The sequence below is a fragment of the Urocitellus parryii genome, chromosome 1 (genome assembly GCF_045843805.1).
Source record: "Urocitellus parryii isolate mUroPar1 chromosome 1, mUroPar1.hap1, whole genome shotgun sequence".
In the NCBI taxonomy this organism is placed as follows: domain Eukaryota; kingdom Metazoa; phylum Chordata; class Mammalia; order Rodentia; family Sciuridae; genus Urocitellus; species Urocitellus parryii.
In genome coordinates this window covers 241193101-241481458 of record NC_135531.1, presented here as the reverse complement: position 1 = coordinate 241481458, position 288358 = coordinate 241193101, and the positions used below count along the sequence as shown (strand labels likewise).

The 288358-nt window shown below is 36.8% G+C and overlaps 3 protein-coding genes across 5 annotated transcripts; 2 read left to right on the top strand and 1 right to left on the bottom strand.

The window, feature by feature from the left end:
- Positions 1–46349: 46349 nt before the first annotated feature.
- Stat4 (signal transducer and activator of transcription 4) lies at positions 46350–136851 on the top strand. Its single transcript, XM_026389047.2, has 23 exons — positions 46350–46477; positions 48108–48252; positions 95646–95744; positions 97802–97894; positions 100551–100629; positions 103156–103241; positions 105921–106072; positions 107919–108077; positions 108829–108921; positions 111535–111594; positions 111881–111898; positions 111990–112083; positions 113029–113073; positions 125668–125751; positions 127514–127612; positions 129760–129895; positions 131409–131458; positions 131704–131798; positions 132235–132371; positions 132699–132890; positions 135094–135160; positions 135553–135661; positions 136770–136851. Exons 1-23 carry the CDS (start codon positions 46350–46352, stop codon positions 136794–136796), a joined length of 2247 nt encoding a protein of 748 aa, XP_026244832.1. The 3' UTR covers positions 136797–136851.
- An 11695-nt stretch (positions 136852–148546) lies between these two features.
- On the top strand, positions 148547–186499 carry Stat1 (signal transducer and activator of transcription 1). Its single transcript, XM_026389024.2, has 25 exons — positions 148547–148706; positions 149037–149188; positions 151491–151619; positions 153232–153376; positions 155032–155130; positions 158076–158165; positions 159525–159603; positions 160601–160692; positions 160908–161059; positions 163295–163453; positions 165101–165193; positions 166685–166744; positions 169335–169364; positions 169459–169552; positions 170573–170614; positions 171944–172027; positions 172453–172551; positions 173772–173907; positions 175277–175326; positions 176054–176148; positions 176889–177034; positions 179204–179389; positions 180315–180390; positions 181284–181386; positions 185014–186499. The coding sequence occupies exons 3-25, from the start codon at positions 151492–151494 to the stop codon at positions 185026–185028; spliced, it is 2253 nt and encodes a 750-aa protein (XP_026244809.1). The 5' UTR covers positions 148547–148706; positions 149037–149188; position 151491; the 3' UTR covers positions 185029–186499.
- Positions 186500–188744: 2245 nt separating this feature from the next.
- Gls (glutaminase) lies at positions 188745–263760 on the bottom strand. Of its 3 annotated transcripts, XM_026389025.2 has the most exons (18): positions 263127–263760; positions 250175–250271; positions 249695–249816; positions 245035–245164; positions 243707–243786; positions 241786–241949; positions 238468–238526; positions 230456–230488; positions 230310–230368; positions 228509–228575; positions 227508–227558; positions 224048–224224; positions 222093–222224; positions 220651–220743; positions 195269–195330; positions 194321–194397; positions 194166–194229; positions 188745–191393 (listed from the first exon to the last, which is right to left on the bottom strand). In XM_026389025.2, exons 1-18 carry the CDS (start codon positions 263510–263512, stop codon positions 191237–191239), a joined length of 2010 nt encoding a protein of 669 aa, XP_026244810.1. In that variant the 5' UTR covers positions 263513–263760; the 3' UTR covers positions 188745–191236. The 3 variants fall into 3 exon arrangements, with proteins under 3 accessions (XP_026244810.1, XP_077659182.1, XP_026244811.1); XM_077803056.1 differs by lacking the exon at positions 194166–194229; XM_026389026.2 differs by lacking the exons at positions 188745–191393; positions 194166–194229; positions 194321–194397; positions 195269–195330 and adding an exon at positions 217086–219644.
- Between the last annotated feature and the right edge of the window lie 24598 nt (positions 263761–288358).

Here is a 288358-nt window from a genome sequence, read left to right as displayed (position 1 = left end):
ATAGTTCTTTCATCTCATGAGTTTGTCACTATTGTTGTTCCTTAATAACAATCAGTTTGTGCATCTGTCTCCATCACTAACCCATCCCCTGGCTCCCACACATACCTGTCTGTGCTCTATTAACTGGAATAAAAGTTAGGAGGGATTTAATTCAGCCTCCAGACATGATTTATTTGCTTATAGAATGTTCAGATATATTTGAGATGATAGACAACATTAAAAAAAAAAAACAGATTTTTCAAGCCCAGATTTTAAAATTTTCTAGAAAAATCCTTAGACCTAGGGGCAGTGCACCTCAGAGCTCCAGGATATGGCAGATCACCGGAGCCAAGTAGAGATGACTTCCTTGGCTAGGCTGTGCCTTCTCTCCTTGGACAGGATCCTCTCCCATCCCGTTTACATTCCTGCATGGCCCTATGGACAGCAGTTTTCCACATCTTCTAGGACAATGCCTGGGCGGTGCTCTGTGATGACTGTTCTCGTCTTTCTTGGCTGACAAGCCCAAGTGGAAACAGAGGGGGCTTTCCTATTCCTGTCAGCACCATCAGGTCCTCATTCATGGACCAGATCCAGTCTGAAAGCCACAGCTGAAAAGAGAAGCAGGGAACTTGGCCAGGGCACACAAAAGGGACAATGATGAAAGGGTTGGAAAACAGAGACTGTGAGGCAAGTTTAAAGGTACTGGATTTTTTCCCAGAAAAAAAAAAAAAAAAAAAAAAAGAGAGCAGAACTCAATTGCCATCTAAGTGAATGAAGGGTAATTATTAAGGGAGTGATACTCAGCTACGTGGCATCCCAAACCCACCAAGGAAACGTTTATCTGGTGTGGGGAGTAGCTTAAGATCTCAGGCTGAGAGGAATCTACATCTGCCTAAGGGGATCTTGAGGGTTGGGTTAGACTTTCTCGTCTGAAACTTAAAAAATAAACTGGGTGGTTCCTGGAATTCTTTCACTACTTTTAATTCTTAATCTCTCCCTCTATCATATCCTTTTTTTTTTTTTTAAATTTCTGTAGGCTTATCAAAAAAATGTTAGAAAAAGCTATCCTGAAAAAGAAAATATAGCATGAATCACTTAAAATTCCCTTTAGCTGCATCTATCTTAGGTATTACAGCAGTAACAAATGTATGTATACTGTTTCTAAACACACAGAACACCGGAAAGCATTTAAGATTCTTTACTCAAGTTAACTTTTTATAGTCAAATAGTTTGCTCAACGGGCTCCAGGAGAATAGTTTGGTGAAATTAATCAAGTGCAGAGTTTATGTAGATAAAAAAAATATTCTGTAGATTATACATTATTAGTGTTTTTTTTTTCTTTTTTTTTTTTTTACTTTGTTCTAAAGATAATGGCAAATTTTCATGTCTCTGCCTGTTGTGAATTCTGTGAGTCAATGCAAAGGATTTCTTAGGATATCACCACCACAGTGCAACATCTAGTCCAAATATTAGAATATATTTGATTCGGGTTGGTTAATGGTTAATTAATGGTTATAGAACTTTTAACACTTTAGATAACAACAGTTACTTTTTGTTGTGAGCCAAAGTAGTGCCAACTACTATTAATGATGATGTTTTCCTCCCCCAACCCCTCTCGGTAATGGAGATTGAACTCAAGTGGGCTTTACCACTCAGCTACATTACAAGCCCCTAACTCCTTTCTTGGAGACAGTGATTCACTATGTTTCTAAGGGTCTCACTAAGTTGCTGAAGCTGATCTCAAACTTGTGATCCTCCTTCCTCAGCCTCCAAAGTCACTGAGATTACAGGTATATACCACTATGCCCAGCTATTCATGGTAATCTTCAAAAAGACATGTAAGGTAGGTATTAATATCTTCATTTGATAGATCAGAACACAGGGATCAATAATTCCCAAGGTCACATAGCTTGTAAATGGTGATATCCAGGTTCAAACCCAGGTCTGCTTGATTCCAAAGTGAGTGTTGTTTTTACACTACTGCCCCATTCCTGGTTCATGGATTCACTTCATAAGATTTCATCTCAATCCAGTCAGAATGGCAGCTATTATGCATCCAAACAACAATAAGTGTTGGTGAGGATGTGGGGGAAAGGATATACTACACTCACACTGCTGGTGGGACTGCAAATTGGTACAGCCAATATGGAAAGCAGTATGGAGATTTCTTGGAGAATTGGGAATGGAACCACCATTTGACCCAGCTATCCTTCTTTTTGGTCAATACCCAAAGGACTTAAAAACAGCATACTACAGGGACACAGCCACATCAATGTTTATAGCAGCACAATTCATAATAGTTAAACTGTGGAACCAACATATATGCCCTTCTGTAGATGAATGGATAAAGAAAATGTGATATATATATATACACATACACACACACAATGGAATATTATGCAGCATTAAAAGAAAATAAAAATAAATCATGGCATTTGCAGGTAAATGGATGGAGTTAGAGAAGATAATGCTAAGTGAAGTTAGCCAATCCCCAAAAAACAAATGCTGAATGTTTTCTTTGATATAAGGAGGCTGATTCATAGTGGGATAGGGAGCAGGAGCATAGGAGGAATAGACAAACTCAAGATAGGGCAGAGGGGTTGGGAGAGAAGGGAGACGACATGGGGTTATTAATAATGGTAGAATGTGATGATCATTATTATCCAAAGTACAGGTACGAAGACACGAATTGGTGTGAATATACTATGTATACAACCAGAGATATGAAAAATTGTGCTCTATATGTGTAATAAGAATTGTAATGCATTCTGCTGTCATAAATAAATAAATAAATAAATAAAAATATATTCGTTCCCAACATACTCCCAGACAATTTAAGGGGTTATTTGGATCAGTCTCTCTATGTCGTTATTTTGTTTGCTAAGAGAATACATCAATTCCCAGAGTAAATAAAGATGATATTATGGTTTGATGGGATCATCATAATGAAGTAGCTTCACAGCATTCCTCTGTCTATGGCTCCCTCCTTATCTTCTCCATGCAGTTTATCTGTTGAACTCTTTTGCCCTGCAACATTAAGTCTTCAGAACTATTCTTTTTTTCCCACCAGTAAGCACAGACCTTCTTCAGGGTTCTTTAAGCAATTCTGATTCTAAGTAGTATTTCTGTGGAGTGGTCCATGGAGCCTCTGCAATATCATCACCTGCACTATTGGCTAAATATAAATTCCTGTACTGCCTGTTGACCTACTGAATCAACATCTCTGGAGGTGAATCTATGTACTTAACAAGTATGCCAAGTCATGTTCCAGCTCATGAAAGCTTGGTTGTACATTTAATCACTTGGAGAATGTGTGCCTGGGTTCCACAAATCAGAGATGGTGATTAGAATAGGGAGTGGCTGTGCACTGCACAACTCCAGTGTTCTGGAGTATAGAAACTCTAGCAGTCTCTCCCCAGGCACCAGGACAAGAGAGCATTATGATACATGTCTAGATGCCAAAGTTCAGCTCACTGCTCTGTCCTAACCACACCTCATTCTGCTCCCAGGCTCTGACTCTGGACATCCCCCTAGGGGAGGGATGGGGAGGAAAAGAAATTCCCACCATCTCTATTCACTGTGCAAAAGACAAGAAAAATCTAATTGGGTGAATCCCGTTAGCTGCCTTGGGGAAGCACAAAAAGGAGGAGATTTTGGGGTGGGGCAAAGATCAGGAGCACACAAGTCCTCCATATCTACTTAGAAACCCCAGGTGCTTCTTAAAGATATGGATGAAAGATTGATCTTGCTCGCTGGCTGGGTTCCTTTATTCCTTACTTCTTTACCTTTACACAGCCCTCATTTCTTCTGATGTCCCACTATACCCACCTAGAGCAACGACATACTGTGTATGTTCTGGTGAAGTTACAATTTTAAATATTCTTTTTGAGTTCGGAAGTCTGTCCTGGTTTTAGTTCTGAAAATGGATGGGGGGACATTCTTAATTTCAGCCTGGGGAACAGCCTGGATGTCTCCATCCTTCTCTTCTCGCAGCAGTCACTTGGCCTAGAACTGGCGTGAGCATTATCCATCCCCTCAGATGGAATTAGTTTCTGAGGCTGAGGATCTGAGCTAGGAGTGGGGGCATCCTTAGCAGTGGGAATAATTTAATGAATACGTCATTGGTTTTTCCACAAATCTTCTAGACAGGAGTGAAGTTTAGGAGACCCATTGCTTCTTTCAGATGTTTCATCTCAAACTCATTGATATGTGTTGTGGGGCAGGTCGCTCAGAAAACACACCAAGTTCCAGTTTTGTCCAAACTCAAGAGTCTTTATTGAGCTGGCCAGCTGGCGACTGTTCCGCACAGGACCCATAACTTGTCTCTACAAGGAACAGCCCCAAGCCTGAGCATTTTAGGATATTTAAAAGCAAAAACTGCAGCTGGGTTGATGTAGCTGTAAGCAAGCAGGTACAGAAGCTGGATTGGGCAGTTAGCAAGACAATGCAATGAGTACATTGGTATTTCCCACAGGACTTTCCAGGTTGGTATAGCAGCAAGCAAGCAGAAGGGACGTGGGTCAAAATGACCCTAGTTGAGTACAAGTGACTAACATCTGGACAATACATCTCTGAAAAGGTACATTGCCCAAGAAAAATGGAAAGCCAAGAGAACAGTTTTACATTGTATAAGAATTACTATTTTGTGTTGCCAAGTATGTTATGCTAGGCAACTATTAGTGGGTATAGAGGTGAGGCTTTCCCATGGAAGAAGCATTTCTTACATGATATGGAGTCTCAGGGTAAAATGGAGTCTGTTTGGTCATGGCCCATATAGCCTGGCCCATAACAATATGGACTAAACTAAAATGTTTGCGTCCTCCAAAATTCATCATGTTGAAACTCTATATTTGGAGATGAAGAAGTAATTGGGGTTAGATGTAATCATAAGAATGGAGCCCTGACCCAAGACTTAGTGTCCCTGTGTTCAGTATACCCTTAGGCTTGCTGTATCTTCATCATGCGAAGCTTGTGAGTTTGCAGTGAGATGGTGGCTGTTTGCAAGCCAAGAAGAGAGACTTACCCAGAAACCGAATCAATCAGAGGTTTGATCTGGGACTTCTAGTCTCCAGAACTATGAGAAAATGATGTGTTGCTATGTAAAGCACCCAGTCGGCAGGCATTTTGTTGTGGTTATTGTTACTTCAAGACAAGCTCCTCCACAGCAGGGAATGGACCAAGTCAAGGTTCCTCCTTGACCTTGCTGTGCCTTCTCCCCTCTCAAACCATAGGATTCTAAGCACCAAAGGGTAGAAACTTGGTCTCTACCACTCTCTAACACCCGCAGGGCAGATACTTTCCCTGCAGTAGTCCAGAAGGAATGCACACTGATGGCAGATGCCTGCAGAGGGCGCTTTTTTCTTCTTTTTTTATTGTTGGTCGTTCAAAACATTACATATTTCTTGATATATCATATTTCACAGTTTGATTCAAGAGGGTTATGAACTCCCATTTTTACCCCGTATACAGATTGCTGAATCACATCAGTTACACTTCCATTGATTTACATATTGCCATTCTAGTGTTTGATGTATTCTGCTCTCTATCCTATCCTCTACTATCCCCCCTCCCCTCCCCTCCCCTCCCCTCTTCTCTCTCTACCCCCACTACTGTAATTCATTCCTCCCCCTTGTATTATTCTTCCCTCACCCCTCACTTCCTCTTGTATGTAATTTTGTATAACCCTGAGGATCACCTTCCATTTCCATGCAATTTCCCTTCTCTCTCCCTTTCCCTCCCACCTCTCATCCCTATTTAATGTTAATCTTCTTCTCATGCTCTTCGTCCCTACTCTGTCCTTAGTTACTCCCCTTATATCAAAGAAGTCATTTGGCATTTGTTTTTTAAGGATTGGCTAGCTTCACTTAGCATAATCTGCTCTAATGCCATCCATTTCCCTCCAAATTCTATGATTTTGTCATTTTTTAATGCAGAGTAATACTCCATTCTCTGAGGCATTCAACCTCTGAGCCCCATCCCCAGACCTATTTTGTATTTTATTTAGAGACAGTGTCTCACTGAGTTACTTTTGCTGAGGCTTTGCTTTTGCTGAGGCTGGCTTTGAACTCGTGATTCTCCTACCTCCGCCTCTTGAGCCGCTGGGATTACGGGTGTGCACCACCGCACTGGACCCAGCCTTTTTAAAACTTTGAGGCAGGGTCTCTCTAAATTGCTCAGGGCCTCGCCAAGTTGCCGAGGCTGGCTTTGAACTTGTGATCCTCTTGTCTCAGCCTCCTAAGCTGCTGACATTACAGACATACACCACCATGCCTAGCACCTGTGCCATTCTTGTTTCATGATTTACTTTTAATGGTGTATCAAGAAATCATCTATTTCCCCCAGCTAAAACCTCATGTATTGAGGCAAGGAATGGCTGAGATGCTAGAGCAAAACAAAGTGAACAAAGGTTATTATGTCAAATGTGAAAGACAAAGAATTTTACAGTGTCTGTCCCAGCTCAGGCACCTGTCTCCTCATGCTCGGCTGGGATTGCCAGCCTCCTCTTCCAGTGGACAGCTCGAGATGCAGGAGGTGGTTGTGTGGTGAGGACTTTCTCCTCAGGACGCTGGAAACCTACGTCAGTGAGTTCTGGACAAATAACTGAAATGATCTATCCAATCCTTAACCCGTAGATATTCAAAATATCTAACACCTGGTAGAGCCGTTGAACACAACCAGGGCAGCTGTATTCATGTGTAACAGCCGCTCCTCAGCTCTGGAGTAAGCTAAGTATTTCTACTTCCCATTTGCTTCACAGACAGAAGCACATTTGTGGGATACAGCTAGATCAGGACAGTTAAAATCCAGTCTATAAAATTTACCAGAAGACTATATGTGCCACCATGAGAGTTACACAAGAATGAAGTCACACGGGGCAGAGTGCAAGATCCAACTCTATCAGACATGTGTTCAGCTCATGTAAATGTTGCTTTTCATTTTAAACTAAGTGTCCGGGAACCAAAGAAATAATGCCCATAGTGATCCTTGCCAAACAGAAATATATTAAGCACCAATTTGTTGTCTTATTTTTATGTACACTTTTTTCATTCCAAGCTTTCAAACATTTGCAAGAAATAGTTTTAGAAAATTGTAGGAAAGTGCTCCAAACAAGATTTTGCTTATACTCAAGGAATTATGTAATGTAATGTGAAAGAATTATTTCTAGAAGGCCCATCATAAATTCTGTGAGCTGAGAAACCGTGATAAAGAGAGTGAGTGTATACTGAATTAAGGATTCCATCCAAATAGTTCAGGCCACATAGAATTCCTGCACATACTTGAGGCACATACTTTGAGAGGAAACTCTTATGTTTGGAATGCATCCATGGGGCTATGTCAAACTAGAATTTCTTAGATTCTACTGAAGGATTATATAAGTATTCCCTTCAGTGACAATAGCACCTCAGTTGCTTAGATGTCATTTATGTGGCAAATTCATTCAGAATCCAGCTGAGAATCTGGAGAAAAATTTCAAAGGCCTTGTAATAACTGAAATATGGAAGTCTATGCATTCAATGCCATTCATCTTACATCTTAGGAGAAATCCACATTACTCAAAATCTCTATGCAGTGTTCTAATAGGTTTAGATATTTGCTGTTGGTATATGGCATAAGCCACTACTTTTTGACACTAGAAGCTATTCTTCCATTTCTACTTGGTATGAGAAACTTAATTTTATAGATACTCATGTACCATGCTGGGCATGGAGGCCCATACCTGTAATCCCAGTGGCTTGGGAGGCTGATGCAGGAGGATCCCAAGTTCGATGCCAACCTCAGCAACTTAGTGAGCCTCTAAGCAATTTAGCAAGACCCTGTCTAAAAAAAAAAAAAAAATTAAAAAGGAATATGGCTCAGTGTCCCTGGTTCAATTCCTGGTACAAAACAAACAAACAAAACCACCTCATGTACCCAAATAAAAACTACATTTCCCAGTCTTCTTACAACAGTGTGACAAACTTTATGTATTTTTAAGACATTGATGGACCTTTATTTTATTCATGTATTTATATGTGGTACTGAGAATTGAACCCAGTGCCTCACATATGGTAGGCAAACGTTCTACCACTGTGCCACAACCCCAGCCCTTCAGTGTGACAAACTTTCGATCAACAAGATATAAGCAGAAATGTGAGGGAAATCTAAGAAGTGTCTCACAAATGTGGGACTCAGCTCTTCTGCCCTCCTGTCTTCCAATCTGCTGCATGGAACTTGGTTTTGTTGGCTCTATAAGTCATCTTGATCTGTGATGATAAGAGCTATACCCTAAGGATGTTGGAACCAAACTAGAAGTAGCCCGAATCCCTATAAAATTCAAGATGTGCCATTACTAAGGTCACACTACCTGTGTATGGGATTCTCATGCATGAGAGAGATAAGTTCTTTTGTTTTAGTCACTGTTAATTTTGTTCTGATGTCTATCTATGCATCCAAGTTTATACTAATGAATATGCTTGACTTAAATCAAAAGGAATAAATTGTTAGTTTTGTGGTTACTAGAAACAGGTAGATGATACCTGGAAGGAAGGATACCTGACAAACTTAACAATGAAGGAGACATCCAAAAAGAAAAAAAAAAAAAAAACACAGAGAACAACCAAACATACAAATAGGTTTCCATGGAAACCCTTTTAAACATCACATTCTAGTTATTCCTATGTGGGTACATTGCCCTACATCTCCTCTTAAGTAGGTGCTGAGGGCATCAGTATTCAACAGAAAATTAGAATCACCTGAATTAATAACGATGAAGTCATAAAAATAGAGCAAATTATGTTTGCTTGAAGAGGTATCAAGGGAATATTTCAACTCAAACACCTTAGTCATTTAAAAAGTTCTTCCCAAAAGAGAAAGCAAAAGGAGCAATTTTCTGGAAATTCTATAATATGAAATAGCACTTCTTTTCCCGGTTGCAGAATAAATGAATTCTCACTGAATATGATTTTTTTGGTTTGACAATTGTGCTGATTCTTATGTACAGAATTATTTTTAAAAAATACTTGTAATCTGAAGTATTGTAATGATTTCATTTTGGTCTGAATTCCAATTAGATATGCATTTTTCCAATAAAAGAAAAATAATCAAAATGAAATAAAACCACAAAATAATAGAGAACATAAAAATCTCAAACATTTGAACCTTGGAGATGACAAAATAAAGACAGAAGTTATCCTTTTCCTATTCCCTTTATTTCCTGGAAAGCTTTTATTTATTTATTTATTTATTCAAATCGTGTGAACCTCTCACCTGAGCAATGCTTTCTTTACACAGATGGGTGGAGAAAGAGCCAGCTTTTTCTGGCAAGGATCAGATTCAGACCTAAAGGCAACTTGATCTTTAAGCCAAACCCAGATAAGTGGGAAACTTATTACAAATGGGAAATCTGCTGAAAACTCACTGGCCACTTGCCATTTGCCAAGCAGAGCTAAAGAAGACAGCAAAAATAAACAGTGGAAGCAAAAGATTAAAGAAGAAAAACATTTGAATAAAATCCTTTAGTACTATCTTTATTCATAAAGATAAAAGTAACACAATGACACAACCACTTTGGAACATATTTTGGAAGTTTCTTATGAAATAAACACATCATATGACCTAGCAGCAGTTGTACTCCTTGGGGGATTATCCAAGAAAAATGTATGGTCGCACAAAAACCTATACGTAAATATACCTCTCTCCTAATGCTTTGCCTTTCAGGAGGTAGATGACCTGGTTGCACACTCTTTTGCAATCCTTTGATTCCCAGTATTCTTCAGGCCTCCTATCAATTACCATAATTCTTTTCCATAAAGGTGATTAGTTCCATGAGGATGAGGACTGTGTCTCTCTTATTCAGTTATATATCACCATTACTACATTAACACAGGTCCTGAGGAAGAGTAGATACTCATGTACATGTTGGATGGATGCGTAAACGAATGGATGGATGGATGGGTGGATGAATGATACAACAAAATTTGGAAGAAGTATGATTCCGGAGAAGGCATGATTATTGGCACATAATAAAAATGCCACCACTCATCTTCCCTTCAGTCTAATTCTACTTTCAAAAACCATCAGGTTTCATTGGGAAGAAAGGGAGAGAAAATGTGAAGAGGAAATAGAGGAAAACAGTAATGAGATGTAAATGAGGTTACTGAGAAGGTTGACAACACTGGCTTTCTAATATGCATTCCTGTACACACACACACACACACACACACACACACACACACACACTTCTAATATATATCCAACTAGGGTTGGACATGGCTTCCTAGGAAGGGTTACTCTAAATAGATTGTGTAAATGAGACAATGATAATATTAATATGCAAATTTCTCAAACTCAAACCTGACAGTGGGCCCTCAGAAGCGGCTTTCCAGTGGGGTGGTCAAGGTCCAAGGACACAATGGAAGTGCATTTTATGCTGCACTTTCCCTCTGCCCCTTTAGTGCTCTGACTGGTAAGTAATAAAGCCCAGATTCTGGACAAGAAAAATAGGAAAACAGGCCCCCGTTATCCAGAAATCAATTAATATAGAGTGAACCTCAGCTTTGTCACTCATTTCTTTGACTACAATCATAAAGCTCCCCCAAAAGTATAGCTACAAAACGAGGTGACCAAAAGAATGGGTAACTTGTGACAGGCATCGCTGCTGCTTGGCAGGGTTTCCTGTTTTCTTCTGCTGGGCCATGGGACAACTGCTTCCCCACCTCCATCCATTGAAGTTAGATGCAGCCATGTGATCTTCTATGTCAAGATAATGTGAGTGAAGTTGACCTGGGCAAAACTAAAACCACAGTGAGTTATCACTACACACCTATCAGTTGACAAAAAGGCAAAGAGGGACAATACCCAGTCTTGGGGATCATGTGGAGTAGTTGGACCCCACATACATTGCCGTTGGAACTGTAAAATGAGACCATCACTTTGGAACATATTTTGTAAGTTTCTTATGAAATAAACATATCATATGACCTAGCAGCAATTGTACTCCTTGGGTGATTACTCAAGAAAAATGAAAATGTATGGTCGCACAAAAACCTATATGTAAATATTCACAGCAGCTTTACTTCTAATAGTGAAAACCAGGAATCAGATGTCTTTCAATAGGTGAATGGTTAAACTGGCCTAGGCATGGCCTGGAATACTGCCCAGCAATGAAGAGAGTCAGATCAACATAATACCTACAACTCCAGGGATTTATGCTGAGTGAAAAAAAGCCAGTCCTCAAAGGTTATATAGTGCACAATTCCATTTATATAACATTTTAGAAATGACAGAACTTCAGAAATGGAGAACAGATTAGTGGTTGCCAGGGATTTGAGATGGGGGGTGGAGTGGGGTGGAACAAGAGAAGTGGGTGTGATTATAAAAGGACAACATAAGGAATATTTTGATGTTCTACTGTTCAGTGTCTTCACTGTGGTGATTACCAACCTACATGGTTGATAAAAGTGTATACAACTTAATGTGCACATGCACACTCAAATGCACACAAATAAAACTGGGGAAATCTGAATAAGATCAGTAGATGGTACCAATGTCAGCATTCTTTTTTTTTATACCTGGGATTGAACTCAAGGGCACTCGACCATTGAGCCACATCCCCAGCCCCATTTTGTATTTTATTTAGAAACAGGGTCTCACTGAGTTGCTTAGCACTTTGCCATTGCTGAGCCTGGCATTGAACTCCCAATCCTCCTGTCTCAGCCTCCCCAGCTGCTGAGATTATAGGTGTGTGCCAATGCATCCAGCTTCAATGTCAATATTTTACTTGTGGGCTGGGGATGTGGCTCAAGCGGTAGCGCGCTCGCCTGGCATGCGTGCGGCCCAGGTTCGATCCTCAGCACCACATACCAACAAAGATGTTGTGTCCGCCGAGAACTAAAAAATAAATATTAAAAATTCTCTCTCTCTCTCTCTCTCTCTCTCTCTCTCTCTCTCTCTCTCTCCTCTCTCACTCTCTCTCTTAAAAAAAAAATATTTTACTTGTAATATTATACCATAGTTTACCATTGGATAGTTTCTTACAACTGGGTGGAACTCTATAATTAGCTCAACTTAATACACACACATATACATATATACATATATACATATGTACATATATGTGCATATGCATGTATATAGATATACACACATATGGCTTGATGGAGTTCTAGACTGAAGGAATAATAATCAAATCAATAATATCTGTCAGCGAACTAAACCAACTCCTTTTAAAGGCAATTCTGGCCATTCTAGATATTTGTATTTTATTTCTATTAATTTATTCCTTGACTCTGTGTCCATACCATACACCAAAGAACTTTTAATTTTCTTTTTAAAACTATTTTAAATTGTGTTATGCAGGCACTATTTAATTGGAGAGGAACTGGAAAGAACACAGAAATGAAAATAAGAAAAAAATAAATAAAAATCACCTTGAATCCCACCACCCAACATCAATTTGTACAGCAAGCCATAAGATATGTACCATAATCTAATTTATTTACTTTGGCTATTTTTGTTTTAAAATTAATGCTTTCATAAATAGCTAAGTTTTTGTTTCTTAAAATCTGTTCTTTTACAAAGAATTTATATTTTATTAATAACACCATCAGGTACATTAAAATATAGTCGAAGTGTAGCATTGATGTCAACATCCATGGTAGTATGCCAAGTTCTACATTTGTAAAGATGTTTCATAACATGTTTAATCTCTGATGGTGAACAGTGCCTCATAACACTTCTGTGCCCCATTTCATTGCTAACTTTGCATCCGCATTTATGTAGGAGATCTGGGCCCTCAATGAGTGCTTAGAGACATTATCTATTATAATTTCAGATACACCAGCAGCTGATGCTGCTACTTGAATTGCTCTGTTAAGGATGTACATTCAAGGAGCAGCAGAAATTCCTCCAGTTCAGGTTTAGAGATTGTTCCTCCTAGATTTCCTGGCACCTCCGGGTTTGAGAAGCATAGCCAAAGCTTCCTCAATGTATAAAGAAGAGAAAAAGCTGGGTGGGAATGTGGCTTAAGAGGTACCGCGCTCCCCTGGCATGAGCAGGGTGCTGGGTTCAATCCTCAGTACCACATAAAAATAAAATAAAGATGTTGTGTCCACTGAAAACTAAAAAATAAATATTAAAAAACTCTCTCTCTTAAAAAAAAAAAAGAAGAGAAAAAAGCCAACAAAATACACCTATAGCCCCTACAGCCCCTGCCTAGTCTCCATTAGTGGTAAAGTCTTATTTTTTGGCTCTACCTGTGCAAGCCTATAATGGATCTTTCTGGGCAGCAGGTAATAAATAGATCTTGACATTTCAGAACGTCTCCACAGTAGAATTCACTGGAAAAAACACTCTGCATAATTCAGGAAACAACAAAAGCAGTGTGTGATTGTGTATTTCTCAGTTTTCAGTAGCGTGGTTTTGCAGAAGGGCAACAGTCAGCTCTATCTTAAAGGGATAAAATAGGTAATTGTACAAGCACCCAAAGAGGGGGGCTATGACCTCCATTCTGGCATAGGCTGTTTTTAGCATCCAGAGTAGCACCTGGCAGGTCCTGGAAGTGAACATCCTTTTCACGATGGAAACACTAATTCAAATGCTTTATTTGCACTGCTGATGTGTCAGTCTTCCCTGGAAACAACCTGGGAGTTTTCCTCACACTTCAGTGAATTGCATTTAGAGGGTATTTTTCCTGTTGCATATCAATGGATCCTTCTGTGGTGAAGAGGAATATGAGAAGAGCTGACAGATTGAAGAGACAGTGTTTTCCCTCCTGTCTGTAAGTTCTCCTCTCATTCTGGGTTTGCTTCACCATGAAATCAGAAGTGAAACTCTGCCTTTGGCAGAAGGCACCCTGCACCAGCGCCAGGGCACACAGTGGCTGGCACCTATTGGTGGAAATTCAAAGCCAGCTCATCAGTTTCCTCCCACAGAGCTGGGGCAGATATTTAAACAATTAGGTTGCCAGGCTAATTTAAGACATGATAGGAAACAGATTTTAGCATGCCAGAATTTTTTTTAAAATTTTTTTTCTCAGACAGGAAATAGAGTAAAAATTATCCTTGGGGCTGATGTTGTGACTCCGTGATAGAGCACCTGCTTAGCATGTGTGAGACACTGGTTTCGATGCTCAGCACCACATAAAAATAAACAAATAAAAAAAAAGGTATTTGGTCCATCTACAACTAAAAAAAAAATTAAAGGAAAAGAACTCTCCTTAGGATATTATTTGGAACACAAAATGAAAGAGCAGCACATCCTATGGCAGCTTTGGTGGTTTCAGCAATCAACAATGTCAGAAGGTGGAGTTTGTATCTACATCATTTAGCACCTGTGTCAGGAGGGCAAGAATCTCCAGATGCTGCTGCAGTTCATGTGTCCACCACGAGCAAAGAGGCTGGATTTGCCAGTCACGAGGTTATTTTCCAGGAACAAGGGCTTCTTCCCACATTGATCCTTATGACAGCTAAAGATGTCACTTCCATAGCTGTGCTAAGCTTCAACTTGGGTGCAATTATTTGGTTTGCACATCAATTTTAACATAATAGATTTAGATTTAAAGGGGGGCAGAAATCTCTACACTCAGCTTTGTCTTGTGCACTTCCTTCCCCGTATTATACTCTATTTCATTCCCCGCCCCCCCCTCTATTTCATTTCTTAAGATATGGTTCCACCTCTGGAAATAAAGATTCTTATAACACATTGATTCGTCCACAAGAAAGGCTGGTATTGTTTAAAGAAGTTTTATTCCAAAACCAACAACAGCATTTCAAAATTGCATAACATCTTTCCTTCCGTGTTCTTAAGATGGCTTTTAGACATTACCTCACTAAACTAACACCTCCAAAAGACTGACAAAGGCAAAGTGGAATGCCAATGACCCCCAGCCCCCACCAGCTTTATCAGCGTGATATCGCGGAATGAAGATTGAAATGCAGTCATGCATTCTTACCTCCCATTCCCTGTTTGACTTGAGAGTGTCACTGAAACTTTCCAAAGCTCAGGTTTCTCACCTGAAAAATATGGAGGCTGAACAAGGTGATGTGTGTAGAACTTTCCTGTCCTGTGAGCCTATAACATTCTGAAATGAGGAAAGATTCTTACCAAGAAAGGTAGAGCACCAACTTATTACACTTTTCATGGTGAGCTCAAATTTAACATCAAACTTTATTCTCTTAAAGACAAAGTCAATATACTAGGCCCAGTTTCTGAGCCACTCAGATCCACTCTTCCTCACCCATTGTCCCTGGAACCTGGCTTTGGTGCCTGACCTTTTTCACTAACCAGAAAGACTCCAGCAGCAGGTTACTCCATTGTTGCACACTCAGAGTCCTTGATGCATCCTGCTGGGTTCATCACCAACCAAGGAAAGGAGACCACTGCAGCCATACATTGCCTGGGCTGGTTCTGGCTCCAGAGGCCGGCTGAGATGGTGCTGATGCAACTCAGGGGTGGAGGGGGGAAGGTGGGTACAACGGGTGAATTTTGACCAATGGGAAATAAGAAATGAGAGAACACCTGCACACAGATTGCTTGCCTTTTAGACAGGTGTTTGCCCAACAGATTGTTCCAAGAGGCTATTATTTTGTTATGGTGTCTCTGGAGATGTCTTCACAAGACTAAGCAACTGATGTGTTTGTTGTGAAGCTCCAGCTATCTTGATCATGTAACTCCTTATATTTGTTCTTCCCTCATTCCCTGGTTCATTTCTCTTTTCTCCTGGGATTCCACCCTAAAACACACACAATAAAGTGTTAGTACCAAAAATTTTTGCCTCTGGTTTTGTTTTCTAAAGAACTCAGGCTAAGACATGGTATGAGGAGCACCCTTAGAAAAAGCAGATCTCCAGGATAGAACTTTTGTTCTTCACTGATCATGGCTGGACAGCCCTAATCCCTGGCATACAGTGATGTTACAACTGCTAAAATGTTCACCTGGGCTTAATTGGTATGTGGTAGAGGTAGAAGGCAAGATGTTGGCAGATGAAGTAATTGATACACCTGATCAGTACAGAGGAAATGATAATTATAAGGATGGTATTATGTGGCAGTTGACTTTGATGACATTGGAATATCTGCAAAAATAAATAACAGGCTCAGGAAAGCTAATTGCCTACTTATAACATGCTGTGAAAGTGAAGCGGTCCCCTGTGACAGCCTTTAAAATCCTCTTATCACCTGCAGCTGCAGGGCAGATGAGATAGAAAATCACATCCAGGATTCCACGTTAAAAGATAGCAAATCTACCGGGAGGAGAGATGCACAGTCTCAAAGTGAAGGTCCTGATAAGGAAAGAGTAGGAAACTGAGACCTGAAATGGAGACAACTGAGCAGACAAATCTGATAACCTTGAGTCCACGTGTCCATGGCTATGAAGTCACTTCCCTTGGAGACTATGCAAGGACATCACCTGAAGTCCTGTATTGTGATCCTCGTTCTCTTCCAGATCTGCCTGCCATCATACCTTATTGGCTCCAGGCCAGGAATCATGGTCACATTTCAGAGCAATCTAGTCAGAAGGTAGCTTTGACCCACAGGAATTGTGGTTATGGGTAAGGGATCACAACATTGCTAGGAATGAGATGAATAGGTAGACAACTAGACTGTTGGGTTCTCTCTTTTTACTTAATACACACACACACACACACACACACACACACACCAGGCAGCCAGTTTCAAATGTAGCCCAGAGCAAGGGAGGTTTCAAAAGCATCTGTGGGTAAGAATGTTATGTGGAATCTCTGAAAAGTCTCATTAGAAGAATAATAGCCCAGATCCTTAGGATTAAGGCACAAAGCCATATCTTTTGTGGCCAAGAACCAAGCCCCATTTGAAAAACAGCATCACATTGGCCACAGATAACAATTTTGTCCCCACTGTGGAACATCAAGTGACTTCAAAACCAGAGCTGTTTGTCATATGCTGAATGTTATCATATCTATCAAATCATAAGGCCGTGCAGGTATGGCAACAATCGGTGACATAGTAGAGGGGGTACACTCAGGATGGAACTGACATCAGTCTTGACCAGCTGAGTAAATTGCATATACAGGTAGCTTAGGCTCATTTTGCCTATTTTTGTGTTCCAGTGTGGTTTCCTCGGTCCATACCTATGGCATCATCAGGGATTCCCTGTGGCCAACTGGCAGAGGGAGAAAGGACTTTGGCTTGATTTGCACAATGATTAGTGTGATATGTTGGTGCTAGCCAGAAATGAACTGAGGCTGCATTAAAGCCCCACTCAAGAGTGACAAGTTCAGTGGATTAGACAAAGTGGAACGAAAGGAAGAGGGTGGGGATAGGAATAGGAAAGACAGTAGAATAAATCTAACATATTTTTTCTATGTATACATAGGAAAATTCCTAAGTCAATCCCATACTGTGCCCACCCACAAGAATGGGGTCCTAATTAGAATAAGATACATTCATACTTGTATAATTTTATCAAAATAGATGCTACTGTCATGTATAACTAAGAACCACTGATGGGGAAAACAAAATAGAGTGGAGGGGAGTGACAAGAAACTAGTTAAGAGAGATTCTCCCACAGGAAAGAGTTGAGGGAATATTTTGCTGACCATTTCATATTGAAAGAGAAGTGACCTGAGGAAATGATATACATGGGTTACAGTGACAAAATCACCTAATAATGCACTTCGTCACTGAAAACACTATAGAACTTACTTACACAGACAAAGATGGTACCACTAGGCAATATAATCTTATGGAATCACCATGGCATATTTGGTCTATTGTCAACCACAATGTTATGCAGCACATGACTGCATACTGACTCCTGAACAGTGGAAAATAACTTGATCCATTGGTTGACAGAAGGAACAAGTCTCAAACACATGGGACAAGGATTTCTAGCAGAAATGTATGTACAAAGACTTATGGGAGTGGACATGAGGCATGCATACATTTTTTTTTTAGTTGTACATGGACACAGTACCTTTATTTTATTTTTTTTGTTTTTATGTGGTGATGAGGATCGAACCCAGTGCCTTATACATGCTAGACAAGTTCTCTACCACTGAGTCACATACCTAGCCCCAAGACATGCGTACATTTTGTCTCATATTAATACTACCCACCAGAAAACAACAAATTCATCCAAAGCTGTCAACAAGTAGATAGCATGACCTGTATAATGAGTGTCTGTCAGCTTCTTACTGAGTTGTTTGTACAATGAGGCTATGAAATTATGATGGGAAGGACATATATAGCATCAAACAACATAGGCTTCCTCTAAGGCTGATTTAGCCACTGCTGCTGCTGAATTCCCATCCTGCAGAATCAGGATGCTGATTGGGCTCAATGCTGAACCTCTGTTATTGTCCCAATTTTGGAAAGACTTATCAGCCAACTGGTAGCAAATCAGTTACATCAGATCCCTTCCACCTTAGTGAGGGCAGTGAATCATCCATACCTGAGATCATACTCTGGATAAAGGCTTGTCTTCTCTGTCCATAGTACCTCCATCCACAGCACCAGTTAAGCATCAACAGAATTCCTGATATACTAACATCATATATATGACATTTCCTCAGAATAAGGGGCCCATTTAGTCACAAAGGAATCGTAACATTAGGCTCCTGAATGTAGAGTTCACTGTAACCATGAATCAGCTGAACTCGACTAAGACTCCAGCAAAACCATGGCACCTTGGAGGATTGGAGTGCTGTCCTTTATGGTGTGATTGACAAGGTTGATGAGAGATAGATGGATGGATGGATGGATAGATAGATAAATAGATAGCCAGTTGATGGATAGAAGATGTAGGACTGATCCTGTTCCACTGTGACTCAAGTAACACTTTCAGAATTTGAGCTTTTCACCCCCATAAACGTAATCTCTGCCAGATTAGAGTGCCCAGTTCCCAAGATGGAAACTCTTCTGCTATGGGTTCCACTGAACTGGGGACTACAACTATCATCTAGTCACTTTGGGCTCTGTATATCAGTGAACCATCAGAAGAAGAAAAAGGATTACTATACACTGGCTGGTGTAATTGGTGATGAGTCCCTTGAGGAATGAGGGTTGTCACCACCGGGAGGAGCATGTCTAGCTCTCAGGGGATTCCCTGGGGTTTCTCTTGGTTCTTTGGTGTCCACTAGTAGCTATTAAAAAACAATTACATGAAATCCCTCAGGGATGAAGGTCTGTGTCCACACACCAGGAGTGTGACAAAACCAGACAGAAATGTTGGGTTAGGGTGAGAAGATCCAGAACAGGTGGTAAAGGAATGAGAACCAGTGCTGCCCTGAGACAATAGAGAAGCAGGGACTGTAGCCTGGTTTACTAATCTTCTTTAAGCCTTTTAGAGATCACAAATGACAATTGCCTCAAAGGACGTGTGCCTTCCCTTTTGGGAAGAGTAAGAAGTTATTATTTCATGATCTGGACATCAGGTCTGAGTGGTGGAGGGAGGGACTAGGAAAGGCCTCTCTTCTCCTTCCTCCAGACTGCTTGTGAAATGGTAGCTGTCATGGTGCCAGAATCACACCCATCCTCAGGCAATGCCATGTTGCTTACATCATTAAGGAGAGAACCAAGATGTTTCTGGGAAACTCGTCCCCAAACAGTGTGTCATGATAAAGAGTACAGCGGGAGAGCTCTGATTCGAGGGCTTGGGGGTGATTCAAGAGTCACAGCTTGATTCCAACATTAGTTCTAGGAAAACGAGAGCCTGCTCATGCTGGCTTAGAGTGCAAATTGTCTGGAAATCTAGAATCCTCTTGCCCAGCAAGGCATATTCCGCTGAGCTGCTCATCAAGTTTCCTCCAAGAAATGCAGAGTCACTGAGGAAAGAACAAATCACCATTTGCTTATGTGAACTAGGAAACTGCCTCAGAATCAGGATGTGGATGGAATGAAGAAAAAAAGGAATAAAACTATTGCACATTTTGTATTAAAAACTCAAACAGTGTGTGTGCGTGTGTGTACTTGCACGGGTACTGTGCATATACATACAACAGTGATAAAAGGTAAAGGGAAGAAATCTTTAACTTTCCTTCTCAGAAGAACCCAGAAAAGCAAACTGGGGAGATTCCAGAAAGAAATATAAACTGGAAAAAGGAAGGAAACAAAGGCTAGAATTCTGTCAATTATTGGAATCTCTGAATTGGCGAAGTCACTAGATTGAGATTGGAACCCAGAAATTAAAAACCAATTAAACAAACAAAAACCCAAAACAAAACAAAAAAAAATTAGTGAATCCAAGGAGCCAAGAATGATCCAAACTATGTGACAAATTAAGATTGAATTAACTAATCTGAGTATCTATCAAGGATGCTCCTTCATAGTAGGTACACCTACGGTTGCTGTTTATGTGGTAAATCAATTTTGTATTCTAAATATGCCAGTGTGTGATCAGGTATAGAAAGGCTCAATATTTTCTTAATGAGAAGTAATTTTTGCAAAATTATGGGCAATGCTCGGGAAATTCCTCTAAACTTCCAAAGGTCCAAACAATTGTAGCCGGTTATTAGTTTTTAGTGAAATCTTTTTTATTAGTTCCATACATGAATATAGAGGTAAATGATGAATAGGTATATGGGTGGATGGATAGATTAGAAAGATAGATAGGAAGAAAGACAGAGAGTTGATTTATTTTAAAGAATTTGCTTATGTGATTGTAGAGGTACAGGGAAGAGTTGCAGTTTCGGTCTGAAAGCAGTCTGCCGGCAGAATCCACTCTTCATGAGAGCAGGTCAGTCTTTTTTTTCTATTTAGACCTTTAACTGATTGGATGAAGCTCACCTACATTGTGCAGGGGAATCTGCTTTATTCAAAGTCTACCATTTAAATGTCAACTTTATTTAAATTATCTTTTCAGAACATCTAGAATGATCTTTGATTCAATATCTGGTTCCGTGCCTAGCCAGGTTGATACATAAAATTAACCATAAGCAAACAATTTTTCATCTATATTTAAGTATATATATATATATATAATATATATAATACAACACACACACACACACACACACACACACACACACATATGATTTTCTCTCTCCAACCCCCCAAAACAGCATCTGGCTCTCAGTGTTATAGATCAGTTACCACACTGAAGTTGATGATGTGTTAGGTTGTTAAAAATTTGGTGTCCTCAGAACCCCTCAGTCCTGTGAAAACCAGAACAGAGTTCACCAAAACATACTGTGCTAAAACTTTTCCGCTTTTTAAAAGGAACGGGGATTAAGAGTGGCCATTGCTGTCAATACATAGATCATATTTGAGTAGGTGTAAATCACTTTATGATGCCCTCTGTCTTAAAGCAAGCAGAGAAGCAGTGACAAAGCATTGCCCTTGGTTGGCTTTGTCATCTGCTAGTGTCAATCAGAGTATTCATCAAAAACAGTCTTGGCAGTCTCCCATCTAAAATAATTTTGCTTTTGTTTTGTTTTTGATACCAGGTGTTGGGAGCTGCTCTGGACAGGAGCTATGAACACACCTTTAAATCCTGAGTAAAGAGGTATTGAACATTGCAATGGACCTTACCTCTGCTTGGATAAGAGAGGTGCAGGTCCAGGAGTGGGTGTCACCCGATGGGGTTGGATTTCACCCACTTGTTTGTTGTAACACTACCCCCTCCTTCATTTGAATGGCTTCTCCCCAATAAAACCTGGGTTCAAGGCGTGCTCTTTCTCTTTCTTGCCTACCTTGCCCCTCTCGTGGGAACTGTGGATGAGGAGAGGTACTGAACCCAAAAAGGTACTCTCTGTATCTGTGTCTTTATTTAAAGTCAGCCAAAATTCACTTGGAGTGACCTTGACTGGTTCATTGTTTGTTGCGACAACCAGGGACAGAATCCAGGGCACTTAACCACTGAGTAACATCCCCAGTCTGTTTTTTATTTTTCATTTTGAGACAGGTTCTCCCTAAGTTGCCCAGGGCCTCTGTAAGTTGCTGAGGCTGGCTTTGAACTTGCGATTCTACTGCCTCAGCCTCCTGAGCTGCGGGGATTACAAACAGGCATGCACCACTGTGCCTGGCCCCAAAGTAACTTTTGACATCACTATTTGCTTCTATGGCCTCTGAGGGAGGCCATAAAGCAAAAGTCAGGCCCTCTCTAGGGAGGTGATGGTCTTGAAGCAGGCATTAAACCAGGTCCATGATTGGTTCTGTCCTCCTCTAGGTCATAGGAGCACCCATGACAACACAGGAGTGGTCTTCCAGGTGGCCAGAGCCCTCCTATCCAGCCACAATATTCCATCTGGGCAAAGATACACCTCTGTCACCCCATAAGGCATTTGTTTGCTTCCTGGACCCATTCTCTTGAATGGTATGTAGAAAAAATGTGAGAATTCTAAAACTTATTTGGGATCATACATTAGAGATATGGAGTCCATGAGTTTTGGGGAAAATGTTTGAGAAGAGAGAGGACAATGCTGATGTCCAATGAATTTCCTACCTCCTAATGGCCCGAGTAGCTCTGGTTTCATTTATCTTTTTTTTTTCTTTTTAAAAATTTACTCTAATTGGTTATATATGACAGCAGAAAGCAATTAAATTCATATTACATAAATAGAGCACAATTTTTCATGTCTGTGGTTGAACACAAAGTAGAGTCACACCATTCATGTTTTCATACATATAGTTAGGGTAATGATGTCCATCTCCTTCCACCATCTTTCCTACCCCTGTTCCTCTCCCTCCCCTTCACCCTATCTAAAGTCTGTCTATTCCTCCCATGCTCCCCCACTCCATCCCCATTATGAATCAGCATCCTTATATCAGAGAAGATATTCAGCATATTGGTTTACTTCACTTAGCATAATTTTCTCCAACTCCATCCATTTACCTGCAAATGCCATGATTTTATTCTCTTAATGCTGACTAATATTCCATTGTGTGTTTAATCACATTTTCTTTGTTTCATTTTTGTTTCATTTATCTTACATATTGGACATCCACAACAAATTTTGCCTAAAGAAAGTATTCTTTCTACTGCTAAAATGTTTGAAACAAATTTAAATATAGGATACAGAATCTTAAGAAGACTTACCTATATAGATATGATTATCAATACTTCAAGCTACTTGAGTGTTAAAATGACCCCATTATATATTATCTTGAACTACATTCATATTTTTACCTTGTTTTTCATGCTCAAATATAGAATTCCTCCTTCCTGTTTTTTAAATTTAAGGAATGAGAACCTTAATTGTTAAGTTTAAGTTCTGGGTTTGCCATTTCCTAGCTTTGTAACTGTGTAATCTGAAGCTATTGGAACTTTGGTTTCCTTATATATTACTTGAGTATGATAGAATTGACCTTCTGGCTTCTATGAGGAGTAAATGAAATAATGCACATAAAATGCCTGGCATGTAGATGATTAATAAATGATAGCTGCTAGTAAATTGAACAACAAACTGTATAATTGGGCTTCTTCATCTCTCACCATCCTCTTTCAGTTCACCTTATTCTGGTTTGAATAGCTCTTTGTTTCTGGCAGGTAGTTACATCACTTCCAGGGTAAAGAAACTGAAGGGTTTTCTGAAGAACTTCTGGAGGTTTGGGGAGGTCTGGCAGGGGATGCATGAAGTATGAACCTCTAATGCCATTCTGCCCCAAAGTCTTCTTTGCTCTATTCTGCTGTCTTCATCTGCATGTCGTCCTGTTTCTCTTCTCCATCTCACTAATCATTAAAATTGCCCCCAAGGTTCAGCTCAGATGCCATCTCTGCAGAATGATTTCTCCTTACACAGAGACCCCAGCCAGGGAGCAGAGGCCTCTCCTCTGTGCTGTACCATAGAACTTATTGTAAGGCACTGTAAACATATACAAAACCATTTTACTCCTCACACAATGAGTGTAGCAAATATATTTCATGGTGTTTGAGTGACCACAGCCTGTTTTAAGAGGGTCTCCCCATTCAGCCCCCAGATGGTCAGGTCTTGCACAGGGCAACCCTGCTCTTCATCCCTTCTCCTCAGCTGAAATTAAGTGGAATAGTCTGAACAACTGGCCCCAGCTCTTCTCTACGACCTACAATCTAAGACTCATTATCTCTAGCTGTGGCTTCAGTCCTGCTGGTGGTTTAGTGTTACCACTGGGACTTAGGAACAGATGCCAGGCTTTCCGTCAACACATTCAGCAGGTATAGGATGAGTCCTTGCCCTGGCAAGTTTTAAAGAGTCCTTCAGGTGATGTGATCAGCAGCCAGGATGAATGATCCTCTGAACTAGCATAGGAAGAAGAGGTGGCTTCATTAGATTCTCTTTATGGGGGGGAATTTTAACTAGGAAACAGAAAATGAATTTTATAATGAACAGTGAGATGGGAAGTGGGAAACTTTCATGGAATTGGATGAGGGTGATGGGATGTCAAAGGCACATATGGATGAAGTTACCAGGCAGAAGAAAGAGAGTGGTTGGGAAGGAGTTGGTCGTTAGAGGAGAAAGGAACGCGGTGTAGAGAGGAGCTAACCACAAGGGCAGTGAGAGATGAAGACACAGATGGAGAGCATCACAGAGAGAAGCAGAAGTAGACAGACAGCCAGACTGAAAGATAGACAGGGAGATAGAGCTACCTGGAGATAGAGAAAGAGAGGGCAATAGCAACAGAGTTAGAGGAGACCTACTACAGAACTGCCACCTTCAGCTTCGTCCCCCAATTTGGACACTTCTGTGCACTCATCACCCACACCCAGCCTTGTCAACTCCACCTCCAAAATCATCATTGATGATGGCTTCTGTGGTCATTGCCATAGTCCAGCCTTCACCAGCACTTGCTGGGACTATGGCAACAGCCTCACAACTGGTCTCTCTCCTTCAACACTGCCCTCCCTCAGACTATCCCTGATGCTGTTGCTAGCCACACCTCCCTGTCCTTGGGTTCACAGAAGGTCAGTCCATTCCTATCTGGTTGACCTGCCTTACCTCCCCTCCTGCAAAAAATCTGGCCTCCTCCACACCTCTCTCTGCCACAGCAGGGCAGGCTCTGGCCTTTCTAAATGATTCCCTCCACCTTTTCTTCTGTGTTTGACAGCCTCCAACCCCTCCTTCAAAACCTAGCTCCGGGATCACCTCCGAGAATCACCTCTTCACCTCTTCCAGGCAGCGTTAGCTGATTACAAAGTCCTTACCTTCTCCATTCAACTGTGAGCTCCTCAAAGCTGAGGCCTTTTCCTATTTACCTCTGAATTCCAAGGGCACAGAGAATGTCTGTTGTCATTGACTGAATCTGTAGACTTTCAGCCAACAAGGGAGCATCAAATTTGAGAAGCAGGACCCTACTAGGTGGGTAGGATACCGCTGTTTATGATTCTGTCTCCTGGCTCCCAGGTTCAGCTCCTGGACTTACTGTTTATTGTCTTCAACAACATTCACCCACAGATCATCTGGAGACTCCAAACATTTTTTTTTCTCCCACAGTTTCTTGGAAGCCTCAGCAGAGGCTTCTGCAGGTAACAGTTCTGAGCCACAAAGGAGAGTCCATGGAGAGAGGTAGCCATTTGTCTGAGTATTTGGCCTGCCCTGGAGCAGAGAACAATTTCCTTCATTTTTTAGTTTGTATCTTAAGAAAATACCTCAATTGAAACAACAACAACAAAAGCAAACCCTGAAACTGCTGGGTGTGGTGGCACTTGCCTGTAGTCCCAGCTACTCAGGAGGCTAAGGAAAGAGGATTACTTGAGGCCAGGAGTTTAAGATCAGCCTGAGCAACACACAGAGATCCTGTCTCAAAAGCACAAGGAAAAACTTAGCCTTGAATAGGGAGAAGGTGGAAATGTGAATTAACTCCTTTTCTGTGACCTCAACCATTTACATCCCCAGCAAAGTTTTTGGGGAAAAATTTTGTGTTTTATCAATGTTGAAACAATCACTCTGATACAGAAATGCACACAAAAAGCAACTTTTGACCAGCTTTTATTTTGCATATTTCATTTCCTTTGACAGTGATGACAAATAGAATAACATTTTTTGTCGCTTGAGGAAGGTCAGTAGCACAGATCAGGGCAATTAATTTGGAAATCACTGGTGGCTAAGCATGACTCTGGAAATTACTGAATTCCAATTTTAGGATTCTCATGAATCTTGGTGGCCTTATTGGCTAAAACAATACTGTAAAATCTTGAATGATGTGGTAAACGACTTCATTTTGGTTGTGGCTCCCATTTGGTGGTATCATATAGAAAATGAGCTGGAAAGGATAGATTGCTGCCAACAGCAAGGAGAGGGGCCAGTCTGGGGGCATAGCACTTTGTAAGATGCAGAGTGAATTTGTAAACCCACTATTTTAACATCCTCACTCTTGTGAGCTAGCACATGACCCCTCTCCTAAGAGTGAGAAGATGCCAGAGGTGTATACCGTATTTGCCATCTGGACTGGACTGTGCCGTTCATTTAGAGACCACATTGCTGCATTCTTGAAAATTAATCATAGTGATGAACAAGGAGAACATGCTGGGGCAGGAAGATCAGTTTCCTTTGATTAGAATAGAATTCCTAGCTGGGAATGCGCTGACATTTATTACATCAGGAGAATTCTACACAAAGCTTCTCCGCCTGGAGAGGAGTTCTGGGAAATGTGTGGTTATAAAAATGAGGTCCCCCCAAAGACTTGGCTTGTGATGGTGTCCAGAAACCCAGAAGGCATTGGATGCTGCTGCTCTTTTTCTTCCTGGAAGGAAGGCATTTCTCTTTCCACGCCTGCGGGGTTTCCTGTATTTGTCCAAATCATGTTAGAAGCAGAATGCCTAGTTAGCAATCAAGTAACACTTGGAGCCGTTTCCTATAACACGTATGGTTTTAATTTCAAAGCTCTCCACTCCATTGTTCTTTCACACGCTGAAGGACTTGTAACCAGCTAGCTGCTTCACCCACTTTGGCTAGGAAACCAAGCACTGATCTGGCTTCAACATCAAGAAGGCCAAGGCCAAATGTTGTTCATTTTTGTTGCTGCTGTTATTTATTTTTGAAAGAGGTGTGGACAAAAGAAAAAAAAAAAGAGCAACAGTGGGGAATGGTATTTGAAGTTGGCTTTTGATGTTTTAGGGAAATAGGGACCTATTAGCCATAAAATACATTTCCTGGGTTGGGCATGTATCTCAGTGGTAGGGAGTTTGTTCAAGGCCCTGGGTTCAATACCCAGCACCACCATAAACAAACGAATAAATAAATAAACAAATGTCTTTCTTTACAGGAAAGAATTCTTCATTGTTTCAATTTAACTTTTGAAATCTGAAATGTTTACAGAGCAGTAGAAATCTAATAAGGGCTCACAGAATCAAGGAGATGAGAGAGACTTGAAAAAAAATCATCCAACCAAACATAGCTCTTTGATTTAATAAGATCATAGTTTGTAGTTTTCGTCTGAAGTGATGTAGTCCAGAAACAGGGGTTGTAGGTCCTTGTACTTTTCTGTTTCAGTGACTTAGAACTGTCCTTCACAAATATCATGTTCATATCTTTGAAGGTGACTTCTAAATCTGCATGTTCAGAGGAAATGGCCTCAATTGCAACTGGGTTAAAATTCTAAATTTGTCATTTAATTGCTGGTTGACCTCTCATAAGTTACTTAAACCCTCTGACCTTCCATCTCCTCATTGCAAGGATTATTTTAAGATGAACTAAGACAATGCTATCTATCTGTTTTTCTGTCATCTATCTATCTAGAGAAAGAGAGGGAGACAGAAAGATAGAACATGTACCTCCCTACTTTTCAACATATACAACACAGATTTTTTTCTTTTTTCTTTTTCTTCTTTTTTTGGTACCAGGGATTGAATCCAGGGGTGCTCCACCACTGAGCCATATCCCCGGCCCTATTTTGTATTTCATGTAGAGACAGGGTCTCATTGAGTTGCTTAGCACTTTGTTTTTGCTGAGGCTGGCTTTGAACTCAAGATCCTCCTGCCTCCTAAAATATCTATAATATCTGTAAAATTCAAGTTGTAAATATAAATTTAACACAGTTGTGTTTGTTTTGCTAAAATTAAATACATCTACAACGTGAACTGGTGAGTTACATGAAGACCAGATTGACTTCAGTGAGCCCATTACATGGAATTCCACTGTGTAAGTGTCCTAGGAATTCAATTAGTGCCATGCATGTTGGGTCGTCAGGTGCTACTTTTCCTTTTCTATCTGAGACTGTTGCTTGAACCAAAGAGGGGTCTTGTTTATCCAGCTCCCTACAAGGCCAGGCAGGGCCACTAGTGACCCTCCTAGCCTAACTCAGCCAGAGGGAACTTGTATCCTGATGCTCAAAGGCAAATCCTCTAATAGACATACATAACTCGAGTGGCCTTAGGGAGTCACAGTCCCCTAAAATCCACTCAGATCCATTGTGAAATCTGCAGCACTGGAGTTATGTATTAACTTTTAGGAGGGTTACTTTGGCAGCAGTTTGAAAAAGAGTAAGAGAGGCTGAGAATGAAGATAGGGTGAAGGGGTGAGAACTGGGCTATAAAAATAATGCAAATTCATGAACCTGGCATTTAAAATACCATAGCACTTCCATTACCCAAAACCTTTATCCACTTTTGTTCACCAATATGAAGTTTCTGCTTGTGCCAATGTGTCCTGCTTGACTTCGTTTCCCTATCCATACAGCTCTTACTCACGTCCCCCTCTTTACTTCTACTGTCTTCTCCAGACTTTATCAAAACTCCTAACCACATTGTTAGGTTCATCTTCTCCACCCAGGCTTCCTTCCTTTCTTCAAATCACTTGCTATGAATAACAAACTACTTTGTCTTGATATTATGATTTATCTCTTTCAGCAATTAGGATCAAATTTGAAGCCAGGATGTATCTTCTTGCATGAGTTGGTTTCTTACCTGGTTTTAACCTACTGTGGTCATTGTTCAGTGTTGGTTTTGCATAATTAGCTGAGTGAAGAGATGCATAAATAAACCACCCACTGACTCACCTTGTAGGTACCTGTGCATAGCTGTAAGGAAATTGTTTTGTGACTCCTGAAACTGTATCCAAAGTGGACGGTTTATATAAAGTTTGTATGTAAGAAGCAAGAATTCAGGGAAGATGTAGATTGTGAGAGATCTCCAAATAAAGTTTATTTAATGAGTTATTTTTCAAAAGAACATGTGCATTAGTGGAAAGCCACTGAAAGTGGGAGGGAGGTAGAAACATGCTTTCAAGAAAAGCATTTTACTGATTTTTAAAGGGAAGTGAAAATAGAAGTGAACAAAGAAAAGACTGAAATAATCTTTCCATATGTTTTATTATGTCTTTTTTTGTTGTTGTTGCTGTTTTTTTTTCTGACCAGGACAAAAGCAATGTTGCAGATAAAATATAGCACTTTTTTGTTGGAAAGAACAGGGCACTGCTTAGCAGCAATATATTGAAACTGTAAAAAGCACCAAATAGAAAGTATTTTAGGGACCTGGGATTTTCAATCAAGGCTAGAATAATACTTTAAAAAGTAAGTTTAAAAAAGCAAAAAAGAAGCCAAGTTGTGATTAAAAAGACTGTTGAAGACATTACCTTTTCTCTTAATTTTCATGCTAGCTTATTTCAAATCTTTAAGTGGGGGAAAGATAATCAGGACTTAATTACATCTTAACTATTATTCTTTCAGTAATTTTTTATAGAAAAATCAGTAGTAATCAGATCATGATTAAAATGTTTCCAACACCATTGTTGGGGACATATCTAATCAACTGTCCATCATTTCTATTCTCTTCACTCCGTGCCAGCTGTCTTGCAAGAGTAAAACATCTAATAAGTGGTGAATGAGTGAATCAAGGAATGAAGAACAGAGGAGTGCTACTCTTGAAAGTTCATTTTTAAGACAGAATGGCATACCATCTTAGATGACCTTAGTTACCTTAGCTTAAGACCCTTGGTTCTGGGTGCATCTCCTTCTCTGATCCCCGCCCCACTTGCTTCTCCCTTCAGACTCCAGTCTTGCCATGGTTTCTTGGGTGTAGTGGTGTACCTGGTTCCCTGAGGTACTTATGATCCCAGCTCTGATGCACAGATGCAATTTACCTATCATTTGTCAACAAATCAAAATATTGCATTGACGGGGGGGCGGGATTTAGTTTTTCTAAAGTTGATATCTTATTCTGTACACATTACTCATTCACTGTGGCAATTTTTTTTTCTCCCTGCTATAAGAGTTGAGCTAACAGGTCCTTAATTTTTGCACTAACCCCTTTTCCCTTTTATTACACAAACATTTTATGTTGGCTCTTTTCCTAGGGTGCTGGTACTTCCTCAATCCTCCATGAAATGTTAAAGAATAACAGATGTAATCCTGCAAAAACTTCAACCAATCCAGCAAGTACTTTGGGAAGTAAGTCATACTCCTAAGTTTGAATAGCGTCTTTATTAACAATCTGCTGTCAGACTCTTTCCGAGGCTCTGGGTTCTTACTTCGAGTTCCCAGTTTTATACCAAACAGATCAGGGTATAACTGGTTGCTCATGACAGAAATGCAACCCTAGGTTGCTTCAGGGGAAAACAACAACAGCAACAACAAAAAGGTCTTCATTTGCTAGGTTAACTAGGAAGTCCAGGGATATAAAGCTTTAGATATGATTAGATCCAGAGACCTGTCTTTACTCCATAGCATCTTCCCTGCACAAGGGGAGAGGCCACTGACAACCCCAGGCTAAAGTGGTCCTTACCTCTCCCAACTCCAAAAAAAGAGTGAGTCAGAGAGATTGAGTGCCCTGAGGGATCATCAGGGTCCCTCCATGAATCCAAAGCATGGGTCACATCTAAGGAACAAGTGTCTCCAGATTGAGACTTCTGTGTGCTTGACAACAAAACCTGAAACAAAGTGGGAATCTGGCAGCCATTCTAGAGAGAACTAGTTTTCCTGTCTCCAAATATTATAAAATCCTCGTTGGGAATTTGAACCAACCGTCATTTATATCCAGGAATAAGGGAGGCTCCTCAGGTATTACAAAGACCAAAGCCTGGGGGTGAGAACAAACGTTCCAGCTGTGCTATTGAGTAAACTCCGTCAGGAAAGTAAATACACCTGAAACAATAGCCCTTTCTGAGCCACAGCTTACTCAATACAGTATACAGGTACATAGCCGGGGTGAAGACTCCCAGGACAGGACTTTCTATGACCAACCTCCCCAAACCCATCACTGGCCTTGTCTCTTGATATTCTCAGAGGTCACCTGACCTTGAGTTTTGTGCAGGCATCATTTACAAGAGGTAATTACCTTCTACCGGATAGCATCTAGTCTTGCTGATTATCTCCAAAGCAAAGAGCAGCCCTGGACTGAAGGCTGGTGTTTAAGGAATTAAGTAGGGCCTGAGTGCAGCCAACTAAAACAGATTTGGTGCTCTTGGTGTTGCTAGAGAAGATGGTGGAGTCAGTGTAGTTCCTCCTGCTTGGCACTTTGCCTGTCTGGAGTGTGAGATTCCCCACCTGGAGATTCTGCCTTTGCACAATCAGTGGACTGGATGACCTCATTGTTTCCCCCCTTGTCAACCTCTGTGTCATAACCCACTGTTAAAATTATTAAGCAGTATCCAGTGGAATTTTCTGGGAATGGTATAGGAAGTTGGAAATAAAAACCCAGGGAGCACAGCCTGCCCCTGTGATATCAGTTTCTGTTTTAGTTTAAATATTTTTGGTGGCTCTCCCAGTTCAGCCAGACATCTTGTTTACAGAGGGTTATTCACTCACAGTGCAAGTTACCACTGTTCAGTCCGTTATGTCAGTTTCACATTCCCACTGATTAACTGGGTGCTTCTGACAGGGCCAGACATGACATGCTTCTCCACCTTGAGAGAATCTGCAGACCGAATGCCCTCTAAAAAGAGCCTGAACACATTATTATGGTACATTATTATGGATCTTAGTATCACTGGTTTCTATTAATATACTTTTTATATACCTAGAAATACTTTGTAAAAATGACTAAGGCCTATATGATTTCTTGTGGAATTTTCTATCCCTGGAGCAGTGAGGAAACAAATACCTTTATATTAGACTTGAAATGGAGTATTAAAGACAGTTTTGTATAAAAACCAGTCAATAGACAAGTAATGGTGACACTAGAATCTCCATAAAGAAAGGACTCAAAAGTAGCAGTTAGCTATCTGGGGGCCTTTGCTATGCAAATTCACTATCTTATTTAGATGGTGTATTTTTCAGGAGGGTAGTTTGGTGGATATTATAGACAGACAAGAGACCCCTGAACTATATTTGACATCACCACCCTGTGTAAGCTTGACATACCTAAATTTCTCAGACACAAAGATTTTATCCAAATCAACTGAATACCTGGCTCAGGTCTCTCCTAGGTAAGAATCTGACCAATGTCACCATTCAGGTATGCAGGTTAAACAAAGCCAAGGACGAATCCTCACAATCCTTGACATAAGCGTTATTGTTCACATTCCTCTGTTCTCCCTCCTACTTGCATGCCTGTGTGCACAGGAATCAGTACATTTGCCATAGCCATAGAGCAAGTTGGGTTTAGTTTGTTAATACCTGTAAAGCCTGTAATGTCCCAGGGACAAGCCATTATACAATCACAGATGACAAAAGGCTAGAGAATAATACTCACCTTGTTTAAATGCAAAAGGAATTAAATGTGAAAGGAACTTCTGTATAAACACAAAAGAAGCCTCCATCTCCAGTTGCTCTGTGAGTTGGTTTTCATGGGAGAATGGCGCCCTCTGGTGCTTGTTTAGTGTTCTTGCCGTTGGAACTGGTAAAGGAAAATAAATCAGCGCATTGATGATTTATGTCATAGAACTGACTGGTCCTAAAATGGCACTTTTCTGTTTAAAACCATGTTCTTCGACTGTAAATTAAAATATTCCACATTTCTTCAAGCTAGCATATAAAATAAAAAACTTGAGAGTCCACATGGAAAAATCAATGAAAGGCAGAAGCTAAGTAGAAAAGACTTTGTTCATGCCAGTTCCTCAGTGATGATCTGACTCTGCAAAATCAACAAACCTAGAGAAATTATATAGAGAGAAGACATCAGCCTTAATTTTTAAGAGATAATTCATTATTTTCACACCCAAGAAAGCTATAGACATAAGTTCGTCTTCTGTGAAAGCATCCAATTTAATTGAGTTCAGTTTCTTTTAGTTTGTTCTTGGATTGCACAGCCATTGGCCATTTCCACACAATAAAGAAAGAATGCTATACCCTTCTCGTGGAGGATTTCCACAATTTTGGTCTGAGTTCCAGGTGGTTATTTTTTGGGGGGATTTCTTGTAGCAAGGAATTCCAAGTTGGTAATGACTAGGTAAAGCCTTTCTCTGTGAAGATTGGTTACATTGGTTACAACAATCTTCACTGTCTTCAGAGATAAAGATCCTGTTTGAAATTTTGATGATAAAATTAAGCCCTAAACTATTGTCCTAACCAGTTAAGTCTGCACTGTGTTGCCTCATTCCTTTAAATCATCAAACCAATGAGTGATAAGAGAGGGAGGAAGGTAGCTATTTCAATTCCTGTCCTCCAAAGCATTTATATTCACCCTTCTTGCTATAAGGGGCAATATTTGGCTTGATTCTCCTCTTTTTCCCTCTTTCCCTCTTTAAAGAATCCCTAGTAGATAGGAGAGATAATATGTAGAGTCAGTAGACTATGAAATCCTTCTTACAATGAGAAGGAAAATTGGCATCAGTGACCCTCACAGAGGTGTATTATTTGGTTCATATAGTACAAGTGTACACTATATTTTGATGTGTGTGTGTGTTTTAAGTGTTTTTGAATTATGTTAACAATTGAAATTCAGGCATTTTTCTTTAAAAGTTCAGATTTACAGCTGCCTATTAGATTCTCCACGGGCCCCATCACCTTCCTAACTCTCAGGAGGACTTTTGAATCCACAGTGTTTGATCTAGAGGCCACTGTTCATGGAACAACTTTCTGTTGATATTCAGACCACAGGATTCTAATGCTGAACTTGGAAATAGTTCTATCAAAATATTCATCTAAACCCCTTTTGGCTTCCATCTCACTGTCACCAACTTTGCTCCCTCCAACCATTAAAACCAAATTTCATCCAAATTTCACAATAGTCCGGTACAGAAAGGCTCATGGCTCAGAGCTGACAGAAGCCCAGTCAGTTTCAGAAGCAATCATACCGAGACTACTCAGAAAGAAGACTCTATGACCCAGAAGGAAACTTGGCACTGGGAAAACCCCTTTCTCTATTGAATACAGCCCTGACCAAGACTTACAGCTTAAAATTTGGAACACAGCATGGATTTCAGCCTCCATTCTTTCCCTGGACTAGTTATTGTTGCTCAGAGAACACACCCAGCAAGCATTCTCAGAGATCTTGGTACCTACTAACCTTGTTCAGTGATCCTTCTCAACACCTTGAATTCAGGCTCTTTTTCTCACTGTCTGGACAGATACCAAGTTTAGTCTTTCATCAGAGCCTCACTTTCTTTCAGCAGGTGGAACCCACGGTCCTCCCCCATGTAAGAACAGTTCTTCTATCCTTCACTTTTGGATGTTGCTGTGGTTCAACTTACCTCCTGGCTTTTCCTGACTACAGTGCATCTTCTGAATTTCTGAGGCATTTATTCTTGGCATTGTCATTCATCTGAGCAACTTGTTGGCTTTGTATGCTTATATGCTTCTTTGCCAGTTCAACCCTAAATCATCCTCTTGTGATGAGACTGATGTGTAGGGGCTCAGTAAATATTTCATACTGCATTGAATGGATGGCCAAACAAATATACTGTTCCAGCACCTAAGCATCTTTGGGTAGTTCTGCTTTCTTTTATTCATAATGAATGAGCAAGGATTAGGATTGCAGATCAAATCTAAGAAGCCCATTTAAAGTTGGATTTCACTTTTAGAATCTTGTTAAGAAAGACAGGTCAGAATCCAATATGATGAAGATTTGGGCCTACTTTTTCTTCTGTTAAGCACAAGGTCTCTGTTCTAATTCCTAGGTCCTTGATCCACTTTGAGTTTTGTGCATGGTAAGAGATAGGCATTTAATTTTGTTTTGATGCACGTGGGTTTTAGTTTTCCCAACACCATTTGTTGAAGAGGCTGTCTTTCCTCCAAAGTATGTTTTTGGTGCCTTTGTCTAGATGCCCTTCAATAGATGAATTGATAAAGAAACTATGGTATATATATATATATATATACATGATGAAATATTACTCAGCTTTAAAAGAGAATAAAATTATGGCATTTGCAGGTAAATGGATGGAGTTGGAGATTATCATGCTAAGTGAAACAAGCCAATTCCCAAAAACCAAAGGCCAAATGTTTTCTCTGATATGTGGATGCTGATCCATAATGGGGTGGCGGGAGGAAAGAATGGAGAACCTTTGGATTGGGCAGAATGGAGTGAAGGATGGGAGGGGGCATAAGGGTAGGAAAGATGGTGGAATGAGACAGACATCATTACCCTAAGTACATATATAATTGTATAAGTGGTCCAATGCTACATTGTGTACAACCAGATAAATGAAAAGTTGTGCTCCATTTGTATACAATGAATCAAAATGCATTCTGCTGTCATGTATATCTAATTAGAACAAAATTTTTTGAAAGCTGAATTTCAGTCATATACTATAAATATAGATCCTATGTATAGTAAAAAGAAAAAAGTCATTATTGATCCGATGTTCAGATTTAACTTTGAGTCTTGTTTTGTTTTGCTGACTCTGGCAAGCATTCCAGAGGTGGATCTACTTTCTTGTCTTAAGCAACTAAACACACAAAACATGAAACAGTAGTTTTCAGAGACTGGCAAACAGGCAGAGCAAGAGAATGATCCCTGAGAGAAGTGACCAAACGAGGCACTCATTGTGATTGCCCTAGCTTTCAAGAAAATTTCCAAACTTCTGCACAGAAAGAGGGAACACAGACTGAGCCTGAAAATCTCTCAGAGCTGAGGAGACACCGTTGAGAATGTGGGAGGCCAAGCTAGCTGGAATTCCCAGGGCAGAATACCAGAAAGGAGACAGCAGCCTCTTGGCTCTTCAGCTGAGCACTGATGGGGGCATGTGTGGAAGCAGCTACCTAAAGCTGGGGAAGGGCAGAGCATTTCAAAGGAGCAGGTGGAGCAATTTCTGAAGCTCACACAAGGCTGGGCAGAGTTTACATTCACAACATCCAGAGTGGAGAAATCTCATAATATAGGATGAAGGCAGAAATGGTCAAACCAAGAGCTGGGTACAGTGATGCATACCTGTAATCTCAGCTAGCTACTAGGGAGGCTGGGGTAGGAGGATGATCTTGTCTCAAAAAAATAAAAGTATTCTGGGGATGTTACTCAGTGGTAGAGCACCCCTGGGTTTAATCCTCATACCAGAAAAAAAGTTGTCAAATTGAACAAAAAAGCAAGATCCTATTACACATACTACTTAACAAGAAATCCACATCAAATATCCACTTCTCACTTCTAGTCAGATTGTTCTGGGGGGAAAAAAAGACATTAATTACCAAAATCAGGAGTGAAAGAGGTGACAGTATTATAAATTTTACAAATCTTAGAAAATTAGAAGGAAATATAAAAAGTAATTTAATGCCTACAATAACATCTTAGGTGAAATGGATAAATACTTTGAAAGACAAACTACTGAAGTTCACTCAAGAGAAAGCAGATAATCTAAATATCCTTATATGCAATTTAAAAAACAAATTTGTAGTTTAAAATTTCCCTCTCAAATCCCAGACACATGGCTCTGCTGGTGAATTCTTTCAAACATTTAAGGAAGAAATAGCACCAGTTTTACACAATTTCTTTCAGGATATTGAAGCAGACAATAACTTCCCAACTTATTCTGAGACCAGCATTATCCTTATAACAAAGTCACAGATGTTACAAGAAAGAAAAACTACATATGAACAACTCTTATGAAAATAGATAACAAACTCCTTTTTAAAAAATAGCAAATTAAATCTGGCAACATGTACAAAGAATAATAACTCACAACCAAGTGCAGTTTAGTCTAGGAATGCAAGACCAGTTTAACCGTTGAAAATCAATGTGATTCATTATATTTACAGACTAAGATAGAAAAAAATTGGCTATATTGACAGATGCTAATGTTTTTTTAACAAAATTCCACATTCATTCATTCATGATAAGAACTCAAAAAATAGTAATGAAAGCAAACTTTCTTAACCTAATAAAGGACATATACAAAAAGTTTGCAGCTAATGTTATACTTAGTGGTGAGAGACTGAATCCTTTCCTCCAAGATCAGGAACAAGGCAAGGATGTCTTCTCTTGTCATTCCTATCTAACACTGCATGGGAAATCCTAGCTAGTGCAATAAGATAAGAAAAAGAGAAGATATACAGATTAGAAAGGAAGAAATAAGAGATCTTTATTCACTGAAAACATGATTGTGTATGTGAACAATTCAAAAGAAATTTCTGGAACTAATGGAAGAGTTGGGGAAGATAATACAATATCAGTTTACAGAAGTTAATTGCAATAAACAACTGGAGCTTAGAATTTCTAACAATATCTTTTGTAATTGCACCAGAGGGTGAGTGGAAGTAATTCAGTATTAATCTAAAAAATATGTACAACATGTGTTTACTGATGTAAGAAATAAAAGACCTAATACATTAAAAGATGAGACTTTAAAAAAATGTTCCTTTATTTCATTTTTCTTAATGCCACCACACACACACACACACCCACCCCCCCCCCACACACACACACACACAACATTGGCATTCATGAAGCCAGGGGAGACATAAATATCTTGATATGGATCACTAGACATCAGTCATTAGACATCACCAGAAAATTTTCACTGGCTCCTCCCCCTTTTTATTTTATTTTTGTTTTTAAATTTTTTACTTGTTCTTTTTAGTTATACATGAAAGTAGAATGTATTTTGACATATTATACATACATGAAGTATATCCCCCTTTTTAAATACAAATTTCATGCCACTCTCTTTTCTCTTTCCTTTTCTCCCTGCTTTTCAACTCCTTTTATATTTTCTTCTTCCCTTCCCTTTCCTCTTTTCTCTCCAATTTTTTCACTCCCTAAATTTCTATTTAAGTCTTTAAACAAAGTCCTTTATAAAGTTCATCTTCACCTTCTCCAACCTTCTCCTAACATCATAAGCTACTTAATCAGGGTATTTTTCTTAGTAGTTAAGTAGTTATCTTCCCAAAATATATTAGACAGGAAGAGAGAAAATGAGGGAGAGAAAGAGAAATATGGGGGAGAGGAGAGAGAGAGAGAGAGAGAGAGAGAGAGAGAGAGAGAGAGAGAAATTAAATGATAACCTCTATTCTCCTTAATTTAGTGTTTGGATACAGTTGATGTCAGTAATAATTCTATCAATTTTGCCTAGTTACTTATATACATATACATGTAAGATATAATTATCAAAGAGAGTGATAGTGTTGTTGGGGATAAAGGACCTGGACAAGGCAAGTCACTAAAAACCTTCCCCAGGGAGAACAGACTGTGATAATACAATGCTCCATCAGTTCTTCCATCTGTCCAGAAAACATTTATGGAACACCTGCTGTATGCCAGGCACTAATCTGGACACTGACACATGAAGGAAAATAGCATTCAGTGTTGACCCTCTCAAATATATTCAGTTCTGAAAAAGAGTAACATATGAATAAATACATAAAATTTAATAAGTCGGTTAAGGGCTGTTTAACTGATCAAACAAAATTGGGGGGGGGAGTTGTCTTAATTCAAATTCCAATCCTGTTTTCTAATTTGTGGCTCAGCAGAAACCGTCTCCTTCTGGAACAGTATAAACAGATGCTATAGAGCCACATAACTTGCCAAATGTTTTGAAACTCTGTTGACAACGTGACATGATATGTTGAGAACTTTAAAATGCACGCCCAACTGTCCCTACAACAAAAAACAAGCTGGAGAATTGGAGTATACGCATCATGTCTAAACAATAAGCTATGCGGGGAGTCTCTATCTTGGAAATTATGTTTTAATTATTAAACTCACTTCTTCCAAACCTCCCTGAGCAATTTATTGCTTTTCTCATAAGAGCAGATGCGATATTTAGTAAAGCATTGCTTCTGGAGTCAGACAGTCCTGGGTTGAATCCTGAATCCGTCCGTTATGCATGATCAGCCTCATTAAACTCACTAAACCTCCGTCTCCTATCTGTCTATTGGAGAAAACAACGATCCTTAATCCTACAGAGTGCTGTGAGGATACCATAAATCAATGAGTGTCAAGTTTTCAGCACAAGTCTGTCTTTGAGTAGAGCCCGGGAAGTGTCATAGCTATTATTTGAAAGAATGCAGTGTTTTGTAGGTAGCAGTAGAGGGAGCACAGACATGGGGAACTAGCCTGGAGGAAACTGGGAACCTAAACCTTTTGTACAAGACACTGTCCCTGCTCTGAAGGAGCCTCAGCAATCTGAACACAGAGGAGCTTATGTGACCCACCCCAGACTGTCCTGTCCCAGTAGTCTTGGCTGTACCATTCATTTGGTACCGCCACATACTCCTGGGGAATTCAGTGTCTCTTTATGTGTGAACTTCTTCTGTCTGTCCAGCATCCAGGTGCAACTCGCTGGGTTTCCCAGGACATCTGGAGGGGAGAGGTTCTTCCCCACAAACGAAAACCAACAAATGCCTGTACACTTTGTGTAAGAACTGGGAGAAAGTGAAGCTGGCTTACTTCTCTCACTGACAGTGAGACCACATCTTGTCCTTTCTCTCTCTGCTTCCAACACAAGCAGATCTGCTTGGCAGGCATCATAGGAAGCTCAGTCAGAAGAACTGCCTTGGAATCCACTCAGCTACTTACTTGAGTGTGATCCCGCCTCCCTCTCTGGAACTCTTCATCGCCACTTGTCCCTTTGTATAATGAGTAGGGAAGGGAAGAAAAGGTGTGGAGGGTTAAGCTTGTAACCTCCAAAGTTTTTCACAACTTGATTATTATTATTACTAACAGCTACTACTGATTGAGTATTTTACCTTCTCTCATTACTTACCTTAGATCTTTGGATCATCCCAGAAATTTTATGTAGTATATAATATCCCCATCTTCATGGGCTGAGAATTCAATTGAGCTGGGAATTAGATAACTTATCCAACCTTGTACAGTTAGAAATTGTCACACCAGAGCTAGAATCTGCTTTTCTGGAAGTTCATAATCTGGAACTTTTCTTAAGACGTGACAACAAAAGATTAGGCACAGGATTTATAACCAAGGGAATTGGGGAACTATTTTATAGGTAATCTGTGGGGGCCTTCGAGTTAGAGAAACTTTGCAGGGAATTCATTTTAATACTTAGTCAATGGGCTGGTTTGTTTTGTTTTGGACTGTTTTGTTTTTGTCTCAGGGACTGATCGATGAGGTCCAGTGTAGGGCCAAGAAATTTAGGTCTTAGGTCTTCAGAGTTGACTCTAAGAAAGAAAAGTATAGAAATCTGGCTGAGTTCATGAAATAGAAGGACAGAGCTTCAAAGTAGATGCTTCAACCAAGACAAAGCGTGGTCTCTTGGGCAGAGATTCCTTGGTGACATCCTCTGGGTAAACCTCAGTGGATGGCATACGTTGAACAGAGCAGAGGTTCTGTTATATGCAGATCCCTGTGAGTGGTCCTCAAGATCTTTGTGGGGAAGTCTGAAAGGTTAAATTTTTTATAATAATACTAATAAGACTTTGTCTTTTTACTCTGTTGATATTTCCACCAGTAGTACTAAAAAAAAAAATGGTGTTAAATCATTGATGGCTTCTCATGAAGCAAGGCAGTAACACCACATTAGACTAGTTATGTTACTCTCCACCATCACATACTTAAATTTTTTTAAATGCCAGTTTGACTTCAAAACATTGTTGGTGAACTGGTAAAAAAGATCACTTTCACTAAGCTTCAGACCTTGAGTACATGCTTTTTAATATTCTGTGTGATGAAAAAGAAAGGACACATGATAACGGTATGTGGCACCTCAAGGAAAAAAACACTGTGTGATCATCTGAGTTGCCAGTGAGCCCATTCCTTTAAGGAGAACCAGCATTATATGTTATCAACAAAAAAATTAGACCTTTCTTTTTCTTTTTTCTTTTTTTTTTACATTTGAATCAGATGGGATATAATATCTCATTTTTCTGTGTATACAGGTTGCAGAATCACATTGCATTCACAATGTCTGTTTCATTCTACTATCTTTCCTATCTCCCCAACCCCCCCCCCAGTATTTAAAATTAGACCTTTCAAGTAAAAATTAGAACTCAGAAAACCTGTATTCATCACCATGAACTTGACAGCTTTCCAATACTTACAATGCTTTTCTAATGAGATCAGTGGTGATATCACTAATGTGAATTTCTGCTCTTGCATGAATGAGATGTGACAGCATTTAGAAAATCTGCACAATTCAGTGGAACAATATTTTCCAAATGACCAATGTGCCACAAAGCCATATGTGGGCAAAAGTTCCACTCAAAATACAAGAAACACAAATAGATTTTAATGTAACTATATGCATAAAGTTTATTGATAAGGTTTCAAATTCCACAAGCAGGCAACACTTAAGAAAATAGCAATTGTTGAATTTGAGTGTATCTGATATCAAAGAAGAATAACTACATTATCTGAAAAGACCACTGTAATATTCTCTCCTTTTCCAACTCCATAGTTGTATCAGTCTGGAGTTTTCTCAAACATTTCAATCAAAGCATTATTTTACAACAGATTAAATACAGAGGCAGACATGAAAATCCAGCTGTGTTCTCTCAAGTCATATTAAAGGGTTTTTAAAAATGTAAATCAATGCCACTCTTGTAATTTTTTTGTGTTGGAAGACATACTTTAAAAATAAATTATGTTTATTTTAATATATGATAGGCATATTATTGTAATTTGAAATGAATAAATAGTCAAATATTTCTAGATTTAAGCTTTTATAGGGTGAATAAAAATTTCATGCAGGACAGAAATACAGAAAAATTTGGAGGAGTTGTCAACAATTTTTTAAAAATATGAAGGTGTCTTGAGACCAGTTTGAAAATAGCTGGGGGAGTCCCAATGTGAGGCCCTTAAGGAAAAAAGAGAACAAATCCTCTGCCTTGTATTATAGGCACACAACCATTAAATGAAATGATGTTAAGGACCTGAAAAACCAATGTGACTAATACTACCAGGCAGGAAGGGAAAATTACCCAAGGAGTGGTCTAGATCTGTGCTGTCCAATATGGCAGCCACTAACCACATGTGACTTCAAAGCACTTGAAAAGTAGCTAGTCCACAGTGAAATGTGTCACATACACACCAAAAATGCTTCATACACACCAGACTTCAGAAACTTAGTATGAAATAAAGAATGTAAGTATATCATTAATAATTTTTATATTCATTATATGCTCAAATGTTAATGTTCTTGTATATATTGGTTTATTCATTGTATTAAGATTAATTTTACCTGTCCTTTTTTTTTCGATTTTAATATGGCTTTTAGAAAATTAAAAATCATACATGTGGTTTGCATTTTATTTCTCTTGAACAGCACTGGTTTGGGCAAGAAGTATGAAAGGAATTCAGAACAGGGAAAAGTTGCTATGGATTTGAGTCTTCAGTGACGTCTTCACCAAGGGCAGGATTTCAATAAGTGGGCACATTGTGGGAGGAATTCCAGTTGAAGGGAGACTCATTAGTGAGATGACAGGTTAATGTAGGCAGCAGAGTTGACTGGTCTGGGTTGCATTAGGGGCTCCTGTGACAGAGAAAAGTTTCCTGGACAGGTTGGGGCCAAACCAAATTAAACGTTTGAGTTCCATGAATTGGACTTTTTCCCCAGAGGACAGTAATACTTCCCCAAAAGATAATGAGACTTCACCCAGCAGCTTCTGGAATACCTGAATTAGGAATTCTCTTCATGTGGTGACAAGAGCAATATAAACTCCTGGAAACTGGTCAGTAGGCAAGCAGCCAGGACCAGGCTGACCTGAGCAGTAAATTCAGAGTGGTATGGAAAGCCAAGTTCAGGGTCAATTGACCTTTAGGGGAGGGGGAATTAAGCACATGTTCACAACATCACCTGGGAGAGGAGGACAATCCAGAGGGCATACCTGTATGATGGCTGGTCACAGGGAGGGTGAAGCAAGACTTTTGCTCTTGGTATATTGCTCTAGGCATGTGCTTTCTACCTTTCTTTTGGTCTGTTTATCTTCCTTTGCTCTTGTTTTTATTGAACATTTATAGAATTCTCATATGTCAAGGGGTTCATATTTAATTTTAAGAGGATGAGCACGGACATGTGAGTGAAAACATTTAGACTCTTATCTGGGCTCAGGAGTTAACTTATTGAATAACTTGGGTCACTCTGGCCCTGAGTCTCAAACAGGATTTAGAACCAGATGGAACCAAGGCTCCCTCCAGCTCTGTGATTCTAGAACAGCTCATGTCACAAAGGGAGAAGAACACACTGTAGCTACCAAGTGCAGGGCTACTCAGGGAGAGTAAGAGGATGCTGTCCAGTGAGGGTAGACACGGGTGACCTAAACAGGAGTTGGCCCAAACCTCTTTGTGAGGCTGACCTCCTCCAACTAAGCAGACTCTGCTGGAATTTTAGTTCAGTGAGGTTTATGTGTTTGGTGTGTTGATCCTGGCTACTTATCGGTTCCATCCCAAGGGCTGGCTCACCTGGGTGAGTGGAGTCTGATACTGGGAAGATAGCGAGCCAAGGAGTTGGGCTCCAGGTAAGTTTGCAGAGAATCTTGGACTGTCTGAAGAAACCACTGGAGGAAAGGAGGGAATGAGTGAATGAGTGTGTAGTGTCCACCTTGAAACTTCTGGCACCCCACAGGGGTAGCTGGGAAGGATGAGAGGGAAGACAGTGTCCCTCAAAGGGATTTTAACCCGATTCTTTCTCTTTTTAGCATTTCAAGAAGAGAAGAGTGGGTGGGAACTAACCCAAGTAAAGTCCCAGAGACTCAAACACTGACGCACAGGAAAGCCTCAAGTGGGTGGAGAAATGCAAATCCCCTACTGACGATGGCGTCAGTGGTTGTGTCCTGGGGACTGTGAAGGGCGATTCCGACCTTGGACTTGAGCACTGCTCAGGACCTGGGCCTGGAGCACACCAGGTAAGCAGGGCAAACCTTACCTTCGTGGGCCCCCTCCCTAAGGAGGAAATGCTTATACAGGATGCTGGAGGAGCCGGCTTTGCACTAGTTGACAGTTGCTTCATTTTAAATTTATCTGAGGACGTGAGACTATAAAAAGGTCTCTATATAAGGGTCTCACTGGGAGAGTCACAGACGCACTCTGGCGTGGCTTTTGCCCACCAAGGCCGGGTGACTCCGAGAAAGTGTGGCTGCCGCAGATATGTGCGTGCAGGGTGCAGAGAATGAGTCCTGCTTGACTTTCCCAGCCAGAGTCTAGAGCTGAGATGTTTAGCATGAGATTGGCATGCCTGGGTTCAGAAGAAAGCCTGCAGCTAGGGTATCCAGGGAATGTGGCTTTGATAAGTGTGAGTGATCTTTCAGGGCAAGTCATCTTCTTTGTAAGCTCCGGTTCGGTTCAAAAGTCTAGTCAGTACCACTAGCTCCCATGTGGAACAGAATGCCCCAAGAAAACAGACAGGCACCCAATTTTTAGAAGTAATGTATACAGTTGGGGACAGGACAATTACCTCCCTAGAGAGCCAAAGCGAAGGGTCGTTGCTGAAGGGGGTCTAAAGATGTTTATCACTTTATTATTGCTGCAACTGAAAAAAGTGTCTATCTTATTTCCCCCCTTTTTAGCCTCCAGTTTAGCTCTTCAGAAGGAAGGCTCAGATCTTTGGAGTGATTTAAGATAGATTAATTCTTAGAAAACAGACTTTTGTCTAAGCCAGAGTAAGGATTAAACCATAGGATAGCGACTAAAATTGTGACATTATTTTCAGCTAGTATTCTTGGTTTTCATTAAATAGAATAAATTGATAGCTACAGCAGGACAATGTTGATAATAATGTGGAAACAAATGCTCCAATTGTGTATGGAATATGTATACCTAGTAACTGGACAATTTGGCAGGGGGAGACCTCAGGTCTATCCTTAGTTGATGTGAATCTTGGGCAGGCATCATTTCCTTTATTTAGCTCTCACGTTTTTGTCATTTCTAAAGTGGAGTTAATGCTTACTATTCATGGATTCAATGGATAGCAATATCAGGAGTGCCATTCATGCTCCATCTAACAAGATTTTACTGAGCATTTACAATATGCCTAGAATTGTAATGTGTAAAAAGGACTTCATAAATATAAAATCATATGCAAGTTAAAGATTATTTCCTTTCCCACTTGATTTCTTTTTATCAAAACATCTGCAACAATTTTCTTTCTATACAGTTTTGATCATTTACTGGGAGCTCAAGGGAAAGGTGCTCAGAATGGTTCCGTTTGAAACTTGAAGAATTGTGTGAAATTATCATAATGTTCTATAAGCTGAAGGAAACCTTAAACTACCTTTATGTTTTGTTGAAATACTATAGTGATTAATCATGTAAAGTCTTTTTTAAAATTATTTTGAACTAGTATTATGAACAAATAATAAGAATCCTGACTCTGAAGAAATGAAAATACTGTAATTTCAAGGAGACAATGTCATATTAATTTTCCTGACTTCGGAAACATGTCATACTAATTTTTCCTGAGTTAGCTCCTACATTGACCAGGGTGGGAGTTATGTGGGAGGAACGCATTCTCTTGTTTTATGACAGGCATCCAAATATTTATCGAGTGTGGTTTCTCCTTCCTTCAGTAACTTGAGGGTTTAACCACTGTCAGATAGACATCAGAGACAAACTAAAGGACTTTAAAAGCTTTTGCCTACCCATAGTGATCACCAAAGGGAGAAATAAAAATATTTATTGGAAATAAAAATATTTACTGAATTGCTTGAACCTATGAAGACATATACATTCTTCTGGAGGCTATGACAGAATTAGACTAGAAATCAGGAACATAAAACTGGCTCTAGAAGACAAACACATCTGGAAAAAAAAAAAGTTTGGGGCATTTCCATGTAAAGGAGTGGGGGATTCCTCCCAGGTAAACCCTGAGGAGGCCTTTGGACTAGAGTGTGTTATCTGACTTCTACTGAGTCTAATGCTGTACAGGGAGCAGGGTCAGGGAATATGCTAAGCCTATCCAGGCATGCAGAAAGCTGGGGGCAGGGCAGGGGGTGTTTTGGGGAGGGGGAGAAGGTAGAACAGGAGGTCATGTTAGAACAAGAAAGGATGTGGTTTGAGGGCAGAGGAAGAAGACTGTTTCCCTTGTTAGGGATACCTTTTGACACACTAAGAGGAATTGCTGTGTGTCAGGCTCAAAAGCATTTTCTCTCTTTCTGCCTTTGAGTGACTATAAAAGAAGACAATTTTTTTCCAGTTACTTAACTAATGGATCATATTGTCTGATTGAACGCTAGGGAAAGAAGAAAGCATGGACCATAGCTCTCAACGTTTGAAAATGCTCATTTCATCCCTTCTTTTACAGCATGACTCAGTGGAATCAAGTCCAACAGTTAGAAATTAAGTTTTTGGAGCAAGTAGATCAATTTTATGATGACAACTTTCCTATGGAAATACGACATCTGCTGGCCCAGTGGATTGAAAATCAAGACTGGTAGGATCAAATGTTTTGTTTTTTTTTTTTTTCCCTAGAAGTTGATGTACAGTTGCTTTATGCTTTCTGTGGACTTAGTCTATGGTCCACTTTTGATTCAGTAGATACATTCTTTTCGGGTAACAAGTTTCTTTAAGGATCTAGAAGACCTTCTCAAAGGAGGGGAGCCAATGTCCTTTCTGGTTTCATCCATTGTAGATGAAAACTTAATGGGTTTAGTGTTTTGATTTTCTGTAAGCCAGCCCCCCCCCCACCAATTTGTTAGTTATTAAAAAAAACAAGAAGTGAATCTAAAAATCTAAATTTGATAAATTGAATCTAAAATTGATAAAATTTAAAAATATTATCAATCTTCCATCACAGATTCAATATAAGTAAATATTCTTTTTAGGAACTCCTATTCCACCTCTCCACTCCCCTTCCCCAAAACACCCCCCACCCTGCCCTCAACTGTCTGTATGAATTTGTGTGATTTAACAAGCTCCTTCCCTGCCCCTTGCTCCCTCTACCTTATTGGACTTGGAGTAACCTGAAGGCAAATAAAATACTCATTATTTATTCCCTGTATTCTATTAGACTTGGAGCAACTTAAAATCCAAGACTTTCCTGAGACTTCAGAAAAGCAACTCTTATATGAAATTGGCCAATTCATATTCTTCAAAACTATACTCACCTTATATGATTTGATTTTTTTGCTTCTGTCAACTTTTTTTTATTGTGACAAAATATATACAATATAACATTTATCATTTTCACCACTTTTAGGTGTAGAGTTCAGTAACATTAAATCCCTCCCTTCATCTGCAGAATGTTTTCATCTTCCCAAACTGAAACTCTGCACTCACTAAACAATAACTCCCATTCCCAGGCCCTGGCAACTGCTCCTCTATTTTCTGTCTCTATGAATTTGACTCTCTAGGTACTTTACATAAATACAGTCACACAGTATTTGTCTTTTTGCCACTGACTTATTTCACTGAATATTTTCAAGATTCATCCATGTTGTTCATGTACCAGAATTTCCTTCATTTTTGAGACAGAATAATATTGCCTTGTATGCATCTATCACTTTTTGTTGGGTCAATTCATCTTTCAATAGACATTTATGTTGTTTCTACCTTTGGGATATTGCCAACAAAGTTGCTATGAATATTGATATGCAAATATCTGTTCAAGTCCCTGATTTCAATTCTTTTTGAGTGTATTCCCAAATATAGTATTGTTGGATCATCTATTTTATGTTTGTTATTCTGAGTAATTGCCACACTGTCTTCCACAGTGGCTGCACATTTGACATTCCTATCACCAATGCAAAAGGGTTTCTACTTCTCAATATCCTTGTCAACACTTGTTATCTGTTTTCTGTTGCTTTTTACTTTTTTCCCTTCTTTCTTTTCTTTTTATTTCATGATAAATGTAAAGTGGCAGCTTAACTATAGTTTTGATTTACAATTCCCCAATGATTAGTGATGTAGAACATTTTTTTTCATGTATACAGATTTATTTTTAAAAACCTCTTAATACTATCACTGTTGGATCTATCCCTTTAAAATTCATATGGTAAAAAAGTAGATATTTTACCAAGTTTTTTCCTGTTGTGTAAAAGCACCTTTTTTTTAAAAATTTTTAGGGAGGCAGCTTCTAACAATGAAACCATGGCAACAATTCTTCTTCAAAACTTGTTGATACAACTGGATGATCAGTTAGGTCGTGTTTCCAAAGAGAAAAACCTGCTCTTGATACATAACCTAAAAAGAATCAGGAAAGTCCTTCAGGTGAGAAAGTATTCTACTTTTTCAAAATATTTAGATGTATGAGTCTTAAATTCATTTAAAATTCAAAATAAGTACTTTTACTTATTTTCAAATCAGATTTAAGGGTAAAAATTGAATTATCATTTAAAAGTTTGTGCTGAATTATATGTTATTACATAATGTTTATTTTTCATGAAATTTCAAATATACTATAAGTGGGAAGGAATGTGTGTGTGTGTGTGTGTGTGTGTGTGTTACTCACGTGGCTTGTTCACTTGCTGTGATGGAGTCCAACAACACTGGAATAGAGATTTAAAGGACAGTAGTTTCCTGGCTGCTCTCTGGCCTTTCCCCTGGCCTTTGCCTCTGTTGTAACAGATTTGGTGGTGTCCTCATTGCTAAGTGGAAGCAGGATGGGTATATGTTGCCATTGATGAACTAATATTGATGCATTTTCATTAGCTTAAAGTCCAAAATTACACTCAGCTTTGCTCTTGATGCTGCTTAATTCCTTGGGTTTCGAGAAATGTGTAATGTCAACGTGTCCACCATTACCATATCCTACCAGAGAGTTTCCTTGCCCTATCACCTCCTGTCCTTATCTATTATGTAGAATTGCCATCTCTCCTGAACTTGTAGAAGTTTTTACTTTGCATGTATTGATATTATGTCATAAGAAGTATAGGTACAGGGTAATATCTTATTGGCAAATTGAACTTAAATGTTGATGTAAATATCCTTCTTTCCACCTATTAACGATTTCTCATCTTAAAGTTTTATTGTGTGTTTTTTTGTTGTTGTTGTCATTTGCTAATTTGTAAATGAACCCATCTCTTCATTTGTATACTTACTGTGTCATTTTGTACTGAGTAATGCCTTTATAAATATTATATAGTTTTTTTATTCAGCCAACAAATATTGAATAAGCACTTGCTATGTTTACAGTCCCCAAAGCTCACACATCCTCTATTTGAGTTTTCAAGTTTTCTTTTTTAACATTCTTTTTACCATATTATTTCATTGAATAGATTGTTCATTTCTTTGGTTTGGACCTCTATGCCTTCCTCTAGCCCAATTTGTAGATGGACACAATACCTATATTTATTTATTTATTTATTTTTTATGTGGTGCTGAGGATTGAACCCAGTGACTCCCATGTGCTAGGCAAGTGCTCTACCACTGAGCCACAACCTCAGCCCAGGTTTTCAAATTTTTATGAAATTTTATGGCGATTCCTCAAAAGTTAGTGAAGTAGGGGGGAAACAGGCAACAGCAATCTTGTCTTATTATAGAAAAAACTTTCTATCAGTTAGGACACCACAGAGTTAACAGGCCTTTCTAATTGTGGTGCTGACTCTGTTAACCCTGCGGTTAGTAATCCCACCACCTACAAGCACTCTTCACAGACCATGGTAATGACTCCATTTGTGAGAGTTTGAAACTCAGTGGGTGAGGGGACATGTGCAAGTGTAACCCACATCTCCCATGTTCTAGGGTGAGTGAATAACAATGTGTTAGAACTGAAAGCTCCCTGAAACGGAACCAACGGCAGATTCTTTCTGGTCCAGTCTGTACATTCCTGTTCTGGTTTCTGAGTATTCAGTGAAGTGAGATTGTTTACATGAGGTGGGAGGTTAAAAACACATTTTGCAATACCAAAGGAGGAAAAAACACATTGCTTTACATAATGAGCTCTCTGAACCTGCCAGATCTTACCCCCTAACCCACGCTGCTTTCTCAGTTCACTCCTCTTCCTTCCCCTCTGTTCACCACACACAAAGAGAAATAAAGAAATGACCATAACCTGAGACCTGAAAGGAGCGCGAAGCTGCCTTGTGTAATTCCGAAGGAGCTTGGAGCTGAGGAGTCTAGGGTTCAGTCTTTGGTACCATTTTGCTGCACAGGATGGCAGCCAATCTGCTAATCAACCCACAGGTTATTTCCCCAATTTCCTCATAACTTGAATTCCTCTGAAGTAATTACTTGGTGCCAATATTGCAAACTCATAGTTCAAAGGTTGGGAGATATACATGTTGTGCCATTTAAGGTGAAATGTATTTAAGATGAAATGTGAATTAGTTGGCAAGATTTTGTGTGTGGGTGGGGGGGCGGGGTATGATTTGAGACAAGCAACAGAGGTGGACATTGTGTGGAATAATTCTTCATCCCAGGCACATGGTACCAATCCAATATGATCAACGGAAATTCCATTTGTGAATCATTTTGTGCCTACTCCTTTAACCTTTATCTTATCCAGGACTATTTCGGTTACTCTGCCTTTTTCATTAAATCTTCTTTAACAATTTAGTAACTGAGTCCACAATGATTCTGACTCTCCAAGAAGTTTATGCCAGATTCTGGGTCTTCTTTATGGAATAATTACTTTGTGTATAGTGGGACATGATTTTTTTTATTCCAAATGATATTTGGGATTTCTCTCTTACTGGGATTGAACCCAAGACCTCACATTTGCCAGGCCTACCACTGACATACACTTCCAAGCCCCTTTTAAATTTTATCTTGAGATAGTGTCTCACTAAATTGCCCAGGCTGACCTCAAACTTGTGATTCTTCTGCCTCAGTCTCCCAGTAACTGGGATTACAGGCATGAGCTACTGCCCCTGGCTGTGTTTCTTAAAAGTAGGGCTTATCCCAGACCAGCATCATTCTAAATGGAGAAAAATTGAAAACATTCTCTCTAAAAACTGGAACATGATAGGTAAACCCTCTTTCACCACTTCTGTTTAACATTGCTCTTGAAACACTAGTCGAAGCAATTAGACGAAAGAAATTAAAGAGATGCAGTTAGGAAAAGACGAACTCAAATTAGCACTATTTGTTGATGATATGATTCTATACCTAGAAGACACAAAAAAATTCCACCAGAAAACTTCTAGAACTAACAAATGAATTCAGCAAAGTAGCAGGATATAAAATCAACACCCATTTAAAAAAAGGCACTTCTGTATATCAGTCAGAAATCCTCTGAAAGGGAAATGAGGGAGACTACTCCATTTATAATAGCAAAAAAAAAAAAAAAAACCACTTGGGAATCAACAAAACAGGCGAAGACCTCTACAATGAAAACTACAGAATGCTAAAGAAAGAAATTAAAGAAGACCTTAGAATATGGAAATTCCTACCTTGTTCTAGGATAGGCAGAATTAGTATTGTCAAAATGACCTTACTACCAAAAGCACTATACAGAATTAATGCAATTCCAATCAAAATCCCAATGACATAAATAGAAAATCCCTCACATAAATAGAAAAAGAAGTCATGAAATTCATCTGGAAAAATAAGAGACCCAGAATAGCTTAAGCAATCCTTAGCAAGAAGAGTGAAGTAGGTGGCATCAATGTACCAGACCTTAAACTATACTACAGATCAATAGTAACAAAAACAGCATTATATTGGCACCAAAATAGATGGATAGACCAATGGTACAGAATAGAGGATACAGAGACAAACCCACATAATTACAGTTATCTCATATTAGACAAAGGTGCCAAAAACATACATTGGAGAAAAGATAGCCTCTTTAACAAATGGTGCTGGTAAAACTGGAAATTCATATGCAACAAAATGAAATTAAACCCCTATCTCTCACCATATACAAAACTCAACTCAAAGTGGATCAAGGACCTAGGAATTAAAACAGAGACACTGCACCTAATAGAAGAAAAAGTAGGCCCAAATCTCCATCATGTGGGATTAGGCACCAACTTCCTTAATAAGACTCTTATAGCACAAGAATTAAAACCAAGAATCAATAAAATCTTCTTCTAAGCAAAAGAAACAATGGGTGAGGTGAATAGAGAGCCTACATTTTGGGAGCAAATTTTACCACATGCACATCAGATAGAGCACTAATCTCTAGGATACATAAAGAACTCAAAATTTTTAACACCAAAACCAAAACAAAATGAACAACAACAACAAAAACAAAACCAAAAAACAAAAACCAAATAACCCCATCAATAAATGGGCCAAGGAACTAAATTGACACTTCTCAGAAGAAGATATAAAACCAACCATAAAACATATGAAAAAAATGTTCAACACCTCTAGCAATTAGAGAAATGCAAATCAAGACTACTCTAAGATTTAATCTCACTCCAGTCAGAATGGCAGCTATGAAGAATACAAACAACAGTAAGTGTTGGCAAGGATGTGGGGGAAAAGGCACACTCATACATTGCTGGTGGGATTGCAAATTAGTGCAGCCAATCTGAAAAGCAGTATGGAGATTGCTTGGAAAACTGGGAATGGAACCACCATTTGACCCAGCTATCCCACTCCTCAGTTTATACCCAAATGACTTAAAAACAGCCTACTACAGGAACACAGCCACTTTAATGTTTATAGCAGCACAATTCACAATAGCTAAACTGTGGAACCAACCTAGATGCCCTTCAGTAGAAGGATAAAGAAAATGTGGTATATATACACAATGGTATACTATTCAGCATTAAAAGAGAATAAAATCATGGCATCTGCAGGTAAATGGATGGAGTTGGAGAATACAGTGCTAAGTGAAGTTAGCCAATCCCCCCAAACCAAATGACCAATGTTTTCTCTGATTTAAGGATGCTGATTTATAATGGGATTGGGGAGGGAGCATGGATGGATTAGACGAACTCTAGATAGAGCAAAGGGGGATGGGGGTAGGAAAGATGGTGGAGTGAGATGGACATCATTACCCTAAGTACATGTATGAAAACATGAATGGTATGACTCTACTTTGTGTACAACCAGAGATTATGAAAAATTGTGCTCTATATGTGTAATATGAATTGCAATGCATTATGTTGTCATTCATAACATATTAGAATAAAAAATAAAAAAATTTAAAAAGTAGAGCTCATATAATATGCTTTGAAGTATACTACGTAACTACTCCATAGATACTTGTTAATTGGATATTCATTCCATTACATGAATTTTTAACATCAGGCTACTATTGACCACTGAAAATACAAAATGAAGAAGATATATATAAAGTTATTGTGTTTAAAGAGTTTTTGATCTGGAATGGAGACCAAGTGCAAACAAATATTTATGAAGTAGTGAGGCATGCACCATGGTAGAGGTACCTGCCATCATAATTTGCAGAGTTGGGAACCTTTGAGGTGGGTCTAAAATGATGATTCAGGACTCTCTGAAGAGGTGAGAGAGAAGATGGAATCCAATAGAAAGGGAAAAGCAAGAACAAGAATATGACAAGAGGCCAGGTGCAGTGGGACATTCCAATAATCCCAGCAGCTCCAGAGGCTGAGGCAGGAGAATCATAATTTCAAAGCCAGGCTCAGAACTTAGTGAGGACCTAAGCAACTCAGTGAGACCTTATCTCTAAATAAAAATACAAAACAGGGCTGAGGATGTGGCTCAGTGGTTAAGTGCCCCAGGTTCAATTTGTGTACCAAAAACCAAAACAACAACAACAACAAACCAATATGAGAATATCTACCCCTTCAAACAAGTTAGGCATCTTAAGTATTGAAAGGGTTACATGAAGTCCTCAAATGCCACACTGAGCACTTTGGGCTTAGGTGATGAGGAATTATCAACAGTTTCTAAACCAAAGCATGACACAAATATGTTTTTATTAAAAGCATATTTGGGGCTGGTTTTTCCTCTAGGAAGACTTACCCCTTGTCTATTGTAGGAAAAGAATTTTGCAGAATTCCAAGGTTGAAAGTTTTTTTCTCTCATTTTCACCCCTTTGTCCCCTCTCCTCATTTTATCCAGAGACTGGATGGATTTTGTTTTTCTTAACACAAAAACTAACTATAATGTATTTAAAAGAAAAATAAAATAAAATAAACTATTCATATGAGAAAAAGTCAAGTACAAGACTTGGTTTTGGTAAGTATGACCTCCTCCGTCCTTGCAGAAGCAGTCCACACAATCTATCTAGGAGCTTCCATGGATACCCCAGACACTGATGGGGCATGCAAATCTCCTGGTCCAATGATCGGTATCAAATTTAAAGAGGAACTGACAACTCCAGAGCTCAGCATGGCCAGGGAGAAAATTAGATTTCCACTGCCCATAGGAAAATGAATAACTGCTCCACTGAGAAAGTAGGTGAAGAGACACAGATGCCAGTTGAGAAGGAGGATATGAAGATGTTCATAGTCGTAGGCTGATTGTCACTCTCCATTGGCTTTATGTGCTGGGAGTGTCCTGGGGATGTGAAGAACAGGTTAGGCACACTTTTACCTGAGAAGTAGAATTGTGTCATTTTGCTAGTATCTTTAAAAAATATTTTTCTATTTTGGTAGTCTGGTTAGAAACCAATTATGTTTAGATTTAAAGTTGTTATTTACATTAGTAATGATTAATTAGATACTTAGTATGTCTTAAGTTCACAGGCGTTGAGCAACAACTGGTCCAGATACATCTCTTCAAAGTTATCGTTTTAAGTCACTGACAAAAAAGTTCATGAATTGGGGAAAAAGTTGGTTTTCTCATAAAGCTACAAGGTGCTTTGGGGACCTCCATTATTGCCTTGGCTAGAAGTGACTTGGGAACAAAAGATTTGCTTTGTTATGACACCTATCTCTACCTGTTACTCCCTTTCAATAATCAGGACCCAGAATCAAGGACTTGGTAGATGGCTGATCCTCAGTGTTTATTACCATAATCTTCTGATTGGCCACTTGAGTCAAGAACATTGATTTGATGTAACTGAGCCCATCATTAACTCACCTTATCTCCTCCTTTCCCTGAACAATAAAAAAAAAATCTTCACAGAAATAGAGATCAAGAAAAAGGTAGAGAGTTTCGTGGCAATTGTGTGGAGTTAGAGCAACAGGCATGGACTTTGTAACAATAGTTCAACAAAAAAGGAATGGATGCCGAGCTAGGCAGTAGCAATAGGGATGAAAAATATGTGCTGTAGATCATTTGGTACAAGAATTGACATGCAAGGAGTGGATGGATTTGAAGTGTGCGTGAGAGTGAAAAATAAGAGATGACAGGCTTTTGGTTGGGGTTGTCTCTTGGATGTTGATGCATAATGAAGACGTTAGATTTGGGAAGGGGCATAGGATAGTAATCCTAAGTGAAATGTAATAGGCAGATAACAGGAAGTAACTGGAGCTAACATATCTAAGTATTTGCCTTTCTCCTCCAGAAGACTGAGCTCCTCCAGTGCGTTTGTCTTTGTCTTCCCCGCACACTGAAGGGGCTCAGTGTCCTGTTTAATAAATGAAGAGTAGAGCTGACATTGAAAATGGAACTATTGCCTTATTGCAACAAGTACCCCTAACTAATGGAGCAAATGTCACATTATTATTGCAAATGCAGTTTTGACAGGGTCCATGAGAGCAATTTAGATGATAAGGTCTTTCTTGCTGAAGCTGGCACTTTCTAAGGATGGAAAGAATTGACTCTGCAAAGCAGAGTATTTAGAACATATAATACCTGTGAGAGGAGGCAGGCTGGAAGGGACCAGAAGCAGGAAGAGCTGAGGAAACCTTTCAGAGAGAGGAGAGAGACACTGAGCGTTGGAAGCTGAGAGAAAAATGCACTAATTCTGGAGAGGAATAGTAGAGCCTGAAGTGAAAGGGAGCCAAAGACAAATGTTCTGGAACTAGCCTTCACCTGGAAAGGGACAAATGGTCTTTCTGAACTACTACCAACTCCCCAGGAGCTATGTCAAGAGCTTAGACTCTTCAGGCTAAAGAAGTACAGAAGATTGCAAAGTATCTCACACAACAAAACGCAGAACAACAAAATGATGATTAGATTTGCTTAGAAACTGTATGAGAGGGCTTGTGCTTTCTTCTTTTCACTGCCCACTCTGCTTTCATAAGAAAGTTACATAGTCAAATTGAAAGATGCAGATGGAGGTCTAATATTGTGTCATATTTTATCACAATGCTATTACATCAAAGCAAATCTCTTTCTAAAAATGTTTTTGCTGATGTAGAATATACATAAGTATATGTACAATGCAATAGATCTTTATTGTACAATGAATTTTTTAAAAACATGCATACATGTATCTACCACCAGATCAAGAGACAGAGCATTTCCTCTCCCATGCTTCTCAGTGGGCTCCACTCACCAAGTTGACAACTGTCCTTATTTACATAATTGAAGATTTATTTGGGCTGTCTGGAACTTCCTTATGCGAAATTCTGAGAAATGAGTTTCTGGGGTTAGATTTTTTTTTACTCTACCTTTTATGAGATTTATCCATGTTGTTGTATGCACCTGTATTTTTCCTTTTTTAAAAAAAAATTACAGCCAAGCACTGTGGAGCACACCTATAATCACACTCAGGAGGATGAGGCAGGAGGATTACAAATTCAAAGTCAATCTCAGCAATTTAGTGAGGCCCTAAGCAACTTGGCAAGATTCAGTCTCTAAATAAATATATATTTTTAAAAGGGCTGGGGATGTGGATCAGTGGTTAAGTTTTCCTAGGTTCAATCCCCAGACCTACATCCCCACCTAAATATATATATATATATAGATTAGTATTCTATTACCCAAACATAGCACAAGCATTCATTCTTCTGTGGATAGAAACTTAAACCATATATAGTTTTTGTGTTTTATGAATAAAACTGTCCTGAGCACTTTTGTTTGTGTCTCTTAGAAGGTGTATACACTTACTTCTTGTGATCTTATTCCCACAGGTGAGATTGTCGGGTCTTAGAGTATTACATGTTTGTGCTTAGAAGATGACAGCATGCACAACCGTCTATAGTGGTTGTACTAATTGCACTGCCACGAAAATGTATGAATTCAGTTGCTCTGTTTCCTTGCCAGTGCATATTGTCATCAGTCTTCTTTCACTTTGGTCATTTTTGAGTATGTGTAGTGGTATCTCATTGTAATTTTAACTTGCATTCATGATTAATAATGTTGAGAACCTCATGTTCAGTGACCATTTTGATATCTTCTTTTTTAAGGACCTGTTGAAGTATTTGCCCACTAAAACTTTTTGTCTGTTTTTCTGATTTTTTAGTTCTTTATACATTCTGAGTGAGCCCTTTAATGGTTATGCATGTTGCAAATATCTTGGTCAACACTGTGCCTTTTTACCTTCTTCTAAATGGTGTTATTTGATGAACAAAAGTTCTGAGGTCCAAATTTCCCTTTGCTTGTCCTGGATCATGAAGATTTCTTTGAGATTTTCTTTGGGGACCTTTCTTGTTTTAACCTTTCTCAGATACTACTGTATTTCTTTGGAACTGACTTTTGTGTCTGGCATATGCAAGGGAGAAGGAAGGCTTGTCCCATATGGAGGACCCATTGGCCCAGAGCCATTTATTAAAGTGACCATCCTTCCTCATTGAATTGCAGGGGTGTCTTGGTCATGAATCTGCAGTGGCTCTTTAGTAAGTTAGTCTATTTATCTTTCCTTGTGCCAATACAGCTAATTACTGTAGATTTATTCTTGATATATTGTAGTTAAAAACACTCCAGAAACCTTGTTCTCTTTCTTCAGAATTGTCTTAAATTTTCTGGATCCTTGTAGTATTCATATAAATATTAGGACTAACTTGTTTATTCCACAAATAAACCTGCTGGGATTTTCATTGGGCTTACATCTATTTGAGGAAAATTGAGATCTTAATGATATAGTCTTTCAATCCATGAATGTGAAACGTCTTTCCATTTATTGAGGTCTTTGATTTCTCTTAGCAATACTTCACAGTGTTCTAGGTAAGTCTTTCACATCTTATGGCTGTACCATAACTTATTCTCTGCAAATGAGCATTCTACTCCCATTTTTTACTTTGTTATATCTTATTATTATATATTATTATACATCTTCGTTATAATGAAATTAACATCCTCAGATGTATTTTAAATCGTCATTTTGAAGTCCTGTAATTGGTGTGTAACACCATCCAGTCCTCCTTCCTGCATTCTAATCTATGAGGAAGGAGACAAAGGACAACCAAGGACCCCCAGGTGTCCCATCCTTTGGTTTTTAAAAACCATAGCTGTGAACTCACTTGATCTTTTTCCTGTTATCAAAACCTCTAGGAAACATATTACATGAACAGACTCTGGTCTTTCCAAACCCTTACCAATATGCTCACCAGGAAATGCCCCCTTTTGTCATTTCTGCTATAAATTTCCCCATTGCTCACTTAGTGAATGAAAGAACCCATCAGTGAATGGGAAAACATCTCATCTTTAAAAGAGTTCTCCATCGCTTCTCGGCCTTTTGGCTAAGATCAAGTGTAAAAGAGTTCTCCATGCATTATAAAGACAGGAGATGTATTTTGAGGAGTATTAACTTCCCATGTCTGTAATTCTTTTTAGCTCTACTAAAAAGCTGAATATATATAGGTTCTCATCTCCGACCTTGATAGTGAGTTTGATAAACATGTACTTGTCAATAAAAGGCCTTTTGACAAGCACATGAACAACTTTGGTTTTAGGTCTTCTCTCAAAGATAGCCAACTCTCTTAAGTTACTGAGCATCAAATTAGATGAATCCTGAGCCACATGGGGGGTTTATCTCTGAGTTTCTGCAGGTTATTGACTTTTTGCTACTGCAGTTTAGTACCATCATCTACCAATTTTTAAACACACTTTTTTATTACAAAGGTGATATGTATCTGGTAAAGTTTAGAAAACATATGCAGAAAAAAATCTGTAATACTATTTTAACTGGTAAATACTATGTATGTTTTCTGCTGATATTAACTTATTTAAAAATTAATATTGTTTCATAGCCTCCTTTCCTAAGTTTAATATATTCATTTAGACAACATTTCCCCTTAAATATTTTTTCAACATAATTTTTATTTACCCCTTAATTAACATTTATTATTTTATTTCCAGTATTTCACCAATATTAACAAGTGAAGCATACATATATACCTATGATTATAATGTCATTCATTTTTGTGATTATTTTGTTAGAGCAGTGGGTTTTAACTCCATACAACAAAATCATTTGTGGTGTTGTGGTTTTCATTGCTGACAAGTCTAAACTGACATATTAATGAATATAGCACTAGTTATAGCATCTAACAGACAATAAGATTTTATTTATTATGTACATAACAGTCTGATATTTGTTATTCTGGTGGGCATGTGGTTGGCTTGCTTTCTTATGGTGATTCAGGGATCTAAGCTCTTCCCATAGTGTGGCTCAGCTATCCTAAGGGACCTAGGTGCTCTGTGGACGGACAGGAAGGGAAAGAGAACATAAAGTTGCAGCCACACCTAAAATTCCTTGGCTTAGAAATAACACGTTATAAATGTATTTCATTAATGGAAACTAGTTACATTCCCCCTAGGAAGTGTCATCTCTAGCTGGGCTACCACCAAATATTTGCCAAGACTTACAGTGTCTTATTCAAAAAGAATCATGAATTTGGGTGGAAAGTTACACAACCCTACCATGTATGGTGAAACCATTTTGGAAAGCAGTTTTCAATGCCCAAGTTTAACTTTACAAAACAAGTCCATTTCTAGATATGTATCCCATAGTAATTCTGACACAGGTAAAGAGATGGATAACTGTATAAGATAGTTCACTCATAATAACATTATGCTATTATGTACAGTACTTAATAATAACATTGTCACAATAACAAATATGTGAAAATGATCTTGAATGTTTATCCACAAATTTCTACAGTGATTGAATTGAAGTATTTCCATGAATGCAATAGTGCTAAGAAAATATCAGAATTACAATAACAATATCCTGGAATGAAAAAAGTTTGATTTTGGTCTCTGGGATTAACTTATGATAATTTTATATAAGTCTCTTTTAAATTGATGAATTTACTGAAAATTTCATACTTCAGTTTACTTTGTGAGAAATACAACAAAACCAAGGCAATGCTGGTTATGACTCATGTATAATGAAGTGAAAGCAATATCATTGTCAAATAAAACAAAAAATAAATAGATCTGAATACAATCACACATTGCTTAACAATGGGAACACATTCTGAGAAATGTGTCATTGGGTGATTTCCTCATTATGCAAACATTACAACATGCACTTAGGCAAACCTAGATGTATAGGTCAACCATTTGACATGGTCTTTTGATGTCATCGAGAGATATCATAAACGTGAGGTGTTTGAGACTGCTTCTGGTATAATGAGCAATATTGTTTTTTACTGTTAATTATTTTTTGATACAAGTAAGAGTACAGTCTGAAATAGTGATAAAAAGCAATACACAAATGAATGTCGTAGTCATTTATTCTATTATCAAGCATCAAGTACTGTACATAATAGTGTGTGCTAGCTTTTATACAGTTGGCAGGGCTGTGCATAGTGCACTGATATTATTATGGCTCCAGTGTCACTTGGCCAGAGGAGCAACTTTCCTCTCCATTGTTATCCTAAGGGAGCACTATTGTTGACTGAAAGTTATGTTGCAGCACCAGGACTATATACTGAAAAGGAAGGAGGACCATAGCATACATTTCTGAGTGAAAAATTAACACTGCTGTAGCGTGATCACCCACAAGTAGTGGGAGAGAAACCAGAAGATGGAGTTACCACCAATATTTGACTTTTTCATCAGTTGAACTTCAAAAAAAGAATCAAATTACACCAATGTTAAAAAACAAAGCCAGATGCAGTGGATGTATGCCTGTAATCCCAGCAGTTTAGGAAGCTAAGATAGGAAGATTGCAAGTTTAAAGCCAGCCTCAGCAACTTAGTGAAGCCCTAAGCAACTTATCCAGAGCTTGTCTCAAAGTGAAAAATAAAAAGGGCTGGGGATGTAGATGAGTGGCTAAGTGCCTCTAGGTTCAATTCCTGTACCAAAAACAAAAACAAAACCAAAAATAACAGAGTCACAGACTTTATTCCCAGAATTTCCAGGGAATGGAGCCCCCAAATCTGTAATTCACAAAACCTTCTCAAGTGATTCTGATAAACTGCCAAGGTTGAGACCACAGCCTTAGGATAAATTTCTAAAAGTGGAATTACTATGTCAACGGGTAAGAAAAATGCTAAGGCTTTTGATAAGAATTGCCAAATTGTCCTTTAGTAATGCACCAATTCACATTCCCACCAGCAGTGTGTAAAAGCTCATTCCATCATCAGCAGTGAGTGGTATAAAGTGTTTTAATCTTTGCCAGTTTGATAAATGAAAAATGGTGTATCTGATTTATTTCAACAGAAATGCCGGTTTGTTGCATTTGGTTCTCTTTGGGGGGACCTTCTGTCCAATCTATCTTCTCATTGAATTGTGTAGATAGGTTCATCTCCTTCGGTTAGTGTGTCATTATAAAAATCACTTGGGAAACTTATTTAAAATGTAGATTTGCAGTTCCCACTTTGAATTCTGACCCAGCAGGTTGTAGGTAGGGTTTGGAAATATGGGTAGGAGAAGTTGGATCTTCAGAGAGATGAGTCCTGGGCAGGAGCATCAGAATTAAAACAAATAGTAGTGGATTTAGGATATGAGTGTTTTGTATTCCTAGAGTACACTGTGCATCATTTCTTGCCATAACCTCTGTCCAGGACACAGTTCCCCTTTCTTTCCACCATCTATCAAGTTCCAGGCCACGTCCTGCTCTGTGTGCCATTAAAATCCACATCGATTTTTTTTTCCTCCTCTGCTCTCTCACAGCCTGTAGTGTCCAAACAACTCATCCTGACACTTAATCACATGTGGCAATTACTTTAGATAGATGACAATTGACTCACAGTAATAAAGACATAGTCTAATGAAAGTTGTAGAAGTATTATTTTAGGACAAGAAGAAAGCCCAGGGATAGCCTGGGAAATAATCCTACAATAAATTACACTTGTGATGGCACTAAATTAAAAGCACCAGCCACTCTCTAGAAGGAGAAATTTGAAATTGGAAAAGACTTAAAGAATTAGAAGCTAGTGTTTCTCTGCTGATATGATATCACTGCCCCATCCCCCAACTGGAAAAGATTAAAAACCCTTGTTACTTCATATGGTTGGTTGTGGTCTGAGCAGCTCAGATGATTCTTATAATCAGACAAGTTTGGGGAGGAAGGGCCTTTATTCAGTGTTTTCAACATTGTCTAGTTATTAGAATCCCCTGAGACATGTTTAAAAATCAACCATGCTCAGACCCTCTGCAGAGATTGTTTCAATTGGCATTTTTTAAAAACTCTGGAGGTCATTACACATTATGGCCAAGACTGAGATTCATTTCCCAAAGCAATGCAAAACAAACCATTCATTTCACTCTTCTTAGTCTCTCCAAAAGGAAGGAATTTTGAATTGCTTTTTAGTGGAAGTGATGGATTTCCAAGGATTTATTTACTATCTACTTCGTTCCTCTTGTCATTTATGAGAATTTTGAGTAAATTTATTTCCAGTCATTCATTCATCCAACAATTATGTATTGAGGAGGTTCTCTGCAAAGACACTATTGATATTGCAGATGCCACAGGCAACAAGCAGAGGTGTACCCTGCCTGCCCTTTAGATGCATATAATCTACCAAAGAGAATAGAAATTAAACAATTGCAATTAATTACATTGGATCTGAGACTTTTAGGATTCAACAGTGTCCTGATTTAACCAATAAAGACAACCATCATGGACCCACTCCCCCAACTATGTTACCTTTGTCTAAATTAAATGCAATATAGTTTTTAAAAACTTTTCTAGATTTATAAGATTATCCTAATTTATCATAAATCAATACTGATTTTATTAGCAGATTATTTTTAGGTCACTCAGAAGTATTTCTTTTTTACTTGAAATAACACCGGTCAACTTTCCTTAGGCTATATTTTATTAAAACGAAACTGACATTTTTTTAAATCTAAACTTGAGCTTGCAAAGTAATTGCACAGCAACAAGACCAGCTGATGAAGGCATGAGTCCAGGTTGGAATACAGCAGGTGATATAAACCTGTAGAGAAGGTCACAGCAGATCACAGGTCTAGAAGCATGGCACTATCAAACCATTTTGCTCTTGTCAGCAGCAGGATACCTGTGGTATTTACTTCACACTGACAATGGAAGGAATGGAAGGATACCATTAATTCAGTATTGATCCCTATCAAGGTATTTCATGTTTTGAGCAGAGTTCATTATAAGCAAATGCAATTTTTCTGAGAACCCAGCAGCATTATAAATTTTTTCCATGATTTCAGTCAAATGCTCCATTTGACTAATCTCTTACTCCTGCAAGGATTAAACAGTACTATATAATCAATATAGTCTTATCTGACCTTTTCAAATATCCCTGCTCAAGCAGTCCACAAGGAAGCTAGTATTTAAAATCAGAGTACATTTTTCGATCTCCTAAAATGGATGTGTGTTGATAAATGTAATCCTGACATAACATATACAAAAAGTGTCACAGTTTCTCAAGAACTTCTTCACTCACTCTGTGAATTGGTAAGAAGTCAATGTTTCTGAGAACTGAGGACATAAAGCAGCCTGGACTCTAAAATATTAAATGCCACCTAAGATCTTCATTGGAAATAGGCAGCCATAAGCTATTGTGATTTTGCCACAAAAGGCTAGTGGATGCAGCCTTTTGTCCAGCTGGGCACAGATGAGTAATGACCAAATGAGACACATTAGAAATATCCTGTAAACTTTCAGAGAATCTGACAAGATAGCCTTGAGAATAATGCATATGTTTTCAAGATAGTGGAATTCTGCAAGGTACTTAAATGTGATGCAGCTTACATCTTGCACAAATGAATCAGGAAGAGGGACAGGTGGGTTAGGAAATCCAGCCTACATCCCTCTTATCACCAAGCTGTGTGTCCTAGTATGAGAGTGCCTAGGTTGTTTTATCATAAACTGCATTAAGACATCATGTAAGCTAACAGCTGCCTGGTTCTTCATGATCTCCTCTGTGAGTTCTGCCCCGTCCTCTAGTGAGAAACACCCAGTTTTTTAAACATCTGAATGTAACTGATATGAACTGCAAGACAGGCCCACCAGCTGATGAGGGCATGGCAGAAGGGAGATCCTAGTACAGAAAACCAGGGTCTCCAGAGGCTGTTGAAGTCTATTAATGAAGTCTTCATGTGCACATCTGAGAAGTGGCTCTGCCAGTAGGTCTGGAGCTGTGGGAAGGAGTTGCTCTTTTCACTTCTGTGAGTCATGTGTGGGTGAAAAGACTGTTGTGCCAAGATGTTTAAAAATTCTTATAAGCATGGGGGGAAGCATATTAGTAAAAGGAAGACCTTTCCATGGTTAGTTTGGAATAAAGTCTGGAGGACAGACTGGCCTTAGAAAAATACTGTCACCCTGTCTGAAGTCATGAAGAAAAACTAAAGGACATGCTACAATTTAAATCCAACTCCTCCATCAGAGCCCAGCTCAAATCATCCCTCGAAGAATCCATCCCTCACCACCAAAGAATGATTCTCTTCCCTGAACTCTGAGCTACTGCCTCGCTCAGGCCACTAATAAACCAGACACCTCCTGGATGTTCACGTGTCCATGTTTCTATTAGCCTGTGCATTTTGGTGAACAGTCAGGAGTCACTTTGACAAATGGGCTCTTGGTGAACTAATTTCTGATGAATTGACCTGGAATTACATCTCTTTCAATTTTAGCTAATATTTAGCACAGTGTCTAGCATATAGCAGATATCTAAAGCATTAGTGGAGTTGAAAAACAGATACATCATTTTTTTCTGTTTATAAAAGTAATGCATTTCTTTGAAGAAAATGCATTTCTTATGAAGAAAAATCAATAAAGATATCTTTTTAATCATACAAACAAGTGTACATAAATACATCCTGAAAATAAAATAACAATAACAATGATGCCAAACATAAAAAGTACATGAATTTTTGTAAGCAATGATGGGAACATAGCTTCTCACTGCCCCAACAAAACAGTTTTCTCTATATTAGAAGCAGAATTCCATCATCTTCCATTTTCATATTTGCTGTTCCCTGGCTCCAAAGGAATCCCCTAATCTCTCTGTAGTCTGTACAAGGCATGACCTGCAAAGTGTTGTCCCTGGGGACAGGTGAAACGTTTTGCAGAGCTTTGATTGCCAACAGAAGTGACATCATGCGTGATAAGATGTTGTGATGAATGGTGTGCTCACTACAACCGACTTCGTATTTCTAATAAATGATCAGCTGAAAAACACGCAGAATGGAAAGCACAAGTCATTGCAACTGAGAGTTGTGACATCCTGTTCAATTGTATGGAGGAGGTGAGAAGAGAACAGTAAGAGAGAAACTATGCTTAGATGCTTCTTTTCTGATATCTCATTTCTTTTGCTTTCGCCACTGTTGTATAATGTAGAGTTTGTATAGTGTAGACTGTACATATCATACTGTATGCAGAAACATCTAAGAAAAGGAACATCTTAGATATGGAAGGGATCTTTTGGAAACAAGGGCAAATAACCAGCAAAACTGGTTAGGAATGCTCTGTGGATGTAAGGACTTTACTATGACTTCAGGTTATGTTTTTATGTCTTGGTCATCTTTTAAAAATCATATGCACATTTCAGCACTGAATACAACAAGACTCAAGCCTTGAGTTTGTCACTACTTTCACTGATAACAATTCCCCTCTATCACCATTCTATTTGATAAGCGAGGTCTACAAAGGAACCTAAATTGTAACACAGTTGTGGCCCAAGTTGTAACAGCAACTTCCTGTATGTCACACCTTTGTTCAGACCACAGCTTTCTTCAGAAATAATGTATTTTAAACATCAGATTTGATCAGCTACACACTCCAGAGGAAACTCCTCTTTGTGGTGGTTGAGCAGAAGGGAGAGAGGCGCCTCAAAAATGATATGTTTGAAAACATTTTCTCGACATAAATCAAGTTCTCTATTTTAAAAAAATGGTAACATTTGTATAGCATTCTCTGCTGCTCTCGGGAGAAATTCCTTTATATATATATAAAAAAAAGGTACTTCAAAAAAATAAGAAATTTCCAGATTTTTATTGTACTGGTTTCTGTAGTTAATTTTCCTTTATATGATTTCCCTGGGCCTTTTGCTGAAACTGCAATTCAGAGCACTCTGTAAATTTTATCTTTACCCTGTTTAATCCCTTGCCCACAAGGCAACAAAAACAGATTTGGTCCTAATACTAATTGCCTGCTTACATCTCCTGAGACCAAAAGTTTCTTTGAATCTCTTAAACCAATTCAACCTTACTACCTCATGTAAGTTTTTTTTTTTTTGAGCATTATTTAAATCAAATATAGGTATATTTTAATCAAGTGCAGCACTTTTCCTTCTATTTGATTGAGTAAATTGTGAATAGCATTAGTTTCCCATGACCCAAGCCCTGAACGCTGACCCAGTTTTACTTCCCAGGAGTGAAGGAACCCCTATAATATGGCTACCAAGAAAGAAGGCCAAAGAAGGGAAAGAGAGGAAGTGATGTTTGTTTGATGTAAGTTTTCTCCACACCTAGATCATTCTCCAACAATAACTGCTGTCGGGTACAAATTTATACAGCAAAGTAAGATGAGTGAACAAATTGATGCATGAATGGTGTCTGTTGTCTCCCAGTATTGGATTTAGGTGTATGGAGAGGATATCCATAAACAAAGGTGTGAGCTGGTGTTACGGGTGGACTACACGAGGTATGTGAAGATTCAGAGGCTAAGGAGATTTGTGGGCATACGTGGTCCAACACGTGAGTGGCTAAAGACAGATAAGAGTGAAGATGAGGATGCTCTTCAAGAGAGGGAACACAGTGGAGCTAAAAGAGTCTTTTCTTAATGCCTCTTGATATTTGCTTTACTATAGGACTGCATATTTTGCATTTAATCCTGAGTGACAGAATTATTATTACATTCAAGAAAAAGAGCCCTGGACTTAAAGACAGAGTGACTGTGCTCCACTTGGAAATCTAGCACTCACAGCAGGGGGACCTGCCCTTTCTGTGCTTCCCTTGTCTTAGCTGCAGAATGAGGGTAATAATTAGGAATCAGTAATAATAAAACCTTCATTTTTTGATAGACTGATTGATTGCTGCTTATGATTTCATCACAATCCTATACGATGTATAGACTGTGCCATATTACCTGTTTAAACAAAAATGTATGCATGTGAATGTAAATCCATACAAACTCACAAGCATACATACAACATGTAATGATAGTGGACCCTAACTATGTGCTGGGTGTGCTGCTTGCTAGGCTGGATGATAACTATTTTTATTATTTCATTTAATCCTCACAAAGACCATGGCAGTTATTGACCATTATTTCCCCCATTTTACAAATGTGTGGGAATTTAGGCTTAGAAAGTTCAGAGAGTTGGGAGGTGAGAGAATTAGGATAAATCTGTTTCATCCTGCATTTAGAGCCTATGCCACAAATGTATGTAGATAATGTCCCCCAATTTTGTCTTTTTGTTTCTCCATCAAAATATAGCTTACAATAGTTTAAAAACATTATAGAGGCATAATGACATATAATGAACACATAAACTTTGATGAAATTGAACATAAGGACATTCTTTGAAAAAAAATTGACAAGTTTTAATATAAGGATAAGCTTATGAAGCTGTTACTACAATCAAGATAATGAACACAACCCTGACCTCTAAGATTTTCCTCATGCTTCAGAATCTCTCTCTCCTATCCTTCCTGCCCTACCAACCTGCCTAGACAACTATTAATCTGCTTTTGATCACTATAGTTTGCATTTTCTAGAGTTTATACAGAGCTACACAGGACACACTCTTTTTTAATGGCTTCTTTCCCTCCATATAATTATTTTAAGATTAATTTGGATTTTTTGCTCATGTCAATAGTTCATTCCTTTTTGTTGCTGAGTAGCATTCCCTTGTGCAGACATACGACACAGTGTTTATTTATTATAAATTTAATAATTTTCTGTATTCTGGAACAGTCAAGAAGTAAAAATGTAAATCAGATTTTTAAATTTGATTATATCCTATTCTTTAATCTATATGAATTTTAATACTTATCATGCATATATCCCTGAAATATTAAATAGATGTTTAAGTTGAAAAAAAATGGGACAGGGAGTTAAGATAGGAAAGAGGAGAAGAAATGAGAGGGAAGATAAGGGATTGTCTCTCAGATGTAATGCCATTCCTGTCTTTCAAAACCAATTTTGAGAGCTGATATTTCATGAATGCATATAAAGTCTATATTTTTGCATTCTATATATAAGGCTCTACATTTAAAATTTTGTCTTTTATAAAATTAACTTAGTGTGGTGCTATAAACTTCAGAGACTCACTCAGTGATACATTGCTTCAGTTTTATCAGTTGAAATTAATACATCTTTTCTTTGGTAGTAGAGTTGTAAAAGGCCAATAAACTCTCCCACCTTGTAAAATTTATACTACAAAATAAGAATACTTTAAAGGAAAACAGATGACTGATTTTCAGACTGGCAGATTGGACTTGACTACATGAATATCATAGAGGCTAGAGTCTAGCTTCCTTGAGTCTCAGTTTCCCTACCTATAGCAATAATAGCTACGTTGAAAGACTGCATTGGGTTTTAAGTAAAACGGCACTTGTGAGCTCATGGCACATAGAAGATATTTATAAATGTTATTCCTTGACCTCTGACCCTCCAAGCCCTTTTTTCTGAAGGGCTTTTGAACCCCCAGGACTTAGCCCCTTCCTGCTATAGCATTTTTCTTTGACTTCTCAACACCTAACACAGAGCCTGGCACACAGCTGGCATTTGAGCTTTATTGAATAAAGACCTGAGGGATGATAGCTTATCCTCCTAGCACCAATATCAAACCAAATCCATGGCTGTGCAGACTGAGGAACCAGAGGGGGTTTTTGTATGGCCATGCTTCTCTAAGGGCATCGGGGAGTATCTCCCTGAGGGATTGAGACTGTTGTGTGGACAGTGTACCACAGGGCCTTGGGGCCTTGGAGAGGGGGCAGTGGTTGGGTCCTGGGTGGGAGTTGACATTAGAAAACAAGATTTGCATATCATGGCTGTTCTCTATGAATGGAGTCCTATGGGACGTGCAAGTGCCTATTGGGGGGCGGGGGTGTGTGGTTGGGCTAGCTAAAGTGTTGGAAGCACCCTCAAAGGTGATAGTAAGCAAGCCATGTACCTACCACTGTAAAAAACCCAAACAATTTGCTAGGGAGTCCATCAAGAGACCCAAATGAGACTTTTTTTTTCTTTCTTTTTTAAATGTAAAATAGATGTGTTTACTGTAGTTGGATATGTTAAAGTCTTTTATAAGAGCTCCCCCAAATCCATATCTCTAGGTCCTGCTTCTTTCATTGGCTTATTTCTATATGAATTAGTACCATTTTTAAGGGTTTTTTTTTGAAACTTTAGATATAGTTGAAAAGTTTACACAGAAATGATCAGGTTCATTTTTTTCCTTTTTAAAAATTTGGCTTTTTTAGATATACATGACAGGAGAGTATATTTTGGCATATTACACACATATGGATTATAACATTCTAATTAGAATCTCATTCTTTTAAAAAAATTTTTTAATTGTAGATGGACGCAATATCTTTATTTTTATTTATTTATTTTTTATGTGGTGCTGAGGATGGAATGCAGGGCCTCATGAGTGCAAGGCAAGCGCTCTCCCACTGAGCTACAACCCTAGCCCAGGATCCCATTCTTGTGGTTGAAAATGGTGTGGAGTTTCACTGGTGGTGTATACATATATGAACATAGGGAAGTTATGTTTGATTCATTCTACTTTCTGTGCTTAGAAACCTGGCTATATTGAGTTAGAAAATGCCTATATAAAACCATCAGTGGGCTGGGTGTAGTGGTACATGCCTGTAATCCCAGTGGCTTGGGAGGCTGAGGAAGGAGGATTTCAACTTCAAAGCCAGTCTCAGAAATTTAACAAGGCCCAAGCAACTTAGTGAGACCCTGTCTCAAAATAAAAAAATAAAAAAGGCTGGGGATGTAATTCAGGGGTTAAGTGCCCCTGAGTTCAATCCCTAGTGTAATAATAATAATAATAATAATAATAAATAGGATTGGGGGTTGTTTTTGAGGGATTCACATGGAAAATAATAGGATGAAAGTACTGTTGGAATGAGAAGTACTAGTGGGATGAGAATACTCCAATCCAACTTAAATAGTAAAAGAGAATTGTTAAAATTTAAACTTCTGTCTACCCTGTCATAGAAGGACTTCTGGGGAGGCCTTTGAAATCTGGTTTGAGTTGTAGGTCAGCCTCGTATAAGGTACATGATGACCCCAGGGAAGGTACTTTATTTCATGAATCCTCAGTTCTCCTACCTGTGAACTGATAATTTGTGGTATTTATATTACTGAATTACTCAAAGGACTGTATAAGAGTGGGGAAAGAACAAACTGAGCACAGGTCCTAGCATATAGAGGGTGTTAGTGTACATTTGTCAAAGGAATGTCTGAAGGAGACCTCCACTTCTTAGCAACACATAGAAACCACCATTCTAGCTTCTCCCTCTCTTTAAAAAATGTTCAATCCCATTTCATAAATTTCCATGATAAGCTAAGAGAATTTTGATCAAAACTAATAGTATTTCTTTTTGACCTCTGTTTTTCATCTGTAAAATGGGGATTATTCCACCTACCTTCCTGTGGCACTTTGAGAACCACAGAAGATCAACAAAAGTGCTCAGCAAGCATCTAAAATGCTTTTTTTCTCAGTACCAGAAACACGCTAATTCCCCACTAATACTTGTTAGTGTCTGAACAGTTCAAACAGTTGGCAAGTGCCTTTGATAGATAGGAAAGAAAATAAAGTTAATATTTGGTAATTTTCCAGTAGAAACCAACAGATTTCTGTTTTTGCCCAATGGAAAAAAGGGTTGTCATGCAAAGAGTTTTATTTTTCAGGTAGGTTAGTAAACATGGAAAATTTAATTAAGGAAATCTACTTAGTTAATGAATCTTTATCAAATTTTGAAAGGCATGTACCCAGAGTTTTAGAAATTTAGGGGGGTTTCCATGAGTGAATGGTGTTTCTTTGGGCTGTGACCTTTCGACTGACTAGTTTGAATCTCTCAGGCCTGACCACAAAATTATGGTCCCAGGGCAACTAAATTGTTTTCTCCTTTTAACCTATTCATCATCCATTTTGCTGATGTTGACCAAAAGATTTCCTTTTCAAAGTAAAAAAAAAAAAAATCTGCTTTTAAGCATTGTGTAACTTGCACGCATCAATTGCTGAAGTGAAATAAACGTTTCACCTGTCCTTTTTCTTCCTCCCCCACTGCCTCCCCCTCTTCATTTCATATTTGATTATTTGATGTATTTGCCTTGAATGCTCCCAAATCAGTTTCTGAACCTGTTTCTCAAAGCAACATTGCTTGTAAGTGAGAATGTTTTCAAAAGGGTATTCATCTGTAAAGAACAGTACCGTCACTGTCACTAAATGTACAGCTATGGTATTCTATTTTCTTTCTCTTTTTTGGGGCTAAATCCATTAATTTTTAATAAATTAAACAATGGATAAGGCCTGGTTCTGATTTTTAAAATATTTTTTACTTGTTGATAGACCTTTATTTTATTCATTTATTCATTTGTGGTGTTGAGAATCGAACCCAGTGCCTCGCACATGCTAGGCAAGCACTCCACCACTAGACCACAACCTCAGCCCTCTTTGGTGTGTTTTAATGGGTGATGATAACATAGTTTTCAGAGATCATGGAAAGTACTGCTTTTTGTAAAATATGAATATTAACAAAAGAAAGAGGTGTTCTGTAGATGCTTTTACTCTTCATTCTACAGAAATTTGGAGACTTCCCACATAATAAATACTGGCTGAAAAACCAGCATTACCATTGAGATTATCTTTTTGTGATTATATATCAGGACATCAGGAACTGATAGTAATTCAAGGTGAAATACAAAGAAATTATGGACTGTTTTTTACTTGGCCCAGGAAAACTGAAGCCAAACTGACCCCAAAATCAAAATATCACACTGCTAAAAATCAAAAGGTGGAACAGAATTTTTAAAGCATAACATAATGTTTAATTGCATATGTTTGTGAGTCAGACTATCTGGGTTTAAATCCTGGCTCTGATTTAGTAGCTACATGGCTTTTGGCAAGTTACATAACCCTCTTGAGCCCTGCTCTTATATCTTCCCTATAAAATTGGGACAGTGATCATACCGTGCTCATTATCATAGGGCTGTGACAACGACTAGATGACATGATTCATGTACAGAGCTTGGCCTGATGCCTGGTACTCTCAAAGTCCTCAGTACACATCATTTTATGAATGTTATCATATCTAGAACTGAGTGCAGATAACATGTTTCTTTAAGATTGTTAATAGGCAGGAAAATGATAAAGAAGAGGTGGGCTTGTGGGTTTCTGCCATTGAACATACTGATATCAACACACTGGATTTGACCCCAGCATAAAATGATGACTATCACACCCAAAGATCTCATCAAAAAAAAAAATGATCTCTGAAGCTTTGAAACTTTTTTTTTCATCTTTCTGGCCTCATTGGAGTGTATAAGAAACATCTATATTTTATTTCACACATCCCTAATTTTCTACTAATGACATTAAATGTGTAGAGTGCTTGAATTTGATACACACATCTATCAAGTCCAAATATTTCTCTGCTAACAACTGAGTTCATCACAAAGCCCTGAATATCTCACCTCCCAAGAACTCAACATCCTTGCTCAGTTTGCCTTATAGGATCTTCTTACTTAGAGGATTCCAGAAATGCTCCCTCATGAAAATGAGGTTTCTCTGTAAACTTTAATATTCTCAACAACAGGATCTGGCCTACTTCTGATGATGGACGCAGGTGCACTATCCCAGTTATGTTCCTTTGCTCTGTTCCTGAAGGATGCATTTTTGCTCTTCCTAAAATGATTTGCTGACTGGTAAACATTTTTTTTCCAGAAAGCTACTCACATTGGACATATTTTGATCATTTTCTAAGCAGCCACTACATCAAGAAACTTAAACAGAATTGAGCATGTGTTTTGATTTGTTTTCTGTTCTTCAAGTTGGAGAAGTTTCCAGTGCAGAGTGATTTGTTTAAAAAGTCACAATGGCACAAATGAGACCTCAAAGGGTAGAGGTTCTTTTGTAATGTCTGTGTTCTAATGGATGGCTAATTAGTTTTGCACTGAGACAGGTTGACAGCAAAAGACAAAAGCAAAACAAACACAAGGAGACAACAGGATTTCTAGCAACATTAAATCCAACTCTTAATGGCACTGGTGATTCTATCAACACTATAATGACCTAACCAGATTCAGTAACAAAAAGGCTACTCCATTATCTCTCCTTAGCCTCTACTCTTTGTCCTGCAATTTTTATAGTAAATCTCAGTGACACAACCACAACTTACAAGGTTCAATGCTGAGGGCAATACCTGTCCCACTGTAGAAATCAGGGGTTGTTGATTTTCTGTTCCTATCCATTAGCAAAGATATAATTCAGTATCAGGTATTTATTTAACATCATCTTTTCTTCTATACTTTTATTGGTGCATTGTAGTTGTACATATTGCTGGGTTTACATATTTGTACATGCATACAATATAATGATATAATTTCACCAATATCATTCCCCAGTATTTCCTCTTTCCCTTCCATCCTCTCTCCCCCCAGGTTAACATCATATTTTTGAAGACCATTTATTGACAGAAAGATATTAAGTGAAAACTATGTAATAGTTTTCTATGTAATAGTTTCTACATTCAATGTTCATGTGGTATGTGTTTATGTGTGCATATGTATTAGGAAAACAAGAATTTTAAAGATGGTCAAGAAATACATTAAAATGTTACCAATGCTTTAGTGGGTAAAATTAATGATTTGAAATTTTTTCTGTATGTTTTTCCTGTTTTCCATATTTTATATAATGGATTCGGGGATATGGACTTTATTTATAAACTGAAAGAAAGAATGTTGTTTAAAACAATCCAATGTACTCAGAATCAACTGGAGTTGATGGCTATAAGAACCATCCCCTTTTCAAAAAGGACATGTAAGCATTCATCTGATGCATCCATGCATGATTTTGGTTTGTTCAGGAAAATGTAAAGACTGGATTTTATTCTGAACTGAGAAGCCACTAGAAGGTTTGGATAGTTTAACAGGATCTCTTTATAGTTTAACAGGGTCTTTCTATGGTGTTTATGTGAACTCTTGGTGAGTCAAGGGCAAAAGCAGAGAACTGAGTTTGAAGAAGATAGTAATAAGTCAGGCTAAACAAGGGTGGAAGGTAGAGACTGTGAAGAGGATTGGATTCTGGCTAGTTATCCATTATTGTGCAGGAAAACAATTTTTCCTCAACTTATATTGTTTATTACATGGAGATTTAACTATGCTTTTTATATTTTATCAATAGAATCCGTGATTAATTTAAAAAACATTGGGTATAGTAGGCCTTCTCCCTGAAAATAATATCAAGTCTGATTTTAAATTTCCTTCTCAAACACTGGTCCAATATTTACCTATCTCTACAGAGCCAGATGAGTCTTTGTGACTTTTTCCTGCACAAGATCCAGGAGAACCAAGTCTTAGTCCAGGGTGCTCTCAAACAACAACTAGGGCCCATCTTTTTTTTTTCCCCCTCTTTCCACATTTTTTATTGTTGCACATAAGGATGAAATTTGTTGTTTCAAATGAGTACATGCACACAATAAGTATGACACTATGGTTTGGCCAATATCATTCTCCAGCCTTTCTACTCTCCTGCCTTACCTCCTACCCGTGGTCCCTTTTTCTATTGCTCTCCCACTGATATTCATGAGACACACCAAGGAAGTCCCTGTCCCTCACCCATCTTTCTATTCCTTTTCCTCTCTAGCTTCCACATATGAGAGAAAACATACAAGTCTTGACCTCTTGAGTTTGGCTTATTTTGCTTAACACAATGGTCTCTAGTTCCATCCATTTTCCTGCAATTAACATAATATCATTTTTCTTTATGGCGGAATAAAACTCCTCTGTGTATATATATCATGTTTTCTTTATCCATTCATCCATTGATGGACAACTAGACTGGTTCCATACTTTGGCTATTGTGAATTGTGCTGCTATAAACATGGGTATGCATGTATCGCTATAGTATGATTGATGACTTTAATTCTTTAGGATAAATACCAAGGAGTGGCATCACTAAGTCATATTGTGGTTCCATGCCTAGTCTTTTGACAAACCTCCACACTGATTTACATAGTGGTTGTAAATTTACTATCCCACCAAAAGTGTAAAAGTGTTCCTTTTTTCCCACATCTTCTCCAGCATTTAATATCATTTGTATTCTTGATGACTGGAGGGAGATGAAATCTCAGTGCAGTTTTGATTTGCATTTCCCTAATTGCAAACAGAGTTCAACGTTTTTTCATATATTCCATTTGTGTTTTTCTTTTGAGAAGTGTATTTTGAATTCATTTGTCTGTTTAGTAATTGGGCTAATTTTTTGGTGTTAAAGTTTTTGAGTTCTTTATATATTCTAGATATTAATCCTCCGTCAGAAGAGTAGCTAGTAAAGATTTTCTCCCATTCTGTAGGTTCTTTTGTCAAATTCCTAATTGTTACCTTTGCTGTGAAGCTTTTTAATTTGATGCCATTTCATTTACAAACTCTTGGCATTATTTTCTGAGCTGTAGGGGTCCTACTGAGAAAGTCATTGCCTGTGCCTATGTGCTGGAATGCTGACCCTACATTTTCTTCCAGGAGTTACAGTTTCCATTTTGAATTGATTTTTGTGCAGGGTAAGAGGTAAGGTCTCTCATTCTTCTGCACGTAGATAACCAGTTTTCCCAGCAGCATTTGTTAAAAAGCCTCATTTCCCAATATATTTCTGGCACGTTTGTCAAGGATCACATGACTATAGATGTGTAGGTTTGTCTTTCTGTGTCTTCTATTCTGCACCATTGATTGGTCTCTGGGTCTGTTTTTATGCCAGTACCATGCAGTTTTTGTTACTACAGCTCTGTAGTAAAATTTGAAGTCAGATATTGATGCCTCCAGCATTACTTTTTCAGCTAAGGATTGCTTTGTTTATTCTGGGTGTTTTATTCTTCCAATTGAATTTTAGGACTGTTTTTTCCTAGTTCTGTGAAATATGTCATTGGTATTTTGATGAGGATTGCATTGAATTGCATCTGTATATTGCTTTTGGTAGTATGGACATTTTAACAATATTAATTTTGCCTGTCCATGAACACAGGAGGTTTTTATCCTCTGAGGTCTTGTGCAATTTCTTTCTTTAATGTTCCATACTTCTCATTGTAGAGGTCTTTTACTTCTTTGGTTAGATTTATTCCTAGGATTTTGTTTGTTTGTTTTTGTTTTGTTTCTTGGCCATTGCTTTGTTTTGTTTTTGAGGCTATTTGTGAGTGGAACTGTTTTCCTGATTTCTTTCTTAATAGATTTGTTGAAATATATTGAAAAGCTACTTTTGTAGGTTGATTTTGTAAACTGATACTTACCTGAATTTGTTGATTAGCTCTAGCAGTTTTTTGGTGGAGTTTTTTTCTTTTTAATCTTCTAAAGATAGGATCATATCATCTGAAAACAGTGTTAATTTGGGGTTTTTTTCTATTTTACTTTTATCCTCTTTATTTCCTTCTCTTACCTAATTGCTCTAGCCAGGATTTCTAGCAGTATCTTTAATAGGAGTGATGACAGTGGACATCCTTGTCTTGTTCCAGATTTTAATGGAAATATTTTCAATTGTTTCCCATTTACTATGAGTTTTTTATAGGTAGCCTTTATGATGTTGAGATAGGTTCCTTCCCTCAGTACAGCCCATCTTTAATAAAGTTTTCACCAGATGGGAACAAAATAATAGAATGATAGAAAGCACTTTTGCAAAGTCAAAAATTATTTCTTTTAAAGGATAGTTCTTTATGCTTTGACAATATTCATCCTCTGTAATCATTTGGGGAGGAATAGTCCATGTTTTATGAAATAATGACAATGTATATGGTGGTGGCAATTGGACTCCCTTTAATATATACTGACAAAGTTGTATAAACTTCTACTGCAGTTATCAGTACATTAAATCCCCAAGTGTAGAAAATTCAGCATTAATTTATATGGCAAGACCTTCTTCATACACAACTGTTGTGAATTTAACTTTTCTTTCTAAAAAATTAAAAATGGCCAATACTTCTAAAACTTTATATCTACAATATACTCTCCTCCTCTCCCTGAAGACAAATGTTCATTGTAACCGAACATGAGAAAAACAATCCATTGGTTTAATTCCTTTATCGTCAAAACTTAGTTCTGTTAGAAGGGTGATTTTTTTCTTTGATTTTATAAGTAATGCTATTAATAGCAGGAAATTTGGAAAATAAAAAAGGAAGAAAATAACAATTATCTATAATTATACCATCTAGATTATCGCCACTATTGATACTTTAGTGTATTTCTCTTTTTTGGTGGGGGTTGGGTTTTTTGTTGATGTTGTTTGGTTCTTTTTTGTTTTTTGCAGTGCTAGGGATCAAAACCAGGGCCTCATGTGTGCTAGACAAGTGCTTGACCATTGAGATACACTCCTAGGCCCATTTTCTAATCTTTTTAAGTGCATTATAGATGGACAAATGCATTTTATTTATCACAAAATGGGGATTATATAGTTATTTCTTTAGTAATAGAAAGGCTCTTATACCTAAAAAAATTAGCTACCTATTACTCATAATCTCAAATTGTGGTTGCTTGTTAGAGATGTGCAAATGAAGCTATATATATTATAAAGATTGGAGCGATGATAAAGGTAGGCGAGCTAAGGGGAAACTATAGATGTCTCAGTGTCTGAGAAGCTTCCTTCAAATTGAAACAGAGAACAACAGACATTAAAGATATATTAGATTTTCTTCAAGTCAAAAGGGTTAAAATAAATGAAGAAAATGGGACATAGAATGAGAAATACCTGTGGATTTTTTTTTTCATTTAATTCTTATAAGAATGAAAAGGAATAATATATTAAAATATGTGGGTTTTTTTTTTTCATGGTAAACACAATGGTGACCACCATTTTTTAATTCTAAGACCAAATTATGCTTCAACTTGAAATAGGACCAATTCTATGAGAAGAGAATTAGGGCTAATTTTGCTTTCAGAGACACTTATAAGATATTTAGCATTCTTTGTTAGTCTTCCACAGTGCCTGGGATTCAGCCTCTTGATTTTGGTAACAAAGACTTCAGGTTTATAATTGATATAAAGATCTCTTCAAGCTTTAAGAGGGGAAAAAAGACAGGCACACACAATATTATAAAATAAGATGACTGGACTGCTAAATGCTAGAATGTGAGTAAAATCTGTACAAGTTTCAGTCAATAAAACTACATCAGAAAAATCAACACTGCTTTCTTCTAATAAAGCATAGCCTAAAGACAGATGCATGGGACCTATGAAAAAAATACTACAAGAGATTTACAATCACAGCTTGAACTATTAGAAGAACAATATACTTCTGAAAATGATCTACTCCATCATATAAAGACTCTTCCAGGAAAACATGTGTATAAAATAGGAGCAGAAATCTGAAAGGAACAAATATATTGAAATGAAAAATTCAAAAGAATGATATGAAAAGAGAAAATGGTGATTAATACAGAAAAGGGTTCCATGGTGGGAAATAGAAACAGGAGTAAAATTAAATCCATGTTGGATATAGCGGACACTATAGAAAATAAATAAATGATATGGGAGTCACACTTGAGGCCCACGGTGTGGTGATGTGGAAGAAAATGAAATGTGGAGATCAGCTACAGAAATACAGATAATTAGAGACTCAAAAACAAATAGAATGGAAATGACAATTGAAAATATATTCTAGAGGGCCACTTTGTGGGGTTGACTAAGGAACCATGTAGATAAAGACTTGAGAGATTTAATGAAAGTATTCTAAATTTCCTGACATAGAAAACTCCTTTTACTCCATACAATCAATACAATGTAGGTTTCAATGGAAGTGTCACGGTGGATTGTGAAATTGGAGGTGGAGTAAGTGAGAATTTGTGCATAATCCATAGCCCAATCCATAGCCCAGGAGCCCACAGTGAAAGGAGAATACAGTGAATGTGAAGATTTATCTATTAGGAATTGTGGCGAAAAGAAGGTTGTGAACAATTGGATGCAAAAGTGCTTTTGACAAATTCCATAAGTATTACTATAAGCATGATAGATCACATGTGCACCTCCCAAAGTAGTGGAGAAAATAAAAGCAAAAGAATAATAGACTATAGAGCAAATAACAAGAAGAAAAAAGAAAACTAAGTGACAGAGTAAAATAAAATATATTAAATATGGCAATGGATACAGGCTTATTAAGCTTTCTTGTTAAAAATAAAAGGACTCTCACTTAGAACATAAAGTTCAACCAAGCTGCTTATAAGCAACCACCTAATATGAGGTTTGGAAGAATTCAAAGTAAAAGGTTCAGCAAAGGTATATCAAGCTAAAGCATATAAAAGCAAAGTATGTTCACTACATACTTTGTTATAATAATATGATAAAATAGAGATATAGCCAACAGTATTTATTTAATACTAAGAACGTGTAATGCTCATGATAACTACAATTTGTTAGCTAATATCAAATTTCAGCCCCAAAGCAATCATCAGGACAAATATTGTAATACTATAAGAGATAATTTCAAATGAGCATTTATGGATCAGCTAGTAATATTGAATCAACATATAAAGAAAAATTATAAATACATAAAGCAAATAGTGTCATATGCATTGAATACATCTTTCTCAGTTTCCTGAGGAAACAAGACAAGTACATTTTGATGGAAATCCAAAGTAGAAGTGGTCATGGATGTCAGATTCAGTCAGCTTAAAAGGCTGATCCTTGAGGAACAACTTTCTCCCAGTTAGCATCTTGTCTAGAGTGGCCCGGAGAGAAAAAGTCATTTTAAATATACATGTTAGTGTGATTTGCATTTTAGACCACCCCAGAGACCAGTCTGAAGTGTCACTCTGGGTATATCTGTAAGCCAACTTCGAGACTTACAGTTTTAGAGGTAGTTCTGGGTCCTGTCCTCGTGCTCGCAGTTGACTTTAGGGGTTGTTTAAGCTCTAACCTCCTTCCATTATTTATGAACTATTAGCAATCCCTTCAGTTTCATTTCTCTCAGAAGTTGAACAGTATTAATTCTTCCACGACAGTTGAAATAGATTTCAGATTTTGTTCAATGGAAAATGTACAGGGGCACTTTGAGGGTGACTTCATAAATGTCAACAGTCTTCAGAGAAATGGTTTTATTTGTTCTGATGGGAATGATTTTTCCACTTCTCGCTTTAGGAGTTCTAATTTTCTAAGTTTTGCAGTTATGTAAACCAATTAAAAATTCCCTACCAATGGAATTTTTGTTAGGATGAAAATAGTTTATAATTTAGGCTATTTTCCAATAGACTAAATAATGCAAATCTTTGTAAAAATTCAAATGCTAATGAAAAGCCTAAAAAGAAAGGAAAAAACCCCCTGAAATTCCACCACAACAAGATAACTACCATTAACATTTTGATTACTATCTTTTTGTATTTTATTGCATAAACATTCATATATCATTTTCCACAAAGTAGATCATGTCATACATATTACTTTTTATTACAAACTTCCTTCTTCTCCTCTTACTTTTTCCTTACTTCTATCCGCACCCTAACCCTTGAAAATATCAATGTTAGTAACAAAATGTGTACCCTTCATGTCTGTACTTATGTCTATGATTAGTAAAATGGAAAATATATGATTTATGCCCATGTACTTTCATATGTATGTTTATGAAATTTTATAAATGATAAGATCAAGTTTTGTCATTGACCAAAAGGAAATTTTATTTTTCATTTCTCTGCTTTCCAAATTTTACATCACTGAAATCCCTTCATTTTCATAACAGCAAATGGTTTATCGTGTAGAGGTGATACAACTTATTGAGCCATTCCTGTTAAGGAAGCAATCTCTATACCCCTGGTTGTTCTTCACCATAAACAGTATTGCAGGAACCAACCTTGTACATATATTATGGGCTCATACTTCTATTTTTATGGGGTACGTTCCTAGAAATGGATTTCCAGTCAAAAGTAGAAGCACTTTAAATTTTGATATCATAAGATTTCTTTCCTAAAAGATTGTAAAATTCATGAAAATGGATGAAGATTCTCTTTTCCATATCTTCATTAACAGTAGATAATATTCTTTTTTATTTATTCCAATGTGATTGGGGGAAATATTTCTCTTTCACTATAAATTTGTTTGGTTTTTTTTCCTGACTATGTGTAAGGCTGAGCATCCTTTCCCAAATTTGGATGTACTTTTTATGATTTTTCCTACTCACTTTCTTATACTGGGATTTTTCGTAAATTTCCAAGGGTTCTTTATGCATATTAGTAATTGCTTTAAAATATCTTTCATCTATAATAATTCTTTCCTATGGGCTACTAATATTTTCCTCAGTCTATTATAAGTCTTTTGATTTAATAACATCATTTTCCATCTGAAAACAAACATCTAAAAGTAATGAAGAGTCTTTTTTGAATAGTTTCTGAGAGTCCCACTTTGGTTTAAAAGTTCTCTCCAGCCCTTAGATTATTCACAAATTTTCCTGAATTTTATTCTAACATTTTTTTAAAGCTAATCTGTTGATCTACGTGGAATTCTTTATATAGAGGCCTAACTTTTTCTTGTAGACTGATAAACAATTATACAAAGAGATTTTTTAAAAATAAGCATTTTTCCTCACTGAACTGAAATACCACCTTTGCGTGTGTTCACTATGCTCTGCTAATCTAGCTGTACAGTACTACTAGTCACATTCTTCAGTGTCATTTACAGCAAGTCCTCCTCGCCTGCGCATGGAGACAGTGAACTTAGTAGCTGATTGGTTAAAGGCAATTCAACACTCTAGAGACAAACTGAATCCTGGCTTAAAGTTGTTTCACATCTCTTATCTCACTTATCTGTAAAATCTGAATGACAATATTTGTCCCAAATAGCTGTGAAGGTTAGATGAAGCAAACCAGAGCACATAGAAAATTCCTGGACGAATTTCAAGCCTTGAAACATTAGTTTTTGTAATTTTCTTAGCTATTCTCAGACATTTCTTCTTCCATGTAAACTTTAAAATCACTTCACTGAATCATTCCTTCTACCCCAAACCCTCCAAAGCAACTCCTGGGAGCCTAACCTAAATACACATACTCATTTCAAGACAACATATTTATGAGACTAAATCTTACACTCTAGAATTCAATTTATGCTTTCTCAGACCTTGTTTTAAATTTTCACTATGACCCTAGTTTAATTCACACAAGACCTATATCTTTCTTGTTACACTTATTCTTATGTTTTAAAATTTTCAAATTAATAGATACATAAAACATTAAAATTGTATGTATATATGGTGTGCCATGTGATGTTTCTATACTTGTATACATTGTTTAAGTCAAGTTAAACACATCTCTCTCCTCTATCATTTATCATTTACTTATGGTTTATTAAATTTTAAAAAAAATCATTTTTAACTTTATTTTTATTTAAATATAATATTTCCTTATTTCTAGCCCTATATAATTATTACAAGTAAAGAGAAAAACATATTACTTTGAATATTCATTCTTTAAATTTTATCATCCTTTTCCCACTAGATACACAATTATATCATATTTACATTTAATATTCCATTTTCTTATCTTTATAATTCTGTCTAAACACTCTGATGATGATGAAGATGATGAATTCATCGTTATCCCTAGAGTAAGGATAAAGAATGGCTGAGTGATCCCACAAGACATAAGTGAAGGACACAGATTCCTTTACCATCTGGATCTGCATTAGCACACAGATGATAGCATACCATCCCCATTAAAGGGACAAGCCTCTTATTCCATTCTCCCCTTTGCAGCCTCACCCGTAATATTGGTCAACAAGGGTGAGAATCCCATCTGACCTTTGAGAAGCAAGATTGCCATCTCCAGGGGTACATTATACCTTGCTGTCCTCTTCCAAATAATCTTAAGACTCTAGTTTTAATGTCTTCATGGCTACCAGGGACCAAAAAAAAAAAAAAAAAAAAAAAAAAAAAACTAAGAAGAACTTAAAGCAGAGATCTTTACCAACATAAACATCAAATAATATGTTTTTTTCGATTTTCCTCTTAGAAGATGATTATGATAATTTGTTCATCCTCTCATTTGATCACTCAACAAGCATTTGTGAGGTTTATATAAGGTGATAACTATTTGAAGATCGACCTTGAAGATGACTGATTCCTCTTTTAAAAGATGTAGTAGAGTCTAGGGCTGGGGATGTGGCTCAAGTGGTAGCGTGCTCGCCTGGCATGTGTGCAGCCCGGGTTCGATCCTCAGCACCACATACAAATAACGATGTTGTGTCGACCAAAAAAAAAACAACTAAAAAATAAATATTAAAATTCTCTCTCTCTTAAAAAAAAAAAAAAGCTGCAGTAGAGTCTAGACAAGGAATCAGATAAAAATGCAGAGTCTAGATGGCAATCAGCGGGATAGAGAAAATGCAAATTCTATGTGATAAGTTTTATAACACATAAGTATTAAACACTGTGCAGGGGCTCGGATTTTATTCTCCTCTCAAGCTAACAAGTTAACTTTACGAGTGCTAGAAAAAGACAGGAGACTTCTGGATTAGAGAAAAGAGGCATTATTATTCATAGAAAAAGCCATAGTCAGAGGTCCATGTTTGTTTGTGTAAGTTCTTCATTAGCCCCAACTCCTACAAGGGTGACACAGTGGGCCCATTCTGGATGTCTACACAATCAGTGATTTGCAATACAGGAATGGAACAATAAACTTTAGGATTTCATTGCTTTTACAACTAGTGAAGCAAGCCCATTCTTTGGATAGGAAGAGACATTAACTCATTTCTCTTCCCTATCTAGAGGTAATCTTCTTCTCATGCTCTTCCTCCCTACCCTATTTTGAGTCACCCCCTTTATATCAGAGAAGACATTTGGCATTTTTTTTTTAGGGATTGTCTAACTTCACTTAGCATAATCTGCTCTAATGCCATCCATTTCCCTGCAAATGCCATGATCTTGTATTTTTTAGTGCTAAATAATATCCCATTGTGTATATATGCCACATTTTTTTTATCCATTCATCCATTGAAGGGCATCTAGGTTGGTTCCACAGTCTAGCTATTGTGAATTGTGCTGCTATAAACATTGATGTGGCTGTGTTCCTGTAGTATGCTCTTTTTAGGTCTTTTGGGTATAGTCCGAGAAGAGGAATAGCTGGGTCATATGGTGGTTCCATTCCCAGCTTTCCAAGGAATCTCCATACTGCTTTCCAAATTGGCTGCACCAATTTGCAGTCCCACCAGCAATGTATAAGTGTATCTTTTTCCTCACATCCTTGCCAGCACTTGTTGTTGTTTGACTTCATAATGGCTGCCATTCTTACTGGAGTGAGATGGTATCTTAGAGTAGTTTTAATTTGCATTTCTCTGATTGCTAGAGATGGTGAGCATTTTTTCGTGTATTTTTTTGATTGATTGTATATCCTCTTCTGAGAAGTGTCTGTTCAGGTCCTTGGCCCATTTGTTGATTGGGATATTTGGGTTTTTTTTTTTTGTTATTTAACTTTTTGAGTTCTTTGTATACCCTAGAGATTAGAGGTCTATCTGATGTGTGAGGGGTAAAAATTTGTTCCCAGGATGTAGGCTCCCTATTCACCTCACATATTATTTCTCTTGCTGAGAAAAAAACTTTTTAGTTTGAATTCATCCCATTTTTGATTGTTGGTTTTAACTCTTGTGCTATAGGTGTCTTATTAAGGAATTTGGGGCCTAACCCACGTGATGGAGATTAAGGCCAACTTTTCTTCTATTAGACGCAGAGTCTCTGGTTTGATTCCTAGATCCTTGATTCATTTTGAGTTAATTTTTGTGCATGGTGAGAGAAAGGGATTCAATTTCATTTTTTTGAATATGGATTTCCAGTTTTCCCAGCACCATTTGTTGAAGATGCTATCCAGAAAGAATCAATTTTTAAAAAGCCAGAATTGATTTGGAAAGTGAATGTTTGTAGAATGAGAAACATGTAGTTTGAGGCATTCCTGTTTCTTGATTTCTTAGTCCCATAACTTTTCCCAAATGACACAACATTGGGGCTTTCTGATATGTGCCTCACAGTCTATTGTTGGGTTAGAAACAAAACCTGTAACACCCTGCACATAATAGGTGCTCAGGCAGGTTCTGTTACTGGTGTGTTCAAACATAGAAGCTAATAGAGCTTGTTAGCATCACTATATTCTCCTGTCATTTTGAATTAAGTAATTTATCTCTTACTTACAATGCTGCAAATTCTCTATGAGCATTGAATTTTAGTCATCATAATGGTCTTATCAGGTTCAATTCTGTTCCCTTTGCCCTGGAGTGACAAATTTTCAAAGCCAGTGTTTATCTTTTACAAAAATATTTGTATAAATTGAGTAAATAGAGAAATCTAATAAGAAAGATATGTGTATTTTAACCCTCCTGTTTATTTTTGATCACAAAAGTAGCACATGGTTAATTATTTAAAAGAAATTCTAACAATAAAAAAAAATCGAAGAAAAAGTGAAAATATCCATTCCCCAATCCCATTACCAAAAACAGTCCCTGGTGAGAGTTTGTGAAGAAAGTGTAGTGTTAATGATTCTCTTCCAAAGATTATGTAAATGGTTCTCAGTGAAATATCAGTATTATTATTTCTAATGAGCTTTTACAAGTTAATTTTTTTTCAAAGCAGCTTTCAGTGTATTTGTGTGCATGTGCAGGTTAGTCCTCAAGAAATACCAGGAAAGTCCCCACTGTCTAACATTTTAAAAAACCCCAAATACATTGTCTTACTTTTTTCTGGAGTTTCTTTTATGTTCATATAAATATATTTCCTGGAACACAACTCAGGCTTACTCCAATGGCTTTATTATGAATTTTGATCATTTCTGTGAAGCTAATGGGAAGATTGTCTCTTCTGTTTTTTTGTTGATTGACCACGTACAGCTTTTAAACTCTTCTAACACCACCATGAGGCAACCCAGAAAATACTCATATTTATAGAGTGCTTCCAAGTTGCAGGGCTCTTTCTCAATTATCTGGCATGCTCCTCACCATTACTCAGTGATGAATGACAAGTATTATTATCCTGACGACTAATAGGCAACTAAAGCAGTGAAGATTAAGAAGTCACTTACCTAAAATTGCACAGCTGGTAACTGAGCCACAAAACCAGGTCCCCCAACATTGCACAGAGGGCTCTCCAGCTCCTTGCAAAGCAATAGTCTATGATGGGGTAAGTCTTTACAGACAGAACATTGTACTTGGATTGCTCAGAATTTACTGAAGAATACTTGATGCCTTTAAGAAGTAATTTCTTACCAGGAGTGGTGGTGCACCCCTGTCATCCCAGTGACTTGGGAGGCTGAGGCAGGAGGATTGCAAGTTCAAGGCCAGCCTGGGAAACTTAGCAGAAGAGAAAGGGCTGCAGGTGAAGCTTAATGGTGGAGCCACCCGAGGGTTCAATCCCCAGTACTGGGGGGGAAAAAAAGGTAAAAAGTACTTTCTTAAAAAAATCAGCTGATATACCTGAAGCTAATTTTTAGCTAGTTTAAGATGTAAGTACTATTACTGGCATAAATGATCCAGCATTCAATAATGTGTATCTACTGATAATCTTTGCCTCACCTCTCTTTTGTCAAGAAAACATTGTTGTGTTGAGGGAATTTCAAGCTAACTTTACATGAGGGAGGCATGTAACTTTGAATTCATTCATTCATAAGGAGGGTAAGCAGAAACAGTAACTTTAGTAAGATGATTTTTTAAAAAAATTTAGTTTTTATTATTTGGTACTAGGAATGAACCTGGTTGTTGTTGTTGTTGTTGTTGTTGTTGTTTAACCACTGAGCTACATCCCCAGTACTTTTTTATATTTTATTTCATAAACTTGGGATTCTTCTGCCTCAGCTTCTTGAGTAGTAGGAATTATAGGTCTGCACCATGAGCTAATATTTATTTTTATTTGTTTATTTTTTGCAATCCTGGAAATTGAATCCATGGCCTTGAGCCTGTTAAATAAGTGCTCTACCACTGAGCTACATCTCCAGCCCAAAGATTAATTTTTTAAAGCAGTCTTAAGTTTCCTGAAAAATTGAGGAGAAAGTAGGGTTATCCATATACTTCCTTAGCCTTCCTCTCCCACCAGTTTTTCCTACGTCTACATTAGTGTGGTGTATTTTTTTTTTACAGTTGATGAATCAATATTATTATTAATTTAAGTGTTTTGTTTACATTAGGGTTCACACATTTCTATGGGTTTTAACATGTATTGATATGATTATTCTATATTGGTATCATACAAGGTAGTTTTACTGCCCTGCCAAGCTCCTGTGTTCCACACATTTGTCCCTCCTTGTCTCCTAAACCCTGGCAACCACTGACATTTGTATTTTCTGAATAGTTTTGACTTTTTCTAAACATTGTACGGTTGAATACATTATGATTTGAGATTGACTTCTTTCGCTTAGTAATGTGCATTTAAGTCTCCTCCGTGTCTCCATGGCTTGGTAACTCACTTCTCTTTAGCACTGAATAATATTATACATTGTCTGGATGTACAATAGTTCATCTATCCATTCCTTAGCTGAAGGACATCTTGGCTGCTCCCCAAATTTCAACAGTCATGCATAAAGCTACTATAAATATTCATGTGCAGGTTTTTGTATGGAAATTAGTTTTCAATTCTTTGGGGTAAATACCAAGGAGGGTGATTATTGGATCCTGTGGTAGTAAGAGTATGTTTAGTTTTATAAGAAACTGCCAAGCTGATCTCCAGGATGTCTGCATCATTTTATATTCCCACCAGCAATGAATAAGAGACTGTGTGGCTTCATATCCTTGTTGGTATTTTGTGGTATTGATGTTTTGGATTTTGGTTATTCCAATAGATGTGTAGTGTTATCTCATTGTTTCAGTTTACGATTCCTTTTATAATACATGATTTAGAAAATCTTTTCAAATGTTTATTTGCCATCCTACATCTCCTGTGGTAAGGTGTCTGCTAAAATGTTTGGCCCATTGCTTTTAAATTACTTCTAGTGCATTTTAGTTATATAGAGTAATGGGTTTCATTGTGGCATTTTTGTACATGCAAAAGCACACTTTGATCATATCCACCGCCGATTCCCCTTCTTCACCCTTATTTTACCTCACCCTCTTGTTCTTCCTCCTCCTCTCCAATAGTCTGTTTGTTGCTCTCCTGTCTTTCCCTTAAATTTCATATATGAGGGAAAATGTGAGATACTTGTTTTTCAGTTTGGCCTTATTTTGCTTAACTTTATGATCTCCAGGTCCATCCATTTTCCTGTGAGTTACATGATTTATGTCTGATAATACTCCATTGTGAATATATAACCTACTTTCTTTATCCATTCATCTTGGATAGGCATCTAGGCTGAGTCTATAACTTGGATATTGTGAACTGTGTCACAAATAAACATGGGTAGCCAGGTACCTCTATAGTGTGCTAACTTTAATTCCTACTAGTATATTCCAAGGAGTGATATAGTTGGATCATATGGTATAGTTCTATTTTTAGTCTTCTGAGGAACCTCCATACTAATTTTCACAGTGGTCATACTAGTTGATATTCCTACCATGTATAAGAGTTCCTTTTTCCCCAAATCCTCACAATCATTTATGATTTTTTGTATTCTTGATGGTTGCTTTTCGGTCTGGAATGATGCAGAATCCCAATGTAGTTTTGATTTGCATTTCCCTGATGGCTAAAGATATTGCACATTTTTAAAATATAATTATTAGCCATTTGTACTTCTTTTGAGAAGTGTCTGTTCAGTTAAATTGTGTTCAGCCCATTTTTAAATTGAGTTTGCTTTCTTATTTTTGACTTAAAAATTTATGTTTTGGACAAGAGTTCTTTATAAGATATGTCTCTTACAAATATTTTCCCCAAGCCTATGACTTGCCTTTTCATTCTTTAACAATGTGTTGTAGAGCAGACAATTTCAATGTCAATGAAGTTTCCCTAATCAGTTTTTCTCTCACAGTCTGTGCCTTTGGGTGTGTGTTTGACAGTCATTGCCAGCTATGCTGACCACGTCTTCTTGGCCTCATCATATTAGTTCCGTGGAATAGAATTCCAACTGCCAGCATCTTCACTTTATTTTTTTCTTCAGGACTGGTAGTATATGATAATAGCTGATGTAAAAATACTCCAGTTCCCAAAATCCCTGGGTAGATAACTCAAAGTCCATGTTCCATAGATTTCCTGGGATTTCCAGCCCAGCTTAGCAAATGGCTTGATAGCATACCCATGGCCTTCTCTTCCTGTCTTACTGGTCCACTCCTCTGTTTTTTGGAATAAATTCTCACTGAAACTACTTGCACTGGAATACGTGACTCAGGGTCAGTCTTTGGAGGAACTCAAACCAAGACAGTAGTAGGTATGTGTCTCTTCAAAATCCTCCTTTGGTCACTATTGCCTTGAGCTTTGGGGGATCTTCTGAATCCAGCGTCAGGGTATAGCAGTCAGAAAGCAACATCTGATAAATTCCTTACAACGCAAAGGACGTTAGTTAAGTGTGGTGCAGACTCTCCCAATGTGTCTGCATTTTCAAGAGGATCATGTCAAGGGGAAAGCACTCAGGCTCTGTGCCACCCAAATGGAGATTATTTTGAGTAGGCTTTCTCACATTTGTTACTTCTCTGATACTCTTTGGACCTTTTGAAGGAAAAAAGCAGACATACTAGTCGTTCTTTAATGATAAGTCAAATTTAGAAATTAGGTAGAAAGGAAATTGGAAGGAAAGCCAAGGAATTTAGCATAAAGTAATATTGATTGTAGTATTATAGTCATCTTTTTTGCTAGCATTTTAACATCACTCAAATCAGAATGCATCCTATAATCAAAAAGACTCTTAATTGCTGTTGCCATGTGGCAATGACAATGTCATGGTTATTGCCTGTGATGTGAAACTGGGTCATTGTTACTCATGTTGTTGTCACTGCAGTTGAATTAAATGCACTGTTGTTATAACACATGTTGAGTTTAATTGCTATTTAGAATGTCATCCAAATATAACACTATGATTGAGGGTTGAAACAAATAGTCACCATGTTTACAGAATGGGATGTTAACAAATCAGCAGGGGACAAATTTGGTATCTGTTTAACAAATATTTGTTATTCAACGAATGATCTTAAATTTCGTATTTTCTTGGAAAGCAACAATAAAGTGCTTTACAGGATGGAAAAAAAATGACCCACAAGTAGATGAAGTCATATTTTATGACTGAAATGGATGCCCAAAGTAAGAGTGGCAACAGAAATTGCCAGGTCCTTATAATAGTTAAAGAAATCAGCACAATAAAACGTGAATCATGCATTGCTCAGCATTATCATTAAGATGTACAACATTAATTCATCTGAAACATCCTGTGAATGAACAGAATGTTCTGAACTTTCAGCATAACAACACTGGGGAGAAATGAAAGTATGTGCTCAGTCCAGCAAGTAATGCAGACAGGTGGAAGGTCATTTTGCCTTGGAAGACCTAAAGCTACCATGTCAATGCAGAAAGGTCTTTAGGGGATGAGAGTGTGAGTTTGGGTTACGAAGCAGTGTACCACTGTGGCTGTATGTCTGACTGCTGACTACTGGAGTTGCTACTATATTTAATTTTAAAGTTTAAAACAATATCTAAGAACAAGACCTTCTTCAAAGGTGTTAAGAGTGAGCCATTATAGCATGTGGATGGTGGCTGAGCTGATGGAAGACTGATTAGAAGTCTTCTGGAACTGACATCTGGGGACCCTACTATATTATTGTAGGGGACAGATGAGGCAGGGCACCTAAGATAGCAGGAAATAGTTTTATTTGGCTGCAGCCAGGTTCAGAGGGTACAGCTTGCGCTGTAATCAATGAATCCCCTGAACCTCAAGTTCAGGTAGTTTCAGAAACTTTATACCCAGCATGTAAGGGGAAGGGCTCAGAAGTTCACAGTTTGCAAAAGTTCACATAAAAGCAGCTCGCTCTTTCACTGTTCTGAGCAAGTTACCCTTAAAGGACAATGCCTGAGAAGGGGATAGCTTCTTCTCCCCTTTCTTCCAACCCCTGCCAGCTGTTACCATGGAACCCAATTGGTAACTTCTCTTACCTTAGACATGTAAACATCTCTGTGAAGCTCAGCTCAAGGCCAGAGGCCTTGTTAAAGGATCTGTTTGCATTTGCAAACACACTTTTACAAACTACTATCCTGGATAAATGTTTGTAAAAAACTAGGAAAACAGGTGTTCAGCACCTGGAGTGCTGATTTTTTTCAGGCCAGTGGCTAAGTAATAGAGCAACAGGAAAATAGGAAGTTTACCTACATTGAACTCTTTTGTAGAGACTCTTCTGCTCATAGCCCTAAAATCAATTATGGTGAAGATTTCTGGAGAAGCTAAATTAAGATTTTCTGTGGAGGAGGGGGTGGTGCCACTACAATATATTCAAGTTCTCAATGATTTCATGGACATCTATCTGAAAGTTAAGTAATGATCTCAGGTAAAAGTAAAGTGATATGACTGCTGAACACAACACTGTTACTAGACCACGACCTTCAAGGTTTCAGTCAACAAACCATTTAAGAACCATTTGCAGAAGGAATGTGAGTCCTGGTTCTTACCTGGAACCTTCTGTTGAGAACTGCTGGTAAGATCAAGAAAGTAGCAGCATCACAACTTACAGAATGGGAACAATTGTTGGACATACTCTAAAGAAATAATGTGTCACTGACATTCACGGTGGCCTGCAAAACAGTATTTTGTGAAAAAAAAAATATGGAAGCCTGAATTTAAAAGAGATTTAGAAAAATTGAACTCTAAGAAGTTTTAGGAATATATTAACTTACTTATTTTATGTATATTTGCCCTTTTATATATGTACAATACTGACATATGATTAAATATCTATACCCATAAAAGTTCTCTCAGTAAGGAAAAACACTGTATTATGTCTTAGTTCATATTTTTGCTTCCAGGTAAAATGTATTATTAGTGATAAAAATCAGTTCAAACATTTTATTCTTCCATAATACATAACTAAATGTGTCTGACAGAGGCACAAAGAGAAAAATTCACAAAGGAGCTTTAAACATAATCCTTTCATTAATTGATCAGGCAAAAACAAATCAACAAGAATGTAGAAATTTAAACAAAACCATTAACAAATTTGATTCAATGCAACTGTATAAAATATTCATACCTAACAGCAGCTGAATCCACATTCTTTACAAGTTAACATAAAACTTTTATAAAATATCCATGTGCTCGGCCACAAAGCAAGTTCTCAACAAATATAAAGTGATTGAAGTCATTCAGAATCTGTATTCTGATCAACCCATTATTCCATACAATTAACATGCAGTAAGAAAAAATTTAAATTATGCTAGAAATCAGCTTTTATTAAAAAGTGGAATATCCATATGTTTGTAAATTAACATTTCTAAATAAGTCTTAGAATAGAGGTGAAATCCTGGTGAAAACTGAATGATTGAAAACGAGGAAAATTTTATCAATATTTGCACAAGGTATAATTTGTGTATACAGAAAATTCAAAAGAACCTACAGATAAAATCTTAAAAATGGCAAAAATTTGAAATACATCATTAGAATAAGAGTTTAGCAAGTTTGCTGAATTAAAAATAAATATACAAGATCATTTATACATATATATTATATATATGCAACAAACAATTAGAAAAGATATAATTTATTTCAGTGCTGGAAAAAACCCACTACATAGAAATAACCTTAACAAAAGATATTTAAGATCTCTATGTGAAAAAAATTATAATGTTTAATAGAGACACTGAAGAATGTATAAGTAATTGGATTAGAACACAATTATAAACATGCCAAATCTCTCCACATTTGTCTAAAGACTTAATACTGAATTCTCAACATGGATGTGTGTGTGTGTAAGGGGGGGTGTAGCTTAACAAGCTGATTCTAAAATGAATATGGAAATGCAAATAAAACCTATTTTACTTGATTGACATCAGAACTTATTACAAAAGTACAATCATAAAGATAATCTGTTGATAAAGCACAGATATAAGGCTGAGATGGAAAAGAGTCCAGAAAAAAAAACCTCACCCACATACAGACACTTGGTTTTTGACCAAGGCACAGCAAGCAGTCAGGAAAGAAGAGAATGTTCACTAAATGTTGGTGGAACTATGTATCTACACGAAAGAAAAAAAAAAGTGAAGGAACCTCTCGTTACTAACAAGCTCCAAGTGAATTATAATTAATGACAAAAATCACGAAGACTTAAATATCATAGGAAAAAAATCTCCATGACTGCAGTTTAGGGAAAGATTCCTTGAACACATCATAAAAAAACACTACGACTTATACTATAATTAAAATTTCTGTTCAGCCTAGAAGAGAGTGTGAGAACTAGACAGAGAGTGGAAGACAGCTGCAGAAAAGATGCCTGAGAGACCCACACGCAACTGAAAGGGGTAGTTTCTCTTTCTCCAGCTTCCTTTTTCTTCCTTTTTCCCACCAGCCCACACCTTGGGGTTTGTTTTCTTGCTGTTGAAGATCCATGTACTTAGTAACTACTCAAAGGTGAACATGAGTACATCTCTGGTATTGATATTGAGTCCACAGTGATCAATTTTTTATAAAGTGTTTTGTCAGATACGTTTAAGGGAGGCACTAAGAAAATGCAATTAAAAAAATGAAAAAGACATCCTAGATAAAAACAATGTTGATTCCTGGCTCTTAACAAAGGAAAAAAAAATGAGTCATTTAATCTCTCAAGATCTGGGGGAAACTGAATCTGAAAAGGAAGGTAAAAGAATTTTAAGTAAGAGAGGAAAATGGAAAAGTGTGCAACAAAGCTGAGAATGTTGAAAGATAGTATCTGAATGATCAAGGAAATATTCCACAGCAGTGAGAAAAATAAAGACCAAGAGTGGTAATTCTTGAGGTGTTAGAGAACTCTCCCCATCTTAGGATGAGTTCTCAAGTTTACGTTAATAACTGAGCTTCCAAATGAGCCCTAGGAAGAGAGAGCCCTTTCTTTTTAATGATGCCATTTTTTTTAAAAGTAAATTGAAATCAAAGTGAGAAAACACAGCTTTTTTTAGGAAGTTAAATGCAGGTTACAGGGGAAAAAAATCAATAGATGGGAAAATTAACAACAGGAGTAAATTCTAATAGAGAATCTGAAATTGCCAACATCAACAATCAGAGACATAGAATCTGGGCTTAATAAATAGGATCATTTTCATTTCTTTGACTTCTGAGTTTCAGTCAATTCATTTTCGTTGTTTTCTTTTGAAGATTTCAGGTTAATAGAGAAAAAAATAGTTTTAAAAACTGCAGGACATTGAAGAGCAAGAATCCAGAGAGTTGGTATTTACCCTCACTTTACAAATAGACGTGTTAATTAACATGCATCATCTGATAAAATTGTGTCAGCAGTCACAACCATAAAAATGTGTATTTAACTACTAACCTCATTTTTTTCCCATAGAGATACCCTTTGTTTTGCCAGTCTGCATAATCTACTTTTGATTAATTGTTAATTTTCTACTTTGTGGATTGTTATTTTATTTTTCCTGCTATTGACCTTTGTCCATTTTGTGGGTTTAGTACCACCTTCAGAGAGGAGGGTAGAGGGAAACTAAATTAGTGCATTTGTCTACTATGCCTTCTGCTAATCTTGCCTTGGAAAAAGTTGAGTAAAGAAGTTTAACACGACTAAAATAATAGTGTTATTCCAATTAGTTCTGTAAATTAAGGCTAGAAAACTCAGAGGAGGCCTTGTTTGTAAGATAAATGAGTGCTGGGCTCACTCATTGGGGGCACTATGGCAACTGTGGGTGGTACATAATGCCCCTGAAGAGATCCAAGTATTTTAATTTACAACATGTACCTGATGGCCAAATTAGGCCCATGGGTTGCCAGTTAACAATATCTGCACCATTAACCTTGGCAATAAAGGATGTGGTAGCTTAGATGTCATACAAATATTGTTGCTGAAATGTGACTACAGTTTCACTTGAGTATCCTAATATAGTTATGAGTTAGTCAATATGAACACCACTAAATAAGGACAAAAATTAATGTTTTAAGCGTTGAAGCACAGAATTAACAAGTGCATGGCTAGGCCCACCCTTGTTCATGATAATTCACAGGGAAATAACTCCTGTATTTAAAATCTGCCCTACACCCAAAATAAACTGACCCTTTAGGATAGATCTCCTAAAGAGGTGGTTAAGAACAATGATTAATCAATAAAAGTGATTTTTTTGCAGGCAAAGAGATCAATATGCTCTTGTTAAGAGTCTACCTTTGCAATGAGTTCCTGTAACTTTGTAATGGAATAGATTACTGGAACAAATCCCAATTAATTTCACATGCTTATTGGGAGATTATTTATTTTCAAACAGGGATGTCTCCTTATTGTGCAATATACTTAAGCTCTTGTGCTGTTTTTGCTCACTCTTTTTCAGGGAAAATTTCATGGAAATCCAATGCATGTAGCTGTGGTTATTTCAAACTGTTTAAGGGAAGAGAGGAGAATATTGGCTGCAGCCAACATGCCTGTCCAGGTAATATTTTCTGAACTTGTGATCCCACTATCACCTTGAACTCAATTTCTGTGCAACAGAAGTTTTTAACTACTAAACCAGCTTCTTCCACCCGTGAGTGGTGCTGACCTTTTTTTCCATCATTTGCAATCACAGTCTTTAGTAATTCCTTTGCTCTCCTCCATGTTGAGATAATTACCAAGTCTCTCCAGAGTTTCTTTCTAGAATCTTCCCTAGACATTCTTTTCTGCTTCCACTAGCCACACTCTGGCTAGCAATCTAGGAATATAGTAACCACCTGAATTTCTAATTAACAGTTTGGACTCTGCTTCCACAGCTACATCTATCTTTGCAGACTGATCTTGACTAAAACCCTCCTGTACTTTCCTGTTCCCTACCTCATATATCTAAACTTGTTCACCAGCAGAAATTTTGTCCCAAAGAAACGCCATAAATATACTTGCTTGTTGATTGATTGAATGTACTTTTCTCCCGATGTATTATTTAGGTTATATTTTATCCCTCTATCTGAATGACCTCAGAGCCCCCATCAAAGAAGAAAGATAAATGAAGCCTTTAAGAAATACTTTTTCAGTTAATTATTAGAAAAAGAAGAGAAAATATAAATAATTTTCCAAATGACATTTTTCATGATTTAATAAATCATATCGCTACATTTATTTTTGAAGGTTTAATAAACATATCTTTTTAACTATTAACCATTCTCAGGCTTAGTTATTGCCAAGTTATAGCTTTAGTGGAAGATATGAAAGATAGTGCCATTTTCATTTAATTTAAACATTGTAGTAAGTTTCTAAAGTGCATTCAGTTTGATTGAATGTCTTTTGATTAAAAATTAAGAAGCCATCATGAATACATGATGTTCTCATATACATTCTTGGCAGTCCTTTTTGTATCCCTTTAATCTCTAGTCGTGTGTGTGTGTGTGTGTGTGTGTATGTGTGTGTATTAGTTGTTCATCTCAATGACAAATATTAAATTTGAGTGAATGCTCATATATGTCACTCTGAACAATCTGCCAGTACCATATATTACCATGAAAGAAGCACTAGTTTTTAAATTTCAGCTAAGTAGACAAGTAATAGAGACCAAAATGAGAGAAAGGGAATTTTATAAAGTCTTTACCAAGCTGAAGAATGTGGTGTAGGTGAAAAGCACCTGACCAAGAGTCAAGCACATGGATTGCACTTGAGGTCCCTCCACTGATTTGCTGTGGGTTTGGGTATGGCGTCATCAACCTAACCATTGTTTCCCACTGGATTGTGAGGTGAAGGGGCTTCCTGCATGTCTCACTCTCCCTTCTAGCTGCCTATAGAGCTTTCCATCTGAGGAACATACTCAGTGTCAGATCTAGAGTGGCTATGAAGTGGTGCTTGGAGAAGTTGCTTGGTATTTGTGCTTAACCAGACTCATATTTTTACATTTTCTTTAGTAAACTCCTTTTGTTCTAAATCCCATAAAAGCAGGCTGGACATCCTCAGTTGTGAATTTAAGTCCAACTTATTGTAATTTCTCTATGCTGATTTTTAAATTACACGTATTGGTTTTGTAAAATCTAAGGAATGAAGATCTGCTCTAGAAAATTAGGAACATTTTAAAAATCATACAATCATCTGCAATTTCAGTATTCACAGGTAATATACTGATAACATTTTGGTGTGTGTCTTCTTCCAATCATAGGTACTTGAGTCTAGATATCTTTGTATATATTCATACATTTGTGAATAAAAGCATATATAATACCTATATACAAACATAAGCAATTGAGATCATATTCATGTATCTATCCATATGGAGGGTTTTATAATCTGCTCAGTTCCTTAAAATTTAATGCTGTTTGTCATTAAATATATTTTTGTAGCATGATTTTGTTGTTGTTATGCTGGGAATTGAACCTGGACCCTCTGTGTGCTAAGCACACAATGCCGATGAGCATAGATTTAGTGGCTGGGTAATATTCTATATCAAACTGACCCAAAGTATATAGTATATATATGGCATTTATTATAAATCAACTTTATCAACATGAGTGAAATTCCCAGATTTACTCTTTCCAGGGACCTCTGGAGAAATCCTTACAAAGTTCTTCAGTTTCAGAAAGACAGAGGAATGTGGAGCACAAAGTGTCTGCCATTAAAAACAGTGTGCAGGTGAGTGAGACCTTTTGAGACGTCTAGAAAGGGCAGCCTCTCTTCTCCCACAGTTAGCTGTGCACCTTCCTCTGAATCTACACTGAAAATCAAACCTAGGGCCTTGAGCCTGCTAGGCAAGTGCTCTACCATGGAATTACATCCTCAGCCCCTCAAACTCTTTTTAACTCCTGAGAAGCCTGGTACAACAGAAGCGCCCACCCTTTGGATCCCTAACCAGATCATTTCCCCAGGTCCATGCATCATCCCTTTGAGTGTTCCCTTTGCCTTTACAGAGTTCTGGGCTGCCTTGAGAAATGACTGATTGAATGGGAGGAAAGGCCAGGACCCCTTGCCTCATATTGGAATATGGTGCAGATCATACTCCTGGTTTTCTTATGGGATCAAACCAAAGCAGACTGCAGTGAAGACCATGTGCTTTCTTAGCTCCTTGCCCCTCTCTGTCCCTCTCCTGCATGTCCATTCTCCTAGCACTCCCTCCATAAATCCCAGGTACCTTATCCTGATCCTAGCTCTGCTCCCAGGAAGACTTGCCTAACATAGAGGCAAAGCAGTACTTTCCCCATCAATGCACTTGCCCCACTTAGTCCAGAAACTCCATCTCTCTGTGGAATGTTTTGGTACATGATACTCCTATAAGGGTTCTCAGACATCAAGAGAGCTTTTGCAGGTTATTGCTGGCAGTTTTCAGAAAACAATATCTGAAAGCCTTTTAATTACCTCAGCATTGACTTTTTGGAGTTATAATTTAATATATTTTTCATTCCTTTTGATATGCTTTGCATTAGAAGATTCTGAAAGATATTGCCTTCTTTTAGCTTTTAATTAATTTTGAGTTCAAAACATGGAGCTGTCATATACCTCTACTTTAAAGCTATCGTATTTTATTTGGTTACGTTTTCCCAGTATGTGGGTTCCCTGACTTTTAGTTACCTACAGCCTTCCAACGTTTGTTGCTCCTTCCAAAATTTAGTACTAAAATTAAAAGCCGCGAGTGGTATTGAAATGTAGTGAAAAGAAATAGTGAAGACTTTGAAGCTAGACTAGACTGGATTTTAATTCTAGCTTGAGTCTTTATTACTATGATTTTTGTGCCTGGACATCCTCTGAGGAAAGTGGAAATAAGTTACTTTGCCTGTGGCTGAAAGAAGGATGTATATAAGGTTGAGGCAGAGCCAAGTTGACTCCAAAAGTCTTAGCTATTGTTGTTATGTAGACAATATACTTCGTAGTCAGTAACTCTGACTTTGTTTCTTTTCTAAGATTTAGAACTGTCAAGAACATCACTTTAGAGTTAACAAGCAGGGAGAAGAGTAATCATGGCTAAAGCTTATAGATTGTGTGTTTGGAACATGGCACTATTATGAGCAGTTTAACTCATGTGATCTTATTACTCATTTACTCCTGTGATCTTAATTATCATGAGGGTAGTTATTGTTATTCACCTTCCTCCCTCCCCTAGTCTGCCCTACCCCATTTTACAGATGAAGAAAGTGAAGTGCAAAAACATTTGCTCGAAGTTCTTACACAAATCATGGAGTTGTGACTCAAATTCAGACTTTGACCCCAAATAAAAATTTTTATTTTTATTTTATATTTTTTAGTTATAGGTGAACACAAAATCTTTATTTTATTTTTATGTAGTGTTGAGGATTGAACCCAGTGCCTCACTCATGCTAGGTGAGCCCTCTACCTCTGAGCCACAACCCCTGCCCATTGATGCTTTTCTTAACGAATAATTTAATTAACTAAAATTTGGAATTCATGGAGGCTGATGTGTGTTTTACACAACTTTTGGGGGGCAGATGAGTCTTTCCTTAGAGAAGACTAATTGAAATAAGTAGGCAGTAGCATCTTTTGACTGTCTAAGAAAGGAAAGTAGTCTTAAATCTAATGTAACAAAATCTAAGTTGTCTGGTTTTGAGTTAGGACCAGAGTCAAACTGCCAGACTTTCCCACAAAACTCTTCACAGCGAAGCCATGTGACCTTGGACAAGTGAGACCTTTTACACCTTGAAGCCTCTGCTTCTTCCTTTCCTACCTGTGAGTGAGGTGAAGTCTAAATTAGATAATACACAAAAAGCCTTTATCCCAGACCTTGACACTTAATAACCAATATGATGAAGCAAGAAAACATCACCAATTTAAAAGAAAATAAAACCAAAAATCTCAAAGACAGAAAAATCCTGGAGAAAACACAGGTATATTTTAGGTAGAAATTTTTTAAAAATTAGGTTGAATTATCATCTATTTTAGGATATTTGAAAGGAGATTAAGCAAAAAGTGATCATTGGTACATTAATCCAGAGATAGAAAAGCCAAAGTACCCATTTTCTCTAGTTTAAAAGAAAAAGATGATAGGAGCACTATCACCTGAGAAATAGGAAATAAGACACCAAAAGATTTCCAAATAAGCAGTAAGTAAAAAAAAAATAGTAGGAAGAGCTAATTTGACCTGGTTATTCCAGTGTTAATCAACTTTCACATGAATTAGATTTTCAGAAATATAGGTTCAGTGTCCTTGGATGGTGTTGGAGACTGGAAGTACCAGTGTAATATTTAAAGGTACTTATGATGCTGTTTCTTGGGTGTGCTTAAACACTGCAACATCCTTCAATGCTTTCTTTTGAGTAAGTATATATTCTTTTGTATAAAGATGACAGAACAAGATGCCAAATACCTAGAAGACCTTCAAGATGAATTTGACTACAGGTATAAAACAATTCAGACAATGGGTAAGTTTTTGTTTTGTCTATAACTCTACCTAAGGATATAAAGGCTGAATGACAGGGTTTCTTCTGTACTTAACAAAGTTGATCTACTTCCCTAGGGAAGCCTTTTTTTTTTTTTTTAAGGCAAAATGTTTTTGATTCTTTTTTGATTCTTTCTTCTCGCTACATATAAATATATAGGTCTTTTAGCCAATCAATTCAAAGCAAATTATAAAGTACATGAGAAATTACGCCTACTTCAACATGCATCTCTCAAAAATAAGAACATTTTCCTAAAGAATCAAAAAATCCCTATCACAAGCAATAAAAATATTAATTGCCTAATATGATCAGGGCATGACTAGTATCCCCGGTGAATTTTTTAAATATCATTTCTAGAATTACAAAATAGAAATGTGCTTTTTAAGAAAAATGAAAAATAGGCAAATGCACTAAATAAAAATCTCATGAAATTTCAAAAACTAAAGGTAAACTGTTGAAATGTATTTTCTTACAGCTTTTTCTGTCTGTATACATACTTGTCTACTGACTCAAAAAATGAGACTGCATATATATAGTTTTTTGTATACTGACTGTATTTTTACTCATTTTATTTTAAATTATTTCCCCATATATCAAAAATTATTCAAAAGTATAATATAATAATTGTATAAATATCAATAAAAGTACACTAGAAATTATTTGGCTCTATTGTTAAACAATGAGGTTATTTACAATTAAATTTTTAGGAAATGGAAAGGAAATACTAAATTATTCACAATAGCTAAGATTTAACAGTGCTAACAAATTGATAGTTTAAAGTATGCTGCATTTATGAGGACAACTGGTGAAATTCTAGTTAGATCTGGACTAGTTGATGGGATTTCGGTCATGTTAGTTCATTTGTTTTGATCATTGTACTGTGCTTATGTCCAACAATGTAGGATACTGGGAACTCTAATATTTTTGCAGCATTTTTATAATTATAAAATTATTTCAAAATAACTTTTAAAAATAAACCAGATAGAAACCTTTAATTTCTGGAATCACCTTTAACTACTAAAATGGTATCTTAAGATGTATATTGATGGAAGTATGGATGATTGTGATAAAATGTCTAACTTTTTGTAAGTGTGGGGTGAGGTATTTTGGGTGTTCTTCCTAGCATCTTCAGAAAGTCTTGATTTCCATGAAATATCATTCAAAATGTCTATGATTATTTGTTCATACTATTTTTCCCCTCAGAAGAAATAGCACAAACATGGGTTTAATATGTTATCAAAGGAATCTATGCTCCTAAAAGGGGTTTAGAACCACTGTAAATTTAATAAAGCATTACAGTTTCCCGAAGACAACCTTATCTCAAATTTCATGTGTAAACTACCAACATTAAGAATTAGCACATAGCAAAATACGTTAAACGATTAAACTATTTTGAACTTAATACATTATGATCTGAGTCACTTTAATGTTTTCATTGCTTCATGTGCATTATGAAAAATAAAAAGTGATTATTTTTATCATTCAAATCTACAACTACTTATTTTGTTCATCCCACCCTGTTATAAGTGAAATTAAATATAAGGGAAACAAATTATGGTGACGATCTGAATGAAGTTTTCAGTTGAAAAGTGCTGCATATGGAAGATTTTTCTACATATAAGATCTAAGAAGTTGTGAACTAATATGAACAGAAAGGAGCTCCTTTGTTGAGAAATTTGCCACAATGTTGTTCTTCACAATTACACAAATCAGATCAGTATCCCCAACCCTCATTTTATGGACATGAATGGGTGGTATGAACAATCATTTGCTATATCAATAAAATTTAATGTTCAAATTGAGTAATATGATGTTTGCTTATTGCACATCTCCCCATGATCCACCATTTTTGTTTTGTTTCATTTTAGACATTTTCCTTAATTTAGCACTCTGTCTCACTTCTGATTTTATTGTAAGGGCCAGCCCTTTTTTTTTTTTTTCAAGAAAAATGGAAAGCAGAGAATTAGTTTTTGTTAGTTCTTGAGACTCAGTAGATAAAACTTACTCTCCAAGGCAGTAACTCTTGATTCCAAAGAATAAGTAGAGTAGAGAAGAGAGGGATATATAAAGAGCTGAAAGAGTAAAATATGATTTAATCCTGGGCACAAAGAGAAGCTCCCTTCCTTTCTTATTTATATCACACAACCAAGGTTATCTTGAATGCAGAGGTACGCACAAGGAAATCATTACAAACATTTTTTTTATCTTTCCTCCCACCACCACCAAAAAAAAAAAAAAAAAAGGAATATTCAGTGAAGAGTTGAAGATAAAGGAGTCCTCTTAGGCATGCTTGGATGTCATTATCCTGGCAAAATTAGCATGCCCTTGGACTTACAAGAGCAAAATACACTAAATAATGAAACTATTTTGAACTTAATATATTATGTTTGAGTCACTTTAATATTTTCCAATGCTGCATGTACATTATGAATTGAGGCAGATGGACTTTCAGAAGTGGAGGGCTTCGCCACGGAGAGAGTTCCAAATCTGGTCTCTTTGCCTTTGCAGATCAGAGTGACAAAAATAATGCTCTGATGAATCAGGAAGTGTTGACGCTGCAAGAAATGCTTAATAGCCTGGACTTTAAGAGAAAGGTTAGTGAAGAATTTTAATTTGACCATTTATCTATTTTTCTCCTTTTCCTAAACCCACTCCTACTGAAAAGAATTGAGCTCTTAGATTCTTTTTTAAAAAATTAATTAATTTGTTCTAATTTATTATACATGACAGCAGAATGCACTTTGATTCATAGTACACAAAGGAAGCACAATTTTTCATTTCTCTGATTGTACACAAAGTAGAGTCACACCATTCATGTCTTCGTACATGTACCTAGGGTAATTATGTTCATCTCATTCTACCATCTTTCCTATCTCTGTGCATCTTCCCCTTCCTCCCCTTTGCCCTATCCAAAGTTCCTCCATTCCTCCCATGCCCCTCCACACACACCAATTATGGATCAGCATCCACTTATCAAAGAAAACATCTGGCCTTTGGTTTTGGGGGATTGGCTTACTTCACTTAGCATGATACTCTCCAACTCCATCCATTTACCTGCAAACACCATGATTTTATTCTCTTTTAATGCTGAGTAATATTCCATTGTGTATATATACCATGATTTCTTTATCCATTCATCTATTGAAGGGCATCTAGGTTGTTTCCACAATTTAGCTATTGTGAATTATGCTGCTATGAACATTGATGTGACTTCATCACTATAGAATGCTGTTTTTAAGTCCTTTGGGTATAAACCAAGGAGTGGGATAGCTGGGTCTAAGGAATCTCCATACTGCTTTCCAGATTGGTTGCACCAATTTGCAGTCCTGCCAGCAATGTATAAGTGTGCCTTTTCCCCCACATCCTCATCAATACTTATTGTTGCTTGTATTCTTTTTTAAAATATTTTTTTTACTTGAACACAATACCTTTATTTTTATTTGTTTTTATCTTTATGTGGTGCTGAGGATTGAACCCAGCACCTCGCACTGCTAGGCGAGTGTTCTACTGCTGAGCCACAACCTCAGTCCCTTGTTGCTTTTACTTAATAACTGCCATTCTAACTGGAATGAGATGAAATCTTAGAGTAGCTTTGATTTGCATTTCTCTAACTGCTAGAGATGCTGAACATTTTTTCATATATTTGCTGATCAATTGTATATCTTCTTCTGAGAAGTGGCTGTTCAGTTCCTCAGCCCATTTATTGATTGGGTTGTTTGTTGTTTTGGTATTAAGTTTTTTGAATTCTGTATATATCCTGGAGATTAGTGCTCTATCTGATGTTCACGTGGTAAAAATTTGCTCCCATTCTGAACACCAAAGGGGTAAATGGCAATGTTTCTAGGAACAGTACTTAGCTGTTAGCCATGTTTCCTGTAGTAATTTTACAAAACTGAACTTCTCTAGGGCTTTTTTAAAAAAAATACTTTAATTTTTATTATTTATTTATTTATTTGTTTGTTTGTTTGTTTATTTATTTTTCCATGATACATTTATTGTAGGCATCAGTAATTTTAAGGTGGAAATTTACTCAAATTTTTTTACAGTATTTCACACATAGCTGTTATTGTGGCTATACATAATACGCTGAGATGGGTTCTAGTACACATGTATAATTAAACAATTACTTGATGACTACCGAAATTTTATTGGGAAAATAAGTCTTTTGGTTTCTACTCTGAGATATGACACTATTAAGAAATTTCCTAGATTTTAGAATAATTTGTTGGCAACCAAACATATTCAATCTGATCACTGTGCAAAGAAGAGAAAACTTTTTTTCTAATTCAATTAAATACTTTCCAAGAGGAGACACATCTCTATTTCAACTTTCTACCTATTTTTGAAAGAAAATGCAACTGATATTTAATCATAAAATGATGAATCAATAATTCATTTCTAAAAGTTGAGCTCCATTTCTTTTTGTTGTTCAGGAATTTGCATGGATATTAAAAAGTTTAAAATTTATTTTCACTCTAAATTAATAATAAATTTAAACAATTCTCCATCAGATTTTAAGCATGTAAATAGTTAATCCAAGGTTAAACTTAGTGTATTATGCTAAAGCACTAAGTTTGTATGTCTATACTATACATTTTATACATGCCATCAGATATTCTACTCTAGAAATAAAATTTTAGGGAAAAAGGGAGGGGGAACATTGGAAATAATTCAACCCACTCACTTGACTGCATAGATGAAAAGACCAAGTTCCAAAAATATTAAATGCTTTTTCTGAATTCATATAGATTGTGTAAAATCCAGGACAGAAACTCACATTTTTTTTAACCCAGTCTAGACCTTGGAAAGTTATGATTCTCCACATTGCCTCCCCAGATCCAAATAAAGTCCTAATATAAATTAACACAGAAAGACTCAAATTTTAGCCAGTACATTTTCAAATAAATGGATAATCATATTTTTTAAAAAATAATTACACTTATAAACTTCACTTTAAAATATAAATATATGATTTCTGAATCCATGATTCAATATTATCACAGAAGTTACCAATTTAGCATATTTATACTAAAATGTCTTTAGGAGAATGTTAAGCTGTGGTCATTTTTCTTTCCTTATGATGTTCTCTAGATGCAATCATTTGGTTGTTTAAAAGACAGTGCTATAGCAAATAAAAGCTAGTATTTGATAAAATGTTTGGTCAAAATTTTAACCAAGCCTTTGTCTCCCAGGTCCAATTGTTTTATAAACTAAATTGTGAGCAACTCTGGTTGTTCTTGTGAAAGACTATTGGTCCTCACCTTTGTTTTTAGGAAACACTCAGCAAGATGACACAGATAGTAAATGAAACAGACTTGCTCATGAACAGCATGCTGATAGAGGAGCTACAGGACTGGAAGAGGCGGCAGCAGATTGCCTGCATAGGAGGTCCACTCCACAACGGGCTCGACCAACTTCAAAACTGGTAAAGCGAATTGACTTTAGTTTCTAGTGAAAACCACAGGAAGTAAAAAACAGTCACCCAGCTGGAGAATGCAGGTTGACATGTAGCTTATAGGTGGCTTGGCTTATTAGCAGCTGGGAGCCCTACAGTTGGACATGAAGATGGTAATTGTTATCAGTGCTCTGGATCCTCATTCCTTTGGGGGAGGAATGAAGCATCTGCAGAATGCATAAGAATTGTTTATTTTGTACAAACAAAATACCAATTACAAATGAGATTTGGGAACCAGTAATACATTTTCTTTAATGATATAATCAATGTTTAGCTTCAAAATCCTGAAAACAGATATCTCAACTTTTTAAATACATCTTAAGATACCAGAGTTAAACATGAGTTTTGTGTTTTTAACAGACATTTATTTTGTTAAGGAAAATGTTCTTTGTTGGTCAAAGGATACAAAATTTCAGGTAGAGAGGAAAAATTAGTTCAAGATATTTATTGTACAATGTGGTGACTGTAGTTAATGATTTATTATAACTTGCAAGTTGCTAAGAAAGTAGATTTTAGGTTTTTAAAACCCCCCAAATTAGGTGAGGTAATATATATTATTTAACTTCAATTTAGCCTTCCCACAGTGTGTAAATATATCAAAACTTCATATTATATGCTACAAGCATATGCAATTTTTATTTTTCAATTAAAAAAATAAGTTTATAAAGTGTCAAGCGGTTAACACAGCATGGCATCCCCCAGCTGTGTATACACATGCATACCCTCTCATTATCAGATAAAAATGTTGATAGGGTTTTCTACCTCATAAATATAAAATAAAACTGTCTGAGAGAACAATTGGAAAGTATGATGAGAAGCAAAAATGTACAGTTAAAATCTCAAGTTGCTTTTTTAAAGTATACTTTAATACAAATGGAAACACATAGCAAGTAACTGGGGACCCCTCACTAAAAGCTCTGCCCAGCCAGGCCTATTTCTTAAGAAATGTAAGGAGTTAGGCTCATTTTAAAACATATTATTTTCCTTGGGGAGTTACTTTGATTTTCTAAACCCACAGTACTCTCTGTTGTTGTGAAAACAAAATAATAAAGGGAGTAATAAAGAATTTAAAATGCAATGGTGCTGAGATCCAAACCCAGCAGAGACTGGACAGCTCTTCCATAATCTTTCATGCATGGTATTTAGAAAGAGCTGCTGTGGGCCAGGTGAAGTTTGGTGAGATGTTCCTCCTCCTCTAGCTGGAGGCCTCTTCCTTGTCCATTTCAAGTGTTCTTAATCTTTCCTATTTTTCTGGCCTAAGCCCCACCTCTATTTTGGAGGTCAAATCACCACACAGTGAGTAGAACTCTAAGCACATATCAGAAGCAAGCATTTTTAAATTCTATTTACCTTTTGCCAGAGGAACTTGTAATATACATGCATGGAGGGGAGGTCAGTTTTACATTTTTTTTCCCATCGGTATTCTTACACATAACTTTCTTCATGTCATGCATTTTATAGCTTTAAATTTGCTCTTTCTTTGCCTTTAACTGAGTGCCATATTGATATATTTATGCTTAATGGGCTTAAACAAAGGCTAACTGAAAGGGATGCAATTCCAGATACTGATGAAATTTCATGAGTGATACCCATAATTTAAAGTATGAATTTAAAAATATTTAACATAGATGATGCATATTCAAGAAGAAATGTATTAGGAAAATAAAAATAAAGAACTTCCACTAGCCTTACTGAAATTACGTGATTCACTTAATTAATTTGATAATTACTTATTAATTTAAGTTTTGCAAAAATATGATCAATTGTTAAATTGCTTGATTATTAAGTGGAAAAACTATCATGTGCTGTTCAATAGCTTTACCCTATTGGCAGAAAGTCTCTTCCAACTCAGAAGGCAATTGGAGAAGTTAGAGGAACAATCTACCAAAATGACATATGAAGGTGACCCTATCCCACTGCAAAGAATGCACCTGCTAGAAAGAGTGACCTTCTTGATCTACAACCTTTTCAAGAAGTAAGTGAAGTGCTATTAGTTTCCTAATTTATGGCGTCCTCAGTTCTGTGAAGTTGTAAGGACACCCTGCCTGAGGCTTCGGTTTCCGGTGAAGGAGTAGCAGGAAATATGGAATAGTGGGCCTTAGGAAGAAGCCAATACAGCCCCCAGAAAGTTCTAGAAACATGTTTCTACTCTTCACTTTTATTCATCAATACTTTTCTCCCCAGTGGACTCAATTTGTCATGAACTAAGCTATATCACCCAATGAGCTCAGTTTTCACATTTTAGAAAAGAATTTTGAGGGTTGTTTTTTTTTTTTTTCCTTCAGTGCATATCCAAGAAGTGAGGGATGTGTTTATAAGCTCACTAAAGAAAAAAAATACCCGTATGCTCCTAATTATAGTATGATAATTTGTAAATATGCATACTAATGTTCAATCCATGAATATTCAGTAGCATGAAATTAACTATGTTTAATATGATAAAATGGACCTTTATTAATGATTTAAATATAATAATTAAGAATTACTTGCTGTTGTTAATTAGGACAATCTTTAGGCATTGCCTATCTTGTGGTAATTATTTATGAGAAGTTGTTGGAATGATTTGAATTTAATGGGAGTTTTAAGGTCTTCTAGATGTAGCATGTTTGGACTGAAAGGATACGAACAGCAGAGCAACCTGTCCTTCTGTGGTTTGCATTCTGTCAATATTGTCAATGTTTTCAAATGGTGTGCTTTATTTCCTTTTCAATTTCCTTTTCATCTAGTTCATTTGTGGTTGAGCGACAGCCGTGCATGCCAACCCACCCTCAGAGGCCGATGGTACTTAAAACCCTCATTCAGTTCACTGTAAAACTAAGGTAGGCAGAACACATTCTATCATTTCTTGTTCAGGGAGCCGTAGCCACTCTGTAACCAAGGCTAGTTTCTCTTATGTTACCTTACATGCAACCTTATTGAGCACCCGCTGTGAACCCAGCACTGAGCTTTGGTAAATTCCTGCAGAAATGTTGGGATGAGAGCTTTGCTTGTCCAGAGCATGACGATGTGGGATATTAATGAGGAAGTGAAGGATATTACCATGAAAGCATGGAATTATAATGTCACAATGGGGTTAACTGCTAGACAGGTTAACTTGAGGGGACTGGAGAGATGAAGAAGTGGAGGAGAATTGCAGGAGAGTGAGAGTATAGAAACAATGGCTTCCTAAGCCTGTTTTTTATTGGTAAAGAGAGATGGAATGCAGAAGACAGATGGGGGACAGATTGGGAAGGCTTTGAATATCCTATGCAGGAAACACATTCTTCCCTTGTGATTACCCAGTAATTGGCTTATTGGATTTTCCACAAAAATTCTGAACACTATAATTTTCAGTATATCCTTACTGTGTATCTGATTTAAAGACACATGGGCTTGGTATTATTTTTGTTTTTCTTTAACCGTGTGTGTATTTGATCTTTTCCATAAACATGCACAATCAAAATGTAGTTTTCCCTAATAACACTTAAAACAATGAGTTTTGAGTTCTTATTTTCATCATGGTTCAAACTCCAAAAACTAAAGCTCTAAATTTCTAATCATTAAGTCACCTCTAGAAAGCTGAAACCCCAGACTAATAAGTCAAGAGGAGGTAAAGCTGTGGTACAAATTTGGGTTCTATAATAAGGGTCCCTGATTACCAACATCTGACCACCATCTATAAAGGGAAGGTACTTGTCCTCAATTTGCATTCCAAAACCTCGATGAAACTTCTGGGTTTCTTTGTGTGAATTTTGCACCAAGACCTAAATACCAAAAACCAAAAAGCAGTCATCACGCTTCTTTTTAAAATTTTACTCTTCTCAAAACTTGTTCATTCCTCAACCCCACATCTCCGTGTAACTCAGAAGACTGTATAAAGGGAAATAGGATGGATCGGTGGTGTACACCTTACACCTTGTCACCCCCTGCAGAGGGTGTATTAGGTCTAAGAGGCTCTCTGAGACCATAGAGGACAGAGTAGGCATTGCCCAGCAAGGAATTCTGAGTCGAGAGGCCCTGCAAGGGCATCACCTTGCCTTCTGGTTGAAGTGACTGCCTGGGGCACAGAACATCAGCCCTGGTGTGGGAGTCCTGCCATCTTCTACTGGACTGCTGGGCCCTCAGCCTCTCTCTGAACCCTGCTCCCCATTGTCTTGATCAATGATCCTATACTTTCTACCATAGCATGGTATTCTTCTATTTCAAAGGGAGGGTAACTGGGGATTCCAGTGTCATCCTCAGAGTGAATCTGATCCTTCCTGAAGCAGGACAGATCAGATCACAGGACACACTCCGAAGATTTGAGGAAGTAAAAGAACAAAGCATGGTCTGACAACAGGAGGAACGGAAGGAATTGTTGTTCCACACTTTCCTTGTTTGTTTGAAGTTCTGTCATTTTTAGTTTTGAACATTTTTGCTGTTCCTTAGTATATTTAAATGTGTGCAGTATTTTTGTTGTTGGTGGCGGGGTTTATTTATTTTTTGGTACTATGGATTGAACCCAAGGGTACTCTACCACAGAGCTATATTCCCAGCCCTTTTTATTTTATTTTATTTTTTTATTCTTTGGTACTGGGGATTGAAGCCAGGAGGGCTTAATCACAGAGCCACATCCCCAGGCCTTTTTCATATTTTATTTTGAGAATAAAATATAAAAAGGTCTTGCTAAATTGCTTAGGGCCTCACTAAGTTGCTGAGGCTGGCAATGAACTTGTGATCCTCCCATCTCAGCCTCCCAAGCTGCTGGGATCACAGGTATGGTGCACCTCACCCTAAGTATAGTGTGTTTAAAGATTACAAGTGTATTTGAATTGGGATTTTCCATATCCATTTAAGAGGCCTGGTCTTTCTCAATATTTTCTCCACAAAACAGTTACCATAGAACATACAGTTTTACTAAGTTTACCAATTTTTTTTTATAATATAAGAATAAAATGGAGGGGCTGGGATTGTGGCTCAGTGGTGAAGCGCCCGCCTAGCACGGGCGGGACCCGGGTTTGATCCTCAGCACCACATAAAAATAAAGGCATTGTGTTGTGTCCATCTACACCTAAAAAATAAATATTTTTTTAAAAAGAATAAAATGGAGCCACATACTTGCAATTTTTTTTCCTTGTAGCTATACATTTAACTCAGGTTTGAACTGAAGCCAAAATATGAAACTATTTACCTGCCCAGGGTAATGTATTATTCAGCATACACCAAATGAAACAATATGCAATTATTTTCCAAATGTTAAGTGGCTGATGTTGGCATTAGTAACATGGAAAACTAGAAAGGAACTTTTTTATAGTTTGAAAACATGTATAAACACATATATTACATATAACTGGGGATAATGCAAGTTTTATTTGTATGTATATGCCATAAATGTATTTATTTCTTAAAACATAAAAAAAGGTTTTAACACTTTTAAATTTTATCTTGGTTTCTTTACTGATGTCTCTTTTCAGACTACTAATAAAATTGCCAGAACTAAACTATCAGGTAAAGGTTAAAGCATCAATTGACAAGTAAGTTTTCTAATTTCATTTCAAAATGTAACAATGTCAGAGTTTTTTTTAAATGAATTCTCTTATTTTAAACAACAATTTTGAGCTTTTAAATTTCTCTAAATACATACTAATGTACTTTAAATAGTTGACTTTGAAGTTTAAACATTTAATAGAGCCCAATAAAGAATTGTTTTGCTATAAAGACTTAAAATGAAATTCTATGTACTATCCTTTTAAGAATACTAGCATGTTTTGAATATATCTGTTAAACAGTCCATTTTAAAGAATCTTCTTGGTTTTACAGGAATGTTTCAACTCTAAGGTAAGATATTTACTTTGTAGAATTTTTTTTTTCACATCTCATAAATATATTTTACCTGAGACCATGTAAATCACTAAGATTTCCTTTCTAGCAATCGAAGATTTGTCCTTTGTGGAACTCATGTCAAAGCCATGTCCATTGAAGAATCTTCCAATGGGAGTCTCTCAGTAGAATTTAGACATTTGGTAAGTTTGGCAGTACAATTACACGGGGAGTTTTTTTGTTTGTTTGGTTTGGTCTGGTTTTTTGTCCTCACAAATTAGACACATCTTTAGTAATAGGCATTAAGGTTCAGTGTATTTTATTAAGTGCTTCTTAGGTGAGATTAAGGACCACATGGGGAAATAAAACATGCCACATGGAAGAATTCAAGCAGTAGGAAGATCACTGAACCTTGTCTCAGACAGCCTGAGTTCTCAATAGTGGTGATACGTAGGACATGAGTATATATAGTAGATCCTCAGTGTCTTTGGATGATAATGACAAAGATACTCTGTGTTAAAACAGGTAGGCATTCCTGATTTCATTTTTAAAATCTCCTCAGGAAGCAATATCCAGTAACACTGTGTGTGGCTGAAAGCACTTACATTTTAGAAGAATGGCTTGAGCCAACAGGTTGTTCTCTGGGTACAGCAGTTGTGAGGTTTGTCTTGGCATGTCTAGAAAGCTCCAACTTAGCCTCATCCTGTTGCTTCTTGTTTTTACCACTTCCTTTTGACCTAGAGTTCTCTTCCTGTCTTCTTTCTAATTCTTTGCAGAGTTTCTTAGATTCCCAAAGACCCTATTTTTTTTTTTCTTGCCAGAAACAGGTTGCTCCTCTGGTTTATAAACATCCAGTGAGGATCTCACCTGAATGTTGTGGCCCCACTGAATCAGTCTCAGGAGATCTACTTTCTGAAAGATGAAATTTAGGTTAACATAAAGATATTTGCATACACAAGTTTAAACTGGTATTTGTTTTTGGTGCTACTTTCTGTAGAATCTAAGCAGCTAAATCAGGTTCCAGTGAGTTGGAAACACTTCTAGAAGTCAAAACTATGGCCAAGAAAATGATGATAGTGAGTCCAACTGACTGGGTATGCAACTGATGGTATTTTTCCAACTAAACACTGTTGTTTTCTTTTACAAAGCAACCAAAGGAAATGAAGTCCAGTGCTGGAAGTAAAGGAAATGAGGTAGGAAATATTTCCTCCTACAGAATTTTTCTAAAAAATAAACTTATATCTTATTTTTATAAAGCTTTAAAAGCCTTTATATTATGTAAAATCAAATCCATGTTTCTCTGATTATAAACATAAAGTGTTATAATTGCAGACACTATGGGTTTTTTTTTTTGAAAGGAGAAAATAAAAATAGCAGATCATAACACTCTCCAAAGAATACAACTATTAATATTTTGGTACTTATCATTCCGGTCTTTGTGTGTACATTACTGTGCAAATATATCACATACATGGTTTCATAGCCTTTTATTTTTTTCTTGCCTCTGGGTTTATTTGTATAAACAGCACGGAGGACACTAGTCCTCATAGACAGAGGCTCAGGGGTCAAACCAGTACTTCTGTCCTCACATTTGTAGAGGCTTTTATTATGGAGTCTTCACAAGGACCTGGGCACCCTTGGGAGCAGGAGCCAGACCCAGAGCCAGAGTTGATACTGGAGCTGGAGTTGCAGCCTGATTCTTGGCTTGGGCTTGGGTTTTGGCCTTTAACCAGCAGAGCCTACAACCCCAGGCCATGGAGGCATGAGCACGCTTCCCGTGCTTGGGAAGGGCAAGTAGGCAAGGCGAGCAAGCTTGCAGCTGGCATCCTTTGGCATCTTGGGCTTTACCAGGGCCTTGAGAGCCTGGGCACATGCACTCATGGCCGTGACGTTGTTTGTCTGCATCTCTTTCAGTCCTTTCTTTGTGCTTCTTGACAAAATACATATTTCTCAGGAACTTGGGGTCTACCCCCTTAAGAGATTTATACCTTTGTTACTGGAGTTTCTTGATGCCATTTCTGTGCCATTTTTTGGATTGGTTGTGTATGGTGTGGTTCTTGGACTTGGCCATGTCTGCACCGTGAGCTCCTGGAGCAGTTGAGATGGGAAGAGGAAGAGAAAGTTCTCAGCGCAGCCCGGGGAATGTTCCATAGCCTTTTATTTGACATCTGGGTATATGGTAAACAGCTTTCCATGACTTGAAATACTCTTGGAAACATGATTTAAATTGGTTGCAATTATATTGCATTTTATGGGTGTGCCATAATTTTAGTCAGTCCTCCATTATGGTAGAAGATCTTAAAATCAGAATCATTTGTTTTCCCTCAGATGTGAGGTAAAGCTCAAAAGTCATGATATATTATGTAAAAACTCACAGGTGAAAAACAGTCCTATTACTTTGTGGTATTTATCACCTTGCTCTCATATTTCACGAGATAAATGGAATAAAGGTGGAAAACGCTGTAGTCCAAGTACTTACATTCAAGTTTGTAGATGACAGAGCAGTCACATCCTGAACTGGAAGGGGGACCCTGGAGTCATCTGCCGAGTTGCCCAAGAAGCTAGGACCTTGTACCTATGCCTATGTATTTGGAAGTAGGAAACCTGCATTTGAATCCAGGCTCTGGCAGTGACTGAAAATGTGATCTTTGAAAAATGATCTGGTAGAGAAATACTGCATTTTTTGTTTCCTCTAAGAGATCAGGAGAGTAGCCCCCAGGGTTCCCTGCTCGGATACTGCATATGTAAGACCACCTACATGATGCGGTTATACAGCAGTGAGGGTTATTTCTGGGGCAGTTTGTACAGATCCAATCTTCTGGTTTTATAGTCACAGCTCCTGTGAGAAAGACCTTTGAATTATTTGGGAGAAAAGCACTTCATAAATCCAGCATCTGATGACATCCAATCTATCACACTCCCACAAAACCATAAAGATCCATCACAAAAGGTTTAATGCTCCACCATTTTCCCTCTAAGAATTCCTCATTCCCTTAATTGTGTCTTAAAAATCACTTCCCAAATATCATAACCCCACCACAGATGAGCTTAGTCTTCCTCCTGAGTAGAATCAGTGCTTAAGACAGAGCCCCAAGCAGGTCTCTAACAATACAGATACCACATGAGCAGATTTCCAACAAATAATAATAGACATTCCTCCCACCTTACTCAAACCCACAAATTTTATCTAAATCTCCTAATTAAACATTAGCACATTATAAATAAAAGTCCATTTCACACACCTCATTGAAATTTGACCAAAATTTTAACATTTCATTCAACTTGACATCCCTGAATATTTATTATTTTCACAAATAGACTAAGACAATTATTCTGAACTTTTCTTAAGCAAAACAAATCCAAAGGGAATGTCTAAATAGCTCAATTCTTGCAGTACATTGTCCTATTCATGAATGTAAAATCAAAATCTTTTCTTGGATTTCCCTAGAGATGGAAATCTAAGTAAATCATTTTAGAGAAAAACTACCCACTGCCTTAGTAACACCGTCTACTTATATTGCTTTAAGTTTATTTCTTCTTATTTTTTGATTAATATCAAAATCATAACAGTCGTAAAATGATTTTGCTTCTTCCTTTTTTATTTTTTCAGATTTGCTAAAGCAGTGTCATTGTGTTTTAAAACTTTTCTTTGAGCTCCCCCTATTGATAGCATTTTAGTATGACTCCAAGGTACATTTAAAATTAAAGTCACAGGCTTGAACATTGTTTTATGTGCTGTAGGAATAGGTGATTAGTCACAGAACGTGTGATAGAAATGAACTAGCACCAGAGACTTAAGCAGTCATCAGAGATGGCCAAAGGAAAAAGTAGGGGAGGAGCTAGAATAAAGTGGAGTTCATAGAGCCATTGGATCAGGGATTGTGGGAACAAATTTCAGGAAAATAAGAAGTTAGGATATCATAACCTAATTTTCAAGTTTCAAAAAGTTGCTATTGCTTATCTGTGAGCACCACAGCAGGAGCACAGAGCCTGCTAAGAATTCATTTAACACATCTTCCATAGCATTTACTACATACTAGGAACTCAGAGTGTCCCTAATGTTGACTTTTGTAACTCTGCAGCAATACCGTGAATTAGGTACCATTAGTCTGACATTGATTACAGTTATAGAAACAGAGGCACACAGTAGTCAAGGTTACTCAACATTACTCAGAGTGATCGGTTGACTCAAGATGACAGGGGCCATTAGTAACAGGGCCAAAATTCAAGCCATGGCAGACTGTCCCTCCTGTCCCTCCCTTGACTCCTTCTTTGGCCTTTCCCACCCCATCTGTCTCACCATATGTCTACCTTTTTTCCCCACCAGTTTAGAAATCAGAACTGCTGCATAATATAACCTTTGCCAGGTTTAGAAAAAAAAAATTCATTGTTTAGGAATGAATGTTGTTAATGGCTCTGTTTATTTGGATTTCCATCGGGGCCTCAGGGGGGTAGTTGAGACAGCACCAGAGTTGGGCTCTGCCTCTTCCCAGAAGTCTGACTTTGAGCAAGTCACTTACCCCCCCCCCCCCCGCCCCCCATGCCCCATCCCCATTTCCTTTCCTTCAGAACAGGGCTAAGATTACCTTATACTTCTCAGGGGTTTTATAAAGACCAGATAAAATGGCAGATGTCTGCTGTGGCTCTGAATGATCTGCCCTCCCTGCTGCTTAAGACGCTACCCCCCCACCCCCTGAGAGAGCTAGGTTCTAAAAGGTGGCACTTGGGACAGCTGCTGATCTTCATTTTCCTCTGATCACCTGCCACGTACTTGGCTGGAGACCTGGTCCCTTTCAAGGATCTCAGGGCACTTCCCTCTTCTGGCTCTAGGACCCCAAAACTTCAGACCATTGTTTCTGTGTGCTGCTTTTATGAAATTTCGTGTCTCAACTTCCCTTCGTTCCCCCCCAGCCCCCCCCCCCACACACACACACCCACACTTTAGGTTCTTCAGTTCTGCTCTTCTGGTGTAAAAGCTCAGATTGGCTACTTAAATGATTGAGAACATACCAAGATGTGAGGAACGATACTTCCCCTGGGTCACCATTCCAAACCTTATAATCTTCCCAGAAGATTCAGAAAGACCAGAGAGATGCCTCAGGATGCACCTGTGGGTTGAGATTTGGTGAAACAGGGAGCTCTGGAACCCTCACCTTTGCTTCTCTTGGGGCAATTTTATTATGTTATACATTATTTTACAGATGGGAACCTGGATGGAACTTTACTTTCAAGCATATATTCCAAGATTCAAAAAGCATTTGAGACCCCTTGGTTTAGACAGTCTCTGAAACTCCTTTGACTAAAGAGTCTGCAGTCAGCGCAGGATAGGGCTTTAGATTGTTATAATGGATTTAATTTTAAGAATTTGCTTCAGGATTTCCCAGCACCCCTATCACAAAATCAAAGTGAGCTGTCACCACCTTTTCTCTCCCACCATTGTTTTCTCCTGGGAAGAGTTACAGTGAAGAAATAGTACCATCACCTAGCAAAGGACCAGACTTTGAAGCCATTAGTCTATCTTGTAAAATAAACATTCCCAGCAAACATCCTTTTCCCCCAGAGGTCCTTATCACAGAGGGAGCGGCTAGAGAGTGGTTGCTGAAATGTGAAAACTGTTTGAATAGGGAAGCTGGGATTGCAGTCTCTCCAGTTTTCTCTTTGTCAGTGGGCTTTAACTGATAAATGACTGTTTTAGCCACAGACGGAGGTGTTAGGTGATTTTGTTCATGTGGCGGAAAGTCATGAAGCACAAAGAAGCTATTAGTAAAGCCTGGGTGGCTTGAGTTTCATTTAACAAAATAGCCAAACAGATGTTCTTTCAAGGTTCAGTGTTCTCAAACACAGAGACACAACTCACCCCAACCAGCCCGAGCATTTCACAGCAAGCTGAATTCTCTCTTAACTAATTGAAGGAGTTGCAACACTTTAAGGGAGAAATTGGTACTAGAATAACACTAAAAAAAAAACTTAGCCTTTTTAGAGTACAACATCATCCTTACAATACCATGATTTTACAGGCTGAGCATAGAAGTTATTTTCCAATCATTTCTTGTGATTTTATGATTACAATTTCTCTCTCATGTGATTGTATCACTTTTTCCCTTTTTTTTGTTGTTTTCCTGTGTCTATCTCAGTGTCTAGCACATACTAGGTGCTCAATAAATATTTGATAAATGGATCATATTAATTGTTTTCTATACCACATAGCCCCATGTGCAACATTATATAGATTATGGCTCGTTAAGAAAAGAGTAAGGCATTTTTCTTAGTGGAGATTTTCTTTTAAATGTTTGTTTATACATTCTAGGTTTCCAGGGTGACATTGAACAGAGAAATTGAAAAGAATATAGTGAAATCTAGGCATAGCTGTCACTGGATTGTGTATTTTCCCCAGGTAGAGCCCAGGTCAAGTTGTTGAGCCAATTTTTTACTTTCTTAGTAGATTGTGCAATGGGTATTTTTCTGTAGAACTGTATAGTCAATTCAGTAATAATATTTAGTACCATATAATAGAATCATCATAAATACAGATTATAGATTTCAAATCTATAATCATCTCAGATGATCCAAATGGCTTTCAATATAGACATTAGTGGGTACAACTTATGTATGATACCTCCCAATCTGTAAGGGATAGACCTGGGAATGTGAAGTGTAATAGTGTCTTTGGCTTGGACTGCACTGAGAAGATGATGAAAATTATGACTGATGGCCGGAAGCTTGGAAAATTAACAAGGCTTCCTTTTATCAGAGTTGATTTTGTCTAATCATATGTGTTGAATGTCAGCTTCTTTGCTGGATTTTATTCTAAATGTACATCAAAATTATATCAGGGGGAGAGGGGTTCAGGTAAACATAGAAATTAGTCTGAATCATTGAGAAAAAAACTCTCATTGTCCACATTTTAGTTTAATAAGGTGACTGTAAAGCATGAAGTCTTTCCCAAAAGTCAACAGACAGCCGTGAGTGTCTTTACTGTCTGTGGAAGCCTGAGGTCTCCCACACCTCAAGACCCTGATGTTGGGAAGGGGAACGCACAGGTGTCATGACTCAAAGAGCTGAGGAAATTACCCACCATGGATGATCTCATGTATATTTAATCACGCACAAATTAGATACAGAGGCTAGAATGAAGAACCTTATCATTCTGTTTTTCCTACGCTCACTCTCAGTACAGAACGTCTTGACTCTAATCACCGTAATGTGTGTGGGGATTTCTCCCCATCAATAACTCCGTTTTCTGCAGACACCAAGTGGGTGTCCTACGGTTTTACATAACTCTGACGCTGTCTGCCTGGAGATCACATCAATTTCACAGGTTAAGGGCTCAATCCCACAAGAACATCCCCTACTTAGACACTAATTGCGAGTCCCAGGCTGTGACTGTACTTCTGACCAACAGGCAATAAATGGGTTCCCAAGGCTCCCTCCTCAGATTCAGTTAATTTGCTAGAGAACTCAAGAACTCAGGGAAACACTCATACTTGCCATTTTGTTATAAAAGATATTACAGAGGATACAGATGAATAGTTGGATAGAAGACCTGAGTAGATAAGGTCTGTGGGGAGGACACGGAGCATCATGCCCTCTCCAGCCATGCCACCCTCCAGGGACATCCACATGTTCAGCAATCCAGAAGCAATCCAGATTGGAATCTTGTCCTTTGAGGTTTTTCAGAAGGTTTCATTAAGTAGGCACGATTGATGACATCATTGCCATGGTCGATTAACAGCCTTCAGCCCCGTACCACCTCAGAGGTTAGGGAGAGTGGGGCTGAAGGTTCCAAAACTCTAATCACATGGTTGGCTCCCCTGGCATCCAACTCCCATGCTGGGTATATCCAGGAGCTCCCAAGAGATACTTCATCAGAACAAAAGAAACTGCTATCACTCCGGAAAATCCCAAAGGATTTAGAAGCTCTGAATCAGATACTCTGGAAATTATGAGGTCTATTTCAGGAATCAGAATCAAAGACCAACTATTAGAACAAAAAATTCTTCTAGCGCCCCTATCTACAAAGGTCTTAGAAACTTTGTCCCAGGAACTAAAGCAGAGACTAACTATACATTTCATATGATATCACAATATTATGGGACCCACTCACACACACAAAAAAAGATTTCCTTTGGTCATCCTCCAGCTGAAAGGGGGTGAAGGTAAAATACTTGCCTAGAGTTCAAGGACCCCGGCATTCTCTGCTCCCCAAACCTCAAGTCTACCATGAGGGACTGAAGGGCTTTCTCTCTAGGTCTACTTTGCCCAGCACAGATGGTACTACCAATACAAACTTTCATAAGCAAAAGGAGAAGCCTTGTAGCCACCCTTGTTGTGTGAGTCTCTTCACACAAGTGGAAGAGCAGGCAATGAGCAATGGTGCAGAAAGACCATGCCCAACCCATGCTGCCATACTCCAGTGGAACTCTGAAGAGCTAAAACTGGCCAATTAGGTTATGTGAAGGCTGTGTCAAGGTGAGAGGTTAGACCTCATTTTAATAGTTTGTTAACTTGATTTATAATGGCTAAATATTTAAACATATGGTATTGGGTCTCCATCTGTGTACTTGCCTGAAGCCTCTCTAATATTGTGCACCTGTCCACCACCCATCAGTGAACATAAAATGGAAGTTGTGGATTCATCAGGTGTCTCAGTGCTTTGCATGGTGCAGGCAACACTTCCCATAGGGTAGGGAGGTTTTTCTATTATTTAAAAATGTGGCCAGGCACATGGGGTGAGCCTGTAATCCCATCTACTCTGGAAGCTGAAGCAGGAGAATCACCAGTTTGAGACCCTGTCTCAAAATTTGAAAAAAGTGTTGGGGATATAGCTCAGTGGTAGAGTGCTGCTGGGTTAAATCCCTAGTACTGGAAAAAAGAAAAGAAAGAAATGGTACATTTTGTTTTGTTGTTGTTCAACTTGGTGCCTAAACACAAACCAGCTACTTTATCTCATGTTCAATTAAAGAAAGAAATTTATTTCAATGTTGTGTGGGGAGGAGGAAGGGAAGGATATTGGTATGTTGATATACTAATATATCAACATACCAATATTTTTTAAGGGATTTTTTTCAAGCAGAGTTGTCATTATACATAACTTTCTACTTACCCAGTAGGAAAAAAAGTGATTCCACTGTACTCAGTCTAACTACCTGCAGGCAATAAAGTGTACCACATGATCTGGCCTGAGGGAGAGGAGAGGTTTTCATTCTGTACTTACTATTCAATAACAAACCCTAAGGTTAACATTCTCATTATCCATAAAGTTCTCTGCCGTAACTGTCACTTATATCATCTATCACTGTTACTTATATTTGACTAGTTTATTATTTCAAAGTTAATTTAAGTGAATCTTGACTTGTTATGGATGCATATTCAGTATTAGCACCCCCTTTCTTCCAAGGTGACCCTGCCACCTCCAACTCCACCCTTTTTTCAGATAATTTCACTTTTGTTCACGTGTTCCAGGGCTTATTTTTAAATTGTTGAAGCTTTCCATCTCCAACTTTCCCACATCCCTTTTGAAAAACTAAGCACAATGTAGATACACCTTATCAAGAATAATTGCTTCCCCAATTCCACCCAAACATCTTGATAAAATGCAGAATTTGATTCACTAAGCCTGGGCCAGAGGTCCTGTTTTTTCTAACTAGTTTTTAGATAGTGACAATGCTACTGGCCCTGGGCATAGAAAAGTTCTGTAAGATTTTCATCAGGGAAAAACTCTGATTTCTCCCCCACACCTTCCTATCCAAACCCTCCTCAGAGGTGGTAGTGGGGTTTTTTTGTTTGGTTGGTTGGTGTTTTTTGTTTGTTTGTTTAGTTGTAGTTGGAAACTGTACCTTTATTTCTTTTTTTTTTTTAATGTGGTGCTGAGGACCAAACCCAGAGCCTCACACATGCAAGGCGAGTGCTCTACTGCTGAGCCACAACCCCAGCCCAAAAGTGTTCATTTTTGAGCTGTAAATATCATGCATGCTAATTCTGATATTTCTTGATTTTTAAAAAAAATTCCCATTTTTAACTCCTGAATTATTTCTATAAAAGAATAAGCTATAACTCTGAGAACTCTAAATATGTATTAATTTCTCCCCATCTCCACAATATTTTTATATAACATATTTTGGTTTCATTAATATGTCCAGTGTTTACATAACTACAATATATAAAAAAGCATTAATGACTGAGCCATGTAGCCTGCAATGATTATAGTTCTACTTTTATATTGCTTCTAATTCTCTCTGGATTTAATAGTTGCCTCAGGTTTTTTATTTGAGTAATTTTATGTACCTGTCATTATGTAGCCCCAAACTTTCCATCAGAACTAGGCAACTCCTTAGAGTACAAACATGTCAATCTTGTATCTTTTTATTTTTCGTGGCTATATCCTCTTGGACCCTCATATCTTCTTGCTCCAGTCCTGGCTGGTTGCCCTCTAACTCTGTTGTACAGCTGTAGATAGTTTGGGTGTTTGGGGAGGGGTGGGGGTTGGTGTGTGTGTGTGTGTGTGTGTGTGTGTGTGTGTGTTTTGTTGTTGTTGTTAAATTTCCTTTCATGGCTAGCCTAAGGAGACTACTATCATCCCCTTTCTCATAACATAATTTTTTTTCCCCCTTAGTTTACTGTAATTTTTATTAGAGAAGTTACTCTCCCAGTAGCTTCCAGAGAAAAGGTAGTTGGGAACAAAGTTTCTTGAGGATTTGCTTCCTAAAAAAGCTTTTTACACTCACACTTAACTGATAGCTTGGCTGGATATAGAATTCTGCGCTAGAAATAATTTTCTCTCAGAATTTTTAAAACACTTTCACTGCCTTCTGCTCCCCTTGCATTCTGATTCTTACTCATTTGTAACTAACTGGTCTGTACTCCCTTTACAGTTTTTCTTTTATCTATGGTTTTCTGAAATTTTACAACAATGCACTTTGGTGTTGCTCTCTAGTTACTCATGGTGCTAGACATTCCTGGGACTCTTCCAATTTAAATATTCATTTTATTTGAGTTGAGAAATTTTATTGTATTATTTATTTGTAACAGAATATGGAGATCAGGTCAAAACATATAAAAACAATAAAATGAAAACCCATCAACTAGCTTTTAAAAGTCGAGCTTTGCAAATGTAGGTAAGGAGCTGGTGTTCCTCTGTGGCCCTTTGCCTCTCTCCCCACCAAGCTCCAATGCAGACGTAGCCATTGTCTTCAGTGTTGGTGTTTCTTATTCCCAAGAATGTTTTTACACTTGAACTACAAATGAATATGTCCCTAAATACTTTGTATTGTTCTTTATTGTAATTATGACAACTTAATATATAGTACTGCAATTTGCTTTTCTTGCTCAACAGTTCTGAGACCCCTTCCCTCAGCTGATTCATGTTGTGCTAGATCATTCAATTCAGCTTTTTACTCCACAAATATACACAACATATTTATCCATTCCATTGATGAACAACTTTTAGCATTGTAAACAATTCTACTATAAGCATTCTGCAATTAGCATTCTTCTACATGCCTTTTTTTAATCTGAGTATAAGAAATTCTTTGAGTTATGTACATGTGACAAGAATTGATTCGTGTAGGTAATGTCTATCTTGCATTTTGTTAGATATTGAGAAATTGTCCTCCAAAGTGATTCCACTAATTTCCATACATAGTGTATAATAATTACCATTTGGCTGTGTTTTTTATATTTATTCCACTCCACTTTCTCTGGAACTTCTGTTTGTTGTTGGAGTTCATATATTAAGACTTTATGGGCTTGGGTTGTGGCTCAGTGCTAGTGCTCACCTAGTGCGTGTGAGGCCATGGGTTTGATCCTCAGTACCACATAAAAATAAATAAATAAAATAAAGGTATGTGTCCAACTACAACTAAAAAATAAATGTTAAAAAAAAATCACTTCAAGACTTTATTATCTTTTCTATCCTGTTTTTCATTTTTCCATTTTTTTATTTTACTTTCTTTTCCCTTCTAATTCTTCTTCTGTCTTCATTTTTCTTACATTTTAAATTATTTGTTATTATTTTCTGAATGTACCTTTTAATAGTTTCCTATTCTTGTTACACTGACATTTGTTACATAATTTTATAAAGCAGTTTAAGAAACTTATGAAAATTTTCAAATATACATAAAAGTATAAAATACAATTAACTCCCATTTATGTAACATCTAATTTTAGCAATAATTGACATTTTGGCTATCTTGTTTCATCTGTTTTTTTTCCTATACACAAACATTTTTTATATGTCTTTAAATTCCAAGTAATATAGCTTCTTACTCATTGATATTTCAGCAGAAAGTATCAGCAGTATATAAAGTTCTTAAACACAGTACCCTTATCACAATATAGTAATAATAATAATAATAATTCCTTAAAATTATTCCTTGATCAGACCTTGCTTGTTCAAATTTCTCCATTGTGTCAAGAAAAGGCCTTCTTATGATTAGTTCTTGCAAAGTAGTATCCAGGCAATACCTACCCATTATAATTGTTTGATTTGCCATTTATTTGTTGAAACTGAGCCAAGTATTCATTTTTATTATAGTTTGTCTTTTTTAAAATATATATTTTTAGTTGTATATGGACACAATACCTTTATTTTATTTATTGACTGATTTTTATGTGGTGCTGAGGATCAGAGCCAGTGCTTCACATGGGCTAGGCAAGTGCTCTACCACTGAGCTACAACCCCAGCCCCCATAATTCCTATCTTTGGCATTATCTTCTGAGTTTTTTTTTAATTTTTCATCTGTTTTTCATGTGGCAGTCTTTGTCAAATGTCTGACGATTGTTAGCTTGCTGTTTAAAATTAAGGGCACTAAAAGGCTGCCTGAAAGTTCTATGTGCATTTGGGGAACTGTAGACTTTAGAGTGAATATAGGGTCCTGGTTGTTTCATGGCAGAGGGACCCCCAAAGGGCCGCACGGATAAGTTCTTTTTTCTTGGTCTGATCCACTTTAAAAAATGTCCTTCCTGGAGGCTTTAAGCCTCACCCTGAGCAGTCCAGATATCAGGGAAGTAGGCAAGAGCTTCACCATGAACTTTCATAGAATTGTCCTCTTTTGGGCATGGTACCTCACCCCTGTCCACAGCTTGGCCTGACTGCAGAGCCTCTCCTGATTGTTCTGCTCCATAAGGTAAACCCAGGCTGGAGAGGGATGGAGGCCTCACCACATGGCCTGACGCTCTTCACTCACTTCCTATTCTGCCTCTTCTATCTGCAGCCTCAGCAGCCAGTGCTTCCAACCCCAGGGTTCTTATTTCCACCCTCACTCCTTATTCTCCTACATCTCACTGAGGGATCCAAATTATGATTTTGCTTTACTAGAAAGTGAATAAAACTCTCTTAGCAGAGCAAACAGAGAATAGCACACATATCTCACCTAGCATGTTTAACCCAGAAGAAAATCTTGCTTTCTTTTGAAACAAATTCATTAGAACACTAGGAGTTGCTTCTCTACACACACACACAGACACACATTTTTATTAATATTTGGTAAATCAAAAGAACTAATTTTTAAAAATTAAAATAAAGAACAACTTGTCTGTATTTCAACTGATGAAAATATGCTTGGATTTTAAAAGCCAGAAATTATGTTGTTTTGGATACTTAAAATCATCCTGTTTGTAGAAATGAAGATTTCTCAAACTCTGCATATAACTTTTAAAACAATAAGAGAGAATGCTCAGCAATAAGAAATGTTTGGGGACGTTTACTTTGAAGTTTATTAACTTTTTAGAAATAGGTCTAATATTAGTAGGTATGCCTTTGTAAGATAATGTATTTGCTTCTCTCTAAGGGCTGTCACATGGTGACTGAGGAGCTTCATTCCATAACCTTTGAGACACAGATCTGCCTCTATGGCCTGACCATCGATTTGGAGGTAGGTGTTTCAAGAAATATCTACTATTTTCTAGTAATATTTGCAGGAATTGTTCAACATTGTAGGTGAAAGCTTTATCTTTTCTAGGTTTTAGTAGTTCCGTTTTATTTTTTGTTTTACTTTAGAAAAGCAATATGTCAAATGTTCACTAAATAGTTAACATGTTATTCTGTTCGGATATGCAGATGCTAACACACAATAAGGGGAAAGAGGGAAGAACAGAAGTTCATTGGATTAGACAAAGAGCAATGAAGGAAAGGGAGGGGTGATGGGAGTAGGAAAGATAGTGAAATGCATTGGACAAAAAGTTCCTATGTTTATATACGAATACACTACAGTGAAACTCCACATCATGTACAACCACAAAAATGGGATCCAAATTAGAATAAGTTATACTCCATGTATGTATAATATGTCAAAATGCACTTTACTGTCATGTATATCTAAAAAGAACAAATAATTTTTTAAATGCTATCCTGGTTAAATATAAATGACAAAGTTTCATAGGATTATGAGTTTAATATGTGTTGAATAATTTGTTGCCTACGTTGCATTTTTGCTTGTTTGTTTTCTGGGATTTTTCTGAGTCACAAATACCAAGTGGAAAGCATAAAACAAAGTCCGTGTCCTTGGACCATGTCATGTGGTGATATATTTTTTTTTAAATTTATATAAAAATGTCTTAGAAGGAAGATTTCTCTAACACAATAAACAAAGAAAAACAATAAAACATTGGCAATACATTGCTTTTGGTCGATCCTCTTCTAACAGTGACCATGGAATCCAAAGACACAATTAATAAAGCTTTGGGTATTAAATTGAATGTGGTTGATTATGAGCCCCTTGAAGGCAGGACACAGCCTTGCTTGTACACCTTAGTCAGTGCACAATACCTAGCACATGGTAGATGCTCAATATTTGTTGAATAAAATGAGCAAATTAGTACATGAATGAACAAGCACAGTTTCACACATCCTGATATGATCAGGTTGGTGGAGTGCATTGTAAGAGAATTCTGCCTTTGCTCTTTTATTTAATGAATGCAAACACATTTGTAAATCTTCCACAGGCTCCTTCCTCTTCTCTTTTCCTAAACCTGTTTCCATGAACTGTTAATTTCCTCAACTGAGTATTTTACTGCCCATAGGAATATGATGTCTGTCATTAGGAAGGGATTGCTGTAAGTTGATTAGTCTCTCTGGCTAGTCTGAGAGAGCCTGCTCATTCCATAAGGTAGAAAATCACATTACCAATAGAACTAAATTCAGTTCTGAAGCAGTAGGCAGGCAGCTCTGGCTCTTATTATACCTTACCTCTCGACCTTGTGCAATAAAATCTCCCACATCTAGTACTGATGATAATAAGGTGTTAGATGGTAATTTGAATCTACTGATTCGCCAGAGGTAAATTTAAATTCATATTTTAAAATGCAACAATAAAGAGGACAGGTGCTAAATCAATAGAATTTCTAATTAGTTGCAGTTGTAGAAGTGACATGAGAAAGTTTGGATATTTACAGGATGTCAAGGAAGATGTTAGGAAAGCTGCCTAAGCACTCTGAAAGGACTCCTGCTCTTCCTGCATCCCTGGCTCATACATGCTCAAAAGTTCTGCTGCCTTCAGGGGTCATGTTAGTGATCAGCCAACACGAGCATCGGAATTGGGAGAGTGGGGTGGACTTGAGATGGGTCTTTGGAGGATCAAGTGTAAGATCAATGTAATGTAGGACCACCTGTAATACTTTTTTTTTTTTTTTAACCAGACCAGCTCATTACCTGTGGTGATGATTTCCAATGTCAGCCAGTTACCTAACGCATGGGCATCCATCATTTGGTACAATGTGTCAACCAATGATTCCCAGGTAGCGTTTCCACTCCTTTTGCCTCTTTTCATTCTATTTGATTTGTTTTATTGTCAACAAAGCCCATCTGTCTAAAAGTGGTGTATTTGTTTATGTGCATGCATGCGCATGTGTCCACAAAGGCATGTGTTTGTGAGTTATTCATTTATAGTTTCATAGTTCCTTTCATTTCATATTTAAAGTAATATATGCTGATGTACTTGAACCCTGAGAGAGTTCTGGCTAGCAAAAATGACAGACAGGTATTGGTCACTTCTGAGAGGCTGGTCTTCTCCCAACAACATGCATCACAGAGTTCAAGGGTTAACTCGACTGTAGGGAAGCTCCTTTGCCTTAGAATTTTCAACCGACTGCCGCCGTCAGAATTTGTTATCTCATCTCCTTAGCTTCTTCTGGCCCCACCTTTTACCTACAGTCTCTTCTATGAAGTTAGAGAATTGGTTTCCAAATAAGTCCCTAGAATATTCATCAATCTTGCCTAACTATCCTCTGACAGCACAAATTTTTGAGTCAATTTTATGTAGATTTTATCCCTCCCAGGCTTCAGCTGGGTTTTAGTGCCATCTGGTGGTTATAGGCGCTACTATAGACTCAAGAAAACCAAGGAGGCATTGGCACAAAAGATGAGTTAGCACTTCCCCTGAGCCCTTCTCACTAAACCTCAGTGTGTTGTCTGGAAATCACCAAGATCTACAGAAAACGGGTCAGATGTAAGTAACATTTCTTCTTAATTCAAAGCAAATGTTCCCTCCAAAGGAATCAATTTCTTCACAATAGATCCCAGCAATTAGAACAAAGCCACAATAGGTTCGCTGTAAGTGTTCTTCACCTTCAACCCAATGTTCTTAATATGGAGAATTCTTCAGCCCTATTCCACCTGAGCCTTGGGTGCCCTGTCATCTGAGACAGATGGAGTGCCCGGAGGAAGGCTGCAGAGAGTTCCATATGCATGGCTTCAACTCTAGTGAGTTCATTTCTTCCAACTCCAGGGCATAGGAGGAGAGATGGGATAACTCTTGTCCTCCAGCCTCACAGCACCGCAACACATTTGGTTTGCTTAGAGGCCTCTGTTTGAAAGCCACCTTAGTCATCCCACCGACTCTCCCAGATTACTTCGGTTCAGCCTGAGAATCTGGAGACTGAGGGCGAGTATAGCTCCTCCAACAAAGTCACAGCCTACTTACAAACCCAGCTGAACAATTAAATTGGATTTCTTAATTCTAGCCTGCTAGGAAACCTAAACTCTTACACTTTTATTTTATTATATTCTGGGCTCTCTGTCCATTTTTTCAGGTGCAAGGAAACTTCCTTCCTAGAAACTCTTTCTCTTCCTTCCCCATCCTCCTATCCCCCTTTCTTGTTGGATATTGTATCTTCTTCCATTACCACCTCCCTAGAGTCTCTTGGATCTTTTCCTTGCTTCCCAGTTTAGCTCATGTTCACCTATGACCTCCTCCAGGTGCACTACAGTTCTCAATTCTTCCCCTTCTCCTCTTCTTGGAAAACCTGCCTTTCACATCTATCTGCTTTCCCATAATCTGGGATGAGGTCTTATGTTCTATTGTTGACTCAGTTTGGGGCACAAACAACCTCATCACTAGTTGATCATTGAGAATATTCTCCTATCTAGAGCAAAATAAGAAAATACTACTATACTATCCATAAAACAGCAGTCTGAGGTTAATCATGAGCTCCACATTGTAGGATTACTTTCCTTGTCCTGAGACTTCTGGTGTTTCTTGTACTTTGGGATGACTGGTCTCGCCAAAGTATAACTTGTGCCTACTCATGATGAGCCAATTTAAAAACATGATATGTTTCATTTAAGATTATTTCAGAAAAAGAGTATCTGTCCAATTATTTGTTGGAACAGTGTTAAACACTTGTCTAATATGATTGATAGTTGAAAGTCCAGGGAAAATTAAGAGATACCAAATGATTCAGGAAAGATGAAACTCTTGTATAATGTTACACAAAAAGCCCTTTAGGAAAAAACAAGATCACTCTTAAAAAAAAGAACAAAGTAAAATTTCATTCTGTATTGTTAACTGAATTGACCAAGAGTTCAAATCAGGAATTCCATATATTGAATTACAATATGTTCAGTGTAATTAACAACCATAATCATCATAACAACTCTATTTCAGAACTTGGTTTTCTTTAATAATCCTCCATCTGCCACTTTGAGTCAACTCCTGGAAGTGATGAGCTGGCAGTTTTCATCATATGTTGGTCGTGGCCTTAATTCAGATCAACTCAATATGCTGGCAGAGAAGCTTACAGGTGAGAACTGGTAGAGACAGATGCTTTGCCTTTTTTTTTTTTTTTTTTTTTTTTTTTTGGCACTTGAGCATTTTAAAGAACCAGAATGATATTACTACCACTACTACTACTAATGATTATTACAGTTTATTGAGTGTCTACTATATTGCCAGGCACAAGTGCTGTATTATCTTTAATTCCCACAAAAGTTCTTCAAGGCCCATATTATTCTATCCATTATAAAGATGAGGATGCCAAAGTTCAGAGGTCAAGTGACTGACACACTCCATGGCTAGTACATACAGTCAAGTCTTGGGCAGGGTAGGGCCAGTTCGAAAGCCTGTCCTTTCCACTGCACACACCAGTTTCCAGGTGTTATTAAGCCCTTTCTACTGAAGATAATGTGAAGCCTTAGTGATGCCTTGATCTTTCATGTTAATATCTCAACTGACATTAACCAACTGGAAAATGACTGATTCCCTCACAAGTAAAGGAAACTTTAATAGAAAATTGGAAACACCTAGTAATAATTTAATTCTGCAAATTGAGAAAGTTTCGGCTTTGCCTGAGGTTTCTAAAGTTGACAAAATAGCTTCACTGGTATTACATGTACTGATTATAGTCTAAGCTTTGTCTAAAAGAATTTTAAAAGATATCTGCACTTTGACAAGTCAAGAATGAACACATTTATACCAAAAAAAAAAAGAGTTCAAATTGGATCTGTATGACTTTCTAGTGGAAGAAGGGCCCAAAATGCACAGATATAGCAGCAAATTTAAGTATGACATGTGAAGCAGGATTGTTACCATTTGCATCTATTATCTTATCAATAGATATTTAAATAAATCAGGACTTTGGGAAACAGTACAACATGTATTTAGTGCAAATATCTTTTTGGATCCTTATTTAATTCTTAAACAGCAATAGTAGGCATTCAATAAATATTTGTTAATGAGTAAATAACATTTATATATAGTGCAGACAGCAACCATATCCTTTCAATTCTTTATCAAATTATTTGTAAGTATAGTTTCCTTAAAAATTTAGGTAGAAAGTGGTATCCTTTCACTGCTCTGGATCAAAACAACTGATGCTTGCCTGTTGCCTCATGGGTTTCTAGACAGTTCTTTTCATTTTAATAAGCTAGATTTCTGATAATACAGTCACCTCTAATTTATATAAATTTATTTCATAAAGTTCATTCACTGGCACTAGGCTGCTCTTGCCATGTTCATGTCCACCACGCCTTGACCAACATTATTCTCACTTCCTGGAGTGGCTTCCTTCCTTCCCTCTGGTCCATTCATGGAGATGCTTAAACTTATGGTTAACTCCTCCATCAAAAATCTTTTTTCCTAAATGATGAACTTCTTAGGAGCGAGGGAGATATATTTGTACCATACCTATCTGTAAAGTGTAAACCCATTGCAGGTGTGAAGAAATGTTGAGAGGGAGGGAAAAACATCTAAATTGAGCACAAAATTGAAGAGTTTCATTGTTTGATTTTTTAAAAATCATTTTTTCTTCATTTTAGTCCAATCTAACTACAGTGATGGTCACCTCACCTGGGCCAAGTTCTGCAAGGTACAAACTGGGGATGGGGGGAATATCATTTAGATACTGTTTTTTTTTTTTTTTTAAAGTAATGCTTCTCTCTAAGCCTCCATAAAACCTGGGGATTTGAAGATTTGCTAGATATGATTTTTTTAAGGAAGTGTTGTCCAGTTTAAAGAAAATATTTATTGGAAAATGAGAACCTGAATTATTATTTCATTGTCACTGTACTGTTTCAATAATCATTGTCCTAATATGCTTATTTATTTTAATAGGAACACTTACCTGGTAAATCATTTACCTTTTGGACATGGCTTGAAGCCATACTGGACCTGATTAAGAAACACATTCTTCCTCTTTGGATTGATGGGTGAGCTATGGGCTATATTGTCCATATGAGTTAAGTTCTTTTTTTTATTCTTATTGATTTTGTTTCCATTTCTTTCTCTTTCAAGCATGTTTTGTGTCATATAAATAAAAATTCTTGTAATTTCTTACCATCTTCAGAGGGTATTAATATGCATATCTGAATATGAGTATCTCAGGTACAATTGACTTTTGATTACGCATAAAACAAACTTTAGGTCTGGGGTTGTGGCTCAGTGGTAGAGCACTCGCCTAGCATGTGCGAGGCCCTGGGTTCGATCCTCAGCACCACATAAAAATAAATAAATACAATAAAGGTATTGTGCCCAACTCTAATTGAAAAATAAATATTAAGAAAAACTTTAGGTCTATTCTTTATAAATTAAATAAATGCAAATGCAGTAATGATCAGTTGAAACTATGCATTCTTCTGTTTTCAGGTATGTCATGGGCTTCGTTAGCAAAGAAAAGGAACGGCTCCTGCTCAAAGACAAAATGCCTGGGACCTTTTTATTAAGATTCAGTGAAAGCCATCTTGGAGGAATAACTTTCACCTGGGTGGACCACTCTGAAAACGGTATGTACTCACTACAGTTGATTCACATGAATTTAGCATTCTTGAGTTTGGTTATTGGCATTTCAGTTCTCAGAAGTGCATGGTGTATTGCTCTGTTTATCAAACGTCCATCGAGTTTGAACGTTGGTTGGTGCAGTTGTCCCAGAACAGGATACCATGAATTCTGAAAGCCTGTATGGTCACACTCTATCACATGTACAAACTGTACTGTCACGACTGCAGAAGGCCTGGCGTGTATTTCAACCATGAAGAAAATGTGGGCAGGAGGAACCATCACAAAGAACATCTGCAGTAACCTGAACATTCCTCTGATCTCTGGTTTTTCAGGAGAAGTACGATTCCACTCTGTAGAACCCTACAACAAAGGCCGGTTGTCTGCTCTGCCATTTGCTGACATCCTTCGAGACTACAAGGTTATTATGGCTGAAAACATTCCAGAAAACCCTCTGAAGTACCTATATCCTGACATTCCCAAAGACAAAGCCTTTGGTAAACACTACAGCTCCCAGCCATGTGAGGGTAAGGTTCTTTCTGTTTATTTCTTCTTATAATTTTGGAAAATAATGTCATATTAGAACAAAGTAAATGAAGTTCCTCTTCTTTATTTATTTTGATCTTTGCAAGATCTAAGGGGCATGTGGAGAGCAAAGCCTTAGAAATGAAGTGGTACTTCAGTGATTCCTGAGGTCTGCTAGACTGTCTGACATTAGCAGAGTAGTAACTAGTATCTGCAACCAGACTCTATCCTTGCCGCAGGGCTTCTCACCGCCTCTCCTAAGGGTTTCTCCTTCATAAAATAGGAATGATACTAACTTCCCTTCTCTGACAGGAAAAGGGAAAGAAGAGGAGGTAATGATTAAAAGCTTTTAAAAGTAAGGCAAGCCAGGTGTGATGGTGCGTACCTATAATCCCAGAGGCTCAGGAGGCTGAGGCAGGAGGATGTCAAGTTCAAAGCCAGTCTTAGTAATTTAATGAGGTCTCACACAACTTAGCGAGACCCTGTTTCAAAATAAAACATAAAAAGGGCTGGGGATGTGGCTCAGTGGTAAAATACCCATGGGTTCAATCCCTGGTACAAAAAAAAAAAAAAAGAAAAAAGTAAGGCAAGTCTTGTGCAGAGGAACCCAAGGGCTTATACATTTTATATTTTTCACCTTACTATAATCTTACAACACGGAGAGTGTTTGTATGCCAGCAAGGGAACATGGGGGTCTGTGCTCTCTTAACCTACTGTTCCTGGCATAGCTTAAGGGCCTAGAATAGTACCTGGCCAAAACAGAGATTCAGTAAATATTTATGGAATACATGAAAGAAAATTCACTGTTAGCTATATAATTATAAGGCAAGTTCACCACTCTGCTTCTTTAATGAAAGTACAGTTGGTCCTCTGTTGCCATAGTTTCTGCATCTGCAGCCAAGGATCAAAATTGTATTTTTAAGATTTCATCTGTGGGGCTGGGGATGTGGCTCAAGCGGTAGCGCGCTCGCCTGGCATGCGTGCGGCCCAGGTTCGATCCTCAGCACCACATACCAACAAAGATGTCAAAGATGTTGTGTCTGCCGAGAACTAAAAAATAAATATTAAAAATTCTCTCTCTCTCTCTCTCTCTCTCTCTCTCTCTCTCTCTCTCTCTCCTCTCTCACTCTCTCTTTTAAAAAAAAAGATTTCATCTGTGCTGAACATATACAGACCTTTTCTTGTCATTATTTCCTAAACAATAAAGTATAACAATTATTTAACATCAGAGCATTCAATCTGCTATATGGGAAGATGTGTGTAGGTAATATACCCATGTCATACAATTTTACATAAAAAAGAACATGAGCATCCAAGGTTTTTGGTGTCTTCTGGGATTTCTGGGACCAATCCTCCACAGATACCAAGGGATGACTGCATGTATAACCTGTAAAAATCTTAGCCGGGTGCAGTGGTACACGCCTGTAATCTGAGACAGGAAGATCTTGAGTTCAAACCCAGGCTCGACAACTTAGTGAGGGCCCTAAGCAACTCAGCAAGACCCTGTCTCTAATAAAAAATTTAAAAGGGGAAAATCTTCAGCAATAGTAACAAAATATCTGCACATTGTCTTGTAACTTCCTGACACCTGACTTCATTTTCTCTGAAACAAACAACAACCAAAAAAGAAAAAAAGAAAAAAAAAAAAAACCCCATACAAAAGAAAACAAAACCTTCCCCCCCCCAAAAAAACCTGCAACTTTTAAGTAACATTCTATATAAAATAAAATACAAATGTCACTTCAACAAATTACAGTTGGAAAATTAGAACAAGTCCAAGTTCAATGAGTTTCCAAAGTAAGGCTTGCACACCACTGTTCCAACAGTATTCATAGCAGTATGGTACAGTGTCACTTTTAGGGATGATGAGGTTGGTGCTTCCAATAGTTGTGTAATAATAATGGATTGATATGAATGCCCCATATATAAATAAATTGGTCCTTATAATCAAATTTAAATGCAACATAGAAGACAGGATTCTCAACTTTTCTCACACTTTTTAGAGACATTACTATGTAAAGTCCTTCCAAGAGACTTTCCTTTCTCTTCTTGTACATTGTATGTTTATGTAGATGGCTATTCAAATACATTTGGTTGCATTCTCCTTTCTCCTTTTAGCATTGTTGACATTTTTCTTGTCTTTTTTTTTTCCTAATTTCATCAATAATGTTAATGTTTCCCCAACGTTGTGCCTTTCTTTTCCAGTTGCAAGACCAACAGAGAGGGGAGACAAAGGTTATGTTCCTTCCGTTTTTATCCCCATTTCAACAATGTGAGTAATCTTAGTCATGTGTAAAATATTTATTATTGAATTAATTCTTAAAAAAGCTTTCCTATAAAAGATTCAAGGGTGTAGAGCAGAGTACATATAACTGAGAATAAAACATTTTAATGTCCAATGAAGCATTTTATGACTCATTTCCTTTAACACATAAAGCTAGTCTTCAGAGTGCAACTTATGTAGTCTATAATGCCTGGAATTATAAAGCTGCCATTTTATATGCCATATATTCCATAGCAGATTGAATGCTCTGATATGAAATGATGAATTAGGCAGCTCAGTGTCACAAACAGATGAAGCCCTAGAAGTGAGCCTCAGATGCAGTACATCACCATGGCTTTTATGTTCTAATGCTTATAATATTAACTTGTTATCTCTTTAAGCCGAAGTGATTCCACTGAGCCACAGTCTCCATCAGACCTTCTTCCCATGTCTCCAAGTGTATATGCAGTGTTGAGAGAAAATCTGAGTCCGGCAACGATTGAAACTGCAGTATGTTCCCTTTTCCATTCCTGGTCCGGGGCATTTCCCATGAAGCAAAGGTTGTGTGTGACCTCAAGGGGGTGATGTACTGCCTGGGCAGGGAGAAAACAACCATGGAATGGTACAAATTCATGAGCATAACATAAGGCATATCTGTGTGGTCCTGTGTGTTACTAATGTTACAGTTGTTGAAGGCAGACACCTAAGCTTTCTAGGACTACTTTGAGTTCTTTCCGTCAAAACCACCAAGGGCAAAATATTCCTATACACCACTCCAAAGCACTGTCTCTGCTGTGGCCATTGACACCAACAGTCCCCAACTCTCTCTTCACTATAGTGAACAACACATATTAGTCAATATTCATAAGCCTGATTTAATATCTATGTTTTAACAGTTTAAGCAGCATCAATTCCAATTTTTCTTGATTGTTGCTTGCTTACTAGTTCCTGGAGACTCTCCAAATAGTCTCTGAAAACCAATTAATAGCATCATATTGATATTCTTTTGGAGAATTGGGTCATAATCTATAACGCAAGAATGTTACTCACGATGCATTCTATTTGTTTTTATTCCCATCCTGGGGTTCAAAACTCCATTTATGTGAAATTGAACATAAATCAGAATAGAATCTCAGAGGGACCCTGAACATAAGACATTTGTAGCTGGCTATAAATCAAGTGGTATTCAGTCCTTCTTTTGAAGATTTCCAGAGATGGAAAATCCACTTTCTCCTTTGATAGCTTATTCAATGTTGGTGTGCTTGATTCACTAAGTTTTTCATGTCTAACTGAACCTTCACGACTTTTTTTTTTAATTTTAATTTTTTTTATTGGTTGTTCAAAACATTTTGCACCCATTTCCTCTTTGCATCTTTGGTATGATGAATGGAGCTTCTTCTCAACTTGGTCTTTAATCTACCTTTTATTTCCAACTGAAAGGAAATAAAAGATGCCTTTTATTTCTAACTAATCAACCCCAAATGTTTTTGTGAATACTTAATAGGAAATGGTAGAAAGATTATGGAGTATTTAGGCAGAAAATTGTCTAATCCCTTCCAATAGTACTTTATTTGCAAAATACTATTTTTCTTACCAAGCATTTAATTTTCAATTTCAGATGAAATCTCCTTATTCTGCTGAATGATAGTATGAACTCTGACAGCCCAAAGAAGGAAGCAAACGAAAAAGTTCAAAGACAGTTCTTCACTAAAGACCACATGTAATTTCTTCAGCCTTGTAAATACCGATTTGTAGGAAATGGTAGAAGTCTGAAGCTCCTCTCTCTCTGGCAACACAACCACAAATGGGAATGTTGTGAATGAAATGCTAAAACCCCAAACTTCAGATAAACTTACAAGATAAGACGACTTTATTGTCTTATGTGTTTGTCTTATTTCTGATTTTGTTTTTCAGGAGTTACTGATGATTTTGGTTCTAGAAGGTGTAAGTGTGAATTTTTCAGGGTAGATCAAGAATAACAAAGTCATCCTACATTAATCAAAAGCAGCAGGAAGGCCTGAGGAAAAAGCCAAATAGAATCATCACAGTAGATCCGAGATGGAAATAAAGATGAGGCATTAACAGCACTAATTTGCAGGAACCCCAGGTGAATAATGAAACATCTTGATTGCCAGGTGGACATTGTCCATATGGGGTTCGAAACTACTAGTATCACAGCCAGAGCTACTTCTCCTATTAGGGGGAGGGATCCAGAACCATTCCTGATGGTATCTTGGACAAATTGTGCTGATATTACAAGCTTTGAAAGCAGACAACATGGGTAAAAATTTCATAGAATGAAAACAGGGCAAATAACAACTCTGGTTTTGAGTAACTGATTTCATCTGCAGGTTGCACATTCTTTAGAACAGGCTAGAATAGAGATGGGCTTTATGAACCTTTCCAGTTTTACCACCCTCTGGTCCCATGAAGTTCCATTCCTTTGGTTTTCCCTGGTGGAGGGAAAGGGAGGTGCTTTACTGGATGGCAGTGCATTGATATGAGCTGCAAGTCTATTTTGGTTCTAGCCTCACCATAACTGGATGCTTAATGATGCCACTGTTCAGCCACTGCCCTTAGTGATTATGAGGGGTCCCCCAAGGCCCAAGATCTGGAGAGTTCTCTATGTCTGCTGAGTCCTATGGAAATTGCTGAGCCAGGTGTTTAGAAAGTTTTACTACCAAAGCACCTGCCATGACCAATTGCAGAATAATTTCAAGGCTGTTCTCCAACATGAGCCTTGACTTATGAGTCAGAGATAACTCCCCCTCCATATATGGCTCCACTGTATTCTTTCCACTCATCTCCTGTCCTCCAGGCAAATAAAACAGGCAGAGGCTTGTTTGATGGGAAAGAGTTCAAAGGGGGGAAAAAGTTTTACTATAACTTGCTTTTTCCTTTAAATGAGATTCAATCTCTTATCCTTTATATACCCATACACAGGTGCCCAACTAGATCCTAGATTGTTATTAGGAGACAAACTATACCTCCATCCTTAGGCTACTTCCCTTACTCCTTTGCAAGCTCCTAAGAGAACTCTTAAGGTTAAGGTGTCTGTCTGATGGCATCTTTCTCAGGGTGCATTCTCCCAGTCCCTACTTCCCTTCACAAAACCCACTTTCCTGAGACATATACATCAACTGGCAGCAAAAGCTAAAGAAAATAACTTAAAGCTGGGCATGATTATTACAGTTTTATCTTCAAAGAGGTAATTTTATCAGGATGGGCTCTAACAATTGGATTTAGATATTAAAAAAAAAAAAGGTTGCAGAAGTTTCTCATTCTTGGAATTTCTCAAAAGTACCATGGAATCTCACCTACTTTAGAAGAAATTTTAGGAGCTTGTTAATAGGGTATGGTGACGGAATATCACTGTTTCCTATATGATCACAGCCATCATTGCTTGTCATTTGGGGGTAGAAAATATAAGTAATTCAATAGTTTGCTTGATATAATGAGGCAGAGGCCACATTTTGAGAATTCAATAAGTAGTTATTTTTAAATAACTAAGAATTCTTGTTATGTTATTTTGATTCTCTTAAGAATCAAATGTTCTTGACTCTAGGGTAAAGAGTTATTACCCAAGAGTGTGAATCTTGCACTTCAGAAATCATATTTTTAAAGGTAATGAGTTGTAGTCAGGGGACTTCTGGGGATACAGTTAGTTCAAGATAAGATGTGCCGTATCAGCTGGCAATATAGTGGAAAGAGAATTTAGATCATATTTCTTCCAAATCCTACCCCAGAATATTTTTTCTGCCAACTATGACTTAGGTGAAATTGGTATGAAAGTACCATAATCCGAGGGCTTCTAAACAACAGAAATTTATTTCTCACAGTTCTGGAGGTTAGAAGTCCAAGATCAGGATGTCAGCAAGGTCCAGTTCTGCTGAGAGCCTTTTCCAGGAGGCAGACAGCCAACTTCTCATCTTCTCATGGTATCTCACAGCAGAGAGCTAAAGAGCTAGGTTTCTTTTATAAGGGAAACTACTCCCATTCTCAAGGGCTCATAGCCCTGTGATCTAATCATCCCATAATCATCACTTTGGGGGTTAGGATTTCAATATATAAATTTGGGGGAGACACAAACATTCAGTCCATAATAAGCTAGCAACAAGCAACATTTAATGAAATAAAACATCTAGTTTTGAAATATTAATCACATTTTCACTTCTCCCCCCATTCATTCCAGGCCAATCACAGCTGTGTATTTTGTTAATCCTGTTTTGAATTCTTTTTAACATAAAGAATCATTTGAACCAATTATACTAAATGTCAGTGACTGTATCTGGAATCAATACTGAGAGAAGGCAGCTGGCCAGTAGCTAAGGCAGAAGGGATCCACCCCACTTAAAGAACCAGAAAGAACAAACATCTTCCTAGCAACCCAGGGAAGTTTTGTTTTGTTTTGTTTTGTTCTGTTTTGTTGTTGTTGTTGTGTTTACCTCACAAGGTTCAGGGGTTGTATGTACTCCCTGTAGTAAAAGGCACTATAGGCTCAAGCCATCCTAGCACTTTGCCCTAGCAACAAACTCTACACGTGGCCAACTGGCCTCTGTGCACACATGCTGCTATTTCTGACACAGAATAAAGACCTTTTGCAAATTGACCATGAACATTTATTGATTTGACTAATTGTATTTTTAAAAAATCATACTGAATAAAATTCACCCTTGTTCATCATATCAGTCTATGAATTCTAACAAACCCGTATAGTTTTACAACCACCACTGTAAGACATAAGAGTATTTCTACCAGCATCCTCACAATGAGGATGTGATAAAAATATAGTGGAGGGCATTTTCTATAACTTCCTTGCAGTAAATACAATTCCATGTGGCTTCTTATGTAGACAAAATGCTCTGTTTAAAATACACTGGATCATATCACTCCCTATTAGAAATTTTTGAATGGCTCCTGACACTCTACATTAGTAATTCTTACCTGGAGTATGTAGATGGAATTCAGGGGCTCATAAATTTGAATGACAATCATTAACAATTTTATTTCCACTACCTTCTAACTGAAGTTTAGAATTTCTATCAATTTTGAATAAAGGCAGTGTTGCACATAACTCAAAATATTATTTATGCTAAGCACAATTTGAAAAATGCATCAATAGGACCCAATGCAAGATCTTATTTAATGGCATTAATAAAGAAGTAAAGAAGTGCTTATTTTTGCTACAAAGGTGGTTTCAATATGATTTTAATATATCACAAAGTTGGTTTAATATCTGTATTTCAATATTATTGGTTTTCTTCTTAAATTTTATGCATTTTATTTAATAAAAACATTAATTCTTCAGAGTTCATAGGTTTCATCTGACTGCCAGAGGTGCCATGATGGCATAAAAAAAAATAGTTAAAATCCTTATCCAGCTCTGGATAAAGATGGTAAAGACGATAATTCTCAACAAATTCTTCCAAAGTCTCCCACTATTGCGTCTCAAAGTTTTCAACTGTCATCACTTCTCCCCAAAGGCTTTTCATCCTCCAAAACTCAAAACACATAAGATTGCCTGAACTACTTTCAGTTTCTTTGATGGTTCATGCTCTCTCTTACCTCCCTCTGCTACAGGCTCTTAATTCAACAACCCTATCATATCTACCTTCTCACATGAAATAATATTTTCCCACTCTTTGAGCTCTGGGTTGTCTTCCTGCTAAATGCACACACTTGCACATGCACGCGTGTGAGAAGAGCTCTGTCACGCTGTTGGCAATATGGCACCAATAAAAGAATGCACACTTGGGATAAGAAGCGGGATTATTGTCAGGAGCCTGACAAGGCTGCTCTGGGCAGAGAGAGAGGGAGAGCAGCAGCAAGCAAGGGAGAGCAGCAACTCCCCCTTGAATGTTTCCTTTTGTATGATAGAATCATGGCGGCCTGTTAGGGGTGGGTTTAGTCTTGGTGACTGGCATAGAAATCATCCCCTGATTTTGTGGAAGGAAAGTTTGTTTTGGGGGAACAGAGAAGGACAGTTTTCCTATCAAAGCAGGATCAGGGAGCTGGATGTGATGGGGCTCGCCTGTAATCCCAGTGGCTCAGGAGGCTGAGGCAGGAGGATCGAGATTTCAAAGCCAGTCTCAGCAAAAAGCAAGGAGCTAAGTAATTCAGTGAGACCCTGCCTCTAAATAAAATACAAAATAGGGCTGGGGATGTGGCTCAGTGGTTGAGTGACCCTGAGTTCAATTCCCAGGACCAAAAAAAAAAAGGGAGGGGGGACCCGGAAAACAAGCAGGTCTCTTTCTCTCTCAAGGAGAGAACAGAGAAACCCCCATCTCAGGGTCTAGTAAGTTGTCTCCAATCAATGAAAGAACAAAGAGACTGGCATGTCTCCAGACAGGTAAGTGTCATCTTAGGCTAGTGTCTATTTCTTGATAATAAAAACAGTATTCATAAAGTGGGGGTGGGAAAAGAAGATGGCTGTAATTATGCCCACACACCATGCCCTCCCCTCCATGGCATCCTCTAGCTCCCCCAGTACAGTGCTTGTCACTTTGTTGTCAATGCACATCATTTCTTCATCAGACTCTCAGCAAGCTCTGCATGTATAGGAACCAAATAGCCTTGTTCACAGTTATATCACCAACATCTAACACAACCTGGCCCTTAATATTTATTAATGATTTAGTGTTGGAACACACAGAGAACAATGGTAAGTTCCTTCCTTTCCTTTGTTCCTTGGTCAGCCTGTAAGAGCAGACTAGAATTCTCTTTATAATGCCTCCAAACTCCTGAGCCAATCTTCCTGTTATATTTCACCTTGAGTAACCACATGTTTGCTTTTGACACAGCCCAGAGAGGACCTCCTATTTCACCTCACCTTAATTTTCAAACTCTGTAAAAATAGTCTAGAATTATACTGTTCTCTAGGTTACCTTAATTTTCCTTTGATTTAGGTATCCTCTCATGCATATCTAACATCCTTGACATCTGCTATTCACAGATGAACCATGTGCTCCTGAAATTACCCCTTACCCTTCATTAAATTTAGGAGTATCACTGCTCCTTCCTCCAACAAAAGTCCTACCCAACACTGGAACATCAGGCAGAACTGATGGAAAGAAATCTATAGGCATCTAACAAGGTTTCTACAGAAGAATAGCCCCTAATTGCACTCCTGGGGATGGCTTCCTTGGGGCAGGGCATGGAAGGACTCCCATATTTGGTTTCATCCTCTACCATTGCCTTCTTAAGTTTCAGTAAGTTTTGAGTACGGGGTTCCACATTTTCATTTTGCCCTGGGCACTGCAAGTTATATAGCTTATCCAGTGTTTTTCTAAAGGGGGAAAATAAACATTCATCTGTGCCATGGGATTCATGTAAGCTGCACATTAGAGGTCATGCAGACATGGGATGCACAAGAGGCTGCATGGTATGGGCCAATAAGGTAGGTCCTCTCACACCCAGGAGATACTAGTTAGGTGCCATGTTCACCCAAAGTAAGTAGAGCCCTTAAAAGTAGTTGAGTGGAGCCTAAAGAAACTTGGTTCCTGCCTCCCAGATTCAATAAGTCAAAAAAATAGCAGGAAGAGCCCAAACTCTTTTTCCTTGATCAGCCTGTCCGGCACTGTCCAGTGACTAAGCTCTTCTCCATGACGTGTCTGGTATAATCACCATAACTGCGAAAGGGTTGGGTGGGTGAAGCCTGCAGGAGAGAAAGTCTCTTGCCAACTTAGCAAAAGGACACTTTAGCAGCCAACCCCTCCACCCCCAAACCGGCATCCCTGGTTTAAGGCCAGCTGCCCCAGCAGGATGTGGGTCAGAAGCCAATTGCGACAAGCTCTGAGCGCACTGCAGACCACGGAGATAGCAAAGGGAGCGAGGGCAGGGGAAGACAAGGCGCAAATGGAATGGTTTCCAGCACCGGGGGTGGGGGTGGGGGTAATCAAGAAACTCTCCTTTCCTCGCTCTGTCAATGGCACCCACCCGCCCTCCGCCCTTCGTGCGCCAGGCTCCTGTGCCCGGCCCCCCTCCTCCCCGCCCCGCGGTCGGCGGAAAGCCCCGGGCTGCGCCTGCGTGCTGCCCAGCGCTGGCTTTCGGTTTCTTCTCTGTGGCGCTGCTTCTCGTCCGCGACCGGTTTCCCGGAAAGCAAGTGGGGTGGCTCTTCTGAGCTGCAGCGTCCCTCCCGCCGAAACATCTCAAGTGCAGCGCGCAGTCCCGCCTCTCTCTGGCTGCGCTTCTGTGTTCTGAAAGCCCTAGACTCTACTGTCTGGCAGCGGGTTTTGACTAGGAATGTAAGAGTGCTCATTGTAGACATCCTAAAAAATTACATAAACGTGATCCACCACCTAAGACATTAATATTTTTAAATGTTTTCTGTGTGTATCTCCATTTATTTACATTTCTATATGTTCTTATATAGGATGATGCTTTATTTTCTGTTCTTTTCCACTTAACTTTTTATAAGAGGGTATTTTTTTAATGAACTTTGGTCTTTGAAAGAATAGCTTTTATATGTAATTTTGTGTTACATTGAGGGTCTCCTACCATTTCCATATGCTTTCCCTTCTCTCTCCCTTTCTCTCCCCCAACTCGTCTCTGTTTAATGTTAATCTTTTCCTCATGCTCTTCCTCCCTGTTCTGTTCTTAGTTGCTCTCTTTATATCAAAGAAGACATTTGGCATTTGTTTTTTAAGGATTGGCTAGCTTCGTTTAGCATAATCTGTTCTGATGCCATCCATTTCCCTGCAAATTCTACGATTTTGTCATTTTTTAGTGCTGCATAATACTTCATTGTGTATAGATGCCACATTTTTTTTTTTATCCATTCATCTATTGAAAGAGGTTGTGAGGGGAAAGGGGTGGGGGAAACAAGGGAGAGAATTGAACAACAGCAGATGAGGTAGGGAGGGAAGATGGGAGGGGAGGGGGAAGAGTAGGGGATAGGAAAGGCAGCAGAATACAACAGTCACTAATATGGCATTATGTAAAAATTGTGAATGTGTAACTGATGTGTTTCTACAATTTGTATTTGGGGTAAAAATGGGAGTTCATAACTCACCTGAATCAAATGGATGAAAGATGATATCTCATGAGCTTTGTAATGTTTTGAACAACCAATAAAAAAAAGAATAGCTTTTATATTCTATCATATGAATTTGCCTTGTCAGTTGAAAAATAAACCATTTTTTCTGATATTTTTTTCTAACTATAAGTGAAGTTGCAGTAAACAGCCTTTATGACAAAATGTTCACCCATATCTGGTGATTTCCTTATAGTAGATTATTCTGTGAGCCCAAGAATACTGTAAAAACTTATGAAAAGTGATTGTGTTTTCAACAGTATAATCTTTAAAGATATTTAGGATGATGTGTCACTTGCTATTAATGGAAAGTGCATGGTTTGTTCATATATAGATATTTTCCTAAAAGTTTTCATGGCTTTCCACAATATTGGGATGAAATAATTTTATGTACATAGAAAAATATGGTTCAAATCCTGATTTGTACCCCTGCATTTTAATAAGCTGCTATATGGGAGTTCATCTATGGATTTGCACTTACCGATTGGGAAGAAAATACATATACCCAGACAACCAAGTGACTGTACAAAACTCAAATCCTGAGAACTAAAGAAATTTTAGAAATCTTTTATTTCAATTCCATTTTGTTACATATTATCAATAGGGCTTCCACTAATTGACATTTTTAGGATTCCATAGTAGCAAGGTTTATGATTGGAAAGAAGGAGGGGTGAGGAGGCATTGACCTGCATTTTTGGAAATTCCTATTGTTAAGATATTTGAGTTATAATACTACAAACATTGGGAAAATACTGCTAAGATACAATATGGTACCTGAGAGGAGAGGGAAATTCTAAACGTTTCATTTAGGTTTGTTCATCAGATTTGTAGCTACTATTCTGAAGCAGTTAAAAAAGATCAAGTCTGTAAACAAAGAACAGAAAACTAGTAAGCTTTTGATGGAGGTATCATAAGGATACAAAGGATAAGGTAATCCTTGAGGATAAGAAACCATCAGCTGGAGATGGGCAATAGGCCTGTTCCACATGAGAAGTTTTGTTTTAGAATTCTACTGTAGGATGTTCTGCTTCCCCCCCCCATAAGACCTCAGTGAGTGATCTGATACATAATACATATTGCTACAAAACAAACCAAATTATTCCCCAAACTCAGAGAGGTAAAACAACCATTTATTATTACTTGGGAATATAGGGTAGGTGGGGCAGTTCTGGTCCACCCAGCCAGGGCCATCTGATCTTCCTGGGCTCTTACACCTGACATCTAAGCTTAGGCAACTGCACCAACATAACTGAGGCCTCACCTGACTTGTCATGGAGGCTGGGCTCGGCTCTGAGAGTATGTAAGGCTAGGTTCAATAAAACACCAGGTTACTACTGCTGCATGATATTGGTCAAAACAAGTCACAAGCCAGCCCAGATTTAATGGTTGGGGAAATAGTCCTTACCTCTTTCTGAAAAGAATTAGAGTCACATTGCAAAGGAATGCCAATGACAGAGAAGAGACAGAATGATGAAAATCATCTACCAGGAGACCCTTTGCAATTTGGTATAATGAGAATGATGTATCTGATGAAAGCTTTTTGCCTTAGCCTGTAGACTGCATTGCATTCTTTATATTTCTAGCTATTATAAAATTTCTGTTATAAATTTCTTTAAATGCTTTGTGCAACAAGGCAGAAAAACTAATTAAATACAACTGGGTGATTGAGATATACAAGAAGGGGTGAATAAAGAATAGGAATGGTACTGCCTTCTTACCAAAAATAAATTTCTTCTAAATGGGAGGCCTGGAGTGTCACTCCAGTGTCTTCCTGGATACCTACTGTGGTCTTTAGATTCCTGACCATCCTCCACGGTCATTTGACTAATACACAGACACCACTTCAAGGATAACTAATCATAAATTTCATCTTCCCATTTATTTCTGGCTGATTATAAGTAACAAGGATAAATCTTGTTTGCTGTCTCTTTCTTTTAAATCCAATGCAAATCTTTGCATTTGTTGTTCTGAATTTTGTCCAATTGGTTTTGACCAGCAGAATTCTAGCCTATTAAGATAATTTAGAATGTTCATTTTGTCATCAGTGTGGTAGCTGATTTCACGGGGGAGAGTAGAGAATCTCTATTAAACACAATTACAACAAACACACACTTATTACTCATGGACCTGGAGATCAGCTTCAGTCATTCTGCTCCAGGAGGCAGATTTAAGGGAATTCATGCACATCTTCTTCCTCACTCAGTCTATGGAAGTAGAAGCTACTTGAAGTGTGCTATCTCCTGGCACAGGAAAAGATCACACAAAGACAGCTTGATTACAAAAAACATGCAAAGTTTCAAGTCAAATCATAATGTATGTATATGACAACTGCTATCATTCCTTTAGCCAGAGCAAGCCACATGGCCAAAACCAGAATCAGGCCACAAAGATGAATACTCTACCTTCAGAAAACCTGTGACAAGGGTAGGAAAGGAAAGAAAAACAATTGAAAGTTATTCAATTTACCAGATGTGGAATTAGCTATTTTTAAAATTTTTTATATGTTGTGAATTTGATATTGTTGATATAATGATAGAACTTCCCAAGCTGATTGTTGTCAGACAATCATCATGTATTTGGATCTGGCAATTTCTGGATCACTAGTTTTTTTTTTATTTGGTTTGTTTTTTGCTTAGTCACTTTTAAAAGAGCCAATATATTAAATAGTCAAACTTACAAAACAAATTTAGTTTGTCCTTTGGAAAATTAGAATCTTAAAGGGATAAGATTTGGACACTTTAAAAAGCATCATAATAAGGGAGGGTTAAAATTAAGGGTATGGGGGAGGGCAGGACATACAGAAGTTTAGTAGAGTAATTAGAAAATGAGAGACAAGGCTAGAAAGAAAGGTGGGAACATTTGTGGAGGATCCAGACTAGGCATCATCTCATTACTGACTTTGCAAAGACACTTGTGTGAAAAGAAAACAAAGTATGTAGGTATGGAAAGGGCAAAAAGCTATAATACACAGACATCTATGCACATCCCTGGGAAATCATTTAGAACCTTCTACCCAAAGTTGCTTTATTATTTAGGGTTTGATTCAAACCCCTTCCACTTGAAGGAATTAATAGGTTTTATGAACATATATTGCAAGACGATCTCATCTGGCCTTAGAGATATATGTACCTGGGGAACTGGTGTAGACGCTAAGATTTTAAGCTAAGACCTGAAAGATGAATAAACCAACAAAGAAGTTGGGGAAAGGGGATAATGGCTCAAGGGGATTTCCAAAGAGAGAACTACTAGTGAGAAGGCCCTCAGTTCAAGGAAAGAATTTGGCTTATTTGAAAAACAAAATTGCTGAAGTAAGCATAAGAAAGAGTGACACAGATGGGGTTAGAGAGAGTGATAGGGGAACCAAAGTCTTATGGGCTATATTAAGAAACAATTTTATAAGCAAGAAAAACCATCATAAGATCTCCTGATGATTCCATCTGGCCTGGAGGGGGGAGGTGCTCAAATAATCCAGATGAGAGAAAAGGGGATGGCAGAAGAAATGGAAAGAAGTAAAAGAGATATGAAATATAATTAGGAACAGAAATCAACAAGGCTTGAGGACCAGGTGTGGCAATGTTAAGTAAGGATGACTTCTAGCTCTTTGGCATGTACCATTCCTAAGATTTTGGTTCTGAATTAGTTTGCAAAGATCATTGGATATGGAAGTAGAGTCAAGTGGAGGCTGTCAACGGGGAAGAGTTCCCAAAAGAGGTGTAGACAGGGCATATATTTAGGTGTCCTCCATCTAGAACGACATCACAGCCCAGTGTGAGGAGAAATGTCGTGAAAGAACAGGCCGGGTCCGGGTCCGGAACCTGACAACATTTCACTTTCAATGGTTTGGTGGTGGTGATGGAGACATTAGAGAAAGAACCCCCAGAGTGGCACGAAGAAGCACGATGTATTTTCATCGTGACCAAAGAAGAAAGTGTTTTAACGGAGACGTCCACTGTGCCGAACATTTCCGAACGGTCAAGTAAACGAAGATCAAAAAGCATCTTCTGGGTTTAGCAACAGGAAAACGACAAGTCCCCCACTGTGTCCTCTACCTGGGTTCTCAGTCTAGGGCTAAAGCAGGGATCTTCTAGTTTTGGGGTCTAGGCAAACATAGAACTTCCTTTTAGTTCTCTGAAATGTGTAAACAGAGCTTTCAGTCTGTGGCATTGCGACACATTCCTGCGCTCCACTTCTTCTGTGACCGAGGCCAGCCCAAAGACAGAGGAAACACGGGATCCCACGACGGTCCCACGGCGGGTGGCGGCACCGCTCGCGGAACAGCCGTGTCGGGTTGGCTGAGTGCGGCCGCCACTGTGATTGGCCGAGGAGGACGAAGGCTGGGCGGTCCGATCTGCCTTTTCTCCAGTGGGGTACTTTCGTTTTCCAGCGCAGAGTCTGCGGAGGGACCCTGCTGTGTCGGAGGACGGCACCTGTCAGACACCCAGACCCAGCGGAGGGGGCTCGGCGCGCTCCAGAGAGGCTGCCCTGCCTTGCTCCTGCTCACCGGTGCTGGCTCCGGCGTGCAGAGTGAGTGGGCGTGAGGTTCCGGGGGCCTGGGGTGGGTCGTGCCCACAAGGGCCCTCTGGACATAGCAGCTGGATGCCTGGTGAGCGTGGCTTTTCACAGCAGACCGGTGAATTCGTCATCCCCAAGAAAGAAAAGATCCCAAGTACCCAAGTGCGAGCAGTGCCATGGCACTGTCTGGCACGTTGCCCCTGTCAGTCGTGCTCCCGATTGTAAAGTTGAGTTGTGCAACAGAATACCGGGCTCCCGCCCGAAAGCACTGCACCTTCCCATTTGCCCACACTGTCTTACTTCTTGCCTTTTTCCACCTAGTACATTTTCTTCTTTTCGCAGAAAGTTTCAATTGCCCTGTGCCGTCCTCCAGAGCTGTCTACATTAGACAGGAGCACTCTGCATGCAACTCCAATAATCTTGTCACCAAACGTGCTGTGTGTAGCTGCTGCTTTGATCGAATTCCCAACCTCTCCTTGGGCATAAGGTGACAGGTCAGTAAATGTTCATGGAAATAAATGAATTTGGAATCTTAATTATATTTAAGGTCGAGGAGCTTAATGTCCTCCTGGAATGTAAGTGATATTTAGCTCCAGAAAACTTCTGAACAATATGATTACTCTTTTTAAAATAAGTTCTGACTAGTACTGAAGAGTTCTGGGATAGTATATAGATTGTGCTTTGAATGTTGTTTTTATAGGTTAGAGAGGAGTTGTTTATATGGAACAGAAATAAGACTTGAACCCCTAGCACAATCCAGTGTGCATTATTGCTTAATGAGGATACTGGGACTCAAACTTGTGGAATTATAATAGGGTTGTGTCTTTTGCTTTCCAATTCTATCTGAAATATGCAAGACTTCAGTTGACTAGATTGTTCTTGAACACAAACTATATGCAGGATACTTTCCCAAATCTCCTCTGGAATTTATACCCTATATGAAAGACATCATAGAGCTTTACAAGGAAGATTGGAACTGATGCCAGAATACAAGGAGACACAGGTCAAAGAAAGCTTCATTGTCTCTGAGTCTCAGACAGCTTTGAAGAACGGGCATTTATACCTGGTTTTAATTGTTGGTGGGATTTAGAGAGGTAGAAATTTGTAGGAAGACTATTTGCCAGGATGAGTGGCAACTGCAGAAATCAGAAATGTTGCATCCAGTAGATAGTTTGATGACTGGATCGCTTTATTGACGGATGAAGATGGGGAGGAGTGGAAATCAGGCATTTTTGCGCACCATAGTGATATGGCACTACCAAAGTGCCGCTGAGGCTGGATTGGAAGGATAGTACTGAGGGAGGGAGGCTGACAGTCTTGAGATTGGAGAAGAAGGTTTAAAGTTGGAGTATGAGCTAGGTTATTGGGGTATGGACATGCCTGAGTGAGTAACAGGTTTTGTGAAAATATGAGAGTGATTCTTGATTTGTTAATATGAATATATTGATCAACCTGCTTTGTGCCAGGTGCTATGTATGTATTAGTTCATGCAGAAGGGAGAAACCTTCAGATTTGGAATGTTCTTCTCAGGTAAAGTAAGTGTGAAATGAAAAATCAAATTGCTATGGCAGGTATGCCAAGGAGAGTGCGCTTACATACATTTTTACTGGTATTTGAAATGGCAACTAGCTTTAGAGTTAAGACATTTCTTCTGTCTCAGAAGGATATATCTGGAGTAGACATAACTGCACATGTATGCTTGACAATAGGCATGCATCCCACATTCTTCTATACCCTGCTTAAAAATCCAGACCCTTTTTCAGAAGTCTGGCAGGACAAGATTCACTGGCACCACCCCATATGTTGCCAGCTGTCTGTACCACTGTGTGCTGATATAAATCTAAGTTATCAGATGGTCATGGGAGGCACTTTGTTTCCCTAATTTGGCTTTCTAAAATTGGTGTTTTGTTGTAGTTTTTAATTTTCATGGCTACTATATACAAATTAATAGTTACCCAAAGACATAAATATTACTTTCAAATTACATTTGAGAATGTTGGTTCAATCTTTAAAAGTATTGCTGAGATTTAAGACTCCGTTGTGCCAGATTTACGGTTAACTTTACCCTATGACTCATAAAATATAATATACCAATTAAAATTTTTAAATTAAATTAAGAATATACTATAATTTGTAGGAGAGCAATATTTGGAGAGAGTTTGTGATTTGTCTTAAATGTAAATAATGTTTCTCATTTATTTATTTGAAAAAAGTACGGATTTATTTTAAAGGCATATTTATTGGTTACCTAGTATATGCCTGACAATGTTCTGGGAATATAGCAATGAAAAGAATTCCCCCTAATTCTTCTATTCATGTGACAAAAACAGACAACAATCAAAATTTAAAAAGAGAGAAAAATACGTGGTAGGTCAGACAGTGGTTAAGTGCTATGAAGAAAATGCATCAGGGAAGAGAGAGAGTGAGTTCCAGGGTAGGAGCTGGTTGCAATTAAATAAGGTGGCTGGAGAAGGCAGACCTTGATATGCTAATATTTGAACAAAGACGTGAATATGTGTTTCCTGGAGAAGAAAAAATGTTTCCCTCAAAATTAATAAATAGGCTGCAGAATATCATTATTATTTAAATAATGTATTTGAGACAAATTACGTCTTGATCTAAGCAAGATGTTTATTTGGTTCTGGCAATTGAATCCAGAGTCTTGCACTTGCTAAGCACAGACTCTACCACTGAGCTGTGCCCTCCCTGCTAAGCAAAATGAGTCAACAGACATGCTGCTAGAACCTTCCTTAGAGCTGTGGGATTCCCTCATGGTGTATGTTCTTTTTTCCATAGGATGTCTCAGTGGTATGAACTTCAGCAGCTTGACTCCAAATTCCTGGAGCAAGTTCACCAGCTTTATGATGACAGTTTTCCCATGGAAATCAGACAGTACTTAGCCCAGTGGCTAGAAAAGCAAGACTGGTAAGGAAAACTCACTGGAGAGAAGTTTATCTATACTTTAAGAATATTTATTGATGAGTGACTTGGAGCCATGTTTGCTGAAAGATGAATCTCATCAATGGCGTGGAGACTATCTGTTGCAGGAAAGTTTGATTTAGAAAATGCACATCTCAAGGAGGGGGCTTGAGGGTTAGGAAAGATGGTGGACATCATTATCCTAGACTCACATATGAAGAGACGAATGGTGTTGCTCTACTTTGTGTACAATCGGAGAAATGAAAAATTGTACTCCATTCGTACACTATGAACTGAAATACATTCTGCTCTCCTGTATAACAAATTAGAACAAATAAAAAGTCAGCCTATTACAGTGATGCTGCCACATCCATATTTATAGCAGCTCAATTCACAACAGCTAAGCTATGGAACTAACCTAGGTGCCCATGAACAGATGAGTGGATAAAGAAAATGTGGTATATATACACAATGGAGTTTTACTCAACCATAAAGAGAAATGAAATTATTGCATTTGCTGGCAAATGGGTGAAACTGGAGACTATCATGATAAATGAAATAAGCCAATCCCCAAAAACCAAAGGCCCAATGTTCTCTCTGATATGCAGATGCTGGCTCGCAATAAGCAGTGGTTGACGTGTGGGGGAGAATAGAAGTTCACTGGATTAGACAAAGGGGAATGAAGGGAAGGGGGAGAGAATGGGAATGGGAAAAACAGTAGAATGAATTAGACATAATTTTCCTTTGTTCTTATATGAGTATGTGACCAGTTAACTCCACATCATGTACAACCACAAGAATGGGAAGTTATACTGCATGTCTGTATGATATGTCAAAATATATTCTACTGTCATGTATAACTGAAAAGAACAAATAAAAATTTAAAAAATTGCACATTTCTACAAAATCAAATTCAGCAGTCATTAGCACTTTTAAGTAGTTTTGTCAGATTTAATTTGTGTTCTCCCAAATGCTTTGGAAAAGTTAAATAATAACTTCTCCAAAACTCAGGGAAAGTATAAAGGAAGAAATAATTTAAAAGAAATAAATAGGGCTGTGGTTATGGCTCACCGGTAGAGCTTTTACCTAGCATGTGTGAGGCACTGGGCTTGATCCTCAGCGCCACATAAAATATAAATAAAATAAAAGTATTGTGTCCATCTATAACTAAAAATATTTTTTAAAAAAGAAATAATTAAAGTCAGATTATGGTAAAATAGTGACTAGAAATATGAAGATGGTAATAAATTAAGGGGTATCCATTTAAAGTGGTGTGTTCTATTTTACAATTCATTGCTTGCTGATTGCAAAAACTTTAAACATTCTGAAAGCATTTGACATTGAAAGTGAAGGCCCTGTTGATTTTTTCCCTTTCAGAGATCACTATGAATAGTTTCAGCAAAATCTTTTAAGCACTCTATAATTTTTCATGCTAATTGCATATAATAGAAACTATGTATAAACTGCTGCTAAGAGCAATATCAGCTTAAAAAGAAGACCATAAAACCTAAGAAACACCTAAAAGTTATTTTAAAATAATTTCAATAAAGAAAGCAATGTTTCTTTTGCCGTGTTAAGTAGTATCTAGAGTGAAGTGTGTAAATTTTATATCTCCTAGGGAGCACGCTGCCAATGATGTTTCATTTGCCACCATCCGTTTCCATGACCTCCTGTCACAGCTAGATGATCAATACAGTCGCTTTTCTTTGGAGAATAATTTTTTGTTGCAGCATAACATAAGGAAAAGCAAGCGTAATCTTCAGGTATGACCTGGTTTTCATGTTTTAGTTCAAGTGCTCCCATGTTTACCCAAGATATATTCAGCAAATAGAACTGACCATACACTCACTGGTATTTAGAGAAGTTGTAGAGATGTACATCCACTCCCTTTATGCGGCTAGTATGTTTAGTATAAGTAAAATAAAATCCTGATTCATTTTATAAGCACACAAGGAATTTTCAAGTTTAAGTGTATCACCTGTTAGGTGTCAGTAATTCTGGGAGAACCATGATACTGTAACCTATTTTGCTAAAAATTGTGGATATTGAAATCAAAGAAAAGGTGCGCGCTCTCTCTCTCTCTCTCTCTCTCTGTCTATATATATATATATAGATAGATAGATAGATAGATAGATAGATAGATAGATATAGATATAGATATAGATATAGATATAGATATAGATATAGATATAAATAGATATGTTTGTTAACTTTTGAAATTATTTATTGCATGACAGGAGGATAGGTAGCTTTGACAGTTCTCTTTCAGGACTTGAAATTTTTTTCAGATTTAATTTTTTTATTTATATATGATAGCGGAATGCATTACAATTCTTATTACACATATAGAGCACAATTTTTCATATCTTTGGTTGTATACACAGTATATTCACACCAATTCATGTCTTCATAGTCATACAATAAACTCCAAGGAGCTTTAGTGATCTTAGTCCTTGAGGTGCAGATGAGGAATAAGTCTGAAAATGTAAAGGTTTGACATCCCACAGGCCCTGTAGTAAGTTGGTCACTTGGTTAGAATCCACCTTGCCTTCCTTCTGGGGGAGTTGCCATTTGTTGGAAGAGGTGACCAAAGGACCATCCAAATGTGAGAAAATGTGCTACAGAGTTTTGGGAGTTCTTCAGATGTACTCCCAGTATGCCACATTTATTCTGTATTAGTGCAACTTTTATGTTTTAGTAAAGGCAAAAGCTATCACTTTCTTATTTCAGGCAACATGACTAAACTTTTCACCTTAGATAATTGAAACTTTCTCAATTCCAGTGAGTGGGGAAATCAGATTAACTTTACATAAGTTTGCTCCCTTTCAGACTTTGTTTAAATGTACCTGTTATAAAGAACCAACCACAATTGACAATATTTTTCAAACTAGCTTTGACAACGGTAACAGAAAAAGTGAAATGAATATCTTTGGTAGTAATTCAAAGTATAAGCCAACAGCCAGATTAATTGAAGAATATCATAGATAGTTCTTACATCATTTGCATTGTCTTAAGATCCTAACAGACAATAAATAGCCTCAAGAAATAGATAATGATATTAAAGTAAAAGCATTATATGAAGGATTTGACGGTGTACCTCAGTGGTAGAATGTGTGGTTAACATGTGTGAGGCCCTGGGTTCACTCTCAGCACTGGAAAAAATATTACATGAATCATGTGTGAAAATTCTTTGTTTTGAAATCAAGAAGTATTTTAGATATCTATAATAAGTAATTTAAAGCAATTTCTGTCCTAATTTGTGAAAGGAATATTTTGATTTCCACAAAAATAGCTTATGAGAATTTAATAAATGAGGTATGAGGTTTCCCAAGGAATATAAGCAAGTTCATATCTATTTCTAATACATAATGACTTAAACATTTGAACTTTGTTTCTTATTATCACCATCTATATCTAGGACAATTTTCAAGAAGACCCAATACAGATGTCTATGATCATCTGTAACTGTCTGAAGGAAGAAAGGAAGATTTTGGAAAATGCCCAGAGATTTAATCAGGTACTTTTTTCTAATTGAACACCAACAATTACAATAAAAATTCATTCACTCATTTCACAAATATTATCCAGGCCCAGATCAAGGCAGTGGTGAACATCCTTCTGATTTTATAGCAAGAAGCAGGGAAAGTCAGGTTGAGAGATTTTATGGAACCTGGCTTTACAAAGGATCCTAACCTAAAGGATCCTAATCCAAAAGATTCTTATCTGGGGACAGGTTTGATTTGAGCTTCTCAGAGAACACCTGAGTCTTTGAACACCTTAATAAAGGCTTTTATGGCTTGAGGGAAGGTCCTGGTGTCTGGGGGTGTCAGGGACAGTAAAGAGGCACAACGGAGCCTCCTTTCCACAGTACTCCAGCTTACCCCTGGCTGCGCAGTACGGAAGCATTTCTTTTTCCCCTCTTGCTGAAGTAACTGTTGCATCGATATATTTTCTATTCATACCAAAGTATGTATGCATGGGATGATGCTTCAAAATAATCCAGTTTGGGGGCCAGAGGAGAATACAAATATAACAAGAATATCTATGAATTCGTAATTAATTTTGAGGGAATGCCTAAACCCACTAAAAACAGAGCAAAAACCAAAGTTATAGACCACGTTTACTTATAAATATCAATGTAAGTCCTAAACAAAATATCAGGGATCCGAATTAAATGCTACATTAAGAAAATAATGCATTATGACCAAGTAGGACTTATTACATGTTACCAGGGTAGCCCCTGCTTGGGAAATCCATTGTAATTAATTATGTTAATAGTGCAAGGAGAAAAAACATTTTCTTCTCTTCATAGATGCTGAGCAGGTCTGACAAAATCCAATGCCCATTCCTGATTAAAATGTCCCATAAGATAGGAATTGATGCATACTTCTTAAACATACTAAAATATACATCTCTCAGTTCTAGAGACAGTAATTCACTCAGAGAACTCAAGTTAGAAACACATGACAAGGACGTTCACTATTTTGCTATTTAACATTACATTGTTGATATTGTAATTAGATAAGAAAAAAATCACTAGAAGCATAAGAATTAAAAACATCATAAAAATATGAGCTCTCCTGAGTTAACTCATAATTTTGTGATGCCAATAAGAACAGCAACACGTTGTTTTCTAAAGCTGTACAGATGAATTCTGAAATTCATATGAAAAATACACACACATGAATAACAAGGAAACTCCTGAAAAAAAATATAGCAATGAAATGGGACCAGCTCTATCAGACGTTCTCAAAATTTTCTATAATTAAATGTGGTTCAAAGGTTCAGGCTTATATAGAGACCAATGGGAAGAGGAAGAAAAATCTAGAAATAAATCCAGGTGCATATGGAAGTTTATAAGTACAGGTGGCAGTTCAAAGCCCTGGGGAAAATAGGGACTTTCCACTAAATATAGTTAAGACAGCCAATTGCAAAAAGTTAAACTTGGACCTGTGCTTCACATGGAACATAGGAACAAGCATCATACATTTCAGAAATCCAGATAAATAATTAAAAGCTCTGCTGTGATATTGCACAGTAGGCTGACTGCAGATAACAATTATGTGCTACATATTTCAGAAAGCTAGGAGAAGAAGGATATTTCTTCACCATGAAAAAATGACTCATGATTGAGGAGATATGTTTATCCCAATTTAAGCATTATACAGTATATACATATGTTGAATTTTCACATTATTATGTACAATTTTTGTATTTTATGATCAACTAAAAGAAAATAAAATTTTTAAAATGCAAAATATAAAATTAAAGGGCTGGGGTTGTGGCTCAGCAGTAGAGCACTCACCTCGCACATATGAGACCCTGGGTTTGATCCTCAGCACCACATAAAAATAAATAAGTGAAATAAAGGTACTGTGTCCAACTACAACTAAAAAATTATATATATATATAATTAAAAAAATAAAAGTAAGACATGAAACTATGCAAGTGCTTGGGAAAAGAATGGATGGATTCCTTTATATTCTTTGAGTAGGGAAAGACTTTCTATTATGAGGTCACTAATATGAGCAATCTAGGTATTCAGGAAAGATTAGACTGACTACCTTGAATACATAAAAAACCCCACATAGAATGTGCTGTGAAGGACACTGTAAGAAAGGTTGACAGTCACAGTTTTTGCTGTGTGGGGCCTTTAAACAAAAGTAACATCTTTCCAGAATCTAATCTCTATGAAAATAGGGGCCATCCTGTTTACCACTTAATACCTGGGCCTACAAGGTTGGCTGACATTTACTTAGTACCTAGTGAGTGTGTGCTGACAGGGTACACCTTCTGTGATAAACAGACACTCAGGTCTGATTTCCGGGTAGAACTGAAGACTCCCAGGCAAGTCTGGGTTTATATCTATTGGTTTTGTAATAGCAGATTTTCACTGAAGTTCTTAAAGAAATACTTTCCAATTTCAGTATACCTCTAAATCATTTGGGATGGTGTTAAAATGGGGTTCTGGTTTAGCAATCAGATTAGGACCAGAGTTTACACATTCCAAAAGCTCCCAAGTGATATAAGATGCTGCAGGTCTGGGAACTGAATTTGAATTTGAAACTGATTTTGAATCACAAGGCTTTAAAATAAATAATGACAGGATTAATATAGATGTTAATGAATATACATAAAATGTACAGAATTTGAAAAACCCTGAAGTAATGCCTGTGTGATACCATTCGACTCTAAAAATTGATGGAAACTTCTAGAAACACTATTTATTTTAAGCAAGAACTGAGCCTAGGTTTTCTATAACCTTTTAACAGTTTGCCAGCATTTTCCAGGGCCTCAGGAACTGAGCTGTTTCTTCTTGACACACATGTGGGAAACTTGTAGTAAATTTTGAAAGTTCTAGGAGGTAGGTGGGGCTCAAGGTGTGAACTTGACTTTGGAGTGTAGCCAGTGAGTAAATGCATCAGAAGATGATGGCTGCTAACTATGCACTTCCCATTACAGGCTCAGGCAGGGAATATTCAGAACACCGTGATGCTAGACAAACAGAAGGAGCTTGACAACAAAGTCAGAAATGTGAAGGATCAGGTTATGGTGAGTATGGAGCAAAATGTGCATTTATTCTGTAACTGTTTATAGGGGAAGATGATTTCAGTTGCCCTGAGTGCAAATCTAGGAAGGAGTCTTTTGAGTAGTTGAGAAGAAAATTTTTGCTGAAGGTTTAAACCAGAAGTAAACAAATCAGTAAAGCCAGCGAACAGCTAGACTTTTTATAGTCCTATCATAACTTCCAAACATCCAGTTTATTTTTCTACCTTCAAGGTCATGCAGTAAATGTTGACTTTGCCCCATTGTGCACTAAACTGCTGCACTAAACAGTTCTTCAACCTCCACACTCTCAAATCAAATCAGGGTGTTCTGGGAGTCACACAGAGCCTTAGGGTAAGCAAGGCCTATCTTCCTCAAGCACAATTTATTTTTTTCCAACCACATATTTTTATACTAAGACTTGGAGGAGGAGCCAAAAAAACATTTCATTGAAAGAAATTCCTGTACGTTTCTAATTAGAGTAAGATAATTGGCAGCAATTTTAAGATAAAACTTGCAAGATAGCATATGGAAGCAGAGGGCTGCCACAGCCCCCTTGTTGGCCTGTGTTAATTCTTCTCCACTGAGGTTCCTGGGGAAAGGTTGAGGAGCTCTGCTTCACATGAGGCCCACATTTGTGGAAAGGCCTTGCAGCGAGAGGTCCAGTCCTGCCCTGGGTCTCTGGGTAATACCAGCATGGCCTGGACTCCTGTGCTTTAGATGATACTTTTTCCAAACCCCAGACTCAGGAGCAGTAGTGTCCTGCAATCTCCTAGGGGAACATAGCATTAAAGTGGAAACCAAGCAAGCTTGGTCTGGAAAAGCTATGGAAATCCAGAGAAGGATGTGTATAGATGTGACCAAATACAAAAGAAATGAAGCTTATTTATAAAGCGCATATACAATTTATTGTCCGAATTCAGATGTGTCTGAATAAGAAGCCCCTGTTAATAATTACACCTTGACAGCAGGTGTTCAACCAGGACTGTCCCAGTTAAACAGATGTGCATGGTCACCCTCCTCATTTGTAAGATCTGAGAAAATTTTCCATGAGCTTGCTTTGTCCTGCTGTGTGCTTCATGATGCAGTTGCTAAGTCACACCTTAGAGGTAGTCTCAGAAATGATGAGGAACAGTCAAAATTTAGGCCCTGAGCCAGATAATAACAATTTCAGAATTGTTACATATTTTCATTATTTTTTAATGTTATTACCTTCTTATCAGTGAGAATGATAGTATTTCACCTATGTAGTTAGAGCTTCACAAGGCTTATTCATCTTGAATGGAGCTAGAATTATGTATTCCTGGATTCTGTAGAAGCAATAATCTTGTAATAAGGAAAACTTGTTCATATCTTTATCTGCAGTCTATAGAACATGAAATCAAGACCCTAGAAGATTTACAAGATGAATATGACTTTAAATGCAAGACCTTGCAGAATAGAGGTAAGAGTTAACCAGGAAAGTAGTGCCCCTAGGCTCTGTGCCTTCCTATCAACACAAGATAACAAAGGAAATCACTCCTTTACATTTGCCAAGCATTTTCTAGCTCTGAGTTACTAATTTTTCATCTTCTTGATCACCCAGACCTTCACATTTCAGACAATATAATTATTTGTCATGGGGCTTTCAGTAGCATCCCTGACTTCTTCCCACCAGATGTCAGCAGCACTACCTTTCCGCCCCCTGGGGTGACAGCCCAGACTGTCCCCAGACATTGCTGAATGTCCCCAGTGGGGTGGGCAAATTCACTCCCAGTGGATAACCACTGACCATGTGTAACACACCTTATTGTTTGTTGTATCTAGCCCACTGATTGGCATAGACTGGTAGATGTTGCTTCAAATATTTCAGCTCATGTGTATACACTGCAGATAGGTTCAGCATTTTTCTCATTTACTGTTTTAAAGCAGTTTCAATTTATTTTGTTGTTCCTGCTTACTAGTAACAGTAGTAGCAACTAAAAATAACCCCAGAGTGTGTATTGTATAGAACAGGTAGAGTACCACATTTTTCCTTGTCTAGTGAACATTTGATTGTTAGGGAGAGATTATCAGAATGATTTGGGTAAACAGTGTGAGAGAAAGAAACCTCAACTACTAGTTGTCTACTTCTCTTTCCAAGCCATAGATGTATTTCATATACACTTTTTTATCTGAAGTTTTGAATTTGGTCATTTATACTTAAGTAATATTCTGACAGTGATTTAAGTAGAATAGTAGTACTGTTTCCAATTACATGAGTCACTGAAAACTAGTATTTTATTTCAATGTGCCCAGTTTTATACATTAGGGCATTTTTGTTGTTGTTGTTGTTCTTTTCAATAAAGATTGAAGGCCAGACTTTTAGTTGATATCATGTTTCTCCTAAATCTGTGTGACGGTTAGCTTTAATTCTTATCTTTTTACACATATGTATCTTTCCACTGTCTTTCAATTCACAGAACATGAAACCAATGGTGCAGCAAAGAATGACCAGAAACAGGAAGAGCTCTCTCTCCAGAAGATGTTTTTAATGCTTGACCATAAGAGAAAGGTAGGCCTTGCTTTCCAGAACAGCATGTTGCTTTTGTCACAGGCTGTAACTAATGGAAGTTAGTTTAGAAGAGAGGAAAAATTATTTTTATAACCACTTGGCTTAGAGCCCCAGTTGAGAATGAAAGGATATTTGCTTTGCTTTGGAGAAAATCTTTTTTTTTTTCAGTGATTAAAAATGAATTTATTTCACGTGGTTTCTTCTTCTCCCTTTAGGAAATAGTTCACAAAATTCGAGAGCTGCTGAATATCACTGAACTTACCCAGAATGCCCTGATTAATGATGAGCTAGTGGAGTGGAAGCGGAGACAGCAGAGTGCCTGTATTGGGGGGCCACCCAATGCTTGCCTTGATCAGCTGCAGAACTGGTGAGTCTCCGGAGTGGAACACTGGCAGCTGACTGGCTGACCACAGAAACTCATAAAGAGCACCTTTAGTGAAATGAGCCCTGACAAAACTGTGGTTTAGAGTTTGACATAGTCCAGCTTCTTCTTACCCTGGAAACTCTTGGAAAGTTCAGTGTTATGTGTGACTGTCACCATGGTCACCAAGTCTGCTTGATTTGGAGCATTCTTGGACTATGGACTGTATCATTGGACTGTACCAAAACCCCAGTGATGTGTTTGTTAACGTAACACATTTAACAACTTGAGTCCTGATGTTTTATTAAAAATAAAACATCTTGGGTCATTTTCTAGGCTTACATGAAATAGTGGTTTGTCATGGGCCACCCACTCAGCCGTCCATCTGGTAAGTATGAAATGCTGGCTCTGTGCTGGGACCTGGGCACACGAAGATTGATTCTTGGGCCTTTCCCTTCATTTCCCAGTGTGGAGGGGAAGACGATATGGGAATAATTCTGAACAGTGAAGGGTTCCAGATGCTCTAGCAAAAAGAGGGCAGAGGAGGTGGTCTGCTCTGGCTCTCTGAATGGGAGAAGTTCTTCCCAGCAGAGAGAGGAGGTAGGCGGAGGCCCAGAGGCAAGGACCCAAAGTTGGCACACTGGGTGGCTGGAAAATGCTGGGGAGACAGAGGCAAAATATGCCTCAGCTTGGTCATGAAGGTTCTTAGCTCCAAGCTGAGAACGAGGGACTTAACTCAGGATGCACTAAAGGCAAAGGCAGGCTTTTGGCCCTAAGCAGGAGCTATATTTCTCTGATTTTTATTTAGAAAGGTCACTCTGGCAGCAGCTTGGAGAATAGAGACAGAAAGGCTGATTGGGATGCTATTAGCATGTTACTGTGTCCTGGGAAGGGACCAAGAGCTGATCTTGGGGTGGACCAAAAGGGATGGAAGAGGTGGGATCCCAGAGTGAACCTGAGAGGATGGTGGCCTGAGACAATTGCCAAACACACAAGCACCAGAGACCTAGTGGGGTTATTTTCATGAGATTGCAGTGCTGATTTTTTAAAAATCCCAGTTAATATTCAGCCAATTTTTTTTTATTCTGTGAATTAATTGCCTGTACATATTCCAAATTTCTGGTGGATTAGAGCAGAGTTTCCCATTCCAGACGGTGCCTAGATACTGACCCCCTGAGCCCTCCAGGTGGTCAGGGAAGTGCTGGGGTGTCTGGAGCCCCCTAGTGGTCATCAGAGGCTGTAGGCACTTCTTCCTGAGACAGGAGTACCCTCCAGTGTTCCCCAGATGTAGGGTTGTTTCCTGTGTGCCATGGCTGGGACTGGAAGTGGACTGGGAGATGCTGGGCAGCATCTCCTTGGGAACTCACCAGCCACCACCCTGTATTCACATTTTTGTGGTGGAGAATGGCTCTCAGTACTTGGAACTGGATTCAAGAAGTAAAACTACTAAGCAAAGTTAACGTTCTTCAGCGGGAAGATGTTTTCAAAAGATTTCATCTGTCATCCTCCAGGCAAATAAAATGGCCCTTCCACAGCACACCTGGGCTTAGGGGCTATGTCACTGACTCTAAGGAAGGGAAACCTAAAAGCCATCTCTAGGTTTTCTCACTGCCTTCTTATTTTAGAGTCTAGGTGGAGCCTATTACTTTCTCCTCTCACTTGAGTGAAACAGTGGTCTTGATTCTCTCCTCCCCCACAGCCTTCCCTCCCCTTCCTGCATGGTCCCACAGCTTCCAGACTCTCTTTTGCATGGTGTCTCTGACAGGTCTCACCAAAGCTGGTTGCTCATGGTCACTGTCTTGCTGTAAAACTTCCAAGGAGCCTCAGTGTCTCGCACAGCCTGAAGGCATCCCCTTACATTTCCCCTGACTCTGCCTTCCTCTTTGCCCTCTTTAAATCCCAGATACCTTTAAGGTCAATTGAAGTTACAGATCACCTGGAAGCTCTGCCCCACCCATCTCTGCATGCTAGTGTAGGTCTCCTGAGTGTACAGAAGCTTTTGATCCAGGCCGTAACCATTCAGTGGATGTTATATTTTTTTTCCTCCAAAATAACTAAGCTCCTAATGACAACATAAGCCTCGCCTCCCCCACCCTTCCTTCACTTCTCCCTGGAGTGTGGAGTCCACAACATGGGTAATATGTGTTGCCCAAACAGCTCATGGATCTCTATGATTCTCTTCAATCCAGGCTGCTTTGAGACCGTTGCTCATTGAGACACCTGTGTCTTGTACCTTCCCAGGTTCACCATAGTTGCAGAGAGTCTGCAGCAGGTTCGTCAGCAGCTAAAAAAGCTGGAGGAACTGGAGCAGAAGTACACCTACGATCACGACCCTATCACAAAAAATAAAAAGGTGTTATGGGAACGCACTTTCAGCCTCTTCCAGCAGCTCATTCAGAGGTAACTCCAGGGGGATTTATTTGCATCTACTGCAGTTGATTTATGCAGAGGAACATCTTTATAGCAACTCAGATAATTTAGAAGGGTTTAATATTTAATAGAATAGACACATTTATTAATGGCATTTGACTTCCTGAATTCCTTGCTTATGCTAGTGGTCCTCCAGTCTTCCTAGGCTGAAAGCCACAGCACCCTTACTTTTTACTGCCCCTCAGCCACTCTATGCCAGGACCTAGCATGTCTGCCACCAGGGTGTTTATCCTCTCCTTCCTGTACCTTGACCTCATGGTGTTTCAGGTTCTCAAATCTTCTTTTCTGGACTCTTACATAGTAGCCTCCCAACCAGGCCCCTTTTCCAGCCCGTGCACCCTAGCTCCTGAGACCCAGGGGTGTCCCAGGACAGAGGTCCAGTCTCATCACTTAGCAAGTGGGGCACCTCAGCTGGACATTCTTGGCCCACTTCCACAAACTGGACCTGCTGGCTGCTCCTCTCAGCTTCTTCACATACCCCATTTCCCTGCAGATGCCAACTTGCCCTTTTCTGGGCCCACGCTGTACAGCTTCTTCTCCACGGCTCTATTTCCTTTACCTCAAGCCTTCTTGTCATACCTACTGTCCTCATTATACCACCCTGAAGGTTTTAGTTTGTGCCTCGCCATTAAACCTTCCCAGAGTTCACAAGCAGATATTCTTTCCCTTGCAGACCTGCCCAGTTCATTCTCTATTCCTCTCCTGTTCTGCCTTTGATTAGAAAATTGCTTATGCGTTTCTGTTATCTTTGTTGAAAATGGGAAGGTTCTTTGTCATCCTTCCTCCCCACCCCCGCCCCCATGGGACTAGCACAATGCCTTGTAAAGAATAGTTTTTCCAAACTAAGCAAAAGAGTAGAGTTCCTATTGCAAGTGTCTTTCTTTCTTTCTTTCTTTCTTTCTTTCTTTCTTTCTTTCTTTCTTTCTTTCTTTCTTTCTTCTTTCTTTCTTTCTTTCTTTCTTTCTCTTTCTTTCTTTCTTTTTTTCTTTCTTTCCCTCTTTCTTTCCCTCTTTCTTTCTTTCTTTCTTTCCCTCTTTCTTTCTTTTTCTTTTTTTGTTTTAACCTTAACTTGTCATTGAAAATATTAAGGACATTTGAATTCTTTTATTGAAATATTTGATTCTTAATGCAAATTTGTAAATGAACATAAATGATTTTAGACTCTTCACTGTTGGATAGTGTCATAAGTTTTTACAATCACTCTGGTTTTGTTGTTGTTGTTGTTGTTGTTTATTTGTTTATTTGTTTTGTACCAGGGATTGAACTCGGGGGCAATTAACCACTGAGCTACATCCCCTGCCCTTTTTTTTTTTATTTTTTAATTTGAGACAAGGTTTCACTAAGTTGCTTAGGGCCTTGCTAAGTTACTGAGGCTGGGCTTGAACTTGTGATCTTTCTGCCTGAGCCTCCTGAGCCACTGGGATTACAGGCTTGCTTGGGTTTTGGGATTTCTCTTCTAACTAATGGAATTATTTTGTCCATACAATTTGTCAGATTCCTGCAGACTGGTTTTTAGGTTATGTTCTCTATTTGTTTCCTAAGGAAAATTATTTCTTCTTTTACTGCCTCAATCTTGATGGACATGCTAATTTGTCTATTCTTTCTGGGTATTTATAGTTCATTTGTGGTGGAGAGACAGCCATGCATGCCAACTCATCCTCAGAGGCCACTGGTCTTGAAGACTGGGGTCCAGTTCACTGTGAAATTGAGGTAATAAAGATGTACTTCCATATGCTATCTGTCCTGTAGTTTGTACCCCTAATTTTCTTTTACATATTGGTTGTATAGGTACTTTAGAGGAAATAATTTTTCATGAAATAATTTAATATGAATTCTTACTTAGAATATCCAAGATTCTATCCTTTATGCTCAGGATAGAAATATAGCCAATTTATATGCAAATATATACACACCTGGGATTTTTTCCAAATGTAAATGTAATGCATATTCACAGTAAAAAGGAATACAGAATTGTAGAAATGCATATGATAAAGTGAGAAAGTTCCCCAGCCACACCTTGAGCAGAGGCTCATAACCTGAGCTTTATGAACCCCTAAAACTGAAGTATTGTATGCAGACATAGATTATGATATACATTTTTCTGGTGAGCTCATAGCTTTTATCAGTTTCCCAAAGTGGTCTGTGATCTAAGTCTGTGGACCACTACAGTACAGAGCCTTGTGTTTGTCTTTCCATAATTTTGTTTATGTCTACACAAATATGTGTAAATCCATGCATGTACATATATATTTCATACATAGGCACCCATGCACATAAAATTCAGGACAAATAGTATTTCATTTTTTAGAACTAGGCTTCTACACAGGTGGTATTTTGTAGCTGCTTTTCTACTTGTTGATAATGGTAGACCTGGTCTGGGTGAGAACATGCAGCTTTGCCCTTGTTCTAATGGATGGGTGCGTTCATTTACTCTTTCCTCTAGAGTTGAGCAGTTAGACCCCAAAGAGCTGGGCTTGCCTTCAGGGTTGGCCATTGTTGATTCAGGTCCACAGGTGCTGCTTCGCTGCCTGGCACAGTTACAGTAGCACAGATAAGCACCCATGGGATCCACAACTCACAGTGGGCAGGAATAGTGGACATCTGATCCTGGCCCCTGCTCCACTGAAAGAGCTGACCAGAGACCTGAGCGTTCTTCCCCACAGTTCCCAGCTAATGGAGCAGAGGCATGTGGTGTCTCAGCCCAGTCTCATGCCTTCCATCTTTCCATACCTCCCTGGAGTGATAAAGCCGGACCCTCATTTTTTCTGGTTATGGATGATAGTTTTTATTTTCTCCCAAGAGGGCAGAAAATCAGATAAAAGTTTTATAGAGTAACATTCACTATTTTCACCATATAGATTGGCCCAGAGTACAAACTTTGATGAACTCTGTGTTGGCAAGTTTATTTGAAGAAGCTGCTACTCTCACTAATTTTGATGGGAATGTAGAATTAATACTGTGTACCATCAGAATTTAATATTAAATTTTGCCTCCAGCAATTTCATAGCTAGGAATTGACCCTATAAATGCACTTAGGAAAAAGCTAAGTAGATATGAAAGCGTGTCAGTTTCATTGTTTGTAAAAATCAAAAATTGGAGGGGGAATATTTTATATAAATGTACATATATGGGGAATTGGCATAATAAGTAAACTGTAATAGATAATTTTTTAAAAATTATATCTTTTATTTTTCTTTCCAGACTGTTGGTGAAACTGCAAGAGCTGAATTATAATTTGAAAGTCAAAGTCTTATTTGACAAGTGAGATTTTTTAATATTATCTAAGATACATGTACTATTGCAATACTGGTTTTTTGTTTTTGGAAGAGGGGTACTAGGGATTGAACTCTGGGGCACTTGACCACTAAGCCACATCCCCAGTCCTACTTTGTGTTTTATTTAGAGACAGAGTCTCACTGAGTTGCTTAGTGCCTCAGTTTTGCTGAGGCTGGCTTTGAACTCATGATCCTCCTGCCTCAGCCACTCAAGCCACTGGGATTATAGGTGTATGCCACCATACCCAGCTGAAGTGCTGATTTTATTAATCAAATATGGACTCCTTCATTAAATGAGCTGATTCATCAACTGTTCAACCTTTCTGCACTGGGAGGAAGTTTGCCACCTCCCTGGGGACCTAGGGCTGAGCCCAGGGTCCTGACTCTGCTGCCTATGAGCAGAGGATCCATCCTAGTCAGATCCACCAGAACTGTTATAAATGATCCCAATAGATTTAAATTAATGTCGCTTGATCCAACAGAGCTGAAGATCCAGCCGTAAGACTGTGGCCAGCTGGGAGGCTGTGGTTTCTAGAGTGAGGTTACAGGCATTGGGGGGCATACATGGAGACTGCTGCTGTCACCCTTTTCTTTTTGGGTTATCGGGGACCCAAAAATGGGCAGCATCTCTCATGGGGGTCCAGATGGAGCAGCCCACCCCACTTTGCCCTTAGACCTCAGACCTGAACTAGCAGTGACTCACCATTTACCTTGCCAGGTTGTCTCCCCCCACACGTATTTAATGCTTTCGTTATCTTGTGTTATCTACTGATTTAGTAAGTTTCCAAACCATTTAAGAGAATTCAGATCATTTTCCTCTGGCTTTTGGCTTTCTGCGCTCACGTAAGAGTCATCTTCCTTGTAGTACTACCTGCACCTTTGTCTTCCCTTTGGGGCAAGCCATTTTGTTAGACTTCTCTGTAAACTAGTTAGCTTTTGCTGCAGAACAAACCATCCCTAAAACTTAGTACCTCAGTGCCCAAAAACCTACTGTTTCTCATATGCTGTGAGTTGTAGATGGCCCTTCTGGTCTGGGCTGGTTTGGCTGGAGATGACTGGTCTAGCGTGGCCTTGTTACATATCAGGGGTCTCAGCTGGAGTAACAGAGTCCTCCTTCATGTGTCTCTGAGAGGCCACCCTGCACCTGTCACATGGCGACAATGTTCTTCCAGCAGGTGGAGGCTAGCCTTGAACCTGTGCAGTCAGTCCCATCCATTCTGTCATTAGAAGCAAGTCAAGGCCAGCCAAGGTACAAGGGATGGCAAGTACTTCTCAGGGACAGCTCACCACACTGCTTTTGCTCAGTTCTTTCAGCTTGTTTGTGCCCCTTTGTCTTCTCGGTCTGTTCAGCTCTTTTTTTCTTCTTCCTTTGACAAGGCAACTTTGAATCATACTGTTACTTTTATTTTAAATTCTTTTTTTTTTCCCGAACAGGGAAAAATAGGTCCCTTTTATACTATTATTATTTACAATGTCACACTGACATTCTAGCTCAGATAGGAAAGGAAGGGCAGCTAACTCCTATGAGTGAGCTAGTGATTTCTCATTTACATCTATGCCACCAACAGATATTTGGCCCGAACATGACAGTCCCTTTTAGGTAGTTAGAAAGTCCTTAAAGGTTCTTGAAACTGGGTACTTTATATAAAGAAAATAGGTCTATTTAGCTCACAGTTCTGAAGGCTGTGAATTTCAAGATCAGGTGACAGCGGCTGGCAAGGGTCTCGTGTTATGGTACAACGTGGTGGGTGGTATCCCATGGCAGGCATGTGAGAAACTCATGGTAAGAGAGGAACCAAAAGAGTAATCTGGGAGGGCCGGCTGTGCCTCATAACAACCAGCTCATGGAGTAATCAGTGCAGTATCTCAAGACCTAGCCCACTCCTCCAAGGCAGGCCTTGATGGCTTCTGAGGGCAGCATCCCAGTGACCTAATCACTTCCCACTGAGCCTCACCTCCGAACATCACCACCCTGGGCACTAGGCCTCCCATACAGGAAGCTTTTGGGGACAAACTGTATCTAATTGTAGCTTGCCAAAGTGTTCACTGAATTTATATGAGGTGCAAGATCTTTCAAGATTTTAAACTCAATTTTAAACGTGCCTGTTTCCCCAAATCATCGACTGTTCTGGTACTTTCACAAGAGCATTAAAGATAACAGAAAAAATATATATATAAATTAAGCAGTCACCTTGGAAGGTCCTCAGGGTTCTGTGACACCAGAGCAGTGTGCCTGCTGGAGCTCCAGTGCAGAGCGCGGACTCGGCTAGTGTTTCTTGAGGTTGTCCTCTGCTCTTTTCACCCCTCGGCTCCTCACAGTGTCCCCTAAGGCTGGTGCTGTTAGCTTGTTGGACAAACAAGGAACGTGAGGCTCAGGTGGTTTCTTTGCCTGAGATCCTTGGCTTGGTGTGTACGAGTGGGTGGAGGAAGGGAGTGAATGAGTCAACAGGGCAGCAAACCCACGGGCATGAATTTATTTTTACTTACATACATACTTCTGTATTTCTTTTAAAACTTATTTCAGGTCTAAAGTGCCCATGTGTAATTTTGTGTATATCTATCTTTTTTTCCCCCAGAGATGTGAATGAGAGAAACACTGTAAAAGGGTACGTGATGTATTTTGTACTATAGTTTGTTCTCTTGTTTGTTTGTGTCTAATAGCTTGAAGCCTTTTAATTATTTTTCTCCTGTATGGTATAGATTTCGGAAATTCAATATTTTGGGGACACACACGAAAGTGATGAACATGGAGGAATCCACCAATGGAAGTCTGGCGGCTGAATTCCGACACCTGGTAGGGAGACCCGCAGGCTTCCCCTCTCAATACTGTCTGATCTTTTAGCACCCTTGACACTGGAGTGGCACTCAGTGGCACTTTGCAGTGATGGCTTCTCATCACCCGCCCTTAGGGCATCCTGCTTTGTCCTCCAGGTCCAGGGTTGTTCACTCTGCATTCCACTTGTCTGTCTCAGAAACGCTCCTTTAAGCTGCAGCGGTCTCAGTTCAAGTATTTCATAAACCCATGTGCACATAAGTTAGAGCGGCTCTTGTGGCTCCAGGATCTGTGACCCGTCATTGTGGGCCCCTACAGTTCCCTCAAGGTTGTGGCTCCTGACTGCTCCTTCTCCCGCTCTCCACGTCCCCAGCAGTCTGACTCTACCACTTTCTCTTCCGAGAAGGAGCCCCCCCTTCTTCAGCCTGGCAATAGAAATTCGGGGGGGGGGTGTGTTAAGTGGGCGCTGCCTTTTTTTCTGTGTCCGTGAAAAGAGTGGCTGCCAGATGTTCTGAGGCTCCCAACATCTGGGCTGAGCCTGAAGGGAGGGTGGAGGCAGCTTTCTCCTTAGCGACCATCCTCTGAGCCAACAAGTATCATAGCTAGATAACTGCACACTGGGTGAGATCCTTGGTGCTCCTGGGGTATCCAGAGCTGTCCACTGACCCCACATGGCTCACTGGAACCTGGGGATTGAAACCTGTTTGAGGGAAGTTTTATTTGGGACTGGCATCACTAGAGTCTAGTTAGAAGTCTCTGCTGAGGGAAGAAGGAGGGGAAGCTGTCTCCAGATCCTGGGGGACAATGAAACAGTCAACAAGGGCACTTGATGGATTGTTACTGGGGTAAGGAGAAGGATGCTGTTCACAGGCAAGGGTCATTTTGCCTCTTGTTCTGAATTCTAGAGATAATGCCATGTCCTTTCTAGCCCTTCCATGGGCTGTTTTAATCGGGTGATGCCCACTTTCGTCTGATTTGTAAATGAAGACATGAACTTTGATGGTGAACATGTGGTTTACTGTGATGTTTCTTGTTTTATAGCAACTGAAAGAACAGAAAAATGCTGGCAACAGAACTAATGAGGTGAGGGTCTCTGGTTGTATGGGCCCTGATCAGGCAGGTCTTCCAGTGGGGGTGTGTCTGTGGTTCTGGTGGCCAGGCAGGAAAGGGAACTGGGTGTATCTGTGATAATGGGGGCCTTCGTTCATGCTTTATAAAGGTTGTCAAAGGATTTTGCTTATGACCTCATTGGACCCACACAGACAGCCCAGTGGGGTGGCATGGTGGCGTGGTGGGCTTCATTCTTCTCATCTTCGAATCTTGAGGAAATTGAGTCACAGGAAGCTTGTAGGATTTAGCTCGGGTTTCTGAGAACGACTGTCAGCTGGAGTGAGAGGTCAGTTTATGACTACATGCCAAACACCAGGTGCTGAGAGGGTTCTCCTGCCTCATGTCCCCTACCCAGTAGCAGTGTTTTCACAGTTTCTTCTCACAACCTGATCCTCAAGGAGTTGTGTTGTGTTTGTGATGCATTCAAAAATGATCTGTGGACCAAGGACACAATGTCTGGTTTGGAATGTTTGGTTTGGCCTGTTTTTGCCCTTCCACATCACAACCAGTGGAGGTCACTAGAACAATGAGACACATGCTGGTCTGTTCAGCACAGACACCATCCAGCCCCAGTTTGCACAGAAGCTGTCTCTGTGACCTCCTGGGTCCAGCAGCTGCCCTCCCTAGTTCTAAGTTGTCGTGATGCTTATGTTACGTAATGTGTGTGAAGGTGCTTTGAAAACCATCTGTTCCTACCTATACCAAAGCACTTTGTGACCTGCCATGCTCAGTGGGAATCTGCCTGGAAAATGAGTTCTTTCCCTGAATTCCATGAGAGTACAGCCCCAGAGCCTTAAGTCATGAAAAACCGTTAAGAAGTTGCTTTTGCCCACTGATGTTTCTTCCTCTGAATTGATATCCCTTGCTATAATTTCAGACATTTTATCATGAGAGAACACTGAGAGGCTTGGAATAATCAAATCTGGTTTAAGTTATTGAATATTGGAGTCTTCTGAGTTACAGCAGATTCGGTCTAGTACCCTTGCAACCTGTTTATTCAGGTTTTGTTTTGTTTTTGTTTTTGTTTTTTTGTATTGGGGGGATTGCTTAACCACTGAGCCACATCCCCCTCCCTTTTTTATTTTTTATTTTGAGACACAGTCTCACTGAGTTTGCTCAGGATCTCACTGAATTGCTGAGACTAGCTTTGAATGTGCAGTTCTCCTGCCTCAGCCTCCTAAGCTGCTGGGATCACAGGTGTGCGCCACTATACCTGGTGTTTATTCAGTTTTGAAATTTGTACGATCAGGGACTGAATGTTTACATTCTCTCTTTCTCCTTTTTTTTTTTTCCTCTCCCAAGGGTCCTCTTGTTGTCACTGAAGAGCTTCACTCTCTTAGTTTTGAAACCCAGTTGTGCCAGCCTGGCCTGGTCATTGACCTCGAGGTAAGATTTCCAGGGTCTCAAGGTAAAAAACTTTATTTTTACTTCTAACTAGTTAGAGTTTCTCAATTTTTGTTTTATCTATATTTACTTAATCATAAAAAGTGATGATCTTTTTCATTTAATACTATTTGACATTAATCTAAGGGTCCAGGAAGCTAGAGAATTGAATTAGCCTTCAAATTCTGTAAGCTAAATATTCCAGTTGAGATAGCCGTTGTTAACTTTTTTATATTAAGTCTTGGAACATATATCTTAACTGAAAAGTATATCAAAGATAAACTGTGAACAAAAGAATCTAACCTTACATTTAAAATTTTCAAATATAAAATGTACATAAAATTACAAATAACCCATTTGCTTAAGCTGTTGTTTCAAGGTGATAGATCTGTGATTCAGATGGTTTCAAGGTCTTTATCAACTTTTAGACAACCTCGCTGCCCGTCGTGGTGATCTCCAACGTGAGCCAGCTCCCTAGTGGTTGGGCCTCCATCCTGTGGTACAACATGCTGGTGGCGGAACCCAGGGTATGGAAAACACAGTTGCGATTGTACTAAGGGTGAAACAAAGATCCCATGCTCTCGTTACCACACCTTCAGAATAGCCCCCAATGGCCAGATATTGAGGGAGAAGTGACAAAGTCATGTGACATTTCTAAGGATCTTAAGTAATTCTGGGAGAGCCAAGCACAGACGCTAGAAATGAGAATAATGATTTCCTTCGTGTAATGAGAGAGCTCAGGCAATCAATGACTTCATACCACTTTTATTGTGGAAGAGGTCCTTTACTGCCTTTTTTTTTCTTTTTAATGTATCACCTACCAGGCAAACGTGCTGAATTTTTACAACAATCACACTCACAGTTGACTCTCTTTATTTATTCAAAGTGCTCGTGTTCTTGGAAGTTACCAGGAACATTTAGTGAATGTTCAATCATTGTTCCTAGGGGAAATACAGGGTTTGTTCCTGTGAGACTCTGGTCACATGTTTGTTACCCCATCAGTGCCACAATTTGTTTATATGCATTCCTGTTTAAAGGCACCTTATCTAATATATCTGACAATTTGTTGATGTGGACTTTATAGCCAGTAGCACAATAACTCATGCCTACAGGAAGCTATTCTACCGCATGGATTTTCCCATAAGGCACATGGCAGCCTTCTTGTGCTTAGGTACATCAGACAGCACTTCAGCATGACACTGTGCACGATTTTGAGCTTTGCTTTAATGCCAAAGACAGTCAGCTCAGGAGGGACTATAGTGTGGAGGATTTAAGAGATTTGTCCTCTTCAGAAGAGAGGAAGAGATAAAAGGGGCTGGAGAGAAGGGAAATCACCAATCCGGAATCACAAAATGAAAAAAACCATTGCACTAAGCAAGACACAGAGGAGACCTGTTTATAGTGTGAGAAATAGGAAGTCAGGATATTATTTTCTTTGGGAGAACAGAGTTCAGTTGGAAACATGTGTGTTGAGGGGACTAACAGTTTTTGGTACTCTCTGTATGGGCTTGTCTTCAAATGACCACAAAGAGCCAGGAGAATTGATTCTGTAATTAGAAGTGAATCATAATGAGTTAACAAATTCATATATGTGAATTGGCAAATAATGAGAATTCTCTTCCCTAATTGTGGGAATGCATGTGTATTGTATAAACTAGACCAAAATTTGGGCCAGGCCCATGTGGTGGTGCCTCACTAGTGACTGGCGGCTCTTTATCAACCCTGGCTTTGGGTCCTTTTCTTCTAGAATCTGTCCTTCTTCTTGAACCCACCATGTGCACGATGGTCTCAGCTATCAGAGGTACTGAGTTGGCAGTTTTCATCCGTCACCAAGAGAGGTCTCAACGTGGATCAGCTGAGCATGTTGGGAGAGAAACTTCTGGGTAGGAGCATAGTAACTTTTTGTCTATGTAAAAAATATAAATTCATAAAAATCTCTTTTGACTCTTGTGATCCTCTTTGTTCTCTATTTTTTTTTTGAAGGTAGAGAGTGTTTCTAAAAACTGTTGGCATTTCAAGCTGCAGCTTATTGAGATAGCTAATTGAGAACGGGACTTCACCCTGGGAGAAATGTAGACCTGATAACAGGGTTACATGAATTCTTTCCTGGTTGTCCCTCTTATTAACATTTTTGAGAAGGAATCTGAAGGGAAACCTTTTTAGATCATGTACTTTCAAGGAACAGAAGCATCTGAACCACTCCTTTAAAAATTCTTGAACAACTCTTATCCAGATTTGCTTTCTATGCAGCGGGGCTGCATATACCACGCCAGTAGGCTCGTCTGAACCAGATGGCCTTCAACGGTTCCCTCCCAGCTGTGTCACTGACAGCATGGGGGGTTTGTCTTCTGCTATTTAATAAGAAGTATAAAATCATCTTATTCCATTTCCTTATTTGTGGAAAGTCAAGAAATGTATCTTTTCTACCTGTCACGGCATAAGCAGTGGACTTACCCCATCTTATACCCTGGTTAACTTTAACAACTTGGTGTTATTAGCTCTTAGCTTCTAGTAATACCTAGGCTTCCTCTCATTTTTCTTGCTTGGCTTATGATTTGCATCCACTTCCCTGAACCCATGTCCTATTTGGAGGAGCACTGAGAGAGATCTGTAATCCATGTCTAAAAATAAGCTTGGAAAGTCAAGCCTCAAAGTTAGGTTCTTCACATAGGGTAATCTTGATCTTGGTTTGAACTTCCACAAAAAAATTCCACAGAGTCTTTAGAGAGGAGACTGTGCTGAGGCAGTAACAGGAGGCAGTGGGAAATTATCCTGCATAGGGAGGGACCAAAGGGAGCTTTGCTTTAATGCCAAAGACAGTCAGCTCAGGAGGGACTATAGTGAGGAGGATTTAAGAGATTTGTCCTCTTCAGAAGAGAGGGAGAGATAAAAGGGGGCTGGAGAGAAAGGAGCAGATGGCGAGGCTTTTTGATGCTTCCGCTTTCCCTAAAAACTCTCATAATCATAGTGCCCAGTAATTTGTCACCAATTCTTTCATGCCATTAAAATCAAACCAGCATGAATGAAACTGTTCATGTTTTGGATTGTTTCAGTTCTGTAGTTCTGTTCTTTCATAGCCTAGATGATAATTGCTCAATTAATGTAGCATTAATATTTCTGAGTCTAACAACCATGTACATGCCCTCTTTGGGGGTGTTAGTTCTTTGAGAGCAAATACAAGTCTGATCAAGGCACCAGAACCATTTTCTGTTTACTGACAAAGCTTATTATTATTTTTTTGTTGTTGTTTAGGTCCTAATGCTGGCCTGGATGGTCTTATTCCATGGACCAGGTTTTGTAAGGTGGGTATTCCTGGGGCTCTGTCCTCTCTGCACTCTCTGTGGTGGTTCTCCTTTTTCTCACTGTGGTGCTTAACTGTTTGCTTATTCTGGCATGTTTGCCTCTCACCCACGGAGTCCCGAGGGCAAGTTGTTTACTTTCCTTCAGGGCTGGAGGTTTCTGGAGGTCAGTCTCCAAGCCAGAGTCTGACGGGAAGCACCTGCCTGAGTGATAACATTCTTTCATATCCGAAATGAGTCTTCAGTTCCCTCACACCAGCCCACTGCCCAGCAGTGTTTTGGCCTTGTCCATGTGAAACGTGAGCTTGGCCTGACTGGCCTATTGAGCTTTGCAGTGTATCAAACAGAGGGACCAGCTGGAGGCAGCACTTAGACCCCAATGGGGTCACCAAATAGTGTTGACCAGCTCACTCTACTGAACTCCACTAGTCTGAGGGCAGTTTTTGTTTCTTTGAGTCTCCCTGGAGGTCATCCCCTGGCTGTTTTGCTACTGTTTAGAGAGGGAAGCAGAGCCCAGCCCAGGGAAGTGGAGAGGTCCAGTTCTTAACACCGATAAGAGGGGAGGGATGGAGACATTCCCCAACAAGGGACCGCTGCTGCTGTGTGCTGAACAGTTCTACTTTGGCAGCTGGGGTATCTTTGCAAATTAAAATACAGCAGTGGGGGAGAAAATGCTGAGTCACTATTTTGAATTTCTTGAATCCTAATGTATGCATTGGTATATTTTCAGGAAAATATTAATGATAAAAATTTTTCCTTCTGGCTTTGGATTGAAAACATCCTAGAACTCATTAAAAAACACCTGCTGTCTCTCTGGAATGATGGGTAAGAACCCTGATGGATGCATTTTTTAAATGTTTTTAGTACATGCTGCCTTACTGAAGGCTGAGACAAAGCCTGAGCTGGGCTTCCTTATTGGACAGGATTTGTGTGCACCTCACAGTGATGCATACTTACGGCTGTCAAGGCTTTATGAGAGTGGAACCTCAGAAAATTAAACTTTATCCTTCCTTAGTATTCATGCAAAACTAAATTAAAAAATAAAAAGAAAGAAAGAAAACCAACTGAGTGCCATTCATGCATTCAACAAGTGTTTCTTGATCACCTGCTGTATTGTCCATAGGAAAGGAGACATTTCAACTTGGTAAATTTTGTCTCACTCACTCCCAGGATGAGCTGATACTTCAACAAAAGCTTTAAAATGACCAGAGATGCTAGAATCTAAAATATATTTTCTGCATCTTCCTCTTCAGCATAAAAGATGTGTAAATTCAGATATTTTCATAGCCTTTAAAGTCAAATGATGATGAAAGGCCCATTAATCCAGCATGTATTTAGTGAACATCTGTAGCATCCTGCTGGTATTATGTTTTTTTTTTAGTTTAGCATACATATGTGTAAGTGAAATGCTTAAGTTTCAATTAAATATATTTTTAAATAGTCTATAGATTTTTTTATTATATGTTCTCTTACCAAGTTGCCGTCATTTTCTTGGTTTGTCAAGTTAATATAAAAATTAAAATCATGATTGAACTACAAGTGACACCGTTGATCTCCATGTCTAGGTGTATCATGGGCTTTATCAGCAAGGAGCAAGAACGAGCTCTGCTCAAGGACCAGCAGCCAGGGACATTCTTGCTGCGGTTCAGTGAGAGCTCCCGGGAAGGGGCCATCACATTCACATGGGTGGAGCGGTCCCAGAATGGAGGTGGTGAGTGAAGGGCGCTGGAGGGCCCGGGCACAGTGCCACATTTGGCTAACATCCTTTTTCACTACTGCAGATCAGCCCAGACTTACCCAGCTGAGGCCCCCAGATAGGATATTATTACACACCCCCCCCATGAATATTGGTGAATCACTGCCTAGGATGTTTTGTGAAAATGATGGCTTTTAAAAGATAAGGTCAAGTTCCTTCCTTTCAGTCAGGTTTGTTTTCTGTAGGATAGGATGTGAGTCAATATCATCTGTAGCCAGTTCCTTGGAAGAGCTCACTTTTGCCACAGTTTAAGGTTCCAGACTCACTTAGGGTAACTCCAGAGTCAAGTGCACAGGCGAGGATTGGCTTTGTGAGAAGACCTCCTTATTGGTTTTATCCACACATACCAGTAGCTGGGATTGGATGCGAGGGCTCTCAGGATAAGCTGCAGTCCTCTCTGCTTTGCCTTCAAATAGAGCAGCTGCTCATTTATCTCTGTTGGTGTATTGGATTTCTCTTTGACCAAATGAGTCCATAGATAAAAGACTCCAGAAACCTTGGCATCATGAAGCAGATCTCTGGAGGAGAAGCTGAAGAGTGCAGATGAAAAAATGATAATGGCAAACTGAGTACTTTTCACAGGCACCTATAGTTTGCCTAGAGCACTGGAAACAAAACTGATTTGTTGTGGTGACTTTCCTGTTGTTGGTGTGTAGAGGCAAAAGATATTCTGTTCATTTTTGCTTCTGATGAAAAGTGTGAAGACTGGGATTGGACCCTGGTGTAGGCAGTAGATGTTGAAGCCTACCTGTTTTCTTTTTTCTGGGGTAGTTCATTTCCTGATGCAGCTCAGAGATGAGCTATGACCCAATTAAAGAGGAAGAAAACACTTGTCAACCAGGAAAGTGTAAGCAGGGCTGCACCAGCCACATAGATTTAGGATATAGCATAGCAGAAGTTCTAGAGAGGACTCCCAAAGCACTGCTCAGCACCTTTTGGAATATGTGCACACAGAAGTGGGATTTGGGATAAAATAGTGTTGAACCCTGATGCAAAGAAAAAAACCACCAACTCCAATTTTAAATCGAATTAAAGCAAGCTTGTATTTGTGTACACAAAGAGAGCTGATCAGGGACTGTCTCCCCTAATGTGGGCTAGAGACCAGCCCCCCAGCTCTTCAAGAATGAGATTGTATAGCAAAAAAAGTTGCAAAGGGGGGCTGTCTTGAGAACTTAAGGATAACAGAATTTTGACAAGCATAATACAAAGGCAGATAGTAGGTTAATGATCTACATGGCATGACATTTAAAGGTAGGGAGTAAATTCAGATCCCAACATCAGAATTTATGAGGCACTGCTGAGGTTTCAGAGAGGATTGTTATCTGATCAGGGAGCCAGGATTTATGAGGTGTCACTAAGGTTTTAGAGAGGGTTGTTATCTGGTCAGGGAAGGCCAGGCATTGGTGAGTTCAAGGCCCGGGCAGGAATTCCAAACAAGTTTAAAAATCACAGTAATTTATAGTAAAACAGAAATTAACTTTTCATGACAAGATGGTTCCCAATCTTAAAATGAAATTAGGCTGAGTTCATCAGTAGGAAGAAAGTTTTGAATCAGGTCTGGGATAAGAATAGGAGGAGTTAATTAAACTGTGGCTTATTGCATTAAAAATTAGAAAAAAAAAAGTAGAATTTGAGATCTTTTCTTGTTTCAAAAGTTTTTTTTTCCTGTAGATCATCGTCATTTATTTTAATAATTATGTTTTTCAATATGAAAAGAAAAACAAAATGAGCTCATCTTTTAATAACTTAATCTGTGGCTTGAGCCAAGAAGACCCGATTGGTGATTAATCACTTATCTGCCTATGGGCAGCATTTTGTTGAAGATGAAGGCTTCTAAAGGAATTGAACAAACCTCTTTTAGCCACATTTATAAATCTAGGCAAATAATGACAAACACATTGTTACTGAGAGTAAAAACTGCCTTTGTTTTTTCCCTATAAAAGACAGGATTGTAATTTATTTAGAAATAAGGCAGTCCACGGTATGTGTAACAACTCCTAGATTATAATTAGTTCTCACGAGCTGGCTCACATCTGTATAATCTACAATGTTTTGCTTCTCTCTGTGTCATTGTGAAATATTCTGTGGAATTCACTGGGACTCATGAGCGTCTCTCCTTTTTAGAACCTTACTTCCATGCGGTTGAACCCTACACAAAGAAAGAACTTTCTGCTGTTACTTTTCCTGATATAATTCGCAATTACAAAGTCATGGCTGCTGAAAACATTCCAGAGAATCCTCTGAAGTATCTGTATCCAAATATTGACAAAGACCATGCCTTTGGAAAGTACTACTCCAGGCCAAAGGAAGGTAGGTGGGAACAATCAGCCACTGCCCTCCTGAGACACAGCTCAGCGCAGTCTTTCCTGGTGGGCCAGTGTTGTGTGCAGACCAGATTTAAAAACAGGATTTACCTTTGCCATCCTGCCGGCCAGGGCCAGTCTGCTGTCTTTAACCCACCGGGGATTAGTAAAAGCAGGCTTTCAAAACACAGTATGCACTCAGTGTGGTGGTAATGAGATGCATTATTTGGCCTAATACAGCACGCAAGACATGATTACATAATTTCATACTTTACAGGTATAGGGAAAGTTTATTTCTGGTCTGTGTATCTGTTACATTGTCACTTTTTGCACAGGAAGGGAAGTATGACCAACTGATTTGTGCCAGTCTGCTCGTTAAATTAAGGAAACAGGTCCATGAGAAGTAACCTGTTTCATCAACCCAATTATTTGTTAGATCCTATTGTTATTAGTGGTTTTTATTAAGAGTGGGCTTTGTCTTAGGACACCAGTCTTAGGCTTCTTAGTTACCATTGAATCGCATTTGAAAAAGTTCAAGTTAGGTTCTTCTAGTTTTTGAACATGCCAGAAAAGCTAATTGCTTTTCAGAATGGGAAGTATCACTATTTATTAGGACAATCACTTTGGAATTAACACTTGCATGTATAACATCAGCTAAACCAGTGAGAACTTGGCACATGTGGCCATCTTGGAGGATTACAGCTTGAGGAAGAGAAAGCTCCTAGCTAGGCTGCTGTTGAGATACTCACCCTTTTTCTGCTAATTGCTTCTTCATGCCCACCAGAATTTCAGATGACACAGGCAGGGAGATCACAACCCCTTAAAAATTGCAGGACTCTGAGCTGCCAAGAGAAACAGTAGAATTTTGATTCCCCCAAAATATTCTTTGGTAATTTCTCTAATGGAAAGTTACATGCTGTGTTTGCTTCTAGCACCAGAACCAATGGAACTTGATGGCCCTAAAGGAACTGGATACATCAAGACTGAGTTGATTTCTGTGTCTGAAGTGTAAGTGAGCACAGAAGACTGGCATGTTCCAAACTGCACACTAGCCTTGGCCCTGGCTGGGGCCTGGCGAGTGTATTTTGCTTTTCCTTTGTAATTGCTGTCGCCATTACAGTTGGACTTGTTGGAAAGATCCTAATTAGAGATCCTGGTGTCACTGTCTGCCAGCATTTGACTGCCTTTAAAAACCAAAAACCAAAACAAAACAGGAAAACCAAAGTTGTATGTAAGGTATTTAAGTTCTCCCCAAACGGATACTTTGAAAAAGCATAAATAAAATGAACAAAAATGGCAAAGAGTGGGAAAGCAGTTCTTTTCAACCTAGAAAAGGCCAAAGTAATCATCGAGATACATTTTCCGCTTGCTTTTATTCTGTTGTTTCATTTCATAAAAGGTAGAAAAAGGTTTGGAAAGTCATTGTCAGTTATTTGGCCTGCAGCACTGTCTTGGGCTGAATGGATGTAGCCTTCATGTAAAAACACTCTGGAGCAGCTTTATCTGCATACAAATCTCAAGGTAGGGATGAGGGACTCCCCAGACATTTCTCTGGTGCTTTTCTGTCTAGGGTAAGCCACGGGGCACTGCCGTTCCAGGGTGGCACACGGCTCGTGCTCATTCCGAGGCTTAACCAGGCAGAAGTGGCCTAGGTTCCAGTCTGGCTGTGACCCACTCACATCTAGAGTCCAGTACATACACTCCCAAGGGGCCGGGCTGGGGACAGAAACTGCTGGTGATCTATACATTTTCAGATGTGCTTTATAAATGTGTACATTTTCCTAAAATAAAAATATAAAGTGGTCATTCAGTCACAGACAAAAGATAAAGGAAATGTGTTGAGTCTGCAGTAGGGCTTTCATGAGGTGTTAACGTTTCCCTTTCCTTCCTCCCCTTTCTAGTCACCCTTCTAGACTTCAGTCCACAGACAACCTGCTCCCCATGTCCCCTGAGGAGTTTGATGAGGTGTCCCGGATAGTGGGCAGTGTGGAATTCGACACTATGGTAAGTACCATTGCAGGGGTGTTCCCAGACCTGGGTAAGCGGGTGCCCTCTGAGGCAGGGTGGGCACTGCAGCAGATCCAGGGACTTTCCTCAAGAAGGATTCCTCTGGCAGAGCCAAAGAAAGGGCATTTTTCAGATGAGCTGGGACAAGGAAAAGCCTGCTGTGCTTCGACAAGGTACATCATCAGCAAAATGTTTATGCTTGGCATCCTCCAAAAAACTAGGTGACATTTCAAATACTTAAGTTTCCCCTTCTGCCTTTGAAGTACAAAAGTTCTGTCCTTGTAGAATTTCACCTATTAAGGAACTAATATTTTTCTGATAAAATGTTTTCTTTCTGCCTATAGCCTTACCACAGTGACATCCTTAGGAAAGGGTGTTATTTTTAGGGACTAATGCTGGGTAGTTGCAGTAATTACAGATTTACACTTAGCAAGCAGCCCTGAAAGGGCTTTCTCTGCTTCCTATTTAAGAAGGAATTTGTGCTGCTAACTCCTGAAGCTATGAAAGGCCAGCCCAGAAAAAAAACAGCCCAGGGGGTGAAAGAGTTAGTGAGTTTCATGATAGAAATAGGAACATGATTGTTTCCAAAAGAGGTGATCTTCCTCTGGGAGAATATTTTTCAATATATCAAACAGTATTGTTTGCCTTTCAGCCTGAAATCCTTCCTCTTAAAGATTTGTTTGGTTGGCTGGGTTTTTGCTGATGCTGTTTAATTTTAAGCTCTTTTTTTGCATGGAGCTATTCCAGTTCATTTTTCAAAGTTGGTTTAGTGCTTTAAAAAAAAAAAAAAAACAACAACACCTCTCTGAGTCTCTGCTGGCTTTTCTTCATCATTTTGTACCTGGTGCCTGGCAAAAATAGGTTCTCAAAAATGAGACAGGAAGTCAGGGAGGGAGAGGGAAAAGAGGGGGCGAGGCGTCTCTTGCAAACCATCATGAATTCAGGGAGTGTGTTCATGCGACCTCAGTAATACCTGATCAGCGTCACATTTCTTAAGGGTAAGAAGGCCTTTTCCCTCCACTTTAGGAGGGCTAAAATCTGTAGAGACTGTACTTTCTTACACTTTCCTGATTGTTGAGGATAAAAAAGCCATTTAGAAAAATGCTTAGCTAGTATGACAGCAAAATAGTTTGGTCTGTGCAAAATGAGCCTTTTCTCTGTGTAAGGTAGCATCCCAACACTCCTCTAAAAAGTGCTTTATAAGCCTGACACAACAACGCAGTACTCTTAAAGTCCAATTTAGAAAATATAAGCTATATAGATAGAGCCAAAAAGCAGGGTGATCCCCTTTTACACCTCTTTTGTTCCTGAGCAAGGTCCCTCAGCCGCATCACTATTGATGGGTGGCACTTACTAAGCACCTCCCCCATCCCAAGCACTTCCCTATAAAAAGCCTCTAAGTTGGGTGTTATTGTTGTTCTCATCTTGGCAGACATAGAGCAGGGCCCTGTCCCCAGTTACAGAGCTTGACTAAGATCCAGTAGTTAGTCAACAGTAGAACCAACATTGAATCTACCTGGTGTCTCCAGAATGCATGCTCTTGTCCACCATCCTAGAACACCTGCCACAAACAGCCAGACTTGGCTTCATTCAAAATGTGCATCCCATAGAGGCTGTTTGCACAAACTGAGCATTTTATTCTGCTTATTAAGACAAAGGCAGTGTGGCCTCTGGGTGAGAGGCCTGTGATTGGGATTTGGCAGGCAGAGTTCCAACTCTATCATCACCATTATCCCTGTGACCTTGCGAAAAGAAGATGGATTAATTCCGTCCATCTGTGTAAGCAGTAGGACTGCCTCCTGTATGCTCTCAGAATGATACTGTGAGAGCAGTTTAAATACTGCAAATAAATGTCAGGAAATGGTTTGTGGTCTTTGGACATTCCTAAAGCCATTTCATCCCAAACGATATCATTCATTTCATTTGTAGAATAAAGTCAGTCTCTCTGTCTTTATCCCTCTCCCCCACATCACACACATGCACAGACACCATTAAAGACTCCAGGCAGGTCAGTAGATGTACAGAGCTAAAAGAGGCTGTAAGGGAGACACAGCACTGGTTAGGCAAATTCAAATGCAAATTCAAAATAAAAACTGGATGAGTTTTTAAACTGGATTGGCTCCACTGTGGTCTGCTCTGTCCTCAGTCTTGGCCATGACTTCCATTCGGCATCCATGGCTCTGAGATGGAAGCAGCTCTCTCAGAGCTGGCTGACTTCCACCCAGTCTGGAGGTTGCAGCTCTAGGGTGACACCAGGGACTGATGCTCAGTGCAGCCTCTGGGCAAGAGGACCACAAGCTCCTGAGGAAATTATCCAAGACAGCCAAATTACTAGTGTTTTTTGCCACATGACTTGGGTGTTTGTTTAGCCTGGATTTTCTGTATGATACATTTTTCCCTCTGGGCTGTAATACAACCATTCTACTTTCCTAGAGGCCTTTGACCAAAGCTCATAACAACAACAAGGAAGAAAAAATGATGATAATTTATTATCTACTATTTTCCTTCTACTGTATAGACAGTTTACATATGCTAATTTAACCCTTTCCATAAACCTATCTGCTAGGTACTATTAGCCAACTTTGACTGAGGACCTTAACATTTAGAGGTTAAGTAATGTGCCCAATCACACAGTGACAAGATTGGAATCTGGGCTTCCTTCTCTCTCTCTCTCTCCCCCACACCCCTAAAGTCTGCCATCTTAACTACAACTTTGTGCTGTTGACCAGGCTGCAGCATAGGGGCAGAACCTTCAGTGTGCTTTTCAATCCAAAATGATTTTCCTAAGACCCCACCAAGTACCATGCACTATTGAGCACTTGAGATTTAGAAAAGCTCTCAAGAGGCTTTACTGTCTAGTGCTCAGTCTTGGTACTACAGGCATTTTGGGATGGAGAATTATGTCCTCTGCATTGTATCTCTGGCTTCTCCCCACTAGATAGATGCCATACACCACCACATCCAGTCATGGCAGTCAGAAACATCTTTAGACATTGCAGGGGACCAAATAGTCTCTGAGAACATCTGATATAAGGCGAAAGACCAGTATAGAAGTCAGGGAGTCAGCGGCAGGACAGTTACTATTCCCTGAGGAGCAATTTCCTGACTCCAAGTTGCCATGTTCAAGGCAACTGGGCAGAAGGCACCAGTAGGGGAGGTGTAGGGGATCTTAATAATTCTACTTCTCTGGCCTGTATTTGAAACATTCATTTTTTTACCTATGAGTGACCTTTAAGGGAAATTCATCATTTCCCTCACATCCCTCTCTCCCTCTGGCATATAACTCAGCATTTCCTCACCCTTGTTTTGCATGAGTGGATTTGCCACATTGCTCTGTCCCCAGACTTGCATAACAGCAGAAAGCTTTATGCAGTCTGGATAGATTCACAAAATTAAGCCGGCAGGCTGTAGAGTAATAATCCATCAGCTTAAGTGATATAAAAGGTCTTGATTAGTCCAGAAAATGGGTAGGTCATGTTGAAGGTCCTCAAATTCATTGGTGCTTATTGCTGTTAGAAGTGTCTTCCTTCCACTACATTCTAGAATAGACAGTGATGTTAAATATCTGAACTTGCCTGTCACAAGATCAATGTGATAAACTTAACCATCTTTTATCTCTTACAGATGAATGCAGTATAAAGCATGAATTTTTCTCATCTTCTCTGGCGACATTTTTCTCTTCCCATCTATGACTCCTTCCTGCTGCTCTATTCCTTCACATCCTATGTTTCTAGGGAAATGAAAGAGAGGACAACAAATTTGCTGCAGCCTATTGATAGCAAGTGGATGTTTCTCTTATTCAGAAACATGTTACTCTGAAGGGCTTCATGCATTTTATTGAAGGTGAAATTGAAAGGCACTCTCCACAGAGTGGATTTTGCAAATGAAAAACATCCAGATGCACCCAAAGCATCAGGACTAGAATGAGAGACCTTTGGGAAAGGTGAGAAGTTCGGTAACAATTCAGCAAATGCTGTGCATGAAATCAGTGCCCAGCTGTTACAGGTTGTTGGATAGATATTGGTTACTTGGGAACTCTTGATGTAGAAAAGGAAAATTTCCATTCTGCTTTAAATATGGCTGAAAGTCTATTGTTTTGCCAATGAAATAGTTCAAAGCCAAGTTTATGTAAAATTATATATCAATACTTTATCAAAAGTAGCCTTCTTGCATCTGGGTAGGAGAAAAAGAAGTTGTGCTCTTCATTTTAATTATATCTTCCACACTGGCCATTTAAAACTGGAGAAAAATTCTTTTTTTCTAGAAGAGAATTAGCTTTTGTGTTGGTTATGGCTGAACAATATTGGTTGTTATCAATAGAAGGAAGTACATTTTCTAAATTCATAAGTAGAGTTTTCTGTTTAATATTTAATATCCAGAGCTTAGTGTGTTTCACCTTCATCTTGGTCACTGGTGAATGAAATTGTCTTTGCCCTTCCATGAAGGGAGCCAAGCTCTTAACAATAGCCCCCTTAAGGCAGATCTCCTTATTTTTTAAAACATTGAAATTAATTGCAGACGGAGATAAACCCAGGAATTTAATTCATGTTTCTTAAATGGGTTCATTTGTTTTTACTGTTATTAGCTGGTATTTAGTCTATTAGCCATAAAATTGAGAAAGGAGTAGAAAACGTAGTTACTGACAACTTGAATCATTAACCATAGATAACATGAAAATCAAATTATTTCAGAACTCATGTCCTATGTAACTGCACGGAGAACTGCATATTTTTCACTGATAAATGTGATTTTTCTGACAATTATGTTTGCAAATGGTTCCATTATCTGTCTTGCGGTTTTTCCACATAGTTTTTTGAATGGATGATGTTTTGTGGAATGTACTATTTTTTTGTTTTGTTTTGTCTTGTTTATATGGTCTTTCATTAGTGTGGACACAGAGCAGTGATAAGGGATGAGTCCACAGGGTTCTTCTGAATAACTTTCACAGACCGCTTGTCTGCGTGGCTGCTCTCCTCTCTCCATTTCCACCACCACAACTATGTTATTACAGAAATGCTGTGTTATTCTTTGGTGGAGATAAAATTTTCTTGACATCTACTTTATAATTAAAGCTAAAGTATATATATTACATTAAATATAATATGCACAGTATTTTTTATTTTTCTTATTACTACACAAATTGAGGCCTCTTCTCATTTTTTACATAGGATAGCATGAACCTGGCTGAGTTTTGGTTGAATCTTCAAACTGAAAAAAATCAAGAAACATGACCACATTTTTGTGAATATTGTCCCTAATTCCTAGGATTTAACTACTTGTTAAACTTTTGTCCTTTAAGAATGATTGGCATGGTTTCATTTTACTGTACCAGCCAATCTTTAGTATAAGGTTTTAATAATGCTGGCATTATGAACTGGTTTAATATTTACCTCATTTACGTATCAGTCCTTGTTTTACAATAAGATTAATAACACTACTTTCTTAAATGTTCTCCTTACTCACCATGCTTGTAACCAGAATTTAAATGGCAATTAAGATAGGTCAGTGGAAGAGATCAATTTGTAGTCTCATTTAATTGACCATTCTAAAATATTGCTGAGCAGATCATGGGTTAAGCTATGTTTGTGTTTTAAGTATATTTTGGATAGTGTTTATATGACACTTGTAAATTTGGTGTTTTATAAGCATAAAACATATATGTACCACTTAGGATAAATTTATTATTTTCAAGAAAAGAGAATTATTTTCAGAGATGGCATTAAATGAGCAAGATGTTTTTACTGCCTACAAACTAAAGTGGAATATGAAGGCAGGTCTTAATGAACAAAATAGTCCTCTGTCACATCTGACTGCTCCAGGGAAAAAGCTAGAAAGTGTTTTGGAAATTCTTGTACCTAGTCTTTGAACTCAGATATTGTTCCCCAAGAAAGGGGTATTTATTCAAGTGGCATCTTTTGGTTGGCTAAGATTCATTAATTTATTAATTCGTCAAGTATGTATTCAGTATTTGTCATGAGCCAGGCTCTAGTCTAGATGTTTGGGAAATATTGGTGAATAAAACCAATCAAACCTAAGATGTTCTAGGATCTGGATCATATAACCTTCCTATCTCACTAGGATCTGAGCTGGACCTTCTATAATCTAATAAATCACATCCACTCCATACATAACTATAAAATTCCCCTTTCTGCAAAAGCTTTTTTTTGAGTGCCACCTTTTAACATACATAGGGGGCTTCCTTGAACCATCCAGTCTATGATTTACGAATTTACTCATTTTACTATGAAGATTAACCCAACCCCTAAAATAGCCACACAAAAATAAAATGATCTTGTTATACAACAACAAATATAAAGTTTCTCCCTTGGGATTATCTGTACATCTGCACTGATAGGTGTAGGTGAAGTTGACTATATGTTACAGAGCTTAACTTTATAGCAGCTATGCCTGACCTTAAAATTCCACAGAGGAGAAGCCTTAGCTGATGTGAATTATTTAATATAAATAAGTTTAAATGCAAATTCTGTCCATAGTCAGAAGGACCTTATTATAGGATATAGGAAAAGAGTATGGGACTAAGAGTTCTGTATCATGAGCCTTTCTTGAGTCCCAACTTCATCAATAAAAGAATGGGTTAGTTTAGAGAATTTCTGATGTCTCCTGCATTTCTAAAATATCAATAATGAAGATGATACAATACCGTGGCTTCTATAGCCAAGCAATTTAGTCTGTGATAAATGACTTTGATAGATGAAAATGTATTGGCCCTGGTGCTCATGTCTACCATGAACCAGACACAAACCTTAAACCTGAAGGGAAAGAATGCTCCAAGGACCAGGGTTTCTGGCACTGGAAGTGAATGCCATTCCCACATATAACAAATTAGGCGGGAGCTTAGCTTTGCCATCTGGTCCAACTCAGATCCTAGTGTGGTAGCACCAGGTTCAACTCTCCAAGTAGACTAAGGTTTTATAAATAAAAATAACCTGTCCTCTCATTCAAGAATATGTTCAATGGTTCAGTTCAACAAGTATTTACTGAGCACTTTGTAATAATGAAAAGGTAGTGTTAAATTCTAGAGGATAGAATGTGCTTCCCCATCCCCACATCTTTGAGGATGAACTCCTTATAGGATTCTTAACTTGGTCATTGTGGTAGCCCCACCTGACACCATGCATACTACCTGGTTAATAGTAGGCATTAGCAATGGATCTGACCAACTAGACATGATCCCTACACTCAGTGAAGTGTTCAACCCAGGGTCATAAGAGAAAAACCTTAGTTGTTTTAAGAAAATCCATTTTCACGCTTTTTTATCATACATATATTTATTATGCTGTAAAAAGCAACACTATCCGATTTCATTTAAAATAAAATGTTTCCCAATTTCAGAATACTTAACAATTTATAGTTTGAAGATTAGATCCACTTTGGGAGATGTTGAAAGCAAATACATTCATAGCTGTGTAATCTCCAGGAAGAATCCAAATCCGTTAACAGCTCATTCATTTCCCTGCCAGACAGACCACAGAAGCAAAAGCGAATCCAACTCGGCAGCTACAGGCAGTGTGGGGCAGCAGTGGGGACAGCATATCACCAAAGATGAGACCATTAGAACCAAGACCAATAAAAACGACAATATATTAACACGACCATCCAAAGCTCCCAGGATACAGAAAAAGCACATACGATCCTAAAGCTAAAACAAAAAGATCTTTGGAGTTTACTGATGGCAGCAGTAAACAAGCATTCAACAAGCATTTAAATAAAATGTACTCATTATTACCAGCCAGTAGCAAACAGCCAGAGCACCTGGCACAAAGTCTTAGATAACATCTTGGGGAAATAATGGCACACTTAACTAAACCACAAAGAATTTTACAAAGCAGTTTGGATCTGAGAAAAGAAGAAAACTCTCTTTGTTCCCAAATAATAGTTAGAACTTCATTATTAGATAAAAGCCTCAAAATCACTCATTGGTAATCTTAAACCACACAACTGAACCACCTTAATGTTTCATTTTAATCACAGACAGCAAGCTGCTATTTAGGCAGTTATCCTTGTTGATTTCAATTAAAATATGTCTACCCCAATACCTGTGGGGATAATGCTGCTCCTGTACAGCGTCTTGCAAATACAACCTGTTTGAACGGCTTGATAAGATCCATGGGGCAGGAACACAGTGGTGCCCACCTTCCTTTCTCCCCACAGATGCTGGAACACAGGAGCCGCCTTTGTGCCTGAGCAGCTAAGGAACACTGGCGTGGTTTCACCAAGGGAGGTGCCATCTAGGGATTGGGAGGGCAGTGGCAAAAGCTACTGACTTAGACTAAAAGCAAAAGTCAAAGCACCAGGGGACTGCTGGAGTGAGTAACAGTGCCATTGGGCATAATAAAGCTTGGAAGCAGCAGTCTATGCTGATTGGGAGGTGGGGGGGGGGGAATTGCCACATTAATGTGGTAACAACTAGCATTCATGTAGTTGAGAATTCTGCTCATTTCACTAAACAGCTTCAAACAAGTCCATGTATACACATGTATGGACAGTATGCTTAATGTCAGAAATCCTCACTGACATACCTCTTTATTTCTTTGAGGTTATGATAAGATACAATGTATGTGCATTTACTAGAAAATTTTATTCTTCAGTTCTGAAGCCCCTTTTACCTACTTTCTAAATGAATCACGAATTAACTCCCTAAGACAAAATGATGGGTCTCAATTTAAAATGGATTGGCTTTTTCTCATTATTGAACTATAGAACCCACAAAAAAATTATACGGTAGAGAATGAGAAAAAAATCGGGAGTGATCCAGTGGTCTTCCCGAAGAGGACAAATATCTTGATGCAGACTTTTAATGGCAGATTTAAAAACAAATGTTATTTGTAGCAGTTCCCTTACAGTCAGAATAACTTTGGTAGCTTAGAGCATTTCTGAATTTGTCTTTGTCTAGGAGCTGAAAAATAACTTTTTAAAGAGCTGTAGCGGCACATGCCTTTGTTTTTTTCAGAACAAATGAATTGGACTAATTTATCCTTAGTAATTTGTTTCTGGTTCGTCCTCTATACAAATGGCAAAGTACTAGCTCTGATGCCAGAAATGTGAGGCATTTTCTGACTTACTGTGGAAACATGAAAACTGCATAGTGTGCCAGCACTCACTTTCCCAGCCAGAGGGAAGAGGCAGACAGCTAAAGTCGAGAAGAGAGGCTGGACTAAGGGGATATCAAAAAAGAAAAAATGTTCAAAAGTATTATAACTATATTCACACATATGTTTTGGTCACCAAACATATCTTAAACAGATTCCCTGATACAGTCTAATCAGAATTGGCCTATCCTACTAACAGCTGTTAACTATTTTAGAGTCACATCATGAAGCGAGGGTGATGGGAGACATTTTAAACACTCAACCATATTGTTGCATAATTGTTGTTCAACACTCAAAACTAAATCTATATTTGAAGTCTTCAAAGTCACACTGTTTGCTTCTGAAGACAGCCTTGACCCCTTTGGACAGACTGTACAACAGAGCTTAATGTATAAGTGTGTATCAGCAAATCATCACCATGAATTGAAAGTTCACAAAACACACAAATGAATCATGAAGACCACACACTTAAGCTAGCATTGGTAACTATTTCTTTTACATCAAATTATACAGTGCACGAGGTAAATATTGCTCACATTATGGAGGGAGATTGTTTTATTTCTATTTTTTCCCAAAGAGATCAGATTTGTCCTGTGCGCACAATGAAGAAAACTCCGGTAACACTGAAATGACAAATGTAAAATATACTTCACTACCAGATAGAAATACACATGTTCTTCATAATCATTTTCCACAATTAAATAGGTAAGTGATTTAAATCTTGGGATTTAAGACCATTATAACAATCCATCAAGATTCTTATGGACTGTTTGGTTTTCTTTTCCATTGTCGGAGTCTCCTTGAGGTGTGTACTGGACTTGGTATTCTTGGAGGATTTTGAATACATCGTGGTGTCCAAAGTGCAGTGCTTCATCCATGGGAGTGTTATTCCACCTAAACAAGTGGCACAGTATGGACAGGGTCATTAGGTAATTTCTGCATGAAGATGATCATCCAACATCCCTAGGTTTTAATATAGGTTAAACAGCCACCCAGGTTTAATCACTTTAGCAATATTATAAGTAAAAATCGTTAGCAGAAATGCAGAAAGGAATTTATAATTTAAAAACTGATCTCACAGACAATTTGGGATATGAGGATGAAGAGAAAAATATCTCTATGAGAGGAACCGGTTTACATATCCAAGTGCTTGTGGAGGGACCTTTATAAGGAAAGTCCTAGTTTTGACAGACAAAATAGACACCTCAAAGTTTCCTGAAAAGTTCAAAGGATTTATTTTTAAATAAATGTTCCAGTCAATTCAAACATCACAATAAATATCAGAAGTCTAGAAATAACCATAACTCTATGAGGGCTTAACCATGTATTGGAGGAACAAGACTGACCCAGAGAAAGTGACATTTCCATCACCTTCAGTAGGATGGGAAGTGTGGGCTCACCTACACCTCTACCCAAACAGAAGACTCAGTTTCCCTTCCTTATTAAGTGTGCTGGGGCTGTGCTGTTAAGAGCAAGGTAGTTAAAGATTCCAGGATATGAAGAAATGAAGAAGGGATAGCACTGCCTAATCGGCAGAGACAGCACTGTGAAGCTCACACCGCAGCACAGGGCAGGGATGAGTCTGAGTTCCAGATACTGCACAAGTGAGGAGGCCCTCTCCTTCCCTCTCTACTTGTGTCAAGAACTTCTCAGAGGCTGCCAGTGTCCTGCTCTGTGGGCTCAAGGGCCACTCTCTCCACTCTGCTTCTGTTTCCTTCTTTCCTTTGCTTTATTACTGGTCACATTATGAAACCAAAAGTGTTTAAAACTGTCTCATTTTTAAACATTTTTGGTAACCTGTTCTTAAATATTTTAAAATACTTTTTTAGTTATACATGGACATAATATCTTTATTTTGTTTATTTATTTTTATGTGGTGCTGAGGATTGAACCCAGTGCCTCATACATGTGAGCACTCACTTTCCCAGCCAGAGGGAAAGCCACTGAGCCACAACCCCAGCCCTGTTCTTAATTTTTTAAATCAGGTAAGTAACACTTTACAAGTATCTTTTGTGTTTCTCAAAAAACAGCTGGACTAATGGTTGTTTACTTCTGTACAGGCCTTCCTTAGTTGAGGGAGATAGTGGCTCTACAGAGGGACTTTTCAGTCATCTTCAACAGCATGTGATTATGTGGGCTTTCTAAGAATTGAATGCCACCATAAGTTACCTTTTTATAACTCTTTTCCCATGAAACAATGAAGAATAATCAACTTCAAAGAATATGCTAATTTCACTCAAGCCTAGTTTATAATTTTAGATGATATTGATTCTTAGGAAATGAAGAAAAATAATTGTTTTGGGTCTATAGCTTCCATCCTAAAATCTGTTAGTTTTTGAGGGGTGGGGTTAGGCTGAATAGTTAACTTAGCTAACTTGCCCCTCAAGACGGGCTCTTTTACTTCTGCATTCTTAGAGGCCAACTTGCGGAGGGGTTCAAATACATAAAAACACAGTAAATATTTCTAGCATATACTAGTGTTTACTAGGAATTATAAACACAGGGGAAATATTCTTTTGGTTTCTTCCTCTATAAAGAGCTGAGAAGGGTATTACATTTGGGGATAAATGGGAGAATTGTCACCCTAACTTGAGATTTTGGTATACTGCCATAAACAGTCCTCGTGTTATTTAAATAATTATAGGAGTAAAGTTAGATAAGCAGATGTGTTACCACACTCGCACACTGTTCAGACACTAACATAACTTCTCATTTCTTACAAGCTGAACCAATGAGATCCAGGCCCTAATTTTTTAAAAGTAGATATAGCTTAGTAAACACATTTAATACCTAGAGAGTAATCAACTTGCTCTAAACTTAATACAGTAACTCCCATTCCTCAGACATCAAATCCACAGTCCTTATAGATAGCAAAACTCTAAATCAAATATTTCTTACTCATGTTATTCTAACCCTTTATTCTCAATACTCACTGACTCATCTGCTCTACTCCAATAAATAACATCAAGTATCGTGAGTGCACAGTTTACTATACATGGTCATGCCCTGGGCTCTTATCCCTGCATTGCTCACTTTGTGGACAGCATTTGCCACAGGAAGGATAGCAGTTTGCCATGTGGACCAGGAGGGAGAGGAAAGGACCAGAAAACATCCCAGGAAAATTCTTCCTACTATAGATTGAACGCTGATCTTTCCCCCAAAATCATTGGCTAGAATTCAACTTCCACAAAGCCTGCTAAAGCTTTCTACCCAAATCTCAGACTTTCAGCAAACTCCAATGTATTCATTATAGAGTTCTTTTTCAGAAGCTTTCTTACACATTCTTCATATGCCCCTCAAGATGGGCTCTTTTACTTCTGCATTCTTATATGTTTATCCTGTCTCCCCTGTGTAGTTAAAAGCCCTCTGAGGACAGAATTTCTATTTTCTCTTTCCAAACACAAAGAACTTTCTTCTTCATGTAGTGTGTGGACTGATAGTCAAGGCTGAAAATTTCTAAGAATACCATTCTTAGATAAGAAATAGGATATGGGAGATCAGATAACCCATCTAGCAGAAACAAGGTTTTGTTTGTTGCCTCTGGAAAAACACCACAGCAGATTCAAATGCCTTAGTGGCTTTACATATACCATCACTTAAATACTGTAGTCCTGTATAATCAAATACTGACTTGCCCATTGTGGTAAAAGGTATGTAAGTGCTTACCTGTCCTTGGGGAAGGGATTTACTTTGCAAGCTTCCAGCAAAAATTTAACGACTTCAACATGACCTACCCCCCCCCAAAAAAAAAAACAGATATTAGTATTGAGTAGAAGTTAACTCTGGGGAAAATAATAATAAATGACTGGCTTATGTATTACCCTCTGCAGCAGCTACATGAAGTGCTGTTCTGGAATCATAATCCCGCTGTTCCATATCCATGGCTGACAAAGCAAATCTGAAAATGCATAAGCATAGCTATTCAGTACATATAAAACAAATTCAGTTCACACTGTAACATTCACTCTATAAATTTAACCTCAGGGCCATCCTTTGCCAGGCTCATTAATGTTAACTAGAGTCCCTGTTCACTCAGTACCCAGGTGTCCTGGGAAATGCCACCTCACCTTGTCCTTATCTTTGCTATTTGGGGCTAGGATGAAATATTAACCATCTCTTACAGAATTAAGTTTTATCACGCTATTATTCAAATTCCAGAAGAAAGACACACCTATACTAAATTTTATGTCTCAACAGGGCAAGAAGCTAATAGTAAAGTTGTATGTCTTCACAGAGACTCCCATTCTTTAATCTGATACTTTACATTCTACAATTTATGAGTACTGACTGGACTTTGAAACAAATGTAGGAATTAAGCCTATACATCTTTCCATTTAAAGCTCAGTTGCAACTGTATACAAGAGACTTTATATTAAGTATTTGGTAGTAGATGGCCTTTCCGATCCTGATGATTTACAGGACACCAGATTCCCCATCTTTGTCCCATCCCCCCACCAGAGATGGGGAGTGAATGTGGAATGAGGAGATACTGTCCAATAATGGTAAACCCCTAATATTAATTAGCCAGGTTAGTTGGATAAGTTACCATTTGGGAATGCAGATATCTAGGCTTTTCTAAAAGGTGGAAAAGAACGAGACTGGGCTGCAGGCCTAAAGCAATGAACATGGGGGTTTAATAAAAATTTTGTTTGGGTTGTTTTCATTAGAGGGAAATGGAAGTGAGACCTTAGCCTTGATGCTAGGCTGCTAACCTGGCGTCAACTTCACAATAATGCAAAACCACATGCTAATCCACCTAGACAACATACCTTCGAAGGGCAGATACATCTCCAGTGTATGCAGCAAACAAAAGGTTTATCACTGACTTTACCTGTGAAGAAAAGAAAGTTCAGACACTCACAGGAAAAGACAAACCCACAGTGTTCAACTGTCACTGGTTATTTCCATGTGCTTGGAATACTTCAGCTGGATCATTCGCAAAAGGTTATCGAGTACACTTCTATAACCAAAAGTACACATGTGTGGTATTTGTTTCTTTTAACAGTATTATGAAGGAAGATTCAATAATAAAGATAAGGTTCATGAGGGAAGGAATGGAATGATACCAGTTGGCACAAGAGTGGAAGCTCACAATCTGCTATTTGGGGCAACTGAAAATGCTTTAGCACTCTTCTCATTTAGCATGTCTCAGTTCTGTGAGCAAGTTTGTATACTGATAAAAGTCATCACATGATTAAAAACTAAATCATGCTATTTTAAGTATCTAATCCCTGCCAGCAATAACATTCCTCTCCACTAACTGGATTCTTTGCAAATCTTCAAAGACAAAACTCAGTATTCATCATCTTAAACTTAGGAATAGGGCTGTACTTCACTGGAGTTTTTGTTTCCCTGCCCATCAGGTACAAATTAGAGCATTTAGAGAACCCATAAAACTGCTTAAAAGGTGGATCAACTCAGCAATGTTGATGAAAAACTACACTACTGATCATACAATTTGTTGGTAAATATTTTATAAATTTCCAGGTTGTCTTGTGCTTTATAACCTCAACATTCGTATTGATGACCCAACTAACATTAGACACAATGGTAGGAAATGAAAACTCAATGGGAGGGATGGAAAGTAACCTAGTTCTCCACAAACAACCTAGTTCTGGAGCTGTGCTTCAAGATCTTAAACTGGACATTCTGTTTGTGTTATGGCCTCCCACAACCTGTAAATTTTTAAAAACTAACAAACTGACCAGTATTTTCTAAGCCTGTTTTGTAGCAAAACTAGTCTGCAAGATGCTCCATGAAAATAAGGGTCCTGTGATCAGATATATCCTTAAAATATTAAATCTCCTTGTGAGAATCATGAACATATGAGAGGCCTTGCAGAGTTCTGAATACAGGAACTACCTGAGCTGTATACCTCCAAAATAACACTACCAGCCATTAGTGTTGGTATCCTTTAAAAAGCTAATACTCCTTCAGTCCATTAACTTCCCTTCCTGCCATTCTTTACTACTGTTGCCCATCCTGTCCCCTGAAGTCAGTCCCTCTGAACAGTCCAGACAATGTTCTGTATGGAGGTGGGAGAAAGTTACATCCAGAATACTCTTTAATATATAAGCATCCCCCACCATCCCATTTCTAGTCATCTAACTCTTATACCTCAAATTGATACATTTTAGGGAAAGGAGGTAAACATGCACATAGCCTTTTTTAAAGTCTGGGTAACTCTGATATGCTCTTTTGGGTTATGCACCATTTTTTTTTTTTTTTTAGGTGCTCTTGGCATCTTTTTTAGTGGTATCGGTTCTAAATCCTTTCTCGGAATTCCCCTTGTGCTCTTTGGCTACAGAATGCTACTTAACTACCAGAGACCATTCATACTTCCCACTGGTTTCTCATTACTAGTTGACAATTATTTTTTCATTAGTTTCCTTTATACTTTATTCAGGTCTTTAACACCAGAGGCCACTCATAAAACAGTGATGACCCTGAATACTTTATTGGGGGAAAAAAACACCTCTCATCTCTCCCCTCATTTTTATGCAGAGTACTTACTTAATACCTATTCTTTTTCCCTCTGTGCCTCAAACCAAAAAGTTATCCATCCTTCCTCACTGCCAAGATCTGCTTCTTTACCGGTTCCTTCACACAGTCTTCCAGACCTCCTAACTGTGCTCCCTTAACACCTTTGTTTCTAGCTTCTCCAACCTCTTTCTTCACTGGTTCCCTTATGTCTGCCTTAATGCAGACACAGCATCCCATTTTGAAAAACTAACACTTGACCCTCTTATTCCCTTTATCAGTGCATATTTTTGCAAGTATTTTATACTTTTGAATTCCCTGAAAATTATCTTCGTATTCACTGTTGCCTCTGAACAGTACTCTAAGAAGTTCCAGCAGCTTCCTAAGTCCTGATTCCTCTTGTCCTCCTCACATTCCCCACTCTCTCAGGACTTTTCTCCCAAGACACTGCTCCTCCTGCAGGCTCCTTTGCACATCCCCTGCCCACTTTCCACTGTCTAATTATACTTCAAGTCAGTCTCCATCTTTCTTGGTTTTCAACATAACGTCCCTCGAATGTTTCATATGTACCTCTGGGCAGAATGACTTTTCAATCTAGATCTTTAATCACTGTACCTAAACACCAACCCTATAGCTCTACTTGATTGCCACACTGAAACTTCAAACTCAAAAACAGTAACAATATTGACAGCTGCCCACTCTCACTCCAGAAGTCTGCATCTACCTGTCTACTTGACATTACCTTCAGGTATTTCAGGGGTGTCTCAGAACTTGATTTGTTTTGCCTTCCCTGACTTCCAGTCAGCTCTTCCAGAATCTCCCATTTAGGGATGACACTGTAATTCATGCAGTTGCTCATTCTAATGCCCCAGAAGTCCCCCAAGACTGCTGCATTTAAGTCCTCCACAGCCATTTAAGTCCTACCCAGCCAGCTTCTTCTCACCAAGATATCCAGGGAAGAAGGAAGCCTTCTTCACTCAGAGATAAGGAGCAGATCTGCTTCTGCCCAGAAACAATTACTAATTCACACAAGTCCACCACACAGACCCTGAGAATACTCCTCGTGTTCCTTCTCTCATAACCACATCTAGCTCATCAACAAATCCTCCCACCACTTCTCACTACCTCTCTCTACTGCTGTAGGTCTATCTGAGCTACAAGCTTGCTTCACCTAGAGGGATGGGACAGTCTCCCTACTGTTCCTCCTATTTAACTGCTAACATAGGAATCTCATGAAAATATCGAGGTACTTGCTGTGACTTTCTATCAGACCAAGAATCAAATTCCAACTCTCAAGCATGGCTTGCATATCCAAATGCTCTGCTCCCCAGTTACACTGCACATCTGGTTCCCTACCACTTCTTCTTGCTGGGTTTCAGGTCCTCAGCACATAGGTGGTATCAAATCTCCCAAAGTATCAAATCCCTCCATTCAGGTTTTATCTAATGTTATCCTGTAGACTGAAACACCCGCTTTCCATCACTCCTTATCCCTTACTTTGTTAACTCTCTCCATGGAAATTGTCACATAAATATTCTCTCTTGTTCATTAAATATAAGCTCTTATCTTTCTCATTAAATATATGCTCCATGTGGGCAGAGATTGTCTATTCTTTCTCTACCGTAATCCCAGTGCCTTCTACATGTAATGCATGACCATTAAATATCTATAGACTAATTAAGTGAATATTCTCTCCCAAAGTATCAAATATTCAGTTTGTTACCACCTTTTGGGTATTAAGAATATAATCATCAATCACTTCAACTTCTCCATCTTCACGTATTACATTACCAGATTTATTCAATCCTTCTACCTGATGCCTCTGCTTCTCTAATCCTTCCACTTCCCAAAAGCTTTCCACATATTTCTAATCATCTTCTCAAAGTGTCTTGATGTCTGCACTCTTCTCTCCCTTTAAAAACTCCCAGATTCCAAATTCTTACCTACCCTCCAAGGCTAGCATGAAATGCCCTTTCTTGCTGCCACACCTCCCCAGGCCAAATCATCCCAGCATTCATTTTCCATATAGCTTATTGCCAGTTGCCCACACAGTGCCCTAACAGCACATGTCAGGGTAGAGTCATCAGTTAGACACTCCTGTCCCACCACAACCCTGAATATAACTTCTGCCCCTTTTAAGCCAGATAGTCATGCCATTCCCCGAAAGCATCCTTTCTCTCCTCATTTCTCAATGAAATGTTATTCTTATCCCAACTCTGTGAATGCTAATCTCTTAAATCAGAAGTAATTTCCTTTGATAGGAATGTTAATTAGTACAACCATCATGGAAAACAGTACAGAGGGGGAAGAAAAACAGTAAGGAGGTGACTCAATATTTTAAAAATAGAACTACCACAGAATCCAGCTACACCACTCCTGGGTATATATCCAAAGGAAATGAAATAGGCATACAAAAGAGACACCTGCACACCAGTGTTTATTGTGACACTATTTACAATGGCCAAAATATGGGATTGGTCTAGGTGCTCATCCACAGATGAATAGATAGAGAGAAAATGGTACATATACACAATGAAGTATTATTCAGAGTATCATCAGTCTTCATAAGGAAGAATAAAATCCTGTTGTTTGTAGGAAAAGGAATGGAACCGGAAGTCATCAAGCTAAGTGAAAAAAGCTAGACACAGAAAGACAAGTATCTCGTGTTTTCTCTTGTATAGGGGTAAGGGGGAGAACTGAAAGTAGAAGAGGGACTATTAAGGACAAGGAAGGAGGCCAGGGAAAGGAAGAGGAGGATGAGAGAAGTTAAAATTGGGGCAGGTAGACCTGATCAATACACAATATATGCATGTATAGAACTGTCATAATGAAATTGTACAGTAATTGTACAATTAATGTGTTAATATAAAAATAATATAATCTTCTCCCACATTTGCCATACTACATCACAAATGACCATGTGGGACATTTACTTGTGTACATTATTAATTACTCATAGTTCTCCTTAAAATATGTTTGCTCTTCTAAGCAATAAATCCTCATTTATTTCAGTGACTGTATATATGAACTACGTTTCTTTTTAAATTCTGAATTTGGACCAAACTACTTTGAAGAGATATTACATATATAAGCTTAGTCAATTATTCAATGTTTTAAAAGTTCTAAAAGAATGTTTCTTATAAATAAAGTCCATTGAAGGATTATTTTAGAATATAATTAGTTTATTCAGAGTATGTTAACAGTTTATTTTCAAGCATATTTCATCTCAGAAATAAATATGAGAGTAAAGGAGAAAACTTCAATGTACAAAGGCTTTCAGACAAATGTGGGGGGCATTAGCTTGCCCTAAAAAATTATTAAAAAGTAATATAGGGGGTTGGGTTTGTGGCTCAGTGGTAGAGTGCCTGCCTAGCATGTATGAGACACTGGGTTAGATTCTCAGCACAACATACAAACAAATAAAGGTCCATCAACAGCTAATAAAATATTTTTTAAAATTAGCATGGAAGTTTGTTGTTTTTCCCATGAAAATAAAAAGCTAACTTCAGGGATAAATTTAGTCCAAACCAGAAAACTGGAGTTTGATCCCCAAATGAATGTCACTTTTCCCAAAACAGGAAAGCTCTAGAAGGCAGCATATGCACAGGCCCCTTTTAAAAGTCAAACCACAAATGCCTCTTCATTCCAGCAAACAGCCCCCTAGATTTTAAGTCTGCATAAATCATGAGCTATGGGTGGAAAGTCAAGAAAGAAAATGAAACTAAGTTTTAAGACAACAGATAGATTGTTAGATCAATTAGGGACAGTCCATTTCCTGCTCTGCTAAAAGAATTTCACCAATATTCCCAACTAAACTGACACACCTTTAGAAGGCCTACTACAGCCAACAACCTGAAAGCGTAGGCACCCCAGAAGTTCACTCATTCACCTCCAACAACTCTTGCAAATAATGTAGGTGTGCTATCCTTTGATGGAGGTTCATTCCCTAATTCCCCACAGCATATTTGAGTTGTGTTCACTTTAAAACACCTGTCTACATAGCTAAAGTCCAGAAAATAATGGGTTAACAGTAACCGTCAGTGGCATGAAAGCGGTATTTTGATGAATCATTCACCATGAATCATTCTTCAATAACATAGAAGCAACTATGGCTCTATAAATTAAGGGCTCAAGATGTTTAACATATTCCTCCCCAGAGGAAAGAGAAATTCCACTAGGGTAGAGAGTCATTAAAAAGTCATAAATTCCATGATAACAGTTTTCCCTTCGTCTTGTAGATTTTTCCAGTACTACTACATTTTCCTTATCAAATCTGCTTCTCAGAACCAGACAACCTTATCTTAGTTTATTTGTACAAAGTCACCACAACAGTGGGACAAAAATGTTCCAGTTCACATGAGTTCACCTGACACCGCATGCCTGTTGTACCAAAACCTCACTCTTCCCACAAAGTTGGAAGCAGGTAGAGGATTCAATCAATTTTACCGGTCACGAGATGTTCTTAGGTCATCACTCCTATCGTTCTCCTATTTATTTTGGACTTGTTTAGAAGCTGAATTGTTTGACTTTTATCTCCTCCTTCCGAATTTCCTGATAACTCTGTACTTATAAGTAATCATATCACTTTGTACCTATATAATGGATGACCCTAAAAAAATTCAACATTTGAACAGTTTTAACTGCTTTTTAAAAATCTCTGACAGGGGCTGCAGTTGCGGTTCAGCGGTAGAGTGCTGGCACACGTGAAGCAATGGGTTTGATCCCCACCACCACATAAAAATGAATAAATAAAGGTACTGTGCCCATCTAGAACTAAAAATATTTTTTAAAAAAATCCCTGACAAGCTGGAGGTAGAATTCATTGGTGGATATATTGTATTTATTACCACCACTGAGATTCTGAGGCTTGGCTCAAGTTCATTTAACATGTGAACTAGTGGTACAGCTGGTACAAAACTCAGACATCTGCATTCTCAGTTCTGTAGGATTTGACCTTGACAGTGCATTGTCCTTAAGAGATCTTATCTTCTTATCCAAAGGACAGAAGGCAATCAAAAGATTAAATAGCAATTTAGCTCTAATTTAAAAAGGTCCTTTGCTAAATATTGAAAGGAAGGGGGAATGGAAAGAAAAGGAGGAGGAAGAAAGGAACAGAGTGGAAAGGTTGGTTTGTCAGTTTTACACTTTATGTCAACTCTATTAGCAACTGCAAAACTAACATTTCCCTTGGTTTTCATTCTTAGTTTCTGTCTTCATACAAAGGCTACTTAGGTCTTTTGGAGTGGCTTTAGTGAAAAGAATACAGCAGGTAACTGAAAAACCATCCTTCTGTTTCTATCATGTCTAGTTTGACGTAAACTGAGTTCTCATTTCCAGTTCATCACAGTATCTATTGTCATGGAATAGATACTCTCTTCATCTGTTAAATAAACCATCATGCCTGCAGATCCAATTTTGTTTTAAAAGCTTCACTCCAAGTTGGCTGTTTATAGCCTTTAAATGAAGATAAGCTTCCGGACTTATTTCATAAATATTTTTCTTAAGGTCATGTATACACATATGAACCTATTATAGTATAGCTAAAAGAAAATTTTAAGTTGCCAACAGATATAAATTAAACGCCTCAAAGGCAAAGGTAAATATATCTATACAATGTATATGTGATCAAAGATATTTCCTCTTTCTTTACTACTAAGCTTATTTAATATTGGTAAGGATGTTTAAAACAAAATTATAATGCTTTTATGATTGGATAGTCTAAGGTATGATGCTACATGTTCCTAAGCTTTCCAATGATTTATTCAAAGATATTAATATACTATATATAGACAACACTAATCCAAATGACAAGATCAGAGAATCAGAATCAATCCTTTATGGGAAAAGCAATGCACCCATTTCATGACCGTGTTTCTAAATTTGTACACAAATACAGGAAGTTCTCATATGGTAATTTCAAAAGAGAGAAATAAATCATACAGCAAATTTTATTCTAAAGGAAATTTCTATCTTACAGAAATTTCACTTAAAAAATATAAGGTCAGCTAGGTGTAGTAGTACACATTTGTAATCCCAACAACTCAGGAGGCTGAGGCAGGAGGATAGCAAATTCAGCCCTAAGCAACTGAGCCAGGCCCTCAGCAACTTAGCAAGACCCTGTTTCAAAATAAAAAATAAAAAGAGCTTGGAGTGTGGCTCAGGGGTAGTCGCCCCTGGGTTTAATCCCTGGTACCAGATTAATTAATGAATGAGAAATAGATGTAATAAATAAAAACATATATATATATGTGTGTGTGTGTGTGTGTGTGTATGTTTATATATATATAAACATACACACACACACACACACACACACACACACATTCAAAACAACAGCTCCAAAGCATTCTGCTCTTGGTTAAGCTAAATAATAAATTTTAAGCAAACCATTTCAATCTATCAGTGAGTAGATTAGCAGAAATAATTTCACTTATTGGTAAGCTAAGAAGTCCTAATCGTATCCAAAAAATCTGACACATCATGAAGCAAAATGTTAAATTATATCTTCAAAACAAAATGTTAAGATGAAACACCTCCTCTTTCTTGACTGAGGCAAGTACTTGAAGTATTATTATTCCTGTTCTTATTCAGCTGACAGAAAACTGAAGGCTAAAATATTTAAGCAACTTGAACAGGACATCAGAGTTGTAAGTGGCCGATAGGGAGTTGGGCCCAAAATGACTGTTACCAGGGCCAGTGCTTGCAACTGCTGCCTATCTGTTAGGCCAAAAGATTTCCTAGACACTAATTTTATACTGAGGTGCTAACCAAAGGTGTTTTTTTATAAATGGGAAAACAGGGGGACAAAATAAATAATTCAGTTTGATGTGTCAATACCACAAACATCAAATGGAAAAATGTTAAAGACATTATCTTTATTCTTTGTATTTAAACCTCTAAAAATGAAAAGTGTTTTAGATTAATGTGAATAAAAGCAAATATGAATACTACAGCATTGGCAACAAATTAACAGCTTCTTATCTCAGTGGCTCAAAATATTTGGGTAAATGTCAATGAATGGTCTAAAAAGATACCAATGAACTCAAGCATCTCTCCTTTTATACTTGATTATAAAAGTATCTAACAATATACCTTTGTGTGGTTTGAAAAACAGTACTCCTAATTAAGTAGTAGCAAGCAGAAGAAAAATAGAAATTTGAGCAAGGTCAAAGGCAGCTATTCCTTTGAAAACAAAACTGCCTTTCCCATGTGACAACCCCAAAGAGCATATGCACTCCCCCGACAAAGTTCTCATTTACTTTCTTCCCAACCTCTTCCTGTCTAATACAAATATTTGTAAAACTTCATGAAGATTAGTTTATATCATATTATGTGTTTAGATAGAAGACAAGATGCCACACTTCTAGAATAGGTGTTGTTTTATTAATAATTTTTATTATAACTAAAAAACAAGTACATAAAACCCCAAAGAGGTGAAGAACCTAAAAGTAAAATAACACAGGAAATAAAATTGGTCACCAAATACTTATACATATTACTTCAAAGAAAAATAAAATCAGGGTTATTGGAATCAAAAGATTCTTACAAAGACTCCATCTTGTGTAAATTAAAATTAAATAAATACAAATATAAACCAGATTGCTAAAAAGATGGGGCTGTATTTCTGCTGAAAAAAAAAAGTTAAGTTTTGGCAGTGGTATAGGCAGTATTATGTCTTCAACTCGAGTTTAAAGATCCATCTCTTTTAGCATGCCCTAGATGCTGCTACTATAATAAAGCAAGGCATAGGGACATAGGTTTACTCTAGTTACTCCAGCCACCAGATATTCTTAACTGACTGCCTTAATATTAAGGAGAAAAAAAAAATCCCTTACTTCCATGTGTCTTTAGAGAAACACACTTAACTCTGTATCTTTCATGTTTACTTCAGAGCTCTATTATGAAGGGTCCAGTGTGTGTACTTTATGAACCACACACAAAGAAATGTAACAATGCTTCTCTACTGCTTAATCAAAGCAGTTTCACAGCCTTTCTTATTTGATTACTACGCAAGTTACAATATCAAGCTGTGCCAACACATTACACAGGAAGCTGCGAGAAAAGGATGTTTTTAAGAACCTCAAAAATAAGCCATTTAAAATTTGATATGTATCTGTGTGTGTCTAACTTTACATTGCTCTCTGTGCATATAAAATCACTCTAGCACCATTTTTCAGGTCTTAATCACTAGATTGTTTAGCATCTATCTATATTTTAGTATTTACAATTCTTAGTAATATTTTATTCTGTGAGGTGAGGCATGGCACAGTTACACACAGAATTCACTTATTCATGTAATCTGTATTAGTTGTAAGTAAGACAAACCAAATTCTAAAAGGAAAAAAAAATAATCCTCTAAATGCAAATCTTTTATGTAGGAAGGGTTCAAAATAGATTCCAAAGCCTGTCGTTAAAATTGGTATCTGGTAAATGCCCTAAAATACTCTGTCTGATCTTCTGTAGTTCCTATCTGCCTAAATTCAAATTCAGGACACAGTCACAGGATACTAAGAGTAACAAGATGGTATTTGCCATTGCTAAAAATCCAGGGTCACCAACCTCAGTGGTATTCTGAAAACACTGCTAGGTTTCCTTCAGCTTTCTCTCCTACTTACAGCAAACATTTCCTATCTTCCCTACTCTCTGAAACTTCACACATCTCCCCAACCCATTTTCAAAAGAAAGCCTTCCTTCATACTCTTCAGGAAAAGAAAGCGGATACCCCCCTTAACCCAGCTGTGTCTGTAAACCTCTCTGCCTTTCTGTGTCCTATTTTATTGGAGGAGGTGCCCTTCCTGCCACCAAAACTGTGACCCCATTTTTTTTTCAGGGACCTCACTTCTTTGGCCAATGCCTGTGTCTTATGTCTACTTTAAGTTCTCATTTTTTACAGGATCTCCTTCTCCTTTTCCCCAACTTCCTTTTCAAAATTCTGTGGTACTAGAGATTGAACCCAGGGGCACTCTATAACTGAGTGATATCCCCAGCCCTTTTTATTTATTTATTTTAAAATACTGAGACAGGCACTCACTAAGTTGCCCATACCAGTTTTGAACTTGTGATTCTCCTACCTTAGTCTCAGTTGGGATTCCTGGTGCACCATCATGCCTAGCTTTACTGCATCTTTTTCTTTCTTTTTTTTTTTTTTTAATCATCAAACGTTCTCTAGTCCAAAAGTTCTCTGACCTTTACATCCCAAATACAATAAAGATATTTTGAAAAGGAGAAGGCAGGTTACCAAACAATAAAAAATGGCCATGCTATGTACTATTTTTATTTTTCAAACTAATCATTTTAATACAAGAAAACCAGAATGGTTATCATATAAATGGAAAACCCTCATCTTAATTTTATTTTACTTTCTCTGGTTCCAAACTCCTTGAAATGTTCTTTTCCTTGACTATCTGATACATTATCCTGGATTTTTTCCTCCTTGTCTACTTTGCCCTAGTGGAATTGCCTTCTCTGCTACCCTACTTTTAAAAAGAGAGTTCCTTAGAATGTAATCTTTGATCTCCCCACACCTTTTTAAAAATTTCAATGCAAAGTGTGCTCTTTCTTTTGAAAAGATTTATTTTATTGGATTTTATTTATTCTTCTTAGTTATACATGATAGTAGAATCCATTTTGATAAAATTATAGAAGCATAGTATATATCTTATTCTAATTAGGACCCCATTCTTGTGGGTGGGCACGATGGTTGTGTTCACTTAGGTATTTTCATATGTGTTCATAGGAAAATATAGAGTTCTCCTTCCTTCTTACTACACACTATCTATTTCGGTAATCTCACATACCACCAATGCTCCAAATACTACAATCTCATACTGGACACACAAAATTGCATCTCCAGCTTATACCATTCTCCTAAGTTTGGGCCCATATCTGACTTCTTTCCCATCATCACTACTTAAATATCTTACAAATCCAAATATTTCAAAGGGAAGTTAGTTTTCACACATTACTAATTGCCTACCAATTATCCACTTCTCACCCATTCCAACAGAATCTCTACTTAATAGTGGTAGCAATGTGCCCAATTAAAAGATACTTTCCTGGAGTCCCTTGTCACTAGTTTGGCCAGGGTCTGGTGGATTTCTGGAAAAGATTTTTTCTGATTTAGGTATTACTCATTTCTCTCCTTTCTTCTTCCACTTTTGCCATTCAGGTGAGGCTAAAAGTGGGATGGCCAGCATGCAACTACAAGGTGACAGGCATGAGGCCAACATACATTCCACCACTAAGCCTGGCAGAGCAGTTTACCTTACTAAAGGTAACAGTCCTAGACTGTTTTCCCCTTAGATGTTTTGTTATTTTAGAAACATAATCACCTACTTGTTAGTTAACTGTTAACCAACCCCCTTTTATTTGTAATCAGATCCTTTAACAGTTATAATAGCCTAAATTAAACTACTTTTTCCATACTCCTAAGGTTTGCTTCACCAATGGTCTCCATCATAGTAGATGCATCAGCTTCAGCCCATTGTTCACACTAAAAATTGGGCAGCCAACTAGATATTTTATTCTCTTTCACACATATCCTGTCTCTCTCTTACTTCTAGTCTAAGCCATCCTCACATCTTACGTGCCTCTCCTCAACTTTTGTCTCTCTGTAGTCTGTTTTCTACAGAATGGTGCTTAAAAATCAAGTCACATCATTCTTCTCAAAAGCTTACAAGTTTCATGTTGTACTTGAAATAAAATCTACAACTCTTAATGTGGAATCTTAAACCCTGTAAAAATGTTTCCGAGACTGTGTCCACAGAACTATCTTTGGCAGAAGCACCTAGAGTACACATTAAAAATGTAGATGATTGAACCAAGCTATGGGATTGTGCCCCTAGGAAGCTGCATTTTAAAATTTGGACATCCTAACAATTCTGATGCACATTGAAATACATGAAACTTCACCCACTCTACATAATATGGTCCTATCTCTAAAGTCATCCAGGACCAATCTTACATCCCCTTCAACTCACTCTTCCTTGTTATTTGTATTTTACCTTCTCAAATGTGCTAAACTCTTTTCTGTTTTGGGACCTTCAAGCCAGACTAATCTATCAGTCCTATTCCACTCTTCCTCTGACTCTTAAAACTTTCTTTCTTAAAACTTTCTTTTAAAACTATCTTTCAGGGAAAAATCAACCATACCCAACCACCAAGAGTAAATGAGGTTTTGTTAGATCCTCACTTAGCACTCTTTGTTTCTATTACTTACTTATTATTGTTGTATTACTTAACAATTTTTTTAAAATAAATAAAACATTAAAGAGATAGATGGCATTTTTGTCTGCAACTACTCCCCCCACACACAAGTAAGCCTTCTCTGAATACTGGCATTCAGGTTCTTACACTTTTAGCTTCACTATATCCCTGTGTCTCAAAGTTTGTTACAGATGTATAAAAATGTCACTATAAGAGATACTATTTGGCAACTCACTTCCTTTATAATGGCTAAAATGAACTACATTTATATACATCAGAAGTAAGTCACTTATCACCATTTAAATTATTTTAGTAATTATTTATTCAATAACTATCTCCTAGATTGCAAACATCAAGAGCTAGATCATATCATTTGCATTACCTTGCAGTGTCGGGCACACAGGTAAAATATAAATACTGGTTTAATGAAGAATGAACCAGTGAATGAATAATGCTAGGGCTAATGTATACAGATGAATTGTAATAATGCTAAGATTAAATTATATAGACTACTCCATCAAATTAAATTAGCCAAACATCCTGAATTACTTCTGTTTGTGTACTATTTAAAGAAAAACTAGTGAAATGCAAAGAGAGGGGGTAATAATTCCTTTTGTTTTTTACTTGGTAGAAAAAAAAAAGACCTAAAGAAAATAATTTTAAAGGTTATACACTTTTTATTATATACAGAAGAATCGAATCTTGTATATTAGCAAGACTTATACATACTGCCAAAATGAAGAGGAGAAAACACAAGCAGAAAATAATTCCTGCTACACAGAAAGGATGAAAATTTGGTAACTAAGTAAAATAAGGGTCCAGAACCCTAAAATGGAAGCCTGAAACCAAAGTAGCCTGTTCCTTCAGCCACTTTCTTACAGTCATATAAGTTTGGAATACAACTTCATAAAAGGAATGAGCATTATCTGACCACTCTTGTACCACAGAACATTTATTACAAAAGCGATTTTAAAAAGAGCAATTTAAGTGTAAAATGAGTACATTAACAAAACCACCAATTTTCCAGAGTAAAGGGATTGGAATAGGTTGGTTTTTAAGTATAATTTAATCAGCAGAATTGTTTCTTCACAGTACAGTATATATTGCATATACCTGTGTTGTGACTGTGCTTAGATTTAACATTATCATTAAAACCAAAACACATATATAAGGACAATTATAAATGGATCTAGATAAATACAGGAATTTGATCTTCATCACTGAATCATTCTAGTGTTGCTGGTTTAAAAAAGAAAAAAAGCACTTCCTAAAAACAAGCACAGATGTGAACAAAGATCAATTCATTCTTGGATCATATCATGAACTGTTATATGTAAATAGGACAAATGAAAATTATACTTGGAATTCTATAAAAAGCACTAAGGGACAAAGGTTGATTAAGATTGTTAAATCAAATTTAACTGACAGACAGACATCTAGAGGCAACAAATAAAAAAATTTTTAAATGCATTTTCTAAAATAATTTGTAAGAGTTAGATAAACACCAACTGTTAGTGCTAACATACTAATTTGCATTTAATACTGTAGAAGTACATAACAAGAACATTTTTAAAGCACTTATATAAAAAATGAAATAAAGGATGGTTTTAAATGGTAGGATTTAGGACTGACCCTCTCTAAATCAAATAATTTTGGATTTAATTTTCCCATCTATATACCTTAGAACAAAAATATAATCATTGCAGATTAAACAGAGTAACTTTAATACGAACTCTCCCTAAAATCTTGGTCTATGGAGATTTTGACATTGTTAGTCTTTTAATTTTCATGAACTATTCCAATGTTATTAATAAGGTAACACACAAATTCCTTATTACTTTTCCCCTCCAGTACCAGAGATTGAATGCAGGGTATTTAACCCTGAGCCACATTCCCAACCCCTTTTATTTTTTTATTTTGAGACTGGGATTACAGGTAAGTGCCATCATGCCCAGCCACTCATTACATTTCATAATGGGAGAAGCATAGTCTGTTGTCAAAAGGGATGAGCCCTGAAACCAAAATCATCTGTGTGTAAATCTTGACTGTAAAAGTGTGCAACCTTAGGGAATTTACATAAAATATAATCAGAACCTATAGATGTAATAAAATACCTCTTCCTAGTATTTATCTACTTCATAGTTTTTATTAGGATTTAGGAACTCTTGAAACATGTATTATTATGTAGATGACTGACCCATACTAAATCACAATAAATATTAGTTATTACCAATGATCCTAGAAGCCATCCTATTCAACTATTTACAATTTGATATTCCTAGGTTTCTGTTGATGTGTTTAGACCCAAGTAAGGACTAATATAATTATAATTAGCTCTGGTATGTACACTACTAAGCTACCTGTGATAGGCATCTCTGACAAAAGGAATTCTGACTTCCAAGGTCTTTGGCATAAGGAATAGGTATGAATGGGGCATTTCTTTCCATTTTCAATTTCTGCCAATTTTAGGTACACAGGGTTATTTCAAATGTGTGATCACTACTGTGCATGAATGAGAAATATGATGAATTCAGTACTTCTTCATGAGTCAATTTCACTCAAGGACTGAGGAAAAAAATTTTAGTCATAGAACTAGTAAAAATTATGTTAAAAAAAACTAAAACAGGCATTATAAAGTGGAGCAAAATGCACAAGGATTTAAAAAAAAAACTAAAACAGGCATTATAAAGTGGAGCAAAATACACAAGACATGGAAGTATATGCCTAATGGACAGCCTACTCAGGTCCTAAAATACTCATGCAGCAGTCATTGATGCCATGTAAGTCATAAAAGCATAAGGTACACTGAAAGTTTTAATCTATTAAGAAATTTTTGCAGGAGATCCTAAATTTTTAACAAAAAATACCCTGTTTCACAATGGTACTCATTAAAACTTTTTGCAAAGCAAATACTACAGAACATAATATGTAAATTCTCCTCTAGCCAGAGCTCCTCCAAACAAGTAAATATACTAACACATGAATAAGTAGACAATAACATGACAAAACCCAACACACAAGGCATACCAAATAAACAACAGTGCTGGTTCTGTAGTAAGCAAGTATGGTAGGTATAAAATAAAATTACACAGTAGAGACTGAATAAAAATTACAGCTTCTTAAGTCTTTATTACTTAGTTAAAAACACAGCAAACTAATTCTCTTTCTCCTTTGTTCTCCTTCAGAAAAAAAAAGATAGTCTCCAAGTCCTGTTGAAATAGCATATTTTAGTTGAAAAACTTCACTAATACGTAAATAGAAAGTTAGGCTCTATTCCCCCTCTTCCTCAGTCCCATTCTCTAAAGTTTCTCTTTCAAGTAAAAAGGGATGATAAAAGAGACATATTCTATTGGTATGATTAAAGAGAGCTAATGGTATTAGTTACCACAGAACTTTAACAAAATCACTTGTCCTATAATTTCATCAAGAGGTCAATGAAATTTCATTGTATAGAAAATGTTCATTCATATCAATTCAAATACTCATCTCAAAAACTATTATTTGGTCTATTTCCTTATTCAGGTTATAAATTGTGTGTAAGATGCATGTTGATCCAGGCTTTATGCAAAATACTAAAGAATAAAGCTATACTATACTGAAGAAAAGAAGTTTCGACTTGTACATTTCAGGTATATATTTTCTTTAACTTTTTTTTTTTAAATAAGCTAGAATGGCAAATATCAACAATACTAAAAAGATCTGGAAGTGAAAATATAAACAATATGAATATTCAGAAATGAAAACCTATTCATGAGTAACTATAATTTTTAAAATTATCTCATTTTCAGCCAAAGACAAATAATGATATAAAAGAATGAAAAGGAAAGTATAATACTTAAATTAAGATAATATATTGAATTTTCTCATTATAATCTTTAATTTTCAGTGACTAGGAAAAAGAATAAAACAATAGATTATGGGAAGAGTTCAGTTAATAATTTATACCATGGTTTTATATAACATCATTAATCTCATTTAGTGGAAGAAGGTCAGGACTTAAGGATTAAGTTTTATATTGTCCCTAGTGATACATACAAAATAATAAAAACTGTTCATTCTGACCTCGAACTAAAGAGAAGTTTAATAAGAGATTGAAGATCAAGATTTCAATTTGAAATTTACAATGAAATGGTTCAAGTATGAGTAGTTAGTTACAATTATAGTTGATATTAATATTTCAGCACATTCTTATTTTAGTACACATTGTGTAAAAGCAAACAGAATTTACATTAAATAAGGGCCCAATTCTTAAAATAAGGTTTTTCACTTTTATAAACTCATAGAAGGGCTAACCAGGCAAGTTTAAATTCTGAGAATTAAAAAATCAGTTGTTTTTGGTGCTGGTGATTAGACCCAGGTACACATGCTATGCATACACTATACCAATGAAGTACACCTGAATTTCAGAGAATAATATTCTCTTGAGAGTAACAATATTTAAGTCTTAACATTTTACAAGTCAACAAGGCCTTTAAAAAATTAATAAATTTCAAGAACACAATACACATTTTTCTTTATAAATAAAAAATAAAAATCCACCAATTATGAAATTGATACTGAAGACAATATGTTCTATAAACAGAATAAATTAAAAATCAGAAAACTTGTTCTGAGGACACTTACTGATTCAAATGTTTAAAATACAACAAGGGAAGCAGGCAGTTACTTTGCACATTTCTGGGAAAAGTTAATACATAAAGAAAAGAGTAGTGTTTTTTTCTGTTAACATTTGTTTAGAACTTGAGTAGCTTTTGCTTATATACAATAATTTTTTACTTATATATTTAATCTAACCCCAAAGGAATTTATTTTAAAAAGCCAACATTGCCACGTTTATTTTTAGAGTCACATTTATGCTACACTCACTTTCTTTCAAAGGTTCTGGAGTAATGTTTTATTTTTAGAACTACTGTATAATTATAACATTCATTTCTAACTTTGATAGATTTGATTAATTCCAGCACATTGTTTTTTACTGGAAAATATAATTAAATAGTTTTAATAAATGCTGATGATACAATCAGACTGCAAAATAACCTGTAGTCACATTAGCTAATGCCAATTATGATCATTAAAAATAAATTTAAAAGTCTGTTGAAACAAAACATACAAGAGAACAACTACATAAAAACATTTTAAAAATGTAAATATGTTAATAGAGAAAACAAAGTGCTAAAAATTCTGGAAAGGGGTCTGGGTGGAGTGGGAGTTACAAACTTTAGGAATACTTGCAAGTTCAATTCTGTGATTCTAAAAAAAATACAAGATTATGGTAAATGAAAGTAGAAAGATCCAGAAAGGCTGAACTACGTTAAAAAAAAAAATTCTTCAGCTGTTTAAAAAATATAAATTTACTTATAGCTCAGGGTTTCAAGTACAATTGCGGGGCAGAGTATATTGTTATATAAATAAAAATCACCAGAAATGCAATGTGAAAACAAAAATTTTAAGACTATTTCAGGTAAAAATTTTTCCTTCCAAAAGATAAGTATTACAACTAGATAATTTCAATCATCTGAGGTATCTGAATTAAAAGTATTTAAGAAAGATAAATATTTTAGAGAAACAAAGGCTATTATTTTAATACTGTGTCTAGAAAAACCATATCCTCAGATATTAAAAATTTGCTTAAAAGGGCTGGAGATGTGGCTCAGTGGTTAAGTGTCCCTAGGTTCAATCCCTAATACCAAAAAAAAAAAAACAAAAACAAAAACAAAGTTGAATAACCAGGGGCTAGGGATACAGCTCAGTAGTAGAGTGCCTGCCTTGCTCTGGATTTAATCCCCAGTGCTGGGGGAAAAAAAAAAAAAAAGTTGACTAACAGTGTTATGAAACCAGTTGCCAGAAGTAGTAAGCATTAGGTACTTATTCTAATATGAAGTTTTTCTTTTTATTTGTTTTTTTCTGGTGCTGGATATACAACCCAGGACCTCTAGCATGCTAAGTACACACTCTACCACTAAGCTTACAACCCAAGACCTCTAATATGAGCTTTATAAGTCCATCATAATTCATGTTTTAAAAATTAAGGTAATATATGACCATTTTCCAATAATAAGTGTTTAATAATTTATTGTTGGGTATGATCTATAAAAAAAATACCACATATACCACCAAAAAAGCCATGCATCAAAGTGCTAATTACTTAGAAGGAATCAGGAAGTCAGGAAATCCTTATAAAAGTCAGGCTTTATACATATGGCATATAGTATATAAAAAAACCTCTATTACCCAAAACTTATAAAAATTACTAATAGAAATACAATCATCTATACAACAGAAATGGTAAACAAAGTCAATCTAAAATTTCCTTATTTTGATATGCTCACAAAACATAAATAGAAAATAAAGTTTGAATACCACAGTAACAGAATTACTTAAAGATTTATTATCAGTCTTCCTGTTTCAGAAATAAGTATCTTTTCTCTTACTCCTTATGAAAATTAAGAACTCTAAGAAATATCAAGTTTTGCCAATCCTGTTTTACATAGGGTAAATTTGGCCTCAAATGTCCTCATAATTTTCTATTTATTCAACAAATCACATACATTTTTAGGTATTTACAGTAATAAACCATTGGATTGGGAGGAAAATAAAAGAACCTCTCCCAATCCAAATAAATTTCTTGTATTTCTAAGCAATGTAAGAAACAAATATTTTAACTGTGTTATTTTGAAATAAAACAAATATTGCTTAACTTAGATATTCTTGAATGTATGTTACACATATAATTTTGCCCTTGGATTCCATGACACAGGACAGACTAATTAAAGTAAAGTCCATTCTGAATAAATCTAAATGAAATCTAGGGCCATGGTATCTGGTAATAATCTTCCATATATACCAAATCTCTGACATCTAGTTTTGGTTTTATTATACATTTATACATACAATACTTACTATAAATGGCACAATAGGAATTGAGAAGAAATCACATATTAAATAGACTGATTATAAATCTTTTGAAAAATGCATTCTAGCATTTTCAAGGTCATCCAGTAGAAAATTCAAAATTCTACAAATGAATAGTAAAGCAGATTTTTTTAAACATAAAAATTATATATAGTAAACTAAATAAAACCATTTCATATACTGTCAACCTGAAAAGTACATTATTTAAACTGAACAGAATCCTTCTGGGGGGATGGGATGGGGAGAGGGTACCAGGGATTGAACCCAGGGACACTTAGCTACTGAGCTACATCCCTAGCCTTTCTTAAGATAGGGTCTCATCAAGTTGCTTAGAGCCTCATTAAATTGCTGAGGGTAGTTTTGAATTTGCAATCCTCCTACCTCAACCTCCTGAGCCACTGGGATTTCAGGTGTGCACCACACTGCTTGGCCAATTCTTTATAATAAATGTTGGGAAGAGCTCAAAGTCAAACCTCTTCCCTGTGCTGGAGTTCCCCAATATTGTTAGTTACTCTTTTACTGACAGTACTAGTAGTGAACGGGAAGAGTAACAACAGAAACCACAAAGTCAAGTTTAATAAGTAGAATATGTTACACTTTATAAATTTAGGGGCAGCAAAAATTTTATTTTATTTTTTTTGTTTTTGGTACCAGGGATTGAATCCAGGAGCACTTACCACTGAGCCACATTCCCAGCCCTTTTTTTATATTTTATTTTCAGAAAGGGACTCGCTAAGTTGCTTAAGGCCTGGATAAGTTGCTGAGGCTGGCCTTGAACTTGTGATCCTCCTGCCTCCGCCTGCCAATATGCTGGGATTAGAGGTGTGTGCCACCGCAAAAGGAATATAGATCAATGAACCATTTATACATAATATACTATGTGGAAAGAACTATTGGTCACCTTCAGAATATAAATAGATTTAAACAGGGAGATGAAATAAATATACAAACACATACATATACAACATATACACACATTATATATAAACCATCAACATGTTAACAGCTCTTTCCACATACATATATACCTATGAAATTCTATACTGTCAGATAAAGACTACAAGCAATTTGAATTTCTTTTGCCTTTCCTTCAAATCAGTTAAAGAAAATTTACCTTTAGAAACAAGTTAATCATATACTGTTATATATGTTGAATATAGCATACTGAAATTCCTTAGTAATTAGTCCAAAAAGAAATATTTCGAAAAAAAATCCCACATATTAATGCAAATTAAGCAAGCAAGTTTTAAAATTTATACAATATGCTTGGGAAATCTTTAGTTGTATGGCAGTTTTAGTCAAATAGAGAAATGTTAAAAGTACATGACCTACAATATATGCAGTCTATAATTTGGATTATGTTATGGAAACATACAAATATTTCTTCTGAAAATTAAATCCCTTAAGAAAGAAGCCGAGGTGAATTTCTATATTATAGTCATTCTACTCAAAATATATATTAAGTCGACTAAGAATAATAGTTTTATTGTAATGCAACACTATGATACTCGTCATTTCAGTTAGCAATTTTTCCTACTCTTTAGACACGACAGATAAAATGAAAGTTACATATTGAATAACATCAATCACATTCTTCCTCAGAGAGCAGGAAAATTCTGCAAATAGGGCTATTTTTTTTTTTTAATCAAGGAGGGCAAGGGACTATGAGAAAGGTCTTTATTCAAATAATTCTAGTACAACCAATAGGAAACATCCTCTTCCCCTAAAAGCCCACCAACACTATACTGTATTAAAAAAAAAAATTAAATCAAATAAAGTCCTTTAAGTATTTCTAGTTTCACTTTGAGGCAGTCTCAGGAAAATAAACATTTCAAATAGTATCTTCATAAGGATAATTTTTCCCTAAGTTAAAATCCCATTTTTGTACTTAAAAATGTTATAGTTGCTTTTATATATTAAAAAAAAAAAACAATAAAATCAGCTTAAAATAAATTTATTGTACAATACAAAAAGTAGGCATACCGGAAAATAAAGGTACATTATTAAATATACAAAGCAAATGAAAGAAAGCTAAACAACACAAATGTTTTAATCCAAACACTAAGATAAAATGCACAACATTTATGCTAAAAACCAAATATATCAAGAAGAATATGCATTTCAAATGAAATGTTAATGATGCCAACAAAAAGGAGGAAAAAAAGAAAAACAAATGCTATCTTGTAAATGCTTGAATATCAAGAATCAATAATGGCACAAAACATTAAACCCAACAATACTGGGTACTTTTCAAGAACTTTATTTGAAAAGATATTAAGAATACTGAAAGAATCAAAATATGTACTTACACTGGCAAAGCTTTTCTTTTTAAAAGTTTGTGGGCCTATTCACAGCATTTTACTTCTTCTTCCATTCATTCTTCCTATAAAAGTTTCTGGATGCTTGTTCTTAAAAAGTCTCTAAACAGAGTAGCTTGGATAACCCTACTTCATTTTTAAGTGTGCAGTTAGGCCTTACCGACATTATATGAAGTGCCACAAATTAACAACCTAATTTTGAAATCTATACAAATATGTACACAATATGAAAACAACTATAATTTTATAAAGTAAAACCAACCTATGAGCAAAATGGGAAAATGTAATAATTTAGATCAGAGAAGGGGGAAAAAAAATAAAGCCTTCATGCCAATTAAGACATTCAGTTACTTGAATCACAAATAGCCATGGTAGAACTAACACAAATGTGACACTGTCCATAGGTTCAGCAGTGGCAAGGCCTTGAGAAGCATCCAGTTAGTATAAATATCTGAATATCACAGGAACATTCAAGTAACAGTAAAATTCTTAGTAAAACTCTGTAAAATTTCATATATAATTATTTAAATACTTAAATTTAACACCTAAGCCCAAAAGGCTTTTGACCAGCACCTCGGAGGTGGAAACTTCTGGGAGGAAACTTCTTCCCCTAATAATATAGTTCTCAAACTCAAGACATCATATGACCAAGATTTCTTATATCTAATTTGTACCTGATATCTAAACTGTAAAAGATATCTAAATTACTCAGTAAAATCTCTTTTGCTATACTATAATACTTTTACAGACTTTGCCGCATCACATAAATGCCATCATTCTAAGAAGCCATAAAGGTTTCCTTCTCAAACTTCTCCCTCCAAATTTACTGGTTTAGACATAAATTTTTTAAAAACCAAAAAAACCAAACTTGAAACTATGGGGAAAACTACAGAGGTATATGGAAGAAGGAGGAAGTGTGAATAGGCCCTACAGAATTTTACAAACACTTTGCCAAGACAGACTTTAAAATACTGTGCATAATTATTTGAAATCAGGTTACATAGAACCTAATTCTTCTCTTAAAAACAAGTTTTGATTCTCAATATTGCATTTTTATAACTGAACAAAAAGATTCAGATCTAAACAGATATTTTAGTAGCATACTTACTACCTTTAGACTAAATTCAATTCCTAAGTACTCCAAGAGAAGTCAAATAAAACAAACTTTATGAGATGTTATAATTTATCACAAAAGAAATATTCATTAGCACTTATGAAATTATTAGAATAATAAAATTATTAAAAGCTAAAATCAAAATCTGCCATTCATATGTAATTATAACAGAAAAAGTTATGTAAATTGCGTAGGTAATATGAAAATAAAATTCATATTGAAGACACACACTATCTCTCCTTCTGAGTAACCATTATAGCTTTTTAACAATGAAATTCTTTGGCTGGAAAGGTTCAATATGTAAAGACACTCCTGTACAAGATAGTTCTCAGGACAGAACTCAGGAGTTGCACAGTAACAAAGTAATGAGATATACTTTAAAGTGTTTGCCAAAGTTTTGACGAATTTTTAAAAAGTTAACACCAATCTACAGCTAAAAATGGCATTCATGTAAACTTAAAATAATTTTATAATCTACTGCTATTATAAATAAAGTAATTTGGAATTCGTTACTTTGAATTTTTAGTTTTGTATTTAGCATAGAAGTACTTTCCATTGCTACTATCGACATCATGTCAGTTTTAAAAATAGAAAATAAAAAACTAAATGCAATAATTTATTAAATTCAATTCGTAGATTTTAGAACTGAGAAATGACACCTTAGTAGGATTATCTGGCTATACAGGCAAAATTTTTAATTAAATCAAGATTTTTTTAAATTTCTTTTTTGTATTTTTAAAAAATAAAGCAAATTTGCTTTATTTACTTTTTAAAGACCAACAAATCCACTTTTTAACTATTATCTTTTTACAAAGATTATAAGCAAAAAAAAAAAATTAAAAAGCTTATGGCTCCAGCACCTAAGGTTGAGAACACAAAAAATTCAAATAAATATTTATAGTTTGCAAAAAAGCTAAAGATGTTTGAAAGGTTAAATGAAGAAACATTCTGAAACTAGAACCCATTTCTTTAGCTTTTCTCTCCCAGACTTTCCATTCTATATACTACAGTTGTAGAGATGTCCTCATTTGACTCAGGTGACACTTTTTTCCACACTGTCTCTTTTAAAGCAAGTTCTTGTTGGAGACTTTCATAGTCCAATGGTCCAAAGGAATGCTAGTTGTTCAAGCAACATACATAATTTATTAGTGTACTTGAGTGAAGAAAGGTCCAAGCTATAAAATGGTATTTTTCAATGAACGTTATTAAAATCTGTTAACATTTTTACCCACCACCATCTGACATTTTACTTCATGTTACTCATGTCGACTCCCAATAAAGTTTCTACTCTGTTAACTTGGCAAAATTCTCAAATATTATAAGAAGTTACTTTGATTGCAACTAACAAAACTTTAATGTGGCACTAACAAAAGTTATTTGGTATATACTAAAATTGTTTACAAGAGCTTCACAGTCTAATAGGTAATTTTACTATAAAAATTTTTCATATGGGATGCAAAGGTACTGAATTAAAATTCTCAATATAAGTCCTTTGGCCCAGTAAAAAACTACATATAGATTAAAAAAAGTTTAAGTCCTGATTCTAATACCAGCTCTAAAATAGAAATGGATAATATGAAGCCAAACATTGCAATAATAAACAGGACTTTAAGGGTATGAGGATATTCCATTAAACACTCATTGTAGAAAAAATATTTCATCTACAGTGGCTTATAAAACTTAAGAGGCTTCGAAAGGTCTCCCACTAATATCATAATATCTTTTCATTTACATATTTATCCACAAAGTAGGTAAGGAATTGAAATACACTTTAATTCAGAACTAGGACAAATATTAAGAGTAAAAATGACTTTCTTTTTATATTAATAGCATGTAGCATTTCTTCCAATATTTTTTTAAAACAGAATCAATTCTAAAACTCTTAAAATAGCAGAAAACAAGCCAACTCTTAGGCTAATGAATTCCAATTTAAATAGTGAAAGCAATATTTAATATCTATATACTAGTGATCCAAGATAAAAACATCAGCAATTTGTTTGCATTCATTTGTGATTGGGAAAGACATGAGACTACTAACAAACTTAAGTTTTAAACAGGCGAATCTCAATTTCTCTTTCTTAAAAGAATATTATAGAATGATCTAAGAAAGACTTTGGCTTACCCTCTGATCTCCACCTTCTCTTCGAGGATCAAGTTTTTTTGCAAAGTGTCTCAAATTGTCATAGTTATGGAAATTACACAGAGAAACAAGATCCTGTAAAGAGTTATACAGAATAGGTATAAGTAATGAATATGACATAACTATGTTGATATATGACTACAACACAGTGAATCTCAACATTGTGTATATCCACAAGACTGGGATCCTAATTAGAATAAGATATACTCCATGTTTACATCAAAATAGATTCTATTGTCATGTGTAAGTAAAAAGAATTTTTAAAAAGAAATTGGTTGTTCACTAGCTATGTTTATTCACATTTTAACAAACCGTACATATACTGTCCGGCTTAACTACGATCTTATAGAAACCACCACTGCAGCTGGGTAGCATAGGCGGCACATGCCTGTAATCCCAGCAAGTAGGGAGGCTAAGAAAGGAGAATCCCAAGTTCGAGGCCAGCATTGGCAATTTAGAGAGATCTTACCTCCAAAAAAAAAAAAGCATTGGGATACAACTCAATGGTAGAGGCCCTCTGGTTTACTCCCCATACCATAAACAAACAAACAATGCATGCTAACTATAAGCATGGCATAAGGAAGAGAAATGAAATCAGAATAAAGATACAAGTCCTGAAAACACTCTTACTATAGCATGACCCTAGTACTCAATCACTCAAATTGTCTAACTTTCATCTTGTGTAAAACAGGGTTTATATAAGAGGCCACATGAAAGCATTCTTCAGTGAAATAACTGTAAAGTACCATAAAAATATGTCAGAATTCTGGTTATAATTTATTATAATTAATTTTATATATAACCCAAGGTCATTCTCTAGGTCATGTAAAATATAAAAGACTAAAAAACAAACCAGAATTTTAATTGAGAAAAAAATCTGCAAATAAAAACCAAAAATTATTGTATTTAACATGGACTCTACAAAGTAATATATGTAAGTAAAATAATAACATGAAATAATAATGAGAATTAGGTGACAATAAAATACTGAACTAATCAAAAGTAGTACAACTTTTAAAAATTTATCTTAATTTTAATTTGCAGTGCTTATTTCTTGAAAAAAAAACAAAGAAAGGTAGGTAATAAGTAAGTCATCTATGTGTATTAATGATACAATAAATTTTAATTAAAATCTTTGGTTTTAAACTACTTCTCTGTATATTTTCTGAGTTTTGGAAAACCAATTATAACCAAGAAAATTAAAACATAAGCATCAATCAAATGTAATTTTTTTGTGAGAATAATTAAAAAGGACTGTCTGGTAGTGCAACTTGAAGCTCCTCCGTGAGTATTTCCATGGCTATCCAGCAACTGTCACATAGGCAGGCAGAATACCAAAAGTGAAAACTATGGAAAATAGGTAAAAAATAAAATCACTGGGTAGCTTAACTTGTATGGTCATTATTTTCATTAAGAATGCTTACATGACAGAAGTGAATTCCTTTAACACTGTTGCCCATCTTGTCCAGAGGAGGAGACCAGCACATCATGCCCATGACATTGGGGACAACTAAAAGAATTCCCCCAGCAACTCCAGATTTTGCAGGAAGACCAACCTAAAAATTCATGTAAACATTTGAAAATAAGAAATGTTATGTTCAATAATAAAGGAACTGATTTAAAAAAAATATGGCATATATCCATACAAGAGAACTTCAACACTTAAAATATCATAGATAAACATTGATCAACATGTTTGTAAATACAGCAAATAAATGACAAACTATAAAAATGTTTGGAATACAGTAAAATATAGAAAAAATTTTGAAAGACATAGTCTAAGGAGTTAAAGTGGTTACATATAAACTATGATCCACAGGTTTTAATTTTATTCTTCTTCACGATTTTTTTAATTGTTCTAAAATAAAAATGTATGCTTTATATATCAAAAGTTATTTCCAAAAACATTGTTTAACCTGAAAATAATGAGAAATTATTATCTTCTTAAAAGATTTTCCTATGGTATACTTTCAGAGGAAGATCTTAGAAATAAAAAGTAATTCAAATCAATCCTCTTCAGAAAGTTTGTCCACATTATGAAAAAACTGGACAACAATTATGATAAAAGAAAAATTAGTTTCATCAGTGCAGCATTTATTAATAGCTTACTAACATTCAGACATTAAGCACTTCTTGATAAAATTATACCAATGAGATAATCTTGCACAAAACCAAATAAAACAAGCCAATGGAAACCATCTGAATTGGATAAAACAATTCACAGGAACTACAAAGCACAATGGAACATATGTAATGAATAAAATCTAGACCAAGAAAGGCTGTACAGGATAAATGACCCAACCAAAAATAATGAGAAAAAGAGAGATCATGGAGAGACCTATAGATTAAAAGAAAATAAATGGCCACACAACCAATCACAATATATGTTCATTATTTGCATCCCAAGTCAAACAAATTGTAAAATAATATAATCATAATATAAAATAATCCAGGAAATCTGAAAACTAAATATCTTGATATTAAATTTAATACTGATTAAAGATAATGTTTTTATATGTAATATTTAAGTTTTTAAATATGTAATATTATTATTTTTAAAAAAAACTCTTTTTGGGGGGACATAATATCTTTATTTATTTTTATGTGGTGCTGAGGATTGACCCAGGGCCTCACACATGTAAGGCAGGTACTCTACCACTGAGCTACAACCCCAGCCCCCTAATGGTACTCATATATTTTATTAAGGGTCTTTATTATTTGGATTTATATACTGGAATATGATAAGGATGGGAAAGTAGATATGTACACAGATGAAACAAGATTAGTCATGTATTTATAATTACTGAAAGTGAATGATAGGTAACATTAAATCCATTTCTCTATTTTGCATACTTGAAATTCCCCCTCCCCCAAAAATTTTTAGGACTGCATTACGACATAATATAAGCAAGATGAAATAAGAAAGGTCCATATGTTTCACACTGGCAAATGCACAATAGAACTTAAAGGAGTATATTTTTAAGCTTTAATTTTAATGTACTTTAAGCCCTTTAAAACATCTACGGCTGTAACAAAAGAGGTTAAACGTTCCATCTATGTATTCCTTTTGAACTTTTGGAATGCAGTCACTATAATGCTAAACAATGACAAATAAAAGTAAAGAAAATCTGTACTAACCTTAAATGTAGAAATGCTTTACAAGCAGAAGCTATGAGGTTCTTTAAATTAAACTTCCAAGTTCTTAAGAACATCTGATAGACTATTTTAACTCTATTTCTTACCAATTTGTAACAAATTAACCTTGAAAATAAGCCTCTCTTTCAAAAATTAATATACAGCTTTAGAAGCAAAGTTCAAACTGCTTAAAAAAATTCCAGACTAGATTCTTGCTGGAGAAAATTAATAAACAACTACTCACATGGAAAGCAAATTGCCCTGAGAAATCATACATGCCACAGGAATGCATCAAACTCAGTGTATTTCGAACTGCTTCAGGACTCAGTACTCTTTCACCAGTAATTGGGCAGAAACCACCGTTAGCCAGTGTTGCAGCCATCACACTGGCGGATTCACAAGTCACTTCTATAGAGCACAGCTAAAACAAACAAAAAAGAATTCTGAATATTTAGGCTATTACTATTTTTATTTTCTAAGATCATCTATTTTATCTGGTATTTCATACATCTCTGAAATATTTCTTTCAAAGGGATAACTTTAATGTAACCTATTGATATTCCAAAGATTTTAACTGACTAAAGTTCTAGCCCCTTTAAGATATATCCTGATTTGCCCAAAGTTATTCAGAGTTTTAATGGCAGAACAAGGTTAGAAGGGGTCTGTTCCTAAACACTAAGACTTATTGTTGTCTTATGTAAGATTCAAATCTATTCACTATTAATTATGTAATGGATTATGTAAGCATAATTATTTTTAACACAATAGGAAAAAATAAGCCAAGTTAACATTTTTAAGAAAAAGCAATATACAACAATATTATGACAAACAATCTCTACATGAGAAATTACTACTTTGGGGGGGGGAAGCAAAACTGCCTGACATTTCATCTACACAAGAAAGCTCAACATCCCCATTTATACAGCAACATGCAAAGGACCAAAAGGAAGAATATGTGAGAGCTCTAACATGAATGCTCTGTGAGCCTAAACTATAATGTTATCTTTAGATCACTTATATTTATTTGATATTTACTATGGGAGATAGATATATTGTGATGAATGAAAAAAGAGAAAGCCAGGTACACCTGGACAATTTTTTTGCATTTAAATATAATCTAATAAAAATAGTTTATTATATCAAACCCAAATTTACCCATAAAACTAAAATAATAAATTCCTCAATGTTTTATTTTTTAATGATAACAATCAAGATTGTGGGAGAAAGTGGAAAGACAAGAAGGAAGAAAAGATTGGATCCTCAAATTCTAAAACTTTCTTCAGGCATACTGCAAGATCTACAAGAAGTATAAAGGAGCTTGGAAACAGCAAGAAATAAAATTAATTACAGTGAATTGGAACACAGTTTGTATAGCTCTGAGAATCACTTTTTGATCAACTTTTACTTTCTCCCTTTAATATTAACACAATTTCCCTATTTCTCCAAAACTACAAAATCTACTTACTACATTGCCCTAGAAAAAAAAACTACAGGTTGATTAATTATAAAAGGCTTTCTAAGTGAAATAAGATTTAAGTTCCAATGATCATTTTCTAATTTATACTTAGTATTAATTGGAATTGTTTGTTGTAAAGTGACATTCCCCTAATTTGACAAATGCCAATTTAAGAATATTCTCCTGATAACTTGATGGATGTTCACTTAATCAGATGCATCACTTTTCTAAAACAGTTAGTTAGTCTTCTATGATTATCTCTGGATTTTTGCCCTAAGTATAGAAATTTCACAGTAGATTAGTAGCACCTAAGCTATAATATCCAAAAATCAAATACATATTCTAAAGGAAAAGAAACATTAACTAATGGAAAAAATTTATATGGGCTGGGATAAAAGTAAAGATTATTGGATAAGAATAAAAATAATGGGCTGGGATTGTGGCTCAGTGGTACAGTGCTTGCCTAGCATGTGTAAGGCACTAGGTTCAATTCTCAGCACTGCATGTAAATAAATAAATAAATGAAAAGAGTGATACTATATTTCACATAAGACTTTATAAGTTTCAAAGGCATTTCACCCATATCATCCTATGTTATCTTCAATATATTTAGGTCAGGAATATGTTAGAAAATGAAATGAGGACCCAGTAACTGAAACTGAATTATATGACTAACAAAGTCAAGATAGACCTTGAATTTTATATTGCTTCTGGATTCTCAATTCATGGCATTTCACATTGGGCAGATGACAAACGAAGACCTGTACTTCCATCAAAATCTAGCAATTAGAGAAATGCAAATTAAAATTACACCGATATTTCATCTCACTCCCATCAAAACAGCAACAATCAAGAATACATGTACCAATAAATGTTGGTGAGAATGTGGGAAAAAGGGTATACTCAAACATTGATGGTGAGACTGCAAATTGGTACAATCACTACAGAAAGCAGTATGGAGATTCCTCAGGAAAAAATGGAGTGGAAACACCATTTGACGCAGTTATCCTACTCCTCAGTATATACCCAAAGGACTTAAGATCAGCATACTACAGTAACGCAACCACATCAATGTTTATAGCAGCTCAATTCACAAAAGCTAAGCTATGCAACCAACCTAGGTGCCTTTCAACAGATGAATATATAAAAAAAAATGTGGTATATATACACAATGGAGTATGACTCAGTCATTTAAAAAAAAAAAAGAATGACTATGACTTTTGCTGGTAAATGGATGGATCTGTACAGTATTATGCTAAGCAAAATAAGCTAATCTTAAGAAACCAAAGGTTGAATGTTCTCTCTGATATGCAGATGCTAACACACTATAAGGGGGAGGTGGAGAATAGAAGTTCAGTGGATTAGACAAAGGGGAAAGAAGGGAAGGGAGAGGGAACAGGAATAGGAAAGAAGTGGAATGAATCTGATATAATTTTCCTAAGAAAAGGAAATATATATGAATATACCATAGTGAATCGCCACAACACCACAAGACTGGGATCCTGACTAGAATAAGATGCACTTCATATTTATATAAATATGTCAAAATATACTGATCTGTATATCTAAAAAGAACAAATAAAAATCTGATACATTATCAACTTCCCTAATATAGATTCTATAAAACCACTAAAAGGTTAAAATTAAAGTACCTTCAAAAGTAAAGTATGGTAAACTAGATATCAAAAATAACAGTCTACTATGTAGCTTCATATTATAGTATGGCTATACTAAATTGAGGACCATACCACATCAGATTATGTGCATGGTCTCTGCTCCCTGCTACCCTATGAATACTGAGAGCTACTCTAACTTAGAAAAAACTAATTGTGACACTGCAGAAGTGAGTTAAACAATTATTCTTTGAGCACCAATTAAACCAGAACAAGGTAGTAACAAAGATTACGAAAGACAGCAAGTCAGCTAAAACAGACATTTTAAATCACTGGATATGAGTATTCTGATAAATAGCTTCTTACAACCAAGGGAATACAATTTCTAAGATTGCATATCACTTCATAAGTTTTTGAAAGAATGTTTCCCTATTCCATTCTGAAGCATGTATTTTTAGGAGATATTAACATGAGACTATCTTTTGTGAGGAATTTTTTTTGGGGGGGAAAGTCAATGGAAAATGAAATTTTTCATGGCTGAGAATCAAGATTTCAAAGATACCTGCAAAATGTTATATTTACAAAACTTGTCACATCTATTTATACATACAGTTCATATAATCACAGTAAATTACCTGGAAATAGAAGTCTAGTATACCAACCATGTCTGTGCCTTCTGGAAAACACTGAAAAACAGAAAGGCAATTAGAAACATAAACACTCAGAAAAACAAACATGCATATAAAAACAGGAATATGTCATGATTGAGTTTAAAATGTACAAGTTTCATTTTAACTGAGAACAAAATAGTATGTAACCTATAAACAATGTAGCATTACATAACATCATATAAATTTCTAGATACTAGTTTAACTGATAATGATAAACTGATCGATGAGTCTTAAATCAAGTTATTAGACTTAAGACTTTAAACCTTTAAAACTCAAGTGTAGCAGGCGTGGCTACACATGCCTGAAATCCCAGTAGCTTGGGAGGCTGAGACAGGAGGATCTTGAGTTCAAAGCCAGTCTCAGCACATTAGCAAGACACTGTCTCTAAATAAGATATAAAAAAGGGCTGGGGTGTGGTTCAGTGGTTAAGCACCTTTGAGTTCAATCCCTCCCCCCCACACAAAAATAATAATAATAATAATCAAGGATAATCAACTAATCAGGCAATGTACTTTAAAACAATGGTCTAAACCTCAAGCAGAATTTGCATTACGTAACTAGTCAAATGTTTGAACACTGCCAAATATAAATAAAATTTAATAATAACATTAACAATTTGGTAACACTAATTTGATTACAAAAAATTGGTTTTTTGCTTTGTTTGCTTTTTAAGCCACTAGGTATTGAACCCAGGGGCTCTCTACCACTGAGCTACATCCCCAGGCTCTTTTATTTTTTAATTTGAGAGAGGATCTCACTAAGTTGCTTAGGCTGGCCTCTAACTTGTGATTATCCTGTCTCAGTCTTCCCAAATAGCTGGAATTACAGGCATGGGCTACTACCATAACCCAGCTACTTCTGTACTTTAAATAATAAGAATTTATTTAAAGAATATTGTAGAGTTCTTAGCATGTGTGGTCATATTTTATTGAACAAATCTAAAGTAGAAACAAAAATTTAAAAACCTTTTTTTCTTTTAAGTAGTATCCTATTGCAAAATTTCGATCTCCACTTTCTCTTTCTGACTGAAACCTAGAAGAAAAAAACATTTATTTACTTTCTGTAAAAATATGCATGTTCTTTGCTTTGTATAGAAAAGTACAGTATGAATAACACTGAACTAAGACTCAGAACTATTTGAGCTATCTAGTTTTAATACTGTCAACAGGCTCGTTATTTGGTCTTGAGAAGGTCTTTTAAGTGCTAATCTTTCAGTCTTAGTTTTCTCAGCTATAAAAGGACAGAAATTAACTCATGTCCTTTCTGAAATTCATATTTTATGAACAAAAAAGCTAATTTTAAAATTCTCAAACATGTCATCATTAAAATACACTGAAAATTATAGAATCCGGCTTTTCCTAAGAGTACAATAGTTAATTCCAACTGAGCAAATCCACAGAAGTTTCACGGAGAGAACAGATAAAATGGATCTCCTGCAGGACTAATAGATTTCAGGGGGAAGTCTAGGCAGCAGCAAATTCCATGCAGCAAAAACAAAGTTATAAAAGTACAAAAGACAGAACTTGATTGAGTAGAAAACATTTTGATGTATCTGGGAAGTGGTATAGGAAGAAGAATGAAAAACATAAAACTAGAAAAGGAAATTGGACCATATTATTAAGACTAGTGAATGCCAAAAAGTGTAATGACTCCTGACTGTGCACAAAACATAATCTGAAGCTGGAGAATATCATGTTAAGTGAAGTAAGGCAATCTCCAAAAACCAAAGGCCAAATGTTTTCTCTAATAAGTGGATGCTAATCCATAGTGTTAGGGGTTGGGGGGTGGGGCATGGGATGAGAGGAGGAACTTTGAATTGGGCAAAGGGGTGGGAGGGAAGGGGGTATGGGGGCTAGGATAGATGGTGGAATGAGATGGACATCGTTACCATAGGTACATGTATGACTGCACAAATGGTGTGACCCTACTTCTTTTACAACCAGAGAAATAAAAAATTGTGCTCCATTTGTTTACAATGAATTAAAGAGCATTCTGTCATGTATAACTGATTATAAACACACACACACACACACACAGAGAGAGAGAGAGAGAGGGAGAGAGCCTGAAGGCTTTCAAACAAGTTACTTAGATCTATATTCTACAAAGATCACTGTGACATCTGTTTGGGAAACTGGAAAAACGAAAAGATGAGTGATATATCAAGAAATGAGAAGTGCAGAAAGTTGAATTTAAGCAGTGGTGACAGAAATAGAGGGACACTAAACATGCACATATTTTTAACTATTTAAAAAGAAATAGTAAGAAAAAAAGGAGACAAAATATTAATCAGAGAATAAGTATAACAATAAGTATGACAACTTTTTTGTAGGCTGAAAATTTCAAAACAACAAATTGGAGTAAAAATAACATTAGCTAGGCACAGAGAGATAAAAGAGGTGAGACAGGTGTTATAGGCAAAGAGAAAATTGAATAAGTGCCAGTAATTTGAGGTAAACTTGGGGTACTTCCTGATTCTATGGCTATGTATAAGAAATTTATTAAAACCATTTAAATCGTTTTTAAATGTCCCTGTCATATAATTTAGAAATCATGTATTTCCTTCTATGATTAAATTTTAATTATTTATTTACTAAAATAAGTCCTAGGATCAAGAGCACATTAATTCTAAAAATACTACTGTACATAAACATAATGTATATAGGAGAAGTTAACAAAGCAGTATTAAAAATAAAATTCTATAATCTAGATTATTTTGTTAAAGAGGCCTGACCAACTATAAAATCCTAAGCCACAAATCAGACTCACGTTGCATTACTGAATCCAACATATTCATTACCAGCCATCTTATTCAAAAACTGCATCACCTATAAACCAAAATTAGGACGTATTAGTAACCAAAAACAAATATATAAAGAATGTAGAATGAAAATGGAATTTTATAATGCACTTACATAGTCAAATTTTTCAGCATTATTTACTCCTTGCTGTGAAGAAACAAGATATAAATATGTTAATATACACACCACCAGAGTTAAGTTTCAAGCTAACATAATATAAAATTTCAAATAGCTACCATTATAATTAATACAATGCATTAGTACTTTTAAAACTAGGAAATACTTCTAAAGTAATTTAATATTTAAACATTTTTACATGTTCTTTAACACCCATATGTTGAGAGAAAAAAATCGAAATTACAAAGGGAATGCTTTATTTTAAGTATATCTTTACTCAACCCAAATTTACAGAATTTTATACACAAGTTATCCTGAAATTCCCTTATCTGTCATGACAGTACATAATCTGATAAAATGTATGTTATTTAATTTCATATTTTAAAAAACTTAAAATAAAGTTTCACCTTAAAAAGATTTAAGCATATATAAACAAAATAATTTCAATTAAGAATAATCTATTTATATTTTTTAAAACCTTAAACCAATATTAATTGAGTTAGAAAAAATGAGTTATGTTGCAAAACTGACTAATCTCTTATAATTCTACAATATGTAAACATTCTGGATACATTTAGTAGTGTGGAAAAAACTCTACCCTTAATATTTTTTTCATTTTTTATAATAATACTTGAACTTAAAAAATTATATTTCATAGTCTCTAAAAATTAGCCATAATTGTATTTCACATTATGCCAATTGAGAGTATGGAAGATGTATTGTTTCATCACTTCTATTTCTGACAGTTATCTACTGCAAATGTCATTAGGTCATTAGGAAAAACCTATGTAATGTAGATCAGTTCAAGTAGCCAAATGGTTTCATTTTACCTCGGCGAAGTTTACAAAGCAGTAAGTTGTAGATCTGAAATCAAACGTATTAATTGGTGATATGCACCCAAGAGAAACAATACATCTCTAATTTCTAAAACAGGCTTAAAATAAAATAAATCGACAACTAGTTTTTAAAACATATTTACCCTCAAAAAATCCAAAACATATATTTTCAAGACCTATTATGGGAAGAAAATGTGTTCCAGAGTACTGTTTAATTAAATAAAGCCAGATTCATTCTCCACTTACGAGAAGATGAGGGTATGGCTGATAATATGTGAAACCCTACAAATCAACTTACATAAGAAAGAAGTGCAATCACATATACACAATCAATAATTGGAAAGAACACCACAATATTGCATCAAAATTAGGCATTAACAAAATTTAAGATAAGGTAATTTAGCAACAGTCAGATTGTAATCCCTATCTACATATTTTCTGTAAAGCATCCTTTGATATATTTTAAGCTTTCTCTCCTTATAAAATAGCAGAAATTAAATGAAGAAATGTACTCCAAAGCTGTTCAATGAAAAATAATTAAAAGAAGAAATTACCAACTTCATTGAACTGTTGCAGTTGTCAAAATATTCCATAGTCCTAATGCTGTAAAATATGTAACAACATTTAAGCCACAAAAACCTTTTTAACCTTAGAAAAAGCACAAAAAAAAAAAAAAAAAGAAAGAAAGAAAAGAAAAAAAAACAACTCTTTGATTGGAAAAGGATGTCAGCATTTGCACTGGGATGTCACATGGATAATTACTGGTTATACAATTAATCAATATAAAGTAAACAAGTTATATTGAACTTTCATTCTCTGACCTAAACTGTACACTATGAAAATAATACAAGTTTTCCTTATTGAGCTCTCATGTTTAATAGAAAATCATTTCAATTCTAAACTGTGGTCACATTTCACATACTTGGTCAAGTTTGTGGCTTACTCAGTTAAAGTACACTTAAGGTTTGCTTTTATGTTGTTTTTAAGAAACAATGACTATTAACCAATATCTATCATTATACAATATTTTTAATAAACTACTCAAAATGCCCTGGGTAGAGTATGTAGATAGGGCAAAATAGAATAATGAATGATTATGTGGACTAAAGTAATGTTTCTCCTCCAAATTGCTCCACTTAAGTGTAAAGACATTTGATTAACATTTACCATTATTATCTACCCTGGAAATTGCATTTAACTGAAGTCAATAAAATACATATGCCTCTGTATCTCTTAGAAAGATTTCATGTACCTACCCTTAGGATTTGGGGGATCTAATAATCATAAGCTAAGAGTAGGTACAATGTGGCTGGTCATATTACTCTGTTTATGTTGTATATGTTTGAATTCTTTTAGTTAAAAGTTAAAGGGAAAAAATTGAATCAATAATAATCTATACTATTTTACAAGATTGTTCTCTTCTTGAGTATTTTCTTTCCCCTTTGAAATAGTCATTGATTTTTAATTCATACATCAATATTTTCTACTGATAAAGTAAGATGGGAACTAATTTCCTCCTTATTTTTAATTTTTACAGATATGTGAGTTGAAAAACCAAGCTTAAAATACATGAGCAGACTAAAATAGAAAAAGGTTTGTTCTTTATACACCTATTATCTCACCAAGTCACCTACCTCATCACAACAGAATTCACACAATAACTTATCCTCAAAAATTACACTACTCCTATTACCTGACAATTCATTTAAATCCTCGTTCAGTTTGATTAGAAACAAAGAACTGGAAATACAATAGGACGTATCAATCATTACTCTGATTCACATACTCAATACCACTGACTTCAGTATTTCAAAATGTTCCCTCTTGTGGTATCCAAGAGGTTTTTAATAAACCAAAGCAGTGCACCATAATAAAATTTAGGACACACGAGTATGACTGTTTTTGAGAACAGGATGGCACCTAGATCACAGACAAATTAATTTTAAGAAAGGTACATATGGAAATATATTGGGAAACTAATTATCTTAAATTATCCTTGTACTTTTTTCCTTCATGTATCAGGTATATATTTATACCAGTTTGAAGATCACAACACAAGCATTATTAGATACCGTGTTAATTTAATTTTGAAAAAGTTACAATAATCTGTAGTAAATATAGCAGGAACATTTAAATTGGGCAAAATATATTTACTGGCTGGGTGCTGTGGCACACACCTGTAATCCCAGGGGCTCAGGAGGCTGAGGCAAGAAGACCAAAAGTTCAAAGTCAGCTCACCAAAAGCAAGGCACTTAGCAACTCGGTGAGACCCTGTCTCTAAATAAAATACAAAATAGGGCTGGGGACACAGTTCAGTGGTTAAGTGCCCCTGAGTTCAATCCCTGGTACCCACACCCCACCCAATATATATATATATATATATATATATATATATATATATATATATATATATATATATTTACTAAATATATATATATATATATATATATATTTACTAAAATTTCTAATCCATTTATCAATGCCTTTTAAAAGCAAATCATGTGGTTTGTGTAAAAAGGGTAATCAGATCCTTATACCAGAAAATTATACAAAGTTATTTTTCCTATAAGTATACCTATCAATTTACAGAATTTACATTCTTTAAAGAAAATTATGAGTGAAAATTTAATAAAGAGGCACTGAACTTCAATAATATCTATGAGAATAATTATATAGTATATTGGAGAGGGTTTTTTTACACTGTTTTTTCACAATGTATTCAACAATTAATTCATATTACTATTAACAAAGACATCTCCCAGAAATTTAATATAAGAATTGGCTCAACTAAAGTCAATACATTAATCAGAGTTATTTTATAATATACTAGATTACATTCATAAAGTAGGGTGGTGAAAATCAACTAAAATTAGAGATCATAGAGGAAAAAGGCAAAGAGATAACTGAAAATGATTTTATAAAATATGCTTGATTTACTCTTGCCACAGAAAATGCTTTAAAGTTCAACAGTACTAGGTGAATTAAAAACAGATGTTACAGGTAAAAAAAAAAAAAAAAAAAAAAATTGTTCTAGCTCTAGTGTTTTCATAGATTAGCCCAAAAAATAAAAAAAAATAGTGGATTCAGTTGGTAAAATTCTCTTGTATTTTATTCTCAAAAGTATCACTAACATAAACTGAAGTTTAAAAGAAAAAAAATTTATATATATACACATATATATAAAATCTTGTCTTCCAAATGTAACCAAGTTCAAGATATCATCCATTACTCTCTAGAGTCACAAACCTCCCTAAAAATGTGGCCAATACACAAATCCAATCATGACCAAATGGAGGATTATACATACATTAGCTAAACTTGTCTTGATATTTCATAGAGATGATTAAATTGTTTAAAGAGAAAAATAACTCAATTTTTTAAATTCAAAAACATTTCTGATTTTTAAGAAAAATAAAGTTCTTCAAATGATAAAAACTGGAAACTACCACTAGAATAGTCATATAAACATGGAAGATAATGTATCTTACTCTATTTCTAAAATTTAAAAAAAACAAAAGTGTAACAATTATTTTGCAGTATGTTGCCCTCATCTTCCCGCTCTAACCCTTAAGTTATCAGACTAACTTTTAAACTAAAACTAGGTGAAACTTTTACCAGTGAAAAGATAAAATATTACAGTAAAGATACTACTATTTCTCCTAGACATTATCTATATTCCTTTCAAATTTATTTTATTCTTTTCTTTAAATCAAGCAATCATACATTATCAACATCATCAAATAAAACAGACTGCAACAAAAAGTATTCCTTTAATGTTAGTAGCTACCATAGAGAAAAAGTGAGGACGTATTGTAACCCTTATTTTTTTAAAATTATGTGCATTTTAAGTATAAAATGACATTTGTTTTTAAAAAGGTATTTACCTATACAGCTTTGTTTAAAATTTTAAATATTGGAGTTTTCCTATAAGCTTAGTAGTTAAGAATTTAGGCAACAGGTTCCTTCTGTCCAAATTCTCCTTTTTTCCACAATCTGCTAATCCTTTTGAACATTTGTTCTGCCTCTTCCCCCATTTCCTGAGGATCACCACCAATCCTACAAGGAAAAAATATCAATACTACAAAATTATGAAATAAAGAGTCTTACTAAAGACTCTACTTAATTTGTTTTCTTTCTTTTTTTTTTAAGTTTTGGGAGGGGAGTAACATTAGGACAAATGTTTCAATGACACAATAATAAAGCCCTGAATTTTGAATGAAAAAAAAAATCACAAACAACCCTAAAGTCAACTAAAAGAGATAAAAACAGAACTTGCAACTTAGTAGCCATGATAAAATATCCATACTTTACAAGGCCCTAAAATACAAGGTCCTTGGGAAGGTCCTATTTCCTTATAGAGAGCAGGAACTGACTTATATTCTATAACTACATATACCCCCTAAAAAACAGATGCATTTTTTAAGTCAACAATCAGTATCTTCTGTATAAGTAACAGATTAAGAAAGTCGTATTTCTGCTTTTTCTGGACAGTATAAACTATACTAGTTCAAGTCAAACATGTCATCAAGTGAAACAACAAACACTTATGTTAAAAATGCACAGTAAATTCCAATAATAAACAGAATATTGAGAGATTTAGTCGAAAGCCCTTTCTACTGTCGGTACAACCTGTCACTCTTGTTTCCTGAGGTATACAAAGAGGACTAGGCTTGACAACTTCTAAGGGGCTTTTGGCTATGGTTTACTACTTGAATTTCCAACCATTACCAATTGGTAAATATAATGTGATCATTTAGCTTGTAGAGATCACATACAGGTATTTATATAAAATTTCAAATTATTTCTTTAAAAGGTCCCAGTCAGGGTGCTGGGGCTATATCTCAGTGGCAGAGTGCTTGCCTAGCAAGTGTGAGGCACTGGGTTCAATCCTTATCACCACAAAAAAAATAAACAAATAAAATAAAGTCATTCTGTCCATCTACAACTACAAAAAATTTTTAAATATATAAAAGGTCAGGGACCTTTAAAAGGGCAGTTGGTTTTTACACAGGATTGTACTCAGGCTGTACACTCCAAGATTTATATAAACTTTGGTTAAAAAAATAACACTTTGATACACATTCTAAAACAAACAAACAACAACAAAAATAAAACTCAAAGAAAGTGATCCATATGTCAAAAGCTCATTTCTGACTTTGTCAGTAAATTTTAATTTTTATAATTTAAAAATCACTGATCAAATTTGCAAATTTAGGATGACTCAGTTAAACTTTTGCACTACTGATAACTTAACCACAATTATGTTAGGGGTGTGTGTATTTAACTGTTTCTGATTGCTCCATGTTTCTAATTGTAATAATGTGGTTCAATGTTTAGCTTATCATTTATAACTGAACATGGATAGTGAAACTAATGAAGTGATGGCATGATATGACCAGACATGCAATTACCACATGCAGCATTTCAGTTCAGTGGATTAAACCCATGAATCATTAAACAAAAAGATTTTTAACTGCATGCAGTTAAGGAAGTATTCCATTAATCATTCACATATGCCCTTTCTTGAAAATGCTATTGGTGTGCTATGTTACTCTTTCTTCAGTGTTAGAGGAGAAGCTGGGTCTTCCAATGATCTGTGAACCCCCTAAAATCTATGTAAAATCATAGTATGTGGACAGTTTTCTGGAAAAGACCAGAAGTGGTTCAGAACCATGCTAATGTTTTTAAAATCAAGCACTAACACACACATTATACTATAATAATTTTCCTTACTTTTGAGTTACTTGTTCAAATATAAATTATTACTGAGACTTGCTTATCATAACATTTACTGAATTTAATTATAAGGGCCCATTTACTTGTGTATACTCCATACTACAATGTAAGCTACCTAAAGGCATAATTGTACCTTGCACATAATTGCATTGCCATTTTCTATAGTTTTTTTCACCTCAGAATGACAACTTTCTCTTAGTAAAATAGCCATCAACATCTATATGTAATGAAGGAAGTGACAAATTTCCACAACCTATGAAAATTAGTTACATTTAAAAATATTTGACTATAATATCTACTTCATTAAAATTTTAAGAATTAAATATGTCAATATTAATAAAGCATTTGCCCCATAATAGCAACTAAACACATATATTCTTAAGATAGTAGTCTTCTATTTTAAAAGTTTTTCCTCATAAAGTTATAAAACTCATGAGAGTTAAGATAGAGTTTCTTGTATACAAATTAAGATGAATTTGTGAACTGGGCCAAGGGTATCATTTATCCTTGCACATTGCTTATTCAACCAAAGTACCCCCATCCATAATAATGTATTTACAAAGCCATTATGTTTTTATTCTAACTTGAAATAAGTACACAGTTACTAAAGAAAGTATATAAATGTTCCAAACACAAATAAAATTTATTTCAATAAGTAGAATTTATAACTAGAATTAAAAATCAAAATCTAAAATTGTGTTATAGAAAAAAATCTATCATACAATTGAACCATTTTCAAACACTTTAAACATTTAAAAACATCACAGCTTCCAATTATTAAGGCAAACCAAACACTAAAAAAAGAAAAAAACAAACAAACAAACAATGTAAATGTCAAGGCATAAGAAAAATAACATAACTTAATAATTGGAATAAGCCTTGCTTATCTTAATTATGGCATGGTTTAAGTAAAGCAAATGAAACAATTTCAAATGAAAACTGTGATTCCAGCTCATGAGTATGAAAACTTGAGAATATTCAATAGTAAATGTACTTTGTCTTAAACACAAACTATTAGAACATTTGTTCTTACATATGCTAATAATAAACATTAGGCAATAAAATGATTTAATTCTAACACCTGTTCATTCTAGAAGAGCCAAAAGGAAGAGAAATTTTAAAAAAATACGAAAAATTTAAGAACAAAAACCTCTGTGCTTATTGTTCAGCAGACTTTTTAAATCTTTGCCAAATCTTCAAGTCAAGAGGTAACTAATTCTTGAGATTTACAATGAGTCATGTGCTTTAAATTTTGCCTTTAAATTATGACATTATTTATTTTGGAATAAATCAAAATTCTAACCCTGTACCACAATATTAATTTTGTAACACTAAGAGAAAAATTTTCATAGCCCTACCTAAACAATCCAAGATTCATCTTTATGCCTTAGTTATTACAAAAAGTTTATTAGGTTAAAAGAAACATCAACATCTTACCTTTATTAATGAAGTCACAACAATTGCTCCAGCATTTACCATAGGATTGTGTGGTTTATCTGTAAAATATAAAAGCATTTCACTATAGTACTACTTTCTTTGATGTACTTCTCATAAACATTAACTCTTTTAAACATAAGTCTATTATATAGTAGCTGTTTTCTTGGAGGAAGTTCATATTTTGAAATCAGTTACATATCAAACCAGTACTTTATTTTTAGGACTTTGTTCTAATAGTCATATAGTCAAGCAAGGATTCATATACAGATTCAGGAAGTAATAATATAAAAATATATCCAAATTTCCTAACTCACATTCACTAGTTATGTGTCCCTCAGTCCCTAGGCAAGTAAATGAATCCCATCTCAATTTTCTCCTTTGTGAACAAGGTAGTAATAGGAACTTAAAACTCTAAAACACATGAGATGCTCAGAAAATGTTTGATACCCACCAAAGCACTCAATATATTAAAAATAATCTTGAAAAACACATGTGGTATGATCCCAATTTTGCTTTTAAAAAAAGGCATTTTGTTCTTGTGCCTATGTATAAATACATACATACACAGAACAAAAGAAACACAAGTGATATACATAAGAGAGTAAGATTACAGTGTATGTAAATCATATCGTTTCCTATACTTCTGGACATAAGGATGTTCTCTTGCACAGTTTTTAAAAGTTACTTAAAATTTTAAGTTCAACCAAAATGTTATCTATTCTATTTCTTACGATAAAGAGAATTTTCAAATCTCAACTGATTACATTCTCATTTACTGCACAGCAAAAATGTCAAACACAAAATTCTTGAGAGCAGTGAAAATATCTATTTGTAAGCATTATTCCTAATTTATCTGTTTGCAGCAGTGATTTATTTCTTAAGGAACAAGTCCTTATCTAACTTGACAAAGCTAGTACAGTATATGTTATCACTATATTACTAGTCCCATTAAACAGAGTTAACATACAAAGCAATTCCACTCCTGGGTATAATACCAAGAGAAATTAAAATGTGTTCATACAAAAACTAGTATACAAATGTTGACAGAAACATTACTAATAAAATTTAAAAAAAATGAAAACAACTCAGATGCTCCATCAGCTGAAAAGTGGATAAACAAACTATGGCATTATTGATACAATGGAATATTAGAAAAAAGGAATAAAGCTATGCCATGGATAAATCTTAAAATATCATTTTAAAAAGCCAGTCATAAAAGAGCAAATATTATATGACTGCATTTATATGAAATTTCCCAAACAGATAAATCTATAAGAACAGAAAGTAGATTACTAGTTTCCTGGAATAGAAGAGAATGAGGAATAATGGCTAAAGGGTATGAGATTTCTTTAGGGAGTGATGAAAGTGCTCTAAAATGGATAATAGTAATAATGATTGCACAACCCTGTGAATACAGTAAAAGCCAATGAACTGTATACTTTAAATGGATGAGTTGTGTTATATGTAAATTATCTCATTAAAACTGTCACACATTTTTTTAATTAAAAAAATCCAAGAGACCATAACAATGAATAAATTACAGCCTAGTTTCTTTCACTGTGATTTGGTAGTTATGCTTTTAAAATTGTGCATTTTGGATCTTGCCATCCCACCACTGGGTATATATACCCAATATAATCCAATCCTGATACTGAAGAGAGATATGCCCTATCATGTTCACTAAAACACTATTCACAACAGCTGAGATATGGAATCAAACTAAATGTCTATCAATGGATGAATAATAAAAATGAGATATGTATACACAATGGAATATTATTAACCTTTAAAAAATAAGGAAATAATCATTTACAATAACATGGTTAAATCTGGAGGACATTATGTGAAATAAACGAGGCACAGAAAAACAAATTCTGCATGATCTCATTTGTATATGGAATTTAAAAAAGTTGAACTCAGAAGCAGAGATTAGAACAGTAGTTAGCATGGCTGTGTGTATCCAGCTGGGGTTGTGGCTCAGTGGTGGAGCACTGGGTTCGATCCTCAGCACTGCATAAAAATAAATAAGTAGGGTCTGGGATTGTGGCTCACTGGTAGAGCACTTGTCTAATAAGTGTAATCCCAGCTGTTTAGAAGGCTGAGGCAGGAGGATTTCGGGTATGAGACCAGCCTCAAAAACCTAATGAGGTTCTAAGCAACTTGGCAAGACCCTGTCTCAAAATAAAAAACAAAAGAGGAAGACACATTTCATTTTTTATCCAGCACAAAGAAAAAAATATAAAAGTATATTTCTTACAACAGTTATTGCAATCTTAAGTCCTTACTTTCTTCAGTCTTACTTTATTCCATATCTTATCAATCAGGAACCTCACATACGCTTGAAAGATTAAAAAACAGATACCAACTCATAGGAATAAAGCATAATCTAGCTTACAACAGTTTGATGTTTAGTTTTAAAATTACTATCAGATTAAAGTACTAACTACCTTTGTCCTCTCTTATCTTTACAATTCCTGCAAAATAATGTCTTGTTTAATCATACATCTTTATTTAATCAGACATATCTTTCAAATAATTAAGTTATGAAGGAGAAAGACCAAACACACACACACACACACAATAACAAATTCAGCCACTATCTCAATGGTTTCCATTTAAACTTTTTATGATGGAAGTTTTTAAATATTTACTATATTCAAAAGTAAATAGTATATGAACATTATATACCCTCAAATTTATATTCAGTTCAATATAGACCCTTCCCCTGAGTGACGGATGAACACCAGTATGGTATACCAATTTGCTACGTGGGATAAAGCCATGTCATCTCATTTCCTTATGTGCTTTCATCGCATCCAACATTTAATTCAATCGCACAGTTAACTCTTTGCACATTTTACAGGTATAAAATGAGGACAAAAGCCTGAAACAATGAAAGAAAAACCAACTAAAAAACCTAGGTGTTTGTTTCATCTTTGCCAAATAGAATTATTTAGCAGCAATAATTACCAACACAGTAATAATCATACCTAGTATTCCCACCTGCCTCCATTGAATGGTTTTTAAGCAAATTCTAGAAATTTTGAAATTCTTCTACAAGATATATCCCTACAGGTTCTTGTAAGTACAATTCTTACTCTTTCCCCCATCTTCTCCCTAGCATATTCTCCAGTAGTAGGAAATGCCTAAAAATTTAAAAAGTAGGCGATTAAACTCTCTGGATTTCACAGAAATTTTATTATGAGTAGAAAACAATGTGGGACTATTTTTAATTTCTGCAAAAAAAAATTTAATTACTTAGACTTACTTAAAAAAGTGAAATATTTATTTTTCAACCAACTTGTAGGTAATTCTTACCATCTTCATTTAAAAACAGTTTGTTAAATCTTAATCCACTTGGCTCTTTCCCAACATATCGATGCACATATTCAGTTCCAAGATCATTAACAGCAATGGCATATTTCAAAGGTTTTACACAGGACTGAAGACAAAAGGGAACTTTGGTATCTCCAATAGAATGCCTATGTAAAAGTAAATTTTAGAGATAATTAACATCAAATGGGGAAAAAAGTAACTGCGTAACTAGAGTTATTTTTTATACATGTTAATTCCAATTTATAAAGTATAATTCAACACAAAGTTTACTTTGGTATTAAAGAATAAATATTTTTATTTTAAAAGTGATACTGCAAAAAAAAAAAGGCAAAAGCTTATATTCAAGTAGTAAAGTAATAGTTCTGAATTAGGAAATTAATAAGTAATGTGGAAATTTTCCTTTGAAGGAAAGAAGGTACTTCCCTAATTACTCCTACCTGTATTCAGTCACAAAGTGAACTAATCCTTTTAGATGGTATTCATCTTGGTTAAAACATGTTTAGTTTAAGAATTAAACAGTGCTCAGTGTAGACTGAATACTAGTCTCTGACACCTTATCTATAAATGCCTCATCTTGTGAATCACATCTACTTCCAATTCCCATTGGAAAAAACAGCATTGGTTTTATAAACCTTATAAATCTGACACTAAGTTACAATACCATGAGTAATCTGTACATTTTATGGGCCCAATTTAGGAAAAAAGCCTGTAACAATGGAAAAAATGGATTAGAAGTTAAGAGACCTAGGTTCTTGTTTCACCTTTGCCAATATCATGTCAACCATGGGCCTCAGATTCCTAATTTTCAAAGAAAATATGCTAAACCATACACTTTTTATTGCAAATAGTTTAAGATAACCACTCAAAAATTAAAGAAAAAAAACTTAAAATGAATGCACCAAGGAGATCAAAATTTATAAGTAAAGGGAAAAAAATTTAAATGGAACATTATCTTAAAAAATAAAATCTAAACTTTTAGAATTATATGACTTGTCTTAACAAAATTTAGGATAAAATAATCTCTCTGATATAAACTCATCAATCTCTATACACACTTATAAGATGTATACCTTTTATTTCAGTTATATTTTAATAAAAAAGAACAAACCTAAAAACAAAAAGATTGCATCTCTAAGTCTTTAAATAAGAGTGAGAAAATACTGATTTTTCTTTTATGGAATAATTTTTCTGATAAAATCAAGTTACAACTTGATAATAAATCTTCATGTCTAACTTTTAGCACAATAAAAAAGGGTCATTCTTAAAAAAAATATTCCAGAATTTCATCATTTTTTCCAGGGCCTCTCTTAATTCTTTTTTAAATAAAATCACTTTCTTTAAAAATGCCTTCATCACATCACTATCCTTCTTATAATTCTGTCAGCAGCTTTGCCTGCAATAAGACATTTCCCAAACATGGCTTTCATGAACTTCATGAAATCCTGCATATTTTGCAACAGACTTTTCACTCTGTAAATGAGTGATAGATAATGGGATATGCTATGTTGTACAGTCTTACCTCTTATGCCAGCCATATCAGGAAAAAATATAGTAGTGGGTGAGTAACCAGTAATATGCTAATTTTATTAGTTGTCAGTTCATTAAAGAACAATGTCAGGTTTTGACAAGACTACATTTCTTGAATAGGTAACTGTAGATACTTGAATAAAACTCAAATAAGACTATAGCTGTCAATAAGAAGGATAAAATACCTCAAAATTTTAACATAAAATTACTGTTTTAGCTGAGTTTTTTTACATTATAATATAAACTTATTTATCTTCTTGAAATTTGTTCTCAGAATTATTATCTATTATACAAGATGGTCCTCTCTACATCATGCACATTGTTACTCAAAATTTAAGGCTTAAAGTTGGTTTTCATAGATTTGAAATAAACGCACCTCTGTCCATCTACTGTACAAACCGACACACCCCACAGGTCAGGACTGAATTTGGCCAGTTGAGGAATATAGTCTGCAACCTATGAAAAATATTGGAAAGAAATTAACAGGTATAATAAAAAGTGTCTAATCTCATATAGCTATTGTATAACACTCAGAAGCTTTTTATTCTATCTTTTATAACAATATTCCTAAAAACTAAAGGCACTATAGACTTGAGAATTAGGGTGAAATCAAGTGCCTTCTCTTAGGCTATTACTCCCTATGTTTTCTAATGCTTTTTCTTCCTAAAAGCAAGATAATCTCAAAGAAAAACTTGGACTAGGTTTAAGGAAAGAAGAAAAAATTTCTTATCTTAAATAAACTGCCTATATTAATTACAATCATGGATGCATGTAGAGTTTCATTATCTAACAAATTAGGAATCAAACAAATAAAAATAAGTAATGGTAATTACACTGAATTATTATCAAGAAGTTATATTACAAAAAAAGCTACCCAAAACTAAAACAAAATAAAACCTTTCAATACGGAAATTAAATAAAATAGCCTCTATTATTATTTAGAGGATTTATTTATTTTAATGTACTTATTAACAGTGCTGTGGATCCAATCCAGGGCCTTGTACAAGGGAGGCAAATGCTCTGCTTCTGAGCTGTACCTGCTGTCTCTAGAGGATTTTTCCTTTTTCTTTTTTGTGGTGATGGGGATTGAACCCAGGGGCACTCTACCACTAAGCTCCACCCCCCAGCTCTCTTTTATATCTTATTTTGAGACAGGGTCTTGCTAAATTGCCAAGGCTGGCCTCGAATTTATGATCCTCCTGCCTCAGCCTCCTGGGATTACAAGTGTGTGCCACCTTGCCTGACTTCCAGAAGATTTTTTAAAACTAGAAACATTCTACTTAATGTTCAAAGATACCAGATCTGCAGAAATTCCCAATAAGGTTTTTGTTTACTTAATTAAAAATTTAAAAGGCATCTCATTAGAAAATAAAAGAATGCCTAAACTTAGGCTCCTTTTTTGCAAGAATAGCAAAGTTAAACATTTTAAATATTTAAAAACATTAAGGGGCTGGGGTTGTGGCTCAGTGCATGAGGGAGGCACTAGGTTCAACCCTCAGCACCACACAAAAATAAATAAAAATAAAGGTATTGTGTCCAACTACAACTGAAAACAAACAAACAAACAAACATTAAATCCAGTAGTTTGATTTAACTTGAATTTCTTAATTAGCAAAAGACAACTACAATTTTATTCTCTATTCCTCAAATTGAGCTGGAAGTATTAATTAAATGACTGGGTTATATCCACACCAAAAATATTACCTTTCCTCCAGACTGCTTTTTAGCACTTTCATATAATTCATCGATGTGTGAGGTAAAAGACATAAAGTCAGGAATGACAAACTTTCTTCTAAAGGCTTGTGTCAGCAAGACAATGTTGCTTTGAACACATCTGTAGAATGTGAGGAAAAAAATTAATAGACTGAGTGCCTTTCAATTATTAATACTTGGTAATAACAGCATTAATTAGGAGAATATTAACCCATATTTTAAGAAGACACAAATCCATCATTTTATACAACTAAATTCTACAAATTATAGTCTTTCTACATAATTTTCTTTCCTTCTAGAAGTCTTTCATGTAGTTGCTTGTAAGATGAACAGGTTAGAAATAAATTAGATGTGACTAAAAAATGCGTCAAAGACAACATGACAGAGCATTCTAACAGGTCTAAGTATAAGGACCATCTGAAACAAGTTTCTTATTTTACCAGAATAGATAAACATTCAGTATGACATCTGGTTAACAGAAATAAGACTTTAAAATATTATGGATAAGATCCTATTTATTTTTCAATTAAGGAACTTCAGACATAATAGCTCTTAGTTTCTGTATAACTAGCCCTAGTATTTCACCAAAAAAAAAAAATTAAATATTTTGTATTTTAACATTCTTTTTCCAAATTACATTTTGAAAAACTTTTATTTCTAGTTTAAGAGTTGGAGATAAAACATATTTGATTTAGTCAGATTAATAAGTTAATTCTCGAATGAAATATTTGTTAAAATTCTTATAAAGTATAATTTTAAATAAAATTTCACATAAAATCATTCAATTTTATATTATTTAAATCACAAAAAAATGCTAATTACATTATTCTACTCAATGTAAAATATGTACTACACTGTTGAATAAAAGTGTTTCACCATTAAAAACTCTTTTAAAGCCATGGTAAACCATGTGGATGGAAGGTCATAAAATCTAGTTATTTGAACCAATATTCTGCTTTGATCTAAAAAGGATTTAAGCCAGAAAGTCTGTACGTTAAAGTAAACTTAAGAGTTTTGTGTATAGATTACTCTGAGCTTAAGATACTCTTCTTAAGTTTTCTAAGTCTCAGTAACTCAATAATAGAATCTTAATTGAAAAAGGAAGACTTGCTATACGTGGATGTCAAGCCATAATACCAACTGTGATAAATCTTCAGGATAAACCTTTATAAGGAAATATTAAAGTCAAACCATTAATATGAGAAGTTATTCATTTAACTGTATTCCTCAGGGATGAGTAATATAATAGCAGCTTCTTTGAGGAAAAGAAAAAATTGCCTTTTTAAAAAACACAACCAAATTGCAAGTACTAGTCATCTTGTTTAGTCCTCAAAACATCAACACTTTGTAAAGAATTTCCCCACTTCCCAGATAAGAAAATGAGATTCCAAGAGGGTGAATAATGCCCTAATCATAAATGGAGAAATAAAGTAGAAATCCTCAATATTTTTCGAGTTTGATAACTGAGAAATTTTAAAACCTCAATATTTTAATTCAAGCTGTTCTAGAAGAAACATCAAATTAAAATTAAAAACCAAGTTTCATATTTTAATTATTAATAAAACTCAGAATATATATTCAGCTGGTCAACATAAAATTAACATATAACTGTAAAATAAAATCTTAATGCAAAAGACTATTGTTTCATTGACAAGAATCTCTCTATTATAAACATTAAAAAAATTATAATCATAAATTCTACTATTAACCTATGGGTATATTTGTTGACATCCAGAGTTGACAAATATTTACCACTTATATAAACATTGATAGTTTCCTTCCAGCTTTAAATGTTAACCTAAGATATATTACCATAACTTTAGTGTTTAATATTTAAAATGTTTCATATAGTTTCTAAAATTCAACTTGCAAATATCAAAACTGCAAAGGATATATATACCAAAGAACAACTTTCTCAGAGAAAAACACTAAGATAATTTCTGATCTTAAATTACCTCTATGTCAAATCATATATATGAGTCACTTCTCAAGAAGTTATAATTAAGCAAGTATGGGAAGTATCAAGCAAATTTAAATTATTAACCTACTACAATTTTAAACTAATCAGTACCTTCAACAGGAGGATTTATAATTAATAGTCAAAGACACCTACTTTGGTTTTGTTTTTTTCCTCTAGCAGAAGGTGCTGGCAAAGCTGTAGAAACAGCCTTCCCTAGTATATGACCAACAAATTTTACCTCTCACAAGAGTACCTAACTGCATACTGATGAGTTTCCAAATATTAAGGTTTTTCTTGTGTCGGTTATTTCAATATAGATTTCATCAATCTATCCAAAAAATTAGAAGTCATGTAAGATGAGCGCTGAAGAAGAGCTGTTTATGCCTTTCAGAAAGTGATATCTTTCTCTCTGCTTTATTCAATTTTCTTATCTGTGAACTGGGAGTAGTCACTTTATTTCCCACTTTACTTAAATATTTATGTTTCACAACTATAATGTGCATGGATGTTCTACAAAACACTTCTCACAAAATTTTTCTTTAGTAAAATAACATAATAATAAACTTTTTTAGAAAACTATAAAATATACAAAATACAAAAACCATTCATTCACTTTTTCCAAAATCCAAAAAGACCAAATAATTACTATCATATATAAAAATAATTCCAATATCTAGAAGGTTAAAAAAATGCATGAACAAATAAAGAATTCATTTTCAACACAAATATTTCTACTTCTATTAGTTTTAAGAATTATTAGCATTAAAGACAATTGACTACATAGATGGGTACAGGCAGTCTCCAACTTTCAAATAGATTATATTCTAAAAAAGGTATTTTAGAAGTCATTTTCCCCGTTTAAAAAAAAAAAAAAGATTTCATACAAAGACTACATTAACCTACAATGCATTTTAAGTAAAGTCCCTACATTTTGACTTCAACCAAACTTTCCAACCTTTATAAATGTTATTTCTCTGGGAAAATGAATTCCATGTTTTAACATCTCTTCCCCAACTACAGAGAGGTGAGATAGTTTATTTCTAGCTACACTAGCTAGGTAACTACTTATGATTGAAAACAGAAAAGGAATTTCTCTGGAAATATTACCCTTCCAGGTGACCTGTAAAGGTTACTATTCAGAGGTACAATCACTTCATTGTAGGAATGAAAAGAAAAATCTTATGCCTATGGCTTGCTTTTATATACCACTAAGCAACTGCCAAGTTGGGAACTGCCCATATTACAATCATAGACTTTAAATTATGGTAATTATTATCTTCTAATGTAATAACAGATAGAAAACTAAATGATTGTGGTTTCCTGGCTTCATAATCAGAATATGAAATTGCTTTAAATTTCATATTTAAGCATAACAACATGTTTATAAGACACAAAACATTTTAAACAGTATTAAAGGTGTAAAATACTGCTTCCATTTTAAATTCCAGATCTACCTATATCTCTTGAATAACTATGCTCAGAGTAAGCCAAAATAACTTCCTAAAAGGCACCCTAATCAAGAGTACTTTACAGAGACAACTCATGAACACTAACAATAATGTCTTAACGCAAAGGTACAAATATATCTAGAAATAAATTTCTTGTCTCCACAAAGACACAGGTTCTGTAGACTCAAAAATTTCTAACATCAATTGCAAAGTGGACCTACATAAAGTCAATGTGTATAAAGGTCAGCTGAGCTAACAGAACCAAGAACCTCCCAGGGAAAAGAAAAGAATCCAAAACTGTCAGCAGCACTTCCCAGCATGTCAGGACATTTCAGAGAACCCTAGTTAAATACTTATCCCTTTAGATTAGTTAATATTCCAGGATATTCCCAGGAGATTATCTTGGACAAATCATCCAGTTCCCCAAATAAACTTTCAAAGTAGATGCAGAAATTCTTCAGATCCATCTCTACCAAAACCTACATCTTATATAAATACTTTCAGCTTTATGCTAGCTTCCACTCAGCTATTAATAGTTTAAAATACTATCTGACTCTTTAGTATCCATTACAAACATGTTGTCTGTTATATCTTCAATAATTAAACTAATAGGAACACATAAATCAAGATAAATAATAAAGATATACAATATAGAATGCCAAATTATTTTCAAGACTTAACTTCCAATACTCAGTCAAGATCTTAAGCTCCAAAGCTGTCTTTAGTTCTTAACTGATTCAAGGAAAATGAAAATTGCCAAAAACCTATGCATTAATACATCTGAAGAAAGGAGGGAAGCAGACAATGCACATATGTACAACTAAGGAATACAAGGCTGTCTGAAGCCCTCTCATTTTATGATGGAAATCATCTCATGGAAAGAACTAGAAATTATGCTGAAAAAGCCTGTAAGGCATGTAGATGAACTGGAGATCAACATAAGCAACAACAGGACAAAGGATGTGTTCTATTCAAACTAAATGCAATCTCTAGGTAAGATATATTAGAAATATCCATGGCTAAATTTCTTACAATGGATTTAAAGAAAGTTTGTTTTTTACCTAGTGTATTATATAGAACCTTAATGTATACCATCATGTTCTTCAAACAAATGATGTTCTAAACCCCCTTTTTCAGTTACACAGGAAGCAGCACTGGCCTTCAGAGATGCAATTTTGTCTTAAAAGCAAAATCACCATATAGCATAGCAAATCACCATTAAAGGTTTGGCAGAAATTTTTACTTTTTAAAAAGATCTTTGTCTAGCATGACACCATCTGATGTTGTTTGAAGAGTTAATCTTAACATATCCATACACTCTTTCAACCTGGGATCAGACGTTCGCAATCCTGTAGATTTGAGTGCCTGTTTTTAAAAAAACAAGAGCTTGTAAATATATAGTGCAAATAATGTATATACTTATTCCAACTACAAGTTTTTATTCCTGTACATAAAAACTTCTATCCAAGACTTGAAAATGTATGTGGCATTTGTGTCACTATTACCCACTTTCTGGACAAGTTTCTCATAGTTTCTTTCTTTTTCTTTCACTGATTACCTTGAAACAAGCATGATAAAAATTCGAAAACATAATAAGAGAAACAGTGTCAGTAAGAATCTATATGTCATATGACCTTTAAGACTACATTTTAGTAATACTCTATTACTAATTTAGTACTACTAACTTCTTAAAAAGTTAAGATAGAAAAATGTAAAAACTTACTGTAATAAATTTATGAACAGGTATTTTTTCTTGTCCTTCCGCAATTGTATAAAACAGCAAATCTTCCAAGCTAGGTAACAGACCCTGTTTTATTTTACTAAAAGGGGAGGAAAAAATACAAAATTAATCCTTGTGTGAACATTCTAATGGATTTTAACTAAGTATGCTATTAAATAATCATTAAACCAGACTATAGCTGATATATTTTTAAGACTACAGTCATAATAAACACTGATTTACCAAAATCAAATAAGTAGCACTAGAAATCATACTGAAAATGAAATAAAAATGATTCATTAATACATAAATTTTTTTTTTAATCTCAGGTTTTGAAATCCTGATAACCAACTCTAGTGTGCTAATAACTACCCATCTGTTAAGGTAATAATATCTAGTCCAGTATAATCACCCAATACTAACTACAGAGTTCAGTAAATGTCCAATTAAGAGTCAACACTTTGGTTAGTTACTCTTTTTTAATGTGACAACTATATGTTTATTATTCAAATAGTGAACCTGATGGTGAAATCTGGGAGAGACAGCAATTAAGAATTGGATAGTAACTTAAGATCAAGTGCACAAGTTCTTGAATCCTGGCAGTAATTATAGCTATGTAACCTTAGTGTTATCTGTGTATCTGTGATTCACTTTCCTCATATGAAAGAGAGGGCTGTTTTGAGGATCAATTGCCTCAGTACATTTAATACCTGTAGAACACTACCTGACAGAGTAAGTACTGAATTGATGGCAGCTATAGTTATTATTTCTAAAGTAATGTAGGTTTGCATATAACAAATCAAATTTCACAAATCATAAAGATTATCAGAAAAAACTGCCATAAAAATACATTAAAATCTTAATTAACTAAACTAGCATTATAATAAGATAATAAGATTAAGCAAACTTTTAAATAGGAAAGAAAATTTTCTTATCCATTGAAAAGCTTTCAAGTGAGCAAATTATAATGAACCTATTTAATGTTTTCTCTTCTTGGCTAAGAAACTGAAAATATATTTCATTATTCTGAACATCAATGATTATCATAAATATTATAGTACTATTAAAGGATAACAGATCTAAGGCAGACCAATCCCCTCCCCACCTATCATGAGTTATTAAAATGTCTGGGGGAAATACATGTACAATATGTCTATGAATAAAATATTTTGAGAAAGAACTTTACCTGTATTTCAAGAAAGTGGGAGAGAATATGAGAAAGAAATTAAGAAAATATTCACTTTCTTAAATTTAGAATATGATAAAGTCAACTTCAGTCTAATCACAGAAATCATGGCAAGTTTTATAGGAAAATTATGTGCATTATTTTTGTTTTTTTAAAAAAAAACTGACACGCAGCATAAGTACTATCAAGTGACACGCAGCATAAGTACTATCAAGATTATGTTTTTGTACTGTTGAAAAAAGCTTTTCTAGATGTCTAAATATTTTCTGGATTACTTAAAGAGTATATACTAGTCATATTTTTTTAAGACCATACATATTTAATTATTTCATAATAGAATTACTTGGCAGAATACTATTAGAGGTCCATATATTTCTATTTTAAAAGATGATGGGAAATAGAATTAGTTCAAGAAATATATACTTTGAACACACAAACACATATATAATTTCTCCTAAAAGAAATATTAATATTGGCATTAATATCATTAATACTTGTTTTCAAAACTGCTACATCAACTTCCATTTTTAAAGTTAACCACAAAATATATGAATTTCACCCCATACTTTTTAAAAAACTAACACATAGGATTATCATTTTAAAAATTTAATGATGTGCCTGAAAATAAACCCTGAAACAATTTTTGCTCTTAGACAACTTTAAAAAGTACATCTGAAATATTTTAATAACTAAAATTAATTGATCCTTTATGTTCTAAATACTGTGCCACTATACATGCACTTTAATCCTCCAATGATCTTATGGTGGAGATATTATTATACAAAATACAGCACAGTTACTAGTACAAACTCTATACACTTATAATTTGTTGAAGAAATGAGTAGCTATATCTCCATTTCACAGATGGAAGAAACAACCTCAGAGAGGTGAGAAAACTTCCCCAAGGTTCTACTGCAGCAGAGATGAATTTTAAAATCTCTGTTTCTCAGAATTCAGAGTCCAAACTGTTTACCAATACACTATACTGGTTCTCTCATTAAACTGTTATTATGTTTAAAGGGTACAAACAAGTTTTCTGAGTCTTGCACTGATATAATGCCATTAAACAGAGTCCAATAATACTGATGACCTAATATTTAAAGAAAAATCGAATTAGCTGTCCAAAAATCAGTGGATAATAACAAACTAACTATTTACAGATAATGGGTTGGCAGATAAACTTTAGATAATGGAAGTTTATCACCTCAAAAAACTGCAGAATAAGCTTTCTACATATTTATCACACCAGTAAATGGTATTTGCTTTGCCTAAAAGCTATGTAAATAAGAAAATATACACTTCTTTAGCCTATGGTACATAGTGCAAAAAATAAAAATAAAAAAATAAAATGACCATGTTATTGCCATAGCTACAAAAAAAGGTAAATATTTACCTGCTTTTGGTCAAGAAACCAATTTTTATACATAGGAAAAAAAAATTTAAGCCAGGCCTAAAAACAAATGCTCACCAAATAAACTTCAAAACTGATAAAAATAAATTAATGCCTATCTCAGCATTTTAAAGGTAAGACTCTGATCTGAGAATGAGTTAGCTTCAATAGTCTGGTAAACAAGTAGAATGCAAATATTGCCACTAACTTTTTCTTGTTTTACTCCCCTTTTTCCTCTCCCCAAAATTTAATGTCTTTATGTCTTCACAATTAATGTATTTAACTTTTAGAATTCAAAGGCTAAAACCATAGCTTCTAGACACTGTGCAGTAATTAGGAAATCTCTCAGAAGTATTTTTTTTGAGGGGGGGGTGGGTGTTTCTGGGGATTGAACCCAGGGATGCTTAATCACAGAGCACATCCCCAGTCCTTTTTTAAATTTTGAGACAGGGTCTCACTAAATTTCTCAAGGTCTCACTAAAAGTTGCTGAGGCTTCTGCCTCAATCCTTCTGCCTCAGCCTTCCAAGCCATTGAGATTACCAATATGTACCACCACACCCAGCGTATTTAAGTTTTAATGACAAAAAATAGATTACAGTGGGCTTTGAAACTCTATCATCAAAAATAACTGATGAGTCCAATGTGCCCTATAGATTCTGTTCATGTCATAACATAAAATGGCCATGACACTTAATAATTAAAATAGAATATACACAAGACAAGTAAATACAATGAAAAAAATCCTGTTTCACACGTTTTCATTCCTCCTCTTTTGTTCTTTCTTATTTCCTTGTTAGTTTCTGCCTTTAAGATCCTTTCACCATCACATTGTTCCCTCTTTTACCTATCCTTCCCCTCCATTAGCCTAAAAAAACCCACAGCCTATCTGAACACAGTGGCACAATCCTGTAGTCCCAACAACTTAAGAGACTGAGACAGGAGGATGGCAAGTCTCAGGCCAGCCTGGGCAACTTAGTGAGACCTTGCCTCAAAAGCAAACACTAAAAAGGGCTGAGAGTGTAGTTCAGTGGTGAAGTGCTCCTGGGTTCAATCCACAGTGTCTCTTTCTCTCTCTCTCATAGTGTGTGTGTGTGTGTTGTGTGTGTCTCCCACACACACATGCACACAAAGAATGAAAGAGAGGAGGGAGGGAAGGATGAACCTAGTAAGGTTACTGTCTAGAGAGATAAGTAATGTGACAAGTACTGTGGTAGAAATATAAGACTGGCAGTACAGGAGATGCCTTTAATTTTGGTTTGACTGGTGAAGGGGTATAAAAGTTTCTAATTTATCATTAGAACAATATTACAAAACCAACCATCAGTTCAAAATCTTATAGATTAAAGCAAAATTTTTTCTGGGTCTTTTTCTTTTGCAATCCCACAGAACTCTTAAAGCAGTCTTCCATAAATATTATAATGTGTTAAATGATCAAAAAAGATCAATTTTTTTTCAACTGGAATCTTGAAAATGAGGTCTACTAACAGAATACCAAAAAGAATGCTGATCTTATCTTCATTTTAAAATTATGACCCTTAAAAAGACATTTTGGGGGGCTTAGGTTGTAGCTCAGTGGTAGAGCACTTGCCTAGCACATGTGGGGCACTGGGTTCAATTCTAAGCAGCACCACATAAAAATGAAATAAAAGTCCATCAAAAACTAAAAAAAAAAAAATTATTAAAAAATATTTTTAAAAAGATATTTGGGGTTGTCTTTAATAAAATCAGTTTATCATTGAGTTTAGAGTGATCTGATTGGTAACAAATATCCATCAACCATCAGCAAGTTAGCAGATTAAACCTGCCAGTTAAAAGCTGAATTGATAATGGCTGGCCATATAATACTACTGTACATCAGAATGAATTCATGACAAAGTGACAAATTATGTTTTTCAGCCAAGTCATTTTGCCCTAAAGCTAATCACCGATTGAATTTAAAAATACAACTCATATCTTCTATGACTTTACTTTTAAAAAAAAAAAATGGACTTTTACTTTTCTATCTCTAAACCCTACCAGGTAAATTAAGGTAGGTTTTGTCCATGGGTCACAAGTAAAAACAGAGTCTCAAAGTCAAGCAACATGTCCAATGTCATACAACTCTTAAGGAGCTAAACCAGAAGTAGTCCTAGAAAGCTGATTTGTTCCTAGTCCCAGACTCCAGATGTTCTACCATACCAACTATTCTCAGTTGTCAACACTCCATTTTAATAGACATACTTGGAGTTCTTTAAGAATATTAAAGACAAGGGTCTTTACTTACTGAAAATTATCTAACCAAAATGCCAATAGGGGATTTACTTAGGTTAAATGACTGAATTATTGTTCTGCCCAGTTAAAATCACATCCTATACAAAGCAAGGATGAGATTATTTTAAATAAAAGTTTTGTTTAGATTGAACTTTACTGAAGAAATTTATTCAATAGCAGGCCACAAAAACTAGCTTGACATGAGGGAGTGGTCAGGATTTCCATAATAGCAATAGCAATTTGTTCAGATGGGCACAACTAGTTTAATCCAGAAAGCAGTCCACCTATCTCAAGTGGAAAGACTAAGACCTGGGCAAATCAGGTCCATTAATGTCCTGCTCTACAGTCTTTCCAGTAAGAAAATCTTGGGGGATAGGATGCTGAGGATCAAACACAGGGCACTTTACCACTGAGTGACATCCTCCATCCTTTTTATTTTGAGACAGGGACTCTAAATTGCTGAATCTAGCCTCAAACTTGTGATCCTCCTCCCTCAGCCTCCAATCTGGGATTACAGGTGTGTGCCACCACACGTAGACCAATTAGAAATTTCTTCAACCAAGTATCCTTCAAAAGTATACACATTATGTAAATTCTGTCTTGCAATCGCTTTGATACCATTATTTATGACTTATTCAGAATAACTAAAAAATATAGGAAGACATTAATAGAAGGCAAATTTCAGCTACACACAAGCAGCTCTGAAAATGGAATGGGCTGCCTTCTATAGGAGTGGGCTCTTGTTAGGGAAGTATTCAATAAGTAAAAACCTGTGTAAGAAAAGAGGAAAAATTTAAAAAGCAGCTAGGAAGATGGGCTTTTAAGGTCTCTTCCAATCCTGAACTCAAAACAGTAGTTACTTCAATGTATTTTGTTAAACTGCCTATACATGAAAAAGGGGTAGGGGGGAAAGATCTATTACTGTACGAATTTGATTGAGTAATTTAATGTCTTTGAGTCTTATAAAACATGTAAAGTGGGGTAGAATTAGATGTTCTTTAAAGTCACTTCCAAATCTGATCCTCAGTTTGTGAGTTTAAAAATGGATGTCTTCATAAATTTCTTTGATAAAGTAAGATCATAAACTTAAGTCACGCTGGACTTATGTACCTTTATTTTACATGTAAACTTAATTATCTAGGTTCTTAATTCAAAACCTGAGGTAAGTTTTGAATGCCACCATACCCTTAAAAATGATTAAGATGGTCAATTTTATGTCACATATATTTTATCACACTTTTGTTTAAATAAAAAGCTAATAATTAGGAATGGAAGTTGAGAATGAGGAAGGATTGCTAAATTGGAAACAATGAAGGGCAGGAAAAAGATGCAGTTCCTAATACAAGACAGAAAATCCACAAGAGAATAAGCTTAATCAAAACAGGACCAATCAGAATAGGAGACAATTCCTTACAACTTAATATAGAGTAGTGCAGGAATGAACAATTAGAGCAGGAATTACCACCACCCATCTGTAAATGAAGTTTCATAGAAAGACAACTACATTCTTTATTTACTTATATTGATGGCTGCTTTGTACCTTAGTGGTTGTAAAAGAAACCATAGAGCCCACAAAGCTGTATGTATCAACTATTTGGCCTGTCACAGATAAACATAATATAGTAACGTTTCCTTATAGTAAATGTAAGTTGAACAAGAAATGTTAAACTCTGTTTTAATGGCAGACAAATACCATCATTTTCTAAGGAGACTAATAAAGGTACAGTTTTGAATTTTAGAAGTCTAAGGTTTGAGGATAATAGTGAATGATTGGATAATGATAAGCAGAAGTTGTACAAATCCATTCATAATTTGTGACACAATTTTTTCCAACGTAATGGGGCTTACTATTCTTATACAACCAGAAACAGGATATTAGGTCAGCAAACTAGACAACAGAGTAGATTTACAGGTTTAGAATTTCATATATGAAGTTCCTCAGATTTTAGAAGTTGCATCTATTCCACTATTTTAGAAGTTTCCCACTCATAATGGGAAATCTTAAGAGTTAACTACAAGGAGGCAGGAAATAAAGTGTCCATTTCCACAAACTTCAACCATTAATGTCATTTTGGCTTATTTTGTTCTTTGATTTTTTTTTAAGCTTAATGTCACTTGAGATCATACTTCATAGAAAATTTTGCATTCTAACCTTTGGCTTAATATTCCATTTATTTATATCCCTCAAACCTATCTGTATACATTTGAAAAAATAGTTAAATGGGAGACTTTTAAAAGAATGTACCATAATTTACTTAACCATTCCATTAATGTTGAACATAATTTTTCCCCCATTTTTCTCCAAAATGCAGAACATTGTACCAAAAATTTTAGGGAATAAAACCTTTTTTTTTACATTTGAGCTTATTTTGTTAGCCTAAATTCCTAAAAGGTCTGAATAATTTATAACTTCTTCATACAACTAAAAAAATTGCTCTTCAGAAAGCTTTTACTCTTTTAATTAATAACTCCTCCCAAAAAAATCAAAGGAAATACATGTCACTCAATATATTATTATGTTTAATATCTTTAGAAACCTAATTAGAAATTAGACCAAAATGTATTTCCAAGTCCTTAAAGCTATCAACTTCCTATTTGTTATGCAAAATCAACAGTTCTTTCACTACCAACATTTCTTCAGAAATCAGTGAGCAATAATAATGAATGTCATACACCAAGCATAGATACTTCCCAAAGGAAGCCAAGGCACATTAACATTTTTACTTCTACTTTGTTGTAGGTAGTCAGAAAATTGCCAAGTGTAATCATCAGTCATATGCACTGTTTCATAACCAAAGCAATTTTATACCTGAATAGATTCCAGGGTAAAACTGGAATAACTGTGTCTCTACCTAAAAGTTATGTACCTAAGAGATGCTCATATTTAGTAACTCTATTTAGAAATATCTCTGTTCCCTCAGTTTTCTTAAGCATTCCTTTTACTAGCAGGTAAAAGGCACAGGTAACTATAATCTTCATCTATATAGGACTTAATATTACTGAGTTCCTTCAAGAATGCAAATCCTACAATTTGACTTTCAGTTTCTATAGTCACAATGCTTCACTTCAAATATCACAAGGATAGCTTTTTATTGATTTCTCTCTAATCATTCTTCAAAACCAAAGAAATCTACAAATATCTTCAGAAAATTTTTCAAGGTAACATTTGCCTTTTCCAGACTACAACATACCCACCCCCCTTCACCCATATATTATTGTCTCATCAAAAAGGTTAAGTTCTATTTGGAAGTCATTTCCTGAGTTGGCTGATTTGGGGAAAGACAAACTTCTATATAAAATAATAAAAAGTCTAAAAACAAAAAGCTAAAATGCAGAAACTAATTTTGCTCTTTCAGTGAACTTCATCCAAATATTAATACAATTAGTGGCATGTAGTTTCTTACAGATCATGTATACAATTATCAATGGCCAACAGAAGCAATATAAATATTGGACTGCAAAATATAGTTATTTATACATTTTCATGTGCCATTAAAACAAAACTAAAGGGCTGGGTATATAACTCAGTGGTAGACATGAGCTTAGCATGTGGCAAAGTCCTAGGTTCAATCCTGAACACTGGGGGTGGGGGGGGTAGGAACTAATAACCATGACTTAGAAAAAAAATTAATATTGAGGAAATCACAAATAAAACAACTGAAGGGTTAAGAAGACCGGAAATAATCAGATGAACTTTCAACTTGATTTTATTTTAAGTAAACTGCAAGAACGCTTACCTTTACATATTAAACACTGCTATAAGGATCACAAAGCATTTGCCACCTATTTCAAAAGAGGTTCTTTCTTTCATTTCCCAACTATATTATCCTGTATCTACCAATACCCATATCAACTTCACTATCAGTACTGTCAAATGGACACAATCCAAAGTTTACTGAAATGTTTTAGTATTAAATCTAAGTCTAGAATTCATTTCTCACAATGATGTTCTTTTGCCCGTACTTTCCATTTATTAAGGATATGAACCATCAAAATATAAGAGCCATACTATCTGAAGCTAACCAAAATCACTTCTGTTGCACTTTATACTTAAATTTAAAAGATTTTGTATTACGCTTACTGGCACAATTAGAAATACACTTTCAAATACCAAGACTTTGAACAGATATGCAAAAATAAGTACAGCATAATAGGAAATGTATTTTTTTAACAGATACTATCAAACTGCCCTTAAAATAGATGATCTAATTTATAATTCTACCAGCAATGCAAGAGGTCTTATTTCCCACCTCTTTGGGATTACTTAAGATCTGAAAATCTTACAGGGGAAAAACTGGCATCGTCATCAGTTTTAATAAAATATTCTCAATCTGCACTACACATGAATTACCTATTTTGTAATGAGTATACATATACTAATATTTTTCCAGCCTAATTACTCTTATACATCACTTTTTCTAATTAAAAAATAAAATGTTCAAAGGAAAGGTAATCTAACAATGCCCCTTCATCCCCCTTCCTCTGGCCCTTCCCAAGTATCCTTCACTAAGAAAGAACATATACTTCAAGGAATATATTTACAGGAATTAAGCATGGCCTGCTTGACAGAGAAGATGCAAGCATTATTAAGAAAAAAAAAATTCATGCAGGTTAATCAAAGCTTCTGAATGTTATAACTTAGTTTGTGAGTTTGCTATAATGTTTCTTCTAATCCATGTTGTTTTTCTGGAAGAATGTATTTTAAATTAAAACTCTAAAATTAACCTCACAAAAGTATGTCAAATAGATTGAATTAGAACAAGGATGGATGAGGTTACACATTTTAAATCTTGATGCAGATTTTAAATCAGATATGTGGAGATAAATGTGAGAACACAGATTGGATTAAAAGCTGAGGTATTATCCACCCAAAGATGAGAGTCTAAGCTGAAAAAAAGGGATGTGCTGTTTAGAATTTAGATATGTGGTAAAGGAGCAAAAAGGCCTCAGCCTCTATCCAGTGAGGAGCCAAGAAAGCAGACATAACAACTTTTTTCTCCCCGAGTCCCCCAAGTTTCTAGAGATTGAACTCATGGACGTTTTACCACTGAGCTATATCCCCAGTCCTTTTTTAAATTTTTATTTTGAGACAAGATCTTGCTAAATTGTTTAGGGACTTGCTAAGTTGTTGAGGCTGGTTGAACTTTCAATACTGCTGCCTGTTTCCTGCATCAGTGGAATCACAAGTGGATAACACTGTGAAGGGCCACAATAACTTTTTTAAAAATGAAAACAGCCAAGCAACATTTTTTTTAAGGATAGAATGAATGGTGGTAACAAAATTAAATGAGGCACCTGCAGGGAAAACTGAGCAAAGATCACTACACTATTCTATATGATACTAAGATGTTAGTTATATAATTTTAACTTAAATCAGATTAAAGGTGTGTGAAGGAAATGGTACAGTCTAGAGTTCACATCAGTTCAAAGAGTTTGTGGAAAAAAGATAATTAGATAACCTGCTTACATTCTGACACCTTCCACAGTATAAATAAAATTAATATAATATAAAGTCAGAACCAAGGTAAGAATAACTTGCTCCAGTTATATGAACAATGAAATTGCTATGGTTAAGTACTGAATTCACTTCAACCTTATTTACCAGCAAGGCAAAAAGATAAACAACACAGATCATATAATTTGAGATGTCTAATAAATTTTCAAGGGAAACTTTTTCTGGAAACTAAAAACAAAAGTTCTCATGTATGAGCCTGAAATTCAAAGACCAATGTCCTTGACAGGTATTACAATAAATGAAGAAATTTATTCTCATTTAGTGAATAAACTCTTATATAACTTTTAATATATGTCAAACATTGTTCTAAGTCTTTTACAAGATGGTAACTCATTTCATTTTCATATGTTTTTTTCTGTTAATAACACTGCAAAATCTGACAGAGTCCTGAGAGAGAGCTGGCGTTCCAGGTGGACTGCTAATTGAGGCTGAGCATTAGAAAAGATAACAGGATCAAATGGAAGCTTACCTCCAGAATAAGAGATATGTTTGTCACATAAAGGCAAAATGAAAGGAATCAAAAGAAGAAAGCTACATTTGGAAACAAGACCATTCAAGAAATAGAAACTTAAACCAAATTAAAAGGTTTCCTGACAACCTTGAGACCAGTGCTCTTCACATTTAAGACAGCTGGCATTCACCCTTGAACGAAATCCTTGATTGAAAGCTTTGAGAATTATCATATACCTGAATTACTCCTGACTAGCTCTTTTGGTGGGACATAACATATTCTCCATTCATGAACTTCCCCTTGATATATGGTAAACAAGGTTATCTTACTGGTACAATTCTCCCAGGGCATCTGAGCCTGAGAATTCCTTCCATAGACAGACTTTCTCTTTTTTGAGAAGGGAGAGGAAGAACAGGACAGCACGTTAGACAAAATAGTGTTTTCAAAGTTAGCGCTATGAGATGATTTCTTATTAAAAGACAATGAAACTAGAAACTTTTGGGAAACAAACCAAAAAAGTGGTTCAATGTCCTGACAAAGGAAAATAAAGGACACTAAAGTCACTGAAGAAGGACAGAACCAAAGACATATTTTTAATAGTAGTTCCCATCCTGCAGTCTTTAAGGATGACCTTTAAAGCTAGCTGCATTTTACATTTCTCTGAAGTTTGGGCACATGTATTTAAACTCTTATTACATGCCTGATAAATCTGATGTTAAAAATAAAATTGAATCCCAGATGAGATTAAGCACACCTATTTTAGTCTTTAAAACATAAGAAAGGTGCAAATTTAACAAAAGTCTAGTCTTTTTACAAACAAAGGAATTTGAGCCATCTAACCCAACACATTAAATAATGTATCTAAGGGCATAAGACTCCTTTGTGGCACAAAAACATTATCACTGAATATTCCACAAATTTTAGCCATCACCAAGTGCTTTTTTGTTTGTTGGTTGGTTTTTAACAACATTTTCAGCCTGGGAAAACAACTTCAACCAGGAATGTTTTAGGGAGGTGTCAACTTCAATTACAGGAAACATTAAACAGGCCTGAGACTGAAATTATAAGAATCACACTTTCAGTTTGATTTAAGGTACTCTGGGGGCTGGAAACAGTAAAAGAAGTAAAAAGGGAGGCAAGACCAGTACATATTCTGTCAGAATAAAGTAAAAAAAATAGTAGGGTATAAAGAAAGCAAACAAGTAAACGTTTACCCACTGGGGTCTCAATTTATAATACATGATAAAAGTATTCAGAAAACTGCTTCTCATATTAAGAAAAATTAATTCATTAAATCGCTGCTATAAACATAAAAGATGAGTCGATATCCTATCACAATTAAATCACAAAACCTATTTAGATTTTTCACTGGTAAGTGTTTTACGTCACATTTCATCTTGGCTATTCAACTATTTTTAAAAAAAGGAAAAGAAAAAGAAAATTCTGTCCATCCCATGAAGAGACCAGACAGGACAAAGTTGGTCCACAGTGCAAACAGGTGGTCTGTGCTGCATGCCTCATCTTCTCCGCCACGTGACCCTATTCCTTCTAATCTCATTTCTGAAACATTATTTCCGGTGGCCCAGATGGCTCTACAAATGCCTGAAGGAGTCGCCCCAGAAGTATTAAGAACACTGCCACATCTGGCTTACAGTAGGATGGTAGAGACCAAAGGAGGGCAGGCAGGGTGGAAATTCGAGCCTGGAAAAGCGACGAGTCAGGAAGGTACAGGCTCTGCTCAACACACGACTCTTGAATGTCACTCCGTGGAGATATTCGTGTGGCATCACCCACGAAGGGCTGGGCGGGCGGCCAGGTGGTGCAGCCGCGAGCCAGCTCGGGCGCCAAGCACGCGGCAGCGGCCTCTCGGGCTGGGTGCAAGCCAGGCCAGCCACTCCGGACCCACTGCGTATCCACCCGCGCGACCCGCGCCGGGGGCGGGGAAGGGAAGTGGGAGCCGGGCATAGGGGCGCGGGAGGGGAAAGCGCGGGCGGGGCCGGGCCTAATCACATGGCGCAGACGACGCAGGGCCGACCGGCATCTCTTTTCTTTCTCTTTCTCGAACCTCTGCCCCCATCCCACCCGACCGCAGCACCCACCCCCGCCCCCGGGCCCGAGCCCAGAGCGGGAGGAGGCCTCCTCAGTCTCACGGAGACACTCACTTTTCGCCCGCGGCCACCAGCTCTTTGCCCTCGCTGTTGCCGAACGAGTCCGTCTCCCCGGGGCTGTCCTTGGGGCCAGCCGCCGGCGGGGCTGCGGGCGGCGACGCCCCGGACTGCGGCTGCGTGCCCCCCTTGCCCAGCTCCTGCAAGATCTCCGAAGGTGAGCTGGACAGGCGCCCCGCGAAGGGCCCCAAGGGCCGGCCGCCCCCACCCCACCACGGGTGGAGTCGCGCAGCGGTCGCCGGGCCCGCGGCCGGCCAGCGCCCGCCCCGGGGGTGCCGGCACAGGGTGGCTAGGGGCTGAGCCCGCCTCAGAGCCGCGCTGACAGCGGCCGGCGGTCGGAGGAGTAGATCCCGCAGCATCGCCGAGCCTCGCAGTCGCATCATGCCTCTGGGTCCGTAAGCGGCCGCTCGACAAGGATGCTCCGGGCGTGGGCGGCCGCTTTCCTACTGGAACGCGGTCTACCGCTGGGCAGCAAGAAGACAGACGAAGAAAGGTCAGCGACGTGGGTGTGGTTTCGGCTACGGCTCCTGCAGCTGGAGACGCTGTAGCTGCTTAGGAGGATACCGGTGGACGCTTCTCCTCACACCGCCAAGGGCTCCGCACTGAGGCTGACGCGCAGGGGAGGGCCGTAGACATTCCGCGCTCACCCACCCGAGGGCGGGAGGACACCGGAGGCCCGCCCCCCTCTCCTGCTCCGATTGGCTCAAACCTTCGACCTCTCTTCTCATTGGTGATAGACGCAGTCAAATTTCTCCCGGCGCCCGGTGCGCAGAAAGTCGGGCGGAGACTGACGGGGGGCGGAGCCTAACGAAGGGGGCGACAGGGAGAGGAATCAAACTGACGTGTGAGGCTGGGGATCCAGGCCCAGGGTAGCTCCTTACCTCATGGGTTCCGGGGCTACTGGCCTGCTGACTGGGGGCTTAGAAGGTCTCATCATTTATGAAGCGGGTGGAATCCTTCTGGAATCTGGGGCCTCTAACTGTTGTGAAGACCAATGGGCACAAGCCCCTGCAGCCAAGCGCTTGGCGGTCAGCAGGTTGGCAGAGGCTGGCCTCTGGCGGGGCCGTGGAAGTTCGACTGGTACTGCTGACCCCTACCTATACAATCCCAGCGTGAAGTGACTCCCAGGGCCCCTGTCCTGTGAAGGCCCCAGACCAGCTTCATCCCTCTCCTAAATTTGCTTGAAACTTTCCATGGTTGGCTGCTACCCAGATGTGAAGTGTTTTGGAAAAAATGAGCAAAATCCTTTCAGCTATGCGGCTTAAGCCATTTAGAAAGTTAGGGTGTATGGGTAGGGTAAAAAGAGGGAGAAATTAGGGATGAAGTTGTGGCTCAGTGGTAGAGCACTTGCCTAGCATGTGTGAGGCACTGTGGTCGATCCTCAGCAGCACATATAAATAAACGAATAAAATAAAGGTCCATTAACATCTAAAAATAAATAAATAAAGAGGGAGAAGTCCCAGAATACAACGCTTTTCCTATTAAAAAATATTTTTTTAAAAAAGTGCATATCACTACTTCAAAAATATTTTAAACAGCAATGATTCCATTAACACTAATTTACTTGAAAGTAAAATTGTAGATATTTCACTATTTTAAAATTTGCTTTGTTTTAAAATACAAGCATCCAAATGCTGGTTCTAAACCTTTCAATCCAGTATCACTTTATCCACTTATTCTTCGGGAACTGTGGCAAAGGAGCCAAGGATCATATAATCTCTGAGTTATTCCCTAAACCTACATATACGCTTCACTCCAGAATTAAAAAGAAACTGTTTTTAGACAATTGCCTGAAACGATTAGATTTAAATGCATAGATCCCCAACGATTAATAAGAATAATTTTTATATATTTGGAAAGGGTCATATGTCAGGTACATTAACTGATCACCAGATTTAGTAATCTATTGAATCTTGGAATTTTGCACTAGATAGTTACTAGGGAACCTGTGTGTACCTACACATTATGTGACCTTTGGCATATGGTAGCCTTGCCATGTTTAAGTTTTTTTTCTAGTGTTCTTTAACATGTACTGAGTGATCATGTGTAAAATATTTAATCACATTTTTTAAAAGAAGTGCAGTTAAGATACTTGCAAATTATTTTGGATGGCTTTTATTACAGCTTAATGTTACTTGTCATAAAAACATTGATTAATCAAAGTAATGATATATTCAATAAAAGGAACATCAACATCAATGTCTTGCAAACCTTAATGTTCCCCAATCTCTTAGATACTACTAGTTACCCATTTTGACCACCTTTTTCTCAAGCACATCCAATATTGACAAATCCAGTTGTTTTTCTCCAATTTTTCTTAATTTGTCTAGTTTTTCTATGAAATTTTTCCTGATGTTTAATGGTTTAAAAGCTTTATAGTATACTTACCAAATATAGAAAGGTTACCTTGTAATAGAAGATTGTTTTCTAGAATTTCTGCTTTTAAGGATTAGCTAGTGAGAAAGGACAGATGTTACTTCTAACATTTAGAAGAACTAAGAATTTGCAAAAGCCAATGAAAAGGTTACAGAGAGCAAATTGAAACTATTATAAATAGAATAAATATGACTCAATACTTTGATTTGATTCTTTTCTTCATCTTTATAACTTTATATTTAATGATATTTTAGTCATAACATTTGAATCATGAGCTGGAGTTTCAATTATGTTTAATTTATTTGTATCATTATATAAAACATTCTATCATTACCAAAGCATTTTATCCACAAAAATAAGCCCCCAACTTGTTTACAGTTGAAGAAGATTAACATGTGGCTCTGTTGTCAGGGTTGCTCTTAGACTTCCTCTTTGTTACTGCTAAGTGCAGCTACCCTGCAAAGAATGGGTTATGGCCCCATAGCCATTGTGATGTAATCAACCATCAAAAGGAAAAATTACAATTTATGAACTTTGTTTCTATTCCAACTTGAGAATGGTTCCTGAGTTCTATGTTCCTGAGCTTCTATATTCTTTTGAAGATTACACAAGGAAGGCCAGTGTTTCAAGAACATAATATAACCTCTATATGCACTTCAGATATTTCCCTTCACAAAAAAAACTGAAAAAATTATTATTTGTTGACCTAGAGATAAACAGAAAGTAATTTTCCTTTGACTAATGGCTTAAAAGAATTGCCTAAGCCTTTTTTGTTTTTGTTTGAAATTCTTCTATGTGAAGAGTAGATTCAGGAAACCTCTGAATAAGCTTCTGCTACTACACTTCCCTTTCTTCTGTTGGGTTCCTGCTTTAACTGACCAACTTGGACCTTACTGATAAACCCAGCCAAACATAATATATTTTTCCATTACTGAATTTAGAACCATATTCAGGAAAATATTATAAATCCCTCCTCTATAAAACGTGGATAAGATTGAAACTTATAAGCCTTATAAGGTTGTGAGGATCAAATGAGCAGCAGCAATGGCATTCTGGGTTAGTTATTAAAATTATCATCATGTGAGTGAATAAGTTTTGTTATGCAATGTGATCAGTTGTCATGACCATTATTGAGAAGCTAAAATGGGAATTGTTTTAAACCATCTCGTCACAAAATATCACTTAAGGAGTAGCTAGTACCCTGAAATCAGATCATTTATTTAGTCATTTTTAGAAAACCAACCAATAATTTCCAAAGTTTCTTAAAATAGGGATTACTGTAAAGATAACTTAAGGAAAGCTGGGCTCAGTGCCCAAGGTACCAGTTATTTACAAATAACTAAAAAAGAAGTACTCTAGGGGTGGGGTTGTGGCTCAGTGGTAGAGTGCTCGCCTAGAGCACATGAGGCCCTGGGTTTGATCCTCAGCACCACATAAAAATAAAATAAAGATATTGTGTCCACATACAACTAAAAAAATATATTTTAAAAAGTCTTAAAATTATATATAAAAAATAAGTACTGGGGCTGGGGTTGTGGCTCAAGTGGTAGCGCGCTGGCCTGGAATGCGTGCGGCCCGGGTTCGATCCTCAGCACCACATACAAACAAAGATGTTATGTCCTCCGAAAACTAAAATAAATATTAAAACATTCTCTCTCTCTCTCAAAAAAAAATAGACTTTATTATTAAAAAAAAATAAGTACTATAAAGAAGGAAGCATCACTGGGAGGTGATAATAAAAAGCAGGTTTTGATTATACATTTCATATACAAATATCCTAACAGAGCAATTAAATTCAAAAATCCGATTTTTAGCCTTTTCATTAGATTTCTCAAATCTGTTATCTATGTTAATGAAATTAAACATGTTTATTGTGATATCACACAAAAATGACAAGATTTTCATCAAATTTGAGCTGCATATTTGGATGGTCTGGCTTAAAATACTATATGAAATTCTCCTTAGGGTACCCTGATGGCTGGAATGGGTAGAGTGGAAATAAGTTACTTTTCTTCATGCAGAGCATTTCAGTTAGGTGAATTTGTAAGTTGATGCTGTTTTTTCTTAGACTTAACCATAATGATGGGACCTCTAGATATTTATTGATTTTTTAAAGTGATTTTAATTCTTTTTGTTCTGTGGACTCATAGAAAGGTCAACTAGTCAACTTAAGCCAACCACTACCGTGCACACCTCTAGTCCCAACTATTCTGGAGGCTGAGGCAGGAGGATTGCAAGCTCAAGGCCACTTTGTCAACCTAGCAAGACCCTGTTGCAAAATAAAACATAAGGAAAGGACAGGGGATATAGCTCAGTGGTATATCACCCTTATGTCCTATTCTCAGCACTGCGAAAGAAAATAAAAATCAACAAAGCTGCATCCCAGATATAAGAAGTTTTATTTGTATATTAACAAATTCTTTAAACTTTGATTTCATAAAAAGTCCAAAAATTAGACAAATTGATACTTGCTTGGCAGGAAATCAACCTCTGAAGTAGATTGTATTATTGTTCCCAAATATTTTTGTCCCTCCCACTGGCAGGAGTTTACCTTCACACCTTATTGAATAGCAGGCTTGACCTTGATTTGTTCAATGAAATGTGGAAGTAGTGGAGCATGGCTGAACAGAAACTGTGAGTCATCACTTGGCTCTGTCATCTTTTCTCCTTTGGGACAAGAATGGTGTGTCTCACAGAGCAGATGATACTTTACCTCGGACCCAGAATGATGGGTCACAACTGAAGATAACTATGATTGACAAATATAAGGTAGAGAGATAACCTTGGTTTAAGTCATTTAGATTTGAGAGTTATTGCCATAGCGTGATTTAGCTTATATTGACTGATTTATTATCTAATTTGAATGAAAAAGATGAGGCAACCAGGAGACCAATATGGATTATGAAGCATATATGAGAATGCTTAAAGATAAGTGGTAGATTTACAGAGCAATTGAAACTAGAACCATTGAATAAGACTGCCTGTCAGAATAGCGTTCTCGTTCAGAGACAAAACTAGTGTCCAAAAAAGAGATATTTGATTGATATCTCAATATGCCATATGTATTTAGGCATTTTATGTGGAGAAAATTAACATGGTCTGAAATATGAGTCCCAGTCTACAGCAATACCACCTTCAGTGCACCTGATCTCGTCTGAAATATGAGCCCCATATCAATTATGTTATGGTCAATTTTAGGTTATGAAATCTAATGTTGGTTCAACCTCTGAAACTTATCACATTTTCTAAGCCCTGGAAAAATAAATGAGCCAGAACTTTTATCTATTTATGCTCATCCACTGGTAAGATCATATTACCAATTCAGAAACAAATTACCAAACACCTTGGGAAATCATTATTTATGGAGCTAAATTAAAAAATCAGAGTTCACAATGCATTTTGATGTACCACGGTAAAAAGGAATCAATATTGGTCCTCTAGAAATCACTGGTTCTTTCAAATTATATCTTCACTTTTTAAGCATCTGACATTTACATTAAGCATCTGGTTCCCTCTGTCCAATTCCATGACACAAAAAACAACTCTACAAAATCTAAGGGTTGATTCGTTACTAAGCTACTTCTTATAGAGATAACTTTATTAATATGCACCCTAGATAGTATAACAAGCAGTGTGATATTTTAAATTCTCTGCAGAAAGTGTTTATTAATAGGAAAATGCACTTAAATAACATAGCTTTCCAAATAACAGAGTAACATACATAATTTAAAATTAACAATTCCCACCTATTAAATTTGTTAAGTCATAAGAACAAAATAAGTTACAGATGGATGGATGGAGAAGGTTACATATGTGTGTGTGTATATATATACACACACACACACACACACACACACACATATTACTGTGATTATAAAATTTTAAAATATGCAATACAATTTATTATTTATGGATTCATACATAATGTGGTTTAAAAGTTTAAAATATGTGAATGAATAATGAACATCAAATACAGTATAGTGCCTGTTAGCTCTAGGCATATATAATTGGGAATGGGATCAAAGAGTCATACACAAAAAGTATTAACTGCACCTGCAATGTTTGATTTATTAAAATAAAATTTTTTAATTAAGCAAATGTGGGATATATGATTTGCTATAGATTCTCTCTTTTCTTCTGTTTGAAATATTTTATGATTAAAAATAAAATAAGCTTAATTTCAATTTTGAAAGCCAGTCCTGCTCTCTAACAATTATTGTAAGTGTAGAAAATATTAAAAATCCAATGCAAAGTTTTTAATGGCTCTTTTTAAGCTTTATTTAATTTGCTTAACCAATGCTGGATGATACAATTAGTAAGTAATAGGGCTACCTCACAAAAATTTTCCAAGAGGACAATCCACAGACATTATCCTTGAACTAAAGATTTTACAAAAGATACAGGAATGGCTTATATTTAACTGAAAACCTTATGGAGCACATTGTTTTGTTCTTGGCTATCTTGAACATAAATACAAAAGCAATTCCTTGACTAATAAAATATGAATTTAAAATCCTTCCTTTGAGATTAAAGAAACTGTTTATCACATTCCTGTTAGGCACAGGTGTCAATTGCTAAGTTTTATGGCTAGAGAAATTATAAGTTAATAAGGTCACACCACTAATTAATAATAGAGTTGGTAAAGATATACCTGGGAGCTCAATCTAGCCCTTGTCCTCATTTTTTTAACCATCAGAGATAGGCCTCTACCAGAGATGTTTATATGTGCATAAACAACCAAGGGTTCTTTATGGTGTGATATTTAAAAACTCATTTTTTTAGGAGTAATTTCCCCAAACGTGGGACTGGATACATAAACTGAGAAAAGTTCGGGTATAATATATTAAAGAAGAATGAGGCTACAGTAAATTGGAGTTGGAACACTGTGTCCAAAACGTGCAATAACTAATCCACTCCAGCTGATTTTACCTGAAAATGCAGGCATAATTAGCTAGACCTTTGTATTCTTCAAAATAATCCAGAAATATAAATTTTAAAACTAAGTTAAATTATTTGACTATTAAATGTAAACAACTTAATTATTTTTAACACTATACCAGTCACAACATTTTCGAGAATAATTTGACCCATGTGCCACCATATTTTCAGCTCTGCCTTTACTAACTGTATGATAGCAACATAGGATATTTGACCTTTCTCTCCCAGTGCTTAATCTATCATTAGTCCTGGCCGGTCATGAAAAACCTCATTCCCCTTAAAACTCTACTGCCATCTTGCTACCAGGATGGGAGCCAGCCTTACAGCAAACTCAACACACCAAGGCCAACCAAATGGACAAATGGAAAAAACGTGGAAATTCTTAAGCTACTGACTTAACCAATTCTGCTGGCTGCCTTCCTTTAGGACATCTCGATATGTATGAAACATTTTCTTGTTATTTAAATAATTTTGAGTGTGGATTTCTATAAAGACATCCTAACTGATTCAAAGCCACACCACAGAAACTTCTTTGTGTGTGTCTATCTTTTTTGGGGTCTGAATACGATTCATTACATATTCATATTCTCTCTCTCTCTCTCTCTCTCTCTCTCTCTCTCTCATACACACACACACACACACACACACACACAACACACACACATATCTTTGTTTTATTTTATTTTTAATTACATGACCCCTCAATTATTTGGGGGACATGTGGGACAGCTAGCCTTGCATCATTTACAAATAGAAATGGAATTGGAAGTACAGAAGCCTGCCCTAAACTTTCAGTTTGGCCCCTGAATGACATTTCTGTAACTTCGCATTTGCTTCCCTCCTCCACCACCAACAACAACAAAAAATATTGAGTTGTATTGAGACAATCAACTTTACTTTTCTGCTAAACTAGATCTTATGATTCTGCATAAGTGGTTAGAGTTTCAACTTTAATTTGCTGTCTATTCTTGACAGAATGATCAAATTTTCTTCACTAACAGATTTTCCTCTAAGGAGAGTGTTTCCTTGTGTCACTGTTTCTGCCATATACATCCTAAGCCCCTTTCTCCAACCCATCAAAATTCCACTGACCCTTCAAGGTTTCCATCTTAAATCTTCATGGTGCTCTCTAATATATCGACCTCAAAATAATCACTTGAGATGGGTAGTTAGGTATAATATCATTTTTCAGTTGAAGAAATTGAAACAGAAGCATTAAATTATCTACTCAACATTTCAGTGATTTGCTTTAAAAGTACCACATGACTCTATTACTTCTGCGTCCACCATTGGCCCCTTACCTCTCCCATCAGACATTTTGACCATGCAGTTGGCTTAATAATGCAAATATAAGGTGTTCATGAACTCCAAAAATTCAGAATGTTTCAAATGTGAGTACATTTAATATAAGCTGTTAGCTTTTGACACATCTATCATAATTTTGACCACGAAAAGCCATATAATAGAGGCACTGAATTGCAACATAGGAGTTTATTAACTGGAAAATAAAAGAAACGTATTAGAACAAAAGGAACTTTTACAATTTTAAAAAAATAGTTGTAGATGGACATAATACCTTTGTTTTGTTTGTTTATGTGGTGCTAAGGATGTAACCCAGTGCTTCACACATTCGAGGCAAGCGCTTTACCTCTGAGCTACAACCCCAGCCTCGAACTTTCACAGTTTTATTTGAATTTTGAATAAATTCCTTATCTCCTGCATGGCATAAAAAGGAGGAAATATATTAAAATTTCAAACTACAAAAGAACTTTAAGGACACCTAGTTTGTCTACCTGTGCCAATCACCTGGTAGGACCTAAAACTCCATAGATAAATAGTACAGTGTTTAGGATTGAAGAGGTAGATAAGACACAGATATATAAACTCCTAATTAAAATGCTGCATTATGGATATTGTAATATTACATATATATGTATATTCAATATATAAAATGATAAAGTAATAAATTCTATCAGATAAATTAAGGAATATTCCAGAAAGGAAGTGACATTTGCTAGGTATAAATCATGATATATAAGAATGAAAAGGACACTGTTTCAAGAGCAAACAATCATGCCTGTAATTCCAGCAACTCAGGAGGCTGAGGCAGGAGAATTGAAAGTTCAAGGCCAGCCTCAGCAACTTAGCCAGACATTGTCTCAAAATAAAAAATAAAAAGGGATAGGGATGTGGCTCAGTGGTTAAGCATCCATGGGTTCAATCTCCAATACCAAAAAAAAAAAAAAAGCAAACGAGTGAATTTAAATGTGTTCAGGGAATCACGAGTAATCTGACAGATTATTCATTATGTATTTCTAGTCTCCTCCTGTGTAAGACTGCTTGTTCCTGCTCCCTTGAAATTGGACGTACCCATGCAACTTTCCTTGGCCCAGGAAATGTCATCATAAGCTTTAAAAGCCAACATACAATTGTCTACTCTGTCTTTCCCTCAGCTACTGTAAGTGTCAACATCTAAAGTTAGTGGCTGCTGTCTCTGCCTGGGTACCTGGGTGTAAAGAAATTAATTTTTATCATTTTAAGTTTCTGCAATTGTGAGGTTGTTGTCACAGCAAAATTTACAGTACCCTGACTGATCTATCTACTATAAGTGGAAGGTAGGAGAAAGAGAATTCAATCAGAGAGTAGCCAGTCCTCCTAGCAGCATATAAAATGGTCTTTGCATAAAATGGCTGTTTACCAAAAATGTGTGCCCAAAATATTTGAATCAGCGAATTCAAGTAAATATATTTTATGCTTTTCCTACTGAACACCATTTCTGACTAGCTGTTATTTCCACAACTAATTCCAACGTTGACAAATGTAATTTAAAAAAAGTCTTCATGATTTATTCTTTATGTATTCTTACAGTAGCAAAGTCACTGAACTCTGTGTTCTAGATGGAGAAAAAAAGAACTCAGAGGCATCTGCAGCATCGGGGAGGTATTGTTAGTATTAAGCACTGCACTGCAAGTCATGATACAATTTGGAGTGGGGTGAGCTTGGATTTAATTTCAGCAGAGAATACTGCCTTTCCAAAGTATTGCCTTCATGGATTTTTTACCTCCCAGCCAACACTGATTATATTTGAACAGGATTTTCTAAAAATAATGTCTTAACCCAAGAGAGTAACTGAAATAGCAAGAGCTTTGCATCTTGTGAGAGGCAAAAAACAGGAGACATTTGTGTTGATTAGTTCCTGAGGGGAGGAGTTGAAGAGATAATGCATCCAGGGTAGGTGAGTTCATGGAGGCCGAGAGGAAACAAGAGGAAGGAAAGGATCTCCATGTGAAGGTTGAAGGCCAAGGACCTATTAAACCGATTGTTATGCAGTGATCAGGAAAGTGTTAATAAATGTTTTTTCAGCAAGAAAGTTCATGGTCCTGGCTACTCATCTGAGAGGTACTGAATATAGCCACATATGATTGAAGCCATTATGAGATTTTGCTCTTAAAAACCTCTCTTATCATTGTTGAGTGTGAGAAAGACCTATTTTCACAGTTACCAGGAACACCAAAGAAAGAAGATCGAAGAAAGGTAGAGATTCTAGAGACGAACCTTATCTCCTTTATGACTGGAATTTTTCCTCAGTAATTGGTGAGGTAGGCAAAGGGAAGTTCCTTAATTGTGTGCACTTGCCACAATATGCCCAAATGTCAAGAGGAAAATCAGGCCCTTGTACAATGAGAAATCAAATAATAGATTTAAAGTGCAATTCTAAACAGTAAGTTTATTGTTTTAAGTTGAATAATATACAGAATTCTCTCAAAATTTTTCTGAACTGGGAGTTAGAAGACTGGAGTTCTAGCTCCAGCTTACCATTACTTAATTTGTTGACATAAGCAAATCCTTCAACCTGTCAGCACCCCAGTTCCCATGTCTATAAAATGGAAATGTGGCCTGGAGGAACTCAAAGGTGCTGTGCTGGGTCCCAATTGTGATTCTGAGCAATGGTTACATGGATTGTGGCTTCTATCTGGAGATCATCAGATACTTATTAATGAAATCTCATGTCAATTCTTTTTCCAATAGATATCATGGGAATTGCAGGTGACACATTGGAAATACCAAATAAGGTTAAAGAATGTCTTAAATGCAGTGACTAGACAAAAGCAGTATAGCAGTTTTGCAAGAGCAATAAATACACTTTTAGGTTAATAATCAAAGATAATGTTAAGGGTCAGTAGAGAAAGGGCAAAGGGATATATAGCCAAAGGGCCCAGTGTCATCAAGAACCTCAAGGCCCGGGTAGGTACAATGGTATCTATTGTAGGTATAGTATCAATAGGTTGGTAAAACTTCAGTTTTGGTGGCTTTTCCCTCAGTGGTAGGTGTTCTCAGAATATAAAGGCAATTATAACTGAGGGGAATTCATGCACCATGCAGCTGGCTGGCACTCATGCTCATGTCAGGCATTGAGTGTGCACGTGCTCAATGTAATTAGAGACGGCTGTGGGCTCTGAAGAGCCCTGGCAATCAGACTTCTCCCAACTGTCTCCAGGATAATGTTTTGGTGCAAACCTTAGTGTGTGCTTTCAGAGAGTCATTAGAGAAAAGAGATAACCTCAAGTAAACAGAAAGCAGGTGGACTGGCACCAACAGTGTGGCAAAAATAGTTTACAAGTCAATTACTATAAGGCTGGAGTTTCGCTCTCTCGCTCTCTCGTGTTCTCTCTCTCTCTCTCTCTCTCTCTCTCTCTCTCTCTCTCTCTCTCTCTCTCTCTCTCTCGTACTTTTTAAGGAGACCGGGATCTAGGCTTTACTTATCTCTAAATAATAAAATTATTTCTCTCCTAGCAACCATTTCCTGGAAAACAACCTGACAAAAAGATCAAAACTGTGAAAATAGGTCTTTCGCACTTTCAACAATGATAAGAGAGGTTTTAAGAGCAAAAGCTCATAATAGCTTCAATCATACATGGCTATATCCAGACCTCTCAGATGAACAGCCAGGATCATGAACTTTCTTGCTGAAAAAAAACATGTATTAGCCCTTTCCTGATTACTGTATTCTGGATATGAACATCTACTACCTGCAGAATTTTACAACCAAATTATCACTGAGATTTTACTAGGTCTATAGTATGTCCCCTCATTTACTGCACAATAAATACAAGGAATTGCACTCATTTTCTTGCTTCTCCTTGAGTTACTCAGGGATAACTATCTCAAAAGGCCTCAGTTTCCTTGCTTATAAAGTGAAGATAATAGTACATATTCCTCAGAGCTAAGATGAGAATTAAATGAAGTAATACATGTACAGTGTTCATACCATGTTCAGAGACAGGCACAACCAGAAACGCAACAGATGTTAGCTCCTTCTTCATTGCAATCCATCTCTATCCAGGAACCAGAGTGATCCTTCTTACACATAAATCAGATCATGTTCCCCTTCAGCTTAAAACCCTTAATGGCTTCCCATTACACTTAGGATAAAATTAAAAATTCATAATATTCCCTACAAGGCCTTGCTGGCTCTGCCTAAATTTTGCTTTCACCTTCAACAAGTTTCCCACAGAATTCTGTTCTTCAGCTACAAACGACTTCTCTCAGATCTTCAGATATGCCAAATCTGTCTCATGGCTCCTGCAGGGCAGCAGCAGAGTGGGGATTTGCAGGGCTTTCTCCCTTATAATATGCATCAAGCCCAACCTTAGATATGTATGATTAATATTTGATAAATCTTATATAAAATGCTATGCAAAAACAGCTTTTAACCCATCATTTCTCCAATTACTCCCCTAAGGCCCTCCTAAATTGTCCTTTTGGGAGAAACGACATTGCTTTCTACATATGACGTTTGTTCTGCTTGAAACTCATGTTTCCTCTTTGCTTCTGACACAATATTACTCTCAGGTCTCAGCTTAAATGTCACCTTTTCTCACAGCACCCTGTCCTTTTATTTTAAGCAAACCATCCATGTGACTATTTCTTCCTCACAGGGCTGTAATTTATAAGTGGCTGCATCTCTCAGTGCTGCACTCTGGCATACAGAAGGCAAGCAGAAAACGTTTGTTGCTAGAGCACAAGATTTACTGACGAATAAAGTTCAACTGAATATATATAGCAAAAATTCTGCCCACCACATGAGAAACTGGTGAACATTATCCCAGCCAATATGACGACAAGTTTGATGGTGGTAGGGAAGGGAGGGTGTATCTTAAACCAACATCCAGAAGCAAAAGGGGGGAAAAATCGCCTCCATCAAAGACTATGCCTTTGTATCCCATCCCTTTTCTAGGCTCTCTGTAATCTACTTCTCTGAACCGCTGCATGTCAGTATACCCAGATAGGTCAGGAGCAAAACTCAAGTTTACATAGAAACATTTGAAAAAAGGGAAACGAATGAGGGAACATACTTTGAACAGAAGAAGTAAAACACAAGCAGAGCCTGGGAGCATTCAGTCTCTTGGACTCTCCGCAGAAACGTTCCTTCCAGGCATATCCCTGTACCACCCATCTATTCTGTCACGCAGGCCTTTGGACCGTTTTCCAATTGGCTACACTGCCAACTTTAGTTTCCCTCCTCTGGTGGTACATCTGCACTGGTCTCTGAAAGGAAGTATGAATGTTCTTTTCTGTGGGGAGGCTAGGTTTGCTCTCATTTGTCAGTTGCCACAGTGCTCACTCTGTAGCCCCCTCTTAACTATTTAGGGAGCTTTTACTAGGAAGCTCTATCTTTCCTGCTTCCTTCTATGAATATTTATGGAAGTCTTTACATGCCAGGCACTATGCTAGGTGCACCCCTCTAGGTTCTCTATCTTCGTGAACTACCTAGCTTGAGAGTTTCTGGTCCACTTTGAGCCTTCTTTGCTGTCTGGCTTCAATTTTTCTTGAAGGTTCCTCTACTCAGTTGGGTCTCTCCTTCTCTTTTAGAATATCTCTGTTCAGAAATCCATAATTTCTACTTGCATGTGTAAAGTTACTGGTAGGAGAGTTCTTGGGGAGAGTTCATATGTGTTTAAAATGTAAAGCTGGAAATGTAGCTCAGTAGTAGAATGCTTGCCTAGCAAAGCCCTGGGTTCCATTCCTAGCATGGGGATGGGGGGCATGGCAAAACAAAAAAGTATATTCAAAATTTTGAGAACAAAGTGGCATCTGCTTTGTCGGTGGCTTGTTGTGCTTTATGTTTATTCAGTATTTCTATCCTTCTGTTAGTCAAGATTGCCATATGATCAGGTCTTTTTCTCCAGAATTCTATTGTATATCTTGCCTCCTAAATAAGATAAACAGAATAAGAACAGTCACAGTGCCAAATACCTATTTTTATACTCCCCTAGTTCATCTGCATTCTTCCCTCTCCCCACCACCCCCTGCTTCCACTTTCTCTGGCAATTTTTTCCCTCTACATTAAAAACAGCTTTCTGAGAATTTTATGGAAATACTTTAAACATGATAACTGTGAATCTAAGAAACCATCTTCCAGGCTTTTTAAGTTTGTCTTAAGAACAGAGCTGGGGACTTCATCACCATGTAGAAGTGTCCTTGTCTGTTGCACAAACCACATAAGATCTACAGCTCTACATTATAGGTGAGTCCTACCCTGTGCGGATGGTCCAGATCCCCCTTTCATTTCAAGACTCACCTGGGTTTCTCTTCTTCTGCAATTCATAGAAACGACCCAGTTCCATCTTAATCTTGTAAAATCAAGCAAACTATGCCCAGAAGGTGATGAGGAGGAGAAATTAGACTGTACATACTACAGTTTTATTTAGTCAGCAAAGAATCCAGGAAGCTACCAAAGCTTCAACACCCACCTTTTATAAATTTTAGCATAACCCTTCATCTTGTAGGGTCTTTAGTAGGGAGAGAAAGATACCAAGAAAGCCCTTTTAAAATCCCTGGATCTAGATGTACAATATATAATCTAAAAAAGTGCAGGATCATAGAATAGTAAAATGGGAAGGAGAGATATGGTCTGTTCCACTTCCTCATTTACTTGTCAATCTCCTCTGCAACATTCCTCAAAACTGGCATCCAGTCATGATTTTGTAGAGATGTGTCATATATATATACATATATATATATATATGTATATATATATAAAACATATCATTTATACATATATATGTGCAATAAACTTAATTTTTCAAGTCCTAATCAGTGTTTCTCAAAGGGTATTCTGCCAACAGCCTGCATTATAAGAATTACCTGGATTGCTTCTGAAGGGTCCCTGGACTTTACCTTAAACAGACAGAATTCTCAGGCCTGGGGGTGCAATACAAGACTGCATACCCAGGTGTTTCTTATACATACTACTGTCTGAGACTCTGCCTTCTACCAGGGACCAGCAGGGCAGTGAGTAGACAGAACCCCTCCCCATATTGACCAGGGCAGGAGAAGGCCTTCTTATGTCTTGGGAAGATCAGTCTATGCTTGCAGGCATTTTTACAGGAATGTGGTAAAACAGCTGCTACAAACCTGCCCCCGACAGTTTTTTTTTTTTTTTTTTTTTTTTTTTTTAAAGAGAGAGTGAGAGAGGAGAGAGAGAGATAGAGAGAGAGAATTTTTTTTAATATTTATTTTTTTTTTTAGTTCTCGGCAGACACAACATCTTTGTTGGTATGTGGTGCTGAGGATCGAACCCGGGCCGCACGCATGCCAGGCGAGCGCGCTACCGCTTGAGCCACATCCCCAGCCCCCCCGACAGTTTTTTTCCACATCACATTCAGAGCGGCCAAGAGTATTACTGAGGCTGGCAGAGGCATAGGTTTCTGCTTCCTGATGAAAATGAGGGAAAAGGAGCCCCTCCCTGGACCAGGGAGAAGGAAAACGAGCAGAATATTAATACTGCACTTGGTCCTGGAGAAATTATGTTTCAGACCCTCTGGCAGTATATCTAGGCAACCCCACTAGGGGAAAAGGCCTGAACATTAATGAAAATCTGGAGAAACTCATTTATTAGGAAACATAAGTAGATAATTCTAGGCCATGGGGAGCATATAATAGTCAGTTTGTTCAAAGATTAAAAACATGAAAGTAGAAAGATGGTCCAGAACATAGGAATTTAAAAAGGAAAAAGTGAAAGGGATTCAGGTATAATTTAAGCTACAATAAAGGGAGTCTTAGTAGAAACTTAACCATCTGAACCGAGCAGACAGCACAGTTTTAGAATGAAGAGGGTTGTGCAATGTTTAGGCAGCCTGTGAAGCTCTCCCTGTGAAGGAGTTCATGGTGAGCATTCCAGAAAACCACGGAGACGCTGAGCTCACTGCACAAGAGTCGGCTGTGTTGGAAATGCAAGAGCCAGAAACGACACATACCTACAAAATGACCAAAAACTAACCAAGGCAGGACAGAGACATCCATTCTTCTTTCTTCTACAGGGGAAAAAATATCGAACTACACCTCTCCTGACCTCCTTCTCCCTCCTCTCCCCCAAGAAAGAGCTTTAGACTGGGGATCAGAAAACCTAGATTCTGATTTTGGCTCTGCTGCTACCTATGAGGTTTTAATGGACAAACCTAACATTCAAGTCTGGATTTTTCACCTATATAACAGGGTGTCTTGATTGAGGTAGAACTTTACATCTTGTGAAAATTTCCCCGCTTTTGCTCACGACAAGCGAATATTTTTTTTTTTAAAAACCTAAACTGTTTCTTTATTTTAGGGGGAAAACCCTCCAGAATGGATTCTTTTAGTTATACAAATGTGAGAGAAGCACCATTAACCTAAACAAGAGCTGCTCCAGTCTGGTAATAAAAATGGCTGATTGGATGGTTCCAAGCCAGACTTCTATCACCAAGTGTGTTTGTTTACTTATAGTTTAATAGTATAGAAAAGGAAACTTTCTCTTGGAGATATATATAAACAGGAGATAGAACACACCTGAGAACTGCTATTTCTCATTACTGTTGGGACAGGTTTTTGCTTAAAGGTGATGGAGTGGAGAAGGGAAGTCTAATGTGAGATGCTGGGTGAAAGCAGAGGGCTCTGGGAGTCAAATGGATTGCAGAGGGGAGCCTCTTGCCTTGTGAAGCTCTGAGGGTAATGGCAGCTTTGGCTGAACTAGGAGTGGACATCTTCAGCATGAATAACAGACTTACCCTTCACAGAAGGGGCAGAAGCTTCTATAGGGAAGCTTCCAATGCAGTGGACATTGTTGGCCAGAGGGAATCCAAGTTCAAGAAAGACTGGATTTGTCTCCTCATGGGAGGTACCCTCAGTGGCTCTCAGGAATAATGGGAGACTCTTTCCAAGTCCCAAGTGGTGGGAGTGGTGTGTGAAGCACTCCTGCCCCACAGGAATTGTATTTGGGATGTTTGAGGTAGACACAGTGTGGCCTCAGCAGCACTGTTCAATGTGAGTTCCTGGCCCGCTGAACAGCTGACCAGTCATGAGCAGTTCAGAGTCCCTGAAGAGTTCTAAAAACAGGACTGTTTGACACCTAGATGGGATGGTTTTGTTCACCTTTCCTGCCTTTGGGAATCAGAGAGACCACTGTTCAAATCCTGTCATTCTCCTATCATCATAGGATTGGCAATATCTAAATTTAAATAATTCCTACTCTCTTCTAAAGTTCTCTTAGTTTCTACCTTGTTATTTTTCTTCCTATCACGGTCCATTCAAAAGTGAACAGAATGACCTATTTGCACAGCTCTCTTCCTCATCAGAGGGCAGAGGCTTATCTTATGGAAGTCTCTATCCCATCTTTACTCCAAATAGGTCCTCAGTACATAGACTCAGGTCTTAGAGATCTGGGTTTATATTTTAGGACCATGCTACTGACCCCTTTAAGACTCAGTTTCTTTACCCAAAAATGTTGACAATAATGTTTATGGCATGACTTGATTTAATAATTAAATGAAATAATGGCCATCATTGTCAGATCAGGCGGGGGAGGCTTTATTGAGATATCACTCCCAGGCGGAACTCCATCAGACCCACAGAGGGGACAGGAGAAGGGTCTGAGGAGAAACCGTGTGGAAGCTCGACTGGACTGGACTTTTATGGAACTTACAGCAGAAAGGGAAGGGCTTGGGACAGGAAAAGGTGTTTCTAGGGTCCCTTGCCCCCTTGAAGTTGGTCAGGGGAGTCGGCTGAACTCCAGGATTGGCCAGGGGGGTCCTGTTGATTGACAGGCATTAGTCAGGAGATCTGGCTGATTGACAGGCATTTCCGCCAGCATCTGATTCATGTTCTTTTCCGGCTTGGGCTGCTTTGTTCTAAGTTGCCACTAAGTCGCCATCAAGTCGCCGCCAATGACCTAACAATCATATGCCTGGCATACTATAAATTGATAATGATCACAAGTTATTACTAGTAACCAGAGTTTGTTGTGTTTAATATGGCTCAAGAGGGAGAATCACTAAGGAACATGGCTATGGCATTAGAAGAAATAAATGAATGCTTTTCAACTTATCCATCACTTCAAGAGCCTTCTAAGTGTTAGTCACTAAGCTCAAAGTCTGGAGATAGAGAGAGAAATAGCTAAATAGTCTGTACTTTCAGGAACTCACAGTAGAATGAGTTTATTTCCCTAAATTGGCATCTAACCAACACATGGTTCATTAAGGAAGAAATATAATTGACTTTCTTATCAACACAACTATCAATTTATCGACCTGCAGTCTACCAGATCAGCATCATTATGTACCAAATGTCCAATGTTTAAGATGGATGCCAATTTTAATCTTTATTTGGGGAATAAACTAGTAATGCTGCCAAAAACATATTGATACTCTCAAAGCTCTGCCCTGACCTTTAAACCACTCAAAGCTTCCGTAGATATTGTACATTTAATTTTTAAATAAATTGTTTTAAAAATTATTCTCCATACGATTTTCTTGATAATTGTACTCTTTGAGCATTATTTAATAAAATGGTACTGTTAGCATTCATGAGACTTCTACACATTTATCTTATCTAAAAGAAAACAAAAGGACTTTACTCCCCCAATGAAACTGTTTATGGCTCCTGAAACTTTGATTTATTCACCATAAACTAACCATTCATTTATCTTATGATAATAGTAGTCCTTGTTATCACCAGTATCTTAAAAGCATTCAATACCAAGATTGTGAAAATTAGTAAAATTAATTCAAGTTATTTTGTTTAAAAAAAAACTATGGCAAACAACTAATTTTTTAAAAATAAATATCTTAAAATTTTATCATGGCATATGAAACATAGTACTCTCATCCCAATTATTCCTTTATATGATTTTTATAAAAATGATCTTTTGCTCATGAGACAGACTGTGATTCCAACTTTATTCAGATGAAATTCTGAAGCTGTACTACCTTCCAAAAGGAAGGGTTTCCTTTAGGGCTGCTGTCACAATATTAGAAAGATCAATGTCAAATTGCCAAACTATTTCTCTATTAAACTGCCATCCCCCAAAAAAGGCTTTATTTTCAGAAAAACTTTCCATTATTTTAGTCTGGATTTCTGACTCATAATGAGATAGTGGGCTGGAACTAGTATGAGAATGCTGAGGGAGGAAGTTCATGTCTGCCTTCTTCCACACATGCACTGTGTTCCTAAACCAAGATATGGTCACTAGAGGTCTAAGGCCATGCAACCCCTTTGAATGCAGGGCAATGGGCATACTGAATTTCCCACAGAAGAGGCTCTAACTGGCTTTAAAAAGGTTGGCTAATAGGGGTTGGGGTTGTGGCTCAGTGGGAGAGCATTCACTTAGCAGGCATGGGTTGGATCCTCAGCACCACATAAAAATAAAGTATTGTGTACACCTACAACTAAAACATATATTTTTTTTAAAAAAGTCAATAGTTCTCAGCAGAATTGTTGCACTCATTTGGAAATGCATGGGAAACATAGTGATAGCATAGGAACTGGGCAGGTGGGTTGAGGATGGGAAATGCTACTGGAATTCAAAGGGTGAGACGAGAGATGCTGAAATTTCTTGCTATGTATAATATCATTTCAAGAAAACAAAGAACTGTCCAACCCTACAGTCACTTATATCCCTTTTTTTGAGAAATGTATTTTGCCCCAATAGGAGTAAGGGGAACCTGGACTGGGTTTGTTGGAAGAGAAGGCTCTACAAAGATATAGTAGAACTTATTTTATTCTGGTGGGTTTGGGCAAGCATACTATTAGGAGATACTCCAGGCAATGCAAAGACTTGGTCTGTTTCTTTTCTTCCTAGTCTTTAGGAAGACAATGTTGGCAGACCTTCAAATGATATATTTGAAGGACACCAAAAGACCCATGGCATATGTGGAAATCTCCACTACAAGACTCATTTCTATTATTAAAATGTTGTATTTAAAAAGTTAAAATGCAATGAATTACCTAAAAGGCTAAAGCCACAACATACCATAGCATGAATTAGTTTACCAGATTAGCTATCTGTCACTTTGGCAACTGGACTCTAGATCAGTTTAAATATATTAAAACAGCAGTTAAAATAGATTATAAGCAAATGATTTTGATATGATCATAATAAAAGAAGGGACTGGAATGAAGATTGGGTGCCAACATGAGACATCAAAGCAGGAAAAATGACCTATACAACCTTGCTCATATTCTACTCATATTGTCATTGGTATAAACTTTCTAAAAAGAAATATTTCAAGGTCAAAATAACCTCATCCTTCTAAAGCAAGAAATATTATCTTTTTGTATCTGCTCAGTTACATTATGCTTTGCCTAATGAACACTCAATAAATCTTGACAGTTAAGGTCTCACAAAAATACTATATCTTAGGTTGGCTTGCCAGAAAACTATCAGATTCTAGGTTCAATAAAATACAAACCACACAATGGTTTGTTTTGTGTTTTAAGTTCACAGTACAGTTTTTATGAACATGAGCACACAAGTTGCTTTCTTTTGGCATGAGGAAAGCTTTCAGGTGCTTCACAGGAAATTGTACCTGGATAAAAATAAAGTGGACTTTAAACTCCACATCAGCACTTTGTATTTGAAAAGATTAGACCACATTCTCTCATTTTATATAGAACCACAAATTTTGAAATTTGAAATAAAGTAAATGAAAATAATCTTATTCAAACAATAAATGACTATGAATTACACTGGAATTGGGAGTTTTTCTCATTTAATATGATAATAGTCCTAATAAAAAATGATTCTTAAAACTTTAAAATACAAAGGTGAATTAGACATAAGTATTTTATTTAACATATCTCAAATATTGAACTCTTAAAGAAGATGAATTTTAGCTTCATGTTAAAACATGTTGATATATCTTATTATAAAACACAAAATGTACATTTAGAAGTCTTAGAAAAGTACTCTTGAATTCTGTACATATTAAAAAATTTATTGAGTGCAGAATATCAGCTTCATCAACCTCCACTCTCTTTTAATTTTTTTTTTAACTTAAAAGCACGCCATTGGATCCAGGAATACATATATCCTATGTTGTGTCTTTTTGCAAGTTGGAAAAGGATGCCTGGTTGTAGGGGCAGATAAAGCCTTCCCTATGAGATTCCACAAAGGAAATCAGGTCAGTTACCTTTATCACTCCCTTGGGAGTGATCCCTTGGGAAGTTGTTCTAAGACAGGCAGAAAAGATTCAATAGCAGTGGACATCCCACAAAGAAGCCTAGGGGCAAGTGGATTTTCTCCTTTCTCCAGAGAGGGGAAAGAGGACTTAAAGAGATCCAGCTAAATTCTGCATCATATTGGTTCACCTGTCTCATTTTGATTTCTCACTGATATGAAAGGATTTTATATTATGAATTTCCAAATGATTTGAATTCCAAAGAGAATAGAATTTTCTCCATTTAAATTTGTGTATTTTCCCAGAAGCTGGCAATCATCCTAGAGTCTAAAAATCAAGATTAAATATCTCAGCAATAACTTCTGGATACCAGCCGTTGCCAACAGGATTTGTTTGTGACGCATCACCATATTTCACCCTATTATGAGATGGCATATTTCAGTCTCATTTTTAAGAGGAAAAGGCTGAAAGGGATAATCACTTCTTTTCAGCAAAGCAACAAAATGTGTTTTGGTATGTTTTTGTTCTGAAATCCCTAAATTTATGATGGCATATTAAACACAATGCAAAAAAAAAAAAAAGCTATATGGGGGGGTAAGTTTTAATTTAAAAACATTCTGAATCTGAAAGACTGATTATCTATTTCTTTATAATCCAAAATCATTCTCTCTTATTTTATAACACCCAAGTTTAAGTTTGGTTATGGTAGAGTTGGTAGACATCGTACCTATAAAGTATATTTCTAAAATTCAGTTTGCAGGTTCAATAACTAATCAATGAAGATTTTTCACATGATAGGTAGTCCTATGGTCTGGGACATTCAGTTTACATCCTTCAAACCAGATAATTAGCAGAATTTTAAGAAATCATTAATCATTGCCTAAAATTCTTTCACTAGGAGACTGAGGATAAAGGTTTTATTTGTGTGCATCTTAATTACTAAATCTCCAGGATTCGAGAAATGACCATCTTGGGTCAACTTTCTTTTGAAGCTTTTTCCAAATTCAGCACTTTTTGTTCTTCATATGTATTATTTCATTTACAATAACATAACTGTTTGCATGGGGAAGTAGTAAGGGGCAAAATATTATCACCATTTTATAGCTGAGAAAACTTTGGCATATAAACAACAGTAAATTATTTGTCCTAGGACACTTAATAAATAACAAAGTAGTAACTCGAACTGAACTTTTCTGATCCAAAGTTAGAGCTGTCTTCCAACCCAAACTATCTCTACAGAGCAACAGTAACTTCTTTATGAAAACAGTGATTTGTTTGACCCTGAACATCAAGGATAGGTTAGGATTCTGGCAAGAGAAATATCCTCACTGCCAAGGTCTTAGAGACCATCACTTGCTCTCTCTGCTTGCTTCTGATTGTGTGGGAATTCAGAGAAGAGTGAAGAGAAGACAAACAAGAAGAGTGTGTTCTCTTTTTTGTCCCCTCCAACAGTTTCTTCCACCTGCTAGGGAAAAAATGAAATAAGTATGAAGTTGAGAAACTGTGTCTAAGCAAGCTCCTTGAAGCAACTCTACAAAAATTTTTGCTTTTACCTGCAGCTACTAGCAGATGCCAAATTTGTTTGAGGTAACTAAATATATAGCACAGGAGGTAAAAAGCCTTGTGTCTCCTCCAAGATGTGGACTCAAAATAAATATACAAATTTCTATTGCCAGTAGAGGACAAGAATAGAGTCAGAATAAGTTAAAGTAGTTAAGTATTAATAAAAAAATTTATCAGGGGTGCTGGGGTTGTGGCTCAATGGTAGAGCACTCACCTAGCACATGCAAGGTACTGGGTTCAATCCTCTGCACCACATAAAAATAAATAAATAAAATAAAGGTACTGTGCCCAACTACAACTAAAAATAAATAAATATATAAATAAATAAAATGTACCAACTTATAAAAATTTGGTCATTTTTAAAATACTTTGATCTCCATATTAATGTCTAATGATTGTATTCCTTGATAATTGGATGTTGTTTTTAAATGACAAATTTAACATTTTTGCTTAAAAAGTCTTCAAGGTGAGTGCATATAGTCTTTCTTGTAACCATACTTCATGTGATAGTCTGATTGTTTGGATGAAGAATTATAAACTTGAACTACCACTAAGACCTGCCAGATCACCTGAAGTGGGCTGGGTGTACATATTTGTGCATGTACTGCATGAATGATGGCGCTCTGGAGAGCGCTTGGCTATCTAAATCGGGCAGCTGGATTCACTTACAGCCAATTGATACTTTGAGGAAATACAGAGCCAGTCATTGCTAGATCTTCTGATTTGTCAAGAAAAACTGAAAAATCCATATTTTTATGTGGACACTTCTGATTATTAAATGTTGGCTCAAATTTTAAAAGAACAAGCCAACAAACCATGGAATCAAGCAAAAATGGTCGCTGGCCACTGATTTGTTATTTCTGGTTCTGAGCCTGTGATAAGATATACATTACCCTCTAGTGGTCCCCTTCCTTAATTCTAGCTTAAATTTTAAAAGATTAGGTGACAGCAAATTTTAGTGTTTGACTATTTTGTGTGAGGATCATGATCCTGCTGGGTGGGAGAACTGCCCACTTCCAATATCCGTGCCAATGCTTCCTTAATTTGGCACAAAAGGCCAAAGTGAAATTCAGCACTGAAGTGGGAGTTGATGATTCAAATGCTAAAAAGAAATATTCAATAACACATGTATGTGGATGATAATCAGAGCAACATGGAATTATTTTTTAAGCATATATTATCAAATAATCAGGGTGTGTGTTGGGCACAGTTCAAGTGAAGAGTGCCAAAAACATTGGATAATTGTCTTGGCCCCTTGAGCTCACAGGATTGAGCATCTGGACCATGACTCACTCAGGCAGTTATCCAACTTCCCAACTGGCACTAAAAAAGACCCGAAATACAGTTTTCTCATCTGTAAAATATGGGGATAATAATACTACCTGCCTCAGAGCTCTATAAGGACTCACTGTCCTCAGTACACTTGGAGGGGAGGGGGTATTCTTACCTATGTACACAGTGAGCCCAACCTACTGCCATTCCCTTGGTCATCAGGACAGGCAGGTAGGACTGGCTTACCATCTATGCATACCCTTGGCCCAGACTGGGTGTGGTTGCTCTGGGACTTCCTCATTCTCTCCTTCAAGGTTGATTTCTTTAAACCTCATGTTCTCAAAAAAAAAAAAATGTGTGGAACATAAAATGTGAACGTACAGTGTTATTTGGGCTGTTTCCACCCTCATCCCAAGGTCAACCCTATATTTAGAGCACATGAAAGATGTGTCTGCTTGAAAGGAGCTTGAATACTAATTTGTGATGGAAAATTACAGAAGTCCATGAGAAAAGAACTGTTATAAAGAATTGCTTTTCACATAGAAGTTGAGCATGCACTCAAGTGGATTTTGTTTGCTTTTTTCCTTTTTTTTTTTTTTTTTGCGGGGGGGGAGCAGCAGAAAAGTCTCTAAAGTTCCAAATAGTAACTTA

Excerpts from the sequence above, each read along its gene's own strand:
- Gls (XM_026389025.2), bottom strand. The coding sequence starts at position 263,512 with ATGATGCGACTGCGAGGCTCGGCGATGCTGCGGGATCTACTCCTCCGA. Across the intron at positions 238,527-241,785 it reads ACTGTTTTTAAATGAAGATG|ATAAACCACACAATCCTATG; the intron begins GTAAGAATTACC and ends TATATTTTACAG. Across the intron at positions 230,369-230,455 it reads ATGCTGAAAAATTTGACTAT|GTGATGCAGTTTTTGAATAA; the intron begins GTAAGTGCATTA and ends TTTGGTTTATAG.
- Stat1 (XM_026389024.2), top strand. The coding sequence starts at position 151,492 with ATGTCTCAGTGGTATGAACTTCAGCAGCTTGACTCCAAATTCCTGGAG. Across the intron at positions 169,365-169,458 it reads GAGAGAAACACTGTAAAAGG|ATTTCGGAAATTCAATATTT; the intron begins GTACGTGATGTA and ends TGTATGGTATAG. Across the intron at positions 179,390-180,314 it reads CTACTCCAGGCCAAAGGAAG|CACCAGAACCAATGGAACTT; the intron begins GTAGGTGGGAAC and ends GTTTGCTTCTAG.
- Stat4 (XM_026389047.2), top strand. The coding sequence starts at position 46,350 with ATGACTCAGTGGAATCAAGTCCAACAGTTAGAAATTAAGTTTTTGGAG. Across the intron at positions 112,084-113,028 it reads CAGTAGAATTTAGACATTTG|CAACCAAAGGAAATGAAGTC; the intron begins GTAAGTTTGGCA and ends TCTTTTACAAAG. Across the intron at positions 127,613-129,759 it reads TGTCAACCAATGATTCCCAG|AACTTGGTTTTCTTTAATAA; the intron begins GTAGCGTTTCCA and ends ACTCTATTTCAG.